Below are 286,361 nucleotides of genomic sequence, written 5' to 3'. Positions count from 1 at the left end.
TTTCGGACCATGTTTTAACCACTATAAATTGTTATGTCGACATTTCCCATCCAAACTATTCCATTTTGAGAGGGGGGGTGAATTTGCCCCAATTTGTCTCTGGTGAGACTGTGTGTGAAGTCCAACACCGAGGTTTGGCCTTCCTATTTCCAACAGAACCTACAGTTATTCGCTGAGTAACAAGGCAGTTGTTCAAGTTTTGGAGGCAGTGCAAACGACTACTGGACAAATGCTTCATCCTGGAGATCTGCGTGATGAGAAAAACTGGAGAAACATGTTATTTTCAACCATGAAACAAGTGTTCAAGAATTATGCAAGTTATAAATGGTATGGAAAAGATAAATGTGAAAAATTACTTAAATTGCAGAAGTTGGTAGAAAAAGGTCACAAGTTCAGAATTAGTAAAAAGCAAATTAAAGATGATGACAGGAAGCCCCCCCCCAGACTGGTCAACACCGAATAGGCTCCTGGATAGATTTCTGGAGCTGGAATTCATTTAAGAATTAATTAGATGCTGCAATGGGGAAATATTCTGGATGTGTAAACTAAGATGGGCTGAGTGCCTTTCTCCATCTGGAGATATGTATAAAAATATTTTGCAACGTTCTTACATTGTGATGTTTGGGATATTGCCATGATGCATACAATGCAATGTGTGGCATAAATTTCAGGAAATTATTTCCCTTAATAATCAAGCACTGAAAACAGACCAGGCCACATGTACATGGCAGATAGGCGAACCTGTGTAGAGCATATGCTCAGTTAGATGGTGCGGGACATGTGTGCAAAAAAAATGAATACAGCAGCAGAAATGTTTAACGATAAGATCAGTAATTCTACTGCTACGGCCAGGTGAGATGGGATAGAATGGGTCTCCTCTCTTTACCACCTCTCAGTTGACCAAAACAGGTGGATTTAAAATTTGTGTAGCAATTCAGTGAGTGTTTAACTTTCAAATGCTGTAACTTGAAAAGACACACAAAAACAGATGTTCTTGTCAGTTTTGAAAGAAAAGGAAATAGTATTTATTGTACTTAACACCCAATCTATAAAACTAAAGTGCTCCATCTCCCACTGGCACAGACATCCCAGGGAGCCACGCGCACACAACAGTAAGTTACAAGGAGGTTACATTGTTTGTGTCCAAAAAATAAGTCCATTATGTATGGATCCTGTTTGGATGGTATCAGGCTCTGTTCAGTACCTTTTTTCCCCACCAGATTCTGCATCAAGGCAGTTTAAGACTTTGACAATTTGTCTTTTTCCTCTGGAGTCAGCAGCTGTTTATGTTGAAGATGCTGTGTGGTCTTTGGCTGGCTGGATACAGGCAGGGTATATGCTTGCAGAACGGCTTGAGAGAGAGAGCGGCACTGAGTTCTCTTCTCACTGTTACCAACCCATGGTCCTTCTGGTCTCAATTGACTCTGCCATATCAGTTTCTTCAAACACAAAAGGTTAATCTGCTTATCACTTGACGTCCATTCACAAACAGTGCTAGAAAAGCCCAGCAGGTCTGGCAGCATCTCTGGAAAGAGTTAATATTTTGATCCAATATGACTGCTTCAGAGTTCCATTAACAAACTGGCCAGTTACCAAATATAGTTACAGCAGTGGGGGACCCTTATTCCAAATCCATTGTTTAAAGAGTTAGATTGCATGGCTGGTGGAGTTCCCCTTCCCAACTGGGATCCATTGTCCAATGTAATTAAGTTTAATGACTTGGTCCACATATACGCGAATAACAGATTGCATCTGGATGTCTGTGAATGGTTCAGAGGATGAGCCAGTTACACTCATTTCAAATAATTGTCTTTGGTGGGCTACTTCCAGAGCCCGCTTCCTCTCTGATGACTCTAATTTGCACATTAAGGTCACATAAACATTCAGCCATCTTAAAAGCTGGCTGTGTAGATCACAAAGAAAGCTGTTGCCAGCCTCTTTTTTTTTTAACTTACCCTGAGGTTTCAACCTACTCAAATAATCATTTTCAATAGAAAACATAGTTTTATAACATTATACTGGAAACATGGGAAATATAAGCAGGAGGAGGCCATTCAGCCCTTCGAGCCTGCTCCCCCATTCGTTATGATCATGGCTGATCAAGTCACTGAAATCATTTGACTGAAAGGAGCCCATTCAATTGTAAAATTATGCCCTTTGAAGTGGCATACTTTATTTGCAAGGAACCGAACAACTCCATATCTGTGAAGGTTATATCATGCATGTGTTCCACTTTGTGCAGATATTTGAACAGAAAGCACCATTTATTAAACTGCTAATTAGTAGCAATAAGGGTAAACTGGTGTTGCTACATGATGAACAATCCTAATGGGTGGGGCATAGGGAGTGGAGGAGGAAAGCTTTTACTTTGACTCTCAAGATCAAGAAAGGAAGACCCATGCCCTGTGAATCCCTGTTCTACCCTGTACAGATTCCCTGCAGTAGATTATTGCAAGAAACATCAACAGGAGCTTCTAGTTAAAATTAATTCTAATAATGTAGAAGCTCTCTGAAAGTATCTAAGCAAGATGGGGAAATCTTTGGCTGTGGTAAACATTCCTCATCCATTTGCTGTAATATTTAGTTAATTGATTTTTGTCAGTTTTCTTCATAGACATTGATTTCCACTAACTGACATTCACTATGTTGGTCACAGCTGGAAGGCTTGATGTTCCTGAATTATTGCAAGTCATTTTGTTTTATATCCACAAAGCAAAACATTGTGGATGCTTCAAATCTCAAATAGAACAGAAAATGTTGCAAATACTCCGTAGGTCTGGCAGCATCGGTGGAGAGAGAACTCAGCAGGTCTGGCAGCATTTGTGGAGAGAAAAAGTTGGTGTTTTAATGTGACCTTTCATCAGAGGCCCTGCCAATGGGTCATCGATCTGAAACATTAACTTTCTCCACAGATGCTGCAAGATCATATTACAACAGGTTTGTTTAATTATATGGAATGTTTATACCTACAGTTGTTCAGACCAAGTTCCCTGAGGAGCTAGTAATAAAATGATTAATTAGAGGAAAGGTTAATAATATTTTCTTAATTCCGACAAATCAATGTTTTCAATTGAGATTTGTCAAAAATAAAGCGTACTCAGCTCATGGTAACTTCCATGTTTCCAGAACATTTTAATGTGAGTGGGGCGGGAAACAAAGAGCAGAGGGAATAAAAGCAGAAAATGCTGGTAAAACTCAGCAGATCTGGCAACATCTGTGGACAGATAAAGGTTTTGAGTCTATATGACCCTTCTACAGCTCTATTGGTCAGGTCTACAAAGGAGTTAACTAAATACTTTGCATCAGTCTTCGCAGTGAAAGTCTTAACATTCCAAAAATACTAAATAATCAAGGGGGAGGGGGAAGGGATGAAATAAATACAATAACTATCACTAGAGCAAAATTACTAGGGAAGGTCATGGGGATAAAGGTGAATTAAGTCCCCTGGGTCTGATGACTTGCATCCCAGGATGTTAAAGGCAATAAGTAGCTACAGAGATGGTGGATGCAGTGGTAGCATTCTTCCAAGGATCCTTAAATTCTGGAAAAAATCCCAAGGGGATTGGGAAGCTGCCAGTGTAACAACAACCTTATTCAAAAAGGGAGTGGGGCAAAAAACAATTAACTATTGGCCAGTTAGCTTAACATCTGTCATTGGGAATATGTGAGAGCCCATTATTAAGGATGGAATATCAGACAATTTAGAAACACATTATATGATCAAGCAGATTCAGATTAGCTTCCTGAAGGGGAAATCATGCCTAACAAATCCATTAGAATTCTTTTGAGATGATAATGAGCAGGATAGATAAAGAGGAACTAGTAGATGTCATGTACTTGGATTTCCAAAAAGTGTTTGATGAGGTGCTGCCAAAAAAAGGCTATTTAATAAGATGAGAGCCCATGGTGTTTGGATTGTATATTAGCATGGATGGAGAATTAGCCAACTAATAGAAGTCAGAAAGTTGGGATAAGAGGGGCATTTTCAGGATGGCAACCTGTAACTAATGGAGTGCCACATGGGTCAGTGTTGGGGACCACAGATATTTAAAATATATATTAATGACTTGGACAAGGGAAGGGAATGTATTATTGCCAAGTTTGCGGATGACACAAAATAGGTGGGAAGGAATGTTTTGATGATGACACAAAGAGTCTACAGAGAGATATAGACAAGTGAAGTGAGTACTGGGTGAAAACTTGGCAGTTGGAGTATAATGTAGGAAAATGTGAAGTTAGGCACTTTGGTAGGAAGAATAAAGGAGCTGAATATATTTAAAGGAGAAAGACTGCAGAAAGCTGCAGTCCCGAAGATTTTGCAGGTCCTCACACATAAATCGTTGCCGCAGGTAATAGGGAAGGCAAATGGAACGTTGGTCTTTGTTTCAAAGGACATGGAGTATAAAAATAGGAAAGTTGCTAAAACTGTTCACAAAGAACAATACAGCACAGGAACAGGCCCTTCGGCCTTCCAAGCCTGCACCAACCATGGTACCTGCCTAAACTAAAACCGCATGTACGTACGGAGTCCGTATCCTTCCATTCCCACCCTATTCCTATATTTGTCAAGACGCCCCTTAAATGCCGCTATCGAACCTTGTCCCACCACCTCCCCAGGCAGTGCATTCCATATATTTACCACCCACTGTGTAAACAAAAAGCTTGCCTCGTACATCAGTTCTAAACTTTTCCCCACACACTTTAAATCTATGTTCCCTAGTACTTGACTCTCCTACCCTACCCTACCCTAGGAAAGAGCACCTGACTGTCCACCGCACCTGGAATACTGAATAGTTTTGGTCCCCTTATCTAAGGAAAGATGTACTGGCAATGGAAGCAGTCCAGAGAAAGTTCATTAGGTTAATCCTGGATATGGAGGGGTGTTCTTATTAGGGCAGATTGAGTACATTCGACCCATTCGGGCCTCCCAAGAGAACACCTGGGAGGAGAGCTCAGAGGATGCCACCATAATAGTCGGCCACCATAAAACCACTCTCCTCCAGCGTGCACACACCTTGGTGGGAGAAAGTAGTGGACAAGATTCTGGGCACGATTTGATGAGCAGATGCACATCAGGTGGAGGAAGGAACACCCAGGGGAGACAGCAGTCCGATGTCTGCTGGATCCCAGGACCCAGCTGAGTCCCAGTCAGATGCAGTTTGGTGCTCACATGCGAGCCAACTATTACCCCCGAGACCTGGGGCATCCCAGCGATGGCGGAGAATCCTGCTGCCCCGGCATCCTGTTGGGCCTGCTCCAGGTCAAAGTTTATGTAGTCGGCTGCCCGGGTACACAGGGTATCCGTGACTTCACGGATACACTTGTGGGCTATTAGTTGGGATATGCTGCACATGTCTCCAGCTGAGCCCTGAAATGATCCCCTCAGCAGCCTTTGTAGTGTAGAGGTTAGTATGTTCGTCTAACAAGTGAACGGTCCCCGGTTCAAAACTGTGCAGAAATGCTTGGAATGATACCAAGTGATGTACCGTCAATTACCACGAGACGAGAATGGTGAAACAATCGAGGATTTATTGCACAAGATGTTGTGCCTCCTGTAGCTGGAACCGGAATGGCTGCAGCGCAGGAGAGCATACACTTTTATACACCGCCTGCTGGGAGGAGCCAGCAGGCTGGGATTTATCATTATACCTGTAATACATGGGCAGTACCGTACTACATGCAATGTGTTACTAGTGGTGTTTACCACATTCCCCCCTTGTTTAAAAAAAGAGTCCGGCAGGGGTGAAGGACCCTCCGCTGCGATCGCCTCAGTCCTGGTGGTGATGTGGGCGCTGACGTAGACTCCGGGAGCGTGTTGCCATCTACTTCATCACGCCTTAATTGATCGAGTCAGGGAATGGATCCTGCTGTGGTGGGGGCTGCGACGAGGTTTGCTGTTGGAAGGGTGGGTGGCGCAGGGGTGAATGAAGCAACCGGGGGGGGGGCGGGGAGTGGTATCACGTCGGGGGTTGTGGGTGGGGACCTAGCGGGTGCCAGGTCCCAGAGGGAGACTGTGTCCTATCGCCCGTCGGGGTGTGCTACGTAGGCGTACTGCGGGTTTGCATGGAGGAGGTGGACTTTCTCAACTAAGGGATTTGATTTCTGGCTCCGCACATGCTTCCGCAGGAGGACGGGTCCAGGAAATGTCAGGCATGTTGGGAGCAAGACCCTGGAGGTGGACTTCCTGGGGAAGGCAAACACACGTTCGTGAGAGGTCTCATTAGTCGTGGTGCAGAGGAGCGATCGGATGGAGTGGAGCGCGTCGGGAGGACCTCCTGCCAGCGGGAAATCGGGAGATTTGTAGACCGCAGGGCCAGCAGGACGGTCTTCCAGACCGTCCCATTCTCCCTCTCCACCTGCTCATTTCCCCGGGTGTTGTAGCTGGTCGTCCTGCTCGAGGCGATGCCCTTGCTGAGCAGGAACTGACGCAGCTCATCACTCACGAAGGAGGATCCCCGATCGCTGTGGATGTAGGTGGGGAAACCGAACAGAGTGAAGATACTGTGCAGGGCTTTGATGACCGTGGCAGAAGTCATGTCGGGACATGGGATGGCGAAAGGGAACCGGGAGTACTCATCAATTATGTTGAGGAAGTACACGTTGCGGTTGGTGGAGGGGAGGGGCCCTTTGAAGTCCATGCTGAGGCGCTCAAAGGGGAGGGAGGCATTCACCAGGTGCGCTCTATCTGGCCGGTTGAAGTGCAGCTTGCACTCTGCACAGACCTGGCAGTCTCTGGTTATGGTCCTGACCTCAATGGAGTAGGGCAGGTTGCGGGCCTTGACAAAATGGAAGAAGCGGGTGACCCCCAGGGTGGCAGAGGTCATAGTGGAGAACCCGGAGTCAGTCCACTTGTGCACTGGCACATGTACCACGGGATAGGGCATCAGGGGGCTCATTGAGCTTCCCTGGGCGATACAAGATCTCATAGTTATAAGTGGAGAGCTTGATCCTCCACCTCAAGATCTTGTCATTTTTTATCTTGCCCCGCTGCGTATTGTTAAACATGAAGGCAACCGACCGTTGGTCAGTGAGGAGAGTGAATCTCCTGCCAGCCAGGTAATGCTCCAATGTCGCACAGCTTCCACAATGGCTTGGGCCTCCTTTTCGACGGAGGAGTGCCAAATTTCGGAGGCATGGAGGGTTCGGGAAAAGTAAGCTACGGGTCTGCCCGCCTGGTTGAGGGTGGCGGCCAGAGCTACGTCCGATGCATCGCTGTCCACTTGAAAGGGGAGGGTATCGTCGACTGTGTGCATCGTGGCCTTGGCGATGTCCACCTTGATGTGATTGAAGGCCTGGTGGGCCTCAGCCGTCAGGGGAAAAACTGTGGACGTGATAAATGAGTGGGCCTTGTCCACATAATTAGGGACCCACTGGGCATAATACGAGAAAAACCCCAGGCATCGTTTCAGGGCCTTGGGACAGTGGGCGAGAGGGAATTCCAGGAGGGGGCGCATGCGGTCGGGGTCGGGCCCGTGAACTCCATTTTCCACTATGTGATAGTCACCGCTAGCAGTATTACATGTATTACAGTAAGGCCCATATAGTAGAGGTACATGGGTAAATCCCTGCCTGCTGGCTCCAGTAGGCAGCGTATGTGCTCGACAGTGCTGCAGCCATTCTGATTCCAGCTACAGGAGGCACAACATCTTTGCTCAATATTCTGTTACTCTCGTCTTTGTGGTAATTGATAGTGCATCAATTTATTGAGCAAAGATTTTTTTAAACAATGGATCTCCGCATCAAGCCTGATTGCCTGCAGCTGAGCCCTCAAGCAGCCAATGCTACGTCCGCTTTTGACCACTGGCTAGCATGCTTTGAAAGCTACCTCCGAACATCCGCTGAGGAACCCTCAGACTCGCAGAAGCTCCAAGTCCTTTATTCACGGGTGAGCCCTGACATTTTTCCTCTCATCTGGGATGCGCCCACTTACTCCGAAGCGATGTAGCTCCTGAAGGGACATTACGTTCGACCAGTCAACCAAGGCAGTTATACGCCAGGCACCTCCTGGCCATGAGACAGCAACTCCCCGGGGAGTCTCTGAACGATTTCTGGCGTGCCCTGCACATCCTAGTTAGGTACTGTGATTGCCAGGCAGTTTCGGCAGTCCAGCACACAGATCTTTTAATTCGCCACGCTTGCGTTATGGGCATGAGGTCTGCGTACGTCCGCCAGCGGCTACTGGAAGGGAGTACGCTTGATCTTGCGGGAACCAGGCAGCTCGCTAACTCGTTAGAAGTGGCCTCCCGTAACATCCAGTCATTCACCCCCAACCGCGCGGCACCCTTGTGGGCCCCACCAGCTGCCAATTCCAGCTCACCGCAAGCCTGTGCTGCGTGACAGCCGGCCAACCCTGGAGGGACCAGGTGCGATTTTTGTGGGCAAACACACACCCCAGACAGCGCTGCCCGACCTGCAATGGATGTGGAAAGAAGGGACATTTTGTTTCCGTTTGCCAGGCACGGTCGATTGCCGCTGTTTCCAGACCCAGCATTCCTACACTCCCCACTTGCGACCCAGAGGTGCCGCCATTTTCCTCCTCGCAAGCCATGGGCACCGCCATCTTCTTCACCGCAAGCCACGTGCGGCCCATGGCCGCCACCATCTTTGACGCCCGCCATGTGCGCCCCATGGGCGCCGCCATCTTCGGCGCCATTGACCAGCCCGAGACCTCCCAGCATCTGCCGCAGCCCACCTCGATCACCCTGGATCAGTCCTGACCCCACAACCTTGCGACTGCAACAACGATGGTGAAGATCGATAGGCACGAGATGACCTCCCTTTTTGACTCCAGGAGCACAGAGAGCTTCATCCACCCAACAATGGTAAGGCGTGCTCCCTCGTGGTACACCCCGTCACCCAGATCTCACTGGCCTCCGGACTCCATTCCGTGGAAATCCGAGGGTACTGCAGCGCAACCCTCACCATCCAAGGCGTAGAGTTTAGCAACTTCCAGCTCTACGTCCTCCCCCACCTCTGCGCTGCCATGTTACTCGGCCTGGACTTCCAGTGCCACCTCCAAAGCTTAACCTTAAAATTCGGCGGGCCCTTATCCCCTCCCTCACCGTAAGCGGCCTCATGACCCTTGACGTCGATCAACCTTCCCTGTTTGCGAGCCTCACCCCGGTTTGCAAACCCGTCGCCACCAGGAGCAGATGGTACAGAGCCCAGGACAGGACCTTCATCAGGTCGGAGGTCCAATGGCTTCTGCGGGAAGGGGTCATTGAGGCCAGCAACAGCCCCTGGAGAGCACAAGTGGTAGTAGTAAAGACTGGGAAGAAGCACAGGATGGGCATTGACTACAGTCAGACCATCAATCGATACACGCAGCTAGACACGTACCCCCTCCCACACATATCTGACATGGTCAATCAGATTGCGCAGTATTGGATCTTTTCCACAGTGGACCTGAAGTCCGCCTAACAGCAGCTCCCCATCCGCCCGGAGGGCCGCCAGTACACTGTGGGTTCGAAGCAGATGGCCGCCTCTATCACTTCCTAAGAGTTCTCCTCAACGTCAATAATGGGGTCTCGGTCTTCCAACAAGAGATGGACCGAATTGTTCACCGGTACGGACTGCGGGCCACCTTCCTGTAACTAGATAACGTCACCATCTGTGGCCATGATCAGCAGGACCACGACGCAAACCTCCAAAAATTACTCCAGGCTGCCAAACTCCTTAACCTCATCTACAATAAGGAGAAACGTGTGTTCCGCACCAATCGCTTAGCCATCCTTGGCTATGTTGTGGAAAATGGAGTTCTAGGGCCCGACCCTGATCGCATGCGCCCCCTCATGGAACTCCCACTCCCCCAAGGCCCTGAAACGATGCCTGGGATTTTTCTCCCACTATGCCCAGTGGGTCCCTAATTATGCGGACAAGGCCCGCCCACTCATTCAGTCCACAGTTTTTCCCCTGACGGCTGAGGCCCGCCAGACCTTCAACCGCATCAAGGCGGACATCGCCAAGGCAACGATGCACACAGTCGACGAGTCCCTCCCTTTTCAGGTTGAGAGCGATGCATCGGACATAGCTCTAGCCGTCACCCTCAACCAGGCGGGCAGCCCCCTGGCCTTCTTTTCCAGCACCCTCCGAAATTCGGCACTCAACTGTCAAAAAGAAGGCCCAAGCCATTGTGGAAGCTGTGCGACATTGGAGCATTACCTGGCCGGCAGGAGATTCACTCTCCTCACTGACCAATGGTCGGTTGACTTCATGTTCAATGACACACAGCTGGGCAAGATCAAAAACGACAAGATCTTGAGGTGGAGGATCGAGCTCTCCACCTATAATTATGAGATTTTGTATTTCCCGGCGAAGCTCAACGTGCCCCCTGAAGCCCTATACCGTGGTACATGTGCCAGCGCACAAGTGGACCGATTCCGGGCTCTCCACTATGACCTCTGCCACCCGCGGTCACCTGGTTCCTCCATTTCATCAAGGCATGCAACCTGCACTAGTCCATTGAGGAGGTCAGGACCGTAACCAGGGACTGCCAAGTCTGTGCAGAGTGCAAGTCGCACTTTTACCGGCCAAATCGAGCGCACCTGGTGAAGGCCTCCCGCCCCTTTGAGCACCTTAGCATGCACTTCAAAGGGCCCCTCCCCTCCACCGACCGCAACAAGTACTTTCTGAATGTGGTTAATGAGTACTCCCGGTTCCCTTTCGCCATCCCCTGTCCCGACATGACTTCTGCCACGGTCATCAAAGCCCTGCACAGTATCTTCACTCTGTTCGGGTTCCCCACCTACATCCACAGCGATCGGGGATCCTCCTTCATGAGTGATGAGCTGCGTCAGTTCTTGCTCAGCAAGGGCATCGCCTTGAGCAGGACGACCAGCTGCAAACCCCCGGTGAAACGAGCAGGTGGAGAGGGAGAACAGGGATGGTCTGGAAGGCTGTCCTGCTGGCCCTACAGTCTAAAAATCTCCCGGTCTCCCGCTGGCAGGAGGTCCTTTCCAACGCGCTCCACTCCATCCGATCGCTCCTCTGCACCGCGACTAACAAGACCCCTCACGAACGTGTGTTTGCCTTCCCCAAGAAGTCGACATCCGGGGTCTCGCTCCCAACATGTCTGACAGTTCCTGGACCCGTCCTCCTGCGGAAGCATGTGCGGAGCCAGAAATCAAATCCCTTGGTTGAGATAGTCCACCTCCTCCATGCAAACCCGCAGTACGCCCACGTGGCACACCCTGATGGGTGCCAGGACACATTCTCACTCCGGGACCTGGCACCCGCTCGATTCCCACCCATGGCCCCCGACCTGACCCCCCCCCCCTTCCCCCCCCTTCCCCCCCCCCCCCCCCCCCCCCCCCCGTTGCCTCATTCACCCCTGCACCACTCACCCTACAGCGAACCTCACTGCAGCCCCCACCCCAGGATGATCCGTCCTCCCAATGGTTCCACTCAGGAGTGACAAAGACGAGGACAACACGCTCCCGGAGTCGCTGGTGACCAGGTCGGCGCCCACATCACCACCAGGACTGAGGCGATCGCAGAGAAGGGTCAAGGCTCCCGACAGACTGAACTTGTAATGTTTTCCACCATTCCCGCTGGACTCTCTTTTTTTAACAGGGGGTGAATGTGGTAGTCACCACTAGCAGTATTACATGTATTATGGTAAGGCCCGTATTGTAAAGGTACGTGGGTAAATCCCTGCCTGCTGGCCCCTCCCAGCAGGCGGCATATAAATGTGTGCTCACCGGTGCTGCAGCCATTCTAGTACCAGCTACAGGAGGCACAACACCTTTGCTCAATAAAGCCTCGATTATTCCATAACTCTCGTCTTTGTGGTAATTGATAGTGCATCACACTACGTAGCCAAGGATGGCTAAGCGGTCGGCGCGGAACACGCGTTTCTCCTTACTGTAGGTGAGGTTAAGGGGTTTGGTGGTATGGAGGAATTTATGGAATTTGCGTTGTGTTCCTGCTGATCGTGGCCGCAGATGGCGACATTATCCAGTACTTGGCACACCCCAACGGACGCAAGGACACAGCCTCCCTCCGGGACCTGGCACCCACTAGATCCCTACCTATGGCCCCTGACCTGACACCGCGCCCCCGCGCCCCCCCCCCCCCCCCCGGTTGCCTCATTCACCTCAGCGTCACTCATCCTCCAGCCAACCTCACCGCAGCCCCCACCCCAGAAGGATCCGTCCTCCCGCAGCCCGTACTGATCAAACATTCGGTCCATCTCTCGCTGGAAGACCGAGACCCCATTGCTGACGCCGAAGGGAACTCTAAGGAAATGATAGAGGCAGCCAGCTGCTTCGAAGGCACTGTATTGGCGGTCCTCCGGGCGGATGGGGAGCTGGTGGTAGGCGGACTTCAAGTCTACTGTGGAAAAGACTCGATACTGCGCAACATGATTGACCATATCAGATATGCTTGGGAGGGGGTATGCGTCGAGCTGCGTGTACCGGTTGATGGTCTGACTGTAGTCAATGACCATCCTGTGCTTCTTCCCAGTCTTCGCTACCACCACTTGGGCTCTCCAGGGGTTGTTGCTGGCCTCAAAGATCCACTCCCGCAGGTCCGTCGAATTTCAAAGTCAGACTTCGGAGGTGGCATTGAAAATCAAGACCTAGTAACAGGTCAGCGCAGAGATGGGGAGGACGTAAAGCCTGAAGTTGCTGAACTCTACGCCCTGAATGGTGAGGGTCGCGGCACAGTACCCCCAGATTTCCACGGAATGGGATCCGGAGGCCAGGGAGATTTTCTGGGTGACGGGGAGTAATGGGAGGGAGCAGTGCCTCACCGTAGCAGGGTGGATGAAACAGCCTGTGCTCCCGGAGTCAAAGGGGCAGGCGTCTCATGCCCAGTGATCTTTACCATTGTCATAGCAGTCGCAAGGTTGTGGGGCCGAGACTGATCCAGGGTGATGGAGGAGAGCTGCGGAAGATTTTGGGAGGTCCCGGGCCAATTAACGGTGACAGAGGTATCAGCGGTGGCAAAGGTATCAGCGGGCAGCGAACGGCCCGAAGAGCAGGCGTCCTGCGGCATGGTCCAAGATGGCGGCACCCACGGGGCACACATGGCTGGCGGCATCAAAGATGGCGGCGCCCACGGGCCGCGTGTGGCTTGTGGTGGAGAAGATGGCGGCGCCCCTGGATCACACGTTGGGGGGGATAGCAATGCCGGGCCAGGAAACAGCGGCGACCGACTGGGCCTGGCAAACGGAAACTAAGTGGCCTTCTTCCCTCACCCATTGCAGGTCACGCTCCGCGCCAGGCAGCGCTGCCTGGGATGTTTGCTCTGGCCGCAAAAATAACATTTGGGCCCTCCGGAGTTGGATGACTGCCGCGCGGCGCAGATTTGCTGTGAGGTAGAGTCGGCATCTGGTGGGGCCCACGATGCCCACGAGGGTGCCGCGCAGTCGGGGAGTGTAGTGCTCCAGATTACGGGAGGCCACTTCTAGTGAATTAGCAAGCTGCCTAGTCTCTGCAAGAACGAGCCTACCCCCTTCCAATAGTCGCTGGCGAATGTACGTAGACTTCATGCCCGTGACATAAGCGTCTCTGATTAATAGTTCAGTGTGTTGGACTGCCGAAACTGCCTGGCAGTCACAGTTCCTACCGAGAATCTGTAGAGCCCGCACGAAATCGCCCAGAATCTCCCCCAGGAATTGCCGTCACGTGGCCAGGAGGTGCCTGGCGTACACTTGATTCACCAACTTAACGTAATGTCCCTTTAGAAGCATCATCGCTTCTGTGTAGGTGGGCGCATCCCGGATGAGGGGAAAAATTTCAGGGCTCACCCGTAAGTAGAGGACTTGGAGCTTCTGTGAGTCCGAGGGTTCTTCAGTGGCTGCTCTGAGGTAGCCTTCGAAGCAGGCTAGCCAGTGGTCGAAGGTGGACGTGGCGTTGGCTGCGTGAGGGCTCAGCTGCAGGTGATCAGGCTTGATTAGGAAATCCATCTTTTAAAATCTTGTGCAATAAATTGAGGTACCGTCAATTATCACGAGACGAGAATGGTGAAACAATCGAGGCTTTATTGCTTAAGATGTTGTGCCTCCTGTAGATGGAACCAGAATGGGAACAATGCAGGAGAGCATACACTTTTATACACTGCCTGCTGGGAGGAGCCAGCAGGCTGGGATTTACCATGGTATCTGTAATACATTGGCAGTACCGTAATACATGCAATGTGTTACTGGTGGTGTTTACCACACCAAGGCATAAAGATTCAGGGCTGGAGTGACCTTAATAACTACCGGGAGCGGGTATCCTTCTCCTTCCCGTGGTGCCAATCCGCAAGGACATGTTGCAGGCGCCGCACCATCATCTTGTTGACGTGGAGCCTCCTGTGGCACATGCTGTCTGACATCAGTTCGAAAGACCAGTGATGCCTGTACACTTTGGGCTGTTGCCGGCCTCACCCTCTGGTGGCTCCCTGGCCTGAATGATGGCCAGCTCCTTGGAGTGGGGCGGGGCCCTGCACATGGGCTGCCACCTTGGGCTTCTGTCGATGCTGCTGCCACCACCTTCTCCAGTGTCTGGCCACCTGGCCTGCCAGCAGCACCATGAGGGCAGCTTCCGCGGTGTCAGCCATGATCTGACATGTCTAAGAAAACACACACATGAGGCCGCAGCTGAGGCCCCTGGGCACTGGATCCCAGACGCCCGCTGGAAACATTACCTGGACCAGGTGCTGGTTCCCACCCTGGTCCACACACCCATCCTCTGTTGTGGGGATGTCCCCAATACTGTGGGGATGTCCCCAATGCTGTATTCTAATGTTGCCTGCTGCCTCTGTGGTGTTGATGCTTCCGAACATCAGGCAGTGTCTGGATCTCATAGCCTGATTGGGATGCTAGGCAGTAACAGCCGCCTGCAACATGGCAGGTGTACTCACGGGAATCCACTTGATTGCTGTGAAGTGCTCACATTACTAAAATTGCCAGTTCCCCATTAGCAGTAGCCTTCAGCTGTGCAGCCAGTGGCTGCCACGGTCAATGGGAGTTAAAGTGGCCATCAACCATTGCTGGTGCCACGTGCTAGTGAGGTGAGGAACAGGGAGAGAGTGCAGATAAACACATGGCTGCAGGGATGGTGTAGGAGGGAGGGTTTCAGGTACGTGGATAATTGGAGCACATTTCGGGGAAGGTGGGACCTGTACAGACAGGACGGTTTGCACCTGAACCAGAGGGGCACCAATATCCTGGGAGGGAAATTTGCTACGGCTCTTCGGCACGGGGGGGGGGGGGGGGGGGGGTTTCAAAATAATTTGTCAGGGGGATGGGAAAATGAGCTCTAGCCCAGAAGCCAGTGTTGAGAGTAGTGAGGTACTGAGGAGGGTATCAAGGTCTCAGCAGTGCACCGGCAGACAGAAAGGTGGGTTAAGTGTGTCTACTTCAATGCAAGGAGCATCCGGAATAAGGTAGGTGAACTTGGAGCGTGGATTGGTACTTGGGACTACGATGTAGTGGCCATTATGGAGATATGGTTAGAACAGGGACAGGAATGTTTGTTGGAAGTTCTGGGGTATGGATGTTTCAGTAAGAGTAGGGAAGGTGGTAAAAGAGGTGGAGGAGTAGCATTGTTAACCAAGGACAGTTTAACGGCTGCAGAAAGGCAGTTCGAAGGGCATCTGCCTACCAAGGTAATATGAGCCGAAGTTAGAAACAGGAAAGGAGCGGTCACATTGTTAGGAGTTTTCTATAGGCCCCCAAATGGTAATAGAGATGTGGAGAAAGAAATTGCAAAACAGATTATGGATAGGTGTGGAGGTCTCAGGGTAGTTGCCATGGGTGACTTTAACTTTCCAAATATTGTTTGGAGCCTCTATAGGTCGTACAGTTCGGATGGGGCAGTTTTTGTACAGTGTGTGCAGGAGGGTTTCCTGACACAATATGTGGATAGGCCAACAAGAAGGGGGGCCTCATTGGATTTGGTACTGGGTAATGAACCGGGCCAAGTGTTAGATTTGTTTGTGGGAGAGCACTTTGGAGATAGTGACCACAATTTGGTGTCTTTCACTATTGCAATGGAGAGGGATAGGGCCATAACGGCAGGGCAAGGTTTATAATTGGGGGAGGGGTAATTATGATGCAATTAGGCAAGAATTAGGGAGCATAAGATGGGAACAGAAACTGTCAGGGAAAGGCACGAATGAAAAATGGAGCTTGTTCAAGGTGTCCTTGATAGGTATGTCCCTGTCAGGCAGGGAGGAAATGGCCGTGTGAGGGAACCATGGTTCACAAAAGAGGTTGAATGTCTTGTCAAGAGGAAAAAGGAAGAGTATGTAAGGATGAGAAAACAAGGTTCAGTTGGGTCGCTTGAGGGTTTCAAGGTGGCAAGGAATGAGCTAAAAAAAGGGCTTAGGAGAGCTAGGAGGGGGCATGAGAAGTCCTTGGTGGGTCGAATCAAGGAAAACCCCAAGGCTTTTTACTCTTATGTGAGAAATAAAAGAATGACCAGGGTGAGGGTGGGGCTGGTCAAGGACAGTAGTGGGAACTTGTGCATCGAGTCAGAAGAAATAGGAAAGGCGTTGAAAGAATACTTTATCTTCAGTGTTCACCATGGAGAGGGGCCATGTTTTTGAGGATGAGTGTGTGATACAGGCGGGTAGGCTGGAGGAGGTAGATGTTCTGAGGAAGGATGTATTCGCAATTTTGAAAAACCTGAGGGTCGACAAGTTCCCTAGGCCAGATGGGATATATCCAGGGATGCTTTGGGAGGCAAGGGATGAGAGTGCAGAGCCTTTGGCTTTGATCTTTGGGTCCTCACTGTCCACGGGGATAGTGCCAGAGGACTGGAGAGTGGCAAATGTTGTTCCTCTGTTCAAGAAAGGGAATAGGAATGACCCTGGTAATTAGAGGGCAGTTAGTCTTACTTCGGTCGGTAAGTTAATGGAATAGGTCCTGAAGGATAGGATTTATGACTATTTGGAAAGATGCAGCTTAATCCGGGATAGTCAACACAGATTTGAGAAGGGTAAGCCTTGCCTCACAAATTTGACTGAATTCTTTGAGGAGGTAACTAAGCGTGTAGATGAAGGTAGAGAAGTTGATGTCGTATACAGGATTTTAGTAAGGCATTTGATAAGGTTCCCCATGGTCGGCTCATGAAGAAAGTAAAGAGGTGTGGGATAGAAGGAAATTTGGCCAATTGGATAAGTAACTGGCTATCACGTAGAAGACAGAGGGTGGTGGTGGATGGAAAATTTTCAGACGGGAGACCAGTTACCAGCGGTGTGCCACAGGGATCAGTGCTGGGTCCTCTGCTATTTGTGATTTTTATCAATGACTTGGAGAAGAGGGCTGAAGAGTGGGTCAGTAAATTTGCTGATGACACCAAGATTGGTGGAGTAGTGGATGAGGTGGAGGGCTGTTCTAGGCTGCAAAGAGACATTGATAGGATGCAGAGCTGGGCCGAAAAATGGCAGATGGAGTTTAACCCTGATAAGTGCGAGGTGATTCATTTTGGTAGAAAAAATTTGAATGCGGATTACAGGGTCAACGGCAGGGTTCTGAGGAATGTGGCGGAACAGAGAGATCTTGGGGTTTATGTCCACAGATCTCTGAAGGTTGCCACTCAAGTGGATAGAGCTGTGAAGAAGGCTTATAGTGTGTTAGCGTTTATGAACAGGGGGCTTGAGTTTAAGAGCTGCGGGGTTATGCTGCAACTATACATGACCCTGGTGAGACCATATTTGGAGTATTGTGTGCAATTCTGGTCACCTCATTCTAAGAAGGATGTGGAAGCATTGGAAAGTGTGCAAAGGAGATTTACCAGGATGCTGCCTGATTTGCAGGATAGGTCTTATGAGGAAAGGTTGAGGGAGCTCGGGCTTTTCTCTTTGGAGCGGAGGAGGATGAGAGGCGACTTAATAGAGGTTTCTAAGATGATGAGGGGGATAGATAGAGTGGACGTTCAGAGACTATTTCCTTGGGTAGATGTAGCTGTTACAAGGGGGCATAACTATAAGATTCAGGGTGGGAGATATAGGAGGGATATCCGAGGTAGGTTCTTTACTCAGAGAGTGGTTAGGGTGTGGAATGGACTGCCTGCTGTGATAGTGGAGCCGGACACTTAAGGAACTTTCAAGCAGTTATTGGATTTGCATATGGAGCACACCAGAATGACAGGGAGTGGGATAGCTTGTTCTTGGTTTCAGACAATGCTCGACACAACATCGAGGGGCCTGTTCTGTGCTGTACTGTTCTATGTTCTATAACCTATCACCAAGGACCAGGCTCTGACATGGGGGTGTTCAGTGGGATAGACGAGCAGCAGCTGGAGCTGACCCCGTAATGGGCACACACGATCTGTGGGGTGGAAAGGCACACCCGCGGGCGCTGTGCACCCTCGCCGCCCCAGACCAGGGATGACCCTCCCACTGTTGGGGGCCCCCCCCGCCGACCAAGTCCATTTCTCCCCCCCCAATAGGAGCTTCCTGCGCATTGGGGCAGCAGCTCCGGTGCCCCCGGGCTGACTGCCCGATTTCGAAGATGGCTGCTCACTCCCTCAGATCCCCATGGCAGCCATTCCACTGGCTTCACATTTTTAATCATGTGTGCAGAATGACACCTGTGTGACCGCTCGTTGAGAGGCAGTTAGATCATGGGTGACCGTTCGATTGGCGGACCATCCCATTAATGGTGTGGAGATTTGACAACTTCAGTGATTATTAGTCTCTCGCCATACCACATTGGGCTAAACAGCTGGCTTGTAATGCAGCGCAGGTTCAATTCCCGTACCAGCCTCCCTGAACAGGTGCCGGAATGTAGCGACAAGGGGCTTTTCACAGTAGCTTCATTGAAGCCTATTTGTGACAATAAGCGATTATTTTTATATTATTATTACCATGGCGAGACCCAGATCTCGCCACGGGAGCGGGCTGGTTAGATCGGAAACCAATCAGCAGCCGGCTTGGTTCCCGATCTCAGCCACTCCATTATCTAACCAGCCGCTTGTTTTTGTGCCCGGCGCGACGAGTCCACTAGACCACTCCCACCACAAACAGGAGGAGTGGGATTTTCCAGTCAGCTGCATTGCCCTGGGCATCCCACCCTCATTGGCAGCGGGATTCTCTGTTCCCGCCACCTGCCAATGGGATTTCCCATTCTGACCACCCATTGAGATAGATAGAACACTGGTTAGCAGACAGGAAGCAAAAAGCTGGAATAAATGGGTCTTTTTCTTTTGGCAGGCAGTGACTAATGGGGTGCTGCAGGGATCTGTGCTAGGACCCCAACTGATCACATTATATATTAATGGTTTGGGCGAGAGAACTGTGGTGAATGTAATTCATACTGTATTGTATTGTGTCCTTGTGGGCTCTGTATTCACGCTGTATTGTATTGTGTCCTTGTGGGCTCTGTCTGTGAGCCATTGCGCGGCTCTGCCCACAGGGGGAGATGAAGAGCTTGTACAGGGCTCCACCCTCGGCTCCGCCCATGGCTCTGCCCATGGCCCCTCCCACTACCAGAAGTATAAAGTGCTGCAGCCGTGTGAGCCTGCCCTCAGTTCTTCTGGTCGCAGGCAGGCTCAGTTGTAAGTCTATTAAAACCACAGTTTACTTCCAATCGTGTTCCGAGTTAATTGATGGTCACATCAATTTAATAGACTTAAGAAAACTACTATGGAATCAGCCCTCAAACCTGATCAACTAGAACGCGACCCGCAGGCTGCAGAGGCGAAGGAACTTTTTCTACACTGGCTTCGGTGTTTCAAGGCCTACCTGGCTGCATTGACCACCTCCGAGACTACAGAGGAGCAGCAACTCAGCCTACTGCACGCACGGGTGAGCCATCGCATCTCTATGCAACTCAATTGTACCGACTCCTATACTGAGGCCCTCGCTATGCTCGACCGATTGTACGTGCAGCCGGTAAATGAGGTCTACGCGCGGCACATTTTCACTACCCGCTGCCAGTGCCCCGCAGAGCCGCTAGAGTCCTACATGACTTAAAAGCCCTTGCTCAGGATGCAACTTTCAGGCTGTAACTGCTTCCCAGCATATGGAACTCGCTGTTCGTGATGTGTACGTTGCGGGGCTCCGGTCTAACTATGTGCGCCAGCGATTACTCGGGAAAAGGGCCCAGAACTTGGAGGACACGGTAGAGCTAGCAACTACTATAGAGGTCGCATTCCGCAGTCTGAACTCATTCCCTGCGGACCAAGCGACCCCATCGTGGACCCCCGACCAGCGACTGCCCCAAGCCTGCGCTGCACGGCCACCCACTCACTCTGGAGCGCCAGCGTACCATTTTTGTGGCCAGCCCCAACACCCACGGCAGCACTGCCCGGCCCGCAATGCGGCCTGCAGCAGCTCAGGTGGTGGTTGTCAAGCCCGGGGAAAAGTTCCGGATGGTGGTTGATTATAGCCAAACCATTAACCGGTTCACGCACCTCGATGCGTACCCCCTTCCCAGAATTGCAGACATGGTCAACCAGATCGCCCAGTACCGCATATTCTCCACAGTAGATCTGAAGTCTGCATACCACCAGCTCCCAATCCGCCCGGACCACTGCCACTACACGGCATTCGAGGCAGATGGCCGCCTCTTCCATTTCCTCCGGGTCCCCTTTGGTGTCACGAATGGGGTCTCGGTGTTCCAACGAGCAATGGACCGAATGGTGGACCAGTACAGGCTGCGGGCCACGTTTCCGTACTTGGACAATGTCACCATCTGCAGCCATGATCAGCAGGACCACGAATCCAACCTCCACCTGAAAGGGGACGGATTCATCCACCGCCCGCATGGCGGCCAGGCCTTCAACTGCATCAAGGAGGACATCGCCAAAGCCGCCATGCGGGCGGTGGATGAATCCGTCCCCTTTCAGGTGGAGAGCGACGCCTCAGAGGTCGCTCTCGCCGCCTCTCTGAATCAGGCAGGGAGACCAGTCGCCTTCTTCTCCCGAACCCTCTCCGCTTCGGAACTTCGACGCTCCTCAGTCGAAAAGGAAGCTCAAGCCATTGTGGCAGCCGTACGACACTGGAGGCACTACCTCCCAGGTAGGAGGTTTACCCTCATCACCAACCAGAGATCGGTTGCCTTCATGTTCGACAACTTGCAAAGGGGCAAAATAAAAAACGATAAAATCTTGAGGTGGAGGATCGAACTCTCCACCTATAATTATGACATCATATATCGACCGGGGGGAGCCCCCAGATGCCCTGTCCCGCGGCACATGCGCCAGTGCGCAAGACCACTGCCTAAAGGCTATCCACAACGACCTCTGCCACCCGGGGGTCACCCGGCTCGCCCACTACGTCAAAGCAAGGAAATCTGCCTTTCTCCACCGAGGAGGTAAAAGCCATCACCAGGGATTGCCCGAACTGCGCGGAGTGCAAACCGCACTTCTATAGGCCAGACAAGGCCCACCTGGTAAAGGCTTCCCGGCCCTTTGAACGCCTGAGCATCGATTTCAAAGGGCCACTCCCCTCGACAAATCGAAATGTGTACTTCCTCACCGTCATAGACGAACTCTCCCGCTTCCCCTTTGCCATCCCATGCCCCGATATGACCTCCTGGCCTTTAATTTGGAAGTTAAAGGCCAGGACAGACAGAGTTGTCATCTCTGGTTTGTTGCCGGTGCCACGTGATAGCGAGGCTAGGAATAGGGAGAGAGTGCAGTTGAACACGTGGCTGCAGGAATGGTGTAGGAGGGAGGGCTTCAGGTATTTGGATAATTGGAGCGCATTCTGGGGAAGGTGGGACCTGTACAAGCAGGACGGGTTGCATCTGAACCAGAGGGGCACCAATATCCTGGGGGGGGGGGGGGGGGGAGGTTTTCTAGTACTCTTCGGGAGGGTTTAAACTAATTTGGCAGGGGAATGGGAACCGGATCTGTAGTCCAGCAACTAAGGTAGACGATAGTCAGGACGCCAAAGCACGTAGTGATGCAGTGGGGAAGGTAACAATGACAAAGGAGAGTACTTGCAGGCAAGGAGATGGGTTGAAGTGTGTATACTTTAATGCAAGAAGCATCAGGAATAAGGTGGGTGAACTTAAGGCATGGATCTGTACTTGGGACTACGATGTGGTGGCCATCACGGAAACTTGGATAGAAGAGGGGCAGAAATGGTTGTTGGAGGCCCCTGGTTATAGATGTTTCAACAAGATTAGGGAGGATGGTAAAAGAGGTGGGGGGGGGGGGGTGGCATTGTTAATTAGAGATAGTATAACAGCTGCAGAAAGGCAGTTCGAGGGGGATCTGCCTACTGAGGTAATATGGGTTGAAGTTAGAAATAGGAAAGGAGCAGTCACCTTGTTGGGAGTTTTCTATATGCCCCCCAATAGCAGCAGAGATGTGGAGGAACAGATTGGGAAACAGATTTTGGAAAGGTGCAGAAGTCACAGGGTAGTAGTCATGGGCGACTTCAACTTCCCAAACATTGAGTGGAAACTCTTTAGATCAAATAGTTTGGATGGGGGAGTGTTTGTGCAGTGTGTCCAGGAAGCTTTTCTAACACAGTATGTAGATTGTCCGACCAGAGGGGAGGCCATATTGGATTTAGTACTTGGTAATGAACCAGGGCAGGTGATAGATTTGTTAGTGGGGGAGCATTTTGGAGGTAGTGACCACAATTCTGTGACTTTCACTTTAGTAATGGAGAGGGATAGGTGCGAACAACAGGGCAAGGTTTATAATTGGGGTAAGGGTAAATACAATGCTGTCAGACAAGAATTGAAGTGCAGAAGTTGGGAACATAGGCTGTCAGGGAAGGACACAAGTGAAATGTGGAACTTGTTCAAGGAACAGGTACTGCGTGTCTTTGATATGTATGTCCCTGTCAGGCAGGGAAGAGATGGTCAAGTGAGGGAACCATGGTTGACAAGAGAGGTTGAATGTCTTGTTAAGAGGAAGAAGGAGACTTATGTAAGGCTGAAGAAACAAGGTTCAGACAGGGCGCTGGAGGGATACAAGATAGCCAGGAGAGAACTGAAGAAAGGGATTAGGAGAGCTAAGCGAGGGCATGAAAAATCTTTGGCGGGTAGGATCAAGGAAAACCCCAAGGCCTTTTACACATATGTGAGAAATATGAGAATGACTAGAGTGAGGGTAGGTCCGATTAAGGACAGTAGCGGGAGATTGTGTATTGAGTCTGAAGAGATAGGAGAGGTCTTGAACAAGTATTTTTCTTCAGTATTTACAAACGAGAGGGGCCATATTGTTGGAGAGGACAGCGTGAAGCAGACTGATAAGCTCGAGGAGATACTTGTCAGGAAGGAAGATGTGTTGCGCGTTTTGAAAAACTTGAGGATAGACAAGTCCCCCGGGCCTGACGGGATATATCCAAGGATTCTATGGGAAGCAAGAAATGAAATTGCAGAGCCGTTGGCAATGATCTTTTCGTCCTCGCTGTCAACAGGGGTGGTACCAAAGGATTGGAGAGTGGCGAATGTCGTGCCCCTGTTCAAAAAAGGGAATAGGGATAACCCTGGGAATTACAGGCCAGTTAGTCTTACTTCGGTGGTAGGCAAAGTAATGGAAAGGGTACTGAGGGATAGGATTTCTGAGCATCTGGAAAGGCATTGCTTGATTAGGGATAGTCAGCACGGATTTGTGAGGGGTAGGTCTTGCCTTACAAGTCTTATTGAATTCTTTGAGGAGGTGACCAAGCATGTGGATGAAGGTAAAGCAGTGAATGTAGTGTACATGGATTTTAGTAAGGCATTTGATAAGGTTCCCCATGGTAGGCTTATGCAGAAAGTAAGGAGGCATGGGATAGTGGGAAATTTGGCCAGTTGGATAACAAACTGGCTAACCGATAGAAGACAGAGAGTGGTGGTGGATGGCAAATATTCAGCCTGGAGCCCAGTTATCAGTGGCGTACCGCAGGGATCAGTTCTGGGTCCTCTGCTGTTTGTGATTTTCATTAACGACTTGGATGAGGGAGTTGAAGGGTGGGTCAGTAAATTTGCAGATGATACGAAGATTGGTGGAGTTGTGGATAGTGAGGAGGGCTGTTGTCGGCTTCAAAGAGACATAGATAGAATGCAGAGCTGGGCTGAGAAGTGGCAGATGGAGTTTAACCCTGACAAGTGTGAGGTTGTCCATTTTGGAAGGACAAATATGAATGCGGAATACAGGGTTAATGGTAGGGTTCTTGGCAATGTGGAGGAGCAGAGAGATCTTGGGGTCTATGTTCATAGTTCTTTGAAAGTTGCCACTCAAGTGGATAGAGCTGTGAAGAAGGCCTATGGTGTGCTAGCGTTCATTAGCAGAGGGATTGAATTTAAGAGCCGTGAGGTGATGATGCAGCTGTACAAAACCTTGGTCAGGCCACATTTGGAGTACTGTGTGCAGTTCTGGTCACCTCATTTTAGGAAGGATGTGGAAGCTTTGGAAAAGGTGCAAAGGAGATTTACCAGGATTTTGCCTGGAATGGAGAGTAGGTCATACGAGGAAAGGTTGAGGGTGCTAGGCCTTTTCTCATTAGAACGGAGAAGGATGAGGGGCAACTTGATAGAGGTTTATAAGATGATCAGGGGAATAGATAGAGTAGACAGTCAGAGACTTTTTCCCCGGGTGGAACACACCATTACAAGGGGACATAAATTTAAGATAAATGGTGGAAGATATAGAGGGGATGTCAGAGGTAGGTTCTTTACCCAGAGAGTAGTGGGGGCATGGAATGCACTGCCTGTGGAAGTAGTTGAGTCGGAAAAGTTAGGGACCTTCAAGCGGCTATTGGATAGGTACTTGGATTAGGGTAGAATAATGGAGTGTAGGTTAACTTCTTAAGGGCAGCACGGTAGCATTGTGGATAGCACAATTGCTTCACAGCTCCAGGGTCCCAAGTTCGATTTCGACTTGGGTCACTGTCTGTGTGGAGTCTGCACATCCTCCCCGTAACTGCGTGGGTTTCCTCCGGGTACTCCGGTTTCCTCCCACAGTCCAAAGATGTGCAGGTTGGGTGGATTGGCCATGAAAAATTGTCCAAAATTCTATGATTAACCTAGGACAAAAGTTCGGCGCAACATCGTGGGCCGAAGGCCCTGTTCTGTGCTGTATTTCTCTATCTATCTATACCCATACGGTCATCAGAGCCCTGCACAGTGTCTTCACCCTGTTCCCCTTCCCCAGCTACGTACACAGCGACAGGGGTTCGTCCTTCATGAGCGACGAGTTGCGTCAGTACCTGCTCGACAAGGGCATCGCCTCGAGCAGGACTACCAGCTATAACCCCAGGGGTAACGGGCAGGTGGAGAGGGAGAACGCGACGGTCTGGAAGACCGCCCTACTGACCCTCCGGTCCAGGAATCTCCCGACCTCCCACTGGCAGGAGGTGCTCCCCTACGCGCTCCATGCAATTAGGCCCCTCCTGTGCGCTGCCACTAACCAGACCCCTCACGAGCGACTATTTGTTTCCCTAGGGGCATTACCATGGGGGCTTCGCTCCCATCTTGGTTGAGGACATCGGGCGCGGTTCTTCTCCGGAAGCACGTCCAGACACACAAAGCGGACCCACTAGTAGGGAGGGTACTACTGCTTCCCTCTAACCCCCACTACGCCTTTATTGAACACCCCGACGGCCGTCAGGACACCGTTTCCCTCCGGGACCTGGCGCCTGCAGGATCCATCACTACCACAACCACCGCCGAGGTACCCCTCACACTACACCCCACCCAACCCCCCACGCCCTGCGCCCCATGCCTATAGTTTTCCTGCACCCCCCCCCTGCGCCCGTCACACCGGTCAGGAACGGAGCTCGGACCGAAACAACCCCGGAGTCCACCCCCATATCCACACCGACCGTCACCACCCAGCCACCCGAAGAGGCTGCAACCCCGGTGCTCCGCCGATCCCAAAGGACGACTCGGTCACCGGACCGGCTCAACCTGTAGACCCGTCACCACCGCCGGACTTGATGTTTTTACAGGGGATGAATGTGGTGAATGTAATTCACACTGTATTGTATTGTGTCCTTGTAGGCTCTGTATTCATACTGTATTGTATTGTGTCCTTGTGGGCTCTGTCTGTGAACCGTTGCGCGGCTCTGCCCACAGGGGGAGATGAGGAGCTTGTTCAGGGCACCACCCTCGGCTCCACCCATGGCCCCTCCCACTACCAGAAGTATAAAGTGCTGCAGCTGTGTGAGCCTGCCCTCAGTTCTTCTGGTTGCAGGCAGGCTCAGTTGTAAGTCTATTAAAACCACAGTTTACTTCCAATCGTGTTCCGAGTGAATTGATGGTCACATCAAGAACTCAATGTATTATCTGCAAATTTGCAGTTGATACAAAGTTTGGTGGGAGGGTGACCATGAGGAGGATGCAGAGGTGTTTAAGCAGGATTTGGACTGGCTGAGTGAGTATGCATGGCAGATGCAGTGCAATGTGGGTAAATGTGAGGTTTACCACTTTGGTAGCAAAAACAAGAAGGTAGATTCTTTTTTCAATGGGTGTAAATTGCAAGAAGTGGATATTCAGCGAGACCTTGGTGCCCTCGTGCATCAGTCGCTGAAAGTAAGTGCGCAGATACAGCAGGCAGTAAAAGAGGCAAATGGTATGTTGACCTTCATAGCAAGAGTTTAGGAATAGGGATGTTTTACTGCAATTGTATAGGGCATTGGTGAGGCCACAGCTGGAGTATTGTGTGCAGTTTTGGTGTCCTTATCTTGCTATGGAGGGAGTGCATCAAAGGTTTATCAGGCTGTTTCCTGTGTTGATGGGACTGTCATATCAGGAGAGACTAAGTTTGTTAGGATTATATTCATTGGAGTTTAGAGGGGATCTAACAGGATTAGACAGAGTATTGAACTTGATGATCAGCCATGATCAAAATAAATGGTGGAGCAGGCTGGAAAGGCCGAATGTCCTCCTTCTGCTTATGTTTTCTATGTATGTTTCTAAGTAAAAGGCATTTGATACAATGCCACACAACAGACTTGTGAGCAAAGATATAGCTCATGAAATAAAAGGGTAAGTAGAAATTGACTGAGTGACAGGAAGCTGAGAATTTTGGCTAACTGATGTCTTTTGGGCTGGAGACAGGTTTGTAGTTGAGATCCTCTGGGGTCAGTGTTGGGACCCTTGCTCTTCCTGATTTATATTAATGACTTAGACCTTGGTGCATAGATCATTTGTGGTATGTGATATGAGGCTATGCCTCTTTATTTTTGTAATTTTTAAAATTTCAACTGACTGGGAATTCTGCAATTTGAGCTGAGACAGTTCAAGGCCACGTTCCAAGGTGAAAGTGAGAAACCAACAAATCATGTAGAGAGGAGAATAAAGAGAGAGACGTTGCCTATAATCCAGACACTCATCGAATATCAGAAATGTGAAAGGATGGGACATTAAAAATGGAAAGTGTTGGATATTGAAATAATGGCTGCCACAGACAGACCCACCCAAACACAGTGGGTGATGTATTTCAAGACAGGCTACCAACCACTAGAGAGATTACAAATAACACACGGGGTGTCAGAAAAGTCTCCAGCAGCGGAAACAAGCTGAGGACTGCACTCTCTCTCCTTTCTGAATAAGGGTGCCGCCTGGTTCGAGAAACCAACCCTACTGGAAAACTACCAGTGAACGGAGATCTCAGAATAATTGTAAAATCTTAGACAACTGACCACATCCTATAAATCAGTTAATCCAAATTGACCACAAGGTTTAAAATCTGCAACTTGAGGACAATCAAAGGACACTTAACTGTATTTTCTTTCATCTTTTATTGTCTGACGCCAGTCCTGTGTGTGTGTGCATGCATGCATGGGTGTGTGCATGCGCAGGTATTCATGAGTGTGTCCAAACAGATGCATGAGGGCAGAAAGCTTGATGTTGAGTTTTCACTATTTTTCTCGGCTTTAATGGTTAATAAATTTGCTCGCTCTTTGACTCATGAAAAAGTTTTTGGATTGGCTCCTTATTGCTCATGACTTAAATCATTAAATACATTCTTCATTGAAAAAAGGTATATCCTTATTTTTACAAAACCTTGAAATCAAATCTCTGCTGTGACCTATCAAGGATGTTGAATAACGGGGGAGCCAATTAATTGGCAGAAGTGGTGGTGTCACTGGACAAGTAGGCCAGAGATCCAGAGTAATGCTCTGGGGAGCCTGGTTCAAATCCCACCACAGTCAGTGGTGAAATTTGCGGGTGGCATGGTGGCACAGTGGTTAGCTACCTGCCAAGGGCCTAGCTTGGGTCACTGTCTGTGCGGAATCTGCACATTCTCCCGTGCTTGTGTGAGTTTCCTCCGGACACTCCGGTTTCCTCCCACCAGTCCCAAAAGATGTGCTGTTAGGTGAATTGGACATTCTGAATTCTCCCACTGTGTACCCGATTAGGTGCCGGAGTGTGGCGACTCGGAGCTTTTCACAGTAACTTCATTGCAGTGTTAATGTAAGCCTACTTGTGACACTAATAAAGATGATTATTATTATCATTGTTTCCAAAGCTAACGTTAACAACTGCCACTCATGGCAGCAGGGTGCCACAGTGGTTAGCACTGTGCCTCACGGCGCCGAGGTCCCAGGTTTGATCCTGGCTCTGGGTCACTGTCCATGTGGAGTTTGCACATTCTCCCTGTGTTTGCGTGGGCTTCCCCCCCCACCCCGCCCCACAACCAAAAGATGTGCAGGGTAGGTGGATTGGCCACGCTAAATTGCCCCTTAATTGGAAAAAATGACTTGGGTACTCTAAAAAAAATTTTAAACTGCGACTCAGCCCTCCTGGTATCACCTCTGACTATCTTTTTCCCAAATGCACATGAAATATAAATAAAAACGTGCCATTTTCACCCACTAACCATGACCAACGCCATAGGAAGTTTGTTACTATTTATTCAATTATGCAGTTATTTTCTAACGCCAGGGTATCAGTTGTGTCCAAAGCTGCAAGTTTTATTCAATTAAACGTCTCTCCAACGTGTGAACCTTTTGACCTTTTCTCTGGTGCCCACTTGGAATGTGAACTAGTCATTGAACCCACGGCTAAATCTAGCTCAGTTAGGTTTCGGCCAGTTTATGCATTATTGCCTCTTTTGGAATTAAAATTTAATTTAGAACAAAATTAAAGGCGGGATGCTCCGGTCCCCCAGCCATGCGTTTCCTGGCAACGCGCTGTTTGCTGGCAGTGGGATCCTCTGCACCAGCTGCCTGTCAGTGGGATTTTCCATTGAAGCCATCCCACACCACCGGAAAACCCATGGGCGGGGATGCACTGCCGGCGGGAACGGGAAATCCCAACTGCCAGAGTATTCCGGCCTAAATTTCTATAGAGCTTGTTTGTTTTGCTCTTTTATTGCTACCTTCATCTGCTTTTTAGTTGAATTGGCTGATTCTTTTCTCTTCAGCACATCTTTAGCCTTCTCTGTGCCTGTTTCTTGAATTCCAGAAGAGGTTGTAAATAGCACATGCAATTTTTAGAAGTGTACCTGATCCTCATGCAGAAAGTGTGTGCTTTTAAGGCTCTGCTTTGATATTTGATCTGTTAATTTGTTAATGCAGTTTCCTGCTATTGTTAACCCGTGCGTTGAACACACTACACCCCTTTTGATACTACCAGGTTGGGATATTGCCAAACCATTGCAATCCAGATTTGAGAAGATTATTGTACACTAAATCTTGTTTTCCTAGCTCTGTAGCTTTTAACACCATAATTTGCTTATGTTTTTAAAGTGGGGAAGGATTGTTCTTAAATGGTATAAGAAGAGATTTCACTTCACTTGCTGGGTTTACAAAGATTATTGTTAACAGAATAGGGGCAGCACGGTAGCATGGTGGTTAGCATAAATGCTTCACAGCTCCAGGGTCCCAGGTTCGATTCCCAGTTGGGTCACTGTCTGTGCGGAGTCTGCACGTCCTCCCCGTGTCTGCGTGGGTTTCCTCCGGGTGCTCCGGTTTCCTCCCACAGTCCAAAGATGTGCAGGTTAGGTGGATTGGCCATGCTAAATTGCCCTTAGTGTCCTAGAAAAAATAAGGTTAATGGGGGGGGGGGGGTCGTTGGGTTACTGGTATAGGGTGGATACGTTGGCTTGAGTAGGGTGATCATTGCTCGGCACAACATTGAGGGCCGAAGGGCCTGTTCTGTGCTGTACTGTTCTATGTCTATGTAGAAACGGTATGTCGGAGTTTTTACTGTAACAAAGGCATGTTTAGGGACAGGGTATTTTGAGCAATACTACCCATTTGCCAAACTGATTCCGTGCGCAATTGAACGGCAATGTCGCCAGCCCAGCAACAAGGCCGTTAAATCCTGCAAGAGGCGTGCCTGGAGATTTCTAACGAGATCTTGCGAGACATCGCGTCCTGGATCGTTCCCTCACTGGACAAGATCCAGGTTCGCATATGAAAATCGCTTATTGTCACCAGTAGGCTTCAACACTCCCAAGAATCGAACGAACAACTGCGCCCAGGAAACCTCGCCTGGCACCATTTAGCACCGGTTTCCACAAACATCTTCGAGGCATAATGGCACTTGGGGTGCCTCCCAGGCAATCGGAGGCCCCCGGGTGGTCGGGCTGTGGGCAGGGTGCACCCCTGATGCCACCTGGGCACTTGGAACTGCCAGCCTGGGACATTGACACTGCTGCCCTGGCAATCTGCTTTGGTGGCATTTCCAGGCTGGCAGAATGTTCTGAGGCAGAAACAGTTGTTGCGCCTAATTACCCAAGAAGGGAGTGGTATTTGAACCCACACCCCTAGAAAAGGAACAGAATTCATTAGGCTTAAACAAGGCAAGGAATCACACTCCTTGAGTCTGGTACCTTAGACCAATCGCCCTTCCTGACAACTGCTGGGAATTATACCTCATGTCATTGCTGACACTGTTTTGGGCTGTCACTTGTCAAAAATTCCCTGGATCCATCATTAATGCCACTGATTTTTTTTTCAGTTTTCTCCTCTCCATTAGGAATATAGTCTCCTGCTGGATATAGTTATCGGAAGGCAGCAGTTTTCCAACAGGCATTGTTGACACATGTGCCATCAGGCTATTTTCCCCTAATACATTACAACTAAGTACTTTACTGTCCTCACCTTAAGGATTCTAATGGATTTTCCTTTTCCTATTCCAAGGTGACTGAGAGCAGTGGTGGATCCAGTATTGCCACCAAGTTAAGGTCAATTAATGCACGACAGAGGAAGTTTTAAATTGTTTTTCTCGTTAATGTATCCTTTTTCCATTAGTACTGACTGAGTCTCACTGTGACCCTCGATTGAGAGCTAACAGTTCTCTTGTCCCTGAATGTCTTGCTCTGTCACTTTATAATTAGAAATTGTGAGCTGACATTACAGAGGCTGGGTATGACTAATCTTTTCTCCCTGTGCAGTGGAAAGGTTAATCATATCTCAGCGTCTCTTTTGTTACCTCTCAATCACCAACTACCAACTGACAAGAGAAAATCCAGGCCAGGAGAGCTGGTAACATGCACAAAGCTGCTTCCTCTGCCCACCCCAAAGATGAAAGATTCGGCGAGTGAGTGAATTACACTATTCGAACTGCCACTCGGTCAACCAGCTTGCAAGAATATTTCCTGGCGATTGTCCATCTAGAAACATCCCCTGTTGATTTAGATTATGATCTATTCCTTCTGTCATGTGAGAGTACCTTTATGAAATGGGTGTTTATCAGTGATAGAGTGTGGTTGGAGCTGGACTGTGTATGTGCTTTACTTTAATTTTAGGCTGTTTGCTACAGGGTGTAGTTAGCTTTGTTTTGAGGGCTGGATAGCTGCAGGCAAAGCAAGGAGCTGCATAAGGATCTCTGCAAACTAAAGACTGTCTCCAAATAAATTTTGGCTCCATTCTGCCTCCAAGTGGACACCCCTGCTGGGACAATTACCTGCCATTGATCTTTTCATTGAGAACTGTCGACGGCACATTGGCCGTCTTAATTTTTCTGCCCCCCTCACCCATTCCAACCTCTCTCCTTTTGAACTTTCTGCTCTTCATTCTGTCAGGTCTAACCCCGACTTTGTCATCAAACCTGCCGACAAAGGGGGTGCTGTTGTCGTCTGGCGCACTGACCTCTACCTCGCAGAGGCTGAGCGCCAACTCTCCGATACTTCCTCTTACCTCCCCCTGGACCATGACCAGACCACTGAACATCAAACCATTATCTCCAACACCGTTAGTGACCTCATTTCCTCCGGATGCCTTCCCCCTATGGCTTCCAACCTCATAGTCCCCCATAGGAAGGTGGTTTAAAGTGCGTCTACTTCAATGCCAGGAGCATCCGGAATAAGGTGGGTGAGCTTGCAGCATGGGTTAGTACCTGGGACTTTGATGTTGTGGCCATTTCGGAGACATGGATAGAGCAGGGCGAGGAATGGTTGTTGCAGGTGCCAGGGTTTAGATATTTCAGTAAGCTCAGGGAAGGTGGTAAGAGAGGGGGAGGGGTGGCTTTGTTAGTCAAGGACAGTATTACGATGGCTGAGAGGACATTTGATGAGGACTCGAATACTGAGGTAGTATGGGCTGAGTTAAGAAACAGGAAAGGAGAGGTCACCCTGTTAGGGCTTTTCTGTAGGCCTCCGAAAAGTTCCAGAGATGTAGATGAAAGGATTGCAAAGATGATTCTGGATAGGAGCGAAAATAACAGGGTAGTTGTTATGGGGGACTTTAACTTTCCAAATATTGACTGGAAACATTATAGTTCAAGTACTTTAGATGGGTCCGTTTTTGTCCAATGTGTGCAGGAGGGTTTCCTGATGCAGTATGTAGATAGGCCAACAAGAGGCGAGGCCGTATTGGATTTGGTACTGGGTAATGAACCAGGACAGGTGTTAGATTTAGAGGTAGGTGAGCATTTTGGTGATAGTGACCACAATTCGATTACGTTTACTTTAGCGATGGAAAGGGATAGGTATACACCGCAGGGCAAGAGTTATTGCTGGGGGAAAGGCAATTTTGATGAGATGAGGCAAGACTTAGGATGCATCGGCTGGAGAGGAAAACTGCAGGGGATGGACACAATGGAAATGTGGAGCATGTTCAAGGAACAGCTACTGCATGTCCTTGATAAGTATGTACCTGTCAGGCAGGGAGGAAGTGGTCGAGCGAGGGAACCATGGGTTACTAAAGCAGTTGAAATACTTGTCAAGAGGAAGAAGGAGGCTTATGTGAAGATGAGACGTGATGGTTCAGTTGGGTCGCTTGAGAGTTACAGGTTAGCTAGGAAGGCCCTAAAGAGAGCGCTAAGAAGAGCCAAGCAAGGACATGAGAAGTCTTTGGCAGGTAGGATCAAGGATAACCCTAAAGCTTTCTATAGGTATGTCAGGAATAAAAGAATGACTAAGGTAAGAGTAGGGCCAGTCAAGGACAGTAGTGGGAAGTTGTGCGTGGAGTCCGAAGAGATAGGAGAGGTGCTAAATGAGTATTTTTCATCTGTATTCACACAGGAAAAAGACAAAGTTGTCGAGGAGAATACTAAGATACAGGCTACTAGACTAGAAGGGCTTGAGGTTCATCAGGAGGAGGTGTTAGCGATTCTGGAAAGTGTGAAAATAGATAAGTCCCCTGGGCCGGATGGGATTTATCCTAGGATTTTCTGGGAAGCTAGGGAGGAGATTGCTGAGCCTTTGGATTTGATCTTTAAGTCATCTTTGTCTACAAGAATAGTGCCAGAGGACTGGAGGATAGCAAATAGAACATAGAACAGTACAGCACAGAACAGGCCCTTCTGCCCTCGATGTTGTGCCGAGCAATGATCACCCTACTTAAACCCACGTAACCCGTATACCCGTAACCCAACAATCCCCCCATTAACCTTACACTACGGGCAATTTAGCATGGCCAATCCACCTAACCCGCACATCTTTGGACTGTGGGAGGAAACCGGAGCACCCGGAGGAAACCCACGCACACACGGGGAGGACGTGCAGACTCCACACAGACAGTGACCCAGCCGGGAATCGAACCTGGGACCACTGGAGCTGTGAAGCATTGATGCTAACCACCATGCTACCGTGAGGCCCCTTGTACAAGAAAGGGAGTAGAGATAACCCTGGTAACTATAGACCAGTGAGCCTTACTTCTGTTGTGGGAAAAGTCTTGGAAAGGTTTATAAGAGATAGGATGTATAATTATCTGGAAAGGAATAATTTGATTAGAGATAGTCAACATGGTTTTGTGAAGGGTAGGTCGTGCCTCACAAACCTCATTGAGTTCTTCGAGAAGGTGACCAAACAGGTGGATGAGGGAAAGCAGTTGATGTGGTGTATATGGATTTCAGTAAAGCATTTGATAAGGTTCCCCACGGTAGGCTATTGCAGAAAATACAGAGGCATGGGATTCAGGGTGATTTAGCAGTTTGGATCAGAAATTAGCTAGCTGATAGAAGACAAAGGGTGGTGGTTGATGGGAAATGCTCTGACTGGTGTCCAGTTACTAGTGGTGTGCCACAAGGATCTGTTTTGGGGCCGCTGCTGTTTGTCATTTTTATAAATGACCTGGAGGAGGGCATAGAAGGATGGGTGAGTAAATTTGCAGATGACACTAAAGTCTGTGGAGTTGTGGACAGTGCAGAAGGATGTTACAAGTTACAGAGGGACATAGATAAGCTGCAGAGCTGGGCTGACAGGTGGCAAATGGAGTTTAATGGAGAAAAGTGTGAGGTGATTCATTTTGGAAGGAATAACAGGAAGACAGAGTACTGGGCTAATGGTAAGATTCTTGGTAGTGTGGACGAGCAGAGAGATCTAGGTGTCCATAGATCCCTGAAAGTTGCCACCCAGGTTGAGAGGGTTGTTAAGAAGGCGTACGGTGTGTTAGCTTTTATTGGTAGAGGAATTGAGTTTCGGAGCCATGAGATCATGTTGTAGTTGTACAAAGCTCTGGTGCGGTCGCATTGGAGTATTGTGTGCAGTTCTGGTCGCCACATTATAGGAAGAATGTGGAAGCATTGGAAAGGGTACAGAGGAGATTTACCAGAATGTTGTCTGGTATGGAGGGAAGATCATATGAGGAAAGGCTGAAGGACTTGAGGCTGTTTTCGTTAGAGAGAAGAAGGTTAAGAGGTGACTTAATTGAGGCATACAAGATGATCAGAGGATTAGATAGGGTGGACATCGAGAGCCTTTTTCTTCGGATGGTGATGTCCAGCACGAGGGGACATAGCTTTAAATTGAGGGGAGATAGATATAGATCAGATGTCAGAGGGAGGTTCTTTACTCGTGGAATGCCCTGCCTGCAACAGTAGTGGACTCGCCAACACTAAAACGCATTCAAATGGTCATTGGATAGGCATATGGAAGACAAGGGAATAGCGTAGAGGGACTTTAGAAGGGTTTCACAGGACGGCGCAACATCGAGGGCCGAAGGGCATGTACTGCGCTGTAATGTTCTATGTTCTAACCCCAGACAGCCCGCTTTTACCTACTTCCCAAAATCCACAAAAAGGACTGTCCCGGCAGGCCCATTGTGTCAGCATGCTCCTGCCCCACTGAACTTATTTCCTCTTATCTTGACTTCATCCTCACTCCTCTGGTCCATTCCCTCCCCACCTACATCCGGGATTCCTCTGATGTCCTGCGTCATATTGACAGCTTCCAGTTCGCGAGCCCTAACCGCATTCTATTCACCATGGATGTGCAATCTCTCTACACCTCCATCCCACACCATGATGGCCTGAGAGCTCTTCGCTTTTTTCTTGAAATGAGACCCGGGCAATTCCCATCCACCACCACTCTCCTCCACCTGGCTGAACTCGTTCTATCTCTCAACAACTTCTCCTTTAACTCATCTCACTTTCTCCAAATCAAAGGTGTAGCTATGGATACCCACATGGGTCCTAGCTACGCTTGCCTTTTTATGGGGTATGTGGAACATTCCTTGTTCCAGGCCTATCCGGGCCCCCTGCCACAACTCCTTTACCGATACATTGATGACTATTTTGGTGCCGTGTCATGCTCTCGCCCGGACCTGGAAAATATCATCAACTTCGCTTCCAATTTCCACCCCTCCATCACTTTCACCTGGACAATCTCAGACACTTCCCTTCCCTTCCTTGATCTTTCTGTCTCCATTACCGGCAATAGACTATCCACTAATATCCACTACAAGCCCACTGACTCCCACAGCTATCTGGACTACAGCTCTTCGCACCCTACACCCTGTAAGGACTCCATCCCTTTCTCTCAACTCCTTCGCCTCCGTCGCATTTGTTCCGATTATGCCACTTTCCAAAATGGTGCTTCGAAAATGTGTTCCTTCTTCCTCGACTGTGATTTCCCACCTACAGTTGTGGACAGGGCCCTCAACAGCGTGCGGTCCATCTCCCGCGCCACTACCCTCGTTCCCCCCTCCCTCCCAGAACAAGGATAGAGTTCCCCTCGTTCTCACATTTCATCCCACCAGCCTCCGTATGCAAAGCATAATCCTCCGCCATTTTCGCCAACTCCAGCGTGATGCCACCACCAAACACATCTTCCCTTCACTCCCTCTGCCAGTATTCCGCAGAGACCATTCCCTCCGAGATAATCTAGTCCACTCCTCCACCATACCCAGTACCTTTCCCATCATCCATGGCACCTTCCCATGCAATCGCAGAAGTTGTAACACCTGCCCCTTTACCTCTTCCATGCTTAACATTCCAGGCCCAAAACGCTCATTCCAGGTTAGTAAGAAGTCTTACACCACCAGGTTAAAGTCCAACAGGTTTGTTTCAAACACGAGCTTTCGGAGCACTGCTCCTTCCTCAGGTGAATGGAGAGGTATGTTCCAGAAACATTTATATAGACAAAGTCAGAGATGCCAGACAATGCTTGGAATGCGAGCATTTGCAGGTAATCAAATCATTACAGATCCAGAGATAGGGGGTAATCCCAGGTTAAAGAGGTGTGAATTGTCTCAAGCCAGGACAGTTGGTAGGATTTTGTGTTGTCGCAGAATTGCCGAGCAAATTCTTATAGCTAAATTCCGCATGCATGAGTACGGCCTTAACCGGGATCTTGGATTCATGTCGCATTACAGTCACCCCCCACCATCTGGCCTGGACTTGCAAAATCCAGAGTCAGGTGAACTCCATGGTACATTTTGGGGTTCTCTAAACCCTGGCCCATAACACTTCACTCCATGCACAGAAAATTGAGATCCTAGTCATTTGTTTCAATGAGACGACATCACACTAAGTTATGCCTTTCAGTGGGGACATCTTTTTATGTTCGGTGAGAATTAGAAAAACCTTTACACAATCACATGAGAACTAGATGCATGCATATATACAATATAATGTACACGTGTCGCACATGTTTTATCACATTGTCTTGTTACGTTGGGAAAAGATTATTCCAGAGTTTTACGAGATGTGGATGCTGCAGGTTAGGCCAGCATTTATTGTCCATCCGTAGTGTCCCTTGAGAAGGTGGTGGTGAGCTGTCTCCTTGAACCTCTGCAGCGCCTGAGGTGCAGGTACACCCACTGTGCTGTTAGGGTGGGAGCTCCACGATTTTGACCCAGAGAGACTAAAGGAACGGTGAGATATTTCCAAGTCAGCATCATAGAATTTACAGTGCAGAAGGAGGCCATTCAGCCCATTGAGTCTTCACCGGCTCTTGGAAAGAGCACCCCCTACCCAAGCCCAAACCTCCACCCTATCCCCATAACCCAGTAACCCCACCTAACATTGAGGAAAATTCTGGACACTAAGGGTAATTTAGCATGGCCAATCCACGTAACCTGCACATCTTTGGACTGTGGGAAGAAACCGGAGCACCCGGAGGAAACCCACGCACACACGGGGAGAATGTGCAGACTCCGCACAGACAGTGACACGGCCGGGAATTGAACCTGGGACCCTAGAGCTGTGAAGCAATTATGCTAACCACTATGCAACTGTGCTGCCCTATGGTGAGTGACTTGGAGGGGCACACTCCAGCTGGTGATGTTCCCAGGTATCTGCTGCCCTTGTCCTGCTAGATGATAATGGTTGTGGGTTTTGGAAGGTGCTGCCTAAGGAGCCTTGATGAGTTCCTGCAGTGTATCTTGTAGATGGTGCACGCTGCTCCCACACTTCATCGGTGGTGGAGAGAGTGAATGTTTGTGGAAGGGACAGCAACCAAGCGGGATACTTTGTTCTGGATGGTGTTGAACTTACTGAGTGTTGTTGGAGTTGCACTCATCCAGGCAAGTGGAGAATATTCCACTCCTGACTAGTGGATAGGCTTTGGGGAGTCGGGAGGTGTGTTACTCGCTGCCCGATTCCCAGCGTCTGACCTGTTCTTATTGCCACGGTATTTATCTGGTTGGTCCAGTTCAGTTTCTGGTCACTGGTAATCCCCAGGATGTTGATAGTGGGACATTCAGCATTGATAATGCTATTGGATGTCAAGGGGTGATGGTTTGATTCTCTCTTATTGGAGATGGTCATTGTCTGGCACGTGTGTGGCATGAAGGTTACTTGCCGCTTGGACATGGAGTGCTTTAGTATCTGAGGATTTGCAAATGGTGCTGAATTTTGCACCATCATCAGCAAACATCCCCACTTCTGACCGTATGATGGAAGGATTTGATGACGCAGCTGAAGATAGTTGAGCCTAGGCCACTAGCACTGATGACTTGGAACTGAGATGATTGACCAACACTGCCATCTTCCTTGGTAATTGGCTAGTAAACATGGATTAGACCATAAGACCATAAGACATAGGAGTGGAAGTAAGGCCATTCGGCCCATCGAGTCCACTCCGCCATTCAATCATGGCTGATGGGCATTTCAACTCCACCTACCAGCATTCTCCGCGTAGCCCTTAATTCCTCGCGACATCAAGAATTTATCTATCTCTGCCTTGAAGCCATTTAGCGTCCCGGCCTCCACTGCACTCCGCGGCAATGAATTCCACAGGCCCACCACTCTCTGGCTGAAGAAATGTCTCCGCATTTCTGTTCTGAATTTACCCCCTCTAATTCTAAGGCAGTGCCCACGGGTCCTCGTCTCCTCGCCTAACGGAAACAGTTTCTTTGCGTCCACCCTTTCTAAGCCATGTATTATCTTGTAAGTTTCTATTAGATCTCCCCTTAACCTTCTAAACTCCAATGAATACAATCCCAGGATCCTCAGCCGTTCATCATATGTTAGACCCGCCATTCCAGGGATCATCATTGTTCTTTTATTGAACGTAACTGCCCTTCAACTGGAATCTGGAATAGCTCGAGTGACAGTAATAAACAACGGAAATATCGAACATGGATTTTTAAAACCTTGGCAGTGGATTTTATACATTCAACTCTCTTAAAATTGTGAAATCTACCAACCGTGGTAAGCCCACCATTTTCTGAATTACTAATTTGTGCCTTTAATTTGCGGAAGCTGCGTGGCACGGTAGCACAGTGGTTAGCACAGATGCTTCACAGCGCCAGGGCCCCAGGTTCGATTCCTGGCTTGGGTCACAGTCTGTGCAGAGTCTGCATGTTCTCCCCGTGTCTGCGTGGGTTTCCTCCGGGTGCTCCGGTTTCCTGCCACAGTCCAAAGATGTGCAGGTTAGGTGGATTGGCCATGATAAATTGCCTTAGTGTCCAAAACGGTTAGGTGGGGTTGCTGGGTTATGGGGATAGGGTGGACGTGTGGGCTTAGGGTGCTCTTTCTAAGGCCTGGTGCAGACTCGATGGGCCAAATGGCCTCCTTCTGCACTGTAGATTCTATGATTCCTCTTGAATTTGGTTTGTGTGAATATGATTGGTTCACTTAATGAAAAGGTTAGAAAATGTTGCCCCATATCAGTGATTAAACGTAGGATCAATGTTTTAACATAATTTTAAGAGGTGTTTTTCAGGATTAAATCTTTTACAGTTGACCACTCCATTGGGTAGCATATGCTTATATAAATACACTCTTGCCGGACACTGGCATTCCCTCTTCCTTTGGGAGCTGGGATGAATCAACGGGGTTGTCCGAAAGAGTGGGGAAATGAGAACAAGTCCTCCAACTCCAAGGAGGATTCTGTTCCCATCTCATTCAAATGCCTCACTCCAGATTTACCAATCGCCAGTGGCTTCTGAGATGGCTGTAAACCTGCTGTCCCAACCAAAGAAGATGACTTGCAATGTGACTAAATGACCAGGGCAGAGAAATTACAGATTGGAAAGGAAGGAGGATTAGAATTCTCGAATGGATTGTGTTCCTTTGCATTAAAATTCATCCTATTTAAGCTGAATTCTGTTATATAAATAGTGTCTCTATTGCAGGATCTGGTCTGAATATATTTTGCAGGGACAGCAGAGTTCACTTCAATTTTGTTATCTAACTTGGATGCATAAATACATAGATCTTATCAATCTGCTTCAAACCAATAAGTTTTGTCAAACATTCCATAGGTTTATAAGTTCATCAAAACAATGTAGTTTAATCGTTTCATGTCCATTTTGCCTATTATCTGTTTTGCTTGTTTACATTTTCATTTTACTTTTTCACAATCCCTTTTATACACATGATATTTATTAGAGTGAGACTTTTACTCTCCTTGCAATATGTCTTAAGAAGTGGGGGTTGCCTCTGAAGGTTGCATTTCTCAACATTTCATTTCCATTTCCGACTGTGCCATTTTGAATAAGGCCTGTCAGGTTTAAATTACATGCAATTACACGCTGGTGGCTTTTGCACAAGGGGCCCAAGGTTATTCATTGCTCAATTTCCAGTTCCACCTTATGCCTACCCTCCATTAACACAACTGAAATTGAGAAGTCCCTATACATGAAACTGCTGCATGTCACAATTATAATTGAACATTGGTAGGTGTAAAGTTGTGCGAATTCCAATATCTATAACCCAGATGAAATACATTTCCCTTCGTGTGCAGCTGAAGGAGGAGCAATGTTACATTTTCACATTTTGGTTTTGGTTCTCGCGACGCACATACTTGGAGTGTTAGATCCTGCCCTTCACCTCTGACAGTGAGACCAGCTCAAGCTCAGGGTTCAAAGTTGTGGAAGTCAGAGTCATAGGGCTTGATTTCCAATTCAAGGTTGCGTCTGCATCAATTGTGACGCTATATTCCAATGTCGATACTTAATTGCGCTGGTGGTGCGCTTGGCATCCAATTAGCGACACTGAACGCTACCAAGCGGCAGAAGCTGCCTGCAGGGCACAGTCATCAAAGGCAGGTGACAGTCATGACAGAAGAGAGGAGGCAGCCCATCGGGGTTAGCAACCTCTATACACTAAATAGGACAAATAATCAATTGAAAGGGACTTCCAGTGACAGATATGTGCTGAGTAGTCGCACATCAGGTGGCTCTCCTCCGTAAGACAGCAAAATAGACAATTTTGACGGAATTTAGCCCGCAAAATCAGACTAAACCATCCCCTCACCTCAACTACAAGATATACAACGAAAATGCCAGGAAGCAGCAGCTCACGAGACCGCAGGGACACCAGAAACATCAGCAAGCAACAGGAGCAGCGAGCAAGCGGGTCTGTGAATCTATGAGGGGAGGGGTCCCGGCCACCCCTAAGAGAGGGAGACCGGTGACCCGAAAAGTCCCCCCCCCCCCGCTGCCGGCAGGTGATGGATGGAAGACGTTCCTCACCAGGGAACTGAAGGTGATGGAGGCCAAAATGAAGAGGTAGGTGGCGACCTAGGGGAACCTGAAAGAGAAGGTCGAGGACCAAGAAAATTAGTCGAGGTGGCAGAACATCCGAATAGTGGGCCTGCCGAGGGCAGCGAGGGCAGGGACCTGAGCGACCATGTGGCGCAAATGCTGGGCAACCTAATTGCGGGGAGGAGGGGTGTGGTGGTATGATTTGCATAGCTGTCTGCCATTGGTGCAGAACACCGGCTTACCATTGGCCCTGGTCGGTCATGTGCCTCTCGACCGATTGGTTGAGACCAGTCGTGTGACGGCTCTCCGATTGGTCGAGAGGCTGAGTTAACCACGCCTCCATACCGAGGTATAAATAGTCAGAACGCCCGGCGGTCGTCCATTTTATTGTAGTCGACCGCAGGGCGCAGTTCTAGCTTATTAAAGCCTAACTTTTGTATAGCAACTCGTCTCTCGATGGCTCATCGGGGGAGGGGGGGGGGGGGCAGCTTCCCCAAGCCACCGGGGATTGACAGGGCTCACAGGTTGCTCCAACCAAAACGCAAGGTGGGAGGAGGAGGGGAGGGGGGGCAGCCAGAGCGGTAATAACCAAGCTGCTCGAGTGCCAGGACTGGAAAAGGATGCTTCGCTGGCCAGTCAGATGAAGGCATGCAACTGGGGGGGGTCATAAAATCAGAGTCTACCAGGACATTGGAGAGGAACTGGTAAAGCGCAGGGCGGAATTTACTCAGGCAAAGTCGGCCTTACATAAAAAGAAAATCAGATTCGAGATGCGGTATCCAGCCAGCCTCTGGGTAACATATCAGGGCAAGAAACATTACTTTACTGCCCCTGCAGCGGGGGGTTAGTTCATAAGAACGGTTTGGACAGACAGCAAGAGAGGCAGCGATGAGGAAGGCACAGAGGGAGTGGAGGAAATCAATGGGATTGCATCGCCTTGCTATGAACAGGCGAACCAACTCGTAGAATGGAGAGTCGACTGCAGCAGAGCGCAGGAGAGGGTGAGGAGGAAATAGTGAGGACACCAGCAGAGTAGGCGTGTGGGGGGGGGGGGGGGGGTCAGATTGTCCCTGGGAGGGGGCACCACATGAGCAGGAAAGCTGGAGCCAGAAGGTAATAGTGAGAGGGGGACCACAGTACATCTCGCACTGGGGAGAGAGAGCGCCTGGCAGGGGGTGGAAACAGTGCGGGTGGGAGGCTGATGGGTAGACAGAAGAGGGGGGGATGTAGGTGGGTGGGTTTCTGCGAGAGGGGAACAAAACGGCGGGGGTGGGGGGCAAGGATTCTAGACTGGCCTCAGCAGGTCACTCTCGGTAAAGTGGAACAAGATGGCACCGCAAGCAGCCACTTTGGATGTTCCTAAACATTGGGGCAGCAGGGTAGCATGGTGGTTAGCATAAATGCTTCACAGCTCCAGGGTCCCAGGTTCGATTCCCGGCTGGGTCACTGTCTGTGTGGAGTCTGCACATCCTCCCCCTGTGTGCGTGGGTTTCCTCCGGGTGCTCCGGTTTCCTCCCACAGCCCAAAGATGTGCGGGTTAGGTGGATTGGCCATGCTAAATTGCCCGTAGTGTCCTAATAAAAGTAAGGTTAAGGGGGGGGTTGTTGGGTTACGGGTATAGGGTGGATACGTGGGTTTGAGTGGGGTGATCATGGCTCGGCACAACATTGAGGGCCGAAGGGCCTGTTCTGTGCTGTACTGTTCTATGTTCTCTATGTAAACAGAGAGAAACTCCAAAATGCAGGGGCTCACCCACATGGCATACACACAGTTGACGGATATGTTGGGTGGGCCCCTGCACAAAGGGAAACCCCAGAGTGTAGGAACCCAGCCTCATGGAGAGAACGGAATCGTAGCCATTTGGGATGGCCACCTGACGAAAGGAAACCCTGGAGTGCAGGGGCGCATCCACAAGGGATGGTGGGAAACATAAAACCCCCATCAGAATCGTCACCTGGAATATCAGGGGATTTAACAGCCCGGTGAAAAGTCCCAGAGTTATCGCCCACCTGAAAAATATGAAAGCTGACATAGTCTTCCACCAAGAGACACACCTGAGAGAAGGACCAACTTTGGGTAAGGAAGGGCTGGGTGGGACGGACCTATCATTCCTGCTATGGAATGAGAGCCAGGTTGGGGTGGGGTGGGAGGGGGGAGAGGTAGCCATATTGATAAGTAAGAGGACAGTGTTTACTATGACAAGGACGGTTACGAATGAAGGGGACGGTACGTCATGGTCATCGGTGTCCTGGACGGGGCACTGGTGGTCCCGGTGAACATGTACACTCCCAACTGGGACGACATGGAATTTGTAAAGACTATGGCAGAAATCCCTGATATAGGCACACACCAACTGATCATGGGGGGGAAGACTTTAACTGTGTACAGGACCCATTGATGGACAAATCAAACCCAGAATGATGAAAACGGCAGGCGTGGCTAGAGAACTGGGAACATTTATAGAACAGGTGGGGGCAGTGGACCCATGGCGATTCATGCACCCAGGTGAGATAGAATTATCGTTTTTCTCATCAGTACACAGGATCTATATCCATAATGACTTCTTTGTAGTGGGGAAATTAATGCTTCCAGAGATAGTAAGAGGGGAATACTCGGGGATTCCGACCATGATCCACACTACATGGATGTGAGGTTGGAGACGGGCTGTGCCTAACACCCCATGTGGAGATTGGATACAGCCCTCCGGGCTGACAAGGTCTCCTGCCAGCAAACATCACAGGCCATAAGCGAGTATGTCTCACCTTCCACATTCTGGGAGGCACTGAAGGCTGTGACGAGAGGAGAAATTATCACCCACAAGACATGCAGGTACAGGGAAGATAGCTAGGCGACAACTTATCAACTCCATTCTGGACGTCAACAGAAGATACTCCGAGGCCCCAACCGTAGAACTTCTGGTGGGGAGGAAAAAACGACAAATGACCTTTAACCTGCTATCCAGCAGCAATGCAGTGCAGCAACTCCACCAGACATGGTGTCCTTCTACGAACACGGAGACTAGGCTAGCCGACTGCTCACTCCCAGCTGAGAAAACAGGCAGCCACGTGGGAAATAGCACAAGGTAAAGGATAGCAGAGTAGGACTGGTAGCCGAACCAAGAAAGGTCAATGAAGCATTTGAGGCTTTCTACCTGGAGCTGTACACCTCAGCACCCTCCGACGGGGATTGGGGGATGAAACACTTCCTCGACGGACTGGAGATGCTAGTTGTGGGGGACAATAGATGGAGGGGTTGAAGGCACCACTAGGACTGGGAGAGAATCAACTTCATGTAGACGGGGAAGACAGCAGGGACTTCTACAAACGGTTTGCGATGGCATTGGCCCTACACCTGCAGAGATGTTCACAGACTCGCTAGAGAGGGGCACCTTGCCTCCAATGCTAACACAGGCCATCATATTGCTGATACACAAAAAAGGACAAAGACCCAATGGAATGTGGATCATACAGACCCATTTCGCTGCTCAATGTAGACACGAAAATACTCACAAAAGTCCTGGCTAAGCAGCTGGAGAACTGACTACCAGAGGTGGTCGCAGAGGACCAGATGGGTTTTATTAAGGGTAGACAGCTAAGAGCGATCATCAGACCACTGAGTGATAATGACCCTGTCCGGGGATGGAACACCAGAGGTGATCGTCTCTCTGGATGCAGAAAGGGACATCAACAGAGTCGCGTGGAAGTACCTCATTGAGGCACTAGAGTGGTTTGTGCTAGGGACAGGGTTCACCTGATGGGGGAAAGTCCTGTACAACGCCCCAAGACGCGTGTATGGACCAATGCCACCAGCTCTGAATACTTCCTGCTGCACGCAGCACAAGGCAGGGATGCCCCATTCCTCTTCACCCTGGCAATCGAGCCACTGGCGATCGCCCTCAGAGCGGCGAGAAGCTGGAAGAGAATCCGAAGAGGAGAAAGAGAGCACAAAGTCTCGGTCGAAGCAGATGACATCTCGGACCCGCAAAGCGGCATGAAAGGAATCATGAAGCTCCTGAGAGAGTTTGGAGCCTTCTCAGGCTACAAACTCAACCTGAACAATAGAGAAGTATTCCCTGTGAACCCGAGAGGGGGACGGGCAGAGCTGGAATGACTACCATTTAACCTAGCCCAAAGCAAATTCCACTACCTGGGGATACAGGTAGCCCAAGACTGGACACAGATCCACAGGTGGAACCTATAGAGATGAGATACACACCCGCTCTGTGCAGCACGGTAGCACAGTGGTTAACACAATTGCTTCACAGCTCCAGGGTCCCAGGTTCGATTCCCGGCTTGGGTCACTGACTGTGCGGAGTCTGCACGTTCTCCCCGTGTCTGTGTGGGTTTCCTCCGGGTGCTCCGGTTTCCTCCTACAGTCCAAAGATGTGCAGGTTCGGTGGATTGGCTATGCTAAATTGCCCTTAGTGGCCAAAAAGGTTAGGTGGGGTTACAGGGATAGGGTGGAGGTGTGGGGATAGGGTGGAGGTGTGGGCTTGGGTAGGGTGCTCTTTCCAAGGGCCGGTGCAAACGCGATGGGCCGAATGGCCTTCTGCACTGTAAATTCTATGATTCTATGATTCTCCCTGATGGGGAGGGTACAGATGATCAAGATGAACGTGCTGCCCAGGTTCCTCCTCTTGTTCAGGTCCATACCGATATACAACCCAACTCAATAAATAAGATGACTATGGTATTTGTATTTGTGTGTGTGTGTGTGTGTGTGTGGTGGGGTGCCAGGGGATGGGGGGGGGGGGGGGGGGGGGGGATGGGTGTGTGGAGAACCCAAGGATCCTCAAAGTGCTGCAAACAAGAAGAAACAAGGGGGCCCTGGCCCTCCCAAACCTACAGTACTACCACTGGGCAACCACGGCAGAAAGAGGTGAGGGGATGGGTGAAAGAACGAGACATGGAATGGGTAAGGATGGAGGAGAGCTCCTGTACAGGGACCACCCTCAGAACATGGAACCAGATGAGGCAGCACTTTGGTTTGATTGATTGAAATGTCCACCATGGCCCCCATCTGCTGCAACCATAGGTTTGCACAAGCCACGCTTGACACACATTTAAGAGGTGGAGACAGGATGAGGGACACTGACTGTTAGAGACTTTTACACTGAAGACAGACTAGCGGCCCTAGAGGAACTGACGGAAGCTACCTAACGGAAACGAACTTCGACACCTACAGGTGAAGAACTTTCTCTGCAAGGAGTCGACAGTTTATCCGCGGACCCAGAGAAACACAATGTTAGAGGAGTTACTGGATGCAGACAGTCTGGGGAGGGGAAACTGCAGGGACCTGTACGGATGACTATTAGAAAGGACACACTCCCCACCGGAAAAACATGGGAAAAATGGAAGAGCAAGGTGTGGAAATGGGGTGGGGATTCTGGAGCAAAGCACGGAGCAGGGCCAACTCTACCTCCTCCTGTGCAAGGCTGAGCCTCATGCAGTTAAAAGTGGTGCATAGAACACACCTGGCAAGAACCCGAATGAGCAAGTTTTTCCCAGAGGTGGAGGATAAATGTGAACAGTGCCACGGAGGCCCGTCTAACCATGCCCACATGTTCTGGACATGTCCCAGACTTGTCGGGTTTTGGACAGCCTTCTTCGAGGCAATGTCCAAGGTGGAAAAAATGAAAACCGCTTGATGTGTTATCTGTGTTGGTCTAACATCGACTGCAACTGGATGCAGTAAAACGAGAAACAGGCTTCCGACACAGGAGATGGTGCAACACTGTTTTATTGAACCTGTTGATTGCTGTACATAATCTGCTGTGGGTTGACACTCTATTAACCTAACTGATAACCTCCCACTGGCTTGACCAGACTATCTCTCTGCCACATGATGTTCATTGACCTGTGCACTGTGCCTATCTGCCTGGCCGTGTCCTGTGAGAGGGAGAGTCTTAATGCCTTGTGGGCTTTATAGTGGTGGTGTCCTATCTGGTGATTGGTTGTTCTGTGTCGTGTGTGTTCATTGGTTATCCTGTGTGTCAATCACTGTCTATCTGCATCTCATGATATACATGAGTGGATATTACGACACCGCTTATTATCACAAGTAGGCTTCAAATAAAGTTATTGTGAAAAGCCCCTAGTTGCCACATTCCAGCACCTGTTCGGGGAGGCCGATACGGGAAGGCGATGGGGGTGACGGTGGAACCGTGCCCAAATGTGGCAGTCTTTGGGGTATTGGACCAGCCAGATCTGTTCATGGGGAAGAGGGCTGACGCCCTGGCCTTTGCTTTCCTAATGGCCCACCAGAGAATCCTGCTCGTCTGGTGATCAGCAGAGCCACCCACAGCTGCAGACGTGTCAGATTTTCCCCACCTGGGGAAGATCAAGTTTACTATCCGAGGGTCAGAGAATGGTTTCCTTAAAGTCTGGCGGCCATTCATTCACCAACTTGGCCCAGGACCTGTTTGAGGCCAACAGCCAAGGGGGGGGAGGGGGGCACAGGAACCAACAAGACTGCAAGGCAGGGAAGGATGGGGGGGGGGGGGGGAAGAGGCCAGAGGGAGAGGGCGAAAACAGCCAAAACAGATATTAAGGGGGCTCAGAGCAAGGCCACAAGAATGGAACCGCCAAAGAAATGCCAAAAGTGAGGAGGGGGGAATGAGAAGGGGGTGGGCCATCAACAAAGGATGGGAGGGGAAGGGGAAATCGGCGCACACATGTGAAGAGAAGATAACTGCCCACTGTATAATACGAGACCCAGGGAAGGACCCTGAAACAACAAAAAGGGGGGGGGGGGGGGGTGGAGTGGTATCAAAGGGGTGGGAGGAGGGTTGATCTATACCAGAGGGAAATGTCTTTTTTATTGTAACTGATGCATATATCGTTGTTGAATGTACAGTGTATAAAATGTAAAAACTTCAATAAAAACATTTTTTTTAAAAATCAATTGAAAGGTATTGCACCTAAGCCTAAATAGCCCAAGTGGCAAAAACCTTTCATCATTAAAAAAGTATCACTTATTTGCATCCCACATAGAATTTGTGCTGTTCATAGATTTAATAGTTTTATTTTGCTCCTGAATGGAACGCCTGTGTATGCTTATAAGGATAGATAGCAAAATACAAGTTTAGGATTTGCAAAAAGCATTGTTGAAGACCAGATGAATTTGCACAGTCAACATATGGTGCATATTGCACAACTGATGACCTTAATGTGCAAAGCATAGCTTTGTCACCTGTGATTTTAGTGGACATGAATTATTTATATCTGTGCTGACTGCTGAGTGAAATAAAGACTGGTATTTATGGGAACATATGAAATAGGCCATATGGCCCATTGAGCCTGCTTCAATAAAATCATGGTCGTACTTCAGTATCAACTCCACTGCAATATCCATTCCCATATTCCTAATTACTGGTGTCCAAATAGCTATCCATTTCAACCTTGAATGCACCCACAGCTACCTGGGGTAAAGCATTTCAAAAAGTCACAATGCTCTGAGTGAAACAAAATCCTCCCCACCTCAGTCCTAACTAATTGACCCCTTCTCCTGCCTGAGAACATGACCCCTAGTTCTAGACTCATCATGCTGGAGAGTCAACCTCTCAGCATTTATCCTGTCAAGTCCTCTAAAGAATTGTATACACTTTGGGAGATCACTTCTAATTCCTCTAAATTCCAGGGAATACATATAGGCCATTTGTGACTTCTTGGCTATCCTGAAGGACTTTACAACTATTGCTGGAAAAAGAGACATGTCAAAGCTTTTAATCTTGTCGGCTCGAAGTATGGCGTATTTGTGTGTACTGGAAGTCACATACATTAATACACAGGGCCCTGTTCTTTGCAGACAGTAAGAACATGTAAGCACATTGCATCTGTTTCAGCTCAACAAAATGAGCGGTTGCCTTCGTTGATGCATTCCCCAGGGCAATGCCTTGACCAGTCAGGGTTAAACTGCTGGGTTTAAATTATTGAGCACATGTTGCAGTTTCTAAACAAACCAGAAAGGATTGAGTTCTGAAACTATTACCCAACAATTTTCAGAGTATGGTAAATAGGGGACATTCAGTGGCACGGTAAATTTCCAGCATTAATGGGAAGAGGTGAAAACACTGGAGACACGGATGAAATGTACAACCAAATAGCCTCTTTGTATAAAAAGGGATTGACACTAGAATCATTTTCACTTTGTATGACTACCAATAAAGTGTTACTGATGTATGGACCTACGCACAAACCATAAAAGATAAAACAAACAAGACCGAAAACACTGATATTTCTCAAAATATTACAATTTTATTTTCTTGCTTCTGATAAGCCTCCTCACGTCTTGTACAAATTGAACAAAAGAGCTCCAGCAGGGACAGTCCTGGATTCGGCGTGAGACAGCTGGGCTTCCAGTATTTTGCTCAGTATCAACTACTCAGCTTTACATAATTTAGAAAATACATATGAGAATAGAATATTATATCAACTAACACAAGAGTGTTGAGTCTTGTACCCCTAATGATACAACTAATGAAGAATCTGTTCTTCAAGAATACAAAATATTGTTCTGTTTAAATAGCACCAATAATATCACAGTATTTAAAGCATGCTAAGCTGATTTCTTTAATAATTTTTGATCCCACCACAGAGAAAAATATGTTTTCCAATTAAATATGTTGTACTTAATTTCAGCTAAATTTGAGGATGTTTTGCTTTTCTTTTCACTTCAGACAGGTTTTACCATTAGACCCCCTTCAACGCAAGATGTGTCCTTTCCAAAAATAAATACAGTTACAATTAACTAGAAATAATGCCTTTTTCTGTGCTGGAATTTTTATTAGCTGCCTTTAAAACAAGTTACCATTCTTCCACACATCCTGAATATTGCACACACTCCCTGACTCCTCCCCGCTCCACACACACCCTTCCACACACATACACATCACTAATCAAGCAACCACATAATTCACACACAAGTGTAACAATTCTTTTTAAAAAGCTGCTCGAGATACGTCAGTATCTCAATGTTAGGTTATAAGCTGGGCCAACTAATTCTCTTGCCATTTGTAGAGAATTTGTTTTCTCTAAATATCCAGTATTAACATTGTGAAAGATTTTAAAGGACCAAATACTTTAATGTCACATTAGTGCTCCTTCACTAAAAACTTCCTGAAGCACTTGCAGCATTTTTGAGCATTTTCAGTACGCTTATAATTATTACATTTTAGCACAAAAAAAATTAGTTGATCTCTCATGTTATTCTGCACAACACATGTAGTTTCTTCATGTGAATGACTGGAACAGACCACATAATTCAGTTGCTTTTTCTGAAGCTATCTATTCTTCCATATCTCCATTAATAGCTATAATTTTTTAAAATGAGTTTCTTCTGCAGGACAGGATGTTATGCTCACAGATTTTGTGGGATGTCATTTCAGTCACAGTTTAACCAGGCATTATAGATGTTCCATTGTGGGTATCGGCATCAAAATTCCAAATGGCATAAGGTACTGCAGGCACATGCAGATGTAAACTTGGTAAAATTTTCTCTAAATATTACTACCATGCTATGTTTGGGATGATTGCTCAGCTTTTAGAGGAAATTATTCCAAAATAGCTGAAAGGAATAGAGTCAATAAGTTTTACAAAAAGGATGTGGTGAGTAATTTAAGAAAGATTTTTCCAGACCATCACCAAACAAAAGTAGCACTTTAGTCATTTTAGTAATGGCACATGACTCTTTTAATAAACTACTGTGAACACTCTGCTTGCCGAATCTCAGAATCTTCTCTTCGGAGAAACAAATTATAAGTGTAAAAATTGCATCTTTTTAATACAATCCGACATTCAGTTTGAAATGATCCCGTTTTAATTTTTTAATTAATTCAGTGAATTGAGATCTTAATCTGAAGTAAGTTTTTAGGACACCATGGACTAATGAGACTTCATCTTCACAGTTTATTATGCAGCTTGAGTAACTTGTAAGCTGTTTAACCTTCTACCCCTTCCCCATGACCATTTCTAACAAACTTTTTTAAAAAAAATTAAAGTTCACAGTTTTTACATCGCATGAAATAGATTTTGCACTTATGCCTTAGAATCTTAGAAACCCTCCAGTGCAGAAGGAGGCCATTCAGCCCACTGGGTCTGTACTGAACCTCTGAAAGTGTACCTACCTCGGCACAGTCCCCTGCCCTATCTCCATGACCCCACCTAACCTGAACAGGTGGGATTACTGGGATAGGGCAGGGGAGTGTCACAGTATTTTTAAAAAAGTTGTCTTTGGTTAATTTTCTCACAGGATCTGGCAAATTTAAACTTGCAATTTCACAATTAACTACCAGATGTTTCTGGAATGCCTTAATAAGCACAGAAACATAATTGCCCTAAGAGCTGTTCACTATACAGTGAATTAAAACGTACCTTTACAAATGTGATGTATATATCAGAGACACACCACTTCAGGTGACATCGGAATAAAAAAGTGGCACATATACTCCAATAATGGTGTTGAAATAGCTTTGGGTGAAGTTCAGTGAAACCTAGGAGTCTAAGAAGCTGAACTGTATAACCAGAACAATGAAATGCTGGCAAGAGGCCATGATAAAACTGCATGGTGCTTATGTCAGGCCACATCTTGTCCACTTAGACTGAAAGGAGGTAGTCACATACGAGATGAATAGATGGTTTAGGAGCTTGAACCTTAGTGTCAGAGGACTAAGCTGTGAGGGTAACAGAATCTGAAGAAACCTTCTGCTTTTTAAAACTTGTAAGTAAATGTCAATGGTCACATTATTTTTCTAAGGTTAATCGAGTTATTAGAGCAAAATTAAATAGCTTTAAGCTACAGAAAGGCAAGTTTAAGCCAGATGTCAAGAGGCTCTTCACAGAACAATCAAAACTTGGAATAAAGACCCAAATAGGGTAGTAGAATAGAAATTCCTGCAATCATTTCCAAATCAATTGGATGCTGCAACATCGAGTTTTATGGTAATCTTGGATGAATGAACCAAGAATGGTCAAATGGGACCTGTGAGCTTTAGATGTTGTCAAAGGAAAAGCCATCATATTGCAGAAAACATGGAAGCATATTCTGTGCTCAATGGCCACCAGATGGAACTAGTGCACTGTATTCTCTTAAAACAGGAGGTTCCACTAGGTTGTGCTACTACTTTTCATTGCAATTCACCCACAATCGAACAGCACAAAAGGTCAAAGATGTTTTAAATGCAAGTTACATTCAGTGCAAATATAGTTCCTGTGATCTTTTGCACTAATTTAAACACCATTGAGCTGGAAGCCAGCTTTGCCCAAAAAACTTGCCACATGCGGAGATCTAGTTAATCACCATGGCAACCTTCTACTAATTTCACTGATTTGCGGACCCTTCAAGGCTCTTAAAATTAAGGTTTTCTTGGTGTAAGGGCACCAGCAGGAAAGATATTCAATTTTTATTTTTTTAGTTTACTGAGAAATTGACGAGTGTTCACCATTCAAACCAGGAAGAGGTTCTTTTAAAGTCAATTTCAGCTTTTTTTAAATTGGGTTACTCGACGTTCGTATTAAAAATGTATTTTTGTGACAAACCCATTTCCAGTTGTATGAATAAAACTGCACGAAGGTAATATCAAAGAATATCTTTTTTTCACACCAATGTTTTTCAAAGCATTACTTTCTAAAATGTTGGCATGTTGCGCTGACGTATGACAGAATTAAATTCGGCAATAGATGATTGAGTTTGAGCAGAAACCTGGGGGGGGAAATCACTTCTCAAACTAGCACAATCTTTGTCTGGATCGCTGATTTTTCCCAAATTGGAAACCCTTGCTCAATATATTAAAGAATATACATTGAGCAAGGGTTTCCAATTTGGGAAAAATCAGCTCAATATATTAAAGAATATACATTGAGCGATACAAATCGTGGAAACCAGACTGCTTGTGATGGTGGGACACACATACAACACTCGTGAAGCATTAGATTCGATGTTGCGTGAATGAACTGAAATGAAGTCCACATGACCACCTCTTTCCCTGTGTATACACCCCCAAGCATAAAATGGTTGCGAAGAGGGAGAAATTAAAAATTGGGGGACTGGCGGGAAGGGGTTGAAAAATTGGCCGGAATTCTACAGGCGTTGCGTCTCACTTTTCCCGCTGGCACGCACTCCCCACCAGCGAGTTTCCCAGCGGCGTTTCCCAGCGGCGTGGGGTGGCTTCCATTATCAAGAGGTGGGGAGATAGAATCCCACCGCCAGCGAACGGGGCAGCTGGGAGGGCAGAGAATTCCGCGCACCATTCCCTGGGAATTCCCATTGAAGCCACCCCACGCTGCCAGGAAACCCGGGTGTGGGAGGCGTGCAGATGGCGAATGGCTGGAGAATTCTGGTCCTGATAACTCGAAGGACAATGATTCCCCACCAATCACTGTGTAGGTCTGAACACCAGGGCCACATCATAGAAAGAAGCATGTTCTTATGATTGTCTGTATCTCTGCCCTGAGGTTTTAAGTGCAACTTAAGTGTAAATCACTGCATGTGAAATTACTCAGGGTGCAAAATACAAACTTTGCCAAGTTCAGATGGAAGAATCCAAGATTCATATTACAATTGTAATATTTTCATATAGGAGGAAATTGGTTATGTTGTAGAACAGTGGTGACAAGAAGAAATCTTTCTACTTCCAAATCAGCTAAAGACATCGGAGTTGTAATGCTCCCTTGCGAGCCTTGGCTTAGTTACTGGGAGGATTGAATTTACCCTAGTATTTAAATCTGAAATCGCTGATTCAAATGCAAATAGGATCTTAACACTATTTCACCTGATCATGTATGTCCGGTTTTAAATGTAACTTTTCCTTTTTAAAAAGAAAATTAATCTGTGGTTTGTTTAACTCCTCCTACTTTGGCTTTATCTTACACATCGTCCACTGGTTGTAGTGGGGGACAAGGAGAAAGGTTTTCTGCTAGCTGTGGTGCAGTTGTGACACAGCCGATGCCCTTGCCGCTGATTCCCACTGCAACATTGGACATAGCATCAGTTTCTGACTCGGTTTCTTTCACTGGAGCTGCACTGTTGCCGATTGGAGCCAGTTGGCTGCACCACAGCGCCCCTCTGGTGGGCGATTGAGACTGCGGATCGTATTCCCTAGAACGAGTGTAAAGCATTCTTCCCCTTTGGTGGTGCTTTACAAGACTTGAATTCACAGGATCAAAGATGTAAACTGTATTGAAGGCTGGGGCCACTGTTGGAGGCAATAAATATTGTGCCACAATGTTCTTACAGTAGACAATGTCCAAGTCGTGAACCTGAAAGAAATAGGAGAGTAAATACATTTATAGACCGGCGAACTACTTCTTGTGACGTAACCTTTACTTTATGTTGGATGAAACCAACTCATTTTTGTGTGCACTGCGTCTTTCTTAATCATGTAAAAAAATATTTTATTGCGCTTGCAATCTCGTTATTCATTATTCCAGCCCTGTTCAAAAGATTTTTCAAACATTTATTATTGAAAAGGGGTTCAAAAGCCAAGAACTCTTTTAATTTTTAGAGACCTTAATACAAACAGTCACTGATAGTGCAGAACTTGAGTATTGCTGAAAAGAGAGACATGCTGTTGAAACCTTTCATCTTACATCATCATGACGTACACAAGAATACCAAATTTCAAAGGAAACAACAATTTATACTGCCTGAGAAAAGGTGCTAACTGCAAGTGGACTCTGACTAGTCAAGGTGTTACCATGAAAAATGCACCAGGGAACAGTTATCCCCCAATCTTTTGTTTAAGTTTTTTAAAAAAAGACAAGTCAATCATGATTCTGCGCTGTAAAATCTATGATATCTATGATGATTGGCCACGGTATTGCCATGGGAAATGCACCAGGGAACAGTTGTCTCCCATGCTTTTGTTTAATTGAAAAAGGTGCAATGTCTGGACATGTTCTTACTGTTTTCAGTAGACACGGCCCTGCGTATGAACCACATTGCCAGGCCAATCAATACATCAAGTTGCTTCTTAGTGTAATTTTTAGTACACTCAGATTGTTCAGAAAGTGCTGTCTGATCAAGGAATCACAACTAATATTGGACACCATGTTCTGAATTTTGCAAGAATGGGTTGATTGAGCACGGTCAGTATTTTGCCTCTTCTGAAGTGACATTCTGTTTGATAAGATGCACCAGTTGCTGAAACATATGGTCTACATACCTGGCATCCTTAAAAGCGTCTAGTCTACCTCAAATGGCCCTCGAAGGGAAAGGTGTCTGGAAGGTTTGAGAAATAGGTGAAGCCAGCTGTTGCACAGCTGCTACTATCCAGTAGCAACACAGGTAGTACTCTTCACGAACAGGATGCTGGCATGAAGCCAAAAAGACATTCTGTCTAATACATAAATGACAAATGTGGTATACAAGTTTCAGTGCCGGTGCAGTGCCAGGTATGTAGGTCATACCTCCCAGTGACTGGTGGATCTGTTCGCAACAGGCAAAGGATTGACTGTACCCAACCAGCCTATTCTTGCAAAACTCAAACAGAATGTCCAACAGTAGACGTTATTTCCCAGTTGGACAGAACTTACTGCACAGTCCTGAGTGGCGAAGAATTACACTAACAACCAATTTATGATTATCGATCGGGCTTGCAGTGTGGCTCACCTTTGCTTGAGAGAAGCTACATATATTCATACAAAGGGCCATGTCCTCTGCAAACAGAGAGAACATGTCCCAGTATTGCATCGCTTTCAATTAAAAAGAACAGGAGACAGCTGTTCCCTGGTGCATTCCCCATAGCAATGCCTCAACCAACCAGAGTCCGCTTGCTTTTTCTGAATTTAAACCAAAGCTTGAGGGTTAACTGTTCCCTGGTGTATTCTGCATGGCAACACCTCGGCCTGAGTCTACTTGCCAACCAATCAGCACCTTTTTCTCATGCAGTACAAATTGTTGTTCCATTTGAAATTTGGTTTACTTGCAGCTGTCTTGAAGTGCGCAAGACAAAAAGCTTCCACAGCATGTCTCTTTTTTCCAGCAGCACCGGCAGTATTATTCAAATAATACAAAATTGAACTTTCAATATTGTGGGGAAAAACAGCTAGATCTCCAACTTCGCACAAGTGCATTTCCTAGACTTGGAAACAGGAGGCTTAGCTTTTATTGATCTGAAAATTAAACTTGAACAAAGATGCTGTTATCATTGTTTCCTTAGGATTGAATGATCATTGGAAATGATTCTAGCTTTAACCAGACATTTTATTAGAACAAATACGCAGGATACATTTGATCTGATCATCATATTTATCTTCTTAAAAAGCATTATACACACATGCCTAAAAGGATGAAAGGTGAAGGGCTGGTTGTTTACCACTTACAATGCAATTCTCGCCCCATGTGTGTTGAATATTGTGTCACAACTGAGAAAGCACAAAGGAATTGGAAACAGAAATTGGAAAACATCAGGCTGTATTTTACGTGGGGCATGTTTTGGACAGGTGTGGGGTAGAAATAAGATAGAGCAGGTGTCCACCCTATCACCTTCCCACATAATACCGGAGGGAGGGTGCACGGGTGCTGAAATTGGCTGCCCAACTGTGATATTTAAATAAATAATCATGAGTCAACTGGGATAATTGACCCTGATAATACGCTGTCCACATCGGAAGGCGTTTGGTGTGGGCAGTCAGACGGCAACTGTGCCCTGAATTTTAACAAAGTTCTTCAAAGGTCGGGGGAGGGGGTTGGTCTTTGCTGATCAGTGGCTTCCCCTATAAAATTAAGCCCCTCCTTCCCACCTATCCACCTGCAGCCTTATATTCAGCCCCTCTCAGGCCCCCTGACCCCCACCCCCTCTATGACCTCGCCAAACAAACCCTGCCCAAGAGACCTTACCTAACTGCTTCAGGGATCCACGGACCTCCTTCCTTCTGCTCTTGCAGTCCTGGCAGCGGCCAATGACAAAGCTCTTTGCACTGTCGAGGCTGATGGAGCTGCCAGCCAATCAGATTTTCCAGCAGCTCCAGAGTGAGATGTCCTCCCCAGTGAGGGGTGGAAGTCCCACTAGCGTCTTGTTTAGCCGCCCACCTCACTTTATGGCTCAATGCCGACTTTGCTAATGGGTTAGTGGACGGGGGAAATGGGGTGGGCGTAAGCCATCGACCCACTTGGTATTATTCAGCCCACGGTTGTCAATCTCATCAGATCAGTTGGTTCTGGTTGAAATGACTTTACATCCAGGATGTCTACAGACAGCTCTTATTCCCACAGCTTTGCAGGGAGGTGGTTTACGCATCAATATTAACACCAAGCTATCAAACCACATTTTACCTGTCAGTGTGCACAGAATTAACAGCACCTTGGGGGAGCAAGAGGTTTGTTTATCGGCCTGAATTACAGAGAAGCATTTGTGGTAAGGAGGGTGTTTGTTTACCTGATCATGTGTAGTGAGACATTACGATTCAAGGAGCAGGGTGTCCACCTGCAATATGCGGTGAGATAGTGATGGGGCAGCTAGTTTGTGCCAGTGTGTGTATTGCTTACGTTAAGAAGACAAATACTGAGGGTCAAGTCAAATGTATCCTGAGTGCCTGTTTGAACGTCTCATAAAACGTTTGGTTAAAAGTGCTTGTTTAGAATTGCTAGTCACAGGCAAAATTAAAATGGTTCAGGGCTTAGTGTGATAGTGTAGAAAGATAATTCTTGCCTGGATGTCTCCTAACCAGATGTTAATGTAAACATGCAGACCGTTGATGTGAAGACTTGCTCCTACCTGTGCTTTTTTTAGCAGATCAGTTGTAACGACAAACCAATCAGGAATCAGTCTCTCTACCTCCAAGCTGATGATTGCCAAGGCGAGCGTGGAGCCTCTGAACTGTAATAATTGGTGGCAAGCCATGCAATGCTGCAACTGCCTGGTCAAGAGTACAGCATGGAGAGAGGGCTTCATCTGAGGCCACTGGTCAAGGAGATGGGGCCGGCTGGACATCACCATGGCGTGGAACTGGACAATGGAAATAATGTTTAGGTTAGCCACTGGATGCAAACCAACAGCCCGAATCATCATTCCCTGGTGTCTGTAATACCAATCTAATCAACTTGCTCCCAGACGACCCTGCTATGTGTCTACAGGATGTTTTAAAAAAAAAACAGTTGAGACAGTAAACTGTTGCGATCTGGGAATTAAAGATACCCTGGAACCTCCAATATCCACCATAACAAAAGGAGATTCCCTAATGAATAATGGCAGGTGAACGATAATTAAGAGTCCTCCGATTTTGGTCGGACATGTGTGGCACAGCAATAACCCAGATGTGGGAATGAAGACAATTATGCAAAGCAAAAAAAAAAACTTTTTGTAGTTTTATTTGCAAAGACAAGTAATGAAAGAAAGTGCGCAATGGAGTAATGATTTTGCCCTGCAAAAATGTTGGCAGATAGTAGTTATCGTGGATAATAGTAATGTGGATAATGGAGGTTCCACCCTAATAAGCTTCTGTCTAATCATTAAAAATGACCTGATGCGGTGTTCAAAACATGCTACATTCAAAATGGGTAAAATTGGCTTGGGGTTGTGAGTAAAATGGAAGACATCCCAATTTTCAACTTTTGTTTAAAATGTGACTTTATTTTGGGGTCTGTTATCACTATTTGACATCGCCCAGTGCATGTGCACAAGCAGTCATGCCCTGCCTCCCTCCACAGTGCCTCTTAAGTGTTTTAAACAGCAGCATGAACTGTAGCTTTGAAACCCATCAACAACTCTCTCTTGCTGACTGTGAATTGTAACCATTCTTATTGCTAATGGCCTGTTAGGAACCAGTATCCGTGTAGATAACGTGTCTGCTTCGCAGGTATATGTGTCAAACAAAAAAGTTTGGATGAAAAGCTGATGTTAGTGAACCAATCTGAATATCTATCTATCAGTTGAAACATGTTACTTCACAATCTGAAACTCTAAGTGCTTACTATGTTCACAAAGTCCGCAGGTGTGGCAGTGTAAAGATCCCACTGCAGCTTATCCAGTATGATTTTTTCCATCCTCAGAACCTCACGCGAAGAACAGCCACTGGCACTTTTTGCTGCGAGGTCCTTTACCAGAAGTGTGACCTGTGGAATAATTAACAAATCATTGTGCTGTTACTGCACAGAATGTCATTTTTGTAGACTTTCTCACGTTCAGTAAATCATTTCAAAAATGCAGCGGTTGTGTGATTCTTCATTAAATCCAATGTTCTTGTTTAAAGGAAGTGAATATCTTGCTTTAAAGGGAGGAAAGTCTCAGGGTGGCACTCCTGTTTTGGCATGGCAACATGCCAAGCTACCACTTGACCAGGAGCATATTGGGATGAAAACACGTATGGAAAAGTCAATGTTTGGTGATTGTTATTTCATCTCTCCTCTGGTGGGCTTGCCTTGCAACCACCACCAGTGCCCCAACCCAGGTGGTCTCTAGCAGGAACCGCTATCCACACACAAGCTATTTGCTAACAAGTGGCATTTACTCAACAATAACCTGTGCACTGATGATCATTTTGGATTCTGTCACTCAGATTCAGTTCTCATTACATCCTTTTGCCCACGCTTTGGACTCAGAGTGAAATTCAGAGGTGAGGTGCGGGTGACTGCCCTGGACATCAAGTCAGCATTTGACTAAATATGGCACGAAGGAGTCCCAGTTAAACAGAAATCATGGATGATTCGGGTAAACTCTCCAGTGCCTGGAGTCGTATCATCCACAAAATAAACTGGTTGTGGGTCTTGGGAGGCCAATCATCTTAGCAAATTGCTGCACAAGTTCACCAGGACAGTGTCCTGGACAACATCAATGCTCAGGCTGACAAGTACACTGATGCCAGACAACCAACATTCCCAACAGATGACATTCAGTGGCATAACCACTGGTCTCCCACTGACCAGAAACTCAATTGGAACAGCCACATAAATGGTGGTTTTTTTCTCCATGAGTAACTCGTTTCCTGCCTCCCCAAATTCTGTACACCATCTACAAAGGCACAAGTCAGGATTATGATGGAATTATTTCCACTTGCCTGGATGAATGTGGCTCCATCAACACTCAAGAAGCTCAACACCATCCAGCAATTGGTGAGATTGGCAGCCGCACTACCGTTGACATCTACTCCCACCCATCACTGAATTAAGACTGTACTCTCTACAGGATGCATTGCAGTGGTTCACCAAGATTTATTTGGTCGCACCCTTCCTCAAACCACCGAGAAGGACACTGGTAGCAGATGCAGGGTACAGCACAATCTGAACCGTCTCCTTGTATATCTGCAAAGGAGGCTTCTCTTTGTTGTGTTCAACTTGTCAGAATCTGTGGCCACACAGTAGAATGTCAATGTCTAATTTTTATTTTTGTATCTGAATATAGAAATACCCACTCAATTGACCAGCAATAACACATCTTAGATTCTTGAGTATAGAAGACTGAATGCAATTCATATTAAAATTATACAACTTTAAATGTGCTTGGATAATTCAAAGAGACAGGAGCCAACACAAATACAGTAATCAACAAGAGCATAATCTCCGGAACATCTAGTCCTGACTGGCAAACTCGTCAACAACTTCAAAGTAGTGATGGAATAATCTTCAGCTGAAAAAGTTGTTTCGGAGACACAGGATGGCAGATGTCTGAGGAATTTTACATGTAAATAATTTAAGTATTAACTACAGGCAAAAGAATGCCTTATTACAAAGTGCTATGACCTATTAAAGTGTATGCTATACACAGATTTAGAAAAAACATTATATAAGATACCAAAAGGTGTCATGCAAAGAAACACAACACAGCTGCGGAGTGTGAATAGAAATGTTATACTAATTAATACAAAACAATTCAATACTGCGCGCAGGTATTTTATGTTCTTTGAAGAATATCCATGGGTCTATAACTCCATGTTTTTTTAAATATAAATTTAGTGTACCCAATTATTTTTTTTCCCCAATTAAGGGCCAATTTAGCATGGCCAATCCACCTACCTTGCACATCTATGGGTTGTGGGGGCGAAACCCACGCAAACACGGGGAGAATGTGCAAACTCCACGCGACTAGTGACCCAGAGCCGGGATCGAACCTGGGACCTCGGCACCGTGAGGCATCTGTGCTAACCACTGTACCACCATGCTGGCCTATAACTCCATGGTAATAGAATTATAGGACCTTCCAGCACAGAAGGAGGCCAGTCAGCCCATCTGGCCTGTGCTAGCTCCAATTTGTCACACTCTTTCACATAGCCAAGAAGATGTTTCCTTTCCAAGTAAATACACAATTCCCTTTTGATAGTCAGTTGATACCATGTTTGGCGATATCAAGCCAGAGAGCTCAGGAGACCCCTGTCCTTGTTCAGTTAGTTGATCTTAGTTAGGGTAAGGGTAAGAACTACTAATCGGCTTCAGTGACTTTAGGACCAGGGGAAAATTTATCCAGGATTCTCATTCCTAATTTATTCAATGAGTCTTGCTATGAGGTATCCCCTGGGTGAGGTGTAGCCACCGAAGCTGGCCACTTCCCGACGTAAAATGGAAAATTGAGTTGCATGCAGGGAAAATTGGACAATGACAGAGAGGCAAACAGGTTGCAGAACCTCTCTGTGGATTTTGTCTGTGAAGAAACCAGACAGCATAGAAACTAACAAGCTGCGCATATTAATTGAGCGATTCCCAGGCACAATGGACACAACAATTAGAAGAGATTGAAACATTCTATAGCAGGTCAGACATCCCGGCGCCAGTGGAGTCTGAAACAAAAGGACACAAACAAGGTGGAAAGAACCGCCCAGTGATCGAGGAACAGCCCCGTTATTGGGAAAATTCAAATCAATCAATTGGGAAGAGACCCAATCGATTGCAAGTTTATAGAGGGTCCGCCCAGATGGGCGTGAAACCCAAAACAGTATAAGACAGAGACCACGACCCCAGCTCGCTCTCTTAGCCAGCCCTCCTCGCTCTCAGCCAGCCCTCCCAGCAGAACACCTTTGCAGCAGCTCTCCAGGAACTTGGACATGAGAAGGAGAGGCCTGGCCAATTGCTACACCGACAAGTAAGTGTCATACAACGCATGCTACGAGAGTAGACACTCCTGACCCCTTTAGTCCACACCAACTGGAAGCCTGCGGATCCAGGACAAAGCAAGAGGCCATTGTTCCCTGATCCGGCAGTTCCCCTTATTCCAGATAAGTATTGGCCTAGTAGTGGTAGGAACAGTTTAGTATTAGTATTAAGTGTAGGAGTAGTAAATAACTGTGTAATAATAAACGTGTCTTGTTTGAACTTACTAACTGGTGTATTGAGTCATTGATCTGAACTTGAACTTGAGCCTCGTGGCGGTATCATCAAGATACCTGGCGACTCTAGAGCTTAGGAATAAGACAGAGCCAAATTGAGTGTAAAGCACACTCACCCAGAACGAGCAACAGAGGAAAGGATCAGGTTGGGCTGTGCTGGGCCTACAGTTGAACAGCACCCCAACATTCATCATTTAGGAATATTAAACACATCACACAAATTATTGGAGGGAAGCCAGTGCCCATGGAATGATAACCTGGTACAGGTTACTAACTTTAAAAAAATGAATTATTGGGATGTGAGCTTCACTGGCTAGGCCAGCATTTATTGGCCATCCCAAATTGCCCACGAGAAGGTGGTGGTGCGTTGCCTTCTTGAACTGCTGCTGTCCATGTGGTGTAGGTACACCCACTGTGCTATTTGTGAGGGAGCTCGAGGATTTTGACCCAGCGACAGTGATGACGGCGGTATCGTTCCAAATAGGGATGGTGTGTTTGACATTTAACAATACGAATGGGTGAATACTTATACATTCCTGCAACATTCCTCTGTCCACTATTTGAGCCAAGGCATTAACCCATTTAAAATAAGCATACATTTAAATAGTTGAAAAAGGAATTTGTATATATATTTGTTTAAGTATTCCTCTGCTAGCAGTCATTTTTGATTTCCTTTGTTCAAAACAGCAAGGGATGGAATTGAAGGAAAACAATCGGATGAGGTTTTTATACAAGTATTATATTCAAATGAAACATGGGATTAATGTATAATGGATACATACTTCTTGCAACGTCACTTGAATCAAATCATTTGGAATAATTCCTTTTTTTGCATATGAAATCTGTACAAGCAATAGGACAATAAGAAAAACAAACCTCATCTTCCTCATTGATTTTGGCAGCGATGAACAAGCAGGAAATGGCAATGCAGCGTAGGTACTTTGGTTGTGCCTAAACAAATTGTACATTTAAAGACAGGATGAGGTAACATGCGCAAATATTATTCTCTTCCAACTGAATGTCATTGTTTGCTAATGAGTGTAACACAAGGAAACTGTAATGGACGGGAAAGTAATTGATGAAAGAGATTAATTCTAAATGTGAATCTAATTTGTTAACATTAAAGAGAGTATTAAGATCATAAGACATATGAGCAGAATTAGGCCACTCGGCCCATTGAGTCTGCTCCGCCATTCAATCATTACTGATATTTTCTCATTCCCATTCTCCTGCCTTCTCCCCATAACCCCTGATCCATCAAGAGCAATTATTCACCAGCAATTATTCCAGTGTAGAGATTGATATTAAATTCCAATGTTGTTCTACTGCCTATTTACATCACTGAATTCAGGCACTTCTCCATTAGCCTGAAATGTGCTTCTTTGGGAGGTTAGGAGATGTGCTTTCCTTTCCAGAACCTGAGTTTAAATATAGCCAGCACTAAGAAAGCAAAAGCCTACACCCTTTACTGTTCTTTTAAACAAACAAAAGAACTTGCATTCATATAGCAACCTTCAAATCTTTAGGAAGCCCCAAGACACTCAACATCTGATTAATTTCCGATGTGATGTGAAATAAAATTGACGAACAATCAAATCAACCTGGGCCAAGAACATAATTTACTCAGGGAGGACATACTCCGAAGTTAAAACAAGAACATACAAAATAGGAGCAGTAGGCCATGGGGCCCTCTAGCCTGCTCTGTGATTCAATAAAATTTACCTCAACTCGATTTTCCCGCCTGTTCTCCATATCTCTTAATTTCCTCAGTGAACAAAAATCCTTCAATCTCCACCTTTATCAAAACTACAGGATATTTACAACCCTCTGGGATAGAGAAATCCAAAGATTCAGAACGGCACTCTGAAGCAGTAGGTTTTCTCACCTGAGGCCCAGGTTGTTAGGATGGAGTTGAGGAAACTTTACTCTCTACCTGTTTTATCTGACCTGTTAGACTCTTTGACCCCTATGGCAGACAATGGGGAGTGGATGGGAGGGGCAGTTCAGGAAAGTGGAATACAGGCTAATAATAATAAAAAATGTTATTAGTGTCACAAGTCGGCTTACATTAACACCTAACAAGCTTGTCTTTCAGGACTTGTGGGAGGAAACCAGAGTGCCCGGAGGAAACCCACGCAGACACAGTCATCCAAGCCGGGAATTGAACCCATGTCCCTGGTGCTGTGACGCAACAGTGCTAACCACTGTGCTACGTAGATCAGCAATTATCTTATTGGATGATGGAGCAGGTGTGGTGGGGGAAGGGGGTGTTAGACCAGCTGACATTCAGAATGACAAATAAACTTCACAAGTCTTCTTCTTTGGCGATCACTAGCTAATGGGTACGATTGTCCACCTAAGAAGCTCCATGTCATTGGTCATCGGTTCTGTGGGTCCTTGCATGGCTGATGTGCCCGATCCCAAAGCTGCACCTCCCACCGCACACTTGGCAGGTGCTTCCGGGAGGTGGGATTAGTCCTTGGACTCGAGATCGCTGGTATTCCTTTCTCAAGCTCCTTTTCCGGACTCCTGTCTTTGCGAAAATGATGATGGAGGCCTGAATCCTGAAGTCCCGCCCCCGAACCCAGCCCCCACCATTTTGGGGAATGATGCTGGGTTCTAATGTGCACATGTTAAAGTGCAGCTGCCTCATTCAGATTGGATTTTGGCTACTGGGATGTCCAAATCCTGACTTATGCACATTAACACTTGTCAGGTGATGGTCTAAAGCTGATGGAGGTGTTTGGAGAGGTAGGGTATCCTTTTGGAACGGTAAGATTCCCTTTGGGAGATGCAAGATACCATTTGGGATGGTTAAAAATAGACATGGACGTCTCTAAAAAGTGGATAAATTTGTTGGAATTGTCAAAGGACTATCAAGTTGTCAAGGCATTTAAATGTTCCGGGGAAAAGTATTCCGGTACAAATTTTGATGTGTTGTCATGTTGGAATATCTTGCTTTCTCTCTCATTACACACAATTCCTCACCAGGAAGATTAAATTCCTACCAGCTGTCTGCTAATGTGTTCAGAAATTTTAAAATGCATTTGTGTAATGAAGAGGGAGCAGTACGACCCTCCATTTTTTCCCTTGGCAACTACATAATCCCTGAGTAGCCAGGTAGTAAATTGCTTCTCAAAAACACTTTAAACAGTGGTGGGGAGGTGGGGGGTCATTTCTACAATGAAGATTATCCCTAGAACTAATAGTCGTCAAACAGCAAATGGTCAGAAAATCAACAACCCACTGTCTTATAACAAATTTTCACACAAATACTTCACATTCTTGTCCTACATTAAAGTTTTTCTCTGTGATTTAGCCTGTCGCTGTGACCAGTTGTGTAGCGGCCTTCACACTAACCATTAAGGTTTGACTTAAATCAAGAAAGAATAGAGTTTTGTACATTCTCCCCGTGTCTGTGTGGGTCTCAGCCCCACAACCCAAAGAAGTGCAGAATAGGTGGATTGGCCACGCTAAATTGCCCCAAAGTGGAAAAAAAAATAAATGGGTACTCTAAATGTATTTTTTTAAACTCAAGAAAGAAAGCAATCTGTAAAACTAAATGTTTAAACTTTAGGTAAATAAATCTCACCTTGACAGTGGCTAAGAGTCGGTCAAGAATACTAACGGCGAGAAAGAATGTCTCAGGGTAATAACCAAACTTTGAGCACAAGTCCCTGAGCCACAGAACCACATTTTCACGTTGCTTTGGAGTGATAGTTGCGCCCTAAAGAAAGAAATTGGACAATTATCAATTTAGAACCCCAGACAGCAAACATGAAGGGTGGGTTTCCATGCCCCCCCCCCCCCCCCCCCCCCCCCCGCCCTACCACCCCACGGGTTTTGTGGCAGTGGAGGTGGCTTGCCTTTTACCAGCAGGATCTTCAGGTCCTGCCGCTGGCAACGAGTTCTTCTGTTGTTCGCACCCTCTGTCCCCGGAGAACCCCTAGCGGGAGGTCACCATCGGCAGGTCTGGAATATCCGGCTGACAGAAACGGCCAGAAAACTTCAGCAAATAGGTTTGCTTTGGGTAAATTTCTCGCTCTCTCTCAAAAAGACACCAACTCTTCCTGTATTTTATCTTTTTTATTTTGACTCCATGAATGATATAGAGGGCTGGATTCTCTGATTTTGAGGCTGTGTCCCCACGCCGGAATGGGAACGGTGGCGTTTTGCAACAGAAAAAATTGAGTAAAACGGCCACCGATCCTCCGTTTGGCTGGGGGTTCGCATCAAGGCAGCGCGGAGCATCCGGCTCTAGCTGCCAATACGGCCGGAGAATTGCCGGGTCCGTCGCCGCACATGCTGGCGGCCTGCATCGGCCACGCCATGCAACATGGCGCCGGCCGCTTGCAGACCCGGCCTGCGAAATAGTGCCCCACCTTTGGCCGGCTCGCCCCCCCCAACAGTGCCCCCAGCCCCTGGCAAAGTCCCCCTTCCCCGTGGATCGGCCCTCCCCCGACTGCTGGATTGAGTCCATAGCACCACGCCAAGTTCCCGACAGATGAGACCACATGCGACCGACGCACCGGGGGATGGGTCTTAGGCAATGTCCTGAAGCCATCGGTACGCCGCTTTGGAGATGGCTGAGCATTGCGAAAGCGGCACCGCCCCGATTCGGTCGTGAATGGGGATTCTCCGGCCGATCGCCGAACGCGATTTCGTCATTGCCGACCGGAGACTCCCGCGTAGAATGTTTCAAATATGTGGGAGTAGATTCTCTGCTGCTGGTAGTGGGGTTCCTAATACGGTGGAGAATCGAGCATTGGGCGAACAACGGGATTGGCGCCGATCCCATACCGAAGCTCCGCATCTGGTCGGGCCACCAGCAAGCTGCATGCTCCATGCCATTTCTATCCGATTAATGGTTTGGAAACTTGATTCTCCAGGCCCCTCTGATGCTTCAAGCCTCTCAGCCGGGATTCACGTGGGTATAGATAGGTCCAGGTATTTTCAAGCATGGTCCTGACAGGGTGCACCCACGGAGGGTAAAGGGGGTCAGTGCATAATGGAGGTGCCCCAAAGTCCACTGGAAGGCCCCCACAATGCAAATTCTGCCCCCGACCCAATGCCCCCCTCCAGCCCTATCAGACCTCTCCAACAGAGATGTCGAATTGAGACCCCCCATCAAACCCCCACCACCCCCAGCCCTTGACAGCCGTTGAAATGCAAATTGTTCATTCAATTTCATACAGCAATACATTACTCCAGAGACAGCTGCTTGGTAAATTGTTTATTGATCTTTCCCTTCAAGCTTGAATGCATCTCCATTAACCTGTTTTGCCGCTAACCACAATGTTTATAAACACTCTAGCTATTATTGACAGCAAATCACCACATCAAAGGCAGCAAAGTGCTTCTTTCTGTGAAAAAGAGAAAGTCAAAGCACTCAGCAGGGCTCTCTATTGGGGGTCTAATGGGTGGGAGGAGTTGATGGGGTGGGGTGTCGGGTCACCCTTATGCGTGCGTACTGTGGTGGGGGTGAGCTAATATCCCTGGTGTGGTGGGGTGGGGTTAATGCCCCTAATTGGCAGCAGGCAGGGGTGTGCGCAGGATTTGCTCTGAGGTTGAAGGGGCCAGCCGTCGGACCTCGGTATCAGGTCGGCCACTCAATGGCGGCCTGATACTAGGGATTCTGACAGAATCCCATGGACTTGGACTCCCCCCACTGGCCCCCACCGCCCCATATGAATAAATTTGCATGGAATAGGAGAGGGAATCGCTCCTGGACATCGCTCCTGGCACCAGTGGAGATCAGCAGTGATTCTACTCCAGCGGGAGTACATAGGGCGGAATTCTCCGCACCCATGAAAAATCGGGAAGGCCGTTGTGAACACGACGGCCTCGGAGGCCGCTCCTCTCACCTTATTCATCCCTACCCGGGGGGCTAGGAGCGGCGCTCCGTTACTCTCGGCCGCCGGGCCTCGACGAGAATGACGCGATGGCGGCGCCTAAGTGACATCAGCTGCGCATACGCAGGTTGGCCGGCTCCTACACGCGCATGCGCGGCTGACGCCACGACGGCTGACGACTCAAACCCGCGCATGCGCGGTTGCCGTCTTCCCCTCTGCTGCCCCGCAAGACGTGGTGGCTTGATCTTGCGGGGCGGCGGAGGGGAAAGAGTGCGTCCCTTTGAGACGCCGGCCCGACGATCGGTGGGCACCGATCACGGGCCAGTCCCCTCCTGAGCACGGCCGTGGTGCTCAATCCCCTCTCCGCCCCCCACAAGCTTCAAACCAGCTCCTGGTGCCATGTTCATGACGGCAGCGACCAGGTGTGATTGCCGCCGTCGTGAACCGGTCGCGAACGACAGGCCGCTCGGCCCATCCGGGTCGGAGAATCGCCGCTAGCTTCCTAGCGGGCGGTGGGAGAATCGGGGGGGGCGCCAGGGGGGCATGCCGTGAGTCGCCCGGCCCTCCCGCGATTCTCCCACCTGCCGTGGGGAGCTGAGAATCGCGCCCTCAGTCTCCAGAATGGAGAATCCAGCACCTGTTAGTTATTGATTAAGAGGCTTGCTGTTCTAATAATATAAAATAATCTTGATGTCACAAGTAGGCTTACATTAACACTGCAACGAAGTTACTGTGAAAATCCCCTGGTCGCCACATTCCGACACCTGTTCGGGTACACAGAGGGAGAATTCAGAATGTCCAATTCACCTGACAAGCACGCCTTGCGGGACTTGTGGGAGGAAACCGGAGCACCAGGAGAAAACCCACCCAGACACAGGGAGAATGTGCAGATTCCACACAGACAGTGACCCAAGCCAGTAATCGAACCTGGGACCCTGGTGCTGTGAAGCAACAGTGCTAAGCACTGTGCGACCGTGCAATATAGCTAAAATCAGCTTTTTATTCAAAAATCATGTGCACATTTAAGCTACCAAGTAGAAACAACAATTAGTCTGCAAGAGAACTTGGCTGAATATTTGTCTGTTTGGAGCCAGCGTTGCAATCACTCTACTACAGGTTGAGGCCTGCCAGCTTGTGGAACAGCCAGCCTTGCTAGAGACTGCTGCCAGACACGAAGCCTTCCATCCAGAGTTAGCTAGTTACTGAGAACACAATTGCTTTGAGCCTGATCTCCACAAGACAAACCATTACACAACCACCCTTTAGAAATTGGAACTATAAGTCGCGATGAACTGCAACACGCCTCTTCCTTTGAAACTAACTTCCCTTTTGACTGAAAAACAGAAGATAGTGGAGTTTCAGCAGGACTGACAGCATCTGTGGAGAGAGAAGGAAGCTAACATTTCGAGTCTGGATGACTCTTTGCCAAAGTTTTAGTGCAGACTTCAGGGAATTAATCTTGAAAAAGAAAGACTATTTATGAGTACCAGCAATTGATGAATAAACCAGCCTGCCAGTGAGGAGTTTCTCACAACTAGTTGTGGTAATACCACTGTATATATATGTGTGTGCCTCTATTAGGGGATGTACAATAGTACCTGCTATTACAAGTTTGTCGGTAAGCCTCTGCATAGTTTGTCGGTAAGTCCCTGCTGGCTAGCTCCGCCCACAGGGAGCAGTATAAATATCCATGAGGTCTCCTGAGCTGCCATTTTACAGCTTGAGGAATAACATCTCACGGTAAGAAAGCCTCTTTTGTACCGTTTCTTGTTTCTGTGTGCAATTGTTAGCGCATCAATTTATTACCGTGAGATTTCCCTAATCATGGACATCAGAATAAAACCCGACCGCCTGCAGCTGGATCCGCAATCGCCGAACGCCAGGAAAGACTTTAACCACTGGCTGGCTGTCTTAGAGGCCTACATCACCTCCGTGGACCCTGCACCATCGGAAGCACAGAAAATTCAACTACTTTACTCACGGTTGAGCTCCAGCGTATTCCTGCTGATTACAGGATGCGCCTACTTACGCCCGGGCTATGGGACTGCTCAAAGAAAATTATGTCCAGTCGACGAACACTCTGTTTGCGAGGCACGTACTCTCCACTTGCGTCCAGCAACCGGGTGAGTCGATTGAGGACTTTTGGCGGGCCCTTATCCCTCTAGTACGGGACTGCGAGTGCCAGGCCATCACGGCTACTGAACATTCGAATCTCCTCAGGCGTGATGCTTTTGTGACGGGGATTGCATCGGACCCCATCCGGCAACAACTGCTGGAAGGGGCCGCGCTCGATCTAGCAGCGACAAAGCCTTTAGCGCTCTCTATGACGGCCGCTTCCGTAACGTGCAGTCCTACCCCCCCCGCCGCGCGGCCCACCAATCCTACCCTTCGTGGACTCTGCTACCGACCACCCGACTGGGGCCGCTCCCGCGCAGTATGCCTGCGCTACTCGCCAAACCGCGCACCCTAGGGGCCCCAGCTGCTACTTCTGCGGCCAACAGAAGCACCCCCGCCAGCGCTGCCCGGCCCGCACAGCGATCAGCAAATCTTGTGGTAAGAAAGGCCACTTTGCAGCGGTGTGTCAGGCCCGCGCAGTTGCCTCTATCGCGCCCGACCTCTTCCCCTCTCCCCAGCCGATCGCGCAATGGGCCCCGCCGTCCGCAGCTCCCGGGGCCAGGTGCGATCAGTGGGTGCCGCCATCTTTCGCCGCCCCTGCAATGTGCGCACCATGGGCGCCGCCATCTTGTCCCGCCCCCTCAATGTGCGCTCCATGGTTGCCGTCATCTGGCCCCTCCCCCACAACGTGTGCTGCATGGGCGCCGCCATTTTCTTCCCCGCAGGTACTCCGGACGCCACCATTTTGTCCTCCCCTCGGGACTGGATCACGGGACCCGGGTCGCTGCCGCTACACATTGGAATCTTCAGACGATCGCCCGCTACTTGCCTCCATGACGCTTGACCAATCCCGTCCTCGCAACCTGGCCACCGCTTCAACGACGGTGCTCATCAACGGCCACGCGACCTACTGCCCACTTGACTCCGGGAGCACCGATAGCTTAATTCATCCGGACACGGTAAGGCGCTGCTCCCTCGTGGTCCATTCCACCAACCAGCGGATCTCCCTGGCCTCCGGATCCCTCTCTGTCCTGATCCGGGGCTTCTGTCTGGTCAGACTCACTGCACAAGGCGTGGAATTCAGCGGTTTCCGCCTGTACGTTCTCCCCAACCTCTGTGCGACACTTTTACTGGGCCTGGACTTCCAATGTAACCTCCAGAGCCTCACCCTCAAATTCGGCGGACCCTTACCCCCACTCACCATTTGCGGCCTCACGACCCTCAAGGTTGACCCTCCCTCTCTCTTTGCCAATCTGGCTGCAGATTGCAAACCCGTCGCCACCAGGAGCAGACAGTACAGCACCCAGGACAAGACCTTCATCGGATCCGAAGTCCAGCGGCTGCTTAGGGAGGGTATTATCGAGGCCAGCAATAGCCCCTGGAGAGCCCAAGTGGTGGTGGTTAAAACTGGGGAGAAACACAGGATGGTCGTGGACTACAGCCAGACCATCAACCGGTACACGCAGCTCGCCACCGACCGCAACACCTACATCCTTAATGTGGTCGATGAATTCTCTAGGATCCCCTTCGCCATCCCATGCCCAGATATGACGTCTGCCACCGTCATCAAGGCCCTCGATTCCATATTCGCTCTGTTCAGTTTCCCCGACTATATCCACAGTGACAGGGGATCCTCATTCATGAGCGATGAGCTGCGTCAGTTCCTGCTCAGTAGGGGTATCGCCTCCAGCAGGACGACCAGCTACAACCCCCGGGGAAACAGGCAGGTCGAAAGGGAGAATGGGACGGTATGGAGGGCCGTCCAGCTGGCCCTACGGTCCAGGAACCTCCCAGCCGCTCGCTGGCAGCAGGTCCTCCCTGATGCGCTCCACTCCATTCGGTCACTGCTGTGCACCGCTACTAACAACACACCCCATGAACGTGTTTTACCTTCCCTAGGAAGTCTACATCCGGGGTGTCGCTCCCGATGTGGCTCGCAGCTCCAAGGCCCGTCCTACTTCGTAGGCATGTCAGACTCTACAAGGCAGACCCTCTGGTGGACAGGGTACGCCTGCTCCACGCAAACCCCCAGTATGCCTACATGGAGTTCCCCGACGGCCGCCAGGATACAGTCTCGCTCAGGGACCTGGCTCCTCGGGTGCCGATCCCACACCCACACACCTCCCCACCCACGCGCAACCCTCCTTTTCCCCGGCGCCCCCAACATCAGCCCCACCAGGTCCATCCCTCGTTCCCCTGCCCACACTAGAGGACATGGAAGATTTTGGCACGCTCCCAGAGTCGTCCAGCCACTGGCCAGCACCAACACTGCCACCACCGATGCCGTCGACGCTGACACCACCTGTGCAGACGTTGCCACCGTTGCTGCGCCACTCTCAACGAACCGTCAGACCACCGGACAGACTCAACCTATGACGGGCACCGGGTTGCAAGATGGACACCTGATTTCCCCCCCCCCCCCCCTGTAGATAAATCACTGCTTATGTATTATAGTTTCACGTCATCCCGCCGGACTCATTCTTAACAGGGGGTGAATGTGGTAATACCACTGTATATATATATATATATATGTGTGTGCCTCTATTAGGGGATGTACAATAGTACCTATCGGTAAGCCCCTGTATAGTTTGTCGGTAAGCCCCTGCCGGCTAGCTCCGCCCACAGGGAGCAGTATAAATACCCATGAGGACTCCTGAGCTGCCATTTTACAGCTCCACTTGAGGGAATAACATCTCAAAGTAATAAAGCCTCTTTTATACCGTTTCGTGTTTCTGTGTGCAATTTTTAGCGCATCACTAGTGTGGCAGAGTAAACATCAACCGTCAACCATCATAGGCAGGTCAGAGTAACCCACAGGGGCCGGTTTAGCTCAGCGGGCTCGATAGCTGGTTTGTGATGCAGAACAAGGCGTGGGTTCAATTCCTGTACCGACTGGCATTATTCATGAAGGCCCCGCCTTCTCAGCCTTGCCCCTCGCCTGAGATGTGATGATCCTCAGGTTAAACCACCGCAAGTCAGTTTTCCCCCTCGAAGGCACTGTTTAACGGGACTTTGCCTTTTTTTGGCCTTGATGAGGAACGCTCTGCCGAGGCTGCACTAATTTCCTGTACTGACGAGCTCAGCAGGAAGAGTATTTGCTGATTGGGACACAATTTGTAAATGCCGCCCCAATCTTTCAACATCAGCCCCCCCCCCTTCCCCCCCCCCCCCCCCCCCCCCCCCCCCCCCCCCCCTCCCACTGCACCCAATTTACCGTAGGGGGCCTTCAAGCACCCCACCACTTTAAAAAATATAAATTTAGAGTGCCCAATTTATTTTTTCCAATTAAGGGCAATTTAGTGCGGCCAATTCACCTACCCTACGCATCTTTGGGTTGTGGGGGGGGCGAAACCCACTCAAACACGGGGAGAATGGGGACAGTGACCGAGAGCCGGGATCGAACCTGGGACCTCGGCACCATGAGGCAGCAGTGCTAACCACTGCACCACCATGCTGCCCTTTCACCCCACCAGTTAAGGGCAAGGCACCGCAGGTCCCAATCCCTGGCATAGGCAACCTGTCACCGAGGCACTTTGACACTGCCAGCCTGGCAGTGTGCCTGCCAGCCGGGTGCCTGGGTGGCAGTGACAGGCTGTCAGGCTGGCAGTGTGCCTGCCAGTTGGGTGCCTGGGTGGCAGTGACAGGCTGGCAGTGTGCCTGTCAGTTGGGTGCCTGGGTGGCAGTAACAAGCTGTCAGTGTGCCTGCCAGCTGGGTGCCTGGGTGGCAGTAACAAGCTGGCCGTGTGCCTGCCAGCTGGGTGCCAGGGTGGCAGTGACAAGCTGGCCGTGTGCCTGCCAGCTGGGTGCCTGGGTGGTGGTGACAAGCTGGCAGTGTGCCTGCCAGCCGGGTGCTTGGGTGGCAGTGACAAGCTGCCAGGCTGGCAGCACCTTCCCACCTTCACCTCATGCCCCCACCTCACTACATTTTATGTTTTGCCTGACACTGAGTTCTTCTTCCAGCGCTTTCACCTCGGTGCCCACTTCTTTAGAAAGGAGTAACCCCACCCGGCCCTGCCACCCCTCACAACTCAACCAGACCCCTCCCACTGGCCTCTCATTCTCTCTGGACCTCGTCATTGAGAACAGCTAGTGCGCCATCGGCCATCTAATTTTCTCTACTTCCCTCACTCACTCTAACCTGTTTTCCTCTGAACTTGCTGCGCTTTATTCTCTCAGGCCAACACTGTAATGAAACCTGCGAACAAGGGCGGTGCTGTTGTTGTTTGGTGTATTTATTAGATGCCGAATGCCATCTCTTCGACACTTGCTCTTATCTCCCCTGAACTATCCATCGCCGAGCATTAAGCCATTGTTCCAGGTCAGCCACTGACCTCAGCTCCTCTGGAGATCTTCCTTCCGCAGATTGACACCTCATAGTCCCCCAACCCTGGACAACTCACTTCTACCTCCTCTGCATGATCCACATATATAATTACCTTGGTAGACCTATCATTTCAGTCCTTTATCCCACTGATCAAGATTCATCCGAACATGACTATTTTTTTCTCCACTTGTCACATCTGTCCCCACCTAAATTCATTAGTCTTCTGATCCGCTCTGTCACTGGTGTGGTAAATGGTGAGGAGGAAAGCGTTAGATTATAGGATGATATAGAAGGGCTGGTCAGATGGGTGGAACGGTGACAAATAGAATTTAACCCTGAAAAGTGTGAGATGATGCATTTTGGGAGTACCAATAAGGCAAGGGAATATATAATAAATGGCAGGATGCTAGGAAGTCAGATGACCAGTGTGACCTTGAGTTGCATAGATCATAGAATTTACAGTGCATGTCCAAAGATGCCTGAAGGCAGCAGGATAGGTAGAATAATGTGGTTAAGAAGGCATATGGGATATTTGCCTTTATTAGCTGAGGCACAGAATATAAGAGCAACAAGTTTATGATGGAGCTGTATAAAATGCTTGTTAGGCCACAGCTAGAGTACTTGGTGCAGTTATGGTCGCCGCACTATAGCAAGGATGTGATTGCACTAGACAGGTGCAGAGGAGATTCTCTAGGATGTTGCCTGGGCTGGAGCGTTTCAGCTATGAAGAGAGGCTGGATATGCTGGGTTCATTTTCCTTAGAGCAGAGAAGGTTTGGGGGGGGAGGGGGGGAGCTGATTGAGGTGTACACAATTATGAGGGAAATATACAAGGTAGACAGGAAGAAACTTTTCCCTCATTGGAGGGGTCAAGAACCAGGGGGCATAGATTTAAAGTAAGGGGCAGGAGATTTAGAGAGGATTTCAGGGAAACTTTTTTCACCCAGAGGTGAGTGGGAGTCTGGAACTCAATGCCTGAAAGGGTGGTAGAGGTACCTCAGAACTTTAAGCATTAGATAAGCACTTGAAACACCATAGCAAACAGGACTATGAACCAAATGCTGCAAAATAGGATTCGAATAGAATCATAGAATTCCTATTGTGCAGGAGAAGATCATTTGCCCCACCACGTCTGCACTGACCCTCTGAAAGAGCATCCTACCTAGGCCCTATCACCCACCCTATCACCGTAACCTCATAGTCCCACCTAATCAATCTTTGGACAGTAAGGGGCAATTTTGGCATGACTAATCCACCTAATTGCATCTTTGGACTGTGGGAGGAAACGCACACAGAGTTACTCAAGGCCAGCATTGAACCTGAGTTCCTGGCACTGTGAGGCAGCAGTGCCACCCCTAGGTGTTTGATGGCTGGCATAGATGAGATGGGCTGAAGGGCCTCTTTCTGTGCTGTAAACCTCTGTGACTCGAACAGCTTCCGATTTCCTGACACTAATTGTGGCAGTACAATTATTCCTGTCACGACACCTCCATCACCCCCCAGAACGGTCTGAGGGCTCTCCACATCTCCCTTGAATAGAAATCCAACCAGTTTCCATCTGCACCCTCTTCTGCCTGGCCAAACTTGTTCTCTCAATTAATAATTCATCTTTTAACTCATCTCACTGCCTCCAAATAAAAGGTGTTGCTATGGAAACCTGCATGGATCCAAGCTATGTCTTTCTGTCAGGAATATGGCACATTTCATTTTCCAGTCCAACCGAACCTCCCCGACTCAATTTCTTGCCCAGAACATTGATTTAAAAAAAATAATAATTTTAGAGTACCCAATTCTTTTTTTTGTTCAATTAAGGGGTAATTTAGCGTGGCCAATCCAACTACCTGCACATTTTGGGTTGTGGGGATGAGACCCACACAAACAGGGCGAGAATGTGCAAACACCACACGGACAATGATCCGGGGCCGGAATTGAACCCGGGTCCTCAGCAGTTTGAGGGAGGAGTGCTAACCACTGCGTCACCATGCCACCCCTTTCCCAGTACATCGATGACTGTATCAGTGCTATTTCCTCCTCTTGCCCCGAACTGTAAAATTTATCAACTTTGCTTCCAATTTCCACTCTTCCCTCACCTTCCCATGGTGCATTTCCATCTCTTCATTTCCTTTCTTCCACTTCGGTCTCCATTTCTTATGATGGGCCAACAACAAATATTCACATTAGCCGAAAGATCCCACAACTAACTCAACTGCACATCCTCACACCCTGCAACCTGCAAGGATCCCATTCCATTCTCCCAGCTTCTCCTTCTCATCTGTTTTGATGACTCGGCCTTCCAAAGCAATGCTTCTGATCTGAACTCATTTTCCTTTAGTCAGGGATTCCCACTCTGCAATGTGGTTTACAGGAGCCTCAATGGTGTTCAATACATTTCCCACCCTCCTTCTCTCATCAATTTCCCCTCCGTCCCAGAACCTCAGCTCACCTTACATTCCACCAGACTCCATATTCAATGGATTGGCCTTCGCCACCTCCACCACCTCGAGCGTGATGCCACCACCAAAGGCCTCCTTCCCTCCCTCCCTCCCCTGTCAGTAGTCTAAAAGGACCATTCCATTCACCACACACTGCTCCACTCTTCTCTCACCTCCACCACGCTGTCCCCTTCACATGACCTTTCCATGTAAGCGCAGGAGGTGTTAATCTTCCCTTTCATGTTCTTGCTCCTCACGGTCCAAGGCCTCAAATACTCATTCCAGCTGAAGCAGTGATTTATGTGCACTTCTTCCAATTTAGTTACTGTATTTGCTGCTGACAATGCAGTCAGTCACCTCTACATTGGGTTCACCAAACCCAGATTGGGTGACCATTTTGCGAAATAGCTGTGCTTTATGTGCAAGCATGACCTGGGGCTTGCAGTGGCTTTTTATTTTAATCGATCACCTTGCTCTCAAGCCGACATCTCTGTCCTCAGCTTACTGAGGTGTTCCAGTGAAGCACAATGTAAGCTCCAGGAACAGCAACGCACCTTTTAATTACAGGCGCTTTGCAGCATTCTGGATTCAACACAGAAGTTAACAATTTCAGACTATGAATCACTGCCCCCCCCAACGCCTCCACCCACCCCCGCCATTTTCTCTCACTTGCTTTCCAGGTTTTGATCTTAACCTCATGTTTCCTCATTTTGGTTACAGCCTCCTTGGACCTATCTTTTCCTTTTTTTTAAACTCGTCTCATTCCTACCCCCTTTGGGTTTTCTCACCAACTCTTTTGACTGAGATTTTCGGTCGTGCCTGCTGGTGGGATCGTCTATTCCTGTCGACAGCAACACCCTGCCGCACGTTGCCTGCCAGTGGAACCAGGCGGCAGAGAGTGTAAACAATGGGAAAACCGAAAGATCCCACTGCTGGCCAATGGCAATTACCCTCCATCACCGCAAGACACACCACGGAGGGATTGGAAAATCCTGTTCTTTGTCATTTAATGGGCAATAAGTCCTGGACCCACCATGGTGTGCTTCCTGACAGTGGAGGCGGCTCACCATTGGTCGCCGGCGGGATATTCCAGTCCAGCAGAGGTCAACAGCGTTTTGCGAGGTTCACCCCATCGTACAACCGGGGAATTCGTCGAACTCACCTTCTGCAGCACTGGAAGATCCTGCCAGGGGGAAAGGCCAGGAATTTCCACCCAATGTCTCCCATCTTCCGCCCCGTCATAGCTGTTCACTTTAGTATCTTTCCACCCTCCCAATTTCACCCCTTCAAAACCCATTACTTTCCTAACTTTTCCCAATTCTGATGAAAGGTCATGACCTGAAACATTGGGTGTGATTTAACGGAAATGAAACAGAGTCCCGTGTTGAGCACGTTTAGCCGGGCGTTTCCAGGATCTGGCAGCACCAAGAATGACCCCGCTATTAAACGGGACTCTGCTTCATTTCTAGGCCTTGGTGAGGAATGCCCCTCCGAGGCCGCACTAACGAGCACAGCTCACCCGGTGCAGTAAGAGATCGGGGCGCCAGTAAACCCCCACCCCTCCACCTTGGCCTCCAGACCCCCCCCCCCTCCAACATGCCCTAACTCACCAATAAGGGGGTCATCGATCATGAGGGCAAGGCACCCCCAGGCCTGATCCCTGGCACAGGCATGATGCCACCTGGGCACCTTGGCACTGCCAGCCTGGCACCATGGCAATGCCCATGCCGGCCTGGTAACACCACATGGGCACCCTGGCACTACCAGGGTGGCACCCAGGTGGAACTGCCATGGTGCCATTCTGGCAGTGCCACAGTGCCCTGGTGGCATCAGGGGAGCCTGGGTCCCATCCTTTCCAGCATTTGACCGTCCAGGGACCTCTGATTGCCTGGGAGATGCCCCCCCACCCTCCCAATGTGCTGATCCACGTTTGTGGAAACCAGTGCTAAACAGCGCCCGCTCGGCAAATCCAAGGTGAGGCCGTTGGGTCCCGGGTGCTGGGTAGGTCCAGCGTAGACATATCCAACTGGGACTAACTGCTCACTCGAATATGCAAATCTGGGTCCCAACCTCAATGGGCAGGATCCAGATTGCAATGCCTCGTGAGAATGCTGTGAAATCTCCCCAGGGGCCTCTGGCGAGATTTACCGGCTTCATTGCATCCCGAATCGGGCGCGGTGAGGTCAATAGATCGCACCCATTTTCTCTGTCTCTCTCTCCACAGATACCGATAGATGCGGTGAGCATTTCCACCATGTTTTATTTATTTAAGATTCTAGCATCTGCAGCATTTTGCTTTTGCATCTCCTTTCGGGATGTTGATTAAGTGATAAACATTGGCCAGGACACTGGAGACGTCTCCTTTTCTGTTCTTCAAAAGAGAAGCACAGAATCTTTTTTTCCCACTTTCTTTTAAAAATTCATGGGATGTGGGCATCACTGGCCCATATTTATTGCCCATCACTAATTGCCCTTGAGAAGGTGGTGGTAAGCCATTTTCTTAAACTGTTGCAGTCCATGTGGTGTAGGCCTGGAAGGAAAAACTGTCAGGGAGAAAGCGCCAGTCATTTTGACTCTGGAGGGCAGGCATCCTAACTCCTCATCTGAAAGACCCAATATTATGCTCCATTTGAATCAGAACATTTCCTGAAACTGAGACAATCCTGTTGTGTAAATCATCCGATATTTGATTCGTTGGAGTCTGGGAAGTGCTTCTTGAGCATTGTTTTTGCCCAATCAAGTCAGGCATGTCATGCTGGGTATGGCTGTGAATTGATTAATTCCTCAGCCCACATTATTTGGCCACATTTCAGTGCAGGAAATGGTGGTTTCAATGCAACATCTTCTATTTATTCAACATCCTGATGAAAACGTTGCCTATGCCTGAACGAAAAGGCCGTACTTAATGGAGAAAGGTAATTGTGTGATATTGGAGCAATAGCTTATGACATATGGTTGTAATGAGAAAAATAAGATTATAAACAATTAATTCACACATTGTAATACAGCACAGCTTACAGGAAATATAGTTGATAAAGGGCTTTGGATATATTAGGCCCAATTTTAACTCTGTGCAAATGGGGTTTTGAATGGGTTAAAATCGTTCCCATTTATTTAACCTATAGCATAGATGATAGATGCCATTCTCAAATATCCAGGCATAGCCACAGAATCACCTACAAAGGACTTGACTCTCATTCCTGCACCATTATATTTTGTACCTCTCAAGGACCTAGCTCAATTTTCCCTCTCCTATTTCTCACCTCTGTAAGGTCGCCTCAGTCGCAAATTACCATAGGCTGTTTTCCCCTTTGAGGGGGAAGAGCTGAATGGTGGTGATTTAACCTGAGGATCCCCACATCTCAGGGGTGGGGTAAGGTTGAGAAGGCGGGGCCTTGAATAACCTCAGCCGTCACAGGAATTGAGCCCGTGCTGTCGGCCTCGCTCTGCACCACCAAACAGCTCTCTAGCCAATTGAGCTAAGCCGGGCCCCACCCAAGTACTGCCCCTCTGAGATACCAACCAACAACACAGCATTAGTTGCCACACGTGTGCTGATGACACCCAGCTCCACATCACCACCGCCTCTCTTGACCCTATTCACTGTCTCTAAATTGTCCAACTCTACTGGACGAGTGAAAATTTCCTCCAATTCCATTCTGGGAAGACCAAAGCCACGAATTATATTCCCCAACCACTGACTCGATTCCTCTCCCTGTCAGCTGAGGTTGAACCAGACTGTTTGCAATCATGGTGTCATATCCGACCACATACCCACGTACCCATAGGGTGGAAGGGAGGGCTTAAGTGGGTTTGGGGCAGACTCGATGGCCGAATGGCCTCCTTCTGCACTGTATGTTCTATGTTCACCCATCACAGTGGTGAAGCAGCATGTCGATTCCAGAATTCTCATCCCGGTTTTCAATTTGCTCCATGGTCTCGCTCCCACCTCATTACCTCTGTAATCTCCTTCAGCTGTGCAACCCTGTGGAGGTATCTAGGCTCTTCCAATTCCGGCCTCTTCAACCTATTTTTAATCGTTCCACCCCTGGCGGTCTGGCCGACAGCTGCCTTCCATGACCCGAAGCTGTGGAATTCCCACCCGAAATCTCTGCACCTCGCCATCTCTCATTCCTCTTTTAAGATTCCCCTTAAAACCTGCTTCTTTGATGAAGCTTCTGGGCCATCTGCCCTAATGGCTTCTTAAATGTTTCAGTGTCAAAATTTTATTTGATGCTCCTGTGATGGCTCAGGATGTTTAATTAAGTTACAGGTGCTAGATAATTGCAAGTTGTTGTTGCTGGTGAAACACTGCAAACTGCACTTTACCTGATTGCCGCTAATGTTGAAAAGAGGCACTTTCCATAATCTGGCCTCCTTAGAGAGTGCATCATCGAGCAGGAAGGCAAGCCTCTGGCCATCTAAGGACCCAGGACACTTCATGGCACCTCCAAGAAAGGCCAGTTTCCCCGGCAGACACAGCTACCTAAGAACAGACAGATTTGTTTTAAAACAGGTTAAAATAGAGGCTATAGAAATATACAACAATAGAAATTGACTCTAAGTTAGTCATTCCACTTAAATAAATGTCCCTGTTCATTGATGTCCCATGTAATCGGCCTGTACGAGGTCTTAAAAAATCTTTTTGCACCAAACTATATGGAATAGGATTCAACAAGCTCTTAAAATAAACAATCAAACTGTCCCTTAAGCGTGTGCAGCAATCACCAAGATGGTTCAAGCATTGGTCTAATGAGCAGGCGATCTCTTAGTTTGAATCCGGGACTGCTTCTGTTAGTTTGGAGGTCTTCTGGCACAGGGGGTAACATCCCAGAAGCTCCGGACCTGGTGGTCAAAGGAAGGTGTGTTCATAACGTGGCCAAACAGGTTGTGTGTGTCAACCTGCAGACTCCTTCCAACAGGCCAATGACTGAGACTCCTGGTCAGCCATGCTTCATGTGGAGAGCTGCACTTCAAGCCATAAACTGCTGGTGACAGATTAGCAAACCTATTCTGGGAATTACTAGCTATGGAAAAGGAAGAAAGTCTGCCTTAGCGCACCAGTAGGTGCAGGGCAGGTATTGGAATGGAATATTTTGGTAGGAAGCATAGGGAGGTCAATTATTTTTTTTAACTCCTGGGGATCACGTGGTGTCAGCACAGGAGAGGCTGCATTTCCGTAAACTACCACTCTGCTCATCTTTTAATCCGTCTTTTCGTCTTTGTGCAAATTTCTTTTTTGTCTTTTCTTGGTTTACATTTTGTTCGAGAATTGTCGGTGGGTGTTTCTGCATGATAGAACTGAGTAGAACAGTTAAGTCCTTGCTTGTTCATGGTGGCTGGGTGGAGCTGGGATGGACCTGGTGCAGTGGCGTTTGAGCGGGCTCCCAACCCTGATGGTGTGGTGCATATTGACGAATGATGGCAGCCAACAAAGATGTTGTTTTGGTTGGAAGTCTGGGCTCTGAGGTACAGGTCGTCAAGGTCCAATTCCAAGAGCTGCTGGGTGTTTTTGTGGAGGAAATGGCGGTGCACAAGGATGCTCCTGCAGCAGAGAGAGCAGTGTCCCTGGTGGTCTGGCGGTGCACGAGGAGGCTCCTGCAGCAGAGAGAGCAGTGTCCCTGGTGGACTGGCAGTACACGAGGAGGCTCCTGCAGCAGAGAGTGCACTGTCCCTGGTGGACTGGCAGTACACGAGGAGGCTCCTGCAGCAGAGAGAGCAGTGTCCCTGGTGGAATGGCAGTACACGAGGAGGCTCCTGCAGCAGAGAGAGCAGTGTACCTGGCGGAGTGGTGGTACACGAGGAGGCTCCTGCAGCAGAGAGAGCAGCGTACCTGGTGGACTGGCAGTACACGAGGAGGCTCCTGCAGCAGAGAGAGCACTGTCCCTGGTGGAATGGCAGTACACGAGGAGGCTCCTGCAGCAGAGAGAGCAGTGTGCCTGGTGGAATGGCAGTACACGAGGAGGCTCCTGCAGCAGAGAGAGCACTGTCCCTGGTGGACTGGCAGTACATGAGGCGGCTTCTGCAGTAGAGAGAGCAGTGTACCTGGTGGAATGGCAGTACATGAGGCGGCTTCTGCAGTAGAGAGAGCAGTGTACCTGGTGGAATGGCAGTACATGAGGCAGCTCCTGCAGTAGAGAGAGCAGCGTACCTGGTGGACTGGCAGTACACGAGAAGGCTCCTGCAGTAGAGAGAGCAGCGTACCTGGTGGACTGGCAGTACACGAGGGGGCTCCTGCAGTAGAGAGAGCAGCGTACCTGGTGGACTGGCAGTACACGAGGAGGCTTCTGCAGCAGAGAGAGCACTGTCCCTGGTGGACTGGCAGTACACGAGGAGGCTCCTGTAGTAGAGAGAGCAGTGTACCTAGTGGAATGGCAGTACACGGGGAGGCTCCTGCAGTAGAGAGAGCAGCGTACCTGGTGGACTGGCAGTACACGAGGAGGCTCCTGCAGCAGAGAGAGCAGTGTACCTAGTGGAATGGCAGTACACGAGGAGGCTCCTGCAGCAGAGAGAGCAGTGTACCTAGTGGAATGGCAGTACACGGGGAGGCTCCTGTAGTAGAGAGAGCAGTGTACCTGGTGGAATGGCAGTACACGGGGAGGCTCCTGCAGTAGAGAGAGCACTGTCATGGTGGACTGGCAGTACACGGGGAGGCTCCTGCAGCAGAGAGAGCACTGTCATGGTGGACTGGCAGTACACAAGGCAGTAGTAGAGAGAGCAGTGTCCCTGGTGGAATCCCACCTTCGTACGGTTCAATTCCTGCTGCAAGGTCTATCTTCTATCCTTTTTTAAAAATGTATTTTATTACAAACATAGGTAAAAACAGCAACATATACAACACACTCCACAACCCCACAATCCACAGTTTGTACAATTTTTCCCCTTTTAACCCCTACCCTCCCCATCGACGAACAATTCCTCAAACATTGTCATGAACAACCTCATCTTGTCTCGACCCCTCAAATGTGATCTTTTCCAACCGGAGAAAGTCTTGCCGATCCCCCAGCCTGACCGCCACCCCCTACAGCGTATCCGACCTCCAATGCAGCAAGATCCTTCACCGGGAAATGAACACAACATCGGCCCCCTTCCCCACCATCAGCTCCAGCATTTCCGATATCCAAAGATCACCACCATTGGGACCGGCCCGACCTCCACCCACACAATTTACACAACATCCCAGACACCGCTTCCCAGTATCTCTTCCAGCTTCTCGCAGCCCCAGAACATGTGCGCCTGATTTGCCAGCCCCGTCCACACTTCTCGCACCCATCAGCCACCCTTTGAAAGAACCCACTCCCCCTCACCCGAGTCATATACACCCTATTCACTACCTTGAACAAGATCAAGCTCATCCTCGCACACGAGGAGGTTGAATTCACCCTTCGCATCGCCTCACACCACAGATCCCAGTCTATTTCACCCTCCCCCAACCCGCCTCCCACTTGCGCTGAATCCTCACTACTTAATCTGCGCTCCCCATTCACCCATATATGTCACCAATCCTACCCTCTCCCGACTTATCCGGGAGCAACAGTTGCACTAATTGGGTATACCCCGGCAACCAGGGAAACTTCCTCCACTCCTTTCTTGTAAAGTCCCTCGCATGCATATATTTAAATTCACTCACTCTCTGCAACTCGAAACTCTCCCGCAACTCACCCTGACACGCAAACTTCCCTTCCAGGTACAAGTCCCTCGCCCTCACCAGCTCCGCTGCCCTCCACTTCCCATAAATCCCATCCACCTCCCTCAGTTTACGGTTCCTGCACAGCACTGTCAACACCACCATCCCCTCCAACTTAAAGTGTCTCCTCAGCTCATTCCACACCCTGTCCACTGTACCACCTGGCTCACCGTATACTTCCCAGAAGCTAATGGCAGCGGAGCCGTCACCACGGCCCTCAAACTGGATCCTTTACAGGACTCCTCCTCCATCCTAATCCACTCTGCCCCTTCTCCCTGCCCCCTCTCCCTCCCCCACCCCCATCACCTCCCCTTCTCCTCGTTCCCTGCCAAATAGTAGTGCAGCAGGTACGGGATCGTCTGCCCCACCTTTCTGCCTCTGTAGCAGGGCCCTCTTTACCCTCTGCAACTTCCCTGCCCATATAAACTCTTGAGATCAATATCGCCAATTTCCGAAAGAAGGCCTTAGGGAGAAAGATCAGGAGGGTCTGGAAAACAAACAGGAACCTTGGCAGCACATTCATTTTCACAACCTGCACCCTCCCTGCCAATGTCAGGTGTATTGTATCCCAAAGGCAACACGATGGGGCAGTGGTTAGCACTGGGACTGCGGCGCTGAGGACCCGGGTTCAAATCCCGGCCCTGGGGCACTGTCCATGTGGAGTTTGCACATTCTCCCCATGTTTGTGTGGGTTTCACCCCCACAACCCAAAGATGTGCGGGGTAGGGGGATTGGCCATGCTAAATTGCCCCTTAACTGCAAATGCCTTATAGAACTTCGCCAGAAATCCGTCCGGCACCAGAGCCTTCCCCGGCTTATACCCCTCTAATGCTGTCAATCACCTCCCACAGCCCCAACAGCTCCTCCAATGTCTGCCTCCTCTCTTCCTCCAACCTTGAAAACTCCAATCCATCCAGGAACTGTCCCATATCTCCTTTCTCTCCATCTGGCTCCGCCCTGTATAACCTCTCATAAACCCCCAGAACACCTCATTTATCTTCCCCAGCTCTGACATAACCTTCCCCTTCTCCGATTGTACCTTTGGAATTTCCCTGGATGCAGCCTGCCTCCGCAGCTGATGGGTCAGCATACAGCTTGCCTTCTCTCCATATTCATACTGCACCCCCCTCGCCCTCCTTAGCTGCCCCACTGCTCTCCCCGTTTCAACCTATCGATCGAACTGCTCTTGCAACCTCCTCCTCTCCGCTAGCAACTCTCTAGTGTGGGGCCTCCTCGTATCTCCTGTCCTCCTCCACTATCTCATCCAACAGCTGTCCATGCTCCTCCCTCCTCCTCCTGTTCATGTGTGCCTTGAACGAGATAATCTCCCCTCGGACCACTGCCTTCAGCGTCTCCCAGAATGTGGTTGCCGACACCTTCCCGTTCTGATTGATTTCTATATACTCCCCGATCGCCGACCTCAGCTTTTCACAGAACCCCTTATCCACCAACAAATCCGAATTCAGCCTCCATCCCGGCCTCTGCACCGGCCCTTCGCTGAGCCTCACCTCCAGCCAATGCAGCACATGATCAGATATCACAACTCCTGCATACTCGCCCCCACCACCCCCAACAACAACACCTGGCTCATCACAAAGAAATCAATTCTCAAGTACACCTTATACACATGCGAGAAGAAAATGAAAATGAAATGACAGGCCCTCGCCATGGTCAGTATACCGCTAACATCATGGAACGGCGGTGCCCTTCCTTAGGGCGCCCATTGGAGGATGACAATGTGACTGGGTCTGGCATCCGGGTGAATAACGGGATGTGTTATTGTTCATTGATCCGGTGGCTTGTTCTTCTGTTAGACCTGACACCCTGTGGATGGGGTTTGGTAGCTAGGGTCTTGCTGTTTGGTCTTACTTTTTAATCTCTTCTTAATTTTCTGTTTTTTTAAGTTTAGAAAACCCAATTCATTTTTTCCAATTAAGGGGCAATTTAGCCTGGCCAATCCACCTACCCTGCACATCTTTGGGTTGTGGGGGTGAAACCCACGCAAACACGGGGAAAATGTGCAAACTCCACATGGACAGTGACCCAGAGCCGGGATCGAACCTGGGACGCACTATACATGTTTTGCATTGACACCTGTGGCTTTCGTCTCCTTTTCTTTTGTTGCAACCACTTTGAAAAACTTGAATACTTCAATGAAATACATTTTTAAAAATAACCAAGCCAGCCACATAGTTTCTGCAGAGACTATGTGGAGCCCTCCGCTGAATGTTTGCCAAGTGGCAGTCTTCAATGATGCGAGTCACTGATTGGGTGGGGGCACCAGAGCTGCAGTCCGGGTTCCCTGCAAGGTCCCACGTGCTGATTTGCTGCACATAGGGGCCTTGGTCAGTTAGGAAACGGCTGAGGAGGGTCCAATGTTGGCGTGGCAGTTTGAAGCCGGGTGGGCGGGTGTGGGATCTGTGATGATGGAGGTTCCATTCCTGCTGCCATAGGGTCTCTGCTGTTGCTCCTTGGTATGGTCTAAGCCATACAGGCTGACGTGACGGCAGGCAAACAGCAGGTGGATTGGTAAGGTCCCAGTGCTTGGCTTGGGTTGATGTAAACCTTCTCCAGGAGCTTTCTTGCTGGGGAACACTGTTGTGTTGAGCTTGATTTATGTGATAAAGAAGAATAATGATGGCTGGTACGAAGATGTCATCATAATGGTTTGTTCCCTGGAAATTATGTGGAACCCATCATGCACTATGCAGATTGAAGCAAACACACTGCTTCCTTAATCATTGGCCAGTCTAAGCATTTTGGGGTGTGAGTTAACTGGGGAGTATTTATAGGTTGTCAAGGGTGCCACTATTACATTTTTAATGAAGTAATAAGTAACATTAATCTATTTTACCATTTCTTTCATCAGCATAACATAATCACCTGATGTATTTATCACCTCACTATCTCTGCAACTTCTGAAGGATATTGCATCATAAAGGCCACCATTAGATGTGCTAAAGAAATTTCCGCAGTTATTTCATCACTTCACATGAACAAAGCTACTTGAAAATGAAATGAAAATCGCTTATTGTCACAAGTAAGCTTCAAATGAAGTTACTGCGAAAAGCCCCTAGTCGCCACATTCCGGCGCCTGTTCGGGTAGGCTGGTACAGGAATTGAACCGTGCTGCTGGCCTGCCTTGGTCTGCTTTCAAAGCCAGCGATTTAGCCCTAATGACTATTCATGGTTAAAATGAAAAGGAAGTTGTGAGGGAAACAAATCTTTAAGTTGACCCCCACATAAGACTGAAGTGGGGACATGTGACCTAGTTGGGTGTCTGTCACCTGACATGGTGTTAATGTGAGAATCATAACGTCCAAATGCTGTGGGCGGAATTCTCCGCTCCCCACGCCGGGTGGGAGAATCGGGGAGGGCTGGGCGACTCATGACACGCCGCCCTGGCACCCCACGCGATTCCCCCACCCCGACCGCTCGCAGAATCGCCGCTCGCCGCTTTTCATGGCGACCGGCGATTCTCCAGCCCGGATGGGCCGAGCGGCCTGACGTTCCCGACCTGTTCACGTCGGCGGCAACCACACCTGGTCGCTGCCGTTGTGAACATGGTGTCAAATCTTCGTATGTGGCTTGTGGGGGGCGGAGAAGGGAGCGAGCACCACAACCGCGCTCGGGAGGGGACTGGCCCGCGATCGGTGCCCACCGATCGTCAGGCCGGTGTCTCCAAGCGACGCAGTCTTTCCCCTCCGCCGCCCCGCAAGATCAAGCCGCCATGTCTTGCGGGGCAGCGGAGGGGAAGACGGCAACCGCGCATGTGCGGGTTGGAGCCGGCAGCCGTCGTGACGTCAGCCACGCATGCGTGGGTTGGAGCCGGCCAACCTGTGCATGCGCGGCTGACGTCACTTAGGCGCCGCCGTCGCGTCATTCTCGGCGCGCCGCCTTGACGCAAACGTCAAGGCCCGCCGGCGGAGATTTACGGAGCGCCGCTCCTAGCCCCCTGGGGGGGGGGAAGGGGGGGGGGTGAATAGGGTGCGAGGAGCAGCCTCCGAGGCCGTCGTGAAACTCGGCCGAGTTCACGACGGCCTTCCCGATACCGCGCGGGAGCGGAGAATTCCGCTCTGTGTGTATGTTCGTGTGTGCAAAAGCGTGTTTTCTGTCCTGGGAATTATCTATATAGTCTCCCACCATCAGTATCTTCTGTTCTATTTGCAGGTTCTTTTGGGGCATTTCAGCTCACTGGGGTGAATTCTCCACCGGCAGCCACCCCTGCCTGTAGGTTTCCCGGCAGCGTGGGGTGACTACAATGGTAAATCCCATCGGCCAGCAGCAGGAACGGAGAATCCCACTGGCTGTGACGGCGCGCCACCGAGAAACACGCAGCTGTGGAGGCGGAGAATTCATCCCACTGTCTTCCTGACTGGATCTTGTCAAATACTCAAACAGACTTGGAGAGGTTTCACAGCATATTGAAAGATAATAATATTGTTTACTTATAACACCACTGCTTGTAGTTTTCACATGAACCACAAAATGGAAGCCCCATGGAAAAAATCCAGAATGTCAAGTAGAAAAGTGGAATTTAATTTACTCAGTTGTCAGTCATGATTACACAACAGTTTACTTATAAATAAACAAAAACAAATATAACAGTTCTGGGAGAAAAGAGAATATAGACCAATTATCAAGATCTACAGCTCACATACATCCTCACCAGTACAGTCACCTCACTATAGGAAGGATGTGGAAGCACTGGAAAGGGTGCAAAGGAGATTTACCAGGATGCTGCCTGGTTTGGAGGATAGGTCTTATGAGGAAAGGTTGGAGGTTTTCTCTTTGGAGGGGAGGAGGATGAGAGGCGACTTAATAGAGTTTTATAAGATGATGAGGGGTATAGATAGAGTAGGCGTTCAGAGGCTATTTCCTCGGGTGCATGTAGCTGTTGCAAGGGGGCATAACTATAAGGTTCAGGGTGGGAGATATAGGAGGGATGTCCGAGGTAGATTCTTTGCTCAGAGTGGTTAGGGTGTGGAATGGACTGCCTGCTGTGATAGTGGAGTCGGACACTTTGGAAACTTTCAAGCGGTTATTGGATAGGCACATGGAGCACACCAGAATGACAGGGTGTGGGATAGCTTGTTCTTGGTTTCGGACAAGGCTCGGCACAACATTGTGGGCCGAAGGGCCTGTTCTGTGCTGTACTGTCCTATGTACATGATGACATCTTACCTATCCCTCGTACCAAACCAGACATAACGAGCAGCAATGAAGCAGCTCGTCAATCTGGGAGCTTTCACTGAGGATTCACTATGCGACTCAATTGCCCACCAGGTGAGCTGCTAACTTTCTCTCTGCTGGCAATAATGCATGGCTCACTGGAAGATTTCGGGCTCCAATCACAAAGCACCCCCACCCCACTCCATTCTGCCAGACTGCCCACAAGCCAGCTCGTCGCCAATGAGCCAAGAAACATCAGCCCAGATGTAGGAGATGAACATCCTCCATCTTGAGGATATAGCTTCCCCTTCATAGAACACAGGAGGAAGCCCTTCAACACACCATGCGTTTATCCATTATTTATCCAATCGCTTGTTCCAGGGCGGCGGTGACGAAAGTGACTTCCGCATCAGTGAAAAAAATCTAAAATAGCCTCAGAGTTACTGCTGTTGCTCACGCGGTCACGTATATAGTGACAATTTTTACAGGTCTGGTTTGGGGCAGTTAATGGTGGGAATTGCACATGTCCCTGCCTGGTCCACATAACCCATTTTCATGTGGTAGAATTGAAGCTATTGCAGATTGGTGATGTGAAGACATTGGAGGGAGTGTCATAAAGATTCACAAGAATGATCCCAGGGTGAGGAACTTCAGTTATGAAGATAGATTGGAGAAGTTAGGACTGTTTACTTTGGGGGAAAAAATAGTTGGGGACAAGATCTGGTAGACGTATACAAAATCATGAAAGGTCTGGACAGGTAGAAAGGGAGAAACTGTTCCCACTTGGGAAAGGATCAATAACGACAGGGCACAGGTTTAAAATAATTGGCAAAAGAAGCAAAAGCGGCATGAGGAAAAAGCTCCTTCATGCAGTGAGTGGGTAAGGTTTGCAATGCACTGCCTGACATTGTGGCAGAGGTAGGCATCAATCGAAGCATTCCATAGGGAAATGAGACTGCTGTCTGCAAAAGGAAGAAGGTGCAGGATTATGGGATTATAGAGAGAAAGTGAGCGAATGGCACTGGGTTTCTCAATCAGAGGGCTGGCGCAGAAACGATGGGCCGAAAGGCCTCCTTCTGCAACTATTCTGTGATGCAGTGATTTTTGAGGAGGAGAGTTTTGCTTCAACTTGTTTTGGCTGATCTCATGGCAGTAGACCATATCACCTGATTCTGCTCCTTTAGCCCTCAACGCCACCCGAAACGTGCTGTTTAAAAGAGGGAACTCCAATTCACCAGAACTTGCTGATTTGGTTTCTGTCTGTCTAAGTAACTGCACTCCTGACACTTACCCTTTAGGCTCAACTCCTGTCTTTAGGGTGCATTCATAATGCAGCCAAATAGGAAGAGTGTATTTGAGTCAGGGAGTTTACATAGCCATAAGTCCAAGAATCCCAGACTAGTATGACTGACTTTCTAAACCTCATAATGTTCGCTCAGACTAAATTCTCCATTAACCATTGGCCGTTTACTTTCAGTTAGGTTTAACTGCAAACAATGGTGAATTCCCCAAAACTTATCAAATACTTCCCCTTCCTCTGGGGATTTCCCAAAGTTCTGGTATCCCCTCCAACTGTATTTACTGAAACCTTGTACAGAACAACATTTACGGTTTTCTCATTGTCTATCTAATGGTACAACCATGTCTGTCACTGCCATCGTGACCTGGTTTTATTTTTAATTCATTTTTATGGGATTTGGGCATCGCTGGCTAGGCAAGCATTTATTGCCCATCCCTAATTGCCCTTGAGAAGGTGGTGGTGAGCTGTCTTCTTGAACCACTGCAGTCCATGTGGTGCAGGTACACCCACTGTGCTAATAGGGAGGGAGGTCCAGGATTTTGACTCAGTAACAGTGAAGGAACGGCCAAGATATTTCCAAGTCAGGATGGTGAGTGACTTGGAGGGGAACTTCTAGATGGTAGTGGTCGTAGATTTGGAAGGTGCTGCCGAAGGAGCCTCGTTGAGCTCCTGAAGTGCATCTTGTAGCTGCTACTGTGCGCCAGTAGTAGTTGCTTGTGGAAGGGGTGCCAATCAAGCAGGCTGCTTTGTTCTGGATGATGTCCAGCTTTTGAGTGTTGTTGGAACTGCACTCATCCAGGCAAATGGACAGTATTCCATCACACTCTTGACTTATGTCTTGTAGATGGTGGACAGGTTTGGGGAGTCAGGATTCCTAGGATTCGCAGGATTCCTAGTCCCTGACCTACTCTTGTAGCCACAGTTTTTATATGGCTGGTCCAGTTGAGTTTCTGGTCAATGGAAACACCCATAATGTTGTTGGTGAGGGATTCCGTGATGGTAATGCCATTGAATGTCAAGGGGTGATGGTTTGATTCTCTCTTATTGGAGATGGCAATTGCCTGGCACTCGTGTGGCATGAATTTTACCTACCAATGTCAGCCCAAGCTGGATATTGTCCAGGTCTTGCTGTATTTGCATGTGGACTGCTTCAGTGTCCAAGAGGTCGCAAATGGTGCTGAACATTGTGCAATCCATCAGCAACAATATCCACATCTGACCTTATGTTGGAAGGAAGATTATTGATGAAGCAGCTAAAGATAGTTGGGCCTAGGACACTACCCTGAGGAACACTTGCTGTGATGATCTGGGACTGAGATGACTGACTTTCAGCCACCACAAACATCTTCCTTTGTGCCAGGTGTGACTCCAACCAATGGAGAGTTTTCCCCCGATTCCCATTGACTCCAGTTTACTATGGCTCCTTGATGCCAATACTCAGTCAAATGCTGCCTTGGCGTCAAGGGGCGTCACTCTCACCTCACCTCTGGCAATGAGGTCTTTTGTCCATGTTTGAACCAAGGCTGCAATGGGGTCAGGAGCTGAGTGACCCTGGCAGAACCCAAACTGAACGTCAGTGAGCAGGTTATTGCTAAGTAGCTGCCGCTTGATAATGCTATTGATGACTCCTTCCATCACTTTACTGATGATTGAGGGTAGACTGAAAGGGCGGTAATTGGTCGGGTTGGATTTGTCCTGCTTTTGGACAGGACAATACCTGGGCAATTTTCCACATTACGAGATAGATTCCATTGTTGTAGCTGTACTGGAACAGCTTGGCTACAGGTGCGGCAAGTTCTGGATGACAAGTCTTCAATACTATTGTGTTTTAGTTGCAAGCAATTTGTAATGGAAGCAAATAAAAATGAACAGTAAATACAGGAAATACTCAGCAGGTCTGGAAGCATCTGGAGAAAGAGAAATGCAAACAACATTTTGAATATGACTCTTCTTCAGAGCGGGAAGACAGTGGCGTAGTGGGAATGTCACTGGACAAATAATCCAAAGCCCAGGTTAATGCTCTCGGGATTTAGGTTAAAATCTCATTTTGGCAGCTGGTGGAATTTCAATTCCACTGATAAATATGGAATTAAAAGCCCTCGACTTGCCCTGAGGCACTCTTGGTTTGCTTTCCCTCAACATGGACGTGTTCTCCATCAAGCTTCATCTCCCTACAGTGATACAGCTGCCTCCTTATGCCACAGGATCCGACCTTGGAAATGGGAAGTGGTGCTATTGTGGTAAGGTCACTGGGCTGCCAATCCAAAGGACCAGGCTAACCCTATTGGGGCTCACATTCGAATCCCACCATAGCAATTGGTGGAATTTGAAATTAATAAATAAATCTGAATTTAAAACTATTCTGAATAACGATGACCATGAAGCCATTGTCAATTATTTAAAATGCATCTGGTTGACTAATGTCCTTTAAGGAAGGAAAATTGATATACTTGCCAGATTGAGCAACCGAGTTTCAACTTAGGAAGCAGAAACAACAGTGGCAAAAACTAGCCATGTCAACCCTGCAAAGTGCTCTTTACAATCATCTGGAGGCTTGTGTCAAAATTGGGTGAGCTCGCTCACAGACTAGTCAATCAACAGCCTGACATAATCATGCAATGGAATCATACCTTACAAACATTCCCAGACACCACCATCACCATTCCCGGTATGTCCTTCACTATGTGACGGCATAGTGGTGTACAGACATCAAGGAGTTGGCCTGGAAGTCCTCAACATTGCCTCATGGCATCAGGTCACACATGGGCAAAGAACACAGGCTAATTACCACGTAACCCCCTAAGCCCAGTCAACTGATGAATCAGCACTTGGAGGAAGCACTGAGAGTGGTCCAGGGGCCTTTTATCCCTCCCTTGGTTGAGAAGTTGATGAAAATGTGTTTGCTGCCCAGCTGGTTTTCCCATGCAATCACACCGAGCAACGTAAAATCGCATTCAGCAGACTTGTCAATGGCCTTTCCTGGCGCTGAGGACCCGGGTTCGATCCTGGCCCCGGGTCATTGTCCGTAGTCCGTGTGGAGTTTGCACATTCTCCCCGTGTCTGCGTGGGTCTCATTCCCAAATGATGTGCAGGTTAGGTGGATTGGCTATATCTTTTTATTAAAACAGTAAAAAATATATACAAGGCCAAACGGCACAAACACTAATTTTGAGTTGGAGAAACAGGGTCGGGCGTGGGGGTGGGGGTGGTGGATACTCTTGATTATTAAAACAGTTCACAACATATTTCTACAAAAAACAAACAAATGGTACAAGCACTAAACTTTGCGCTGGAGAGACCAGATACCCTCGCCTCTGTACCAACAGAAGTGAAAGGAAGGGGTTGGTGGGGAGAGAGGGGAAAGGAGGGTGGTGGGTAGGGAGGGAGTCGAGGTGTTGGTGGAGGGGGAGGGCCCAATAGGACACTGCCTGAACTATCTACGGAGGCAGGAAAACAAAAAAACTTTCAATTATGATGTGCCAGATTCCGGGAGTCCCCCAGAGGGGGTGAGGGGCGACACAGTGTCAGGCATGAGTGAGCCCTGCACCCCACTGCAGAGAATCTGATATGCACCCTCCGCTCCCGACACTGGGTGGTACGCTAAATTGCCCTTAATTGAAAAAAAGAATTGCGCACTTTAAATTTATTTTTTAAAAAGACTCGTCAACGGCCTTAATGAGCGCTTTAATTGCCGACAAGCATGGATCCGGCAGCGCATGTTCTGTGACCAACCTCAATATTGCACACATACATGATAACATCAGGACACACACCCTATGCCATTTGACGCTATTTTACATTTGTTCAGGTCGAGCATGCACCCAACCTCAGAGCGTAAAATTCAGGCCTTGGAGAAGGTGAGGCTTTTTTGGTTAAGATCGTTGTCTTTAATAATTGATTGATTAACATGTCTGCTTCAGGCTGCTGCCAATTCCATCATTTGCAATGACTATGTGGAATAAAACATTGCATCAGTGCATACACGGCACTGTCTAAAAAAAAAAGGAAGGGTGGTGAGGGGGAGGAAGAACAAAATGGAAGGTCTGAGATCAGCTGGACGACATTAAATCACTGAGATGTCCTGCAACAAAAGGCAAAGGAAGTGGTAATGGTTGTAGTAAAGAAACAAAGCGTTTGTCCAGAGTGAGTGTGAATAGCAGAAATATGGTAAACATAGCAGAACTGGCACATGGCAAAAGAACAGAATCAAAATGGGGGGACAGAGCGCATGATTGAACACAAGGCTTAGTGCAGGAGGCTATAAAGTGCCACACTGGGAGAAGAAATGCTGTTCCTAAAGCTTGCTTTAGCTGCACTGGAACCTTGCAGCAGGCCAAGGACAAAATGTGATTGTGAGAACTAGATGGTGAATTAAAATGGCAAAGAGCCAGAAGCTTACAGTTATGTTTGCAGACTGAGTGAAGGTGTTCTACAAAGCCGTCATTAAATCTGGTTCCCCCAGTGCTTTGTGAGCCACAAATGCAGTGTAGTCAATTGAAAGACATATAAGTAAATCACTCTTTCACCCAGAGGGTGTGTTTCGGGCCTTGGATGTTGGGAAAAAAGGACTTAAATGGGCTGGGAAGGAGATGAGGTGATTGAGAAGTGGGGAAGAGAGTCTGACAGGACAGGGGTAGATGTGTTTGGTGCAGCATCGTGACAGAAATAGCAGAGGATGATCCTTTGAATGTTCAAGCTGGTAGCATTGGAAGTGAGGTCAAGGGGATCACAATCATGATTCCAGGAGGGAGGAAGAGTGGTAAGAGCAGAAGTGCGATAATTGATCGGACACAGTGAGGGCCCGATTAACCACATTCAAGGGAAGCTCTGGAGTCGAGGCTGCATCATTGAAGCAGATATGAAGACAGAGAAAGGGGGAGAATGGAATGGAGAGTCCTTACAGGAGGCAGAGCGTGAGGAAGTGCAGTCAAGGTGGCTGTGCTTTGGACAGAGTTGTTCATTATTCAGCCATTGATACTCATTCAGGAAAGTGTAGTTAAGGCCTCAATCAGGTCGGCCATGATCTTACATAATGGTGGAGCAGGCTGGAGGGGCAAAATGGCCTACACCTGGTCCAATTTCTTCTGATCTTATGTTTACTACAACCATTACAATGCCCTTTGCCTGTTGTTGCCCCCAACCTTTTCCCAGACCTTCCATTTTGTTCTTCCTGCCCTTCCCCACTTTCCAATTGCATAAAGCCCATCTGACTGCTACCTTCCGGCATCTCTGAACAACAATCTGTCATGTTAGGTACATTGGTATAACACTGGCTGCAACTGGATGCAGCTTAGATCAGAAAGATACTCCAGACCTTGAAGTTAGTTCAATCAGGTTTATTGAACCAATAGCACAGTTAGCACAGTTCTCTGTGAGTTCGACTCTCTGCTAACTTAAGTGTGGTTACTCTGTCTGACTGAACCAGACTAGCTCTTAGCCATGTGGTGGAGGTGTGAGATTGTAACAACACCCTTGACTGACTCTCTAGATGTTCATCAGTGGAAAGAGGCGGAGTGAGTGCCTCATGTCTTTTATAGTCAGATCCCACCCCTGAGTGTCCTGCCTGCTCACTGGTCATGTCCTGTTCTCTGTGTCCATTAGCTGCTTGTCTGTGCCTGCCTGTTTATCATTATGTGTGTCTGCATGTCATGACACAATCATCATGGACTCGAAGTACTGACCGAACGTTTCTGGCTCTTCCTGCTGGTTGGATCTTCCAGTCCTGCCGATGGTCACCCCGTAGATATCGGCAGGACCGGAAGGTTCCGTCATTGACCAATGGTGGGCCACCTCCAGCCGCTGACCAGTGGCCAGCCACCTCCGGCCGCTGACCAGTTGCCGGCCACATCTGGTCACCAGTAAATCATGGATGATGCCAGACCTGCTGAGTACTTCCAGCACTTTCGTTTTTATTTCAGATTCCCATCATCTGCAGTATTTTGCCTTTAATTGAATATGAACAATGTCATTCTGTGGCCCATGCAAAAACACAACCTCTGCTTAGTTAACTGGCCCTAGACAAGCGCCATTTGAAAAAGTTTAAGTTGTGTGTGTGAGAGAGAGAGAGAGGTACTGCTGTATATGGTATGTGGCTGGCTCTGAGATGGGACAGGAAAAAAATACTGCCATAGTATTATTGAACATGTCCAAATAACGGGTACTGTTTGAGCAACTGCTTTGTTCTTATTAATGAGTATTCTGATAAACTGCAAACACTGTCCACTGCCTGCCCTTAAACAGGAAGCAGAAACAGTTCTCCCAATAAAAGTCACTTTAAACTCGACAAACCAGAGAAGAGTTGGGCGTTCAGACAGTAAATACTTGTGACGAATTACTGGCGAGACCCCAAGACTGCCCACTCCCCCTCCGCCCAATTTACTAAAAAAATGATTCTAACCAGCTTGGCACCCAAAACATGATCCATTTTTAAAACTCTTCCTTATCACACCTTGTAAACAGTTAGGAAGCAAGAAGTCCCTTCTCTTTGGCACTGCACTTTAAATTAATTCACTTTTTAACAGTTCAAATGAAGTAATAAAGTAGAATTTGGATGCTATATAAAATATACTCTTGCATATTGCAGTCAGTACATGGGAGTCGAAGGCTTGATTTGCAATCTATACATAGAAATAGACCCGGAAAAGGCGCTCGGGTCCTTTGGGGTGGCTTCTACCTCCTTTGTGTTGAGTTTTTGGGCAGGGTCCTGGTGGGGCACCAGAAAGAAAGGTTTAAAACGCAGAATGCCTCAGTCATCTTACCTCTTCCCCCAAACAAAGCGGAATGTGCCCCTCTGTCGCCCTCCTTTCTCAGATCCATATCAGTTCGGCATCTTCGCCCTTCCCTTTTCAGCTCTTCGGAGGAAACAAAAGGAAGGAGCCGAGTCCCGTCTTCCCGTCTGCAAACTTCGACCGTGGCTGAGAAAAGGCGAATAGTGTGTGCCCGGAAGAGGCGACCATCGTCCGGGTGTCTTTCTAAGTCACAGCCAAGGAGCACGGATTAAACACAAACACACACACACAGAGTTCAGCGTCCCCGATCAGAGGAGGAAGAAAGGGCTGTTTGTACAGTGCAGCACCCGCCCTCTGTTATGACATAAACTGGAGTCCTGTTTAAAACCTTCAGCTCCTCCTCGTCCCCCTCGCGTAAGCACTTTACGTGCAGACTGTCACGGCGAGAACATCCAGCTCCGGACTGCAACCCAGCTTGGCGGGTGAACTGCGCCCAGTTGCATTTCAATTCTTTTTGCTGGATTAATTCCCCGGAGATGATTAGTTGCCAGAGTGTGAATAATGAATGCCGGTGGCTGGAGCGGTTGCCCGCAACACTCCCCTGAAATTACAGATCTCAAAGCTCTCAATTACAAGGCAACTACAGTACTGCGGCTCAAACTCTGGAGAGAGCCTCGCTGGATTTGAGTCAGTGAAACTTTTTATTTCTGACACCCTGTAAAGGAACACGCCCCCAAATTAGTTTGCAGTATCTGTAACTGCAAACAAGTCCCCCCCCCCCCCCCCCCCCCCGTTTGTTCATAGGTATAATCTATTTTACTGTCATAAATATACCTGTATTCATTTTGCCATCTCTGTAGAAACTGATAACCTTTAAAGAGAAATTCAAACTTCCAGTCAACAGCTGAAAGAATCAAGATTTCACGTTTGAAAATTTTTACTGTAACAAATGAGAAAAATACCGTCGGCTGAACAATTTTTACTTTTTGTAGGCAATTTATACTTTAAAGTACAGAAAATAAATTCCCAGTTTAACTTGTAACATGACCAAAAATGTCCCACTACAATTATACATTACATTGTCTCTTAACTGGACACTTTATCCTCCGGGATCCAGTCTAAAATTATTCCCAGATGGCTTGCTTTTTTTTAATTTTCCGAGCCGGGTAACTTTCTACCCCAAGCTAGGCAACTCTGCCAGCCTCTTTTACATCCTCCTGAACTCCGTCTTCTCAATTTGAGTGCAAACTCCCACCCACGTTCTGCATGATGAACAATAGGGTCAGCATTTCCTCTGCTTCAGATACAAGACTGGCTGCCTCCAACTTCTGTGCTCTGCCTCTCAAATGACTGCACGAAACAAAATCGCCATCGGTCTGTGTAACCAGATCTGAAAAATGGTTTCCTCTGCAATTTTCCCCATGGCAACATGAAACACACTTGTTTTTATTTAGGTAGAAATACTATTTAACTATTTTATTTCTTTGTTTTAATTTAAAGTACCCAATTCTATTTTTCCCAATTAAGAGGCAATTTAGTGAGGCCAATCCACCTAGCCTGCACACCTTTGGGTTATGGGGGTGAGACCTACGCAAACATGGGGAGAATGGGCAAACTCCACACGGACAGTGACCCGGGGCCGGGATCAAACCTGGATCCTCAGTGCCATGAGGCAGCAGTGCTAGCCATTGTGCCACCACTGATTTAACTACATTTGATCCCAACTCCCTTTCATCTTAGAAGTAAATGGATAGTTCATAGCACACCTGTTTGTACCCAATACCTATAACAACTTTTTAGAACCTTGGGAGATTCGGCATCGAGTCATAGTATACTAAGAGACTGCTGCTATTGTCTCCAAATATAAATATTTAGCGTCACGTTATCAGTAAGCCCTCATTTGATCTCCAACAATCAAACCAACCAGGCTTATTGTCAGGCAGAATGCAGAGTCGGTCACATGACCTCCTTCATTTACCATAAATTTAAAGCCATGATGTGGAGATGCCGGCGTTGGACTGGGGTGAGCACAGTAAGAGTTCTTACAACACCAGGTTAAAGTCCAACAGGTTTGTTTCAAACACGAGCTTTCGGAGCGCAGCTCCTTCCTCAGGTGAAGCTAGTAATTCAAAACAAACCTGTTGAACTTTAACCTGGTGTTGTAAGACTTCTTACTGTGCCTAAATTTAAAGATCCAGCTCCAAAATATAATAATCCTATCAACAAAAAGATACAGTTACAAAACTAATAATTTTATACACCTCATAGTTGGAATAATTTCAATGAAATAGTTAAATTGATATGAATTAATATGAACAATTTCCAACTTTGCTGTCTCAGATGCATCCTCAGCATCTCTTGCCAGGACATGGTCACCAACTCTGAGGTCCTGGAGTGTGCTAATTCTTTCAACATACATTCATTGTTAAAGTAACAACATCTGCTCTGGCTCAGCCACATTCATCAGATGGATGTTGACCATTTACCCAAGGACCTTCTTGATGTTGAAATGGCCACTGGTTCATGACCTACTAGATGTCGATACCTCTTCCATAAGGAAACCTTCAAGCGAGATATGATGATGGCAGGTATTGGCACCGCCAACTGGGAGACAGTCGTTGATGACAGTGACCTCTGGAAGCTAACAGTCTAGAAAGGCATTGGCAGAGGTAAGCAAAAACAAAATGCTCAGCAGACCGAGGAGCGAGCACAGGGAAAATAGAGACCAGCAAAAGTAAACCTTCACAGTCCACGGCCTTCCTCTGCAGAAAGTACAGCAGCAGTGACTGCCATGCCAGAGTGAGGTTCCTGAGCTTCACCAAACGATGCTTAACACAGAGTACCCATCATGACACAAGTCATCATCTTATAAAACAAGGCTGCTACAGAAATTTAATATGAATTACGATAATTTCTTCTTCAGTCAAGGAATTATGGGAATTTCTGTCATGGCCCATACTTATTGCACATCACTAATTGTCCTTGGAAGGTGGTGCTGAAGCACTTTCTTTTTTTTTAATAAACAATTTTATTGAAGTAGTTTTTGGCTTTATAAACAGTTACAGACATCATCAGAAAGAAAGCAAAAAAGGCAAAAATGTGCAAACATCCACGTACTTTCAATACTTCCATCGTAACATATTGCACAAGCCCGCTCCTCTCCCACCGGCTGAAGCACTTTCTTGAACTGCTCACAGTCTGTGTGGTTAAGGTTGAATGTGCTATGAGGTAGATATTTCCAGGATTTTGTCCAAGTGATCATGAAGGAATGGTGATTCGTTTCCAAGTCAGGATGGGGTTTGGTGGTGTTTCCATGCACCTACTTGCCCTTCTCGGTTTATCATTTGGAAGGTGCTGTCCTCAAAGTCTTAGTGAGGACCTGCTTTGCATCTTGTATCTGGTACATATTGCTGCCACTGTGCATCGGTGGTAGAGGCCGTGAATGTTTAAGGTGGTGAATGGGGTGTCAATCAAGCGGACTGCTTTGTTCCGGGATGGTATCAAGCTTATTGCGTATTGTGGGAGCTGCACGCATCCAGGCAAGGGGACAGTATTCCATCACATCCCTGACTTAGAATCATAGAATCATGGAATTTACAGTACAGAAGGAGGCCATTCGGCCCTTCGAGTCTGCACCTGCTCTTGGAAAGGGCCCCCTACTTAAACCCACACTCCACACCAGACTCCCCAGACAGTGACTCAAGCCGGGAATCGAACCTGGGACCCTGGAGCTGTGAAGCAACTATGCTAACCACTGTGCTACTGTGTGCTTCATAGATGGTGGACAGGCTTTGGGGATTCAGGAGATGGAATAGTTGCCCCAGAATTCCCAACCTCTGACCTGCTCTTGTTGCTACAGGATATTAATGATGTGGAACGTGATGTTGGCAATGCTGTTGAATGTCAAGGGGAGATGGTTAGATTTTGTTCCTTTGTGATCAGGTTTGTAATTTGCCTCACCAGACCAAATTGATTGCTTTGTACATTTATCATATTGTAACATCCTCGGGCTTCTTCAGTGTGTGCTGAAATGTCTCGCTGTGATAAACACGGAGAATATATTTCAATGTTATCTCTCTTTATGAACACATCCCCAAATTATATCCTGGTTTGCATGAAATGGGTTCACGTTATTGATTCTGTTCATTATTTTAAAAACCTGAGTTACATCCCCATAATATTTAGTTTTTCTGAGAAAAAAGTTAGTTTCCTCAGCGCTCTTTCGCAGTTTAATTAATCAACCGCAAGTTACCCTTGTTGCCCGTATCTGTATCATCTCTGCTGCCTTAATATCATTTGGAATTGGCACTTCATTTCAGTGGAATAAACCAGCTTTGTCCATCTTGAAAGGATTGTAAACCCATTGCTTCATCATAAATACTTCTTTGTTCATTCAATTGTTTAATTCTGGCTCATTATGATGAACACAGCTCTATTCATTTTGACGCATTTCCAATATGTTTCACTATAAAGTACTCAACTCTATTCATCTCAGTGTTTATTTCCCTCAGTTGTCTCTCTTTCTGTCTGTTGAGTGCTAAACGGTGGTCCATCAGCGTCAGCTCTCCCTTGTACCTTGCTCAAGTAGCTATTTATCATATTTGGGTTCTTCAAATTGAGTTTCCAATATTTAGCAGATCCACAAGCGATGCCAGGAGTGCATGAGATTATCAGATATCTCCCTGTCATCACAATTCTGCATTTTGCTGTGAGTTGGCTTACCACGTGCTATTTCTGTTCCAGATATTAATACAAATGCTCGGTGCAATGATAACACTGTTTTCTTTTGTGTAGCTGACAATGTCTTTTGACAATTCTATCAGGAAATCCCTGGAATTGCATCAATATTTGCAGGGAATTCCCCCACACAGAAAATTTAATATTGATGCCTTTGCCAGTGAGTGCAGGCATCATGATTGGCTGGGAGGTGTCACAAATGAGTATGATATGATTATCACTTGACCCATAGCAAACACATATTTTCATGATAATGTGGGCCAATGCTGGTTGCTCCTATCCTTTGCTTTCTATTAGATTAGGTTTGTTACTGGAGCAATGGCTGATTGTTTCCCTCCTCCTTAGCCCAGGTGTGGTTTGGGAACTCCAAATGATTGTTTTACTTTTTGTTAGCCTAGCTATGCTAAGATCAAAGCCACGGCTTGAAATCTGTCCTCTGGGTAGATTGAAAGTCGATCCAGTGCATAAGGCAGTCCCGTTTTTACAATGCCAAATATGCTGTTGAGGCCCATACTCAACATCTAAATCAACTCCCCTTTTCTACTATGAAATGCTACACTTACATGGCCTCAATGTTTCACCTCAGAGAAGGCAGGTGTTTCTCACTATATAACTCAGCACTTGGGACCAAACGGATGATACAAGCCGTGTTGCCAAGAAGATGCACGGGAGTTTGAGGCATACCGCAAAGAGCAGATTGCGCATGGGAAACGATGGAAAGAAATGGCGCGTCTAGGAAAAAGAATGAAGTGCAAAGCTGGTTTGATGCTAAACATCATGACAGTTGCTAACTCGCCAAATAACTGGGAGTCAGCAAGTGAAAAACTGCAAGAACGGAAGAAGGAATCCGCCCCCAAAGACAATGCCTGCAGCCGAATTCAGTATAAGCACAGCCACTGGTCTGATCTTGGACCCTTCCAGAAATGGGAGTCGACATGTTCCACATAAACCATCAGAAGCCAGTCTTCGAACCAGACTTGGAAACTAGCTGATAGGCATCAGGCAGGCAGAATATGCAACCTGTTCTAGTTTTCACATATGACCTGAGAACCAACCCCTGAGCTGTCTGACTAAAATAAACTTCACAACCAGCTGTGCACCCTTCGCCTTATAAAACATAACTCCAACTTTAAATCATCAAAACCATTCAAAAGACCACAGACAGGGCTGCACGGTGGTGCAGTGGTTAGCACTGCTGCCTCACGCCGCCGAGGACCCAGGCTTGATCCCAGCCCGATCACTGTCCATGTGGAGTTTGCACATTCTCTCCGTGTCTGTGTGGGTCTCACCCTTAAAACCCAAGAATGTGCAGGGTAGGTGGAATGGCCACACTAAATTGCTCCTTAATTGGAAAAAAATAATTGGGGTCTCTTAAAAATAGACCACAGGAATGCTACATAGGAGCAGGAGTTGGCCAATGAGGCCATCAAACCTGTTTCGGGATTCCATACGATCAGGGCAGATCAACCATTTAAATGCCTTTTTTCCACATTTTTCCCATATCTCTTTACATCATTGGCATTTAGAAATCTATCAATCTCTACTGTAAACATACTCAATAACTGAGCTTCCTCAGCCCCCTGCGGTAGAGAATTCTAAAAAGAAGCAACCCTCTGGGTAAAAAGATTCTCCTAATTTTGGTCCAAATTTTGGTCCAATTTTGAGGCACACCTCCTATTTTCTCCAACTGAATTGCCTTCTCCCATATTTATACTGTGAACAGCTGGGGTGCCCCACTAATCATAGCCTGCCAATGTGAGAATTGTCGTTTTTTCCTACTCTCTGCCCGTTAGCCAATCCTGAATCCATGTCAGTAAATTGTCTCCTATCCCATGTGCTGTAATTTTGCTAATCAATCTCCTGTGGGGGACTTTTATCAGACCATAAATCAGAGACTGAGATTTCGGTAATCTGTAAAAGTGCATGACCTTTATCTATACTTGTGTGTGTGTGGGTGCATGAGTGAGATTGAGTACGTGTAAAATTACATTTAATTCCGGTGTATAAGAATAAATAACTTCCTTAAACTCACTCACTTGCCTGACAGTTTACCATCCATCTGTGCTTGTCTCACACTCCCTTGCACTTACAAGGTGGTGCTCCTGTTCCTTGTATGGAAGACAAAGTAAAATATATTTTTATTTTAAAATTCTGCATGTGTTAGTTGTGTGTGTTGTACCCTGGATAAGTGCTGAACTGCTACAAGGAAATTGTGGCACTTTGCCTCCACAATCCTTTGAAATTAAGATTGCGTTTCCCATCTCATCACCCCAATTGATTCTTCCCTGAAACTCTTAAGACTGCAGAACTCCTTAACTGCCTCAGTAATGTAATCCTATCCTGCTAATCTGTAGGCTTCTACTACCCAGGAATTTATTTTCTCATTTTCTCCTTACTGTTTCCAACCTTAATAATGTGCTGCAATATAAGCCATGATTTTTATCATGGTTTTCAATTAGCTGGAATTTTTCACCATCATACTCCCACACCCCACCCTCCACAGTGGGTTATCCCATGGCGGAGGTGGCTCTTCCAATGGCGGAGTCAGCTTGCCATTGGCCGATAGTGGGATCTTCCAGTCCTGTCGAAATCAATGGCAATTTGCATAGCTTTCTGGTCCTGCCGCCAGGGAACCCAATGCAGGGGTTTGAAGCCACCTGGGGTGGCCACATCCCGATTCCAAAATGGACACTTGCAAAGAGTACAGGGAAAATTGGACAGCACTAGAAAAACAAGCAGGTACAAGGTTTCCTGTGGATTGGAACTTGCAGAGCCCAGACAGAACTGAAACTACAAGCCATTAGCTTAGTAATGAGCTATCTCTGGGGACAAAAGAGAAACATTTAAACAATCGGTACCAGGGCAGACTCCCCGGCGCCAGTGGAGACTAAAACAAAGGCAGGCCAACGGTTACCTAGGGCCTGCCCAGCGATCGGGGAACGACCCCGTTATTGGAGAGAATCGATACAAATGATTGGGACATGGTCCAATTAATTGGGACCAAGTCCAGGGTCTGCCCAGAAGGGCGCAAAATCCTTTGGACTATAAAGAAGAGTCCCCAAGGTCAGTTCACTCTCTTACTCTTCTTCTTCACCTTGGCCTTAGCCTTTGGCTCTCAGCGACGAGAGGCCCGCCAAGCACCAGCCAAGTAAATCTAAGGTCAATGCACGCTATGAGATAGGTGCTCCTAGCTACTATTCTATACCAGTTCAAAGCCAGCAGTATCAGAACCGGACAACGGCCATTGTTCCTCTGACTGAGTGGGCATCCGAAGCTAAGTATAGGCTTTTAGTAGTAGTTGTAGTTTAGTGAGTAGAGTTTGTGCATGATTAATAATTGACTGTGTGTGTGAATAAATGTGCATTGATTTCAAACTTACTAACCGGTGTATCGAGTCATTGATCAGTATTCGGTTTTGAACCTTGTGGTGGTATCAGAAAGATACCTGGCGACTCTTGAGCAAAGGTAATTAAAACAGAGCAAATTAAGGGAAAGCATAATGAGCAACATTTACTGGCGACTCTGATGGGACTCGACTTAGAAGTGGCCCCCCCACTCCAAGACAACCCAAAATTTGAATTAGAAATCCAATTGGAAACAGAAGAACCACAAGAGTTTAAGCAGTACTGATCAATCCTCCAGAATTCGGAAGTGTGTTAATGCATGCGTACTAACATGGATATAAGGTAAACCTGAGAGATTTTGTTGCGTAAAACTGTCGGGAGTTTTGTAGGCTGGAAATTAGCGTAAGCCGTACCCGTGTTTACATCGCTGCTTTATCACCCCCTGTTCCAAATTTAGTATGAACCCAGATATAGGAAAAATGGCAATGAAGGCAATGGAACGCCTTATGAACCCACAGGAATTCGATGTCGCAGCAACCAGCAGAGTAGGACAGTGTCCCGTTTGGGAAGAGGAAATAAGGAAGTACCTTAAAGGGAAAGGATGGCCCCTTTGGAGCGAATTTTGTGCAAATGAGGAAACAGGTCCCGGGAGTATAGGACATACTTGGTGGGAGAACCTGACAGAGATTCAGAAGAAGAGCTTGGGAAAAGCTCGCAAGCCGATGGCAATCGTGTCCTGTCTGGCATAATTGCGAGGCACAGAGGAGGTCGTTAGGACACTCCGTAGAGAGATAGAGGAGAGAGATAGAACGAGTAAGGTAGATGTGAATGAGATAGAGAGAGAGAAGAGCGAGTTAAGAGAGAAGTTAGCAGCAAAAGACAGAGAGGTGGATGATGCCAAGAGGGCACACCAGTCTTGTCTGGCGCACTTAAGCAGCATCCAGACCCAGTATGACAAAGCCTATCAGGACACACAACGTGCGGTCTTGGTAAGACAAGAAACAGAACAGCAGGTAGAGGCATTGCAGAAACAGTGCAATGACTTAAAAGCAGCCTACGAGCACTCCATGCTTCCACAACGGAACAAAGGCAGAGCGCGGTAGACCACGCAAAGTGCCGGAAGCAAATTGCAAAATTGCAATCCCTGCTTTCAGTTCAAAATGGTTTTCAGAGCACATTCGGACCCCAACTAGATCAGGAAAACGGCCCAGATTGGCAGGAATTAAACAAAACAGCCCATAGATACGTACTTGGAGCATGTACCCCAGAAAAGAAGAGCACCCCAACCCCCCACCGAACAGGCAGAACACACCCCCATGAATCCGGTAACCACACACCGCAGGGCCGCAGCAGGAGGAGACACAGATTTCCTGTATACAACCCCCTTAACCGTGACCCAATTACGGGACGCTTGTGAGAAAATTACACCGTCCCTCCCCACTTCTGACCCCCACCGATTCTTCGCTAGGGTTAAACAGCAGGGCACCATGTACGGCCTGGACAAGAGAGAGCAGGTAAAGCTCACAGTTTTGAGCCTCGATCCTTCAGTCGTGGCAGCCCTTCCCGACCCACAGAATGTAGGAGGCACCCTAACAGAGATGCACACAGCGATCCTTGATGCGATCGGCTATAACAGAGGAGACCCGGTAGAAGGCCTAAACAAATGTAGGCAAAAGAAGACAGAGCACCCCACAGCGTTTGCTGGACGCTTGTGGATTCATTTCACAGCAGTTCTTGATGAATTAGCCCGCGCCCATTTGTCCCCAGATAATATGGCAAAATGGACTCGAATCTCATGCAACAGAGGCAGGACAGAGAGCTTGCGCGAATTACGACCCCTCAGATGAGGCCCACAATGAGAAATGGGTTTTGAAAAGGTTATCCCGCGCTTGGAAGCAATCCGTTCAGAGCAAGACCACGTTTAAGAAAGCAGAGGAAGAGCAGGCAGATGCAGATATGCATACAGTTAAAGCGCACCAGAACCCCACATGGATAAATGAGAGTAGGAACAGCCCACCCCAGCCCAAATCACAAGAGTGTTACAACTGTGGTCAGTTAGGACACTTTGCACGAGAGTGCAACGCGCCACAGAAACAACAGAGAGCCTAACAGACAGGCACCCTAAATAGAAATAGGGCAAAGCCTATACATAGTGTTAGCGCCCGTTCAGACCATGGAAACATGAACGGCACAGACTGACGGTGTTCGGGCTCCCCAACTTGGGTCTGCGACACCCTTTGGGATAAGTCCGGTCGACCGGTCGTAGCAGGCAGAGTCCGGGGTCAGCCCGCTGAATTTCTTTGGGACACAGGAGGGTCCCGCACCACACTCAATTCCTCCACGGTGTTTCAGAGGGACACGTGGCCCACAACAGACACCATCAACCTCAGCGGCTTTACAGGCTACTTACAGCAGGGACACATCACAGCCCCTGTATCCATACAAATCGGCAATATAACAACCAAGCACCCTATAGTGTTAGTTGATCTGCCCCACACAGCAGAACATATTTTAAGAATCGATTTTATGAGCTCCCACAACCTTTCATTCGATCCAGTCAATAAATGTGTCTGGAAAATGGCAAAAGCAGCACGAGCCCCCACCACGCTCACGGTAGGAGAGTATGTAAATAGGGTTAGCTCAGTTGGAGACTACTGGTTCGATCCTCAAGCCATTAGTGCAGACAAACAGGTTAGGGCAGTCCTGCAAGAACACAAAGCAGCATTTGCACAGCACAAGCACGACTGTGGCAGTATGGCTGGCTCTGTGCGGATTACAGGTCCTGACCTCAGACGCCAGAAACAGTACGGATTTCCCCAGGAAGCAGAGGGAGAAATCTCTAAAGTTATAGACAGCTTATTAGACCAGGGCGTACTGAGATCAGTAGCCTCCACTAATAATGCCTTGATTTGGCCCATCGGGAAACCTGATGGACCATGGCGACTGACCATTGATTACCGGGAACTGAACAAAGTAACCCCAGCAGCAGCCCCCACCGTAGCCACAAGTCCCGAGACCATGCTCAAGCAGGGACTCAAGTCACGGTTCTTTACGGTTTTGGACATTAGTAACGGCTTTTGGTCTATCCCATTGGCGTGCCAGTACAAATTTGCCTTCACCTTTAAAGGACAGCAGTATACGTGGACGTGCCTTCCACAAGACTTCCACAACTCCCCCTCCATTTTCCACAGACAGCTGGCAAATGGATCAGCAACATTTTCCCACCCCGAATGTCTGGTCCAGTATGTAGATGACCTGCTACTACAGACAAACACAAAAACAGAGCACATTTTGCTTCTAGCAGAACTCCGAGGACTCCTAAAAGAAATTGGATGTAAGGTTAACCCCAAAAAGGCCCAGATTTTGGAAGAAAAAGTGATATACTTGGGAACAGTTATCACACATGGTAAACGCGAGATCGAGCAGAAAAGGATTGACTCGATTGTCAAATTGCCCATTCCCCATAATGTCTCAGCCCTCCGGTCATTTTTAGGACTGATTGGCTACTGACGAAACCACATTGAAGGTTTCGCCACTAAGGCAGCGCCCCTATCCGACCTTCTCAAGAAAAAGATACCTTGGGAATGGCTTCCGCAGCATACAGATGCCGTGGATGCTTTAAAAAGAGCAGTCAGCACAGCCCCCGCACTACAGGTCCCAGACCCACTTTCCCCGTACGCTATCGAAGTAGCAAGCACTGACTGAACCCTTTCGGCTGTGCTCCTCCAGGAATGGCATGACCAGTTAAGACCCGTGGCATACACCTCAAGAGTGCTAGACCCTGTCGAGCAAGGATTCTCGCAGTTTTTTGGCCAGTACAGTACTTTTCATACATCACAGGACTCAACCCCATCACCATCCTCACAGAACACACCCCGACACAGCTATTGTTAGATGGCCAACTTAAAGATGGCACAGTCAGCCAAATCCGAGCAGCCCGTTGGACCCTTTTACAGGGATGGGACATCACAGTTAAAAGAACAAAACCCACACCTTCCTTGCAGACAATGTACAGTGCCCAGGCACCCCTCATGAATGTGAGATTATCTCCACACAACACAACACCGGCCCATTCATCCCAAAGACACCTCCCAGGAAGATAGGTATTTCACCCCAGAGACCCCAGCCCACAGATACGTGCGCACCCCTGAAAATCTATGTGGATGGCTCCTCCACAGTTTTAGACGGCAAACGCATAACAGGATGCGGTATTTATGTAGGGGACGCACAGGGACGCGCCCTAGAAGAGATTTCCCTAAAATTGCCAAGACACTTAGGCTCGCAGGCAGCAGAGCTGGCAGCAATAGCGTACATAGTAGACCACCCCAACTCATTCCCCACTCCAGCAGACATCGATTCAGACAGTTTGTATGTCTGTAATAGTTTAACCGAATTCCTACCCCTGTGGGAAACAAGAGGATTTGTTTCCGCAGACGGAAAAACCCTACCATCAGCCCCATTACTCCGCCATATTTTAAAGCAGGCAAAGGACAGGAAATACTGAATCGTTAAAGTTTGCAGTCACCACCGTTCGTCCCCCCCTGGTAATGTTAAAGCAGACGCCCAGTAAAGGCAGGTTCTAGACATGGTTATTTTTGGAACGCCCCCCGAAAGCGCCCTAGTACACGCAGTTCAGGTCTCACAGACCAACATCCAGGATTTAGCCCAGGCACAGAAACTGGATGAGAAACTCAGGGAAGTTTTAAAGTGAACCTTCCCAGCCCCTTATGACAAATTTAAGAATTCCATGACCACACATGACGGTGTGATTCGAAAAGACAGCCTTTATGTAGTTCCAGAGCAAGATAGGAACCAACTCATTTGTTTGTTCTACGACAATCACGGACATCAGGCAATTGAACCCACTTTAGCCCACCTCAGACCGCTCTGTTGGTGACCAAATTTAAAAGCCGATGTGACACATTACATTGAGAATTGCTTAATCTGTGCCCAAAACAATCCCGACAGGTATGCAAAGAAGGCTCAACTTAGCCATACCCGCCCCGTTAATGCCCGTGGACTAATCTACAGATAGACTTCATAGGACCCCTACCCCCTTGCAGAAACGGATATAAGTATGTGTTGGTGGTCATCGACACCTTCACAAAATGGGTGGAAGCATTTCCATCGCGCACTAATACGGCTAAGACCACGGCAAAAATTCTAACCCGCCATATCTTTACAAGATGGGGACCCCCCGCAGTATAGAGTCCGATCAAGGCTCCCATTTCACAGGACGAGTCATGAAAAAATCCTCACAATTTTCGGCATAACTCAGAAGTTTCATATCGCATACCAACCCCAGTCAAGTGGTATTGTCAAACGCATGAATAGGACACTAAAAGCCACCCTCAGAAAAATAGTACAACAGAATAACAGCACCTGGGATTCAGTTCTCCCATTTGCGTTAATGTTTTTAAGTAACACGGTATCCACGTCCACAGGATACACTCCCCACACTCTCATGACCGGACGCCCCATGAAAGGAACAGAATATTTATTAGGTTTAGATCTGACCAGCCCCGCAGTGACAGCCCTCACACACGAAAACGCTGTACAACAGTTAATAGAAAATGTTGAATCGGCCCAACTCGCAGCCGCTGTGAGAATGGAAACAAGGAAGAAACAAAGCAAGGCATGTTTCGACAAGACAGTGCATGCCACTGAGTTTGAAGTAGGGCAGCAAGTGATGCTTTCCCTATACAACCCGAGCACATTCCTTTCACCAAAATACTCAGGTCCGTACTCCATTTCGGATAGAGTAAGCCCCTCTGTCTACAAAATCAAATATCCTAATGGAAAGTCTGCGTGGTTCCACATAAACCAGCTTAAGGCTTATGGCTCGCAGAACAACCACACACACCACATCCTGCTCGCAGCAGCAGACGACCACGCCCCGCCCACAAATGACGCATTCCTACCCTCCCCCAGCCAGCCTAGCCCGTCCTCAGACTCAACTTGGACTCCGCCCCCAGACACACAACTCCGCCTCTCCCCGCCCCCAGACAGCAGCGACAGTGACAGTGACTACGAGAGCACTGACGACAGCCACAGCACACCATGTTATGACTATCCCCCTGTACCAGGCCCCACTCCCAGCGATTCCAAGTATGATTCAAGTGATCCCTTTGAGATCACATACATCAAAGCCCCTGACCCAGACCAACCGCCCGATGATTATGGATTGAACCCCTGCAGCTCAAACCTAGACACACGATTCTGGCACCGAGACAATTCGTTCAGGCTCATCAGGAACGATGAGATGGACCCCAAATCGGCTCACGCAGCTTTGGCAAGGCTACTACAGTCAAGAGTATGGCAGCTGGGAGAAGATGATGACATTGAGTCTGACTCCCACCACGCGAATCCCTTTGCGACTCTGTTCGCAACTGAAAACTGAGGTGTCCATATGATGGTTTAAAAAGGAACCGCTAGAGAGATACGGTGTCCTTTCTGATGGAACCTGCACGGTGTTTGTTGCATGTTTGTTTATATGTGTTTGTTAGGTGTTGTTTGTTCAGAAGTCAAACAGTTTCACAGCCCCACACCACCATTCCTTTAACGCCCCCTGGCAGTTAATGGCACAAGTTTGTCCACGGACAACCACCTAGTTTGTCCGCAGAAACCTCTGAGAATTTGCCCAGACACCGGTTCATAATTGCTCTTCTGATTTGAAGGTAGAAGAGGCATTACTGCAACCCCCCACGACGACTACATTCGTGCCCGTTCTTGCCGGTTACTCAGGCAGTGGAGAAACGGCACTTATCCCCGCCCTGCCTGAGGACCCCCCTCTGGTCAGCTATGCTCGGGTAGAGCACATACCGTCCTACCCAGGGATTCCATCCAATTCTTACCCGCCGCGGCCCATACGCACCTCATTTTGGCTCTTTTGTTTCAAAAGGTTTTGTTTGTTTCATGGCGGCCCTTCGGTTGCTTTCCTCATGCTATTTACATCCGCAAACATTGTGATGGTAAATCGCACAGGCTGCGAGACGGCTCGCACTGTGTCAGTATTTTTCCAGAATGTCTTGTCCAGAAATCCGTTTTTTTTTAAATGAGGGAGTCACAGATGGTGACCAATTATAAAGGGTAATTGGCAATAAAGGACAGACAGACAAACACACGAGATTTTAAGCAAGATAATGACAGATGTTATGCTTGTGTTCACAGGATTCCAGAAGACGACAAGAAGAGAAGAAAGACAAGAGAAGGAAAGATGAAGATGACCTCCACCTTTGTTATATGGACACTAGCAGGATCCCTTTGGTTGCGCGCGAACGCTAACCCCCTCACCCCCACCCCACAGGCCGTCAATGATTCACTCCCCCACAGTACTCAGAGCCCAGCAACAGTCAACAGTACCCCAACCTGGTGTGATAAGTTTATCACTTGGTGTTCCCTCTCATATGTCGTTGAAGCACTTTTAGCACTGCCGATACTTTGCAGTGTCTTGCAGACCATTCGAATGAGGAAATGGCGAAGGAGAGCGCACCGCTCTTGCACCCCGGTATACAGAATTAGATCCCCTATTTTCGGTTTCCACCAGACCCCGAACCCCTTGACATGGATTAAAGTGCATTCGTTTTTGTTTTGTGTGTGTTTGTTTATTCAATAAAGAAATGTGAACTCTGTGTTTGACTGCCAAACCAGAGAAATTTGAATGCTGCTATTTTTGTACAGTTAAGATGTTAGGATATTTTTGAATTGTTTGAGTGAGGATAGTTTATTGAGAATAGTTAGAGGTTCCAGTTATTTTATATTTTTGCAATGCATGTCCTTAATGCCATAGTGCCCCATAGAGTTTTGATGATGTGTGTATGTAAAATTGTTTAATGAAAAATATGTTGCATAGTTAAGGTCAGAGTAGAGCTTAGTCATGGGTGCCCAGCTTGGTCAGAGAACGAAGACATCGCAGTAATGTGATCCTTCACGCTTCGCACTGAGGATCACAAGGAGGGAGTGTAGCCACCTGGGGTGGCCATGTCCCGATTCCAAAATGGACACTCGCAAAAAGTACGGGGAAAAATGGACAGCACTAGAAAAACAAGCAGGTACAAGGTTTCCTGTGGATTGGAACTTGCAGAGCCCAGACAGAACTGAAACTACAAGCCATTAGCATAGTAATCAGCTTTCTCCGGGGACAAAAGAGAAACATTTAAAGAATCGGTACCAGGGCAGACTCCCCGGTGCCAGTGGAGACTAAAACAAAGGCAGGCCAACAGTTTCCTGATGCCCGCCCAGCGATCGGGGAATAACCCCGTTATTGGAGAGAATCAATACAAACGATTGGGTCATGGTCCAATTAATTGGGACCAAGTCCAGGGTCCGTCAGAAGGGCGCGAAATCCTTTGGACTATAAAGAAGAGTCCCCAATGTCAGTTCGCTCTCTTACTCTTCTTCTTCACCTCCACTTTGGCCTTTGGCTCTCAGCGACGAGAGGCCCACCAAGCACCAGCCAGGTAAGTCTAAGGTCAACGCACGCTAGGAGATAGGCGCTCCTAGCTACTATTCTATACCAGTTCAAAGCCAGCAGTATCAGAACCGGACAACGGCCATTGTTCCTCTGACTGAGTGGGCATCCAAAGCTAAGTATAGGCTTTTAGTAGTAGTTGTAGTTTAGTGAGTAGAGTTTGTGCATGAGTAATAATTGACTCTGTGTGTAAATAAATGTGCATTGATTTCAAACTTACTAACTGGTGTATTGAGTCATTGATCAGTATTCGGTTTGAACCATGTGGTGGTATCAGAAAGATACCTGGCGACTCTTGAGCAAAGGTAATTAAAACAGAGCAAATTAAGGGAAAGCATAACGAGCAACAGGTTGACTTTGGAGGAACCAGAAGATCCCGCCGGCAGAAAGTACCGGAAAATCCCGCAAAAATGCATTAACATGCATTTCAACTTTTATGTTTAGTGAACCCTCCTTTGTCTCCCAAAAAGAATGAAGCATTATAAGAATTCGAACAGTTGCGAGGGGACAGACATAATTACACATTTGAATTTAGACTTGCCAAGAACAGAATTGTGCATTGTTATAGGGCCTTTAATGGAATAAGATCTCCCAGGTCACTATACTGGAGTATATTTCAGCAACAATTTGGCAACAGGGCAAATCAGGAATATGAAAGCAAATGACCAAAAGCTTGTTGAGAATGTAGGATTTGGGAACGACTTAATAGAGGAAAGAGAGAAGGAGAGTCCAGAGTCTAGGGCTGAGGCAGCTGAACGCACAACCACCAAAGAGAGAGCAATTAAAATTGGGGATGCTCAAAAGGCCAGAGCACAGATATCTTGGGAGGGTTGTGGGGTTGAAGGAAATTACAGAGATAGGGAGGGACAAGGCCATTGGAGGGATTCACAAACAAGGATGAGAATTTTAAAATCAAGGCTTTTGTGAACTCAAAGCCACTATAGGGCCGCGCGCATTGGGGTGATCTATGAACAGGAATTTATGCAAGTAAATGTTGGGTGACAGAGTGTAAAATATGGGTAGCCACCCAGGAGTACATTGGAATAATCATATCTCGAGGTAAGAAAGATATAGATGAGGGAAACATTAAGAGCTTGAAATTATGCTGTAGGGTAAACAGGCTCAAAGTTTGTTTGAATAAGAGCCTGAAGAATTTTATACAGTTAACATGGTGAAGTGAGTTTCAAAGGATAAATCCACCCCAACCCCATGCATGAATGTCTTCTCAATGTCAAGCTTCTTGAGAGTAATTCCTTCTTGATTTTTGGAAATTGGACACATAGTCAAAGCACAGAGACTTATTTGTACACTCACTTCTTAGTTAAATATTCGCTGGACCTAGAACTTACAATTGCTGTAAAGGGTTTACACAATTGAGATTTAAACCCAGCCAGCAGTGGCATTAAAATTGTTGCTGTTGTTTGCCTGCTATGATCCGCCTGTGTAGCTGCCAGACATCACTGACCATTGAAAGGATTTTTTTTGTTCCATGCGGCTATTGTCATCATTGGATGGGCAAACAATAGGTATCATCTGACCTTATTTTGGTTAATGAAATGTTCTTTTTAAAACAATGCATTACTTACACAGTTCAGTTTTACTCCTCTGCTGTAACTGTCTTTTGATCTACATTCTTGCCAGCTTCACTCAATGGAAAATTTGACATTCTGGCTGTGTATTCGGCAAATGTAAAATCAAAAGTGAATACATTTTATGGTTTTTGGCGCCACAGATGTGTGAAAATTGAAGGCAAATAGAATCATAGCATGGTTACAGCACAGAAGGAGGCCATTCAGCCCATTGTCTCTGGCTGTCCCTCTAAAGGAGCAATTTACCCAGTGCCACTTCCCTGTCTATACCATGGATTCCTGCAATTTTTTTTCATTTTCATATAATGATCCAATTCCGTTTTGAAAGTCTCAATTGACCCCACTTCCAACACATTCTCAGGCAGGGCATTCTAGATTCTAGCCACTTGGTGGGTAAAAAAAGATTTTCTTCTTTTGCCATTGCTTCTTTTGCCAATTACCCACTCTGTGCCCTCTTGTTCTCTCTCGATCCTCCCCACAATGAGAAAAGCTTCTGCCTAGCTCCTCTCTCCAGACACCTCATGATTCTAAATACCTCTATCACATCTCCTCGCCACCTTCTCTTCTTCAAGAAAAACAATCCCAACTTCTCCAATCTTTCTACGCAACTGCAATTGCTCATCCCTGGAACCGTTCTCTCTAATAGTTTCAGATCCTTCCAAAAGTAAAGTGCCCAGAATGGATGCAATGTTTGAGTTGAGGCTGAACCAGTTTACAGGTTCAATACAACTTCCTTGTTTTTATAACCAGTGATAATGCCCAAGGTTCCCTATGCTTTATTAACCACTCTCTCAACCTGTCACTTGCAATGACTAATGCAAAAATGCACCCACATCCCTCTGCTCTTCCTACCAAAATAAATCACTTTGCACTTCTCTGCAGTAAATTACACCTCCCACTTGTCCACTCATTCCAACAATACGTCTATATCTTTTGGAAGTTCTACACAATCCGCCTCATGGTTTACAATGCTTCCAAGTTTCATATAATTTGTCAATTTTGAAATTGTGTGCTGTACACCATGAGGTGTGAGTGTCACTGTAAAGGTCAGCATTTGTTGCACATCCCCGATTGCCCTTGAACTGAGGGTTGTTAAGAGTCAACCACATTGCTATGTGTCTGGGAACACATGTAAGCCAGACCAGGTAAGGATGGCAGATTCTTCCTCCCCAATGCAGGATTTTTCAAAGTGTGGGTCACGATCCAGGTGTGGATCATGGGTGGGTGTTGGGAGGGTCATGGAGAAATCAGTCGTGCCATTCCCATGGTGGTCCCGATCGCGGGATAAGTGCCCAATGGCTGCTACCGGCATTTAAATTGAGAATTGCGGCCCCTGCTGCATTTTAAATTAAACGATGTGAAGCTATGTGCAGTCTTCCGCCAGAAGTGGCAGCAATGAGCAGGTCACGCGTCCTGCATGTACACTTGATGTTAAGCGCCTTCTATGTACGTGATTTTGGTGTCAATTCACAGAGCAGAACTGGTTCCATTTCCTAGCTTGTGGCAAGCAAGGCAAGAGGGCTGTGAGGATGGATCATTTTAGAACATAGAACAATACAGCACAGAACAGGCCCTTCGGCCCTCGATGTTGTGCCGAGCAATGATCACCCTACTCAAACCCACGCATCCACCCTATACCCGTACCCAACAACCCCCCACTTAACCTTACTTTTTTTTTAGGACACTACGGGCAATTTAGCATGGCCAATCCACCTAACCCACACATCTTTGGACTGTGGAAGGAAACCGGAGCACCCGGAGGAAACCCACGCACACACGGGGAGGACGTGCAGACTCCGCACAGACAGTGACCCAGCCGGGAATCGAACCTGGGACCCTGGAGCTGTGAAGCATTTATGCTAACCACCATGCTACCGTGCTGCCCTAAGAGACACCTAGGCACACAACTGGCAGTGTACCTACTGGACCGGATCTCACAACAGAATCTGCTGGAGAGAGCTGCTCAAGAGAGTCCAGGACAGGACAGAGCAGTGCTAGTTTAGCTCTGTACAGAGCTCCAGGTCCTCTGGTTAACAGCCTACAAAGAAGAAACTGAACTCGGGAGCAAAGCAGTATAAAGATAATTTCTTGAGTTATGGTTTTGTCAATTATGCCAATGTAAATAAGGATGCAAAGACTATGTCAGGGAATATGCAATGATGTACCGGCAAATGAGAGGAGAAGTTTCAGATTTGAAAGAGAAATGGGGGGTGAAAAATGTCTTTCGAGGTTGAGACTCGAGGGTCAGTTATTAACTTACAACTGACTGAAAAATTAAACGATGACATTGCTGTACCTGACCTGTGATACCACATTAAAAACACACCAAAAGCCCATGAGACTATCAGAATTCTAGAGTAGCATCTCCCAGGGGTATCCAGTGCTGAGGAGGACAAGCATTTTGTTGCTATTGCCCTTCATAACAACGTACATGTGGTAGGTTTAGAACATAGAACATAGAACAGTACAGCACAGAACAGGCCCTTCGGCCCTCGATGTTGTGCCGAGCCATGATCACCCTACTCAAACCCACGTATCCACCCTATACCCATAACCCAACAACCCCCCCCCCCCCCTCCTAACCTTACTTTTTAGGACACTACGGGCAATTTATCACGGCCAATCCACCTAACCCGCACATCTTTGGACTGTGGGAGGAAACCGGAGCACCCGGAGGAAACCCACGCACACACGGGGAGGATGTGCAGACTCCGCACAGACAGTGACCCAGCCGGGAATCGAACCTGGGACCCTGGAGCTGTGAAGCATTTATGCTAACCACCATGCTACCGTGCTGCCCTTTTGATTTTCCATTTTCATAAAGATGAAGACAGTTCAAAGGAAGTGGCCGAAGTCTGCACTTGATATACGCATTGCCCTCTCCTCCTTTGAACCTGATTCAAGTGAAGTCATGAGGACCAAGCAGGCTCCCCTTTCGCATTAAAGTTAAGCAAATGTGGCGTGTGTCGCAAAGGTCGGTTGGCGTGGGTCATGAAGGTCGGCTGGCACGGGCCCCGAAATTCAGCTGGTTGGCAAAAGTTGGTCCCGGGAAAAGAGGTTTGAAATACACTGACCGAAAGGACATTTATTAAAAATTCATTTACGGAATGTGGGTATCGTTGGTTAGGCCAGCATTTCATGCCCATCCCTAGATGCCTTTGAGAAGGTGGTGGTGAGCTGTTTTCTTGAACCGCTACAGTCCCTGAGGTGTAGGTAGACTCACCGTGCTGTGAGGGAGGGAGCTCCAGGATTTTGACCCAGTGGCAATGAAGGAACAGCGATATATTCCCAAGTCAGGATGGTGAGTGACTTGGAAAGGAACCTCCAGGTGGTGGTGCTCCCATGTGTCTGCTGCTCTTTTCTTCTAGGTGGTAGTGGTCGTGGGTTAAGGAGGTTCTGTCTCAGGAACCTTGGTTATTTCCTGTGGTGCATCTTGCAGATGGTACACATGACTGCCAATGTTCGTCGGTGGTGAAGGGATTGAATGTTTGTGGAAGGGGTAACAATAAAGCAGACTGCTTTGTCCTAGATGGTGTCAAATGTCTTGAGTGTTGTTGGAGCTGCACTCAGCCAGGCAAGTGGAAAGTATTTCATTGCATTCCTGACTTGTGCCTTGTAGATGGTGGACAGGCTTTGCAGAGTGAGGATGTAACATCCAGGATGTTGATAGTGGGGATTCAGCGATGGTAATCCCAGTGAATGTCAAGGGGTGAGAGTTAGATACTCTCTTGTAGGAGATAGACATTGCATGCACTTGTGTGGCACGAATGTTACTTGTCATTTGTCAGCTCAGGCCTGGATATTGTCCAGGTCTTGTTGTATTTAGAAATGGGTTGCTTCAGCATCTGAGGAGTTGCAAATGAAACTGAACATATGCAGTCATAGCAAACATCATCACTTTTGACCTTATGATGGAATAAAAGTTATTGATGAAGCAGCTGAAGAGGGTTGGGCCTAGGAAACTACACTAAGGAACTCCTGCAGTGATGTCCCAGAACTGAGATGGTTGACCTCCAATCACCACAACCATCTTCCTTTGTGTCAGGTATGACTCCAACCAGCAGATGGTTTTCACCCTGATACACATAAGCTCCAGTTTTGCTAGGGCTCCTTGATGCCATACTTGGTCAAATGCTGCCTTGATATCAAGGACAATCACTCTCGCCTAACCTCTGGCATTCACCTCTTTTGTCCATATTTTAACCAAGGCTGTAAAGAGGTCAGGAGCCGAGTGACCCTGGCGGAAACCAAACTGAGTGTCCGTGAGCAGGTTATTGCTGAGTACTTGCAACTTGATAGCATTGTTGATGACCCATTCCATCACTTTACTGGTGATCGAGAGTAACTGATGAGGTGGTAAAAGTATCCTCACTGTAAAGTTGAGATAGGGAGGCATGGTGGCGCAGTGATTAGCACTGCTGCCTCATGACGCCGAGGACCCGGGTTCGATCCTGGACCCGGGTCACTGTCCGTGTGGAGTTTGCACATTCTCCACATGTCTGCGTGGGTCTCATCCCCACAATCAAAAGCTGTGCAGGTAGGTGAATTGGCCATGCTAAATTGCCCCTTAATTGGAAAAAAAGCGATTTGGGTACTTTACATTTATTTTTAAAATTGTGAAGTCTCCAGAAGGACTGTACAGTGGCCGAACCTTCTGATACTGTCATGGACAGAGGGGAAAGTGGAGTTTAGGATTACATCCGATCAGTACAATGATCTCATTGAATGGTGGAGCAGACTTGATGGGCCAAATGGCCTACTTCTGCTCCTATGTCTTATGGTCTTATGGTCATCTGCAACAGGCAGGTTGGTGAGGATGAGATCAGGTATGTATTTCTCCCTTGTTGGTTTCCTGACCACCTCCCATAGTCCTAGTCTAGCAGCTGTGTCCTTTAGGAACCGGCCAGCTTGATCAGTAGTGGGGCAACCGAGCCACTCTAGGTGATGGACATTGAAGTCCCCCACCCAGAATAAATTTTGTGCCCTTGCCACCCTCAGTTCTTCCTCCAAGTGATGTTCAACATGGAGGAGCACTGATTCATCAGCTGAGATGAATCCCAGTATGTGGTAATCAGCAGGAGGTTTCATTGCCCATGCTTGATCTGGTGCCATGAGATTTCATGGTATCCACATTTGATGTTCCAGACTCCCAGGTCAACACCCTCCTCACTGTATACCACTGTGCCACCATGTCCATTGGCCTTGTCCTCTCTGTGGCACAGGAGATACCCAGGAATGGTGACAGTATGTCTGGGACATTGTCTATAAGGTATGATTCTGTGAGTATAACTATGTCAGGCTGTTGTTTGACTACTCTATGAGACAATTCTCCCAACTTTGGCCAAGCCCCCAGATGACCTCAGGAGGACTTTGCAGGGTTGATGGGGCTGGGTTTGCCATTATCGCTTTGGTGCCTTTGTTCCATTTGTCACGGTTGAATAAAACTGAGTAGTTTTCTAGGCCAATTAAGAATCAACCACATTGCTGTGTAGACGTTGTCAGACCACATATTTCCTTCCCTAAAGAACATTAGTGAACCAGATGGGTTTGTATGACAATTGATAATGGTTTCATGGTCATCATTAGACTTTTAATTCCAGATATGAAATGAAGATCACTTATTGTCACAAGTAGGCTTCAAATGAAGTTACTGTGAAAAGTCCCTAGTCGCCACATTGCAGCCCCTGTTCGGGGAGGCTGTTATGGGAATTGAACCTTGCTGCTGGACTGCTTTCAAAGCCAGCGATTAAGCCATGTGCTAAACAGCCCTTTCACTGAGTTTTAAATTCCACCATCTGCTATTGTGGGATTTGAACTCAGAGGGTTACCTTGAGTCTCTGGATTACTAGTCCAGTGACAATACCACTATGCCACCGCCTCCCCCAGTGAACCAAATGGGTTTTTACAACAATTGATGACTACTGTCACTGAAACTAGCTAAATATTCCAGCTATTTTAATTGAATATAAATCCCATCAGCTATCGAGATGGGAATTGAACCTATGTCCACAGAGCATTAACCTTTGTCCAGTGACATTTCAACTATACCACAGCCTTCTGCCAAATACATTATACTATATTAATCTGGAAGAGCAGGGTTCTGAGCATTGAGGCCTGGTAAACTCCATGACAAACGTTCCTCAAGTCTGAAAAACAATTGTTCACCACTACTGGGTGGCACGGTAGCACAGTGGTTAGCACAGTTGCTTCACGGCTCCAGGGTCCCAGGTTCAATTCCCAGCTTGGGTCACTGTCTGTGCGGAGTCTGCACGTTCTCCCCGTGTCTCTGTGGGCTTCCTCCGGGTGCTCTGGTTTCCTCCCACAGTCCAAAGATGTGCAGATTAGATGGATTGGCCATGCTAAATCTTTCAAGGGCCAGTGCAAACTGTGAGCCGAATGGCCTCCTTTTGCACTGTAGTTTCTATGATACCCTCTGTTTACACTGCCTCAGCTAATTTCATATCCATGCTGCCACTGACCCTTTTATTCCATAAGCTCTAACTTTGCTGACAAATCTATTGTGCAGCATTTCATCGAATGCCTTCTGGAAATCATCCATGTACACCACATCAATAACATTACCCTCATCAGCCCTCTCTTGCCTCATCAAAAACTCAAGCAAGTTAGTTAATCATGACTTGCCCTTAACTAATCCATGTTGGTTTTCCTTAATTTGTTGATGTGACTGTTGATTTTATCCCAAAGTATTGCTTCTAAAGCTTGCTTGCCACCAAGGTTGAAGTGACTGGTCTGTGTTGCTGGGCTTATCTTTATACTCTTTTTGGAACAACGGTGCAATATTTTAAATTTTCCAGTCCTCTGGCACCACCCTGAGATGAAGGAAGATTGAAAAATTATGGCCAGTGCCTCCAGAATTTCAAATCTCAATTGCTTCAGTATCCTTGGATGTATCACATCCGGTCCTGGAGTCTTATCAACTTTAAGTACATACAGCCTATCCAATACTTCCCCCTTGTCAATTTTTCGTTTAGAAAATCTTTTTATTGGCTTTTCTCATTTTTATAAATAGCTGTTGCTTATATACATTACATTTTTCTTGCCCGCGCTAATTTGCTTTATTTTACAGAGAGGTTTGTTTTGTCCTTCGTTTGACTAACTGTACTTAAATTTTGCTGCCCTCTGGATCGGTCTATGATATCCCTCCTTCCTCCCCCCCCCCCCCATTGGTTTCAGCACCCTTTCTCTTGCCTTGTGGTTTCCTCATTTCCCCCCCCCCCCCCCCCCCCCCCCCCGCCCCCCCCAAGGTTGCACAGTCCTTTGGTTCATCATCTTTTTATTTTCCACTGGCTTACTCCTCGTTGCTGGCCTTGAACAGGCCGACGAACTGCCCCCCAGTATCCAGGAATTCCCCGACCGTCTGTGTGCCCCCGTCCCTCCATCTTTTGAAAGTGGTATCTAGCATGGCTGGGGAGAATCTGTGATTGCCGCAGATGGGGCCCATAGGGAACATTTTGGTTATCCCAAAGTGTTGTCTCAACTGGGTCCACGTTCTTAGTGTGGCCGCTACCACTGGGCTCCTTGTGTACCTTGTTGAGAAGGATGGGAGTGCTGCTGTGGCCAGGGCCCAGAGGGCTGTTCCTTTACAGGATGCCTCCTCCATTTGTACCCAATCTGTGTCGGGTTTTTGTACCCATCCCCTCACTTTTTCTGCTGTTGCTGCCCTGTGGTAGTATTGTAGGTTCGGTAGAGCCAGGACCCCTCTGGCTTTCCCACTTTGCGGTGTCGGTTTGGGAATTCTCGGATTCTCTCCCCCCCCCCCCCCCCCACCACCACCACCACCACCACCACACACAAACACCATGATTAGACTGTCTATGTTTTGGAAAAGGGCCTGAGGGATAAAGGTCGGGATGGATCTAAACAGGAAGAGGAACCTTGGCAGTACGTTCATCTGGATCGCCTGCATTCTTCCCGCCAGGGAAAGTGGGAGTGAGGCCCACCATTGAAGGTCTTTTCTTACTTCCTCCACCAGGCTGGTCAGGTTCCACTTGTGGATCTGTGTCCAGTCTCTGGCTATTTGGATCCCCAGGTAACGGAATCTGTTCTGGGCCGTTTTGAACGGGAGCTCCTTCAGCTCTGTCCCTCCTCCTTTTGGGTTCACTGGGAATGTCTCGCTTTTGCCCAGGTTAAGTTTGTAGCCCGAAAAAGTTCCCTTGTCAATTTAAAACCTTTTAAATGTCTCAATTACCTCCTCTTTCACCATAACCTGGATAGCGACTTCTTCCTTGGTAAAGGCAGATGTGAAGTATTCATTTAATATCTCAGCCATTCCCCCTGTCTCCATGCATAAATCCCCGTTTTGGTCTCTAATTAGCCTCACTACATTGTTCTTACTCTGGATTGTTAATTTGTCCTTTTCCATTGCCATCCTAAACCTTATGATATGATGATCACTATCTCTCAATGTCCTCCTACTGACACGTGATTCACTTGACCCACTTCATTCCCGAGAACCAGATTCAAAAATGTATCTTTTCTTGTTGGACTAGAAACCTACTGCTATAGAAAATTCTCCTGAACACACTATAGGAAATCATTCCACTGTGTGCCTTTTACATTACTACTATTCCAGTCTTTATTTGGATAATTAAAGTCCCACATTATAACTGTTCTATAATTTTTGCACTTCTCAGTAATGACCTTGCAAGTTTGTCCTCTACTTCTTTCCCAGTATTAGAGGCTAATAGACTACACTGAGCAATGTAACTGCAACTTATTGTTCCTTAACTCTAGTGTTACGGATGTCTGGTCAGATCTGAACAGTAGCTAAGGTGCTGGACCAGACACGCAACGATTTTTAATTTTAAGGCGGTTTGGAAAGATCAATTCGCTCCAGGACTGATAACGTAAGAAATAGGGCGTGGTTATTTTATAAACAAACTTTATTAAAACAAATGAAAAAACAATATTTAAACTTTTAAACTCCAACCTTAACAATAATAGGTTACATACAGTTTCTTAACCCTAACATATGAGTTCCTATTAAACAGCATGTAAAATGAACATGCAGCTTTCATTCCACTTACACATAAAGGAAAAGGCAATTCTTGCATTTATGAAGCAATTTTTCTGTCTCAATGGCTGGAGAGATGGTGCAGGAAGAACTTTCTATTCTTGAGACATTCGGATCAGTTCTGGCCAAAATGGGCCATGTATAGGCTGGACAGGTTACACCGAACCAGAGCTAGGACTAATTTTCTTGTGGAGTGATTACTACTGCAATTGGGGAGGGTTTAAAATAGCTTGGCAGGGATGTATGAACCTGGGTAATGTGAGACAGGAATATCAATGTGCAAAGAATGCTGGGAGGGACAGATAATACTAGATAGGAAATAGTAAGGTGGCTTCAGCATAAGAGGAAAAATAATAAAGCCCGATATTAGGGGTGCAGTGCATGTATGTGAATGTGCTATGCTAATGTGGTAAATAAGATTGCAATTTGGAAATACGTAGCCACATGAAATATGATATTGTGGCGATATCAGACGTTGGCTCAGACTTCCGGTTGTGGCTATGCCTAGGTAGGTCGCACGGTCGGCATCTCCCGCCGATAACGGACTTTTGGGCCCTTTTAAGGAGCTCCAGCGGTACTTTGACAACGATTCCCTGTGTGGGAAGGAAACAGCGAGGGTCCCCCTGTATGGAGTGGAGAGGAGTGGGGCGGTCAAAAAAGCGGCTTTGGAGAAGAGAGGCGAATGGGTGCGAAAAAGCAAGATGGCGGCGGGCAGAGATCAGGCAGCGTGGGCCCAGTGGTCACGGGAGCAGCAGGAGTTTTTAAGAACCTGCTTTGCGGATTTAAAGGCGGAGATGCTGGCCCCTATGAAGGCGTCGATTGAAAGGTTGGCGGAGACCCAGAAGATGCAGGGGACGGCGATCAAGGAGGTGCAGCAGAAGGCCTCTGACAATGATGACAAGATCCTGGGCCTAGCGGTTAGAGTGGAGGCGCACGAGGCTCTGCACAAAAAATGTCAGGAGAAGCTGGAGGACCTGGACAATAGGTCAAGGAGGCAGAACCTGTGGATTCTGGGTGTCCCTGAAGGCGTATGTGACCATGATGCTGGGCATGCTGATGGGTGCAGGGGCCTTCCCACGTCCCTGGAGCTGGATGGGGCGCACACAGTCCTGGCAAGGAGGCCGAGGGCGAATGAGCCGCCGAGAGCTATGGTGGTAAGGTTCCACCGCTTCACCGCCAAGGAGTGTGTCCTGTGATGGGCGAAAAAGGAGCGGAGCAGCAGGTTGGAGAACACCGAGATCCGTATTTATCAAGACTGGAGTGCAGAGCTGGCCAAGAAGCGTGCGGGATTCAACTGGGCTAAGGTGGTCCTCCATGGAAAGGGGGTGAAGTTCGGACTGTTACAACCGGCGAGGCGTGGGTTACATATCAAGGCCGGCATCACTATTTCGACACGCTGGACGAGGCGTGGACTTTTATTAAGAATGGGAAGCTGGACTCGAGTTAATGGACTGCAGCATGTTATGGGGGTTGCTGGAGGGGGGGGGGGGGGGGGGAAGGGAGCGATGTTATGTTGGGGTTTTCCCCGTGTTTTCTTGCCTTTTTGTGGTCCCCTTTGCCCTAGGCCCTCGAGGCTCTGGGCGAGGTCGCAGTTGGGAAGAGCTGTGTATCAGGAGGTGGGGTCGGCCCAGATAGGGAGCGCGGTTTATCCACTAAATGGTGGGGGTGGCACCTGAAGCTGGGGGTTGAGTGTACGGTACTTTGCTTTGTTTTTCTCTCTCTGTTCACACGGGGTGTAGGGGTGTGTGGTGAATGTAATTCACACTGTATTGTATTGTATTGTATTGTGTCCTTGTGGGCTCTGTCTGTGAGCCGTTGCACGGCTCTGCCCATAGTGGGAGATGAGGAGTTGTACAGGGCTCCACCCTTGGCTCCGCCCATGGCCCCTCCCACTACCGGAAGTATAAAATGCTGCAGCCGTGTGAGCCTGCCCTCAGTTCTTCTGGTCGCAGGCAGGCTCCGTTGTAAGACAATTAAAACCACAGTTTACTTCCAATCGTGTTCCGAGTGAATTAATGCTCACATCAATTTAATAGTCTTAGAAAACTTCAAGAAAACTACTATGGAATCAGCCCTCAAACCTGATCGACTAGAACTCGACCCTTCGCAGAGGCGAAGGAAATTTTTCTACACTGGCTTTGGTGTTTCAAGGCCTACCTGGCTGCATCGACCACCTCCGAGACTACAGAGAAGCAGAAACTCAGCCTACTGCACGCACAGGTGAGCCATCACATCTCTACGCAACTCAATTGTACCGACTCCTATACTGAGGCCCTTGCTATGCTTGATCGATTGTACGTGCGGCCGATAAACGAGGTCTACGCGCGGCACATTTTCACTACCCGCCGCCAGCGCCCCACAGAGTCGCTAGAGGACTTCCTGTGCGATTTAAAAGCCCTTGCTCAGGAATGTCCCCGCAGTCCAGAACAAGCGCTCCCCCAACTCGCAGGCTTGCGAGACCCCGTAATGTTGCAGCGTGTCTACCACCTCCGCCCGACATGTGCGACTCATGGGGGCCGCCATCTTGGCAATCCTCCCCCACGCGGCCGGCCATGTACGAGTCATGGGGGCCACCATCTTGGACGCCATCTTCCTCGCCGCCCGCCACGTGCGATCCACAGGAGCGGCCATCTTGGACGCCATCCTCTTCATCACCCGCCACGTGCGATCAACGGGGGCCACCATCTTGGCCATCACCCGATGTTCACCTTGTCGACTACGACCTCCGCGGACAGTCATCACGAGGCTACTCCAGCACTGCTGATCAAGCCGCCGACTACCCGCAACTCAACACAGTCACGTTGGACCAGCCGCGTCCGAAACATCTCCAGAGCTCGATGATGTCCGTTCAAATCAACGGGTACAGGACACCATGCCTCTTCGACTCGGGGAGCACCGAGAGCTTCGTACATCCTGACCTGGTAAGACGCTGTTCGCTCCCTATCTTCCCTGCACGGCAAACTATCTCCCTCGCCTCGGGCTCGCACTCGGTCCAAATACAAGGGCGCACCATCGCGACCCTAACGATTCAGGACGCCAGCTACTCTCATTTCCAGCTGTACATACTCCCAGACCTCTGTGCCCCACTCTTACTCGGGTTCGATTTCCAATGCCACCTCAAGAGCCTCACACTCAGCTTCGGCGGACCCCTACCTCCCCTCACTATATGCAGCTTAGCGACTCTAATAATCGACCCCTCTCCACTCTTCGCTAACCTAACGGCTAACTGTAAACCAGTAGCCACTCGCAGCAGGCGGTACAGCCTGCAGGATAGAGTATTCATCAGAGCCAAAGTCCAGCGGCTCCTACGTGAGGGAGTCATAGAGGCCAGTAACAGCCCCTGGAGAGCTCAGGTGGTGGTCGTCAAGACCGGGGAAAAGTTCCGGATGGTGGTTGATTACAGCCAAACCATTAACCGCTTCACGCACCTCGATTCGTACCCCCTCCCCAGAATTGCAGTCATGGTCAACCAGATCGCCCAGTGCCGCATATTCTCCATGGTGGATCTGAAGTCTGCATACCACCAGCTCCCAATCCGCCTGGAGGACCTAAACTACACGTCGTTCGAGGCAGATGGCCGCCTTTTCCATTTCCTCCGGGTCCCATTTGGCTTCATGAATGGGGTCTCGGTGTTCCAAAGAGCAATGGATCGAATGATGGACCAGTACATGCTGCGGGCCACGTTTCCGTGCTTGGACAATGTCACCATCTGCGGCCATGATCAGCAGGACCATGACGCCAACCTCCACTGATTTCTCCAAACCGCCCAGAAACTCAATCTCACCAACAATAAGGCGTTTTCCGCACTACCAGACTAGCCATCCTCGGCTATGTCATAGAAAACGGAGTCCTGGGCTCCGACCCGGACCGTATGCAACTCCCTCTCCCTCATTGTCCCAAGGCCCTCAAGAGGTGCCTGGGATTCTTCTTTTATTACGCCCAGTGGGTCCCCCGGTATGAGGACAAAGCTCGCCCACTATTTAAGACCACACTCTTCCCACTGTCAGCTGAGGCCCGCCAGGCCTTCAACTGCATCAAGGAGGACATCGCCAAAGCCGCCATGCGGGCGGTGGATGAATCCGTCCCCTTTCAGGTGGAGAGCGACGCCTCAGAGGTCGCTCTTGCCTCCACTCTGAACCAGGCAGGGAGACCAGAAGCTTTCTTCTCCCGGACCCTCACCGCTTCGGAACAACGACACTCCTCGGTCGAAAAAGAAGCTCAAGCCATTGTGGAAGCCGTACGGCACTGGAGGCACTACCTTGCAGGTAGGAGGTTTACCCTCATCACCGACCAAAGGTCGGTTGCCTTCATGTTCGACAACTCGCAAAGGGGCAAAATAAAAAAAACGATAAAATCTTGCGGTGGAGGATCGAACTCTCCACCTATAATTATGACATCATATATCGAGTGGGGAAGCTCAACGAGCCCCCAGATTCCCTGTCCCGCGGCACATGCGCCAGTGCGCAAGACATCCTCCTGAAGGCTATCCACAACGACCTCTGCCACCCGGGGGTCACCCGGCTCGCCCACTACGTCAAGGCACAAAATCTGCCTTTCTCCACCGAGGAGGTAAAAGCCATCACCAGGGATTGCCCGATCTGCGCGGAGTGCAAACTGCACTTCTATAGACCACACAGGGCCCACCTGGTAAAGGCTTCTAGGCCCTTTGAACGCCTGAGCATCGATTTCAAAGGGCCACTCCCCTCGACCAATCGAAATGTGTACTTCCTCAACGTCATAGATGAATTCTCCCCTTTGCCATCCCGTGCCCCGATATGACCTCCCATACAGTCATCAGAGCCCTGCACAGTGTCTTCCCCCTGTTCGGTTTCCCCAGCTACGTACATAGCGACAGGGGTTCATCCTTTATGAGCGACGGGCTGCGTCAGTACCTGCTCGACAAGGGCATCGCCTCGAGCAGGACTACCAGCTACAACCCCAGGGGGAACGGGCAGGTGGAGAGGGAGAACGCGATGGTCTGGAAGACCGTCCTACTGACCCTACGGTCCAGGAATCTCTCAACTTCCCACTGGCAGGAGGTCCTCCCTGACTGTCTGTGAGAGCCGTTGCGCAGCTCTGCCCATAGGGGGAGATGAGGAGCTTGTTCAGGGCTCCACCCTTGGCTCCGCCCATGGCCCCTCCCACTACCGGAAGTATAAAGTGCTGCAGCCGTGTGAGCCTGCCCTCAGTTCTTCTGGTCGCAGGCAGGCTCAGTTGTAAGACTAGTAAAACCGCAATTTACTTCCAATCGTGTTCTGAGTGAATTGATGGTCACATCGGGGGGGGGAGGGGGGACACTCTCTCTACCCCCTTAGGTGGGGGGCGTGGAGACTTGTAAGGAGAACTCACAGGGGGATTGGAGGTGGAAGCGGGAGCGGCCGGAGTCGGCTGACGTACGGGAGCGCAATGGGGGGGGGGTTGGGTGATTAAGCGGATGCTTGTTTGGGGATGGGGGGGTTAAGGGGGGGTTTAAGGGGGGGGCTGGGATGCTGCTGTGCTGACTGAGGGGGAACTGATGTTAAAGGGGAGAGTCGGGGCGGGGGGCCTCCGCCTGGCGGGCTGGAAGGTGCGGGAGGTGGTGGCACGTGGCTGGCCTAAAAAAGGAGATGGCAAGTCGCCAGTGGGGTGGGGGGGGAGCCCCCCGACGAGACTGATCACGTGGAACGTGAGAGGCCTGAATGGGCCGGTCAAGAGGACCCGTGTGTTCTCGCACTTAAAGGGGCTAAAGGTAGACGTAGCCATGCTACAAGAAACACACCTGAGGATCGCGGATCAAACCAGGCTGAGGAAAGGATGCTTGGGGAAGGTTTCCCACTCAGGGCTAGATGCGAAGAACACGGGGGTCGCAATTTTGGTGAGCAAGCGGGTGGCATTTGAGGCGGCGAGTATTGTGGCGGATAAAGGGGTCGATATGTTATGGTGAATGGCAGGTTGCAGGGGGCCCGGGTGGTGCTAGTGAATGTGTATGCTCCGAACTGGGACGATGCAGGGTTCATGAAGCGGATGTTGAGTAGGATTCCAGATCTGGAGTCATGTAGTTTGGTAATGGTGGGGGGGACTTTAATACGGTCCTGGACCTGGCGCTGGATCGGTCCAATTCGAGATCGGGTAAGAGGCCGGCAGCGGCCAAGGTCCTGAGGGGGTTCATGGACCAGATGGGGTGAGTGGATACGTGGAGATTTACCAGGCCAAGGGCGAAGGAGTTTGCCTTCTTCTCCCACATGCACAAGGCTTACTCGCGGATTGATTTTTTTCGTGGTAAGTAGGGCGCTAATTCTGAGAGTGGAGGGGGTGGAGTATTCGGACATTGCCATCTCGGACCATGCCCCGCACTGGGTGGAGTTGGGGCTGAGGGAGGAGAGACGCCAACACCCTCTGTGGAGAATGGACACGGGACTACTGGCGGACGAGGAGGTCTGTAGGCGGGTCCGGAGGTGTATCGAAAGCTATGTGGAGACCAATGATAACGGGGAGGTTCCGGTGAATGTGATCTGGGATGCGCTGAAGGCAGTTATCAGAGGGGAGCTAATTTCAGTCAGGGTCCACAGAGAGAAGAGGGATAGGATGGAGAGCGAGAGATTGGTGGGGGAGATACTCAGGGTGGACGGGAGGTATGCAGAGTCCCCTGAGGAGGGTTGCTGAAGGAGCGCCAGAGCCTGCAAGTGGAGTTTGACTTCCTTGCCACGGGGAAGGTTGAGGCTCAGTTGAAGAAGGTACAGGAAGCAGTGTACGAGTATGGGGAGAAGGCAAGTAGGAGATTGGGGGAATTAGAGACGGGGAGGGTAACACGGTGCTGAGCTCGGCAAGGATTAACGAGGTCTTCAAGGACTTTTATGGCAAACTGTACGAGTCAGAGCTCCGGGGGCGGGGGGGGGGGGGGGGGGGGGGATGAGACAATTTCTGGGCCAACTTAGGTTTCCACAGGTGGAGGAGGGACGAGTAGAGGGGTTGGGGACCCCGATAGAGATGGAGGAACTGGTTAAGGGGCTAGAGGGCATGCAGGCGGGCAAGGCCCCGGGTCAGGATGGGTATCCCGTAGAGTTTTAAAGGAAATTCTCGGAGCTGCTGGGTCCACTGTTGTTGAGAACTTTCAATGAGGCTAAGGAAAAGGGAACCCTCCTCCGACAATGTTGCAGGCCCTGATCTCACTTATCCTCAAGCAAGACAAGGACCCGCTGCAATATGGCTCCTATAGGCCGATTTCGCTCCTTAATGTGGATGCAAAGCTGTTGGCCAAGATTTTGGCCACTAGGATTGAGTACTGTGTCCCGGGAGTGATTAATGAGGATCAGACAGGGTTTGTGAAGGGCAGGCAGTTGAATACGAATGTGCGGAGGCTCCTGAATGTGATCATGATGCCCTCGGAGGGGGGGCAGAAGTGGTAGCGGCAATGGATGCGGAGAAAGCCTTTGATCGGGTGGAGTGGGAGTACCTGTGGGAAGTGTTAGGCAGATTTGGGTTTGGAGAGGAATTTATAGAATGGGTCAAATTGTTGTATCGGGCCCCGGTAGCGAGTGTGTCGACGAACCGGCTACGGTCGGGGTACTTCAGATTACATCGAAGGACGAGGCAGGGGTGCCCGCTGTCCCCCCTGCTGTTTGCCCTGGCAAATGAGCCACTGGCCATGGCGTTGAGGGAGTCCAGAAACTGGAGGGGGCTGGTTCGGAGGGGGAGGAGCATCGTGTTTCACTGTATGCGGATGACCTGCTCCTGCATATTGCGGATCTGGTGGAGGGGCTGGGGGAGGTCATGCAGATTCTTAAGGATTTTGGAGACTTTTCAGGGTATAAACTGAATGTTGGAAAAAGCGAGCTCTTTGTGATACAGGCGAGGGGCCAGGAAAAGAGGCTGGAAGAGTTACTGCTTAAGATAGTGGAGAGTAGTTTTCGCTACTTGGGCATTCAGGTGGCTAAGAGCTGGGGTGCCCTGCACAAGCTCAATTTAGCGCGGCTGGTGGATCAGATGGAGGAGGACTTTACGAAGTGGGACATGCTACCGCCTTCCCTGGCGGGCAGGGTGCAGTTCGTAAAGATGACGGTCCTCTCCTGGTTCTTGTTTGTCTTCCAGTGCCTTCCCATCCTCATCCCCAAGTCCTTTTTCAAGCGGGTAAATAGGATTATTGCAGGATTTGTGTGGGCAAATAAGACCCCGCGTGTTAAGAGACTGTTCTTGGAGCGTAGTCGGGGTGGGGGGGTTAGCGCTGCCGAACTTTTGCAGCTATTACCGGGCCGCAAATATATCCATGATTCGGAAATGGGTAGTGGAGGGAGAGGGGGCGGCGTGGAAGCGGCGTCTTGTAAGGATACTAGCTTGGGGGCACTGATAACGGCACCGTTGCCGCTTCCGCCGACGCGGTATACCACGAGCCCGGTGGTGGCAGCGAAATTGAGGATCTGGGGGCAGTGGAGACGGCACAGGGGGGAGGTAGGAGCTTCAGTCTGGGTCCCGATACAGAATAATCATAGGTTCGCTCCCAGCAGTTCCTAAGTTGGCACAGGGCGGGTATCAGAAGGATGGGGGACTTGTTCATTGATGGGACTTTTGTTAGCCTGGGGGCGCTGGAGGAGAAATTTGGGCTACCCCCGGGGAACACCTTCAATTACATGCAGGTTCGGGCATTCGTGAAAAAGCAGGTGGGGGAATTCCCACTGCTGCCTACCCGGAGGATACAGGACAGGCTGGTCTCGGGCATGTGGGTAGGGGTGGCAAGATATCGGAAATATATCAGGAGCTGCAGGAGGCGGAGGAGGCCTCGGTGGAGGAACTGACGGGCAAGTGGGAGGAGGAGCTGGGCAAGGAGCTGGATGAGGGCCTGTGGGCTGATGCCCTGGGCAGGGTCAATTCCTCCTCATCTTGCGCCAGCCTTAGCCTGATTCAGTTTAAGTTGGTGCACCGGGAGCATATAACAGTAGCGAGAATGAGTAAGTTCTTTGGGGTGGAGGACAGGTGCGTGAGGTGCTCAGGGAGCCCAGCAAATCATGTCCATATGTTCTGGGCATGCCCGGCACTTACAGGATTTTGGAAAGGCTTCGCAAAGGCTATGTCCAAGGTCTTGGACACTCGGGTAAAACCGAGCTGGGGGATAGCGATATTCGGGGTATCAGATGATCCGGGAGTGCAGGAGTCAAAAGAGGGCGGAGTTCTGGCCTTTGCCTCCCTGGTAGCCGGGAGAAGGCTCTTGTTAATGTGGAGGGACGCGAAGCCCCCAAGCGTAGAGGCTTGGGTCGGTGACATGGCGCGATTTCTCAAGTTAGAGAGGATAAAGTTTGCCTTGCGAGGGTCCTCCAGGCGGTGGCAACCGTTCCTTGATTTTCTCGCGGAACGTTAGGTGGAGGTCAGCAGCAGCCAGCAGTCCCGGGGGGGGGGGGGGGGGGGAGGTGGCGGCTTGGGCGGAGGATGGATTTCATTTGTAAAGGGCAAATACCCCCACCTTATTTTGTTAAATGGTTAAACTGTTAAATGGTTAAGTTGTTTTTTTTGTTTTACTGTTATGTTTTCTTTCTGTTGTGTTTCTTTTTGTAGTGGCTTGTAAAAATTATTGAAACTTTTTGAATAAAAATAATTTTTTAAAAAACAGACGTTGGCTCGAAGGGCAGGACTGGGTATAGTGCTAACTATCCCTGGAAGGAAACATGCTATTAAAAAATAAGTAAAATACCGTGGATGCTGGAATCTGAAAAAAATCACAGAGATTGCTGGAAAAACTGAGCAGGTCTGGCAGCATCTGTAGGGAGAGACAAGTAAAAGAGAGGGAAAATGTGTTGCAAATTATACTGAAACTGGTAGAGACTGCAACAAGGATGTAGCAAACTTGAGAACAAGAGACAGGTGGCCCTGGTGTGGTGGTTGCGGGGGGCGGGTGAGAGAGTTTTTGCATTGAGACAAAAATATATGGGATATATAAAGCAAAACAAAAAGGGGGTTAAGATGGAGGAGAAAGGTTACAGTCAAAAAGGTTACAGTCTTCCACCTTAACCCCTTTTATTTTATATATCCCATACATTTTTTTGTCTCAATACAAAAACTCTCTCCTCCTCCCCCACACCGGGCCATCTGTCTTTTGTTCTCAAGTTTGCTACATCGTTGTTGCCATATCTCCCAGCGACAGTATAATACCCAGCCACATTTCTCCTCCTAGTTCTGATAAAGTCAAACGGACTCGAAACGTTAATTCTGTTTTCTCTCCCTGTAGATGCTGCCAGACCCACCGAGCCTTTTCAGCATTTTCTGTATTTGTTTCATAGTACATTAGCCGTCGGGGTGTTTTATATTTGACTTAGTTTTACAGCTAAAATGGGGAGAAACATCGACGTGCGTGTAGATATATACAGCGCAAATTCTAAAACCACCTTCTCGATAAGGAATGAGCCGGCTCAAGCCAAACTGTGGGGCTAACTTGTTAATGTTGCACCAGTGTATAAACTGCGAAAAATTAATTCATGGGGAAAAGGCTGGTTCATGCAACAATAAAACTGCAGTGTAGACCCCCCAATTTAAACACAATGACCCGGGCTGTTTCTTTGCCCTCCCCCGGCCAGCTGCAACCTTGTCCATCTGGATCTCAAATGGACAGAAAGCCAAGGGCAATTTGATGGGCTTGGGAGCTGCCCAATGGCAGGTGAAGAGGGTGTGAGCTGGGCAATCTCCACCAACCCAGTTGGAGGAAGGGCGGGACGTGGTGGGGACTTTAAAAAGAAGGCGATTGATCCGGGACCCCAGAGAATCGGGGGGGCTGAGGGAGGAGAGGAGAAAAGAGAGAGGAAAAAAAAGAAAGGAAGGTAGGAATGGGAATGTTTTAACAGCGGATTAAAACAAAGCACAATTAGAGTAAAGTTGATCAATGTTTAAAACATCCGACCGGAGGAAAGACGCTTTGGTGATCTACATACAGTACCGGTGTTTGGAGGAAAAACAGTTCAATGCTGTGTCTTATTTAAAATCGACTATCCTTTGTATATATCTGTTGCATTGCATTGCATTGCATTGGAGAATTGCTGAGCAGTTTGTAGGGAATGGTGTTGTGGGGGGTTCAGCTTGCTGCGCTGCCCGAACTGCTGCATAGTTCCGGAGTTACAATGTAGCCGCTGATCCTATTTTAATCTCAATGAAACGCCCAGTGCCGCTGCCCAGCGACACACTGTCCGTTGCTGCTGCTGCTGGGGTAGAGGAAGCAGCCGGAAAGTGAGCGGATCCCACCTCCCCCTCTCCGGCCTGAAGAAGGGGAGAGGGACAAGTCCCAACATGTTCCTTCCGAGGGTGTGAAAGTGCTGAGATCTCGGCCTGCTGTGTCGGCTGTTATTCCCCTTCATTTAGTCATGGGGAGGGAGACCCTGAGCCACTGATAGGCGAGGCTGACAAAAACGGGCGGGGGGGGGGGGGGGGGGGGGGAGCTAATGTGCTCAGCAGAATTTCTGCAGCCCATACATAACTTGTGTGACATCCAGCTGGCTTTGTAACCTGGTTAGATTGCTGGTCAGAGTAACTTCATACTGCAGTCCTCAAACCTGGGGGGTTACGGGAAGGGCAGGTTAACACTGGGTCAGTGCACCCTTTTCTCAGACATCTGAACTGAAAGGAATTATTAGGGCCAAAAGATGCCCTCTTTTTGTTGGAATCAGACGCTGCGGTTTTAGTTTCTTGCATTTTTCCCACTCTTTTAATGTTGAGATTTAAGAGTCAACTGCGAGGTTCAAGCTCTTGGTGGGACGAATGGGGTGTCAACCATGAAGTTTCAGGATGAAGTGGGGGTAAGGGGTGAAATTTTAAACACATGATCCCATGATTTGCATGACTGAAGTAACTGATACAGACAGAGCTTGTGGTCCCGATTTAGGATTTGATCACAGAGGAGATAACAATCCTTTCAGCCCCACAATTCTTCTGGGACAAATCAGTCGATTTCTGATTGATCCTGGGAAGACAGGACGGATGAATGAGGAGAGATCGAACCAGTTCGGATTGTATTCACTGGAGTTCAGAACAATCCGGGGGATCTCATAGAAACATATAAAATTCTCACAGGGCCAGACAAGGTAGATGTAAGAAGGATGTTCCCGATGGTGGGGATGTCCAGAACTAGGGGTCACATTGTGGATGTGGGTAGACCATTTAGGGCAGAATGATGCAAAACTTCTTCACCCAGAGAATGGTGAGTCTGTGGAATTTGTTACCACATGAAGTAGTTTTTCAAGAAGCAGATCGAGATAGCACTTAGGGTGAAGGGGATCAAAGGATATTGGGGGGGGGGGGGAGCAGAATTGGGCTATTGAGTTGGCTGTGATCAGAATGAATGGCGGAGCAGGCTCGAAGGGCCGAATGGCCTCCTCTTATTTTCTACATTTCTGTGGGGGAAAAAAAGTATGAGCACACATTGAACTGAGTTACCAAGTCTTTGTGGGCCACTTTTCGACCATGGGTGCGTGCCAGTTTGTACAAAATGCTTCTGAAATCCAGTGACCTTTTCTTCCCTTGCTCAGGGTAACTGATTTTGGCGAATAGGTTAATGCTGAACAATCCTGTGTTTACATTCATGGCACATTCAGTTGTCAAGAAGAAGGGACAGGTCCCTGGATCTCTAATCTTATTTTGGTCACCCTGGTATTTACTGAGGCTCAGAGGTATTAAGTAACAAAATATTCCCCCCCCCCTTTCTGTTTCAGATGATTGGAATTGACACACAAGGAGCGAGCAGTGAAATCCTGGCACTTGTGAACCAGCTTAATGTACAGTTGGAACAAGAAGCAAAATATCAGCCAAGGCTAAATGGTTTGAAGGTCATTGAGACGGCACATGAAAATGGAATTCGAATGACTGTGCGGCTGAGGGAACTTGAAGTCAAGGATCTCCTTAGCCTGTCCCAGTTCTTTGGCTTCAGTACTGATGCATTTGTCCTGGCTACCAGTTTTCTCGACAGATTCCTAGGGCTAATGAAGGTGAGGTGATTTAAGTTATTATCCTTCACCTAATGCATAAGGAACAACATTTATGACCGAATCAATTGGAATATTAAATCCTCTTCACATATTAATGTTTGAAAAATGGCTGCCTATTTAAGCCACATTGGCACTGCAGATCCATTGGATTACTTCCTATTACACAGGAGACTCTCAATGTAATCCAGAAATAGGGAATTAAAGAGTTAAGTTTGAGCTAAACTGCAGATTGCACTGATTTTCTCCACAAGAGTTATCAACTTGACTTGATGCTGATTGGATACACGAATACCAAAATATGCTCTTCTGGGTGCATGTCCAATTCTCTGGGGCTACCTTGCCCTAGTGCATATAATTCTGCTGGCCTGGACTGCAAATATTGTACCACTTTATAGAAAATTGATATCAGCGAGTCTTGTGTGATATTTCTGTGAAGTCAGAGGATAGTGATTTTGAAGATGTCATCAGCAAAGTGTGGTGAGGAAAATTGTGTGAGGAAAATTGTGTGAAAAGTTATTATGCAAGATATTGAACTATAAACATGAATTCTTAGATGTTAAAACACTGATAAATTATGGACCCCATGATAATATTAATTAGGCCTGCACTAAGATGTCTGCAATTTTTAAAAATGTGTTTCACATACATGTTTTACTGTTGAAATGCCAAGAGACAATTTTAGGAAGACCACAGATGATTACTGTAACTTGGGACATATTTTATCTTTTGAATTACATGTGTTAGATGGCTGTGATACAGTACTTGGAAGTTCTTGGGTGTTTGCACCATGTTTGACTTCCTTTTGTTGAAACAAAAGACTTGCATTTATGCAGTGCTTTTCACAACCCCAGGATATCTCAAAGCACTTGTCAGCCAATGAAGTACTTTTGAAAAGTAGTCACTGCTGTAATGTAGGAAACTCATCGGCCAATCTGCGCACAGCAAACTCTCAAACGGCAATGTGATAACAACCAGATGGTATGCTCTTTTGTGATGTTGATTGAAGGGATAATTATTGGACAGGACATCAGGGCTAACACTGTTCTCTGAAATAGCGTAGGATCTTTATACAGCTACCCAATCAGGTAGGTAGGTCCACCGTTTTAATGTCTTCCCTGAAGGGCGTACCTCTGAAAGAGCGATACGCTCTCTGTACTGACCGACATGTTAGCCTTCATTTTTGTGTTTGAGTAAATTGGATTAATTAGTAAAGTATATTCTTTGGTTCCAGGTGCAGCCGAAGCATTTATGCTGTGTTGGCCTTTGCTGCTTTTACCTCGCTGTGAAGACAACTGAAGAAGAGCACAGTATTCCACTTGCTAGTGATCTGATTCGAATCAGCCAATGTAGATTCACTGTTTCGGATATGATGAGGATGGAGAATATTATACTGGAAAAGCTGCACTGGAAGGTGAAAGGCCCGACTGTCTTGAACTTTCTGCGACTATATCACAAACTCATTCTGAACTGTTCTTCATCTGAAAGGTATGGGTGACTTCAGTGTTACATTGGTTCTGGTTTGGGTTTTCCACGTGTTTGCCTTGCATTAGATCTGTTGAACCAGGACCAGTTTGTGTTACTTGCAGCAATAAGCACAAGTTAAAAGTATTACTTTGTCACTACAAATTAACTATGTTAATACAGTCATCTGAATTGCGAATTAAAGTTGTGCTCCATATGTTGTAAGCACTTGTCTGAATAGTTTATGTAGAAAGTTGCAATGCCCAATATTCTATGCTGAAGTTGGGAATGGAGTGCGAGTCTGCAAGTTACTCGGTGCCCTTCATTAACAGCACCATACTATACAAGTGAGGGATTTGCTGCGAAAATATCTTGTTGAATAAAAAGCAATCATTTGGATCTAATTAAGTTTTATAAATGCAGAAGCTATTTGGGGTGCTGAAATCCCAACATGGATTCCCCTATAATCTTGAGGATGATTTCCACTCCACACAGTCCTTTATCTTAAAGGCTAAATCGCTGGCTTTTAAAGCAGACCAAGCAGGCCAGCAGCACGGTTCGATTCCTGTACCAGCCTCCCCGGACAGGCGCCGGAATGTGGCGACTAGGGTCTTTTCACAGTAACTTCATTGAAGCCTACTCGTGACAATAAGCGATTTTCATTTCATTTCATTTCATCCTGCTGTGGAGAGGAACTATTATAATTCTAATGATTCCACTGAGGAATGGTCAGACTATATAGAAACAGAAAATAGAAGCAGAAGGATGCCATTCGGCCCTTCGAGCCTGTTCCGCCATTCGTTATGATCATGGCTGATCATCAAGTTCAATACCCTGATCTTGACCCCCCTCCCCCAAAGATCTCTTGATCCCTTTAGCCCAAGAGCTATATCTAATTCCTTCTTGAAATTGCACAACATTTTGGCTCAACTATTTCTGTGATAGCGAATTCCACGGATTCACTACTCTCTGGGTGATGAAATTCTTTCCCATCTCGCTCCTAAAAGGATTACCCCTTGTACTCAAACTATGACCCCTAGTTCTGGACTTCCCCACCATCGGAAACATTCATATGTGTGAGGTGGGTCGTAATGTACTCTACCCAGGCTCAGGGGTGGCCCTTGTGTGTGTGTGGAGACGTTTTGACATTGCTAGGTAACACAAGGAATAAGAATCCTGACTGACACTGATTTCCCTTTTAGGGACAAGATGCTGAATCTTGAGCGACTCGAATCGCAGCTTAAAGCTTGCAATTGTCGTTTTATCTTCTCCAAGACAAAAGTAAGTTTGGGCATTAGTGAACATTTATAAAAAAAAAAATGTATGTTCCAGTTTTAAAAAAATAAATAAAAACATGCATTTTCCAGGGGTCGATATTGGCACTGTCAATCCTTGCTCTGGAGGTCCAGACACAGAACTTGCATGAATTAACAGAGACGATAGAGCGCCTACGGCAACATTCCAAAGTGAGTGGTATTGGGTTGCATCAAACTGCAGACACAAGGCTGCAGATTTACCTTGTAGTTAAAAGTGAACAGCTGATAGAGCTCCTTCTAAAGTAATGAGTTGAGGCCTTAAATAGAAGGCCTTAAATAGAAGACAAGTACTGACTTTTTTTTAAAGAGGAACTATGCTAAGCAGCTTGGGAATTGACAAAATTGATTTTGTGAAAGGTTTTTAACTACTAGAACAAAGTGGAACAGGATTAATTATTTCTATTTTTTTTAGTTGAACAATATTTTGGAAAATCAATATTGGGTTCAGATGCAAAGCACAAAATTGGCAATATAGTAGAATCCGCAATCTGTTTTATACTTTGCCCAATTTAGACAATTTAACTTAGACGTCCGGTCTCGAATGCATTGATTTTTAAAATTCTCTTCCATCCTGGTACAGTGGTTAGCACAGCTGCCTCACAGTGCCAGGTTCGATTCTGACTGTGTGGAATTTTCATGTTCTGCCCTTGTCTTCATGGGTTTCCTCCGGGTGCTCCAGTTTCCTCCCATAATCCCAAAGATGTGCAGGTTAGGTGGATTGGCCATCATTAATGTACAGGGATATGGCGGGGGAGTGGGCCTAGGTAGAGTGTTCTTTCGGAGGGCTGGTGCAGACTCAATGGGCTGAATGGTCTTCTGCACTGTTGGGATTTTATGTTTTTTGAAATCCCTCCAAGGTCTCGTGCGCCCCCACCTCTGCAATCACCTCCAGCCTCCCAAGATATCATCTTTCTTCCAATTTTGGCCACTTTGAGAATCCTCGATTTTTCAGTGCTCCACCATTGGTGGCCATGTCTTCAGCTGTCTACATCCTCAGATTGAGAATTCGCTCCTTCAATGTCTCCACCCCTCTCTCCTCCTTTAAGATTCTCCTTAAAATCGAACCAGAGACCCAGACATTGAGAGGCAGCAGTGCTAACCGCTGTACCAGCCAGGAAAATAATTTTAAAAATCAATGCATTCAAGACTGGAAGTCGAAGTTAAATTGGGCTAAGATTCTCCTACCTTTTTGAACAACATCTATGGTAATGTATCTGAATATCATAGAAAATAGAAGGGGGAGGAGGCCATTTGGCCCTTCAAGCCTGCTGCACCATTCATTATGATCATGGCTGATCATCATGTTCAATACCCTGATCCGGGCTCTCCTCCCCCTGCCCTCCATATCCCTTTAGCTCCAAGAATTAAATCTAATTCCTTCGTGAAATTATACAACCTTTTGGCATCAACTACTTTCTGTGGTAGTGAATTCCACAGATTCAGAACTCCCTTCCCTAGGTAAATAAATTTCTCCTCACCTCAGTCCTCAAACTATGACCTCTACTTCTGGACTCCCCACCATCGGGAACATTCTTTCTGAATCTACTCTGTCTAATACTGTTAGAATTCTATGCGATCCCCTCTCATTCTTCTGAATGCCAATGAATATAATTCTAACCGACTTAGTCTCTCCTCATATGACAGTCCTGCCATTCCAGGAATCAGCCTGGTAAACCTTTGCTGCGCTCCCTCCGTAGCAAGAACATCTTTCCTCAGACAAGGATACGAAAACTGCACACAATACTCCAGGTGTGGCCTCACCAATGCCCTATACAATTGCAGTAAAAGATCCCTATTCCAATAACTCAAATCCTCTTGATATGAAGGCCAACATACAATTTGCCTTCTTTACTGCCTGCCTGCTGTAACTGCACACTTGCGTTTAACGACTGATGCGCGAGGACACCAAGATCTCACTGGGTATCCACCTCTATCAATTTACACCCATTCAAATCATTTTTGTTATCGAAGTGGATAACCTCGCATTTATCCACATTATACTGCATATGCCCATTCAGTCAACCTGTCCAAATGCTGCTGAAGCATCTCTGCATCCTCCTCACAGCTCACCCTCCCATCCAACTATGTATCATCTGCAAATTTGGAGATAATACATTTAGTTCCCTCGTCCAGGTCATTAATTTATAATGTGAACTCTTGGGGTCCCAGCACAGATCCCTGCAGTACCCCATTATTCACTGCCTGCCAATTGGAAAAATACCCATTTATTCCAAATATCTATTTATGTGGCTCAGTTTTTTGTTTGATACCATTCCCACAAAGAGCCTTGGCATGTTTTCATATGGTTAAAGGTGCAAATACAAGTTGGACTTTAAAAACAGGCGGTCTATTTTAAATTGCCCAATTGCGAATTAAGACCAGATAAATTTCACTCCATGGAGAGCAAAGAACAAAGAAAAGTCCAGAGCAGGCCCTTTGGCCCACCATGCTGCTCATCTGACCTGCAACCTCCTACACTTTGGGGTCCGTATCCCTCTATTCCCATTCTATTTGTACCTGCTTCCACCACCAACTCCGGCAGCGAGTTCCAGGCACCCACTAACCTCTGTGTAAAAAAAATAAATAAAAAAATACTTGCTTCACACGTCTTCTCTAAACTTTGCCCTTTGCACCGTAGTAATTGACTCTTCTGCCCTGGCAAAAAGCTTCTGACTCCATTCTGTCCATGCCCCTCATAATTTTGTAGATTTCTATCAGGTCGCCCCTCAACCTCCATTGTTCCAGTGAGAACAAACCAAGTTTTTTCCAACCTCTCCTCTTAAACTGATGCCCTCCATACCAGGCAACATCCTGGTAAACCTCTTCTATACTCTCTCCAAAGCCTCCACATCCTTCTGGTAGTGTGGCGACTAGAATTGAGCACTATATTCCAAATGACAATAAGTGGTTATTATTAACTAAGGTTCTATACAGCTGCAGCATGAGAATTTTTATACTTAATGCCTTGGCCGATGAAGGCAAACATGCTTTGTGATGAGTTGCTTCCTTGGGTATTGCATATCTTGACTATTAAAAGCATCAATTTGGCACCCTTTGTATCCAGAAGCTGGTATCTTAAATCCAGTAAACCCATCCCATCCTGAAGCCCCAATATAATTGCTACCCGAATGATCAGCATTCCTTTCTTACTTCGAGGATTACCTCCAAGATCAGTGATGCCTTCTCTTGCTTGATTTATCCTTCAATAATTTTAGCGTTGAGTTTTTTTTTTTACATTACACTAGATTAAAACACCGTCTGACTATGTTCCTCCTCTTTGGGAAAATTTTCTAGTTTTTCAAGTGTTTTCTGACCCCCACAGATAAATGACCATGATTTGTTACATTGGAGAGCTCGGGTTGCAGAATGTTTAGCAGAGTATTCATCATCAAGGTGCTCCAGGCCGAGCAACAAAAAGCTCAAGTGGATTGTATCAAGACGCACATCTAGGCAGCTTCACAGTTACCATCATATAACTCCTCTTCCGACAATTCCTGAAGCTTCCACTTGTACCGAGCGAGGTATGGTCATTTGTTATCCTTTTTTGTGCAATTACCAGTCCAATTTATTGACCTGTTTCTTTTTAGAACCAAATTGCAAACCATTATTCTTTCTTCTGCGTCACCCACCTCAATGATTCCTTTGAATTTATTTTTCCCATTAATGTTTGTTTTCCTCCCCCTGCACATATTAGCATTGCCTGACTCGACTGTTTCCTGGAGCTTTTTCGTTTATTTTGTATAATGTTTAATAGATGCGCAGAAATGACCAAATCAGAATTGCACTTCCTGTTAATGATGGTAGGCAAACCGTAAATATTCCACAACAAGAGTAGGTCTGAATATTTTCATGAATGGACTGAAATTATAGTCCCATTTTGGGATTATTATCCATAGAAAGCATTAGGAAGCAGCAGTGGAGGAGTTACTTTTTAAATGTTGGATTCTTGAAGCAAGCTGCATTCATAAAATGAAAAGCTTGAGTTGTTAACATTAACTTCCCCAACAAATTGTAAATCAATGAGCAATTCAATAGCTTTTTATTTTTATTTTTATAAATTTAGAATACCAATTCATTTTTTCCAATTACGGGGCAATTTAGCATGGTCAATACACCTACCCCGCACATCTTTGGGTTGCGGGGGCGAAACCCACGCAGACACTGGGAGAATGTGCAAACTCCACACAGACAGTGACCCAGAGCCAGGATCGAACCTGGGACCTCAGTGCTGTGAAGCAACAGGGCTAACCCACTGTGCCACTCTGCTGCCCTTGCAATTCAATAGCTTGTCTCCGTAATCAATAGACACCTCACTGCAGGATTGTGTGGTAGACCTAACTTAAGGTTTTTAATATAGAAGGTTTGTATAGAAAAAGGAGATAGAAGCAGACAATTGGGTCTTGCAAAGGCTAGGCGTAGAATTCTAGCATGAAGGAGGGACGGTCGGAGTTGCTTTATTTGCATGAGTGTGACAACCCACTGATGTGAGAAAGCTGACCATCCGTTTTTAAAAAAAATACATTTTATTACAAACTTGTATCATTTTTTATTCATTCAAGTAGGTTACAGCAAATAAACACCCCGGGAAACATACTTTCCAACAATCAGCTGTACAGTTTGTACAGATTTTTCTCCCCCCCCCATCCCTCATCCCCCTGAGACGAACAGCCCCTCAAACATGGTCACAAACATCCCCCACCTTTTCACAAACTCCCCTGCTGAGCTCCTTAACTCATACTTTATCTTCTCTAACTGCAGGAAGTCATACAGGTCACCCAACCATGCTGCTACCCCCGGTGGTGATGCCGACCACCACTCCAGCAAAACTCGTCGCTGTGTAATCAGAGAGGCGAAGGCCATGACATCGGCCTCCCTCCTCTCCATGAGCTCTCGTTTCTCTGAAACCCCAAATATCGTCACCAAAGGGTCCACCTCCTCTACCACTATCAAGACAGCGAACACTCCGGCACCAGAGCCCTCGACGGATTCTCACCATATTCAACATCCGTCTTATATTATTTGCAAGCTGCCTGCCCTTCACGAAGCCTGTTTGATCTTCTGCAACCACCCCCTGGACACAGTCCACCATCCTCCCCGCCACCAACTTAGCCAATACTTTCACATCCGTGTTCAATAGTGATATGGGTCTGTACGACCCACATTGCACCGGATCCTTCCCTTTTTTGGGATTAATGTGATTACTGCCTGCGTCATCGTCTCTGGCAATTCTCCCCCCACCTTCTCCAGTGCTTCATTAAACGGCCCCAACAGATGTGCCAGGTCCGCTGCAAATTCCTTATAAAATTCCGCTGGGGAAAGCTGACCCTTTTTTTTTTAAATGATTTTTATTGAAATTTTTGAAAAATGTATAACAACAGAACAATAATAACAATAATAAACACCCCCGGGCACCCGTAACAACGCTTATAACAAACCCCCCCCCCCCCAAACCCAATAAACAATAAAATAAATTAACAATAAATTAAATTAACATAAACAATGCCCCCCTGAAAAATGTTCCCTGGGACAAACCGGTGGTTCCCCCGCAGCGGGGCCTCCAACGAGCCCCCCACTTCCCCCCTGTGTCGCCTCCACTGCCCCCAAATCTTGAGGGTAGCCGCCACCACCGGGATCGTAGTGTACCTCGTTGGAGGGAGCGGCAACGGCGCCGTTACCAGTGCCTTCAGACTCGTGCCTCCACAGGACGCCATCTCCATCCGTTCCATGCTACCCCCTCCCCATCCATTACCCACTTGCGTACATTGAGACATTAGCCGCCCAATAGTACCCAGAGAGGTTGGGTAGCGCCAGCCCCCCTCTATCCCTGCCCCACTCGAAAAAGACCCTCCTCACCCTTGGAGTCCCGTGCGCCCAAACAAATCCCGTAATGCTGCTGTTCACCCTCCTAAAAAAGGCCCTCGGAATAAGGATGGGGAGGCACTGAAACAAAAACAAAAACCTCGGGAACACCGTCATTTTAACGGACTGTACTCTACCCGCCAACGGCAGCGGCAGCATGTCCCACCTTTTAAACTCCTCCTCCATCTGCTCCACCAACCTAGTAAAATTAAGCTTATGCAAAGTCCCCCAACTCCTAGCCACCTGAACCCCCAGGTACCTAAAACTCATCACTGCCCTTTTTAGCGGGAGCCTACCAATCTCCTCCTCCTGATCTCCCGGGTGTACAACAAACAGCTCGCTCTTGCCCAGGTTCAACTTATAGCCTGAGAAACTCCCAAACTCAGCAAGAATCTCCATCACCTCCGGCATTCCCCCACCGGGTCTGCAACATACAGCAGCAAGTCATCTGCATAAAGCGACACTCTGTACTCCTCCCCACCCCGCACCAGACCCCTCCACCTCCCCGACTCCCTGAGCGCCATGGCCAGAGGCTCAATTGCCAACGCAAAAAGCAAGGGGGACAGGGGGCACCCCTGCCTCGTCCCACGGCAGAGCCTGAAGTAGAACATAGAACAGTACAGCACAGAACAGGCCCTTCGGCCCTCAATGTTGTGCCGAGCCATGATCACCCTACTCAAACCCATGTATCCACCCTATACCCGTAGCCCAACAACCCCCCCCCTTAACCTTACTTTTATTAGGACACTACGGGCAATTTAGCATGGCCAATCCACCTAACCCGCACATCTTTGGACTGTGGGAGGAAACCGGAGCACCCGGAGGAAACCCACGCACACAGGGGGAGGACGTGCAGACTCCGCACAGACAGTGACCCAGCCGGGAATCGAACCTGGGACCCTGGAGCTGTGAAGCATTTATGCTAACCACCATGCTACCCTGCTGCCCCTAAGTACTCTGACCTCCTCCCATTTGTCGCTACACTCGCCATCGGGGCCTCGTACAGCAACCTCACCCATTTAATAAACCCCTCCCCAAACCCGAACCTCTCTAACACCTCCCACAAGTACCCCCACTCAACCCTATCAAAGGCCTTCTCCGCATCTAATGCCACCACAATCTCCGCCTCTCCTTCTGCCGCCGGCATCATTATCACATTTAGCAGCCTGAAAGCTGACCATCTTGACTTTCTTTGTATTATTACGTGAGGTCGAACTACACTGATTAAACTGCTGACTGGTCTCTAAACCTGAGGTGTTTTGATCAGTGTTGCAGTATCTTTGATAATCGTTTTTGTTATTTCATGGGATGTGGCCATTGTTGCCTACCCCGATTTTCCCAGAATATCTAAAACAAGACCTTTAAACCAGTAGTGCTTTATTCTAAGCTTAAATCACTTGTTTCTGCGCATCCTATGCTATTGCTTGTCTGCAGAAATATATAGATGCTTTGGCTGGTCCATGTTGTAAAATCTTCAGATATCTGGGGACATGGATCTATTTTGGTTTATGAGCCATCATTTTGGAAGGACAAATCCTAATATACTTTTCCTTCCTTTCCCTCCTGCAGAACCTTAATACCTCATGCACAAAAAGGAACAACGTTTGTCAGATAAAGTGCCTTGACGGTTAACTAAAGGTTTTCTCAGTCTGCACCAGAAGTGCCCTCTTCACTGCAAGTTGCAACTTAGTGCGTCGGATGTAGTTTGGAAAAATAACGCTGGCAGCTATTTTAAAAAATTTACATTTTACCTGCATTTCTACATTTAAATTCTGAGCTGCAACCAGTGTGGTATGCAACTTGTTTTGCATACAGTACTTTATTCAATTTCTTTAAGTGCGAGACGAAAGGCTTCAGTATTGACTTTTATTCGGCTAATGCTCGGGTTATCCACCAGCAAATTACTTTTCAATTTTATTGGTTTAATTTAAAACCCCAAGTGGAGTTTTTAATTACGTTAGATCTAATGTGCGTGTCACATTCATTAGGGAGACGGAAGTTTATTGATTCTGCCTGAAGTAAGTTCCATTAACTAACAGGTCACTTAACAATCCTGTCTCTCTTCCTTCCACCTCGCACTAAAATAATTGCAATTTGATGCAGACATAAGTGGACTAGAAAGTGATTCTTTGGACTACTTTGCATATTCATTTTATCAGATGCAATAGCAGGTCATTGTGCCAGATAAAAGGCTGGGAAGAGCCTACAGTTTATATAACTGTCTCGTCATTTTCAGTTTCTACAGCTTCAACACTGTATAGGTGGAATTTAAGTGAGCTCACTGGAGTGGGCAGGCTGGTGGGTGGGAAGTGGGATGCGGAATTGGGCAAAAGTATCCAATTCCCAGTTTCAGCAAGGGGGGAAAACTGTCTCCAGTTAAGTTGGGACAGGAAGGGCCCAATGTGGGAATTTCACCTATTGGCAGTGGGATTCCATTTGGCTCACTAGCGAGCCAGGTGACAAGAATTATCCCTTGGCGACCGGTCTCTCGTAGCTCCCCGTTTAACCGGGAGGGGGAAGTGGGGGGCTAATATTCCTGTTCGCAGCCACTCCGTACCCATCAACTTCCTGGGGGCCTGAGAAGGGAAATGGGGGTTGGTGTCCCTGTTCACAGCCACTCAATACCCGTACAAGTGACCTACTGTTGCAAATGAAATACTTGGTGTATTCCCCATTCAAAGTAGGAAGCACAGCAGTCAATTCATGCACAGCAAGCTGTCACAAACAGCAGTGTGATAATGACAGGCTAATTGTTTATTTTTAAATGATGTTGGTTGAGGAATAAATATTAACCAAAGCTGTGGGGAGAGCGGTGCTGCTTTGAAATCATGTTCACCCGAGAGGGCAAACGGAGATTCGTTTTAGATCTCTGGAAAAGGAACCCCCCCTCAGTGCAATACTCCCTCAGCCTAGATTTCTGTACCTAAGCTACAGGCAGGACTTGAACTCACAACCTTCTGACTGGGAGGCAAGTGTGCTACCAACTAAGGTGGGAGGGGGAACAAAAGTAATTATTTGGCTGTAAAGTGCTGTAGTACGTTCTGGAGACTTGGGTGCACTATCATACATGCATCATTTACCATTTCCTTGTGGTGTAGATCTTTGATTATACTCTGGTGTTATGGTTAACAAAAGAAAATCAGTGCATGCTCCCATAAATTTATTTTCTCTTAACTAATCTTTATAAACGAAGTTGTATCTCAATCTCTTAGATCCAGGCAATACACTAGATGGCATGATGTAAAGAGTGTGTCTCCATTCCCAATCTGTTTGATTTAAAATGATCAAGATTGATAATGATTCACGTTATCTCTGTAACAATGGGAATTACTTGCTTCTCTTTGATTTCCGCATTTAGACAAAATTACTAAACCGTGCAAGCTTAAACTTGCAGTGCTCTGGTTTGATGCATCTTAATTTCTGGTGTAGGAGCTATAGTTCTTTGTTTAGAAAGACTTGGTGGAGAGTTAGATTTTTTAAATTTAGTATTTCCCAGAAGTACGGTATTTAAAAGTTCAGACCTTCAACTCGTGCTGAAATCAATATTTTGTAGCATATCGACTTAGAGGTTTTAAGTTGGATATGTGCAAAGCTGATAGACCACTGCGTAGTGAAAAGACATGATGGCCCTGCTTTTTCCAGTAACATGCATTGCATGGTTCTCCGTTATGTATGAACCTAAATTCAGAATTGTCACCAAAGTGTTGATTTAACACCTCTCCGTGTACGAGTGCTAACAATTGGAACTGGCTTGTTGGGAAGTGGAGACTTCTGATGTGGTATGTTGTTGCCATGGGCTGACTGGCTATCCCATTGCTTTCATAGCTGTGTTATTGGCAGCCCCACTTCCATCAGAGTCCTGTGCCCTTTTTTTTGGGGGGGGGGGGGGGGGGCATTCATTCTCTGATGCAAGATAGACAGTTCATTATAAAGGATATTATTTAGGCTTCATTTAAATCAAGCATTGTTTAAGATGCTATTTACTTACAGAAGAGGGTTGTTTTCATTTCAGCTTAGTTCTCTATATTAGGAGCTGCTAGACTAGTTCCCTTACTTGGGAAAACGCTGAACTGGGATTTTGACGGTAGGAGAAACAAACTAGGTAGTTTTGGGGAAAATGGATTGAGAAAGTGAGTAGTAGTTTGGTTATGATAGAGATGAGGCTTTTGAGCTTGGATGTCAGTAGAACCAGATGTTGCGTTTATACCTAAACCATAAGGAAGTTATGTAACAGCTGAGTGCAACCCATTATTGAAAGGAATGCTTGGAATATATTTTACAGCAACAAGATTGTTCAGCACTTTTTATTAACCCCAAATGTAGGGCTGATCTAGTTCATTCACTATTTGAAAGGCTAATTCCCATGTTAGCAATGTTTGAGTTACTAGGTTAGTATATTTAAAAAACTTTTATAAAATGGTTCACAATTTTAAAAAACTTTTCAAAACTCAACTTTAACATTACCTTTTGTTTGCTACAGTAACCCATTGTCTTTCTGCTTCGCTCCTTTTTTTAATGCATTTTAGGAATTAAGCATGTTCTGCACTGAGGATTTAAGATAGTTTTTACCAGTAGCAGCGAAGACATTTTGTTCTTTACATTACTGTATCTGGGTGGCGAAAATTGGTGCACTCAAGTACAAGGGGCTTGTGAAATATAAAACATGCTTGAAGACCATTAAATGCCTTTATTGTTCAATACATTGTGATAGAAATGCTTTTGAATGTTTCAATTTGGCTTGACTTTGCTTTAAAGTCACTGAAAGTAAAGGAAGCTATATGTTTAAAATAAATAGAAGAAAGCAAAAGATTAAAATCCAACCACATAAATTCAGACTTGTTAAAATTTTATATTGTGAATTTATTCCAGGACCCTCCAAGTGAAATTTTACACCATTTTGCACTCTTACTCCGTATTGGATTTTTAAAAAATGCTATCCTGCTATTATTTATGTTTCAATTTATTTAAATTAGGCTTGTTAGTTTTGCCCAATGAATTGATTTTCACTGATGCAGTGCAATATATGACGGGTTTCATTAAAACCTATGGTGATGGTGGGAGTTTCCAAACAACTGACTTGATTATAACTTTTATATTTTAACTTAACATATTTGATTTGTGTTCTGAAAACATTTGGTTTCAATACGAGCAAAAGTAGTGTGTGGAGATGATTGTTTGTTTTTCAATAAAGACTTATTTTAATAAGCGTGGAGAACTTCTTTGTGCCTCAAAGATATTTTCCTATTCATGTGAGACCATTGACCTGGGGTTGTGGGGACAGAAAGCTGAGGATCACATTTCCCCACCTTTCATTTCTTCAGAGGCTTGTTGTCAGTGCAAATGTAAGGAATGCACAAAAGATTAAAATAGGATTAGACTTTCCTGGAATTTGAAGTTGAAAGAGATGGATATATACTTTTAAAAATTCGTTAAAATTTTGCAGTAAGGCCCTCTATGGGTCCACATTGCAGCAAGTCTCCCTCCAGATAGACAAGAGTCATAGATGTTTACAGCATGGAAACAAGCCCTTTGACCCAGCTTGTCCATGCCACCCAGTTTCTTTCACCAATCGAGTCCCACTTGCCTGCATCTGGCCCATATCGCTCTATTCTCACGCTGCCCATGTAACTAACTGCTTTTTAAAAGACAATTGTATCCACCTCTACCACTGCCTCTGGCATCCTGTTCCAGATGCTCACCATCCTGTGCGAGAAGAAATTTCCCCTCTGGTCTCTTTTGTGTCTCTCCCCTTAAACCCATGCCCTCTGGTTCCAAACTGCTCTACCTTTGCGGGAAAAAGTGTTGGCTATCTTATTTATGCTCCTCATTTTCTGGACCTCTATAAGATCACCCCTAAGCCTCTTACGCTCCAGGGAAAAAATTTCCAGTCTCTCCTTATAACTCAGACTATCAAGTGCTGGTAGGATCTTCTTAAATCTCTTCTGCACACTTTCTAGTTTAACAATATTCTTCCTATAATGTGATGAGGACTGAACACCATATTCCATGTGTGGTCTTGCCATCCTGTACAACTTCAACAAGACATTCCAACTCCTGTATTCAATATTCTGACCAATAAAACATAGCATACTGAATGCCTTCTTCACCACCCTGTCCACCTGCAACTCCACCTTCAAGGAGCTATGAACCTGTACTCCTAGATCTTGTTGTTCAGTAACTTTTCCCAACCCCCTACCATTAACTGAAGAGGTCCTGCCCTGATTTGATCTACCAAAATGCATCACCTGACATTTATCCAAATTAAACTCCCATCTGCCGCTTCATCGGCCCACTGGCCCATTAGTCAAGATCTGGTCACAGGCCTCCAGTTTGAAAAACAACCCTTTGGCTTTGGTTGACAAGCCAATTTTGTATCCAATTGGCTACCTCGCTCTGGATTCTATGTTTTCCAGATGTGCTGCATCAGAACCATACCCTCCTTTTTGGAGACTGCGTCAGATTAAAGATTCAGGCTAAAATGATGGCCAGGACCGACAACTCGACACCAGGTGAAGTCCATCCTGCCTTTGTACATGTAACCCAGTTAAAAGGAGGCAAAGATTGAAAGAGTCAGAGGTAGGATATTTGAATTTGGCTTGCTTTGTCCACCTCCAGCCCAGGGACACAAGGTCAACTACAGTACTTTTGTCTGTATGGCTTAAGAGTATACCATAGTTATTTACTGAGCCAGTTTCTTTGAAAGAGTAACTGGATTTCTGGAGATAATCCTCCAAACCTACTTGAAACCACCCGAAGACCCCACATAAATATACCACCTTTGTTTTAAAAAAACAACACATTTTTTTTCCCAATGTCTTTTTATTGTATTTCACACTGTTCAGTGAAATAGCATGAGTATAAATATACAGTGGAAATAGCAACTTGCAAGCCTTGACATGGTATGCCAATGGACAGTTTGCAAGACCAGAGCTCTTGAAATTGTACAGTTTTATGACTTCTAATGAATTACCATCACCTGTTATATTGAGGTGCAGCTTCATAACTCAGTATGCAATAATTGAGCAACAAGAACTGGAAACTGGACAGACTTGACTAATTTCTGAGCAAATAGATATCCTAACTGGTCTATTTAATCATATGTGGTACTGGTGTAAAGTAACCTACATAGTGTACAAGGCTGTTTCGAGATTAAATGTAAGTGTACAGAGAAGGGGAGCTTTTTGTTTTACAGTAAGAAACCATACCGGCATATCCACATTTGTTCAACGTGCAGCATTACTCTCCTTACATTCCTTCATCTGCCGTGACCACTTATTGTTTTCTCTGACAGACTGATCACATCCAGTTACAACATTATGAAAACTGACAAAGCTGAATGACACTGAATACCAACCCTCATTCCACGCAGAAAAACAACACAGTGGAATTAGGCGAGAAGGAGAAAATGATAATTTAGCTACTTATTTTTATTCTGGTGATGTGTTAATTATTTGCAGCTACCTAAGTTGCAATAATACACTGCTTTGGGTGAGAGTGGAGCATGTATTGTTTCCTTGTGCTGTGCATTCTGGGGAAACTTGTCGTAGGTGCTGCCTGGACTTTTGTATAAGCAAATACCTGGAAACATGGAGCTGAAAAATACACTTAAAATTTAATGATCCAGCTACAGGAAATGAAAAATTGGTCAAAGAAACTATCCCTCCCAAAATAACTACAAGAATAATCAGTAGTATTCCCTCAGTGCTTAAAAAGACCATCGTCTTTGCCACTGTGCTGTGCTTGCTCTTTTGAATATGATTTCCCTTACACTTTATTCAAAACAGCCCATTATTCTATAGGTGTAACAAACTTCACAATCTGGTTCTCATGAATTCACGATTCAGAACACTTGGTAGGTAATAGATTGCTCAAATTAAATAAAATGCAGGATGACATTCCCCTTTAATGAATTATAAATTTGGCTGTAGTGTTTATGTATGGACTACTTTTTGCAATAGAAACTTGACCATGCAGTCAGTTCCCAAGTTGCTGTTCAAGAGTCAACATTACAATATATGAATGCAACGTAGTATTGTATTAGCTTCTCTCTCCACTTAATCCAAAACCTGTATTTACACCCAACATAAAAAAATTACCTGACACAAGTAAATTCAAACAAACAATTTAAATTTAATATGGGAAGTAAAGGGACGTAACCAGTGTACAGATCAAAGAAAGGTAATTGAAAGCATTGTTGTACAGAAACATTGTATATATGTGTATATATTATATAATATATTATATACACACTAAGTGAATCAATGTCTACTGTCAACACTTGGACAGGCAGCAATCCTCTTGCCCAAACATAGGATTTAGTTAGTTGTTTTTCAGAATACTGAACCTAAAACAATCTCCCTTTAATATTTGATTCAAACTAATTTTGACTTCAACATTTGACTGTTGTACAAGTAACATGTAATAGGTGGAAACTGATGGTAGCATTCTAAAGGGAAAAATATGATGCGTGCAATTGTTGAAGATTGGGATTCTTAGAAAAAAAGGCATGTAGCTTTGATTTAACAGCTGTCAATAACAATCAAAACCAGCCAATAAAACAAAAACAACACGGCACTCGAGCAGAACATGAGCAACTTAGCGGAATGCTGGTAGGCACATCGCTATCCAGCATTCTAATTACCAGCAGAAGCTTGCTAGGAAGGTACACAACCAAGTCCAGCACTATCAGCAATCGCCACCCTTTGGGGCGGAGAAGGGGAGTTGCGAGAGGGGGAGGAGGGAGGAGAGATCAGGGTTTTCAGTGAAACAAAGCCATAAACAAAATCAAAACTATTTTTGTAACAAAAACATTTAATTCAAGCCCCAGTTGTATTGGTTAATACCTGTCCCATTGCAGTTAGGGAAGGGGTTTAAAAAAAAACTACCAAATTTGCCAGAGAGATTCAAGAATACCAGGTACAGGTTACTCTATTCACCATAAAAAGGTGAAAAAAGCTGCCCTGCAGAGTCCATGACTTTAAATTTTACATAACAGTTTGGGTAGGTGACTGGCACCATTACTCAATGTCCATTTCTGGTGCTGTTTGTTGGTGCTGTTCTGCATTTTTCGGGGCACTCTCATCAGGTGCAGGTGTACAGCCCTCAGAATCGGCACTTGGTTGTCCATTCACTGGTCCATTCTTTTCTGCCTCTTTCTCTTCTTTAGGAGGTTCTACTTTAGGCTTTGGTTTGCTAACAATGGGGTTACAAAGATTGACCAATTCCTGAAACAGAATGAAAACTATTAACAAAAAAGTAGGGCAAAAAAATAAATCACCGATGATACCAACTCCTGAATGTGAAACAACCCCCCCCCCCCCCACCATTATCTAGAAACACTTGGAATTTCCTGCTCTATTTCATATGATAACAAAAAAGTAGGAAGGCATGCGTGCTCAATGCATCAGTAGACACATTCAAAAATTTATTTGGAACGTAGAACAGTAATTGACCCATTTTGTCCATTTGCCACTTCAGATTCTCTTAGAACTCTCTTTGACCGAGCTTTTATCTTTTACCCCAATATCTCTTTACATGGTTTGATGTAGTTTTTTTTAAAACGGCTCCCCTATGAAGCAAATTTGGGTGTTTAACTATATATATATTTTTTATTCGTTCATGGGGCATGGAGGTCGCTGGCTGGACCAGCATTTATTGCCCATCCCTAATTGCCCTTGAGGAGACAGTTAAGAGACAGCCACAATGCTGTGGGCCTGGAGTCACATGTAGGTCAAACCAGGTAAGGACGGCAGATTTCCTTCCCTAAAGGACATTAGTGAACCAGGCGGGTATTGGTTTCATGGTCATGATTAGATTTTTAATTCCATATTTTTATTGAATACAAATTTCACCATCTGCAGTGTCACGAGCATTACCCCGAGTTTCTGCTTTACAATGAAAAATGAAAATCGCTTATTGTAGGCTTCAATGAAGTTACTGTGAAAAGCCCCTAGTCGCCACATTCCGGCACCTGTCCGGGGAGGCTGGTATAGGAATCGAACCGTGCTGCTGGCCTGCTTGGTCTGCTTTAAAAGCCAGCGATTTAGCCGAGTGAGCTAAACCAGCCCCAAGTCCAGTGGCAATAACACTGCACCTCCCCTAGATAAATGTAAAGGTTATTGTTGTACCAAATTTCCTTCTCCATTTTACATCTGATCCTTCACAATAGCCAAGTCTGCGAAATGTATCGAAATGCTCCAAACTTTCAAAATGCTTTGACAAAGTCATCGGACTCGAAACGTTAGCTCTTTTCTCTCTCTACAGATGCTGCCAGACTTGCTGAGATTTTCCAGCACTTTCCCTTTTGTTTCAAAATGCTACACCTTCAATGCTTTCCTGGGAAACGCTTCATAAAGCTACACATTAGCTGCACATCTACTTCCACAAAGATGCCATATTTCGGGGGTTTGAGCATCAACATTTCTTTACCAATTTACCGCAGTCATCACAGCATCCTTCAAAATATATTATATTTTCCTTACTCTAATCAAAACCATTAGAGTACCTGTAAAGTGCTTTATCCCTTCAGATACTGTTTGGTTTCGCCTTTCAATCAGGTCATGTATTCATTTTCCTGGCAACAATGCCAATAATATTACTAAGGCAAATATATTGGGCGGGAGTCACGAAGGCACCAGTTTGATTTGTCCATCCATTGGAACAATTTTTTGAAGCTAGTATTAAATGACAACCAACACTTTATTCCAGAGATAGATGGATGTTAGCTCTCAGGATTAAGGGAAGGAAATACAGAAGACATCTCATTTGAATCACATTAAGCAGAAACCACAAGTAACCCAAGTAACAGGCAAACTTGCTGTATATACACTGCAATCTCCAAGACACAATATCACAAAGAGTAGATAATTATGCAAAAATAAAAGTTCTCAAGCATCATCCCAATGTATTTACTTTCATCATCCATGTGAACATCAGCAGTGTGTTCCAGAGGAAAAAAAAACAAATCTATTGAGGCTAAATTACAATGTTTTGTCCTTTTCTTTCCTTCTCTCCCCAGTAACCAAACTGTTCTTATATTTTAGAGGCCTCCAGGGGCCTGGAAGCACATCAGCTCAAACAATATGGTAATTTCCATGGTAAATTAATTGAACAGCTTGGAAGGATTTTCCTACCTTAAGTTTGGCTCGGATATCTGCACATTTTACAAGAGGGGCTTGTGTTAGAGATTGTTTGCTCTGCAAATTCATCTTGCTGTTCATCCATTCCATTGCTTCTTGCACATGCTTCCCCACTTTCTCCATGTCTGCTGAATCCAGATGATCATACTGTTCTTCCTGTAGAGGAGGGCATGAAAAATACAAGGAGGAAGCCATTCACTCACATGAACTAGTTTAATTGAACCAGCTATCCCTGAAATAATGTCATCACATTTGAACATCAATTTCAGGTTTTTTCTTTATAAATCCAGATCATCTGCCAAACATGGTTTAAATCGCTGGAAGAAACCATATCTATTTTGGTCTGTCACACAGCTCCTGCATTGTGATTAGTTTGTTCTGGTTGATTTGAGTGTCACAGAAAAAATCTCACCAATGCAGGAGGCTAATCAGCACATCAAATCTGCATTGCCCTGAGCCAGCATTCTATCTGGTCCCTCTCCTACCTTATCCCCATAATGATGTGTTGGGCTGGCTGGGTCAATGTGGACTTGATGCAGTGTAGCGACAGACAGACTTCCAACACTTGAGATGCAACACGATTTTAACTAACATCTAAACTATTATACATGTTCAACTGTGGGTTGACACTATGCTGACTTGAATGGAGACCTGACACTAGCCTGACCAGACTTACTAGCTACCACATGGTGTTTGCACTGGCTATGCTCACAAGCTCTGACTGTCTCAGAGGCTGGGTCCCGAGAGAGTGGGAAAACTGGTGCCCTCTGGCTTTATAGTGGCCGTGTCCTGTCTGGTGATTGGCTGCTGTGTTCTGTGTGCTTACTCGTCATCCTGTGTGTCAATCACTGCCTGTCTGCACTCAATTATATACATAGATGTATATTATGACATCCCCCCCCCCGTTTTAAAAAAAAAAATAAAGTGTTTGTGTTCAGATAATAAATAGTATTATCTATATACTATATACAGAATGTGCTAAAATGATCTTATATACATAGGAAGGTGTCGCTAGTGCAGATATAGGGCAGATGAAACGGTGGAAACGTTATTTACAGAGGTCAAAACGACGAGGTAACAAAATTGTGCAAAAGTTCAGTCTATAAGTTTAGTCTTTGTGGCGGGCGACGAATTCTGGTTGACTGAACGAGCACTTGGCCCTGTTGAGTCGGAGGCCATGCTCATAGATTCTGTGGAATACCTGCTTGAGGCAATAGATGTGTTCTTGAGGAGTTTTGGATCAGATTATGACATCGTCAACAGACACGCGCACCCCCTCGATCATCTGTTCCATGATGCGGTGAAATACCTCGGAGGCATCCGGTTGTAGCAGTAGCGACTGAACGGGGTGTTGAATGTGCACAGCTTGCGACTGGATGCGTCCAGCTTCGTAAAGAATTTGGCATGAGCCATCTCGCTGGTCAACTCTTCTCGTGTTCTTCCTGGAGCGGAGCAGGTATTGGGGGGGGGGGGGGGGGGGGCTGGCGCTGCCCAATCTCTGGATACTACCGGGCTGCTAATGTGGCGATGGTGCGCAAGTGGGTGCTGGAGGGGGAGGGGCGGCATGGAAGAGGCTGGAAACGGCATCTTGCGAGGATACGAGTCTGGAGGCGCTGGCAACGAGGTATACCACGAGCCTGGTGGTGGTAGCTACCCTCAAAATCTGGGGGCAGTGAAGGTGGCACAGGGGGGAGTTAGGGGCCTCGGTGCGGACCCCGATACGGGGAAACCATCGGTTTGTTCCGAGGAGGATAGATGGAGGGTTTGCAGGGTGGCACAGGGTAGGGATAAGGAGGTTGGGGGACCTATTCGTGGATGGGAAGGTCGCGAGCCTGGGTGAGCTGGAGGAGAGGTACGGACTCCCCCCGGGAAATGCCTTTAGGTACCTACAGGTAAGGGCGTTTGTTAGGTGGCAAGTGGTGGGATTTCTGCTGCTGCCGCCACGCATGGTACAGGATAGGGTACTCTTGGGGGTGTGGGTTGAAGAGGGGAAGATCTCGGCAATATACCAGGTGATGCAGGAGGAGGAGGAGGCCTCTGTGGAGGAGCTGAAAGGTAAGTGGGAGGAGGAGCATGGGGAGGTGATCAAGCAGGGGACTTGGGCAGATGCCCTAGGGAGAGCCAACTCTTCCTCTTCGTGTGCGAGGCTCTGCCTCATAAAGTTCAAGGTGTTGCATAGGGCACACATGACCGGGACAAGGATGAGCTGGTTTTTTGGGGGCGAGGACCTGTGTGTTACGTGCTCAGGGAGCCCAGCAAACCACACCCAAATGTTCTGGGCATGCCCAGCACTGGAGGAATTTTAGAAGGGCGTAGCAAGGACGGTGCCGAGGGTGGTAGGGTCCAGGGTCAAACCGGGCTGGGGGTTCGCAATATTTGGGGCTGCAGAGGAGCTGGGAGTGCAGGAGGTGAAAGAGGCCAGTATTCTGGCCTTTGCGTCCCTGGTAGCCCGGTGGAGGATTCTTCTTCAGTGGAAGGAGCAGCACGGTAGCATAGTGGTTAGCATAAATGCTTCACAGCTCCAGGGTCCCAGGTTCGATTCCCGGCTGGGTCACTGTCTGTGCGGAGTCTGCACGTCCTCCCCGTGTGTGCGTGGGTTTCCTCCGGGTGCTCCGGTTTCCTCCCACAGTCCAAAGATGTGCGGGTTAGGTGGATTGGCCATGCTAAATTGCCCGTAGTGTCCTAAAAAGTAAGGTTAAAAGGGGGGGTTGTTGGGTTACGGGTATAGGGTGGATACGTGGGTTTGAGTAGGGTGATCATTGCTCGGCACAACATCGAGGGCCGAAGGGCCTGTTCTGTGCTGTTCTATGATGCGAGGCCCCCAAACGTTGAGGCCTGGATCAATGACATGGCGGGGTTTGTCAAATTGGAAAGGGTGAAATTTGCTTTGAGGGGGTCGGTACAGGGGTTTTTCAAGCGGTGACAACCATTCCTAGACTTTCTGGCAGAACGGTAGACAACGATCAGTGGCAGCAACAACGGGGGGGGGGGGGGGGGGGGGTTTATTTCAGTTTTGTTTCCATATATTGGAGGTTTTGTCTGGGTGTATATATTTGCTATGTGTTTGGGCGGGTGTTAATTTATTATTTTTGTTACTGAGTTTCCTTTACATTTTTTGCATTTTGTACTTTATATTTTTGTTGCTGATATTTTGTGAAAACTTTAATAAAAATTATTTAAAAAAAAAAATAAACTTCTCGTTTTCGTATCGGGTAATGTTCCCTCATGATGTTGCGATTTAGATCTTTGGGGTTGATGCAGATTCGATGCTCCACTGACGGCTTCTTGACGCAGACCATGGAGCTGACCCAGTCTGTGGGTTCTGTGACCTTTGATATGATGCCCTGGTCCATTCACCTCAATGTCGCAGTGGCTGTCGAACCTCAGCAGGACTGTTTTAAATTTCGTCTCGTCTTCGCCTCCAGCGAATGTAAGGGAGTTGTAGATGTGGATGGCGTGGTCCCCGGCTGTGGAGAGAAATAGTGCGATCTTCCTGGCATCCGATGTGGCCTCGAGGTTAGTGGCTTCGAGATAGAGTTAGAACTTTTGTTTGAAGATCTTCCAATTTGCACCGAGATTGCCGGCGATGCGGAGGTGCAGAGGAGGGCGGACGTTTTCCATGTCACCGGATGAACGTTTGCTGGTCAACGCTGATTCACTCGAGGTAGGTCCGTCAATTTTCAGCATCACTACCTGGAACCATGATGGGTTGGGCTGGCTGGGTCGATTGTAGACTGCACTTGATGCAGTGTAGTGAGAGACAGACTTCCAACACGTGATGAGATGCAACATGATTTTATTTAACATCTAAACTATTATACATGTTCAACTGTGGGTTGACACTATGCTGACTTGAATGGAGACCTGACACTAGCCTGACCAGACTTACTAGCTACCACATGGTGTTTGCACTAGCTAGCTCACGAGCTCTGGCTGTCTCAGAGGCTTGGTCCCGAGAGAGCGGGAAAACTGGTGCCCTCTGGCTTCATAGCGGTCGTGTCCTGTCTGGTGATTGGCTGCTGTGTTGTGTGTGCTTACTGGTGATCCTGTGTGTCAATCACTGCCTGTCTGCACTCAATTATATACATAGATGTATATTATGACATAACTGTACCCATTTACAGATAGCAATCCTATTTCCTTTTGAATATATCGACTGAACCTGCCTTCATCACCCTCTCACTCTGGTGGTAACATATTTTCCTCACATCACTTTTACTTCCCATTACCAATTATTTTGAATCTGTGCCCTGCAGTTCTTGATGCTCGAGTGGGAAGTTTCTTACTATTCACTCTGTCCATACACCGGAGTCTCACAGACCTTTATCAAATCTCCTCTCAGCCTTATTTTTTCCGAGGAAAACACTCCTAACCTCTCCAATGTACCTTCATAGCTACAGTTGTTTATTCCTGGAATCATTGTGACTCTCTCTTCCAGAGCTTTAAAAACATTTCAACTACTGACTTCCATAGTCAGGCACATTATTTTGGAACCTAGATGATCATACTTAGTTTTACTAGTGACAAAACAAACCTGGAAAAAAATAGTTGCTGTTGAAAGTTTAAAAAGGCTGCGGAATTTGCATTGTGAGGTTTAAGGAACAACCAGAGATGCAAGTTGTGATACTGCAGTTGGTGCTAATATAAATTGCTGGGAAGGAATACAAGGAAGAGACAAGATTATAATTTTAAAAAACCCCATCATTCGCACTTAAGTGTTTCTGTTTTTGCTAACAACGGCTCCAGTGCTGCCATTCCAAAAAACAGTAAAGGCAGCTGGTGTCAACATTATTAATGCAGGTGAGCAACCTTCTAAGCCTTAGATGCGGAACCAGACGTGAGCAATTAAAAAATTTCAGTCTGACTCATGGATTTAACATCTCTTGGTTAATGTAAAGAATTAATTTACATAGAGGGTGATTGGCGTTCATGCCCCAAAGTTAGTGGAGTGTCTTTCCTGTTCAGATTCAATAATGCAGTTCTGTTGGCAGGAACAAAAATACTCTTGATACAGGGAGAGATTTGAAACATTTTGCTATCCCCTCTATGTATTAAATATTCTTCTGTCCAGCTCTCAGCAATGTTTGAAACTCTAGCTTTTCAGTTATTGTTACAATCTACATGGGACACAATTTCTTTGTAACTGAATTTATCAAATTGTTAACCTATCCGTGTGAGATCATTTATCAACAACGTGGATAGCCACTGCCAATGGAAACATGTTATAATGGGAAAAAAAAAATTGTTTCAATTGTTTTTCCATGTACAATGGGAATATGCACCAGTGTTTATGCGAACACAAAGCTGTAATTAAAATAAACTTCAAAAACGCAGGTAGTAGGTAATAAAGTTCCAAGTTACTTCTGCTTCACTCAAGAACCTCATCTATTGCAACTTTACCTCAGGTATACTTTGAAAGATTTAATATTCTATTAATACTGTAAAACAAAATTGAAGATTAAACAGCACTGTCATTACAAATATTATGAATTGGACTATATACATTCACCATACATATTTTATTCCATCGGGTATTATTTTTGATGACAAATGTTCTTGTCTACATACTTTATTTCTATAGGCGTTTATTATCTTCATGTATTGCTGCATCTGTCTTCCCATCTCATCAAAGGCTCGTGGACGATCCTCAAACTCTTGATAGCGGTCTCGAATTGGCTGACCAAATTTCTGTAAAAAGAAATGGGCACATAGTGACTTGATTGCACATTGAAGTATATATGTCCCTTTCAAACAAATGTGTGCAGAGATAAAACGCGTATTCACTGAAGGGTAATAATAGACTTCAATTTTCAGTAACAGTGCAGTCCCTGTTCACAGATTAGTGGCCCCAAAGAAGACAGCACAGCTATGGTATCTCATTGCTGTAGAGACAATTGTTTTGAATGATTGATGGGCAAGACTGCCACGGCCGGTAGACATGTGGCAGCAAAACTATGGATGTTGGCAGCCAAGACTCAAACAACAGCTAATCTCAATGACATGTGTGGCACCTGCAGCACTTCAACCGTAAAATATTCTGATAGGGGCATTATTCATTTTGAATTTCTAACTTGCATGGGGCTCTGTAGTTTGCAGTTAGATGCCTTGTTGCTTTGAACTGAAATTTGTATTCTTGGACTACTCTATTTCACCTAATTCTTCATTCATCATCTATTTCAGTGATCTTCCTGCTCTGTTGTTTACTTGCAAGTACTTTGCTTATTGCACTGGGATGTTTCACTACATTAAAAAGGTTCTATATTGTTTTGCACCGGCTTTGCATACATTTGGCAGCTTAGGTTTCAATGTAGACACTTCCAAGTTTTCCAGGGGCTGGTTTAGCACAGGGCTAAATTGCTGGCTTTGAAAGCAGACCACGAAAGGCCAGCAGCACGGTTCAATTCTCGTACTAGCCTCCCGGAACATGCACCAGAATGTGGCGACTAGGGGCTTTTCACATTAACTTTATTTGAAGCCTACTTGTGACAACAAGTGATTTTCATTTTATTTCATTAATGCGAACGCCTATCCCACTGGGAAAAAACACAGCAAAAGGAACTGCTGATTGTTTTAAGGTCCATGCTTTTAAGATTTTTGTCTAGAGCTTGCCTTGAATATAATGTTCTTGCATGTGACAGTATACTTTGGGTCAAACAGAAATTAACGCACAGTATGAATGTGGATTATCAAAAAATACCAGCAGAGAAATTCTACTCCTACAAATTGACAGCACAAAGTAGAGGAAAAGCTTTAGCTTTGTTTCATTACATGTTAAGAGAAATATTTATGCATTTCATAGAGATGCACAGAAAGCAATTCTCTAATCTGTACATATTTACCTTCAGTTCGGTCAATTTATCTATATACACTTGTTTTCCCTGATCCTCGCCATCTTCATACAGCCAGTTTTCAGTGTCTTCCAGGAGAAGGCTTAATTTGCTTTGTTCCTAGGATTTAAAAGAAAGCTTAATATTGACGTACAAAAATTGACACTTCACTATCAATTCACAGGATCAGGCTTAATGTCCAGTTAGATTTCAGTACAAATAAATTTGGTAGCTCTCCTTTGAAACATTTTTTTTCTTTTGTACTGATCCTCTCAGGGCAAATTTCACCTTCTCCAATTTGATGAACCCCGCCATATCATTGACCCAGGCCTCCACTCTTGGGGGCCTCGCATCCTTCCATTGAAGCAAGATCCTCCGCCGGGCTACGAGGGACGCAAAGGCCAGAACGCCGGCCTCTTTCGCCTCCTGCACTCCCGGCTCCACTGCAACCCCAAAAATTGCGAGTCCCCAGCCTGGCTTGACTCTGGATCCTACCACCCTCGACACCGTCCTTGCTACCCCCTTCCAAAACTCCCCCAGCGCTGGGCATGCCCAGAACATATGGGCGTGGTTCGCTGGGCTCCCCGAGCACCTAGCACACCTGTCTTCGCCCCCGAAAAACCTACTCATCCTCGTCCCAGTCATGTGGGCCCTGTGCAGCACCTTGAACTGTATGAGGCTAAGCCTCGCACAGGAAGAGGAGGAATTCACTCTTTCCAGGGCATCCACCCACGTCCCCTCCTCAATCTCCTCCCCCAGCTCCTCCTCCCATTTACCCTTCAGTTCCTCCACCAAGGCCTCATCCACCTCCTGCATGACGTGGTACACGTACGAGATCCTCCCCCCTCCAACCCACACACCCGAGAGCACCCTATCCCGTACCCCACGTGGGGGCAGCAGAGGGAACCCCTCCACCTGCCGCCTGGCAAACGCGCTAACCTGCATGTACCTAAACATGTTCCCCGGGGGGAGCCCAAACTTCCCCTCTAACTCACCCAGGCTCGCGAACCTCCCATCCACAAACAGGTCCCTCAACCTCCTAATACCTACCCTGTGCCAGCCCAGAAACCCGCCATTGATGCTCCCTGGAACAAACCGGTGGTTCTCCCGTATCGGGGACTCCATCGAGCCCCCCACCTCCCCCCATGCCGTCTCCATTGGCTCGAAATTTTGAGGGTAGCCACCACCACCGGGCTCGTGGTATACCTCGTTGGAGGGAGCGGCGCCTCCAGGCTCGTGTCCACGCAGGACGCCATCTCCATCCTCTTCCATGCTGCCCCCGCCCCGTCCATTACTCACTTACGCACCATCGCTGCATTGGCAGCCCAGTAGTACCCACAGAGTTTGGGCAACGCCAGACCCCCCCCCCTATCCCTGCCCCGCTCCAGAAACACCCTTCTCACCCTCGGAGTCCCACGCGCCCTTACAAATCCCGTAATACACCTATTGACCCTCCTGAAAAAGGCCTTTGGGATAAGGATGGGGAGGCATTGGAACAGGAACAAAAACCTTGGGAGCACCGTCATCTTGACGGACTGCACCCTGCCCGCCAGCGGCAACATGTCCCATCTTTTGAACAACTCCTCCATTTGCTCCACCAGCGTAGTGAGGTTAAGCCTGTGAAGGGCCCCCCAGCTCCTAGCCACCTGGACTCCCAGGTATCGAAAGCTCCTCCCCGCCCTTTTCAGCGGGAGCCTACCAATCCCCTCCTCCTGATCCCCCGGGTGCACGGCGAACAGCTCACTCTTACCCAGGTTGAGCTTGTACCCAGAAAAGCCCCCAAATTACCAAAGGATCTGCATCACCTCCTGCATTCCCCCCCACTGGGTCCGCCACATAAAGCAACAAGTCATCTGCGTATAATGACACTCGGTGCTCCTCCCCACCCCACACCAGACCCCTCCCAATCCTCGACTCCCTCAACGCCATGGCCAGGGGCTCAATTGCCAACGCAAAGAGCAAGGTGGACAGGGGACACCCCTGCCTTGTCCCCCGGTACAACCGAAAGTACTCCGATCTCCTCCTATTCGTGGCTACGCTCGCCATCGGGGCCTCATATAACAGCCTCACCCAACTGACAAACCCCACCCCGAATTCAAACCTTTCCAGCACCTCCCACAAGTACCCCCACTCAACCCTATCAAAGGCCTTCTCCGCGTCTAATGCTACCACTATCTCCGCCTCCCCTTCTACCGCCGGCATCATTATAACATTCAGAAGCCACGTATATTGGTGTTCAGCTGCCTTCCCTTCACAAACCTGTCTGGTCCTCATGAATGACCCCCGGCACACAGTCCTCTCTCGGCGCCCCCAGCCCCTCCACCACCTTCGGAAATCTCAGTCTATCCAAAAAACACCCCATCCCCCCCCCCCCCCCCCCCCCAACCGGGGGCTCGGACCGGTACAGTTCCCCATAAAAGTCCAACCCCCCTTCGCACCACATTGCCTCCCCTATCCATCACTCCACCAATCTCCCTGGCCGCGTCTCGTTTACGTAGCTGATGCGCCAGCACCCTACTCGCCTTCTCCCCATATTCGTACACCGCTCCCTGTGCCTTCCTCCACTGAGCTTCCGCCTTTCCGGTGGTCAGCAAGTCGAACTTGGCCTGAAGGTTACGTCGCTCCCCAAACAGTCCCTCTTCGGGAGCCTCCGCGTATCTCCTGTCCACCCTCACCATCTCCCCCACCAACCTCTCCCTATGGGCTCGGATGGAAATCAACTCCCCTCTAATCACAGCCTTCAATGCCTCCCAAACTGTCCCCACCCGGACCTCCCCATTATCATTGGCCTCTAAGTACCTCTTGATACACCCCTGAACCCGCCCCCGTCCACGTTCTCATCCGCCGGCAGTCCCACCTCCAGGCGCCAGAGCAGGCGCTGGTCCCTCTCCTCCCCCAGCTCAAGGTCTACCCAGTGCGGGGCATGGTCCGAAATGACTATGGCCGAATACTTGGCATCCTTCACCCTCGAAATCAGCCCCCTGCTCAGGACAAACAAAATTGATCCAAGAATAGGCTTTATGCACGTGGGAAAAAAATGAATACTCCCTGGCCCTCGCGAACCTCCAAGGATCCACCCCTCCCATCTGGTCCATAAACCCCCTCAACACCTTAGCCGCCGCGGGCCTCCTACCCGACCTGGACATGGATCGATCCAATGGGGGAAAATCGAGCACTGTGTTAAAGTCCCCCCCCCCCCCCCCCCCCCCAGTATCAGGCCCCCCGTCTCTAGATCCGGAATGCGGCCCAGCATGCGCCTCATAAAACCCGCATCATCCCAATTTGGGGCATAGACATTCACCAGCACCAACCGCTCCCCTTGCAACTTGCCGCTCACCATCACATACCTCCCTCCACTGTCAGCCACCACCTTTGTCGCCTCAAACGACACCCCTTTTCCCACCAGAATCGCCACCCCCCGATTTTGTGCATCCAGCCCCGAATGAAACACCTGGCCTACCCAGCCCTTACTCAGTCTAACCTGGTCCGCCACCTTCAGGTGAGTCTCCTGGAGCACAGCTGCGTCCGCCTTCAGCCCCTTCAGGTGCGTAAACACCCGGGCCCGTTTCACCGGTCCATTCAGCCCCCTCACATTCCAAGTTATCAGCCGGATCAGAGGGCTCCCTGCCCCCCTCCCCTGTCGACTAGCCATAACCCGTCCCCTGCCCGCCCCAGGCCAGCGCCCTCCGCTCGGCCCATTCCCCACGGCAGCAAACCCCCCCCCCCTGCATACTCCAGCTCCTTCCTGGCCATTTCAGCAGCAACCTGGTTACCCCCCCACCCCCGCCTTGCATACTCCAGCTCCTTCCTGGCCATTTCAGCAGCAACCTGGTACCCACCCCCCCCAGGCTAGGACCCCTCCCAGCAGTGTTACTCCCTCCATAGCACTCCCGTGAGCCAGCTAACTTCTGCTGACCCTGGCGACTCCCGCCACACCTCCGACCCCCCCCCCCAAAACATGTGAAGTTGTAGAACTCTCAACTTATTCCTCATCATTTATTTATAACTTAGCACGGAATAAATTATTACCTCTTTATTGACAAATTTTTCATATATTCCACACAGTTTTTCCCTACTTTCATACACATATTCCTCCAGTGCATTCTTTGCATCATTTCTTTCTTTTTCAAGTTTATCTTGCATCATCATTTTACCCTAAATGGAAGGATAAAAACTATTTCAATAATTTCATAAATGCATAAACATATATTAAGTTGAAATTAAAATTGCATTGCCCAAGATTATCAAAAAATACACCGGGGTAGTGGCACAGTGGTTAGCACTGCTGCCGCATAGCGTCAGGTGCCCAGATTTAATTTTGAGTGACTGTTTGTGTGTGTTCTTCCAGTGTCTGCGTAGGTTTCCTCTAGGTGCTCCAGTTTTCTCCCACAGTCCAAAGATATGCAGGTTAGGTGGATTGGCCATGCTAAATTGCCTCTTAGTATTCAAAGGCTAGATGGCTATACTGGGATAGGGCAGGGACGTGAGCCTGGGTCAGGTGCTCCTTCAGAGGGTCAGTGCAGACTTGATGGGCCGAATGGCCTCCTTCCATACTGTAAGGATTCTATGAACTCTGTTCAGCTGATTTTTAAAAAACTCATTGCAACACTAATCAGAACATAGCTATGGGATCAATGAAAACAAATATAGAAATGTGTTGCAGCACCAGTCTGAATAACTATGTTTAACCCCAACTTTATATGCAGTCATGTTTCTACTATGAGTTACTGTATTAAAGACCGTTGAAAATCCAGATGTTACATCTACTGTATTTCCTTTGTCTCCTCTTACTAAGAATACAATAAGGCTGGTCAAACATGCCACTTCTGAAAACTGTGGGGCCAATTACACAGCTTTTTGTCTTGCATTTGCAAGGGCAAATGCAAGAATGTCAAATTTCAATTAGAACCCTTTTCTCCTTGCTGAACATTGTGACAGTTTTGCCCATTCTTGCATTTGCCCTGATGAGTTCAAGATGAAAGATTCCAGCAACATGTCTCATTACAGCAATATTTAATTCTGAACTATGAAGCAACTGTTAAAACTATTTTGTTTTTGGTTTCAAGAGTTATCGATTACTTTTTAAATAAAAGGACTCCATTATATTTCCTACCTCAGATTCAATGAATATATTCAGTAGCTGCTGATCCAATTGCCACTGCAGGCTGCTCTCTATGGGTAGGTCCACGGTCTTGGTTTTGACCTTTGCCTTCTTTGCCTGGGGTGGCTGGTCTTTATTTTTATCTTCCTTTGAAGCAGTTTCACAGGTCTAAAAATAAAAGTGCAGCAAATAATTAGTTTTGCGTTACATACAACTTATAATATTGTATTCAAGGGACTCGACACAGGATAGGGTTTCTCCTGGCTAAGGAAATCTAGAAGACAGGGGGCCAGCCACTGTTTCATTTAGAACTGAGATGGGGATAAATTTCTTCAAAGAGTTATGAATCTTTGGAATTCTGCACACCAGGGCATAGTGCATGCTAGATCGTTGAATATACCCACGGTTGAAATAAACACCTTCTTGGTCTCACAAAATCAAGGGATATGGGGAGGGAGTGGGAAAGTAGAGTTGAGACCCAAGATCAACCATGATTGCACTGAATAGAGCAGTATGCGAGGGTGTAGGGCAGGGTGGTGGCAATGCCTGGTCTACTCCGGCTCTAATTTCATGTTTTAGTTCTGAAATATGCCTTCAGATGAAGTAGAGGTAGCAGGATAAAGCTGTGTGGACATATTTCAGTTCCCATTTCAAAATAATTTTTTTTTTTTTTTTTTTTAGAAAGAGTAACCAGTTATTTTTCCCCCTAATTAAGGGACAATTTAGCGTAGTCAATCCACCTACCCTGCACATCTTCGGGTTTGTGGGGGTGAGACCCATGCAAACACGGGGAGAATGTGGAAACTCCACATGGACGGTGACGCAGGGCCGGGATCTAACCCGGGTCCTCAGCGCTGTGAGGCAGCAGCGCTGTGAGGCAGCAGCGCTAACCACTGCGCCATCATGCCGCCCATCCCATTTCAAAGTCATACATTGTTGTTTTTTTTTTTACATCTTGAATATATAATTTTAAAAAAACATCAATATTCTCTGCCTGTTATAAATTCTTACGCTCGCATTTATAACGGCACTATTTAAAGTCTACTGGCACCAATGAGTCCTTTGAGGTGGAAACCACATTTATGTTGTGTGTTTGGTAGGGATTTGGTGGTTAAGTACAGGGTTGCTAAGGCCGAACAGAGTCCAAAAGGTTCTGTTGCAAATATGACAAAATATTGCTGACGATTGAGTTTTGGATGGGTTTCTGGCATGGAATATTCTCTCCCAGCGTTTTCTATCAGCCTCTGCTATGCATTTGTTTTTAATAGAAACAGGGTCCCCCCCCCCGATTTGTTTTTGCCAGATGCAGAGATCCTAGGTGAACTTCTGCTCGGCCACACACTGCAAAGTCAAGTGAAGCCTCCAGGGGGTTTATGGAGAACTTGCATTGACTGACATGAGCATAAACCAGACTTGTTCTCACTAGAATATTTGCTTTGGCAAGGGTGGCAGCATTCTGGCTATGTGACCAGCCCAACCCTTTTGTGTTAAGACTGTCTCAATATAGTGCGATGCTTGGCATGCCAGCATTGGTATGGAGCACCAGAATATCTGATATTTCATTTTGCTATCTGATCTTCAGAAGCTTCCAACAGCAACACAAAGTGAAAGCGGTTTAGCTTCTTGGCATGATGCTGGTGCACAGTCCGAGTCTCACATTCACAGAGCAGAGTGAACAAGGCTATTGCCCTTTTGGGCAGCATGGTAGCTCAGTGGTTAGCACAGTTGCTTCACAGCTCCAGGGTCCCAGGTTCGATTCCTGGCTTGGGTCACTTTCTGTGCGGAGTCTGCACATTCTCCTCGTGTCTGTGTGGGTTTCCTCCCACAGTCCAAAGATGTGCAGGTTAGGTGGATTTGCCATGATAAAATTGTCCTTCGTGTCCAGAAAGGTTAGGTGGGGTTATGGGGACAGGGTGGAGGTGTGGGCTTAAGTGGATGCTCTTTCCAAGGGCCAATGCAGACTTGATGAGCCGAATGGCCACGTACTGCACTGTAAATTCTATAGATAGCTTCAAAGTCTGGAAAGGCTACACTTCCTTTGGCAATCCTTTACACGTATTGTAAATAGTACAAGGGAGCATGCTGCCAAGTGAAATAATTAACTGCAGATAGGCTCTGGTCATGGACTGAAACCTTGGTTACGAGATGGGCTTCTACATTACTTGTTTTCTTTGCACTGATTGTAAGGCCGAAGCTTTCCCAGGCACTGCAGAGCAAATCTATGCTACACTGCATGCCCTGCTGTGAACCAGAAGCAAGCTCACAGTCATTGGCAAACAGAAAATGGTAAAGTATGTCCTTGGACAACTTGGTCTACTGTTTTTGTTTTTTTAAATATAAATTTAGAGTGCCCAATTCATTTTTTCCAATTAAGGGGCAATTTAGCATGGCCAATCCACCTAGCCTGCACATCTTTGGGTTGTGGGGGCGAAACTCACGCAAACACGGGGAGAATGTGCAAACTCCACACGGACAGTGACCCAGAGCCGGGATCGTATCCGGGTCCTCAGTGCCATGAGGCAGCAATGCTAATCACTACGCCACTGTGCTGCCGAAAAGGACAAATCTGATGCCTGGTGTTGGTCGGAGGTATCGACCACTGGTCTTATGTTGTCCAGTCTTCCGTCGTTGTGAGGGGTTGGATGTGGCTCGTCATGTCAAGTCATCTCTCCAGCGGGGGTCTAGCATTCTAGCCACCTGGGCAATGGTGTGGCGGACGTGAAGACGCTTTGTTCAATGGAATTAGAGATCCTGAGGATTGTTCGACAATCCTGTCATGCCCTTTTCAAGCGACATAGATGGTGCTATTATCCTGCAGTTCATCAATAATTCTGGACTTTATTTCCTTATGATTTCATGCTGTTTTCTTTTCTCCTGACAAGGGTGAGATTTCCGAGCACGTGGGTGAGGGTAGTTTATCATGCTTTAGCAAAAGCTATATTGAATCGGTAAAGTGACATGTGGTTTATGCACAGCCTTGTCCTTTTCCTATGTGCTGTTTATGAGAATGGAGTACATTTTAAACATCCTTTATCTTGTTTATGGAGAAGATGAGTGGAGCCAAGCAGGGTAATGGGTGGATGGTTAGTGTGGTGACAGGTGGTAGGGTTAGCCAAGTCCTCACTTAGATTGAGGACATCTCCAAGTTAGAGCTAACTGTTGCAAATTTTTTATTTTGCTTTTTTTTTTTGTTTCTTTGAATTTTGAGAATCTCTGCTGGTCTCCTTCATTGAAAAGGGAAGATCATGTATCCTGCCTGGGGAAACTGGGTTCTTTCCAATTCTTTTTGTGTTTGGTGTCTTTAGAGCTATTGAAGTAGGGGGGGAAATGAGTGGTAGTGCACGCCGGAATGTGGGTGGTTAATCCATGGTCAATTTGTTGAAGTGAGAGTTGTATGTTATGCCTCTGTATTATTGGAGCCCTTCTTCAGTTTGGGGATAGGCATGATGAAAGAGTACGGCGCTCTCCTCCAAGTGATCTTATATAGTGTTCCGAGTATCCTCCTCATTGTGGGTGGATCTTCCATGAGAAGGCAGTGTTTTTAACTCTGCCGAGGCACTACTGCACAGTCCCCTAATATCCTTCTTGCAAAGGTACACAGTGCTGGTCTGTCTAATGTTCTTGGGTCTATTAAGAGTGTTTCTCCCTTCGTTTTTTCTTTCTCCATGCAGGTGAGCAGCGTGTTTTTATAAGCCCTGTGTCCGAGTGTGCTGGACTAGGTCAGGTCCGGTGCTATGGTTGGTATCCTGTGATTTCCTTATGCTTCGGATGTTCTTTCTCAAAGGCAGTTATAATGGACATCTTGAGGGGCTGAGTTTTTGCTGTGCTTTGAATATTCATAGTTTGTTGACTCTTGTGCACAATGGGGTTAGGGTTGAGCCTGTACGGTAGCTGATGTCCTGTTGTCCCCTTATGGTTGGGACGTTCCCTTATCTGAACGAGCAGCATTTTCTCACCTTCGTCATTTAGTAGGTGTATGCCAGAGGAATCCGCACATACGGGTGCACCTTGGTCCTCTTTTATACAGAGAATTTTGGCTTCTGGCAGTTCTTCCTTTTTTATCCTGTCTCATTGAGTGTGTTGGGAAGCGCCGACTGCACTGACCATAATCCAAATTTATAGCTGCTGGCCCCCTCTCTATAAATAAGTGGAATGATGATTGTTTTGTACTGTTCCCGAGGTTGGAATTATGTTGCATTGTGTGGTCTATGTAAAGCATCCTTTTAGAACTGCGGTTCGGTTCTCGCGTATTTTCTTTGAATTTTTCTATTTTGTAATGGTGGGGTTTATCAGTGATTGGCTGCTGCAGGTACAAATGTGTCAGGTTTCTGAGGGGAGGAGGCTAGTGTGTCATTGGTGCCTCAGGTGTTTAGTTAGAGTTGAGGGAGATATGTTCTGGTGCGCGTCCAAATGTGGCGCAAAATACATCCTGAACTTCACAGTCGTCGAGAGCAATTGCCACGTGAGAAGGTGTGCACCATTTTACCATGTTTCATGGCCTTATCTTTCTCTCCCTTGTAGTCTGATGATGCAGATAGAGGCACCAAGTTGAGTCTAATGATTGTACTGAGCTTGTTATATTGCTGTTCTCCTGTTCCCCTCTGTATCCATGCATGTTGACTTTCTTTTGGGCTGAGCTATACCATTCTTGTGATTTTCTTGCGTTAATTGTTAAAAATAAATACTTATTAAAAATTCACTGCAGCAACTTGCCAAAACCTCTTTGCCTGCAGGTGCATGGGAACACCATTATCTGCAAGTTCATTTGCTAAAATTCTGCATGTCCATACCCAACAGAACTGTGGAAGCATCTGCACCAGAGATTGCAGATGTTCAAGGAGGCTCATCACCACCTTCAACAGGATAAAAATGATCACTTGTTATAAAGACTTTTCCATAATTTTCTTCAGAAAAAGTAGGTGCAGAAATTTAGGCTCTGAAGAGTTAATCAAGACTTTAATAATCACTGGAAATATACTTAATGACATTCATAATTTAAAATCACAAATTACCTCCATTTCATCAATTTCATTTTTCTGACTCTCTGCTGATCCTGGTGGGCGATTACCATCCCCATGAGCTGGTTCTTCCTGTTGGTCAATTTGCATCTTACTCTGAAAAAAAACAAAAAGTTTCAGCTCCACATTCCATAATTTGATGAACAAAACATGACACAGACAGTTGTTTTGCTCAGGGAATGGGGGAAGTTCGGAATAGGATCAAAACATTAATCCTCAAACCTCAGGAGTGAGTATGTCACTTGTTACACTCAGTACTAGTTTTGGAGCAGGACATTTCTCTGCATCCACATTAACCAATGCTGTTGCTGTATACAATTACAGAACAAAGATCAATCACACTCATCTGAAAAGTCAGGGTGTTAAACAATCATGCACCAGTGCCCACAAGCCAAGAAGTCCATTCTTTCAGGTAGGGAAAAAGTACAAACTTCAGAGAGAGGCGGTTTGCTTGGTTTTGGTGTTGGTTGGGGGCGTGGGGATAAGTTTAAGACTTAATTTTAGCATAGAAACTAGTGTTTTAATATTGTTGCTGAATTGTTAAGTTCAATATTACCATGAAGACGATCATTTTATGATGAATGTTTCACTTGTCAAATCGCATCGGTGGTCAAGAATCCAAGAAGCACCAGAGATAAACATTGTTCATGAAACCATTCACTAAGAGCAAGACAACATAAGTTAAGTGTACCTCCTCTTCTTTTAGAGAAGTCTGGGATTGCTGATCAGTTTCCATCGGAACATCATCTGTCTCTTCACATTTTTGCACTTCCACCAATGAGGCACTGGATATACTGAAGACACCATGAATGTTAACCCGTACTTTCACCTTCACCTTAGAACTCGACCCATCATTTTGAGGAACCACTTTCTGAATAGTAAAGTAACCTACATAATAAATGAAAGTTAGTTACTAAAAACTTGTATATCAAAATGCTCCCTCTCAAATAAAAATCTTATTATTGCCACGTAATGGCTTGAGAATTACTAGTATTTTTAGAAAGAAAACAAGATTCAGGTCTGCTCTAGTTGGAGTACAATCAGTTGCCTCTTCTGCAAGCATTCAAATCCTTCACAATCAGTTTACTTTTGCTATTCAATGCCTAGATGTATGACAGCATAATCTGGGATGTGGTAAATTGTTATACGAGCAAATTCTTTAAATACTCATCACAAGATCTGGACATCACTGACGCAGCCATTACTGCCATCCCTATTGTCCTCAGGATGGTACTGGTGATGACTCACCTTCATGAATACAACGGAGTGTCTTCTTCGACCTACTTCAGAGGAGTACCCTAGTTCAGTTACAAGGCAACCATATTTTTGTAGATCTGGAGTCACATAATCAGTCAGACCATTATGCAGATTTCCTTCTCTGAAGTAGAGTGGTGAACTAGTTGGGCTTTTTGGACAACCTCTAGTTTCATGGTCATTATTATTGTTGATATTGGCTTTTTATTCCAGATTTAATTACACAAATTTAAATTCCATAGTTGCAGTGGTGGATTCGGAACTCCTCAGAACGTTGGACCAGGTCTTTGAATTACCAGTCTAGGAGTCTGCATTCTCCCAGTGTCTGCATGGGTTTCCTCCGGGTGCTCCGGATTCCGCCCACAAGTCCCGAAGGACGTGCTGTTATGTAATTTGGACATTCTAAATTCTCCCTCAGTGTACCCGAACAGGTGCTGGAATGTGGCGACTAGGGGCTTTTCACAGGAACTTCATTGCAGTGTTAATGTAAGCCTACTTGTGACAATAAAGATTTATTATTATTCAATCCTTATTTGATTGTACTCATTAACTGGACTTGACAATTCCAACAGGTGTCCTCACATGCAGTTCTATACTTCAGAGGTTGATTGATACTATAGTGAGAGGATTGAGATTATTTAGGGAGTATATGAACACAAGAGCACCTATTATAATAAATTGAACTTTTAAACAACATCCATTTGTAAACAATACAATTATACAACACTGTCCTAGTTATACGCCAAAGTTAACACTTCATTTTGGTCAGCTTTCATCACTGAATGAGATCAAAGCTCATGTTGGGCCTCGGTGGTTCCTTAACACAGACTGATCTAATCTGAACCTTACTTGCCTCAGCTAACATTACCAATCGATTGCAAACATGAATCACTTCATTCTTATTGTAGCTTCCTGGAACAAAAGATGTGGCAGCTGTAGCCCGACTCCATCCCTGCTTGGAAGATGGCCTGTAGAACTACCACGTCACCATGTTGCATTTATTGACTAGGTTTTGCCTTCCCCACATGACTCTACAATCCCTCCCTCCCAAGGTACGTAACTACAGTTGCTTTCATGGTGAATAGTATTATAGCAGCTCCATGAGCTGGATTTGCACGGATAAGTTTATATCTATCCCACTGTTTGAACAGAGAATAACATAACCTTCTAGGAGGGTGCTCATACTATTCACCCTATGTACCGCACATGGCAACACAGTGGATTTTAGTCCTTTGTTCACTCACATGAGCTTTAACTCAATACATCACTATATCATTACCCAAATGGTCCTACTGGGAAATGGTTGAAAATAGTAAAATGCAAAACTCCTTGGTTTAAATGAATCCCTTTCAGAACTATGGGAGAAGCATGAAAAGGAATGAAAGTACAGCTTGGAAAGATCTTCAAAAGGTTCTGCATCCAGCTCCAAGAAACCATGCCATAGCCTTGTAGGAAGGATCCCCATTAAACTCCAGTCTAGTTTTATTATCCAAGGAACTCCATTTAAAACGCACAAACTTTCCTCTCAACATGAAAAGGTAGTTTAGAGAAAACATAAGTATTTAATACATCTCACCAATTTTTGGGTCAGGATAAGGTAACTCCTTAGGAGAACTGTAAATTGCTTCAAGGTTGAAGGGTTCTTTTCTATAGAAAGTAAGAACTTTGGAGAATGGTGCTGCATGGTTCTTGGGAAACACCTCACAATCACTAAAAAAAAATAATATCAGACTATGTTGAAAACTAAATATTTAAATCATTCTTCACACAGGCCATTGATTGAGGTAAATTACATGCAACAATGGTATAAATATTACAGATGTCGGACAGCAAAATGTTTATTTGCATCCATAATAATGTACTTTTAGATCTAGAAAATATATTTTTGCTCATTGGTTAACTTTATGTAAGAAAAATAGATTAAATAATAACTTGCAATTATATAGAGCCTTTAACATAGAAAAGAATCCAGGTGTTTCAGAAATACAAGCAGATCAAAAAATTGACACTGAACCAAAGTTAATCTTCCCAAGGCTGGGTGTTTTGAAAGTTGAGGGTGAGCAGAATACTAGGAGTCATCACAGAGATATAGATAGGTCAAATGAGTGGACAAAAATTTGGATGATGAAATAAGTGAGAATGTGACATTGCCGACGGAGAATAAAAACGCAACATATTACTTAAACAGGGAGAAATTGCAGAACTCGTTGGGAAATGGGTGTCCTGATACATGAATCTTACAAAGTTTGTACATAGGTATAGCAAGTAATAAAGAAGGCAGATTGAACAATGTAATTTATTGCAAGGGGAATGGAATATTAAAGTAGGGATGTTTTGCTAGTTGCAGAAGATATTGGTGAAACCTCACCTGGAGTACTGTGTATAGCTTTGGCCACCCTATTTAAGAAAGGACATCACATGCCTGGCTTGTGCCTTGCTGGTGGAAGACAGGCTTTGAGGAGTCAGGAGGGGAGTTACTGACTGCAGGATTCCTAGCCTCTGACCTACTCTGGTAGCCACAGTTTATATGGCTAGTCTAGTTCAGTTCCTGGTCAACAGTAATCCCCAGGATGTTGATAATGCAGGATTCAGGGATGTTAATGTCAAGTCAAGAGGCGATGGTTTGATTCTCTCTTATTGGAGATGATCATTGCCTGGCACTTGTGTGACATAAATGTTATTTGGCATTCATCAGCCCAAGCCTGGATATTGTCAAGGTCTTGCGGCATTTGCATGTGGAAGGCTTTGATGTGAGTCACTGCAATTAGTGAATGTCCCCACATCTGACCTTATGATGGAATGAAGGTCATTGATGAAGCAGGTGAAGATGGTTGGATCTAGGACACTATACTGAGGAACTCCTGCAGTGATGTTCCGGGACTCAGATGACTGACCTTCAACAACCATCTTTCTTTGTGCTACGTAGGACTCCAATCAGTGCAGAGTTTTCCCCCCAACTCCCATCGTCGCCAGTTTTGCCAGGGCGTCTTGATGTCATACTATCAAATGCTGCCTTGATGTCAAGGGCAGTCACTCTCACCTCTGGAGTTCAGGTGAAAGGAAGATGAGATGAAGTCGACAAAGCATGAAGGATAGAAGGGTAGCCAGCAGTAAACGGAATAAGAGTCTGGTGATGGCAATGATGTGGATTATAATTGTGTAGTAGACAGGCTGAGACAGTATTAATGCTGCAGAGTAAAAGTAGGAGAACTTTGTGATGGAAAGAACAGAGTTGGAAGCTCAGTTTGATACATAGGAGAAGTTAGGTACTAAGCAAATTAGAACATAGAACATACAATGCAGAAGGAGGACATTTGGCCCATAGAGTCTGCACCGACCCACTTAAGCCCTCACTTCCACCCATAACCCAATAACTCCTACCAACCTTTTTTTTGGTCACTAAGGGCAATTTATCATGGTCAATCCACCTAACCTGCATGTCTTTGGACTGTGGGAGGAAACCGGAGCACTCGGAGGAAACCCACGCAGACACGGGGAGAACGTGCAGACTCCACACAGACAGTGACCCAGCAGGGAACTGAACCTGGGACCCTGGCGCTGTGAAGTCACAGTGCTATCCACTTGTGCTACCGTGCTGCCCACTAATTAGTGGAAAGTGTGCTTTATTGATAAAGATAAGTCTGTGGAAGACACTGGAGAATAGTAGGAAAGAAAAGTGTGGGTTCTGGACTAGAAATGGAAGAACTTTTTGGGAACACAAAACCAAAATAATGCATGTGCAGGAAATCAAAAATAAAAACATGATGGAAACACTAAGTCCAGCAGCATCTGTAGACAGAGAAAACAAGTTAATGAACTTCATCCTTCACAGATGCTGCCAACCCAGAGTATGTCCAGAATTTTGTATTCATTAATTTTTTTTGAAAGTTTGGCTTTATGGATAGGGAATGTAGAGTGTGGAGGCAGTGGAGTGGATGGTCACATGAGCGCCTTGAACTAGTTGGTGAGGCTGAAAGGGTCAATGAGAGAGTTTGAAAGTGGAGAGTTTATAATGGAGAGAGGCAGTTGGAAGTTATTTCTTTTCTGGGATTATTCTGGAATTGCAAGTGGCTTAGCAGAAGAACAGGGATAGCACCTTGAGAAATTCAGCAAAAGCAGAAACCATGATTTTTTAAAAATTCCACCTTAGAATCCAGAAGCAAACTGATTCTGCCCTTACTGAAGAATTTCTAGTAAAGGTCGATGGATAATGAGAACTATGGCCATATCTCCCTGTGCCTGCACAGGTTTCTTCTCACAGCCCAAAGATGTGCAGGTTAGGTGGATTGGCCAAGCTAAATTGCCCCATAAGTGTCCAAAAGGTTAGGTGGGATTACTGGGTTACGGAGATAGGGTGGAGACGAGGGCCTAGGTAGGATGCTCTTTCTAAGTGTCGGTCCAGACACGATGGGCCAAATGGCCTCCTTCTGCACTGAAGGGATTCGATGATTGTGGACAACAAATCTAAACTATGAGGTGTAGATGATTATTGCTATACTTTTTTCTCCCTCCAATGCAATACCAAGACTCCTGAAAATTGCATGTGGGAAACTGAAGAGGCTTGTAATTTCAGACACACAAGATGCAAAGTGATTTAGAAGCTGGAAATTAATGCTCACCCAAGCCCTTCCTCAGCAGGAGAATTCCACCTCATGGAAATTGGAAATGGAACCAAGTCCGTGATAGAAAATTCCCTCACTTTGAATGCAGGAGAGAGAATAGCACACTGGAAAACAAAACAAAACAGAACAAACTTAAAACAGTTTTGCCTCAAAAGTAATAGATTCTGGTTTAAGACAAAACAATCTGCTTTATTGGCATCCATCCACCATATTAAATGTTCACTACCCTCAGCACAGTGGCAGAACTGTGTGCCACATACGAGATGCATTGCAGCAACTCACCAAGGCTCCTTCATCAGCACCTTCCAAACAAGCACCTTCTAATACCTCAATGTCAAAGGCAGCAGATATTTGTAGCACCACCAGCAAGTTCTCCTCCATACCACACCACCATTCTGACATGGATCTATATTGCTGGTCCTTCACTGTCACAAGATCAAAATCTTTGAACTCCCTTCCTCGCAGTACTGTGGGTGCACCTACACGACCATGGATTGCAGCGGCTCATCACCGCCTTCAAGGGCAATTAGAAATGGGCAACATACGCTGGCCTATCAAACAACACCCACACCCTGTGAAATTATTTTTTTAAATGCTGAAAAAAATGCCACATAAATTTGACACTGATCAGCTAATCTTCATGGAGTCTTTACTGTGCCTGTTTAATCATGACATATGCATAAAGACATTTGAAAAATGCCTATTTCTGGAGCATATTGATGCATTCATGTTCTACGCCACAAAGTAACAGGGCATACACACTTGCCTATGATGTATCGATCATCACACTTAACAGCAGTCTGCACTTCTGAATAAAATCATACAGTTCCTGAAAGCTGCAACTTTTTTTGGAAGACTATTAACCAAAACATTAAAATTATGTATTTAAGTTACAAAGTAGAAGACGCCTTAGCTGGACTGTACAGGTAGGATCAGCCATTTTTGCACAGCCAAAAAAGTATTTGCTGGTGACATGGCAGTAGCACCACCTTTTCCATTTTACCAAACGAATGATAAAAATCTTCATGGTCATTAACGTTAGGTTGGAGTGACAATTATTCAAGGAGTATACTAACATGGCAGATGAAATATAATGTGGACAAATGTGTAGTTATCCAGGAAAAGCGGAAGTGAGAGTATTTCGTAAATGGCGAGAGATTGGTGGTGATCACGAGTCACTAAAAGCTAACATGCAGGTCAGAAAGGGTAGAATTGCCCCTTAGTGTCCAAAGGTTGGGTGGGCTGATCCTTTGGAGGGTCAGTGCAGACTCGATGGGCCGAACAGCCTCCTTCTGCACTGTAGGGATTCTTTAATAATAAAAGGTCCAGCAAACAATCAGGAAGGAAATGGTATGCTGGCCTTAATTGCAAGAGGATTGGAGTACAAATAGCCCTCAGACTTACAACATAATTGGTTCCTGAAAACACACCAAGTTGAAACATTTTAAATTGGAACTGATTTCCCCACAGGACAGCTGTTATAAATAAGTGATTGGTTCATGAACCAAGGGTGGAAATCATTCATGGAACACCTGGCAGTGTTAAGTGCTTTCAACTCTTACCCTGACAAGTCCATATAGCGACTATGAATGCCTGCATGCCTTAGCACAAGTTCCTCCTTTTGTGGGAGATTTAATGAAGTCTTTGATCACGGTCAGTTACCTAACTTCTGCGTGTCTGAACCCACATTAAATACACCAGAAGCATATAAATGCATTAAAAACAGGACAGTTGTGCCCAAACAAATTAACAAATAAAACGCTAGTTTCCAACCTAATAAAGACAGTTCGACCTGACAAACCAAACAGATGGGTGGCTTGGAACATCAATACACAAGTATTAACGTGCTGGCAGGCGTTATAAAGTCAAAAGTGACATTGCAAAGCTGAAATGGATTGTCAGTTTATAAACGTTGCAAGTGCTGTTCGTCGTGACTCAAATGCTGTGAAGCAGTAAAGACGTCTTGCAATTGTACAGAGCCTTGGTGAAATCTCAACTGGAATAGTGTGTAGTTTTGGTCTCCTTGCCCAAGGAAGGATATACTTGCCATAGAGGGAGTGCAACAAAGGTTCACCAGGTTGATCCCCGGGATGGATGGATTATCCTGTGGAAGAGAGGTTGAAGGGACTGGGCTGTATTCTGTTCAGTTAAGAAGAATTAGCTCAACAAAGGATGTTTCCCCAGGCTCGGTGGGTGGGTGGATTGGCCTGTGGACCCAGAGGACACTACAGAATAAGAGTTAGGCCATTTAGGACTGAGATGAAGAATTCCTACAGCCCAAGGGTGGTAAATCTTTACGATTCTCTACCTCAGTGGGCTGTGGAGGCTCACCCATAGAGTATGTTCAAGACAGAGATCAAATTATTTCAAGATAGTAAAGGTAAGGGCAGCACCGGTAGCACAGTGGTTCGCACAGTTGCTTCACAGCTCCAGAGTCCCAGGTTTGATTCACGGCTTGGGTCACTGTCTGTGTGGAGTCTGCACGTTCCCCAATGTGTCTCATGGGTTTCCTCAGGGTGCTCTGGTTGGGATAGTACTGGATAAGTTTGGAATTGGGCTCAAGTTTGTGGCTTGAGTAAAAATTGTTATAGAAGGATCCGATGAATGAGATGCAGTCAGAGTACTTTCCACAATTCCAGGGAATGAAGAAAGGGTGCCTCATGTCCTACCTTTTTATTCGTGTTGGCAATTGAGCTTATGGAGGGTGAGATTGGGGGTGGAGCACAGGGCATCTTTGAACACATTATTTACAGTTGTACATTTCAGACCCAGCTCATCAGTGAGAGACATAATGGGGTTGTTAGGGAAATTTGGGGCATTTTTTATGGTATAAATTGAATGTAGGGAAGAGTTAGTATTTTGTCGTGTCGTCTTCAGGTGCAGGGGCAGGAGTTGGATGAGTTCCCATTTAGAGTAGAGTAGTGACAACTCACTGGGTATTTGGGGATGCAGGTAGTGCAGGATTGGGCTCTGCTCCTTGAGCTATATTTCATGAGCCTGGTGGGGAAGGTGAAGGTGGATTTGGGAAGTTGGGATAGTCTCCCTTTGTCATTGGCTGGCCAGGTGCAGGCAGTCAAAATGAGTATTTTGCGACGTTTGTTTGTGTTCCAGTGTCTGCTGGTCTTTTTGTCAAAGGCATTTTTCAGAGGGGTGGATAGGCTAGTCTCGTCGTTTGTGTGGGCTGGGAAGGCTGCAAGGATAAAGAAGGCAGTGCTCCACAGGTGGTGGAGTTCAGGAGGCTTGGTTCTTCCAAATTTGTTGCATCACTACTGGGCGGTGAATGCGGAGAAGGTGCAGGGCTGGAGTAGAGACGGAGGCTTTGTGGGTGCAGATGGAGGCGGGTCCTGTAAGGGGTCGGGGCTGCGGGCACTCTGGTTTCCTCCCACAATCCAAAGATATGCAAGTTAGGTAGATTGGCCATGCCAAATTGCCCTGTGTCCATAAAGTTTAGATGGGGTTGCTGGGATAGTGGAGGTGTGGGCTTAGGTGGGGTGCTCTTTCCAAGTGCCAGTGCAAACTTGATTGGCTGAATGGCCTCCTTCTGCACTGTAAATTCTATGATTCTATGAGATTCCAGCATCTGCGGTAATTTGCTTTTACTGGATTAAAAACGTACTTACATTTATAGGACTTACAAAAAACAAAATATAGTCTGTTGGTTAACCAAGGCAAGATTCACATGTAGCAGATCTGATGGCCTAAAGACCAGTCACAAAGTAGCACTGAACAGGCACCAATCATTACAGACACCAGCTTTTAGCCATTTTGAAATGCTCTGTGGGATATCAAGAAACAGTTGCAGGCACTGGTTACAGCAAGGACTATGAACTTTTGAAAAATATTTTTATTCAACATTTTTACATCAACAGTACCCAACGCATGTCTTAACCATCCGCGACCTCTCGACAGCAACCAGGTCTCCAAATGTAAAATAAACCTCCATCTCTGGTGGAACCCCTCATCCGCCCCTCTTAAGAGCAAATTTCATCTTTTCCAGGACAGAAACTCCAACAGGTACCCGAGCCATGCCAAGGCACTAGGGGAGGGGGGGGGGGGGGGGGGGGGGGTGCTGATCACCACCCCAGCAAAACCTGAAATGCCTCAAAAACAGCCATTTGAATTCTCCAGCCATCACCTCTGCCTTCCTCGCCACTGTGATGGGTGCGGCCACACACAAAAGGGCTCTTTCCCACCATCTTTCCTCCTTCTGCACCCCTCACCACACTCTGCGGCCGACTTTCACTCAATGCCTTCTTCCCTGGATTCTTCTGTTTCAAATTCTACAATGCCCCGAACCTTCCCACAGCTCCTCACGAAAAAATATTCACCAAAAACTGGGCTAAAAGAGCCATAAAAGACTACTCTGGCAGGAGCCACCAAACAAGCGACCTCCACCTACATGCCGCAAACGGAAGTTCCCCTCAGCATGAATTTATGGTTGGAATTCCTGCTTTGAATCCAATTTGACAAGGGAGAGTGTTCCTTTCATGATTCTGCTCAAATAATATACTGCGGAATGTAAAAATTTGTTCTGGAGCATATATGGAAATGGATTTAGATGTATTTTTCCATAATAAAATTAGAATTTATATTTCAAATTAGATTCTGTAAGGAGTGCTCATTAAAAAAAAGCCTCACTATTATGTCCACAGCTCAAATGATCTTGGGAATTCCTGATTTATAATTAAGTGGAAACGAATAATTGCAAGGAAAATGCAGCAATAATTTCACTTTTTGTTCAATACGCATTGCACATAACAATGCTGATGAATATTCAGAAGGGGAAGAAAAGCGGACAATATTCAACTTCAAACTGAAACAATTTGCTAAATAACTCAAAATCTTCATTTCTGACACAGTAGGTGGAGGTGACAAGAAGGTCAGTGCTTTGGGAACAATTCAGGATTGGAAGTAAACGCATTAACTCAACACCAATTTCTGACTTTGGAATTTGAACCTAAATATTTATACCTGAATCAGTTCACCAAAACTCCTCTGGACCAAGAATGCTGCAACGCACCAAGCAGGTCATCAAGGGATGTAAAACACATCATAATCTTTCATTTTGTACTTAGTACAAGTACTTAGTTTGGGAAAATACCAATGGCCAAGAGCACTGCCAAAACTCAGCAAATTATACTAGAATTTGTATAGGCAACAAATTGAGGGAATGAAAAACACTTTTTTCTTTCAGATTCCACCAAAGAAATTTTCCAAGAACCTTTTAGACTTCAGAAGGCTCATGCTTCAGTTCCTCCAATTTATGAAATTACATCTCTGAAATGCTACTGCAAAATAGCAACCTCTCATTATATTGGCTTGTTACAGCTTTGAATGACTGATTTAAAATTTAAAAAGATTTGATCAGTTCAGCAAAGTGGTTGTGCATCACCGTAAATCACAGAACAATCACCATAAATCATAAACGAATCAATTTCCAATTGACTGTTCTCATTCAACAGATAGGAGAAAGGTAGAAATTAAGTTGAACAGATCCCCATTTACAGGAGGACGCTTTTGTTTAAAACATGCTGCAAGATGGAAAAAGATGGAACCTCAGTCCAGGCTTCTGCTCCAATTCCAACCATAAAGTTTGTTAAAATAAAAAATCATTAGCAACTTCTTTTCTTCTTGTAAAATTTATTGTTTATTTCCTCAAGGAGCACCCAGAGATCAAAAAGGTAACAGAAGCGAGTATTCGGTAAAATGCTGGGTTCTACTGTTAATGGTGTTTTTTTTATTTTCAAAGAACTGGATACTTAATCTACCGGAGTTGGAACAAGGAGGCCTTTTCGCTGGCAGCCCCTGCAGTGCACAAGTGCCAAAAAAGCACCTGAAAGGGAGGGACGGTAGCACAGTGGTTAGCACCGCTGCCACATGGCGCTGAGGACCCGGGTTCAATCTTATCTCAGGGTCACTGTCCATGTGGAGTTTGCACATTCTCCTAGTGCCCGCGTGGGTCTCACCCTCACAACCCAAAGATGTGCAGGCTAGGTGGATTGGCTATATTTTTTTATTAAAACAGTAAAAAGATTATACAAGGGCAAACGTTACATGCACTAATTTTGTGTTGGCGAAACAGGATACCCTCTCCTCAGCACCAATGTATGGGGAGGGGGGCTTGGATATTCTGATTATTAAAACAGTTTACAACACATTTCTACAAAAAACAAACGGTACAAGCACTAAATCTACGCTGGAGAAACCAGATACCCTCACCTCTGTACCAGCAGAAGGGAAAGGAAAGGGGGTGGTGGGGAGGGAGTGAGTCGGATGTTGGTGGAGGCCCAATAGGACACTGCCTAAACTATCAGTCCAAAGATGTGAATGTTAGGTGGATTGGTCATGATAAATTGCCCTTAGTGTCCAAAATTGCTCTTAGTGTTGGGTGGGGTTACTGGGGATAGGGTGGAGGTGTTAACCTTGGGTAGGGTGTTCTTTCCAGGAGCCGGTGCAGACTCGATGGGCCGAATGGCCTCCTTCTGCACTGTAAATTCTATGAAATCTATGGAGGCAGAAAAAAAAAGGAACCTTCAATTACGATGTGCCAGATTCCAGGAGTGCCCCAGAGGGAGTGAAGGGCAACACAGTGTCAGGCACGAGTGAGCCCTGCACCCCACTGCAGAGAGCCTCACGATTGGCTATATCTTTTTTATTAAAACAGTAAAAAATATATACAAGGCCAAACGGTAAACACTATTTTTGTGTTGGAGAAACAGGGTACCCTCCCCTCAGTACCAATAGGATACTCGGATTATTAAAACAGTTCACAACTGCACCTACATATCTAAAAAAAACAATGGTAGAAGCACTAAACTTTGCGCTGGAGAGACCAGATACCCTCACCTCTGTACCAACAGAAAGTAAAGGAAGATGGGTGGTGGGGAGAGAGGGGAAAGGAGCGTGGGGAGGGAGTCGAGGTGTTGGTGGAGGGGGGCCCAATAGGACACTGTCTGAACTATCTCTGGAGGACGAAAAACAAAAGAACCTTCATTTATGATGTGCCAGATTCAGAGGGGATGAGGGGCGACACAGTGTCAGGCACGAGTGAGCCCTGCACCCCACTGCAGAGAGCCTCATGATTGGCGACGTTAAATTGCCCCTTAATTGGAAAAAAAGAATTGGGGACTCAATTTAAAAATGCACCTGATTTATAGTATGTTAATCGTATCATTAAGGATATACAGGTGAAATGCATTAAGTAGGTTGAGCACATATTAAAGAAAGATTTGCCCTTTAAGGGGCTATTAATTTGTTTATTGGACGCTGGGGGTTAGTAGGTGGGAAGCAGACATGTAATGCTGCATTCTGTAAAGAAAAGCAGGCTATCAGGAAAAGGATTTGTATCTCGTTTAATACCTCATCATCTTATCCATTTAGCACCTACCCCACCAAACCAAGAGACATCAGCCACATTGGGCTGTATTTCAGGGGGGGCTGGCACGGATGGCTCACCCCACCTGATGGAAAGTCGGCTGGAAGCTGATTTGCTCTATGCAAGCCTGCCGTGCAGCCATAATGCTATGGCGAGCTAAATTGATTCCACCCTCAGTAGCGGCCGGTAATCCAATTTGTCAGCAATTCAGCAGTGTCAAGAGTGCAGTAGTAGGCACGGCTGAGTCTGCAATCAGTCCTAAGAATGCAGTCCATTAAATCCCTGAGTGAGATAGTCCAGGGTATTGGCCGGGGAGGGTTTGGCATGGATTATGGACAGCAGGTAGTTGGGTGGGGGCCCCCCAACGCACATATGACCCCCTCCTCCAAAGGAGATTCTTTTCTTCGCACCCATTGAAAAATTTGAAATAATATGGCCTGCCTACTCATGTCCTCACCAACCATATTATGGCATGGGTAGGATGCTAGTGGCGTCAATTGGCTCATTGGCGAGCTCAATTGACCCATAATATTTTTAAAAATTGTAGTCAGGCTGTCAATTTAGACACCAGCCCACTTGCAGTGTAATAGGGTGAGCTCAGGTGGGCGAGAAGCTGGTCGGCTGGCCAGACTATTTTATGTGCCTTCCCACCGAAAACATGCCCAACAGTGATACACAAAATCCAGCTCATTATGCAGGGAAATTACATGCATCATCCTGAACTCTTCCAATCCATTAGCAAAGCACATTGCTTACATGAGAGTCTAGTCGGTTTACAGAGGTTTTATTTTTGTACATTCATCTTCAGAACTAAATTAGTCTTCACAGATACCCCGCCCATTAACTATCACTTGGTGTTAATTGTAATTTTCATTAAAAAAATCTTTGGTCACATGCCCATGTTTAAATTAAAACATGGTTTTGTATGTTTCTAACATGGAGTTAAAATGGATTTTACAGCAGATAAAGCCATTTGGACGATCAGGTCTATACTAGTGTTTTTGCACCACATGAGCCTCCTCCCATCTTATCCTACATACATACTAATCCAGAATAGAAGTGGCGTATAGTTCAGTCTGCACGAAATGATCCCTCAACTCAATATTTCTTTGATACAAAATAATTTTTAGTGACAGGGCATTCAAGAGATACTGATGACCGTTGAACATTTGTTCCTCTTTATTCATTGACAGGATACGGCTGTCGTTGGCTGGACAGCAATTATTGCCCACCCCTAGTTGTCCTCCAAAAGATGGTGTTGGGCCGTCTTCTTGAATCGCTGCAGTCCAAAGTGTAGATTTACCCACAGGGCAGTTAAGGAGGGAGCTCTAGGATTTTGATCCAGCCAAGTGAAGGAAAGTCAATATATTTCCAAGTCAGGATGGTGAATGACTTGGAATGGAACCTCCAGGTGATGGGTGGTGGTGTTCCCAGGTATCTGCTGCTCTTGTGCTTCTAGATGGTAGTGGTTGTGGGGCTGAAAGGTTCTTCCTAAAAAACCTTGGGTGAGTTTCTGCAGTGCCGCTTGTACATGGTACACATGGTTTCCATTGTTTGTCAGCGGTGGAGAGATTGAATTGTGTGGAAGTAGCAGCAATCAAGCGGGCTGCTTTGTTCTGGATTGTGTCTAGCTTTAAGTGCTGTTGGAGCTGGAAAGTATTCCATCACACTCCTGACTCATGCCTTGTAGGTGGTGGATAGGCTTTGGGAAGTCAGGAGGAGAGTTACTCGCCACAGGATTCCTAGCCTTCGACTTGCTCCAGTAGCAACAGTATTTACATGTCTAGTCCAGTTCAGCTTCTGGTCAATGGTAACCTCAGGATGTTGAACATACTTTGAACCAGAAATGATCTACACTTCTCACCTGTAAAGCACAACCACGTGCTACAGCCTCATCTGCATTTAAAGTTGTACTCAGGGTCTTCCCAAAGAACTTGGTAATTCTTTCTTTAACAGCAGGGATACGGGTTGCTCCACCCACAATTTCAACAGCATAAATATCCTCTCGCTTAAGTTCTAAAGGAAGGAGAAACATTTATTGAAGGAACATGGTACCGTTTTTACAATGTTTATGGTATAAAAGTGGAGTCAGAAAAGATAAAATGCTCCATCATGAAAGATTTTCTTGAGAATAATAATTAATATGGATATAAAATAAGTTCAAACTTAGGATTCACATTTTCAAGACTGGGTTCTGATATTATTACTAGCGTGGTGTGAAGAATCACTGCAAGGAAACACATGCGTTAACTTTAAGTTCTTTTAAACTAAATTATGGCATTTTCATCAAGTTGGCCTTTTTGGTGAAAAAGCTTCAGGATTCATTTCAGAAAGACCAACATGACATACATACTTAAAACAACAGTGTATTTACAGGACAGACTTCCACATCTAATGAAAAGACAAATGTATAAAGAGAAGCTAGTCAAGATATTTAGGAGAAAAATTTTTCTTTTTTCTTAGGGTGTTATCTTTTATCTAGGATCCAATTCCATATTGAACTGGAGGCCCTCTGGTACTTTCTCAAGTTGCCATTCTGTGCGAGAGCCAGGGCAGTGGGACCAGCAGCTATTTGACTGCATCACTGATTTAACATGTGACTGAATTAAATGTCCACATTTATGCACATGCACACCTAGCAGGAATCGTTGTCCTTAGCCTTCTCAACCCAGAAGTATTATCAAATTTAGCACCACCTCAGACAAGGTCAGCAGACTTCGCCTCAACTGGGGATCAAACCTAGGATTTTCTTATACTTTAATTTGAGCCATTTAGAAAACAATGCCAAGAACTATTAAATTTCAACAGTAAGTTAGAAGAAACATTTTCATTGATATTTTTCAGAACAGCTAGTGAAGACAAAGCTACACTATTTAAGAAATTAGAAATGTTGGGCAGAAAAATGACAATCAGCCCCTTGAGCCTGTTCTTTCATTCATTTCGATCCCAGCTGATCTGCATCTCAACTCTATTTCCTCATATTTGCTCTATGTCCCTCAATATCCTTGTGTAACAAACTTAGGAATTGCAGTCCCGAAAATTCCAATTGTCCTCGCATCTACTCCAGACTTTTATTACCGTATGGAAAAGTGCTCCTTAATTTTGCTCCTGAAATGGCTTAATTAGAATTTCAAGATTATGCCCTGTTCCTCTTAATTTCCTCTCCCCACCCAAAGGAAATAGTTCTTTATTGATCCTACCAAACCCCTTTGGCTTTTAAGTACCTCTGTTGGTTCTCCTGTTCAATTGTTTATTTTCATAACAATACAAGCTAAGTTATATACAACTCTTCCTCACCAAATTGAGAAGTTTTGATCGGAGAAAGCTTTATATTGTGAGCCCACATGAAAAAAATATAACCTGTCCATGTAATTACGTAGAATTTCAGTTAGGTAAGGAGTGTCCAGGGATATGAATCAAAGCTGAGTAAATGGAATGAGATGCAGATCAGCTGTGATCTAACTGAATGGCAAAGTTGACTTCAGGGATCAAATTATTTTCTATTTTTACCAATTCATTACTCTGGCGAAAATGCACTGTACCCACTCCAAGGCTTTCCTTAGGTGATCAAAACTGAATGCTCTACTTCAGATGGGGGCTGACACACTATACATAAATTGGCTAAGTATTAAATAGGAACATAAAGTTACAGGAACAGGTTAAGGAAGTGGGACTAGAGTTGTAGAATAAACTTGGGCGAGTTGAAGGTTTAGCTCCGCAGATGCTGACTGACCAGAGTACTTCCAGCAATTGTTTTGTTTTCCTTCAGATTTCCTATATGTTTTTTCTTCTGTATGAACTGAATGATCTGTTTCTGTACTGAAATTGCTGTGATTTTAAAAGTGAAATTGAAGTGTAGAGAATCCATAAATAAGGATCAGGTTGAATTGATTTGCTTACTCACTGGTTTGTTCCATAATACTGCGAAGAGGAGCTTCCACTCTGGACAAAAGATTACTGCACATCTCTTCAAACTGGGACCTTTAAAATCATACAAAATAGAAAAAATAAGTTTTGACAACATTTTGGAAAAACACTGCATTGCGGTCCAGCGTGTAAAAATGTAATCTATCCACACGTTTTAAAGATATATTAAAATGATTTCTGCCTGCTGCACCATGTAACCTTCATTTATACAATGAAAGCAAAACACTGGATACTGGAAATTTGAAATCAAAACAAAATTCTGGACAAACTCTGGTTGGGCAGCATCTGTGGAGAGAGAAGCTCAAGCTTATAAAGTAATCCATTCCAAAAATGTCACATTTCCAAGACTGGGCCTTTAATCTGTAGATTGTCTCCACTATGAAACTTCTAATTAAAAGATTAAACTAGAGCAGAGTTGACTAAACAGTTATTCAAGGTGATATCACCACTAGTCATGTTAGAAATCCGTCTCTGTTTTTGAATGTTAAACTTCCGTTATTTATTAGTTCAGTTTCCTTGACAACTTTCACCAACTGGACTGCACACCACCACCTTCTAAAGACAACTTTCTAACAACGCCCTCATCCTGATGATATATAAAAATGAATTAAATATTGTTTTGTCATAATTAAATGAGAAACTCATAGCAGCAAATCGGAGTTTGTCTTTTAAAATGTATCTAACTTTATGTGCATGAAAAATCTTCACCTTTGCAAAACTGATTTATCTCAACAGTTATGAAAACCCCAAATCACTTAAGTTTTTCCACTATTTAATAATATTTGTAAAGCTAGGCAACTGTCTACTTCAGAATACACTGGAAGGGCAGCATGGCGCCGTAGTGGTTAGCACTGCTGCCTCTTCAAGATAAAGGAGTAAAGGGTTATGGTGTCCGGGGGGGGGGGGGGGGGGGGGGGGGGGGGGAGAAGTGGAGCTGAGTCCACAAAAGATCAGCCATGATCTCATTGAATGGCGGAGCAGGCTCGAGGGGCCAGATGGCCTATTCCTCCTCCTGGTTCTCATGTTCTCGCGGCGCCGAGGACCTGGGTTTGATCTCGGCCCCAGGTCACTGTCTGTTTGGAGTTTGCACATTCTCCCTGTGTCTGCGTGGGTCTCACCCCCATAACTCAAATAAGATGAGCAGAGTAGGCGAATTGGCCATGTTAAATTGCCCTTTAACTGAGGAAAAAAATAATTGGATACTCTTAAATTTATTTTAAAAAAGGTTAAAACACTGTGCATGTTTTATCTTCCAGCAGAACAAGGTTCATCCTTCAAACTAGGTTTTCAGGTTGTCCATAGACTCAAGCCATTAGATTGTCCTGACACTTTGAAGCAGTACATTTTTGAAAAAGCAATGAAAGTAAGATGCTAGCTAAACTGAAGTCATCTGCCATTTTGAGCTTTGCACAACTGACCACGTCATAACTGCATTGTGTCCAGGATGTTGCGTGTGCACTTTATTTAGCCCCATTCACAAACTGACGGACGCCCCAAAAGGTCAGACTTACTAAACAGCCCCTTTGCACTGCTCAAGTGTTTTCAGCAAACAGACCGATAAAGTGATCTAGACTTTTTAAGTTAGTTGTGTGACACTATGTGTACTTTCTCTAGCACAGAGAAAATTCAATAGTGAGACATCTCAACTCAGTGTTGTTGATTTGAAATGCAACATTTCACCCCATCACAGATACCAAGAAAATCTCTTGGTCACAAAATGAGAAAAGGCCTGGGATAATCTGTCAGGCAGGATAGTAAAGACATAGTAAATATAGTGGTATCGTAAATATAGTCGTATCTTCCCTCAGTGCAGTTCTAGGCAATGGATTTATCATCAGGTATTGGAATTTTTTGTTTAACCAAAACAAAAATAACTTGGCTGGGGTAGAGAAAGAGAGGGGAGAGAGGTCAACCACATGCTTGGGACATATTTTATACACCAAAATGAGAAGACTTTTCATGTTGCCCCATTGCATTTAGTTCAGTTTAACACCATAACCATTCTTAATTCTATGCTGTTACAGCAACAGGATTCAACCGCTACAAAAAACACAAAAGGAATGCAAGCGGAAGGACCACCCAGCATCGACCCAGGCACCGCAAACGGCTATGGAAAACCCAGCCCTGCTAACCCTGCAAAGTCCTCCTCACTAACATCAGGGGGCTTGTGCCAAAGTTGGGAGAGCTGTCTCACAGACTAGTCAAGCAACAGCCTGACAGTCATTTCTCAGAATCACACCTTGCAGATGATGTCCCAGACACCACTATCACCATTCTTGGGTATGTTCTGTCTCACCTACAGGACAGACCCAGCAGAGGTGGCGGCACCAGTGGTATACAAACAGGAGCGAGTTGCCCTGGGAGTCTTCAACATCAACGTTGGAATCCATGAAGTCTAATGGCTTCAGGTTAAATATGGGCAAGAAAACTTCCTGCTGATTACCATGTACCATGAATCCTCCTCCATGTTAAACACCACTTGTGGGAAGCACGGAGGGTGGCAAGGCCGCAAAATATGCTTTGTGTGGGGGACTTCAATGTCCATCACCAAGAGAGGCTAGGTAGTATTGGCCAGGTCCTAAAGGACATATTTGCTAGACTGGGACTGCAGCAAGTGGCGAAGGAACCACCTTCCATGACAGTATCAGTAGAAGTGACCACCACAAAGTCCCTGTGGAGACAAAGTCCTGTCTTCACATTGAGGATACCATCTATCATGTGTGTCACCATCACCATACTAAATGGGATAGACTTCGAATTGATCAAGCAACTCAAGACTGGTCATACATGAGGCACCGTGGGCCATCAGCGGAATAGTTTTCAACCATAATCTGCAATCTCATGGCCTGGCATATCTCCACTCTACCATCAAGCCAGGGGATCAACCCTGGTTCAGTGAAGAGAGCAGGAGAGCATGCCAGGAGCAACACCGAAAATGAGTCAATCAATCTGGTGAAGCTACAACACAGGACTACTTGCGTGCCAAACAGCATAAGCAGCTAAGTGATTCCACAACAAACCCATCAGATCTAAACTCTGCAGTCCTGCCACATCCAACTGTGAATGGTAGTGGACAATAAAACAAAATCACTGGAGGCGGCTGCTCCACAAATAACCCCATCCTCAATGATGGAGGAGTTCAGCACATATGTGCAAAAGACAAGGCTGAGGCATTCGCAACTATCTTCAGCCAGAAGTGCCGAGTGGAAGGTCTATTTCGCTCTTCTCCCGAGGTCCCCAGCACCACAGAGGTCAGTCTTCAGCCAATACGATTCATTCCATGCAATATCAAGAAACGGCCAAAGGCACTGGATACTGCAAAAACAATGGGCCCTGACAATACGCCGGCAATAGTACTGAAGGCTGGTGCTCCAGAAATTGCACCCCCTAGCCAAGTTGTTACAGTACAACACTGGCATCTACCCGGCAATGTGGAAGATTGAACAGGTATGTCCGGAACACAAGAAACAGGACTAATCCAATCCACCCAATTATCATAGAATTTACAGTGCAGAAGGAGATCATTCGCCCCATCGAGTCTGCACCGGCTCTTGGAAAGAGCACCCTACCCAAGGTCAACACCTCCACCCTATCCCCATAACCTAGTAACCCCACCCCAACACTAAGAGCAATTTATCATTGCCAATCCACCTAACCTGCACATCTTTGGACTGTGGGAGGAAACCGGAGCACCCAGAGGAAACCCACGCACACACTGGGAGGATGTGCAGACTCCGCACAGACAGCGATCCAAGCCGGAATCAAACCTGGGACCCTGGAGCTGTGAAGCAATTGTGCTATCCACAATGTTACCGTGCTGCCCCTGTCATATCAGTCTACTCTCCATGACAAGCAAAGTGATAGGTGTCATCACACTGCTAGCAAGTGACACCTACTCAGCAATAACCTGTTCACGGACACTCAGTTTGGGCACCCAGCTCCTGACCCCATTATGGCTTTGGTTCAAACATGGACAAAAGACCTCAATGCCAGAGGTGAGAGCAACTGCCCTTGACAGGAACGTAGCATTTGACCAAGTATGGCATCAAGGAGCTTTAGCTAAACTGAGTCAATGGAAATCAGGGCGAAAACTCTCCGCTGGTTGGAGTCATCCTGGCACAAAGTATGCCACCACCATCACAGTCTTCACCAGCAAATGTGTGGATGACTGCGTGCCAAAGAAAGCAGTAAGTACGTTTCCCAACTGGAAACCATGACTCAATTGCAAGATGACTCCCTACTGAAGGACAGGTCTGCGGCATTCAAGTCAGACGACCCTGAACTATACAAGAAATCCAGGTACTACCTCCGCAAAGCCATCCGAGATGCCAAGAAAGAATATCAAACCAAGCTAAAGTCAGACAGACAGACTCTCGGAGGTTGTGGCAAGAACTAAACAACATAACGGGCTACAAAGCGAAGCCGAGCAGCATCTCCGGCAGCAGCGCAACCCTCCCCAATAAACTCAATGCATTCTATGCTTGGTTCAAGCAGGAAACCAGCAATCCGCCGTTGAGTGCCCCAGCATCCCAAAACTCACCCATACCCACCATCACAGATTCCGAAGTCAGATCGGCCTTCCTGAAAGTGAACTCGCGGAAGGCAACAGCCCCGGAGGGGATCCCTGGTCGTGCACTCAGTGCCTGCGCGGACCAGCTGGCAGAGGTGTTCGTAGATATCTTTAACCTGTCCCCACTCCAAGGTCCCCACCTGCTTCAAGACCAGCATCATACCGGTGGCAAAGAACCAGGCAATGTACCTCAATAACTAACGTCCGGTGGCCCTGACTTCAGTCGTAATGAAGTGCTTCGAGAGGTTGGTCATGAAGCACATCACCTCCATACTCCCAGAACGCCTTGATCCTCTGCAATTCGTGTACCGCCGCAACCGGTCCACAGCAGACAATTTCCCTGGCCCTACACTCATCCCTAGAGCATCTCAACAACAAGGACTCCTGCATCAGACTCCTATTTATTGACTACAGCTGTCTTCAACACCATAATCCCAGCCAAGCTCATATCAAAGCTCCAATACCTAGGACTTGGCTCCCCACTCAAACTGAATCCTCGATTTTCTGACCCACAGACGACAATCACTAAGAATGAAAAACAACACCTCCTCCACAGTAGTCCTCAATACCGGGGGTCCGCTAGGCTGCATACTTAGCCCGCTACTCTACCCCCTGTGCACATACGACTGTGGGGCAAAATTTGGTTCCAACTCCATCTACAAGTTTGCTGACGACACAACCATAGTGGGCCGGATCTCGAATAACGACGAGTCAGAATACAGGATGGAGATAGAGAACCTAGTGGACTGGTGCAGCGACAACGATCTCCCCCTCAATGCCAGCAAAACTGAAGAGCTGGTCATTGACTTCAGGATGCAAATTACTGTACACACCCCTGTCAGCATCAACGGGGTCGAGGTTGAGATGGTTAGCAGTTCCAAATTCCTAGGGGTGCACATCTCCAAAGATCTGTCCTGCTCCAGGTCCGCCAAGAAAGCACAACAGCGCCTATACTGCCTCAGGAAACTAAGGAAATTCGGCATGCCCACATGAACTCTTACCAACATTTACAGATGCACCATAGAAAGCATCCCATCTGGCTGCATCACAGCCTGGTATGGCAACTGCTCGGCTCAGGACCGCAAGAAACTTCAGAGAGTAGTGAACAGCCCAGTCCATCACATGAACCTGCCTCCCATCCATCGACTCCATCTCCACCTCCCGCTGCGTGGGGAAAGCGGGCAGCATAATCAAAGATCCCTCCCACCTGGCTTACTCACTCTTCCAACTTCTTCCATCGGGCAGGAGATACAGAAGTCTGAGAACACGCACAAACAGACTCAAAACAGCTTCATCCCCGCTGTTACCAGTCTCCTAAATGACCCTCTTATGGACTGACCTCATTAACACTACACCCCTGTATGCTTCATCCGGTGCTGGCGCTTATGTAGTTACATTGTGTATCTTGTGTTGCCCTATTGTGTATTTTCTTTTATTCCCTTTTCTTCCCATGTACTTAATGATCAGTTGAGCTGCTCACAGAAAAATACTTTTCACTGTACCTTGGTACACGTGACAATAAACAAATCAAATCCAATCCAAAGGAAGATGGATATAGTGGTTGGTGGTCAATCATCTCAGATCCAGGACATCACTGCAAGAGTTCCTCATTGTTGTATCATTGGCCCAACTGTCTTCAACTGCTTCATCAATGATCTCCCTTCCATCATAAGGCCAGAAGTGGGGATGCTCACAGATGACTTCAAATATTCAGCACCAATCACGACTCTTCAAACAATGAATCAGTCCATGGCCAAATGCAGGAAGACCTGGACAATATCCAGCTTGGGCCGACTTTGCGCAACACAAGTGCCAGGTTCTGGCCATCTCCTACAAGAGAGGATCTAACCATCGCCCCATGACATTCAACTGGCATCACCATCACGGAATCCCCCACAATCAACATCCTGGCGGCTACCATGATCAAAAACTGAACTGGACTAATATTAATACTGTGGCCACTGGAGAAGGTCAAAGGCTAGGAATGCTACAGCGAGTAAGTCACCTTCTCCTCCTCCTCCCTCCCCCCCCCCCCCCCAACCCCAACAAAAAAAAAAAGCCTGTCCACCATCTACAAGGCACAAGTCAAGAGCGTAATGGAATACTCTCCACTTGCCTGGATGGGTGGAGCCCCAACAACCCTCAAGAGGCTCAACACCATCCAGGACAAAGCAGCCCACTTGATTGCTACCCCTTCCAGAAACATTCAAACCCTCCACCACCGACGAACGGTGGCAGCTGTGTGTACCGTCTACAAGATGCACTATAGTAACTTGCCAAGGTTCCTTAGACAGCACCTCCCAACCCATGACTTCTATCATCTAGAAGGAGAAAAGCAGCAGATACCTGGGAACCCCATCATTTGGAGGGGGCTGGTTTAGCACAGGGCTAAATCGCTGGCTTTGAAAGCAGACCAAGGCAGGCCAGCAGCACGGTTCAATTCCCGTACCAGCCTCCCCGAACAGGCGTCGGAATGTGGCGACTAGGGGCTTTTCACATTAACTTCATTTGAAGCCAACTTGTGACAATAATCGATTTTCATTTCATTTCAAGTCACACCACCCCGACTTGGAAATATATTGCCGTTCTTTCACCGTCGCTGGGACAAAATCCTGAACCTCCCTTCCAAACAGCACTGTGGGTGTACCTACACCTCAGATCTGCAGCGGTTCAAGAAGGCAGCTCACCACCACCTTCTGAAGGGCAACTAGGGATGGGCAATAAAAGCTGGCCTAACCAACGACGCCCACGTCCCTTAAATGAATTTGAAAAAGGCTGAAGACAATTAACTGATGTTTTACTTTTTCTGGGTTAACAGGTTTAAATGTATTTAAAATAAAGCAAAATCGGGTGCAGTGTATATAGTTGTATATTTAAAGACAATGGAAATCTTGGGTCATAAGACAACATACATTTTATCATGCTACATTTTATCATGTTCCTTTAATGTTCAGTTGCAATCTGCATATGTCCATTAAATGTTATAATCACTATTGCATTTTATCATCTCTAAAGGACAAAAATTCAAAACGTTCAACATTATTTTGTACCTGTTTAATGATCCAGAAACATCAATGTCATTCATGAAACACTCAATATTCATTGGTATGTCAGATGCATTGGCACTCATAAGTTTCTTCAGCTTTTCACATTCCTGGAAAAGCCTCATTACGGCTCGGATTTTGGATTTAACATCCAGTTTGTACTTCTTACCGAATTCTTCACAGAAATGATTTACCAAAATCTCATCAAAGTTTTTTCCACCCAAGTAGGGATCAAAAGCAGTAGCAAGGACCTAAGACAACATAAACCTACAGTTAAATGGTCAGGAGAAAGAATTGCACATGCCAGTTTTCTTATTGGACCCTTATCTGTTCTAACAAAGAGTGAACACTTAAAACATCATAACTTGTCTTTCCACAGAAGCTGAGTAACCTACTGCATCTTTTTATTGTTATAACCAATTAGAATATTAAGTTTTAATGCCAGAATCACATGTTTAGATTCATTTGGAAGAAGAATGTGTAAATGCAGACAAGCAGATCAACTTTCTTGCCTCGGAGGTTGTTTTACTGGACCAATTTTGGTGATTGCCAAAATAGAACTAACGAAATACGACAAAACAAAAATTCAGAAACACATCTTCACTTATTTTGTTTTAATATGTGGCTATACGTTTGTGGGAGAAATAGATGTTGAAGGAGTAATTTTTCAACTTGCTACAAACGCTTAAGAACTAGAATATTTGGTACTGCGCAATTCTGTTGTAAGAAAAATATTAAAAGCTCAAGTGAACCCACAGGATAAGATTGCGGCTTAAATCCCAGGACACTAGGCAATTACACAAATGGCAAGATTCTGTTCATATTTTACACAGGTGCACAGTGTTAAACCATTGATTGCTATACACTTTTTCTTACACAAACTAATGATTTGTGGGAGCCATGGTGACAAAAATGTAAGCCTTCATTTCTGCTGTGGACTACCAAATAGCCAACAATATTGATTTTGTGATACATTGCTTAAAATAAATAGGCACATATGATTATAGTTGCTAAATAGTTCCAGAAACTGTTTATGCATGCTTGTGTGAAAAAGGAAACCATGAAATAAACCAGCCATATTATGACAGTTGCGCAGCAGCCCTTGAAAATTGTTCCATTGCATAAGCAAATAAGATTATGCTTAATGAAGTGGTTCTTGTCTGAATTTAGTCACTACATTAATTTTTAATGTTTCCTTTAGAACAATGCAGGAGTTAAGGCTTCTTGGTCCACCAATTTGACCAAATTCAGACGGGAATCACCTGATTTAGTAATTTGAAACAAACCTGTTGGACTTTAACCTGGTGCTGTGAGACTTCTTACTGATTTAAAAAAGGTTGATTTATTTTTGAGTGGAACATTTTTATGCAGCAGAATTAGAGAAGCTGCTTCACTTTGATCCTATTATCAAGAAACTCTCATACATTTGCTGCACCAAATATCAAAAGAGACTTCACAGGCATTTAAAAAAGTCTCATCTTACCTTTAGTTTTCCCTTATTGAATGCACAGGCAGAAACCTGAAATGCCGAGTGTCCCAAATCAACAAAAACAACATTCCTTGGCTTCTCCTCAGGGGCTGGCAGGTCTTGTTTATATATCCCATAAGCAAGTGCAACTGCAGATTTAAAAAAATTGTAACTCCACAATGCTCCAAAATGATGTTAAATGCAGAATGAAAAACAAACAAAAAATCAGAATGCACTGAAGTCCAAGTAAATGGCCACATTTCTCCTTCAGAAGCATACATTGAAAAATGCAGGAAAAAGCAATTCAGATAATTGGACACAGCACTCCCAGGTTAAGGAGGAAAAGAATTCTGTTCTTGGATCTTCAAATCAATGATCCTTACCAGAAACTGCATACAAATGTGGATAGCGCAATACAACCTGTAGTTTCCTCACTGCTACCTAGTCTGTTACTGACGCTATTATATACATAATGGTCACTTGGGTAAAGTACCAAAAAGGATGATGCATGCCATGAGATTGTACCGAAGTACTAGTTCCTGCCTTTGAGATTAAAGAAAGCAAGGCTGGAGGTTTCTGTTTAATCATGCTAGCTTATTTGGTGAAATTGGTGTAAAACAAGTTTAAGAGCAAATTGTATTCAGCGCAACTCTAGTCTTCCACAATCTTTGTGCTAGTTTTAAAAACCTCACTCCAGAAGGTCTGCCCACAAAATTGGTTCCATCGTGAATAAATTGCCATTGGGAATTTCTATCAGGGCTCCAAAGATTAAGCTAAATTGAGCTTTTGAATGAACGGCCACCCTTACGTGCATTGTGAGTTTTGAATGATCTCTAAAAATTCACCCTTGTATCCCAATCGAACTAGAATTTTCAGTAAATTAAAACTGGATTACTCTGACGGCAGATTGACAATGATTTCAAATGCTTAATTTGCGGCATATCAATTGACCTTTGTACTAATTTTACCAATTTGCTATCCAAAACACATCAAGGACCATTTTTCAAAGCCTAAATTTTTAGTGCTCAACTGTATTGGTTCTTTGCAGATTTTGTGGCCACTTACAAATGAATTTCAGGCAGCAACTGTTTAAAACAAGCTCTAACCACATATCTTTAAAAATAATTGAAATTAATTGTTTGTGATGGATACAGTTTTCATAATCTGAAAATAATCTTAACCACTTGAGTAATATCTGCCAATTTGTAATTGTTACCAAGTTAAATAATTTACATTCGCTTTGTTTATTGAGTATTTGAAAGGATGATCACAACTGCTCTTTCATTCTCTCCTCCAAAAATAACTAGCTGAAATTCAATTATATAACCTATTCTCATTATCCAGAGATGTCATGTTGTTTTGAAATTAGTGCTCTGAACGAACTGTATTTGAATCACCTGTGAAATTGAACATAAACAGAGCACAGATTTCTCTTTTTTTTAAAATTAACATTTTATTGAGGTATTTATGGTTTTATAATAACAGAAGAAACAATGTACATACAAATATAAACATAGTGCAAAAGCCGTCTTCCTCCCTCACAGGTCCCACCTTTTCCAACAGCCTACTCTAAACTAATCCCAACCCCCCCTCCTTTTGGCTGACGTTTAATTTTCCCCAAAGAAGTCAACGAATGCCGTCCACCTCCGGACGAACCCTAACATCGACCCTCTCAGGGCAAACTTTATTTTCTCCAGACAGAGAAAGCGAGCCATGTCAGTTGGCCAGGTCTCAGACTTCGGGGGCTTTGAGTCCCTCCAAGCAAATAATATCGGTCTCTGGGCTACCAGGGAAGCAAAGACCAGAGCGTCTGCCTTTCTCCTCCTAGATTCCCGGGAGCACAGATTTTTGAGGATACAAGTCCATACAGTGGTGCAGAGAGATGGGGTACAAAAAAATATACCCGAGTGGTAGGATGCAAGTGCTCGCCTAGAATTACCAACATGGCAAATTCTCATTTCTCCTCTTGCATATGGCAGTTGACTACAAATGAAATCAGAAATGAAATCCCCACAGAAACAAAAACAAGAGTCATGCCCAAAAATTGGTTACACGTCATCTTAATACAAGTTCTGGTCCTTTTGAAGTTATTAGAACCCTTTAATGCTTCACTGAAACAATCCTACCCATCTATTAATGTACAGATTAATTAATACAGAGCTTCTCTCTTGCGATAGGCAGATTAACGTCCCAACCGTTTCATGACTATTACATCAACCATATAATTGTTTTTATACCTTTCCACCTTTATTGCACAAATCTAAAACAATGGAAAATGCCAATCCAATGCTTCATAAAATTAAAAAAAAACATTTCATTAACATAGAACAGTACAGCACAGAACAGGCCCTTCGGCCCTCGATGTTGTGCCGAGCAATGATCACCCTACTCAAACCCACGTATCCACCCTATACCCGTAACCCAACAACCCCCCCCCCCCCCCTTAACCTTACTTTTTAGGACACTACGGGCAATTTAGCATGGCCAATCCACCTAACCCGCACATCTTTGGACTGTGGGAGGAAACCGGAGCACCCGGAGGAAACCCACGCACACACGGGGAGGACGTGCAGACTCCGCACAGACAGTGACCCAGCCGGGAATCGAACCTGGGACCCTGGAGCTGTGAAGCATTTGTGCTAACCACCATGCTACCGTGCTGAATTATGTAGACATAATTCAGTATGTAACAGCCCCCCCCCCCCCCCCCCCCCCACCATACCCATTCAACATAGCTTATACTCACAATTCCCAAGTCACTCCATCTCTTCTTGCTGATCCCACCTAAACTGAAGTAAACTAATTCCCCCTACCCCCCTTCATTCCCTAACCCTTATTGTATCTGCTGACAGTTCCCCCCCCCCCCCCCCCCCCCCCGAAGAAGTCGATAAAGGGCTGCCACCTCTGGACAAAACCCAAGACTGATCCTCTCAGGGCAAACTTAATTTTTTCAAGCCTGAGAAACCCGGCCATATCACTAACCCGTAACCCTGATTTCGGGGCAGAATCCCTCCACCCTAATAAGATCAGTCTCCAGACCACCAAGGAGGCAAAGGCCAAAACGTAAGCCTCTCTCACCCCCTGGACTCTCGGCTCTTCTGACACTCCAAAGATCAAAATAGGGAGACACAAAGACAAACAAAAGTATCGGGAGAACAGTCATCTTTACGGTCTGTACCCTCCCCACCAGTGACAACAGGAGCATGTCTCACCTCTGAAAGTCCTCCTTCATTTGCTCAGCTAACCGGGGCAGATTTAACTTCTGCAACTGCTCCCAACCCCGTGCCACCTGAATACCCAAGCATCAAAAACTCCCTCCCACCACCTTAAATAGCAACTCCGCCAGCCTCCTCTCCTGCCCCCTCGCCTGGATCATAAAAACTTCACTTTTTCCCCATATTCAATTTATACCCCGAGAACTGGCCAAATTCTCCCAAGATAAGCATAATCTCTCCCATCCCCCCAAACGGGTCAGAAATATACAGGAGTACGTCATCTGCATATATAAGACCTTGTGCCCCCTACACCCCGAACTAGCCCCTTTCAGTCCTTTGACGCTCTCAGCGCCATCGCCAATGGCTCTATAGCGAAGACAAACAACAGTGGGGAGAGTGGACATCTCTGCCTCGTCCCTCGGCTCAGTCGGAAATATTCCAAGCTCACCTGGTTCGTCCGCACACTGGCCACCAGCGCCTGGTACAGCAACCGGACCCAATCTACAAAACCCTGCCTAAACCCAAACCACCCCAGGACCTCCCACAAATACATCCACTCCACCCTGTCGAAGGCCTTCTCTAAGTCAATAGAGACCACCCTCCCTCCCCTCTGAGGGCATCATGATCACATTCTTGACCAGCCCATTCAGCCCTCTCACGTTCCATGTGATCTGCCTGGTCAGGGGACACCCGGACCCCCACCTCCCTGCCAATCAACCACAACCCCCCTTAGCCTCCAGCCCACCAACCTCGCCTCCTCAGGCCCGCCCATCGCCATTGACCCCCAATTTGTCTCCAAGCGCAGTCACTCCCCTGTCAACAGATCAATAACCCCCTCCCTCCCCCCATCCCATAACAAAATAACAATCACAACCTCCCTCAATAAACTTATAACCTGCTTGCCCCCCACTGCGCTTCATCAGCTAGCTTGATAGCCCCCGCCCATGCGTCAAGCATCCTACCCCCCACTGATCTCCCTTCCCCCCCGCTCGACATACATATGCAGAACATCACAATCCCCAACGAACACAAAGAAGAAAATTCCACCCACCACCCCCGATTAAGAACAAAGTTAACCCGCAAACAAAACGGAGCAATGGCCCCAAACCTAATTTTTTAAAAAAAACATACAAAGCCCAAAGAGAAAGGAACTTTAGCAGCATATCAAGAACACAGCTATTCGGGCAGCACAGTGGCTTAGCCCTGTTGCCTCACGGTGCCGAGGTCCCAGGTTCGATCACGGCTCTGGGTCACTGTTCGTGTGGAGTTTGCACATTCTCCACCTGTTTACGTGGGTTTCGCCCCCACAACCCAAAAAATGTGCAGAGTAGGTCAATTGGTCATGCTAAATTGCCCCTCAATTGAAAAAAAAATGAATTGGGTACTCTAAATTTAAAGAAAAAAAGAACACAGCCACTCGCCCCCAAGTTTAATGTCCTCATCACCTGCCAGTCCCCGGTCCTTAAAGTTAATCGCTCCACCTGGCGCTCCGAAGTAAAGTTCTCACCCTCATACGTGATCCACAAACGTGCTGGGTACAGCACGTCGAGCTTCACCCCCTCCATAGAGGTTCGCCCTTCTTGAAGTTCACCCTTCTTTCGGCCAGTTCTGCACCCAAGTCCTGGTAAATACGCAGCTCATTGCCTTCCCATATGCAGCTCCTCGTCTGCCTGGCCCACCTCAAGATCTGTTCCTTGTCCAGGAACCGATGCATTCGTACCACCATTGCCCTTGGTGGCTCATTCCTCAGGGGCTTCCTCATCAGCACTCTGTGCATCCTGTCCACCTGCAAGGGTCAAGCAAACACACCTTCCCCCAGCAGCTTCTCGAACATACGCACCACACATGTCTCTGCATCTGATCCCTTGCTGCCCCCCTGAAGGCCAACAATCCTCCGGTTCTGCCAGCGCAACCTTTTCTCCAAATCCTCCGCTTTCTCTTGCAGCCTGTTTTGGTGGCCCTTCATCAGCCCCATCTCCACTACCATCGCGGCCAGCTGCTCATCATGCTCAGCAACCGCTTCTTCCACCTTCTGGGTCGCCTGGCCCCGAGCTTCCAATCTCTGCTCCACACGATCCATTCAAGTTTTAACCAGATCCCGGTATTCCTTTCTTTGCTGAGCAAAGCTCTCCTGGAGACAGACCACCAGTTTTTCCCTTGACCACTGGGTCGGCAGTTTTGGTCCCTATCCTTCTGCCATATTCTCCCGTGCTGCAGACTCCACTCCTGTCTTTGACCAACGTTCTCTACTTTTCAGACCACTTCTGGTCCACGATCCATACACTAGTGGGGAATCCTTCTCATCTACTTCACCAGTCTCCCGTTTTGTCGATCAAATCCACCATAAACAGAGGAAAAGGTCCACCACGAATGAGAGCTACCAAATAAGCAACCACTCACTCCATGGCCGCCACCGGAAGTCTCCACATCAACCATATAAATTAGTAGCCCATTGTTATAAAGGTTGTGAAAAGTCCATCCTAATTCAAAGTCGTAGCTCAATTAGGATTCAAATGCTTGATAAATATTGCTCATAGTTTCTGACATTACACAGAGTTGTGGGTGCAAGTTCCAATTTATGGCACAAAATCAAGGTTAAAACTCCAATGCAATGCTGTGAAAATGCCACATGCCAAATTGTGTTGTCCCTCAGATGACATGCAAAATCGGTCAACATTAAGGACATGCCACTCCTCAAAGGGAGCTGTGCACTACTCGTATCTTGACCAACATTCTTCCTCGACCAAAACAAGGTTAAATAATTAATCAGCTCATTGATGTTGTATAATCTTGCGATGGGCTAAAATGATTCCAAGCCTACATAGCAACATTACAAAAATTGCTTGCTTGCATAAATTGCTTAATCAATTTGAAAAGACACAATATAAATGATAATCTTAACAAAAGCTAGATGAATGCAGATGAGTACAGGTTGCAAGAAGTTAGTAATGCTATATTTTGGGCAGAGACAATGGTTTGAATCCTATTATTAACAATAGAACTGTCTGATTTACATTACCCCTGAACCTGTACCAATATACTTTTGTTTCAGTGCAAGTCAGCAGCTAGAATATGATTAATCCAGTACTGTCTCCCATAATAAAAATGCATAGTCAGACCCAAAAACATTTAGTTATTACCTGAAGTGGTTTCATTAATTAGTCGTAAACAGTTGAGCCCTGCAATTTGCGCAGCATCTATTACTGATCTCCTCTCAGCATCAGTGTAGAAACATGGAACCTATAGAAAGTACACAGATAGAAGAAATGGCATCTGTCCAGAACAAACTAGTACATATTTGCTGCATAAAATTAACATCCAACCGTGATCACTTACTGATATTACACAATCCAGGACTGGTTTCTTCAGTGCAGTTTCAGCTGTTTCCTTTAGTTTAGTCATCAACATTCCAGTCACTTGCTCCACACTAAAGCATCGTTCCTCTTCCAGGTACAAAACCTTTTAAAACAAAGTTTTGAAACAAAAAATCTCATCAGTACCTTAGAAAAATGTTATTTGAAAAATGCATCTTGTTGGAAGCTTTTGTCGTTTAATTATCTTCTTTAAACCACACAACACACAAATAGGTAGGAAAAAATGGCTTGCACTTAAAATGCTGCATTTCATAAAGCTCAACATCACTTCATAGCCAGTTTCTAAAAAAGTTATGAGAATACAGCGAAACTCAAGACACCATTCGTTGGTACCAGGCACTCCATGATGTTGATGGCAGGTGGCCATTTTACACGTGAGCTTTTTGCCTGGAGTCCTATCTGACTGACATTACAAAATGTGTATTTCCATCAGGAGGTCATCCAAGAACAAAATCACAGATTTCCCCCTTTCAGGGGCATCAAGACCAATAATAATATTCCTACTGTAATCTTGTCTACATCAACTAACTTGGCATAGACTGGTGATGGAAAATTCCTGGTCCATACTGCTCAGTTACTTCAATGTCATAACCAGTTGGTTATTACCGGTATGGCTTTAAATATATGCCTACCACATGACAAGTTTACAATCTTGGGCAGACAATACTTAGTTTCAGAGACACTGTATGCTATGCTAATTTTATGCACTGGTATTAAAGAGTGGCAGTGGAGAGGTTGGGACACTGCACCACTCATCTTAGTGTATGGTGTTCAGAGTCTAACACAGTGAAGGAAAGACATATTTAAAAGCTGCTCATCAGGCATGGGGACCCAGAGCATATTGTATTGGCAAAAAACGGTTAAGATCAACCACATAACATTCCACGAACCAGACTTCCGGTGTGCACCATGGAGTGAGTGATCACACAGAGGCAGCTCCTGCCCAAGGTTACAGAAAAGAGCTCTTTTTTGGGCGGCACGGGTTGGAATTTCGATGAAAAGGCATAGGTGAATGTTCGAGGAGTACTTTCCCCCAAGAATAGTATGTTTCTTGGTTATCAGACCCTCAGAAACAGTGCAAGATTGGGCTGAAGCAGCAGCAGACAAAAGCCTCTGCAAGCATGCAGGCGGGGGAAGGGCCAGCTTAGAGGCCTCAAGCTGACTTGAGGGCCTTTATGAAAGCTGAATTCTAGCAGCAGAGGGAAGAACTGTGAAAAGATCTCACCAAGGCCATTGACGAAGCGGGGACGGACTTCCGGTAGCGGTGATGCGGAGCTAAGCCGCACGTTCAGTGGCTCCCGTTATTTTCGGACTTTGGAGCTCTTTTAAGGGCTCGTAGTGGTGCTGTTTGGACTTTTCCCCGTGTGGGAACACTCCTTCTAAGATTCTCCATCGGTGGATGGCCTGGACCAGGAGTGGAGCGGTCAGAAAATCGGCTTTGGAAACTTCCGGTTGCGGCTATGCGGAGCTAAGCCGCACCGCAGCTCCCGCTACTTAAGGACTTTTAGGCCGATTTGAGGGCCCCAAACGGCGCTATCTCGACGAATCCTGGTGGGGGAAGGTGTCTAGAGGAGCATTCCCCATAATTTATGGTGCTCACCCGGAGTGGGGCAAAGGAAAAAGCTGCAGCAGCTCCCCAAGAAAAGCGGGGGAAGAAGGACAAAATGGCGGCCCGCGGAACACCCGAGGACTGGTGGAAGTGGGCGCAGGAGCAGCAAGCCTCTCTTCTGCGCTGTTTTGCGGAGCTGAAGGCTGAGTTGCTGGACTCCCTGAATACGACTACCAACAAGCTGCTTGGGACCCAGGCGGCCCAGGAGGTGTCCATTCGGGAGTTGCAGCAACAGGCCGCTGAGTGGGAGGAGGCGGCCATGGTCCTCGTGGGGAAAGTGGAGTTGCACGAGGCACTTCACAAAAAGTGGCAAGACCGCTTGGAGGAGCTGGACGTTCGCACGAGGAGAAAGAATTTGAGGATCCTGGGCCTGGCGGGGTCGGATCTCCCGTCGTACGTGACCACGATGTTGAGCTCGTTGATGGGAGCGGGGTCCTTCCATTTGCCCCTGGAGCTTGAGGGAGCTCACAGAGTGCTGGCCAGGAGGCCCAAGGCAAATGAACCCCCGCGGGCGGTGCTGGTGCGGTTCCATCGATTTAGTGACCGGGAGTGTGTGCTGCGCTGGGCCAAGAAAGAGAGGAGCAGCAAGTGGGAGAATTCGGTAGTGCGAATCTACCAGGACTGGAGTGCGGAGGTGGCAAAGCGGCGGGCCGGGTTCAACCGGACGAAGGCGGTGCTACATGCCAAGCAGGTCAGATTTGGAATGCTGCAGCCTGCGCGTCTGTGGGTGACATACAAGGACCGGCACCACTACTTCGAGTCCTCGGAGGAGGCGTGGGCCTTTGTACAGGCGGAGAAGCTGGACTCGAACTAGGGTCTGGGGACACACTATGGCCGTTGCTGTTTTCGCTGTTGCTGTTCTTCAATTTTGACACGAGTTCTTTTTATGCTGGTTTTCTTTTTGCTCTGTTTCCGGGTGGGTTTGTTTGTTGGGTATGGGTGTGGGGTATGTGGGGAACGCTGGGGGTATGTGCTTTATATGTTCTCTTCTGTACGTGGCTGGGGGTTGGGGTGAAACTGGATTTTGGGGAGCTGCGTCAGAAGGGTGGGGTGTGGCAGTGTGAAAGCGCGGGCTTTCCTCTGGTTTCCCGCGCTGTGGGGCGGGGGGGCGGAGCTGGAGGTGGGGGCTTGGCCTCTAGTGGTTTTCTTTCCCACGCTGAAGCGGTGCCAAGGAGGTGTGGCAAGAGGGGGATGACCCCATGCCGGGAGGGGATGGGTTTTGGCGGGAGCTGCCGGGTCAGCAGAAGTCAGCTGACTCACGGAAGTATCATGGAGGGTGCGTCGCGGCTAGGAGGGATCCTAGCCTGGGGGGGTGGGGGATACCGGGTTGCTGCTGGAATGGCCAGGAAGGAGCTGGTGTGGGCCGGGGGGGGGGGGTAGAGGAGAGGCGTTATCGCCATGGGAAACGGGTCAGGCGGGGCGAGCTGGCCTGGGGCGAGCAGTCGATAAGCTATGGCTAGCCGGCAGGGATTGATCCCGAAGGTGCAGGATGCCGAGTATTCGGCCATAGCGATTTCAGACCATGCTCCGCACTGGGTTGATCTGGAGATGGGGGAGGCGCGGGACCAGCGCCCGCTCTGATGCCTGGATGTGGGGATGCTGGCTGATGAGGAGGTGTGTAGGAGGGTCTGGGTAATATTGAGGGGTATCTTGATACCAACGACACGGGGGAGGTCCAGGTGGGGATGGTCTGGGAGGCTCTGAAAGCAGTGATCCGGGGAGAGCTGATCTCCATCTGGGCCCTCAGGGAAAGGGAGAGGAAGGAGAGGGAGAGACTGGTGGGGGAGCTGCTGGATGTAGACAGGAGATACGCGGAGGCACCGGAGGAGGGGTTGCTGGGGGAACGGCATAGTTTGCAGGCCAAATTTGACTTGTTGACCACCAGAAAGGCGGAGACACAGTGGAAGAGGGCGCAGGGCGCGGTATACGAGTATGGGGAGAAGGCGAGCAGGATGTTGGCGCATCAGCTCCGCAGGCGAGATGCGGCTAGGGAAATTGGTGGAGTGACGGATAGGGGTGGGAATGTAGTGCAGAAGGGGACAGAAGTAAATGGGGTCTTTAGGGACTTCTACGAGGAACTGTACCGGTCGGAACCTCCGATGGGGAGAGGGGGGATGGAGAGCTTCATGAACAGGCCATGTTTCCCAAGGGTTCAAGAGGAGCTGGTAGAGGGGCTGGGGCGCCGATAGAGTTGGAGGAGCTAGTCAGGGGGATTGGACAAATGCAGTCAGATAAGGCGCCGGGGCCGGACGGGTTCCCGGTGGAATTTAATAAAAAGTATGCGGATCTGGTGGGCCCGCTGTTGGTGCGAGCCTTCAATGAGGCATGGGAGGGGTGGGCTTTGCCCCCGACGATGTCGCGGGCACTGATCTCTCTGATCCTGAAGCGGGATAAGGACCCCTTGCAGTGTGGATCATACAGGCCTATCTTGCTCCTCAATGTTGACGCTAAGTTGCTGGTGAAGATCCTGGCCACCAGGATAGAGGACTGTGTGCCAGGGGTGATACACGAGGATCAGACAGGATTTGTCAAGGGACGGAGACTGCTAAATGTTATTATGATGCCGGCAGTGGAGGGGGAGGCGGAGATAGTGGTGGCGCTGGATGCGGAGAAAGCGTTTGATATGAGTGGGGGTACCTGTGGGAGGTGCTGGAGCGGTTCGGATTCGGGGAGGGATTCATCAAATGGGTGAGGCTGCTCTACGCAGCTCCGATGGCAAGTGTAGTTACCAATGGAAGGAGATCGGAGTACTTTAGGCTCTACCGTGGGACCAGGCAGGGGTGCCCCCTGTCCCCCTTGCTCTTTGCACTGGCGATTGAACCTTTGGCTATGGCGTTGAGGGAGTCAGGGAGATGGAGGGGTCTGGTGCGGGGTGGGGAGGAACATCGTGTATCGCTGTATGCGGACGACCTGCTGTTGTATGTGGCGGATCCAGAAGGGGGAATGCCGTGGGTGATGGAGCTGTTAGCGGAATTTGGGGGCTTCTCGGGCTATAAGTTAAATTTAGGCAAGAGCGAGGTATTTGTAGTACACCCGGGTGATCAGGAGGAGGGAATTGGGAGACTCCCATTTAAGAGGGCAGTGAAGAGTTTCAGATACCTGGGGGTGCAGGTGGCCAGGAGTTGGGGGACTCTCATTTTACCAGGCTGGTGGAGCAGATGGAGGAGGAATTTAAAAGGTGGGACATGGTGCCGCTATCGTTGGCAGGTAGAGCGCAGTCCGTCAAAATGACGGTTCTCCCGAGGTTCTTGTTCCTTTTTCAGTGTTTGCCCATCTTTATCCCTAGGGCCTTTTTTAGAAGGGTGACTAGCAGCATCATGAGCTTTGTTTGGACGCATGGGACCCCGAGGGTGAAGAGGGTCTTCTTGGAGCGGGGTAGAGATGGGGGGGGGGGGGCTGGCGTTACCCAATCTCTCGGGTATTATTGGGCGGCCAATGTGTCGATGGTGCGCAAGTGGGTAATGGAGGGGGAGGGGGCAGCATGGAAACGGATGGAGAGGGCGTCCTGTGGAGATACAAGCCTGGGGGCCCTGGTAACGGCGCCGTGGCCGCTCCCTCCTACGAGGTATACCACGAGTCCGGTGGTGGCGGCTACCCTCAAGATTTGGGGGCAGTGGAGGCGACATAGGGGAGAAGTGGGGGGCTCGATGGAGGCTCCGTTAAGGGGGAACCATAGGTTCGTCCCGGGGAACATTGATGGGGGATTTCAGGGTTGGCACAGAGCGGGCATCAGACAGCTGAGGGACCTGTTTATTGATGGGAGGTTTGCGAGCCTGGGGGAGTTGGAGGAGAAATTTGGGCTCCCCCCGGGAAACATGTTCAGGTATCTGCGGGTAAAGGCATTTGCTAGACGGCAGGTGGAGGGATTCCCTTCGCTTCCCGCGAGGGGGGGGGTGAGTGACAGGGTGCTCTCGGGGGTCTGGGTCGGAGAGGGGAAGATATCTGATATCTACAAGGTTATGCAGGAGGCGGAGGAGGCGTCAGTAGAGGAGCTGAAAGCTAAGTGGGAGGGGGAACTGGGGGAACAGATCGAAGACGGGACATGGGCTGATGCCCTGGAGAGGGTTAATTCTTCCTCCTCATGTGCACGGCTTAGCCTCATCCAATTCAAGGTGCTGCACCGGGCCCACATGACTGGGACGAGGATGAGTAGGTTCTTTGGGGGTGAAGACAGGTGTGTCAGGTGCTCGGGGAGTCCAGTGAACCATGCCCATATGTTCTGGGCATGCCCGGCACTGGAGGAGTTCTGGAAGGGGGTGGCGAGGACGGTGTCGAGGGTGGTGGGATCCAGGGTCAAGCCAGGATGGGGACTCGCGGTTTTTGGGGTTGCGGGTGGAGCCGGGAGTGCAGGAGGCGAAAGAGGCTGGTGTGCTGGCCTTTGCGTCCCTAGTAGCCCGGCGAAGGATCTTGCTACAATGGAAGGATGCGAGGCCCCCAAGCGTGGAGACCTGGATCAATGACATGGCGGGTTTCATTAAGCTAGAGAAGGTCAAATTCGCCCTGAGAGGGTTGGTACAAGGGTTCTTTAGGCGGTGGCAACCTTTCCTCGACTTTCTGGCTCAACGATAGGGTACGAGGACAGTAGCAGCAGCAACCCGGGGGGGAGACGATGACTATGTTTGTTTATTTAATTTTAATTTAATTTTAAGTTCTTTTGTTGTTCATTGGGGTTGGGGGGGTGGGGGGATGTGATACATGCGTCGATACGGTCTGGGAGGTGTTACAGTTATTATGGGTTATTTTGTTGCATTTCATTGTTTGTCGTTATGTTTTATATTTTCTGTAAAAAATTCCAATAAAAATTATTTTTTAAAAAAACATTCCACGAACCAATGAAGAAGAAGAAACATCACCATTCCATATTGGTACCAGCTCATTTTCACAAAAGAAAAACAGTTTCACCCTTTACAGGTCCCTCAACAGAAGCGGAGGACAAATGTGACAATGTAAAACATGCCCAGAACTGTTGTAGAAATTATCTGTCCATCAATGTGTTACTTGGTTGTTCGACGTTTCAGCCATAGCTGTGCAGACCACCCTTACAAGGGCCAATCTTATCAGCACCAAATCCTGGCATCCACGTATTCCAATGGCGCTCAAGGTGCAATTGAATATCCTTGACTTCCAGCGTGTCTGACCCGTGGCGACGTGCTAGTTACATGCAACACTCGCCACCAGCAAACTTGGATGGTTCATTCTATTTAGGGCACTTGTGGGTCTTGAATTAGAAAACACGTTAATAAATGTAAAATATTTCACAACTCATTGCATTACAGCATTAACTGCAGAATACGGTGTTATTCAGGTGAGGTATTCATCGGTAGGCCAGTGAATGATTTCTAACGTGCTCACCGTACTGCATTCATATGTGGATGTACTTTTAGCAAGCTTTCACTAACCACACCAAAGAAAACATTCAGCTTAATTTTTTGGATAGAAATGTTTAAATTTGTAGAACTAGTGATAGCCATCACTTGTTCAATTTTATTGAAGGTATTTCAGTTCTATTTAAAAAAATTAAAAAAGGTACAAGCCCAAATAGAAAAAAATAAAATTGAAAAGAGGAGCTTTTCTTTTAAACTCTTTGGTGTTCAATTTTCACCAATTTGGAAGTCGCCTGAATAACATACGAGGTTACATTTGGACCAAGGCATAGAACTTATTTCCATTCTAATGGCAAAGCATGCACTGCAGTTAAATGACACTAACCTTAACACCTGTGGTACCATTTGACATCTGGACGAGTTCATACCCAAGCTTGGGTTGTTCAGCTCTTATAAACGGATCGGAGAAAGCCCGGCCATGGAACCTTTTAAATCCTTGTAAAGTGTTTTTCACATTGGACACTAGCTATAAAACGAGAAATTAAAATTTGATTCACAATACTTTAAACAAACTAGTAATATTTTCTTATTTATACATGAAGTACAACTTGGTCTGGTCCCAATTGCATCACAAATTATATTTAAGACTTTGTAATGGTTCAGGTTTCTTTAAAGGAATGGACAGTTAACTGTTATAACTTCAAAATACAGTGCAATTAGTTGAAAGTATTAAAATATCTGGAGTTACATGTCCAAATCCAATGGTGCAAGCAGTGTCAAATCAACACACAACACACTTGGTAGGCAGAGAGCTAACAGAAGTGGGATAAACAGGTGATTCTCTTCTGCTACTGCAGCACAGCAGAGAGCTTGAAGTGCAACTTTCCTGACCTGCAGAGTTCACCAGCATACAAGACAGTGCACTTACCTTTAATTCCCACCATGGCAGCTGGCAATTTGAATTCAATACACAATAAAAAAGCTGACCGCACAAAAGGTGACATATCATGGATAAAAGACTGGCTAGGTAACAGAATCAGCATGTTGGGGTAAATGGGTCATTTTCAGGTCGGCAAACTGGAACTAGAACAAGGTAAAGTACTGCAGGGGTCAGTGTTGGGTTTCAGCTTCTTACGATTTTGAAGGGACCAACTGCACTGAAGAAAAAATATGCTGATGTTACAGCAAGCTAACGAGGAAAGAAAGTTATGAGGAGGATAAAGCCTCATCATAGAATTTACAGTGCAGGAGGCCATTCGGCCCATCAAGTCTGCACCCCCTCCCATCCACCGGCTCATGGAAAGAGCACCCTGCTTAAGTCCACACCTCCACCCTATCCCTGTAACCCAGCAATCCCATCAAACCCAAGGGCAATTTAGGATGGCAAATCCACCTAACCTGCACGTCTTTGGACTGTGGGAGGAAACCAGAGCACCCAGAGGAAACCCACGCAGACACGGGGAGAACAAGCAGACTCCACGCAGACAGTGACCCAAGCGGGAATTGAACCTGGGACCCTGGAGCTGTGAAGCCATAGTGCTAACCCCTATGCTACCGTGCTGCTCATGAAAAGTCTGCAAAAGGGGTATAATGAGTAAACAGAGTGGGTAAAACACTGACAAGGAGGAGCATAACATGGAAAAATATGAGATTATCCACTGGACAGAATATTATTTAAATGGAGACTACAGAATGTTGCAGTTACGAGGGATCTGGACACTCTTTTTACAGTAATCACAAAGTCAACACGCAGGTACAGCAAGTAATTAGGAAGGTAAATGCAATGTTGGCCTTGAGTCATGTGAGAGTACCTTTAAGAAATGGGTGTTTTTTTTATAGAATAACTGTCGTGGGTGTACCTTTCAGAAATGGGTGTTTATTACTGCAGTGATGTCAGAATGTGGGTGGAGTTGGGCTGTGTCAGCTTTCAGTTTTACTTTGAGAAAAGCTTAGATGTGTTTGTTTTTTGGTTTTGTTTCAGTGTTGGAGCTGCAGTCAGCCACAGAAGGTGTAATGTTGTCTCTCTGCCATGTGAAGACTATCGCTAGATAATTTGGTGAATTCAGAGTGATAACTGTTCTCAGTAGTGAATTTAAACCTGATGTGCTTCTGTTAAAGGTTGTTTAAATGTCTTATGGATGTTAAAAGGAACATTTAAGGATTCCTTAGTGTTGTATTCTTTGGGGGTTGTATTTTAATTGATGGTTGCTAAGATGTTCACTGTATGTTTTAAAAAGATTAACTTGAGTTCATAGAATAAACATTGTTTTGCTTTAAAAAATACTGTTGTCTGCTGCACCACACCTGTGGAATGGGCCGTGTGCTCCCCATACCACAATCTATTAAAAGTTGTGGGTCAGGTGAACTCCATGATACACTTTGGGGTTCTCTAAACCCTGGCCCATAACAATTGCAAGGGGAATGGAGTACAAGGAAGCCTTATATAGGGCATCGGTAAGACCACATCTGGAGTACTCTGTGCAATTATAGTTCCTTTACTTGAGGGATACATTTGCAATAGAATTAGGTTCACTAGGTTAATTTCTGGATATGGGGCTGAGCAGCAGGTTGCTCCATGATGAAAAGATGAAATGCTAAGTAAATTGGGCTTATATTCTCTGGTGTTTAGAAGAATGAGAGGCAATCTCATTGAAACCTATAAAATTCTGAGGGGGCTTGATAGACTAGTTGCGGAGATTGTACCTCTGGTTGGAGACTCAAAAACATGGAGAAATTACTTAACTCAAAAGAGTTATGAATCTTTGGAATTGTCTATGTCGGTAGGTTGTGGATGCTCCATTGTTGCATATATTCAAGGCATTTCTTGGGAGTCTGTAGCCACCTGGGGTGGCCACGTCCCGATTCCAAAATGGACATTCGCAAAGAGTACAGGGAAAAATGGACAGCACTAGAAAAACAAGCAAGTACAAGGTTTCCTGTGGATTGGAACTTGCAGAGCCCAGACAGAACTGAAACTACAAGCCATTAGCATAGTAATGAGCTATCTCCGGGGACAAAAAGAAACATTGAAACAATCGGTACCAGGACAGACTCCCCGGCCGGCGCCAGTGGAGACTAAAACAAAGGCAGGCCAACGGTTACCTAGGGCCCGCCCAGCGATTGGGGAATGACCCAGTTATTGGAGAGAATCGATACAAACGATTGGGGCATGGTCCAATTAATTTAGACCAAGCCCAAGGTCCGTCCAGAAGGGTGCGAAACCCTGTGGACTATAAAGAAGAGTCCCCAAGGACAGTTCGCTCTCTCATTTCTCCATCTTCACCTTCACCTTGGCCGTTGGCTCTCAGCAACGAGAGGCCCACCTGGCACCAGCCAAGTAAGTCTAAGGTCAACGCACGCTACGAGATAGGCGCTCCTAGCTACTATTCTATACCAGTTCGAAGCCAGCAGTATCAGAACCGGACAACGGCCATTGTTCCTCTGACTGAGTAGGCGCCCAAAGCTAAGTATAGGCTTTTAGTAGTAGTTGTAGTTTAGTGAGTAGAGTTTATGCATGAGTAATAATTGACTGTGTGTAAATAAAATGTGCATTAATTTCAAACTTACTAACTGGTGTATCGAGTCATTGATCAGTATTTGGTTTTCAACCTTGTGGTGGTATCAGAAAGATACCTGGCGACTCTTGAGCAAATGTAATTAAAACAGAGCAAATTAAGGGAAAGCATAACGAGCAACAAGTCTTGCTGGGATCGTGGGCTATGGGGAGAAAGTGGGAAAATGAGCCCAAGATCAGTCATGGTCATATTGAATGACAGTGCAGACTCAACATGCCATATGTTTATTACTGCTCTTCTTTCTTGTGTTGTGCCTATAGAAGAGCGTGGTGATCTTATTGACCGTAATTTGTTTTGTAGCACACATCTTCCTGGTGAAAAAGGCAACACTTATCGTCAAACCTACCTGGTCCAAATCAATCAGGAATTAGGATCAGTAACTTCAGAAAATGCTGAATGTGGTTCATACAAACTGCATGCCCTACCTGCTACCAGAACATAAGTCCATGCCCAATGTAGCTATTAGATGACCCAAAGATTGCCCGTTTACATTTCTATTCATTCAGGATACTTTACCAATCTTGAATAGTTTACCATTATCTTCTCAGCTTTGGATAGAAAACCTTTACAAGTGAGGACCCTTGACAGATTTCTCAGTAATGTCTTCTTATAATTCTCATGGAATTGGGAGGTAGCAAGCATTATTTAAAACCGTGGTTCACCTGTACACCCAGGGTATCAGATAGATTAGTTATGCCACAATAATATGCTTAAAACACCTTTGTCTGGAATTTTCCAACTCTTTGTAAAGGAAGATGTATTGAGCTCTTCCTACCTGGCTTTTGGCAGCTGCTCCAACTGAACGATTTCTGGGACCCAAGGACACACAAGACCTGCAATTTCAAAGCAGAGTACATAATTAACCATTCCGGGATGACAACTTTCATTGTGTTTGCAAAGGTAATACTACTAGCCAGAGGTGGCTCCACAACTGATCCCCACCCTCATGGGGGAAGCGCAGAATATCAGTGCAAAAGACATGGCCGAAGTATTTGCAACTATCCTCAGCATTGTTTATTTGATCCATTTCAGCCTCCTCTCAAGGTGCCTTGCATTACAGATGCGTCTTCAGATAAATCGATTCACTCCACATATTACTAAACAACTGAAGGCATGGGCTACAGCAAAGGCCATGCACCTCAACAGTATCCCAGAGGAAAAAGAATATGAAAAATAGGAAAAGACCAGTTAGCCCACAAGCCTGTTCCATTATTCAATACGACTGTTGATCGGATTGTGGCCTCAACTGTACTTTCCTGCTCAATCTCCATAACCCTTAACCCACTTGAATTTATTCAGATTTTAAATCTACAAGGCTATGTTAGACAATGATCCTCCCTCCACTGCTTTTTTGGAAATAGAATTCCAAAGATTTAACATTCAGAGAAGAAATTCCTCATCTCAGTTTAAATGGGAGATCTTTTATTTTATTTTGATGTGGAGATGCCGACCGGGGTGAGCACAGCAAGAAGTCTTACAACACCAGGTTAAAGTCCAACATGTTTGTTTCAAACACTAGCTTTCGGAGATAGGGGTAACCCTGAGGATGTGAAGCAAGGGTTAATAGCTAGAAAGAGCCAGAATGACCAGGATACATTAGTGGAAAATCACTGTGGTGACACAAGCGGAAACAAATATGTTATTGAAGCCATTGAAGGAGAATGAATTTGCTCAGAGAAGGGAGTGATATTTGAAGTCGTGAGCCGACTCATGACTATAAGCCAAACAGCCTTGAGAAACAAGGCGCATGGCCAGATGACAGGATATGAAATGTGGGAGCCGCTTGCAACTATAGCTAACACTTGTTAATTAAGCTAAAACTGCTACATTATCATGTGCCAATAGATAACCTCAAAGTCTGTAAAATCATGTACTGGAACTATTGTAATAACCAAACTATGCTTTGAAATGTGGGCAAGTTCAAGTGAATGTAAGAGACAACCCCTTAAAGAAACATATTAAAAAGGGATGTTTTGAGCAAGACTTTGACACTCTGAGGTGTTTCTTTGGAATACCTAGAGAGCGGCCCCGATCGCAATAAAGAATATTCTGAAGTACGGACGTGTTCGAGATAGTTTCTTCCGGACTGAGACAAGTGAATTAGACACGCATTCACAACCCCAGGTTAAAGAGGTGTGAATTGTCTCAAGCCTGGACAGTTGGCAGGATTTCGCAAGCCCAGGCCAGATGGTGGGGGATCAATGTAATGCGACATGAATCCCAGGTCCCGGTTGAGGCCGTACTCATGTGTGCGGAACTTGGCTATACGTTTCTGCTCAGCGATTCTGCGCTGTTGTGCATCCTGAAGGCCGCCTTGGAAAATGCTTACCCGGAGATTTTATTTTGAAACTGAGCCCCCTAATTCTGCACTCTTTTTTTTGAACAGAAGTGTAGTAATTTGCAGTTTTCCCATCCGCCTGGACCTTTCTCCCCCAAAAAAAGGGAAATTTTGGAATCACAACCAGTGCGCACACCATCTCTGCATCCAGTTTAGGACACTAGAATGCAGGCCATCAGGTCCAGCGGACTCATCATTGTTCAGGGCCATTATTATTAATTGATTATTTTTAAATTGCTCTATCACGCAGAAAGCTATTTGGCCCAACATGTCCAAACCAGCTCTTCAAATCCCCTGCCTCCTCCTTATTACCCTTCACATTCTTTCCTTTTCAGGTAACAGACTAATTACCATTTGAATGCTTCAACTGAAGCTGCCTCATGCATTCCAAACACTGACTATTCGCTGCATAAAGTTTCTCCTCGTGGCACTCTTGCACCTTTTGCCAATTACTTTACATCTCTGCCCTTTTCTTCTCGATCCTTTCACAAGCGGAAACAGATTCTTTCTCCCCATGCCCCTCATAATTTTGAGCACCAAGACCAAATCTCCTCTCAACGTTCTATTCTCTAAGAAAAAGTCTTAACTTCCCCAATCTATCTTCATAACTCAAATTAACCTCTGGAACCATTCTTGTGAATCACTTTTGCACCCTTTGCGTAATGCCTTCACAGCCTTCATAGAATGCTGCGTCCAGAGCTGAACACAATATTGCATCGGAGACTGAACTAGTGACTGATACAAATTAAACACAACTCCCCTGCTCTTGTAATCTAATGAAATGAAAATCGCTTATTGTCACAAGTAGGCTTCAAATGAAGTTACTGTGAAAAGCCCCTAGTCGCCACATTCCGGCACCTGTCCGAGAAGGCTGGTACGGGAATTGAACCCACGCTGCTGACCTGCTTTAAAAGCCAGCTATTTAGCTCTGTGCTATATGTCCCCATTACTAAAGCACAGGTACCTGTATGCTTTATTAACTGCTCTCTCAACCCATCCTGCTACCTTCAATGATTTATGCACATAGACACCCAGGTCCCTCTGCTCCTGCATCCTCCCCCCCCCCCCCCCCCCCCCTCCTCCCCCCACTCCCCCGCCGAAGAGCTGTTTCCTTTTTTTTTTTAAATACTGGGTCTCTATATTCCTCCTACCATAATTAATCACTTCATTTCTCTGCATTGAAATTCAACCATTACCTTTCTGTCCATTCCACCAACATGTCTCTTCTATACTACGCTCCCCAGTTCACAATTCTTCTACATTCTGTATCATCTGCAAATTTGAAATTTCACTCTGGACACCAAGGTCCAGGTCATTAATACACATCAGGAAAAGCAAGGGTCCCAACACTGACACTTGGAGTCCCTCCCTTTTGCCTCTTGATTTAACATCTTGGGGTGCTTCATGAGCCTTCTGCTGTGAAGACAGATACAAAATACTTGTTCAAAGTCTCTGCCATTTCCTCTTTTCCCATTATTCATTTCCCTGTCACACATTTACTTTCTTCCTTTTTATATACTTGTCAAGACCTGATTTTATATTTTTTTTGCTGGTTTACTCCCTAATTTCTCCCTATATTTCACGTTTTGGCACCCTTAGCTGGTTTCTAAAATGCTCCCAATCTCTGGCCTACCATTAATCTCCACAGCATGGAAACCTTTTCTTTCAATTGGACGCCGTCCTTAGCTTCCTAGGTTGGCCAAGGATGGTGTATCCTTCTCTCAGATTCTTTCATTCTCAATGGAATACATCTTCAGTAATAGTTATGGAACATATCCTTAAATGTCTGCCGCTGCTTCTCAACTGTTTTAAGTTAATCCCCATTCCACATTAGCCAACTCTGTCTTCATACCTTTGTAATTGCCGAAGTCTAAAATACTAATTTTAGACCCACGTTTCTAAAGCTTAAGCTGAATGTGAAATTCTATTATGTGATAAACATTCTTGCCGAAGGGAACCGTCACTATTAGATCATTAATTAATCTGGCCCCATTACACATTACCAGTCTAAAATAGCCTGTTCCCTGGTTGGTTCTAGAATGTATTCTTCCAAGAAGCTATCTTGAATGCATTCCATGAACTCACCCTCAAGGCTACCTTTGCCAATTTGATTCCTTGGTAGCACTGAAGACTTGTGCTCCCGAACCGCACACCAGCCAAGCTGTTCCAGCACAGCTACAATACTGGTATCTACTTGACGTTGGAAACCTGCCCAGTCATGCCCAGGCACACACAAAAAAAAACTAAATTCAAATTGGACAATTCACACCCCAGTCTACTTTCAATTATCAGCTAAGTGATAGAATGCATCATTAACAGTGCTATCAAGCAGCACCACACAGCAATAACTGGCTTATTAATGATCAGCTCAGGTTCCAATCAGGGTCCCCCAGCTCCTGAATTAATTTACAGCATCTGTCCAAACACTGACAAAAATGCTCAATACAAGAGGTGAGGTGAAAACCTCTGCACTGGTTGGGAGCCATACTTCATGCAAAGCAAGATGGTTGTGGTTGTTGAAGGCTCATTATCTCCACCCCAGGGCAACCCTACAGGTTGCAAAGCCGGAGGAGTGTGTGAATTTTCACCCAAAAGTCTCCAAGAAGCCCATGAAAATTCAATCACAGGACGGCCAGAGGAAAGTCACCTTTTATGTGGAAGTGAGAGATTCAGCAAATGACAGATTCTGCAAGTTGTACCTCCAATCACTAGTCATTTCTCTATATTGGAGTGCAGCTCCTGCAAACTCAACACCATCCAGGACAAAGCAACCTGCTAAATCGGCACACCACCCAACACCATAAACATTCACTCCTTCCACCACTGTTGCACAGTGACAACGGTATGTACCAGCTGCAAGATGCATTGCAAGTTAAGCCTCCTTTGACAGCACCCTCCAAACCTGTGACCTTTACCACCCAGCAAGGGCATCAGATGCACATGAACACTATCTGAAAATTCCTCTCAAGATACACACCATCCTGACATGAAACAATTTCACTGCTCCAATTACCTAAAAGCAACAAGTATACTCACACCAGATTGCAACAATTCAAGATGACAGATCACCATTACCTTCACAATTAGAAGGACATGGACAGGGTGGGATAGAGAGCAGCTGTTCCTTTTAGTTGAATGGTCAGTTACAAGGGGATACAATTTCAAGGTAAGGGGTGGGAGGTTTAGGAGCGATAGGAGGAAAAACCTTTTTATCCAGAGGGTGGTGACCGTCTGGAATGCACTACCTAAGATAGTGGTAGAGGTTGGTTGCCTCTCATCCCTAAAACCTACAGGCCAAGTGCTGACAAATAGGATTAAGTAGGTAGGTCAGGTGTCTTCCATGCAGCAGTGCAGACTTAATGGGCCGCCGGGCCTCTTCTGCATTGTGATTCTGTGAATGCTGATTTTCAAGTGTCAAAATAAAATAATATGCTTTAACTACAATTTGTTGAATGACAGTTCAGTAAATTATGGTTAAGTGTTTAATTTTCATTTCTGTATATATGGTGCTTCAAGTGCCAGCACCTATCGGTAGCCTGCTCCGGTTCCATCAGTGCACAATGCTGACTTTTACAGCTGCGAGTTAATATCCCTGCCAAAAACAGCCAACCCAGGCCATGACCTTGTACAGAATTGATAACAATAATAATAGTAATGTTAGTCATGACCAGCAGAGATCGACAATATTCCTCAAATTAGCAGATGGTTAATCCTACCTCTGTCATCTTCAGCTGGGCTCCAAATACGGATCAGACTGTATTACAGCGGCAGATGCAATCAGATTTGAAAAGTTAGCAAGAGAAGCCTTTACAAAAACTTCAAATAAGTGGAAACTGCAACTTTTTATTTATATTGGTATTTATTTAGAAAAAAATGTCACAAAAACCGTTGCATGTCCTGAACCACCTAATGGTGCTGGAAAGAGCAAAAGTTACAACGCACAATGCTCCCTTTTTCTTTCATGAACTACATTCTTGTTTTGAAGACTTTGTAGCTAATTGTAAGCAGTTGCACCATGATAAAACTTCTCAGCAAATTTATCACCACAACATTATTGCAATGATATCATTTTTCCAGGATGGGATGCCTGAAGCAAAATGAATGATGGATAAAAATGCAATGTTTGGACTTGCACATATACACTATAGCATCATATGGTTTGAAATACAAGATGAAGGATTTTGCTTGCAAGTGAGTGATGAAAACAGGTTGGGCTGATTTCAAATAAAAATGAGAGGGAAAGAAAATTGTGGTGTTGTTTTGACAGAAAACCTTTTCCAAAATAAAGCATATGATCAACATTCCCAATTACATTAAAAACTCCACATCAAGAATTATCTGCACTGAACCTACTTGCCAGACAAGTACAGTGGGTAACAAAAGTCCATTGTTGTGTGTTTTGGACACTGGCCAATCAATCTAAATCAATCTTTTGCAGTGATTTGTGACCTTGAAAGTATTTATTGCACTGTTGTAACTGCAAGGTATTACTTTAACTCTCACATTAAGGGTCCACCTGAAAGCAAATAATTTGTACAATGACTGTAGACTAGAAATTGAGACTCGATTGAACATCAAGCAAACTTCTATTGAAGCCTAACTCCACGAATACCATATTTAAATAAAAACAAAAAATATAACAAAAACAAAGTGCTAAAAATTATTCAGCAGGCCTAGCAGCATCTATGCAAATTGAAGTAATTCTAACGAAACTGAACTTCGAGAGGAGAAAAAAGTAGAAGAGACAAGGTAACATAAAAAGGAATACAAACGTTTTCCAAAGCATATTAATCGTAACAAGATGGTGGTAAAAGGAGTGGGATCAATTTGGGACAAAAGAGATTTACTCATGGAGGCAGAACGCATGGTCAGGGCAGTAAAGAGTACTCCTCTTCTATCTTTACCAAGGAAGATGACGTGACCAAAATCAATGAAAGATAAGTAGTTAAGACACCGGTTGGGCTAACATTTGGAAATAGGAGGTATTTTGATAAGTCACCAAAACTAGATCAGATAGACAATTGCAAGAGTGATAACTGCAGAGGCACTGGTCATATTTAGAGGATCGTAAATTGTAAATGTTATTAGCTTTCTCAAAAAAAAAAGATACAAGGGTAAGACTAGCACTCAAAGGCCAGTCAGTTTACCCTTGACAGTGGGCAAACTTTGTAATACAATAATATGTAACAGTCATTTGAACAAACGTAGATGAATCAATGAAAGCCAGAATGAGTTGGTTTTACGAGCCAAATCATGGTGAACTAGCTTGATTTAAATTTTTGATCAGATAACAGAGGGCAATGAGGCCTTCCAAAAGAAGTTTGATATATTGTCATGTAATAGATTTGTCAGCAAAGTCAAAATTCATGAAATAAAAGGGACAATGAAGGATGGGGAAGATGTCAGTTGAGTGACAGGAAATGGAGAAGTTGTGAAGTGTTGTTTTCCGACTGCAGGAACGTAACAGGGATCAATATTAACTCCACTGTCTGGGAGGAAAAACAAACAGGAGGCAATACAAAATAAAAGATACAATTCTGAAAGAGGTGCAGTAGCACAGAGACATGGGGTATATGTGCAAAGGGTCGTTGAGGTGGCAGAACAGGTTGAGAAGTGTTGTTGCAATTATACAAGGCAGCGGTGAGACCGCACCTGGAGTATTGTGCACAGTTTTGGTCCCCTTATTTGAGGAAAGATGTAGTGGCATTGGAGGCAGTTGAGAGGATGTTCACTCGATTGATTCCAGAGGTGAGACGCTTGTCAAAAGAGGGATTGAACAGTTTAGGCCTATACTCTCAGAGTTTAGAAGAATGAGGGGGCATCAAATTGAGGATAAAAGGTATGGATAAAATAGACATGAAGATGATGATTCCACTTATGGGACATTCCAGAACGAGAGCTGTCTTTGGATAAAAGAGGTAGCAAATTTAAAACAGAGTTGAGGAGAAACTACTTCTTCCAAAGGGTTCTGAATCTGTGAATTCGCTAACCCAAAATGAGATGGATGGTGGGACAATGAGTAAAATGACAATTACCCAGATTTTTAAATTGGTAATGGGTTGAGGGGTTATGGAGAACGGGCAAGATGGTGACATTCAGGCCAGGATGAGACCAGCCATGATCAAATGGGGAGCAAACTCAACGGGTCACATGGCCTAATTCTACTCCTATATCATGAACTATTTCCTTTTCTGGAAGGGTCAAGAACCCAAAAACAATGACAATCATAGAATTTACAGTGCAGAAGGCCATTTGGCCCATTGAGTCTGCACCAAGCCCTTGTAAAGAGCACCCTACCTAAGCCGACACATCTACCTCATCTCCGTAACCCAGTAACCCCATCTAACCTGTTTTGGACAATAAGGGGAATTTAATATGGCTAATCCACCTAACCTGCACATCTTTGGACTGTGGGAGGAAACCGGAGGAACCCCACACAGGCGCGGGGAATAATCATAATATTAACCTTTATTGCCACAAGTAGGCTTACATTAATACTGCAATGAAGTTACTGTGAAAAGCCCCTGGTCACCACATTTGGTGGCTGTTTGGGTACGAGCGAGAATTCAGAACGTCCAAATGACCAAACAGCACGTCTTTCGGGACTTGAGGAAACCGGAGCACCCGAAGGAAACCCACGCAGACACAGGAGAACGTGCAGACTCCACATAAACAGTGACCCAAGTGGGGTATCGAACCTGGCGCTGTGAAGCAACAGTGCTAACCACTGTAAACCAATTGTGAGAGGAGGGGGAAAAACTGTTAGCAGCCACCGATTAGGATCTGGACAGCTCTGCCTCAGTGTGGTGGAAGCACAACTGAAATTGGATAAACCCTTGGAGAAGTAGCTCCAGGGAAACAATAGCGGACATTAGCTGTATTGCCCTTACAGAGTGTCATGGATGTGTAGGGCAAATGGCCTCCTGTACTGTAATCATGGTTTGATGCTATGATCGTTCCACTCTGCTTTTACTGTGCAGCACATACATTGACCAGTCTAAAATGATTTTTTTCCCCAATTCTAAGCTTGAGGACTTGTAAAGGCGCTTGAAGTTTTAACTTCCACTAATTCTGTCTCACGGTGCCAAGGTCCCAGGTTCGATCTCGGCTCTGGGTCACTGTCCATGAGGAGTTTGCACATTCTCTCCATGTTTGCATGGGTTTTGCCCCCACAACCCAAAAGATGTGCAAGGTAGGATTGAACACACTACATTGCCTCTTAATTGGAAAAAAATAATTGGGTACTCCAAATTTAAAACAAAAACTTGGGCTAATTCTTATTAAACAAGAATCAATGAATGGTGAGCACTTCCCAATAGTTGAATACCTATTGAACACAAATTTTAAAAGATGATGGCCTAAATATACGATTGTATTTGGTGAACAGTGTACAAAATAGTTGCGTTGGGCTGCAGAGACAAAAAGCCCAATGTAACTTAAGCAAATAACCTATTTTTGAACAAAAATATCTGGGCAATTAAATTAAGGTTATGTGACATCACAACTCCCGTTGAACTTCAGCCTCTGCAAGACTACAGGACCTCAAGAACAAAATTCAGAGTCACCATTAGAGATCCATTCATCTGCCAATCATATTTGGCCACAGCGACACAAAAACAGGTTGCATGGGATTGTGGCACAATGGTTAGCACTGCTGCCTCACAGCGCCAGAGATCCGGGTTCAATTCTGGCCTTGGGTGACTCCCCGTGACTGCACTGGTTCCCTCACGGTGCTCCTGTTTCCTCCCACAGCCCAAAGAACAGCAAGTTAGGTGGATTAGCCATGCTAAATTGCCCTTTGTTGAGGGATGTGCAGGTTAGACGGGGTTACAGGGATGGGGTGGGCCTAGTTAGGGTACTCCGAGTGTCGGTGTAGACCCGATGAGCCGAATAACCTCCTCCTGCATTGTAGGAATTCTGTGGTTCGATATGTCTTCCCTTATAAATAGAGAAACAAGTCATTCTCTCCTTTGTACATATGCAGAGTTCAACTGGGTAGAAATGCTTTTGTTTGTCGTTTCCTGTTGTTGGAGAGACTACATCTAGAAGACAGTTTAAAAATAAGAAGTTTTGGGGCAGCATGGAGGCACAGTGGTTAGAACTGCTGCCTCACGGTGCCAAGGACCGTGTTCGATTCCAGCCCCAGATCACTGCCCGAGTGGAGTTTGCATGGCACTGCTGCCTCACAGCACCAGGGACCCAGATTCACTTCCGGCCTCGGGTGACTGTGTGGAGTTTGCACTTTCTTCGTCTGCATGGGTTTCCACCCACCGTACAAAAATGTGCAGATTAGGTGGATTAGTCATGCTGAATTGCCCCTCGTGCCAAAAAGGTTAGGTGGGATTATTGGGTTAAGGGGATAGGGTCAAGTCTGGTCTCGATGGGATGAATGGCCTCTTTCTGCACTGTAGAGATTCTATGATTCTCCCCATGTCTGCATGGGTCTCATCCCCACAACCGAAAGATGTGAAGGTCAGGTAGATTGGTCTGCTAAATAGCCTCTTAATTGGGAAAAAAAATAATTGGGTACTTAAAATTGAAAAAAAGAGGTTTCCCCTTTAAGACAGATGAGGAAAACATTTTTCAGAGGGTGGTTAGGCTGTGGAATTCTCTTCCCTAGAAAGCAGTGGGTCTGTGCGAATTTATTCAAGGCTGAGTTTGATCAATTTTGATATACATGGGAGTAAGGGTTATGGGGGGCAGGCAAGAAAACACAAGGCCACAATCAGATTAGTCATGATCTTATTGAATGGCAGAGAAGGCTTAAAGGGCTGAATGGTCTACTCGCACTCCCAAGTCTTATGTCCCTATGTTGTTTTCTGCTCTGTCAGCTGCTAATAGTTAGATCATACAAAATTCATACCCTGTGCCACTGAACATTGATGTCAGAGAAAACCCCATATTATGTTCAAAAATGTCATAAAGTAGTCACCATAATTTACATCGGCATTTATCCTAGATAAACTTGTCAGGGAGGGAATACCCAGTTAATTTGGTTCACTTGCTTAAAGTATAGTACCCAATTAATGCTTAATTCAGCATATATCTATGTAACAGAATTAATATCTTAAATCTCTGCTTATACAAGATTTTCTGTAAAGAAAAATGTAAAATAATGGCACTTTCCCCCCCCCCCCCCCCAGACTAAGATTGATGATTCCAACCATTATCTTAATTTTCATTAATACTCCCTTACTACATAACCCAAGAATACTTAAAAATGCATTCCTCATTATAACCCTTTTCCTGGTTGAGGATCGTTGACCACAAATCCAAATTAGATCATTTTGTCGAACAATCTAACCACTAATGTAAAATAGGTACCCGGAGAATTCTGCTTTTATTTTTTAAAAAACAGGAGAAAGATAGATATTGAGAATGTTTGTTCCAGAATCAGAGTGCAAAATGAGGACTGAAGAACTGACATGAAGGTAGTAGTAAACATTATGAAATACTGTACAAAGGATGTTTAAAATCACTGGCATGTTTCTTGTTGAATTCTCGCTGCATGGTGCATAATTCATCCTGACAGGTTTGGGAGATTGGGGGGGCATCCTGAGCCTAGTCCCTAGCAAGAGATGGGAGATGAATCCCAGGTGGAGTTTGAAAATTGGCTGCCAAATTGTCCTGTTTTTTATGCTCATCGCGAGAGGTTGGAGGTGGCCAAACACGCACAGTCAGTCATTCTCCCCAACCAGGTTATGGATTGACTGGGCGACAGAGAGACGGCATGGCGCCTCGTGTTTTGATTGATGTAATCCGGGAGAGATACCGAGAGTACTCATTTGCCTTCGTGTGCGACATGGAAGATGTCTTTGCCCCTCACTTCTGCAGTTCTTTGATATTCCTGATTGTTACTCCCTATAGATCTTGTTGAGTCTTTATTGCCGTCTTTTTTTCTGTAGGAGTGGGCCAAATGCAAGTATGGTGGCTTGTGCTGCTGCTTATCCCAATCCTGTTGTTCCATATTAGTCAGGTCATTTTATGGGAAATGTGATTGGTGCAGTTTTACTCCTTTTGGTTATTGTGTCTTATATTCCTCATGGTTGGGGAAGGAAGTGCTTTTTGCCACAACCCGTCTCGTTTATGAAGAGGGTGGAACTGGGACATGGTGAATATGGCTGATAATTAGTTCAGTCCTCACTGAAATTGAGGCAAGGCCCCCAGTTACAGCTAATCCGCTTACCGATTTTTTGGATTTGTATATCCTTTGAATTAAGAATCAGTGTCTTCATCCTTCTTTGGCCTGGGTGGAGTTTGTATACTGGGTAGGACAGGGTTCCTTCTGTCTCCGTGGAATCATTAATAGAATCCCTACAGTGCAGGAGACCATTCAGCCCATCAAATCTGCACCGACCTTCTGAAAGAGCACTCCAGACAAGCCTAGTTCCCGTGCCTTCTTGAGGTTCAGTTTTTCCTTCCCTCTGTTTGGTTCTCTCTTGTGTTCCTCTCCTGGGCTATTGCGGATTGTTGAGGAGGAAGGCTGCGCTTGATAGTCTTTCTGAGACAGTGCTGCTTTGAACTAGGCTGGATGTTCATTCGCTGGGGGGTTCTCTTCTCCATCTGGATGAGCATTGTGTTAGTTCATATCATGATCTGGCCTGGTGGTTTGGAGGGGAGGGTTTCTGTGACTATTCCTCTTTTTCTTGGGCAGGAACAACCCCCCCCCCCCCCCCACCCCCACTCTCTCGGTTGGGGCTGGAATAATCATCCTCTCGTGGTGCGCAACTCTGGATGTGTTGGACAGGGGTTGGACAGCTCAACAGGGGTGCAGGTCTTTTGGGGCGAGCTGGAGACCAATTGTTTGTGGTTTAGTTGCGTTGTGCAGTACGTACATAGCTCCCCATAGATCTGGAAAGAGAAGGCTTTGTTGGGTCATTGGTGCTGCTGGTGTAGAGGGGGATGTATGTTGGTACACACCTGGTCATGGCACAGAAAGTTTATTCTGATTTCCCATGTTTGTGGGGTGCGGTGAGAGAGGCAGCACACCATTTTGTCATGTTTTCACAATCCTATCCTGTTATCCCTCCTGGTGGGCTGATCTAGTTCTATCTAATGATGGTATGAAGCCAGTTGTGATGTTGTTCTCCTGTTTCTTGCTGTGTTTATGTAGGTTAAGCCATTTCTGCTTTTTCCATTCCTTGCTTTGACAATGTATTATTTTGTAACTTGAATTATTTTATAAAATGTAAAATCTTAATGAACATACTTTAAAAAAAAAAAAAAATCACAGGCATTCTGGAGAAAAAAATATCTGGTGTGGCTGCTTTATAGAGAAAAAAGTTTCCTTTGGAAAGGGCAGAGTAGGGGTCAAAACAATCACCTACGCTCTCAGTGTGGTTAAATATGAATTATCGACTATCTGTCCTCAGCATTCATGGCTTTCCATCCCTACATTCCCCCCTTACTTCAGAGGGAAGATGAAAAAATAGTTTGTTTTTTAAAAAATAATTGTTATTGGAATTTTTTGAAAAATATATAGCAACAGAACAATAATAATAATAATAAACACCCCCCGGCACCCGTAACAACACATGTAACGAACCCCCCCACCCCCCAAACCCAATAAACAAAATAAATTAACAATAAGCAAATTAACTTAAACAATACCCCCGAGAGCCATGGCAAGAGGCTCAATTGCCAACGCAAAAAGCAAGGGGGACAGGGGGCACCCCTGCCATGTCCCACGGTGGAGCCTGAAGTACTCGGACTTCCTCGCATTTGTCGTTACACTCGCCATCGGGGCCTCGTACAGCAACCTCACCCATTTAATAAACCCCACCCCAAACCTCTCTAACACCTCAACCCTATCAAAGGCCTTCTCCGCATCCAATGCCACCACAATCTCCGCCTCTCCTTCTGCCGCCGGCATCATTATCACATTTAGCAGCCTTCGCACGTTAGTGTTCAGCTGCCTCCCCTTCACAAAACCCATCTGATCGTCATGTATCACCCCCGGCACATAGTCTTCTATTCTAGTGGCCAAGATCTTCGCCAGCAACTTGTCGTCCACATTCAGCAGTGAAATTGGCCTATATGATCCACACTGCAAGGGGTCCTTATCTCGCTTCAGGATCAGTGAAATCAGCGCCCGTGACATAGTCGGGGGCAAAACACCCCCCTCCCATGCCTCGTTAAAGGTCCGAACCAACAGGGGGCCCAACAGGTCCACGTATTTCTTATAATATTCAACCGGGAACCCATCCGGTCCCGGTGCCTTCCCCGACTGCATGTGGCCAATCCCTCTGACCAGCTCCTCCAACTCGATCGGTGCCCCCCAGTCCCTCCACCTGCTCCTCCTGCACCCTTGGAAATTGCAGCCTGTCCAAAAAGCTCTCCACTTCCCCTCCCACCACCGGCGGCTCCAAACGGTACAGTTCCCTGTAGAAGTCCCTAAAGACCCCATTGACCTCTGCCGCACCTCATTCCCACCCCTATCCTTCACTCCACCAATCTCCCTAGCCGCGCCCTGCTTGCGAAGCTGATGCGCCAGCATCCTGCTCGCCTTCTCTCCATACTCGTAGACCGCTCCCTGCGCCTTCCTCCACTGTGTCTCCGCCTTTCTGGTGGTCAATAAATCAAACTTGGCCTGCAGGTTACGCCGCTCCCCCAGCAATCCCTCCTCCGGGACCTCCGCATACCTCCTATCTACACTCAACAGCTCCCCCACCAGTCTCTCCCTCCTCTCCCTATGGGCTCGGATGGAGATCAGCTCCCCCCTAATCACTGCCTTCAGAGCCTCCCACACCATCCCCACCCGGACCTCCCCAGTATCATTGACCTCAAGGTACCTCTCTATACATCCCCGGACCCTCCTACACACCACCTTATCAGCCAACAACCCCACGTCCAGACGTTAAAGCAGGCGCTGGTCCCGCACCTCCCCCATCTCCAGATCCACCCAATGCGGAGCATGGTCCGAAATCGCTATAGCCGAGTATTCGGCCTCCTCTACCCTCGGGACCAGTCCTCCACTCAGGACAAAGAAATCAATACGGGAATAAACCCTGTGCACATGGGAGAAACAAAAAAAAAAAAGTACTCCCGAGCCCTCGGCCTCCCAAACCTCCAGGGATCCACTCCTCCCATCTGGTCCATAAACCCCCTCAACACCTTGGCCGCCGCCGGCCTCCTGCCTGTCCTTGAACTAGAACGATCCAGTAGGGGATCCAGCATCGTATTGAAGTCCCCCCCCCCCGTCCCCCCCCCATGATCAGGCCCCCCACCTCAGGTCAGGAATGCAGCCCAACATACGCCTCATGTAACCAGCATCATCCCAATTTGGGGCGTACACATTTACCAACACCATCCTCTCCCCCTGCAGCTTACCGCTCACCATCACATAGCTGCCGCCACTATCAGCCACCACCTCAGACGCCTCAAACGCCACCCTCTTCCCCACCAGAATCGCCACCCCCCGGTTCTTCGCGTCGAGCCCTGAATGGAAAACATGCCCCACCCACCCCTTCCTCAGACTGACCTGGTCCGCCACCTTCAGGTGAGTCTCCTGGAGCATGGCCATGTCCGCCTTCAGCCCCTTCAGATGCGAAAACACCCGGGCCTGCTTAACCGGCCCATTCAACCCCCTCACGTTCCAAGTGATCAGCCGGATCAGGGGGCACCCCCGCCCCCCTCGACTAGCAATGGCCCATCGACTGCTCGCCCCTGGCCAGCACCCATTTGGCCCCTTTCCCACGGCGATAGAACCTCACCCCAACCCCACCCCAACCCCAACCAGCTCCTCCTCCCTGGCCAATCCAGCAGCAACCCGGTATCTCCCCCCCCCCCCCCACAAGGCTAGGACCCCTCCTAGCCACGACGCTCCCTCCATAGTACTCCCGTGAGCCAGCTGACTTCTGCTGACCCCAGCAGCTCCCGCCCTAACTCCGACCCCTCCCGATATGGGGTCACCCCTCCCCCCCGCATCAGCTCCTTGGCACTGCTTCAGCGCGGGAAACCGGATCTGATATCCACGCCCCTTGCCACCAGCTCCACCCCACTCGTCCCGCAGCGTGGGAAACCAGAGGAAAGCCCGCGCTTTCACACTGCCCCACCCCACCAACGCAGCTCCCAAATAGCAGTCCCAACCCATCCACCAACCCCGTACAAACAGATCAACCACAAACCCCAATACCCCCCTTAAGACAGACCATAACCAACATCATCCGAAAGCGAGAGAAAAAAAACAGAATAACCAGCAACAGCATAAACAGTGATACAAAAAATAACCTCCCACAGCCCCCAATCCCTAGTTCGAGTCCAACTTTTCAGCCTGCACAAAGGCCCACGCCTCCTCCGGGGACTCAAAATAGTAATGTCGGTCCTTGTAGGCGACCCACAGGCGCGCAGGCGGCAGCATGCCGAACTTCACCTGCTTGCCGTGGAGCACCGCCTTCGTCCGGTTGAACCTGGCCCTCTGCTTAGCCACCTCCGCACTCAGTCCTGGTAGACGCGCACTACCGAATTCTCCCACTTGCTGCTCCTCACCTTCTTGGCCCATCACAGCACACACTCCCGGTCACTGAACCGATGGAACCGCACCAGCACAGCCCGCGGGGGGTTCATTCGCCTTAGGCCGCCTGGCCAGTACTCTGTGGGCCCCCTCCAGCTCCAGGGGCAGATGGAAGGATCCTGCCCCCACCAGCGTGTTCAGCATCACGGCCACATAGGCCGGCAGGTCCGACCCCTCCAGCCCCTCCGCGAGGCCCAGGATCCGCAAGTTCTTTCTCCTTGATCAAAACTCCATCTCCTCGAAACGATCTTGCCACTTTTTGTGGAGCGCCTCGTGCATCTCCACCTTCCCCACGAGGGCCGAAACCTCATCCTCGCGCTCAAAGAGGCCTGCTGCTGCAACTCAAGTATCGCTGCACCCAGAGTTGTCTGGGTCTCCAGCAGCTTACTTGTCGTTACCTTCAGGGATTCCAGCAACTCCCCTTTCAGCTCCGTAAAATTGTGCAGAAGGGCCGCCTGCTGCTCCTCCGCCCACTGCCTCCACTCCTCAGGGGCTCCACCGGCCTCCATTTTGACCACCGTCCCCCACTTTTCCAGGGGAGCTGCTGCCGTTTTTCTCCTCGCCCCACTCCGGGTCCGCACCATAAATCCCGGGGGGTTTTGCTCCAGACCCCTTTATCCACCGGGAATCGTCGAATCAGCACCGTTTGGGGCCCTTAAAAGAACCCACAAGTCCTATTAAAGCGGGAGCTGCCGAACGTGCGGCTTAGCTCCGCATAGCCGCAACCGGAAGTCCAAAAATATTGTATTTTATTAAGTAACAAAAAACACTTTAGTTAACAAGAACAGCATCTCAGTTTTGCATCACAACAGAACATGTCCAGTAATGTTGCAAAACTTGCCATGAGTAAATTATTAAGTCTGGTGCATTTGTTGCGACAAGTTATGGAATGGCAGATGGATCATTGCCAGAATGGCAGATGGATAAATATAAGGCAGCTCAAAAGTATAAGGAAAGAATTGTACGATTAGTTCATTCACAAAATCAGTAATTTTATCTTATTGCCACCTTATATTAAGGACTGGGAACTATCACAGAGAAGTATGATTTATCAGTATAACCCACTTCTGGGACACTGGACTAGATGCCCCTGACTTGACATTTGAGTGCAGCTGTATGTATTACAAGCTTTGCATTGGCAAAGATTAGGAACAGTTGAGCCCAACAGCCATTTACGGCCAACCATAATTAGATGCTTAAACTGAGATCTTGGTGGGGATTAAAGAAAATTTGCTTCCTTTGGTCATGAAGACATAGACGTCAAATTATTGTTCCAATCTCTAAAGGCAAGTTCATAAAACAAGCTCCCAATAAAAAAATTGAACGATGAATTCTCACCCATAGTAGGGTGGGCACTTGGGACATCAATGACATCTGAACATTAATTCTCTGCTAACAGGTTATGGTGGCAAGGAGGACAAGAGCAAGCCAGGGCAGGAAAGGGCCATTAAAACCTTTCAGCCCATAAGTTTGATGAAACCACTTTGCAAATTCTATTCTTGGACACCATTGGTATGAGACTCGATGCAAAGTTGCTTCAGCAGAGATATCATCTGTCAAATTGGCTGGGTCTCGTTATGTTCCAGGGTGCCTACAGGTCTTCTCTATCTCATCTGGTTGGTCAGGTTGTGCAGCAGCTAACATGAAAACCCATGTGGGCTGCATTGGAATATGAAACCAAACTGTGCAAAATCTGATATGGTCCTTTAGGTTGTCTGTTACATACATGTTCAATTTTCCTGTCAGCTGCATGCATGTTTATGACTAATATAATAGTGTCACAAACCAAGTTCCAAAGTAGCCTTGTTCTTTGAGGAATCATTCTTCTGCTCTGTTTTCTCTTTCAAACAGCCCAGACAGAAGATTATCTGAAAAGAAAATTATAATTGCTACCTGGGACATCGGCATTCAGCTGCATGATCCTGTGTCTCTCTGTGCATGAACCATCTGCACATTTATGGAATGCAAGTTCATGAAGGTAGCTACATTGTATGTAGAGGCCTGGGTAGCCACACTGCCAACATTAATAACTTTGAGGGGTGGCACAGTGGCTAGCACGGCTGTCTCATGGCACCCAGGACCTGGGTTGGATCCCAGCCCCTGGTCATTGTCCATGTAGTTTGCATGTTCTCCCCGTGAACCCTACAACCGTAAAAATGTGCAAGGTAGGTGGATTGGCCATGCTAAATTGCCCCTTAATTGGAAAAAGGAATTGGGTACTCTAAATTTATAAACAAAAAAAAACATAAATAACTTTGGGAAGTCAAATGATGCAGGAAAATTTTCAATTTCCCCAGAAGTAGGTGCCTCGAGATAAACAGCAGTGACCTATTTGTTGTACCTGCAGACTGTTATTGGCTGCGTTAGCTTGGATGGAGTCTGAAGCATTATGGTGGCCTTTATTGCTGGTGCCATCTTTTTTATTCATTAGATATGGGCATCAGAGGCTCAACAACATTTATTGCCCATCCCTTAAACTGGTTGGCTTTTAAGCCATTTCACAAGGCGTTGAGTCAACCACATTTGTTGTGGATGTGGAGTTACATGTTGGCCAGACCAGGTAAGGACGGCAAATTCCCTTCCCTAATGAACATTAGCGAACCAGATAGGGATTTACAACAAATTGAAAAAGGTTTCATGGTGGTCATCAGACTTCTAATTCCAGATTTTAAAATAAAAAATTAATTCAAATTTAACCATCTAACATGGTGGGATTCAAACTTGGATCCCCAGAGCATTACCCATGATTTCTGGATTGTTAGTCCAGTGACATTACCACAACACCACCACCTCTATTATGGAAATGGTTAGCTGCAGGTCAAATTCCAGATGACAATCCGTTAATACTTTACAGATGAAGCAGTCACCCAGTTGTAAATACCTAGTGTTGCAGGCACGCCTGTGGGTCAACAGCAGATACAAGCTATCCACAAATGGTACAAGTGCATCTCATTAGAATTGGTCATTATCCTCATTCAAAAAACAGGAAATCCCATTGAAATTGTATTGCAGTATACAAATATCCATCTCAAAAGTCATGCAGTTCAAGTTTTCATGACAAATTTTCTCCAAGACCTGATCGTGACTGAATATCATGATTGCTCATTTTATATTGGTTAGCTGGTTTTGAATTTTATATTGGTAGGCTGGTTTTGCAGAGTAAATGCTGAAGAATCAGGGTTGTGTCATGTATCTCCACCCATTCTCCTGGTCCTCACATGCCCATTCCATGCCACCACAAATGATAATGTTGAAAACAGGGCATTTATAACTGCAGATAATTAAACCTATTGTATGCAATTCTAACTATCCCAGTTTTCAAAAAGATGCACAGAGCACGCAGGAGAAAAATGTTTCCCCTGGCAAGTGGGTCACTTACCAGAGATCCTAGATTTCTCGCTTCCTGTGCTCCACAGAATTGTTGCGATTTAAAATGCAATACCTGAAACGGATTTAAGACCTTTCACGTATCAGAAGAGGGCTAATATGAAGAGTTCTGGGGAAAGAAGCCGGAATGTCTACCAAACTGGGCAGCTCTTGAAATAGCTGACAATGCAGACTGAATGTACCTTACAGCATGGCAAGAGAACAATGATGAGAGATTTAAACCATAAAATTAACTTTGATTAGAAAAAAAGAAATCTTTGAAACATGAATGATATGGATAAGTAAATTACAGAACTTGAATTGACTGCAGAATAGAGGAACAACCTAATTAACATGGCATAAGCAAAACCTGATTAAAACAGACTTTACAAAAAATGGCTAATACAATATTGATTAACTCCTTCATGCCATGTCAATTAACCAGGCAGTGAGCTGCAGTTTCTCTAACCTATTACTGCAATATGTCAGAGGCTGGTTTAGCATGGGGACAGATGTGTAGCATGCAAGAGTGAAAGTGAGAGGAAAACTGATCACTTTTCACTGATGCAGGTTGAAAAAATTGATTTAGGAGAAATGTTTCGGTGGAATAGCAAAATGCTGCACCAGATCAACAAAAGATTGCACATCTTCACTGCAACATGCTTTGAGGGAGGGAAAGGGTGCCACGCAAGGCAGGAAGAGAGGGGGAAAAGGTGCAAGCTAAGCAGAGAAAGATGGCAAGTAAAATACTGTGGATGCTGAAAATCAGAAATAAAATTATTGCCAGAAACACTCAGGCAAGGCAGCCACTGTGGAGATACAAGCTCACATTTTAGGGTGATGACATTTCGTGGGAGGGGGAGAAAAGAGATCAGGTGGGATTTGTTTAATGTTCTTGAAATCATGATCAATCTTACATGCGACATTAACTTCCCAGCACACACAATGTAATTAAATAGATAAGTAATACAGAATGAGTGATTAACAACCACTGTAAACATTACTGAAGCAAAATGACATTTGTGGATTGGGGGGCGGGGGAAAGAGAGAACAGATCCCACTGGCCACCATTCCCAAGCCAGCCCCCCTCCCCCTCCCCAAACTAGAACACCTTGGGAACATTGTCAATCTTGGTGATATATTTCGCAATGATCTTAACACAGTGCAACTCACTTTCAAACTTGCAATAAATGAAAGAGACGCGCAACGTGTTGATTTGAAATACAAACAGGGCTTTGCAAGCCGGATACCACAAATAAAAGTTTAAAAAAAAAAATCACACAATATTGGCGCAATTGATCGAGAGAAGTTGGAAGGAAGATTCTAGAAGGCGGAGGGCACGCATGGGGCAATGAGTAAGATGTCAGTCAGTCAAGTCAGTCGTGCCTCCTCCCCTGGCCGGCCACGCGCGTGGCTGGGAGGGAGGGGGCGGGTGGAAAGTAGGCCGCAAAGCAGCTGCATTCACTGCACCCGGCAGAAAGACAGAGAGAAAGCGAGCACGGTGCCGGCGTCTCGGGCTGTTACTCACGGGGTGCTCCTGTCGCTGTATTCGTTGGCGGCCGTCTCGATGCCGCCGCCCCTCGCCACAGCCACATAGCAGCTTTGGAAGCCAACATCAAAGCCGACCACCGACATCTCCGGGATAAGAGCGCACACTGCGGATAAACTCGACCACACTTCAACCCGTCCCTTCAACCTCCCCACCCCCAACCACCTCTGCTCTCCTAAAGGTGGCCGGCGTCCGACAAAGATGCCCTTTTCTCTCCAGCACCGGTCTTTATATGTGTGTGTGTTTTTTTTTCCACCTATTCCTCTTGGTGATGGAGAGCGTTAACTGTCGCCTCCGCCGCTCCTCTTCCCTCCCTCTCTCTCTCTCTCTCACTGCGATAGATTCTCGTGCAGCACCGGCCGGCTTTGATATCGCGAGAATGGGCCTCTTCCCTCCCCCTCTCCCAAGCTCTGGGCTCTTTCAGACGTCACTGGCTGACGGCTGCGACGCAGAGCTTTGTTGCGCGATGACGTACACGGCGTTCTCCCGCGACGTCATTGGAAGCGGGGTAGCGGCGTGCGCGTGGCGGTGGCGTCCGTCCGTCCATGCGGGGTCGACGTGAAGAGGGCCGAACCGGTGGAGGTGGAGGAGGAGGAGGAGACGACGACAAGAAGCAGCAGCAGCAGCAACAGGAGGAGGGGTGGCGGTGGGCAGGGGATTCAGAGGCGAAGTTGTCGCCCTGGTACAGAGACCAGTTAGCCCTCTTTGAACGCCGGTAATAAGACTGAGTCTTTTGGTGCTGTTTTGTCCCGTCCCCCCCCCCCCCCGTTTGCATGCCAAGCGTGCAGGAATGGTGCTTTGCCAGGGCGGAGGGAGGGGAGATGGTGTGGGCTGTTTGACAAGGCCGCCCGCCCGGGGTATTTTGCCTTGGTATTGACCTCTGGCGAGTTTTACCTGACCCACGGGGTGGCTGCCAAACGGCTGGGGGCGCAACGAAAGTGTGAGGAGAGCTGGCACCTGCCCCTGCTCCTTATTAGGAAAGTGCACGGCCAAAATGGGACGGTGCGTTTGGGCGATCTTGCTGGGAGGTTGCTATGGTGAGCCGGCTGGTGTACTGTTTCTAATCACCGAATTGTCGGCAGTCACATTTTGTCAAGCTATGCCGTTTGGGTAATTTTGCGGGTGTTTTGGAATTGAGTTCAATGACCCTGTGTATTGTTTTTTGTTTGTTTACTGGAGTAATGCGAGCTACCATCTGCTTCACTTCCTGGTTGTCACAGGTTTTGATTGTATGTATTTATGTGTGTGTGTGGATATATATCATTTAGCAGCGAAAAGGCCTTTGCGAACTGATAATCATAGAATCCCTACAGTGCACAAGGAGGCTGTTCAGCCCATCGAGTCTGCACCAACCCACTGAACGAGCAGCCTACCCAATCCCCAACCCTATCCTCATCTGGACACTTGAGGGCAATTTTTATCGTGGCCAATCTGCCTAACCTGCACACCTTTGGACTGTGGGAGGAATCCGGAGCACTCGGAGGCAACCCACGCAGACATTGGGAGAATGTGCAAACTCCACACACAGTCACTCAAGGCTGGAATTGAACCCTGGTCCCTGATGCTGTGAAACAGCAGTGCTAATGACTGTGCCACCATGCTGTCCAATGGGAGACACTGTAGTTGTCTGTACTATTGATGACTATTTTTGTAAATTCATCTTGGGATAAGAGCATCACTGGCAAGGCCATCATTTATTGCCCTGATAAGGTGGTGGTGAGTCACCACCTTCAGCTATTGTATTATTTTTCAAAATTCCCTGGATTTTGGACAAGTCCCGTCAGATTGGAAAATAGGAATGATGGCCTGCACCCTAGGCTATTAAAGGAGGTCGCAGCAGAGATAGTGGATGCATTGGTTCTGATATTTCAAAATTACCTGGATTCTGGAAATGTCCCAGTGGATTGTAAACACGCTAATATGATGCCCCTATTCAAAAAGGGAGAGAGGTTAAAAAGTAGGATACTATGGATCGGTTAGCTTGACCTCTGTGGTGGGTTGCTGGAATCAATCATTAAAGAGGAGATGACTGAACAGTTGGAAAGACAAAGCTCAATCCACCAGTGTCAGCGTTGTTTTATGAAGGGTAAGTCATGCTTGACAAGCTTGCTTGAGTTCTTTGAGGATGCAACCTACAAGGAGATAATGAGCAAGCTGTGCTTGTTGTATATCTAGACTTCCAGAAGGCGTTTGACAAGGTTCTGCATAAAAGACAGATGCCGAACGTGAGATCGTAGGGTATTGGGGGTAGAGTCCTAGATTGAATTGAGGATTGGCTGACTGACAGAAAGCAGAGGGTCGGGATAAATGAGTCCTTCTCTGGCTGTGAACTGTACAAGGACATGGTGTAACAGCAACATTTGCAGATGATATTAAAATAGGTGGGAAAGCAGACAATAAAGAGGAAATAAAGATTTTACAGACTGATATAGATAGGCTGGGAGAATGGGCCAAAGTTTGGCACAATGATGTTTAATGTAGCTAAGTGTGAGGCTATCCATTTTGGCCGAAAAAATAAAAAGGCAAAATATTATCTGAGTGGAAAGCAGATTTAAAATGCATCTGGGCAGAGGGATCTGGGTGTCTTTTTAAGAATCGCAGAAAGCCAGTTTGCAAGTACAGCATGTAATAAAAAGGCAAATGGAATTTTTGCGTTTATTGCAAAAGGACTGGAGTATAAAAGTAGAGAGATGTTGGTGCAATTGTATGGGGTGTTAGTGAGACCACATCTGGAGATTGATTCTGGGGATCAAAGGGTTGATGTATGAGAAGAGATTAAACAGTTCGGGCTTGTACTTGCTGGAGATTAGAAGAATGGTAGGGGATCTGATTGAGGTATACAAAATACTACAATGGATTAATAAAGTAAATGTAGACCAAATGTTCTCCTATGTGGGGCAATCTATTTCAGGAGGTCACAGATCTAGGTTGAAAGACGGTAGATTTAACATTTAGATGGGGAGGAACTACGTTTCGCAGAGGGTGATGAATTTGTGGAACCCGCTGCTCCATAGTGTGGTGGAATCTGAATCAATAAATGGTTTCAAGAAGGAGATAGATTTATTTCTGATAACAGGTTAAAGGGATATGGGGAACAGGCAGGGAGATGGATTTAAGACTAGGAAGAGTTCATCCATGATCTGATTGAATGGAGGGGCAGGCTTGAAGGGCTGAATTGCCTACTTCTAATTCCTATGCTCCTTTGTTCCAACTCCTCCATTCAAGATAGAAGTGAAACAGAAAGCAAAAAATTACAAACCATTTGGTTCAACATTGGTCATGGGGAAAATACTGCAATTTATTATCGCGGGGAACTTAGAAAATCTCAATGCAATGCAATCAGACAAATCAACTTTATTTTCTGTAAGGGAAATTGCATTTGAATATTAAAGTTCTTTGAGGAAGTAAAACATGTGAGTAAAGGGGATGGAATGTATTTTGATTTCCAAAAGGCATTCAATAAGATGCCATATTAAAAGTCACTTCACAAATAAGAGCTCATAGTGTGGGGGCAACATGAGCAGGGATAGAGAATTGGTCAGTAACAGGAAACAAAGAGTAGGCATAAATGGATTAGCAAGATGTAATTAGTGGAGTGCTAAAGGGATCAGTGCTGGGGGAACTGCTTGCATTTAGTGTGAATGACTTTTGGATGATGAGAGCAAATGTATGGTTGCTAGATTTGCTGATGATACAAAGATGAGATAGGAAAGTTAGTTGTGAAGAGGGCATGGCAAAGGGATGTAGATAGGTTAAGTGAGTGGGCAAAATTTGACAGAAGGAGTATAATGTTAGGGGCAAGGTTTAGAAGAAATGTACGAGGCAAGTATTTTTACACAAAGGGTAGTGGGTGCCTGGAACTCGCTGCCGGAGGAGGTGGCGGAAGCAGGGATGATAGTGACGTTTAAGGGGCATCTTGACAAATACATGAATAGGTTGGAATAGAGGGTTACGGACCCCGGAAGTGTAGAAGATTTTAGTTTAGACGGGCAGCATGGTCGGCGCAGGTGTGGAGGGCCGAGGGGCCTGTTCTTGTACTGTACTTTTCTTTGTTCTATAATGTGGGGAAAACGTGAGCTTCTCCAGTTTGGAAGGAAGAATTAAACATTATTTAAATAGGGAGAAAACTCTGAGGTACAGCGAAATATGGGTGCCCTGGTACATGAAGCACAAAGTTAGTATGCAGGTATAGCAAGTGATTAGGAAGATAAATGGGATGTTGTAATTTATTGGAAAGAGAAATATAAAAGTAAGGATGTCTTGCTACATTTGGAAAGTGCCCTTGAAGTGCGCTATTCATCACAAAGTCTGTCATTTATTTTCAGTAACTGAAATGTTTAAAATATTCGTCTAAAATTATATATTTTAACAGTTAAATATTGAAATAAATGTGTGCATTAATTTCCAAGACTTCAGCCTGTCTCAAAAGCTTGGACTGGTAATTTACGTCAGAGATGTTGACAAAGCTCTCAATCATATTTATGATTGAACGGGTCAGCCTTTATAGGATTAAATGCATTTTTACATTTAAAATCTTGATTTTAATTATGCAATTGTAAACCAACAACCTGAACTTCTAGTGGTAATAGAATCTAAATTTTGTACATAATCCATTGATTATCTTTCTATTCTTCTTTATCTTACTTTTGGATTTGTTACACCATTCACAGTTCTGCCACAAGTTCTTTAGTTTGGGTGACAGCTACTCGAAAACAAAATACTCTTGGAAAAAGAAACACACATACCGTATATACTCGCGTAACATGCGACGTTTGAGCACCTAATTTGAAGCCTAAATTTTGGGGGTCGCATGATACGCGAGGTACAAAAATCGCGGGCGTGAAATGCTGGCCAAGATAAGTCACATAGCATCCAGCTGGCTTTACTAGCGTCGTTCAGCCACTTGCCGTTTCCATTCATAAAAACATGAATGGAAACGTCAAGTGGCTGAACATCTTCCCATCAGAATACTACTCTTCAGATTTTGACCACAGTATTCTGCTGGGAAGATGTTCAGCCACTTGACATTTCCATTCATGTTTTTATGAATGGAAACGGCAAGTGGCTGAACGACGCTAGTAAAGCCAGCTGGAAAGCTGTTCGAATCGCGAACAGCTTTCACAGCAGAATCCACTCTGCAGAAACCACACACAATGATACCATTTGGAAGTTTTAGTTTCCAAAATTAATTTCCAAAAAAGTGACTCGCATGATACATGAGGTATACCATAAAATCATGTTTTGGGGATGAAAATTTAGGGGTCGCATGATACACGAGATCGAATGATACGCGAGTATATATGGTACATATATTTGAGTAGACTGCAAACTACCTGATCTCACTCTCTTAATAGTTCTACGACAAGTACAGTTGTGCATTCGGGCAGCAAAACAACCTGCCTCGGGTGCAAATTTCAGCAACTTTAGATTTTAACCTTTTTCCTCCATCTTAACCATACCTTTCTCTTTTTTAAATATTCCATGCATAAATTCCCTCCACGCAAGACCTCTCTCACCTGGCCATCTGTTGTTTGTTCTTAAAGCTCCAACCTTTTGTTGCAGTTTCTTTTGCTCTAACACTCTCGCCTTTCAGTTCTGATGAATGGTCCATGACCTGAAAAGTTAACTGTTTCTCTCCTGATGCTGGCAGACCTGCTGAGTTGTTCCAGATTCTGTTCTTTTTGCAAGATTCCAGCATCTGCAGTATTTTGCTTATTTTAATTCGGGTCTAAATTTGTTGTGCTAGCCATATTAATTTCAGTGAAAATCACCTCTAATCTTTCCCTTTATAATAGATTTTAACTGGCACCAGCATTTTTTAGCACTGGCAAATATATCTCCCATTTTGACCGATGAAGCTGCTTTATTAGATTTCAAATCTAAAAATATGACAAGTGATTCAGTGAAATTGTTCTCATAGATACCCGTCCATTAACTTTTCAATGGTTAACATAATGGTGCGTACAGGCAGCATTGTTTCATACAGGCAACATTGTTAGATAAATACGCACTTTGACAAAACATAAAATTACCGTGGATTGAACTTCTTCCTGATTACACAATTCCATTGGACCAATTTTTTCCCCTCTGGTGAGTTCCTTGCACATATACAATACAATGTGTGCATATTAGAGAAAAATATGTTGGTGCTGCAGGATGAAATACTATTTCACTTTGCTACAATGTCAGAATTAATCCAAATATGCATCAGTCTAACACTTGCATGATGCCCAAGTGGCCACTATTTGCTTATATGTGATATTTAACTACAAATGCTGGTGGTGACTTGGGGTGGGGTGGATGTGATGGCTTCAAAGTTGATATCAGTCTACCCTGTTCCTTTTGGGGTTGTTGGAGATTAAAAATCAAGAGTGAAAACTTGAGCTGGTGCTTTTTTCCATTCCACTCAATACTACAGGGATGTTGGAAAGAACTGTAACTTCTCACTGACACCAAGATTGAGATTGGCTAACAGAATGGACACTGATTGAAAGTGTTGTGCGTGATAGTTATATAATTTAACAAAGCCACCAGAAAGCCACTTCAGGTAATATATATCAGAAATAGAGTAAATATTTCTCTCCACACTAAATCTAGAGCATCATCTAGCAAGCCAATCTGATTTAATGGTGTTCAGCAGCCAACCTGTCAGACGTTCTAGGTGAAATAAGCAATTATAACTGAATGCTATTTGTTATTTTGCTATCTACACAAACCTACCAGGACAAAGCTAAGATTGTCCAAACTCCTTTCTAATAGCAGCCTTCTACACAGCAAACAATGCTAGATTCAAACCTGTGTCCACACTGTTAAGGAACAGTGTGCTGAAACTGCTGCATAGCAATGTGCCCTTCACTTCCCATTGTATAGAATTCCAATGCACTAAACTCATTCTCATTCCTATTCATTTTGCTTGTACAGGATTGCTGATCTAGAATTCAATTGATAGTTGTGCAAAATCAGCAAAAATGTTGACTTTTATTTTTATTTGCTGAATGAATGAGTCGTGTTAGAACTATTTGGAAATTGCCCCTTTGTTTTGTTGTAGAATGTTTAAGAACTTGAGGAATAGGAGCAAGTCACACAGCCCTTGGGGCCATTTAATGAGATAATGGATAATCTTTGAGCTAAACTCACATTTACATTCAATCCCTATACCCCTTGATTCCCTTCCGAGGCTAAGAATCTATTATTCTTAGCCTTGTATATACTTGACGATTGAGCATTCACCACCTTCTGGGGTAGATTTCCAAAGATTCATAACTCTTCTGAGTGAAGAAATTATTGTTTATCTCAGTCCTAAATGGCTGATCCCCGACTCTAAAATTATGTCAGCCCCTAGTTCTAGATTGCTCCAGCCAAAGTGGACAGCCTCTCAACATCTAGCCTGTCAAGCCTTCTCATAATGTGATGAGAACACCTTCCATTTTCTAAACTTCTCCAGAAAATATATGCTTCTTAAACCTGTTCTACTTGAAGGTTGTTCTACTTATGCTTGTTCTACTTGAGGGTTAAGTCATGGCAGGAGATCCGAGACCCGTGTCATGTTCCTCTTGTGCAATGTGGGAATTCAGGGACTCCTCCGGTGTCCCTGGCTCCTTCACGTGCAAGAAGTGTGTCCAACTCCAGCTCCTGTTAGACTGCTTGACGGCTCAGAAGCTGCAGATGGATTCACTCTAGAGCAGGGGTGGGCAAACTACGGCCCGCGGGCCGCATGCGGCCCGCTAAAGGTCTTTATGCGGCCCACCAAGTCATTAAAAAAAAAAAAAAATTTTTTTTTTTTTAATTTTTAATTATTTTTTTAAGGTTAATGGGGGGGGCTGTTGGGTTACTTACTGGTATAGGGTGGATACGTTGACTTGAGTAGGGTGATAATTGCTCGGCACAACATCGAGGGCCGAAGGGCCTGTTCTGTGCTGTACTGTTCTATGTTCTATATGAGGCACCCAGAATCATAACCGGGTGAAGTAATTATTTTACTTAATATACTATGCGGCCCTTTAAAATTGTGAATTTCTGAATGTGGCCCTTGCACGGAAAAGTTTGCCCACCCCTGCTCTAGAGCATCCACGATGCTGAGGAAGTCGTGGATAGCACCTTCAATGAGTTGGTCACACCGCAGTTAAAAATTACTGAGGGAGATAGGAAATGGGTAACCATCAGAGGAAGAGTAGGAAGGCAGTGCAGGAATCCCATGTGGTCATCTCCCTCCAAAACAGATATACAGTTTTAGATGCTGTTGGGGGAGATAGCTCATCAGGTGAAGGTGGCAGCAGCCAGGCTCATGGCACCATGGCTGGGTCTGCTGCGCAGGAGGGCAGGAAAAAGAGTGGCAGAGCTATAGTGATAGGGGACTAAATGTAAGGGGAATAGACAGGCGTTTCTGCAGACTCAAACGAGACTCCAGGATGGTATGTTGCCTCCCTGGTGCAACGGTCAAGGATGTCTCGGAGCGGATGCAGGACATTTTGGAGGGGGAGGGTGAGCAGCCAGCTGTCATGGGGCATATAGGCACCAAGGATATAGGTACAAAATGTGATGAGGTCTGATGAGCTAAATTTAGGGAGTTAGGGCTTAAACTAAAAGGTAGTAATTTCAGGATTGTCACGTGCTAGTCAGGGTAGGAATGTCAGGATAGATAAGATAAATATATGGCTTGAGAGATGGTGCAAGAGGGAGTGATTTCAATTCTTGGGACATTAGAACCAGCTCTGGGGGAGGTGGGACCAGTACAAACGTACAAAAGGGCAGTACTGGTACTAATGTCCTAGGGCTGTTGCTGTTTGCTAGTTCTGTTGGGAGGGGTTTAAACTAATGTGGCAGGGGGAAGGGGACTGATGCAGGAGGTCAGAGGGAATTAAAGTGTTGCAGGAAAAAAGACAGAGAGGGGAAAAGTGAAAGGCAGAGAAAAAATCAAAAAGGGCCAGTGTACAGAGACTATGGAGAATTCAATGAATGGATCCAGTAAGGCCAAGAGAAATAAAACACATGGAGAGTGCACACAAAATGACCTGGACAGATGGTCTGAGAAAGCAGGGCAGAGAGCAAGGAAAGTCTAGGTTAAATTGCATTTATTTCAATGCAAGAGGCCTGACAGGCAAGATAGATGAACTCAGGACATGAATGGGTATATTAGACTGGAATAAGATAGCTATTACTGAAACATGGCTAAGGGAGGGGCAGGACTGGAAGATCAATGCTATGGGAAAGATAGAACAGGAGGTAAGAGAGGATGGGGAGTTGCATTTTTGATTAGGGAGAATATCACAGCATTACTGAGGGGATATATCCGAGGGTTCGCCCACTGAGTCTATATGGGTAGAACTGAAAAATAAGAAGGGAGAGATCACTTTGATAGGATTGTACTATAGGGCCCGAAATAGCTGGAAATTGATTAGCAAATATGTGAGGAGATTACAGATAGCTGCAAGAAAAATAGGATGGGAATAATTGGGACTTTAACTTTCCCACCATTGACTGGGACAGCCATAGCATAAGGGGCTTAGATGGGGAGAAATTTGTTGAGAGTATTCAGGAGGAATTTCTCATTCAGTATGTGGATGGCCCGACTAGAGAGGGGGTAAAACATGATCTCTTGGGAAGGAAGGAAGGGCAGGTAACAGAAGTGTTAGTGAGGGATTACTTTGGGACCAGTGACCATAATTCCATTAGTTTTAGGATAGCGATGGAGAATGATCGGTCTGGCCCAAAAATTTAAATTCTAAATCGGGGCATGGCCAATTTTGATGTTATTAGACAGAAACTTTCAAAAGTTGATTGGAGAAGTCTGTTGGCCGGCAAAGGGACGGCTGGTAAATGGGAGGCTTTCAAAAGTCTGTTAACCAGGGTTCAGGGTAAGCACATTCCTTTTAGAGGGAAGGGCAAGGCTGGCAGAAATAGGGAACCCTGGATGACTCGGGATATTGAGGCCCTGGTCAAAAAGAAGAAGGGGGCATATGATATGCATAGGCAGCTGGGGTCAAGTGGATCCCTTAAAGAGTATAGAAGTTGTCGGAGTAGAGTCAAGAGAGAAATCAGGAGGGCAAAAAGGGGACATTGAGATTGCTTTGGCAGATAAGGCAAAGGAGAATCCAAAGAGCTTCTGCAAATATATAAAGGGCAAAAGAGTAACTGGGGAGTGAGTAGGGCCTCTTAAGGATCTACAAGGCCATCTATGTGCGGATCCACAAGAGATGGGTGAGATATTAAATTATTTCTCATCGGTATTTACTGTTGAGAAAGGCATGAATGTTAGGGAACTTGGAGAAATAAATAGTGATGTCTTGAGCAGTGTAAATATTACAGAGAAGGTTCTGGAAGTCTTAAAGCACATCAAGGTAGCTAAATCCCTGGGACCTGATGAAATGTATCCCAGGATGTTGTGGGAGGCTAGGGAGGAAATTGCGGGTCCTCTAGCAGAGATATTTGAATTGTCGACAGCCATAGGTGAGGTGCCTGAAGATTGGAGGGTAACAAATGCTGTGCCTTTGTTTAAGAAGGGCTGCAGGGAAAAGCCTGGGATCTCCAGATCGGTAAGCCTAACGTCTGTGTGGAAAAGTTGTTAGAAGGTATTCTGAGAGACAGGGTCTACAAGCAAGGACTGATTAGGGACAGCCATCATGGCTTTGAGTGGACAATCATGTCTGACGAATTTGATTTAGTTTTTTGAAGGGGTAACCAAGAAGGTAGATAAGGGCAGTGCAGTCAACGTTGTCTACATGGACTTTAGCAAGGCCTTTGACAAGGTACCTAATGTTAGGTTGTTGCATAAGGTTAAATGTGATGGCATCCAGGGTGAGATAGACAATTGGGTATAAAATTGGCTTGACGACAGTAGACAGAGGGTGGTTGTAGAGTGTTGTTTTACAAACTGAGGCCTGTGATCAGCGGTGTGCCTCGGGGTTCAGTGCTGGGTCCACTGTTATTTGTTATTTTTATTACTGATTTGGATGAGAATTTAGGAGGCACAGTTAGTAAATTTGCAGATGACACCAAGGTTGGTGGCATAGTGGACAGTGAAGAAGGTTATCTAGGATTGCAATGGGATCTTGATCAATTGGGCAGTGGGGCGATGGCGTTTAATTTAGATAAATGTGAGGTGATGCATTTTGGTTGATCGAATCAGGGCAGGACCTATTCAGTTAATGGTAGGGTATTGGGAAGAATTACAACACAAAGAGATCTAGGGGAACAGGTTCATAGCTCCTTGAAAGTGGAGTCACAGGTGGACAGGGTGGCGAAGAAGGCATTCAGCATGATTGGTTTCATTGGTCAGAACATTGAATGCAGGAGTTGTGACGTCTTACTGATGTTGTACAAGACATTAGTAAGGCCGCACTTGGAATATTGTGTACAGTTCTGGTCACCCTATTATAGAAAGGATATTATTAAACTAGAAAGAGTGCAGAAAAGATTTACGAGGATGCTCCTGGGACTTGATGGCTTGAGTTATAAGCAGAAGCTGGATAGACTTGGACTTTTTTCCCCTGGAGCATAAGAGGCTTAGAGGTTATCTTATAGAGGTCCATAAAATAATGAGGGGCATAGAATAGGTAGATAGTCAACATCTTTTCCCAAAGGTAGGGGAGTCTATAACTAGAAGGCTTGGGTTTAAGGTGAGTGTCTGGAATGAGCTGCCGGAAGCAGTAGTAGAGGCGGGTACAATTTTGTCTTTTAAAAAGACATTAAGACAGCTATATAGGAAAGATGGGTAGAGAGGGATACATAGAACATACAGTGCAGAAGAAGGCTATTCGGCCGATCAAGTCTGAACCGACCCATTTAAGCTCTCACTTCCACCCTTTCCCCATAAACCAATAACCCTTCCTAACCTTTTAGGACATTAAGGGCAATTTATCATGGTCAATCCACCTAACCTGTACATCTTTGGACTGTGGGAGCAAACCGGAGCACCCGAAAGAAGCCCACGCAGACCGGGGGGATTGTGCAGACTCCGCACAGACAGTGATCCAGCGGGATAACGAACCTGGGACCCTGGTGCTGTGAAGCCACTGTGCTACCGTGCTGCCCTAAACGTGGGCCAAATGCAGGCAATTGGCATTAGGTTAGTGATTAAAAACTGGCCGTCATGGACAACAGTTGGGCCAAAAGGTCTATTTTCATGTTGTAAAGTTCTATGTCTCTACATGATCTCTCCTCCGAGGACAATTCTCTCATCCCAGGTGTACCTTTGTTGCACCCTGTCCAGGATAATTATATCCTTAAGTATAGAGACCAAGACTGCAGTACACCTGGTGTGGTCTCGACAAAGCCCAGTAAAATTGCAGCAAGACTTCTTTGCTGTGTACTTCAACCCTCTTACAAAAAGTATCAATACATATCCCATCGAATGCCAACATTTGGTAATTCTGTCGCCATTTTTAAAAAAAAAATCAGCTTTTCTATTCTTGCCCAAGTGAATAACCTCACATTTTGCCACATTATACTCCATCTCTTTACCTATCAAAACCGTTTATGGGGGAGGTGCAACAACATGATTGTGATGTCATCTCACTAAAAGGGGTTTTCACTAGCACTGTTTTCCCGCACAAATGTGCTTGATTTGTTTCCTGGGAAGTTTTCTCTGAACTCTTCCACCAAATCTGTTCTATCCTTTCAATTAGCAATTCCGCATGAACCAAAAAGTGAGAATGGGTTGAAAATATAATCTTAAGGTAGCCACTTGCAACTCACAAGGAACTATTTGGGCCCAGCCAATTATTTAAAAAACTTGTTCAATTCCCAGGAATCTAGATGTCCACCCGGGATAAAGAAGAGCAGGAGGATGAGCTGCTGGCTCTTGCTAGTATTTATGAGGAGGATGAATTTAAACGTGCAGAATCTGCTCCAGGTGGAGAAATAAGCATTTGTTTGGAGTTGCCACCAAACTTCAAAGTAATTGTTCATGGTAAGCTGAAATAATGTTTTAAAAGTCTCTAACTGTAATTATAAGGTTTGAAGTACAGAATGGATTAAGAAAATGAAAACCAAAGTTCATCTTGAAAATGACAATTATTTTTCTTAATTCAGGTGATGAAAAGCAGAATAAAAAGGATCTGATTGAATACGTAGTTTCTTTCCTGCCTCCTCTTGTGTTGAACTTCGAACTTCCACCAGATTATCCATCGTGTTCAGCTCCTAAATATACCCTGAGCTGCAAGTGGCTATTCCAAGCTCAGGTTTGCGGCTCATTCTGTTTTAATAAAATAGAATATTGAGGAAAGGATGAGGGTTTTTGGAAGGGTACAGTTAAAACAACAATTTGGAAGGCAACACAGAGTATATTCCAACGCAAACACAGAAAATACTGTACAGTCTCAGCAAGTCTGACGGCATCTGTGGAGAGAGAAGGGGCCTAACATTTTGAGTCTGGATGACTCTTTGTCAGCCAGACTTGAATCATTATCTACCTTCTCTATCCACAGAGGCTCTCAGACCTACCGAGATTGTTCAGTATTTTCTGTTTTTGTTTCGGATTCCAGCATCCGTAGTAATTTGCTTTTATCTCAGTATATTCCAACACTTGTCTGGGTAATAAAAATGGAAACAGTTATATTTTCCCTAACATGTTAGTTTGTCATTTTATTTACAAAGAACCTTCATTTTCCGGAACTACTATGATGTATTTATGTTACTTAAATTAAATGTATGATAACATATGTTCTAGTGGATAGTCAAACCTAAATTTCACCTTTTTTTGTGGAGAGATTCCCTGTCCCCTTTACTGCATTCTGTGCTGTTGCATTGTGAATTGAAAGCCTCCAATGCTTTTAGGTAGAAAATTTTTATTTTTCCATGTCTCATTCCATTCTCCAAGTATAATTAATTTCTAACAAATTAACTATTGATAAGCACATTAATTTGTTAAGCATCCTGGAAAATGCATTGTTTTGGAAGACTGTTTTGACAGTCAATGTTTGTTTCAAAAATTCTCAAGCATTATTTCATGCCCCAGACAAAATTTATTGTTGTTTCTTTTCCAAATTTATTGCCAACATTATGTATGCTATTTTTGTATGAACCATTCCACGGCTTGAGATAATCTTTATTGTCACAAGTAGGCTTACATTAACACTGCAATGAAGTTACTGTGAAAATTCCCTAGTCGCCACATTCTGGCGCCTGTTTGGGTACACAGAGGGAGAATTCATGATATCCAAATTACCTAACACATCTTTCGGTACTTGTGGGAGGAAACCGGAGCTCTCGGAGGAAACCCACGCATACACAGGGAGAACCTACAGACTCCGCACAGACAGTGACCTAAGCTGGGAATTGAACCTGGGACCTTGGCACTGTGAAGCAACGGTGCTAACCATTGTGCTACCGTGCTGCCCATTAGAAAATGAACAGATGATGTAATCTGCCTGCCTGAGAATTAATGCATGACGCAACTGGGTAAAGGGTTATACTTAGTGTGTGTGTGGGGGGTGCATAAAAAGGCCTCCAAATAGATTCATTAAATTTCCTGTTTTAATAGAAGAGTTCTATAAGTAATTTCAACAGTTTGATGTACTCTCACTTTGTTTTGCCTTGAGGCTCTGCTTTTATTTTTGATTGGCAGAAGAGTGCCTTTGCCTCCGCTCTCTTCCCCCAGCCTTCAAATTCCTCCGCTTGATGATCTTGTTCATAATTTGCTATATATTTGCATCAAGGGACTTAGTCCTAGCTTAAGATTCTCTTAAGATTAAAGTGCAGGTTCAGTCCGCAGTTAGGCTGACATGCAATGTTAACATTCATGTTGAGAGCAGGGATGTACTTCAGAGGTTGCACAAGGCTCTGGTCAGACTCCATTTGGAGTATTATGAGCAGTTTTGGGCCCTGTATTTAAGAAAGGATGTGCTGGCCTTGGGGGGTTCACAAGAATGATTCCTGGAATAAAGAGCTTGTCATAGAGGAGTGGTTGAGGACTCTGGGTCTGTACCCATTGGAGTTAAGAAGGATGAAAGGAGATCTTATTGAAACTTGCAGGGTTCTGAGAGGCCTAGATAGAGTGAACATGGAGAGGGTGTTTCCACTAGTAGGAAAAACTAGAATCCGGGGGCACGATCCTTTAAAACTGAGATGAGGTGGAATTTCTCCAGCCAGAGGGTGGTGAATCTGTGGAACTCTTTGCACCAGAAAGATGTGGAGGCCAAATCACTGAGTGTCTTCAAAACAGAAATAGGTAGGTTCTTGAGTAATAAGGGGATCAGGGGTTATGGGGAAAAGGCAGGAGAATGGGGAAGAGAAAAACATCTGCCCTGATTGAATGGCAGAGCAGTCTCGATGGGCAGAATGGCCTAATTCTGCTCCTATGACTAATGATTTTTTTATCATTCTATGTATGCATAGAAACATTGGCCTACGCCTTGTGGTAATTCTATGGCTTGCATTTTTAAAGTTGTAATGACGAGAAAACTTAATTTGCCTTCCATTCCTATATAGACACTTGATAGCATTCTTTAAAGTCAGCAGTAGAATAACATGGAACTTCAGGTCTTCCTGTCAGTGATTCTGTGCAAACCTCCCGCTGGTTTGCAATCATTGGGAAATATATAAATTGTTGAGAGCTTCCACTCGTGCTTTTTCTGTTGTTGGAGTTTGCACTTTGTTGAAGGAAGTGTGACTGGGTTTTTAAAGACTTGCGAACTTCATGATTACTGCTAAGTGCTTTCGCTGGCCCTGGAAAGCTAATTATATATTTGTAGAATGTCAAATTTCTCCATAATGATTTAAATAATTGACATTAAAAAATGTTTGAGAGGCTGGAACCTGAGAAAATGTTTCTCCTCCTGATTGGGAAATCTAGAACATAGTGCCATAGTCTCCAAATAAGGGGTCACCCATTGAGATGAGGAGAAAGTTCTTAAAAGGGTTGGGAATCTTTGTAAATCTTTACCCCAGACAGCTCATATATATTCAAAGCAGAAGTCAATAGATTTTGGGTTACAAAGGGGAAATTGAGGGATATGTGAATAGTATGGGAAGGCGGAAATGAGGTAGATGATCAGCCATGATCTTGTTGAATGACGGAGCAGGCTTGAAGGGCAAATAGGGCAATTATTTCTAATGTTCTTATCTTTATTTTAGCTTCAAAATCTAAACCTTTATTTATCTGAAAATGTAAATTAAATGTGAAGGATTTTAAATGCTTTTGATTGCCTGGTTTATGTGTATTGGTACTTCAATATGATTAGCTGCTAACCTGCTTGCAGGCGTCACAAGAGAATCCCTGGACTTCGTGCCAGATTTAAACTGCCATAGAAAAAGGGGAAAACCATGTCACCACAGCTATCTTTGAGGTCAGCACTGAGCACCTTGCTTTGCCGCTAACCTCAAAATTCAGGCCATTATTTTGTTCCCTATGTTGCTTGATAACCTGCTTATTTGTCTCCCAACAGCTCTCTGTACTTTGTGTTCACCTGGATAGAATTTGGAAAGACAATGGCAATTGTGTAGTGCTGTTTTCATGGATGCAATTCTTAAAAGAAGAGACTCTCTCCTTTTTACTAATCAAGTCTCCGTTAGAAATCCAAGGAAATAGTGAAAAGAAATCTGATGGCACTTACTCTAATAATAAGGACAAAGAATTTGGATCACGGAACAAGCCAAAAAACTTGAAAGAATTTCCTCTTGACCCAAGAGCTATCCAGGATGTGGAGTCTTGGGCTTGTGTTTTGCGTGAAATTTTGGACTTTGATCAGAATCAGCAACAGAAAGTCTTTAATAGCAAGATGTTCACCTGTAGTGTATGCTTTTATGAAAAACTGGGCATTGACTGCATGCACTTCAAGGAGTGTAAACATGTGTACTGCAAGGCTTGTTTGAAAGAATATTTTGAGATACAGATCCGCGATGGGAATGTTCAGTGCCTTAACTGTCCTGAGCCAAAGTGTACTTCTATTGCCACACCAGCTCAAGTAAGATCTTTAAAATTTTAAACTAAGTAATTAACTGTTCATTAGTCAGTTTATTTCTTCAGTGTGACTCCATTATACAGCAGAAGCATTGAAGTGGTCTGGTTGCTAGCATCTTAGCTCAAAGGAGATGGTGCGCACATACTTCCAACTGCTGCACTCCAGGCATTATACTGCATCCTATACTTGTCAACTATCAGCCAACAGATCTTTAAAGTGTGTGTTGGACTGTGCTTAATTGACTCAAATTTTGTCTTCAAAGTTTAGCTGTAAATCATATTTGTAATATAAATTTAGAGTACCCAGTTCTTTTTTTCCAATTAAGGGACAATTTAGCGTGGCCAATCCACCTAGCTTGCACATCTTTGGATTGTGGGGGTGAGACCCACGCAGCCACAGGGAAAATGTGCAAACTCCACACGGACAGTGACCCAGGACCAAATCCGGGTCCTCAATGCCATGAAGCAGCAGTGCTAACTACAGCACCACTGTGCTGTCCCTGTTAGCTGTAAATCATAACTGAACAGTTCAGTTGGTGGGAGAAATATGGGTTAGTAATTATCCAGTACAAAAATATAAAGGGCTTATGAAAATGAACAGTCCTCTGTTTCTCTCTCTCTCTCTCTCTCTCTCTTCCCCCCCCCCTTTCCCGGATACAGCGGGAAGCTGTCAGTTCATTTTGGGTACATCTTCTCTTCTGAATGGAAATTTCTCTACAATGTCATAAGAATATCAACCTCCCCCTTGTCAGGCCAACTCTGCAGTTATATGTTGCCTTTCCTAATCTTCCTTAACTTACCCATGGAATAGGAAACAGTCTGGCGATTAGCAACCCTGAGGTCTTGTTATTCAAGGCAGTGCCTAGCTTCTTAACCTGTTTTGCATTATCTAAAATGCATTTGACACTATTTTTGGCTGTTCTCTCCAGAATTCTCAACCTGTTCCATGGCACCTTGCAACATTGTACTCAGGAGCCAACATATCATTTGGGACTCCTGAATGTAACTGATAAAAAGACTCTGACTACTCTCCTCTGAATTACTGTTGATGTGCATCTCATATTTGTCCAATGCTATTTCCTATACTTGGGGTTTCCTTCAGAAGTGAGTCATGTGTCCTCTGCAGCTCTTGTTGATGGTCAAGTACTTTCCCCCTACTATATCCTGAACCGTCTAATAATACCACTTGGTGAACCACATTCTGGAGAGTATAATCCTGAAACCCCTCATTGTCTCTGCTGTAGTGTACACCCAATTGCTGCTCCAGCACATCCATCTATTCCAGAGGTTCAGTTTTCTTACAATTAGTGCAAATATGTTTTATCAGACTAGACTGAGCATCCGTAATGACCACCTATCTCTCTACAATCAGAAAGATATCCTGCACTGCCTTCCCTTTTGTGTTGACCACTAGTACTGCAATCAGAATAATATAAACATGGAAACATTCAAGATTATGAAGAGGCTTAACAGGGTAACCCAGAACAGCGGTGCACAGCTTCAGGATAAGGTGTCAATCATTTAAGACTGCTGAGGAGAGGTTTCTTCACTTGAAGGAATCTTTAGAATTCTCTACCCCAGAGGATTGTTGGACTGTGGAGATGATATTCCCCTGCTTATATTTCTTGTGTTTGAACATTTGAATTAAACAGTGAAATTGGATTTTTTTTTTTACATTTGAACTAAACAGTGAAATTGGATTTTTTTTTAAACTGAGGAATTGCATGCATCAAGGTACTTAATTATTAGCCATCAGTGATATTTCACAATGAAAGAGATTGCTCCAAATATTTAACTTTCTCCCTAAAGTGAGACGTTTAGTCCAGGAATGCAGTAAAGACATTTCTAAATTACAAGATTTAAACCTGAAGACATGTACCTAAACAGCATTGTTGCATTTCTAATTTGTTCATGGGCTTGCCAAATATATTATTATTTGTTGAGTCAACAAATTAGGCTATAAATCCCATCACGCTTTCTAGAATTTCTTGATGTTTCAAATTGAGATTGACAATTTGCAAAGGTCCCATTTTCTTTCCTCCCTGCATTCAACAGGTGCTAGAAATGCACGGATGCAGAGAACAGAGAAACACATTTTAAAGAACAAAAGTTGGATCTAATTTGCTTTCTCTTGTGTAAATATATCAAAAGAAGGTTAAATACATCCCCTGACTCTTCATCCGTATCTTCACTATTCTTTCCAAGTTACTTAAATATATTTTTACATCCCAGCACTTTGTACATCTCTCAATCTCTATTTAAACCCCTTCAGTTCAGCTTTTATCCTGCTTTTGGCGCCAAGTCAACTCTGATAAAAGTTACAACTTGCACTCCTTTTGACTCACAGACGACATTATCCTTATTGTCCTCTTCACCTCTCCAGCATTTGACACAATCAACCATACCATCGTCCTCTAGCCTTTTGTCCTTTGTTGGTCTGCTCTTGTGTGTTTCAATTCCTCTCCACTTGCCCTAATGCAGTCAGTGCATCTCCAGCAAAATTGTATCTCCCCGTTCCTTCATGATCACCTCTAACATTCTGACAGGATCAGTCTTTGACTACTTTCTCTGCTCCCTGTTTTTCATCTCAATGCTGTGTCGGCTTCCAGTACACCCAGCTCTAATTCTCCATGGCATTCCTCAAATCTGTGATCACCTTTGCAGTGACAGACCAATCTCAAAAGGTTTCAATTTATCAACCAAATTGGTTTGGGCCAAGCAGACAGATCAGTGTGTACTCTGGGAAAGTGACTCGTCAAGCACTGGATGGGCAATAAGAACTTTGGTGTGCAAGTTAGCAAGCGGGCAGGCTGGGAACCATTTGGGCTGAATGACCTATGGCTCAGCTTATAGACAAAATTAAAATTTATTTATTTATTTTTTTTATAAATTTAGATTACCCAATTATTTTTTCCAACTAAGAGGCAATTTAGTGTGGCCAATCCACCTACTCTACACATTTTTGGGTTGTGGGGGCAAAACCCACGCAGACACAGGGAGAATGTGCAAACTCTAAATGGCCAGTGACCCAGAGCCGGGATCGAACCTGGGACCTCAGTGCTGTGAGGCAGCTGTGCTAACCACTAGGCCACCGTGCTGCCCAACAAAATTAAAATTTAATTATGACCATCTTGTTAATCTAATTGGTACTTGGTTATTTCTTTTTTTTTATTGCATTTATTACCTCCCAAATACTGGCTGAAGAACTATAAAAAGAGAAATGTTTTATTCTACCCACATGGAATCATTACTACTTTGCCAGAAATTCTATGTTCAGGCTGATCGTTTTGTTGGTATTGTAACATTAGCAATTTGATTGCAAAGGATGTATTTTGAGGTACCGGTTAATTTATTCCAAATTAATGTAAGCAGATGTTTTAGAAAGTTAGAAAAAGTAATCTGAAGGAATCTCATTATCTAAGAAACAGTTGGACCTTTAATGTCCATTTTTAGAAATCCTGTCTGTTTAGAAGTTTAGAAATAATAATGAAACTTTCACAATAGATATGTTTCGATTTCTGGAGCATTTGAAAGTATTACATCTTTATAGGTCAAAGAACTGGTCAGGGAGGAGACATTTGCACGATATGACCGCCTTCTCCTTCAGTCTACTTTGGACCTAATGACAGATGTAGTGTATTGTCCTCGCACCGTTTGTAAATCGGTGGTGATGCTTGAGCCTGGAAACACCATGGGCTTCTGTCCAGGATGTCGTTATGCTTTTTGTGCATTATGTGAAATGGCTTATCATGGAATATCCCCATGTAGATTAAGAGCAGGTAAGGCCATGGTTTCACACTTTTTTTTTGAACGTTAAGAATAGTTAGATTGCACTTGTACTCGTCTATGTCCTGTTGGATTAAAATATGCACTCATTTGGAAATGTTTTAATGGTTGCATGGTGACTACTCGAGTTGGGTTGGGATGGGATGGGGAATGGGATATTCTCCTGTCTGCATCCCCTCAACTTCCTTTAAAACCAACAAAATTTGAATTGTTTGTCCTGCTCCCTAAATGAAGGGAAGTTCAGAAAGGGGAAGCTGGTGGAGGAAGTTACGAGGATGGGAGGAGTAAGGGAGAAGTGAGACCATGATCTTATCGAAAGGATGAGAATTTTAAATTTGACACTGGAGACTGTAGATCAGCCAGATTAATGATGATGAAGCAGTTGGGTTTGGTGTGGATGAGAGAAATTATGACAAAAAAGCTAAAACCGTAAACTAAAATGTACATGAGAACACCAGATGGCGGATGAAAGCTCTGAAATTTTTCTGAAAGATCAAAAAAAATGTCGATGCAAAGCCGTTCAGTTAGATTCTGTACTATGTGAAGAATTTATTTTGGCAAACCAATTATAAATGTGGGCATCAGATGTTATAATGGGGAAAATAATTGAGATAAAATGGATGATGGAAGTGAAGGGTATGGATGCAAGTGTGAAAGTGCAGATTAACTGAATTTGTATAGCACCATTCATAGAATCAGAGAACTTTTATTACCGATATTTTTGAATTATCAGGAAAGTTTACTGGTCTTGAATGTAGCCACTGAGACTTAGAACCTCTACAAAATCTTCATTATTTAACATCTGAATTGCTAATTTCTTTATTTGGCATGTTCACTGTCTGAATTTTTAATAATACAGATAATCATATATCAGTGCCTTGGTTAACCAACTACAATTGAGTGGAGAAGGGCAAGTGGAGATAGATTGTATTTTGGGGTGAAAGAGTGAAACAATTTGATTCACTGTACCTATTGGGATTAGATGTGGATGGAAAGTTAATCAACTTTAGTCATCTATGTCTTCACCTACAGTATGTAAAGCGGAACTAGATATGGGCCAGAATTTTAGGTATAAAGTTCGGCCATGCACCTGACCTGGAAACATTTTAAAATCACGTGAGAAGATATCAAACGTATGTCCCTTGCGCAACATTTTGGTTGGCATGCATGCTCAAGATTGAAGCATGCCTGCTGAAAAAGCCAATTTAAGTTAATTAAGCAGCAGTTGACTGGGATTTTACATTGCCCATCTGCCTCTCCGTTTGGCGGGCGAGCCTGTTAGTCAGGCGACCTTTGCGTTTAATCTGCAACCTTGATCCAGGGTGGGATGAAAATCGGGGCTCAAATATATTTAACAAATATGTCTGGGGTCGGGTCTGAGGTCTGTGTATAACTGTGCTGCCCAGACACTTGTGGCATAGTTTTAACATTGATATTTATTTTTCACGGATCAAGCTCCTTGCTGTCCCCGAGGGAATACATTGGAAGCCCCAACCAGCTTGCTCCCCTTTCTCAGCTCCCACCCCATCCTGGTAGCACTTCGCCTTTCACAGTGCATGCTTCATGGTGGATGACCTGGCGCGCTAGTGTGAAATTGCACTCCTGGGCTGACCACAGCCGAGGATGTATTTCAGGCCATGGTTACCAAATATATAAATTGCTAGGTGTTGAGGTTGATTTTTAGAGATGTTCTTGATTCAATTTTTAATGAAAATTATTAAATAAAATATACTGTTTAAGAGTCTTAATTCCATTGAGGTACACTAGATCTGAATTACTCACTTACACAAGATATTGGAAAATGTGAGTTGCTCATCAGTGCAATTTGGCAAGGAGAACCTGTTGGATCTTCAATTACGGGAGAATGAAATAAATGACTATTGTTTGGTTTGACTAGAGTTAATTCTGTGATTTATGTCATTTTAAATGGTGATATTTCTGGTTTTCTACATGTTCGTTCTGGTAACTGAAGTATTGGAGCAATAGACTTAATAACTAAAGCATGCTAGGTTTGGAATCACACTGTCTTCTGTTAGATTGGCAGGAAGTATGAGGAGAGAAATCTGTTATTTGTTAGTTACTTTGTTTCTCAGTCTTTCTTGGGATCATTTTCCTTTCAGAGAAACTTTCTGCGCTGCGCGATGAGTATTTGAAGGCCGATGAATCTGGCAGGCAGCGTTTGGAGAAGTCTTACGGGCGCCGAGTGCTTCAGAAAGCAGTGGAGGAGCTCTGCAGCCAGGAGTGGCTTGATAAGAACTCAAAGCCATGTCCCCGCTGTGGCACAAACATACAGGTTAGTCGATGAGCCTGAGGGGGCAGACTGAATTCAAAATTTTACTCTAACACATTGAAGAGTTATCTTATTTAAAAAATATATTTTTCAGAAATTTAAACTAGTTTTGGGAAGCATTTGAATTTATTTTAGATGTTTTTTCATGTACAGTGTGTGTATTTCTAAGTTTCCGTTCATGGAATTCACTGTTTTCATTTTAATTTGCTCTGTTACAATTATATTTCCATAGTTGTGGCTTGAATGCCTAACCCGATCTAGTTTGTTTTTGTTACATTAATGCACAGTTCCTTTGATTACATCTCTTGAGAGGAACTATTTGGCAAAAAAGAAATCTGGCAAATAGAAACTTTAAATTTTGTACATTTTATCTTATTTTAAGCTTTCTATGTTCTAAATGTTTCCTGATTATTGGTAGGAATCCAATTGCCAGGGGCAGGTTTTTCAACTTGTATGCCCCATGTAAGCATGATACCTGTGCTTTGGTATTAAGACAGCAGTGAATCAGCTACTAAAGTATAGAGGGGTGGCCCATGGATAGCTTTTTTACCCCCTCTTCCAGCCTGAAGGGGAAATGACTGAACCATACTCATCATTATTGTGCAGTGACAAAGATGATTTTGGAAACCAGGTGGATAATAAAACCTGCTTGGCGTTGCTGTTAGCGCTCCTTGAAGAAACAAAGTTCTTTGCTTTCCAACAGTGACCGCTAAGTGCTTTGTTGGCTGTAATGTGCTTGGGGATGTCATGAGATGCTATGTATAAGCAAATTCTTATACAGAATGCACGTTTTGTCGCATTCCTATCTCTATAAACTTCAAATATTGTTGGAGCTCTATTGACGATTAATTCTGTGGCTACCAAATGTTTGCCTGAAATTGGAACCTTTGTCGCGGTACCATTGATAACAATGTAGAATAAACTAGTTTATAATGGAATACTTCGTCATTGGGTTGCTGCAGTAAGATGTTATTTATGTTCCTTTCTAGAAGGTGAATGGATGCAATAAGATGACTTGCACTGGCTGTAAACAGTACTTTTGTTGGCTTTGCATACGGCCACTTTCGAAAGTAAATCCATACAGTCACTTCAGCGATTCCTCATCGCCCTGCTTCAATGAGTGAGTTTCTTTTTTTAATAGTTCTTTTCGTCCATATATTGCATATAAATTTAGAGTACCCAATTTATTTTTTCCAATTAAGGGCCAATTCACCTACCCTGCACATCTTTGGGTTGTGGGGGTGAAACCCACGCAAACACGGGAGAATGTGCAAACTCCACACATACAGTTACCCAGAGCCGGGATCGAACCTGAGACCTTGGCTCCATGAGGCAGCAGTTCTTATCACTGTGCCACCGTGCTGCCCGTTTTCATGTTTATCTTCTTCTGGTAGCTTCATGCTTGTGGTACTGACTTGAGCAACTGTGTTCATTCAGACAGTGCAGATGGTCTTGAACACAAAATGATGTAAACTGCAGCAAGTCTGCAGCAGGAGATCTGCAGATGTGCTGGTATATTTTTTATGTACAGCTTGATCCTACATTGTTATTTATTTGTTATATTTGGCACATGATTGTTATATTACATAAGCAAAGTTAAGCGAATTATAGGTTCATATAAGCATAACAATTTTTTTAAAACAGTAAGTCTGATGTTTATTGAGTTGTAGGATATACTGGGCGAAATTCTCCGCCCCCCACGACGGGTGGGAGAATAGCGGGAGGGCCTTCCCGACATTTTTGCCGCCCTCCCGCTATTCTCCCACCCCCCCCCGCCGAAGTCCCGACCCGAATCGCTGCCGCCGTTTTTTTACGGCCGGCAGCGATTCTCAGCTGTTAGATGGGCCGAAGTCCCAGCCCTTTCCGCCGTTTTTACGAACGGCAAACACACCTGGTCTTGCCGTTCGTAAAAACGGCGTCACAAACTCGCTTTTTATAACCATGGCACCGATTGGCACGGCCGTACCACGGCCGTGCCAAGGGTGCCATGGGCCCGCGATCGGTGGGCACCGATCGCGGGCAGCGGGCCCGATGCCCGCGCACTACTTGTCCTTCCGCCGCCCCGCAGTATCCATTCGCGGGGCGGCTGAGGGGCAACCCGGCCCGCGCATGCGCGGGTTTCGCGCCAAAACGCGATGACGTCACCCGCGCATGCGCGGGTTGGAGTCTTCCAAACTGCGCATGCGCGGCTGACGTCTTATGACACGTCAGCCGGCGCTAACTCCGGCAAGCGGGCTTAACGATTTTCGTTAAGCCCGTCTTGCCGGAGCCTACGGCGTCGGGCTGCTAGCCCCGACCGGGGACCAGAATCGGTCCCCCGTCGGGAAGGGGCGCGCTGCCGTAAAACCCGGGCGGGTTTTACGGCAGCTTTACGATTTCTCCCGTTTTGGGAGAATCTCGCCCACTGTTTTTTAACAGGCCATTACATCTTGCAATGTGTAATTTAGATTGCATTGTTGAATTCCTATGGCATTGCTTATGACAAGTGCAGAGATATACTATTCAGTGGAAACACTTGGACCAGTAACAAGTGGTAGGATTCTAAAGCGGACATCTGGAAGGAAGGAGGACTTCAGGATCTTGGACATCCGAGTATGCAGAGTGGTGTCAATTTGGAACCTACAATTTGAGAACATGAGCTTGGAGCTGGCTCTAGTAGCATTGGTGAATGCAAAGCTATGCATATAGACATGAGGAGAGAGATTTTGTGATGGCTAATCGACTGAAAATAGAGCAAGTAGGGCAGTGGCCAAGATGTCACGGAAAAAGCATTCAATGAAGCAACAATAACTTGCATGCACCTATTGATGTAGAAGAATGTTCCAGGGAAGAGACACTATAGGAAAGGTGGCAGAATGTGCATAGAGAAGTCCTAATTTCTTGAAAATACAGATTAAAACATCAAATGCTGTCTCAAAGTCTCCAGTAATTTAACAGTTAATACTTGTGAAAGCAGTGGTGAGGTTAGTGCAAATTGAAAATGTTTGAACATCTGTGCCCAGTGAAATAGGGATATGGAATTTTACTACCTGTGTGGAGTATTCTACATGGAGAGGAGGGATTAACAGATTACACATGCATAAGTGAAAACCAGGAATAGTGAATCTGCGGAGTCCTGTATTACGATGTAGGCAGAGGTCCAAGGAGTGTCAGGAACCAAGGCTAGATGAAAAACACTAGTAGACGAGGAAAAGCTACCAAGAACAGGGATGAATGTTCTGTTGCTATAGCAAGGTAAAATGGCTGAATGTTGACAAGTTTTGTTTTTACAGAAGATATTGGTTACAAATTATATTTTCATGGGTTTGTAGTTAGGTGGCTGATGGACCACCCTACGCCGAAAGGAATTTGGAAAACATTCTTTGGAGATATGTGTGAAGATGATTTGTGTGCTTTGATTAGATGTCATTTTTCAGAAACTAGTCTCTGCTTGCACCCTATAGATGTGTCAAAATATTTCCCATATTCTATTTCTAAATTTCCTCCCTGGAAAAAGTACTCCAGGCATAAAATGTCCTTTGTTGTTATTGCTTGATGACAAGAAAAACATTTTCACTCAACTAACAGAACTTAACAGAAGACTCTTGCAGCCGTCTGCATCGGGCCTGTATTTGAGTCCTGCCTCTACTCGTCAAACGTTGCTGTTAAGTCTTGCAGTTATGGTTCATGTACACTAAATTGAAGTAATGATACGAATTATCAGCTTTTTATAATTATACCTTTGTGTTTTATAGGCTTTTCCAAGGTATTGAGTTTGAAGCAGAAGAGGATTTCTTGAGTGATGAAGATGACGATGGAATTGTTTAAGCTGTTTTCTGAAGCTGCTGAATTACTATTACGTAAAGCTCATGTTTTAACCATTTAAACTGACATGCAGCTGTTATCTTCAGTGCCACCAATCATAGTTGAACCACCTCGGCAGTGATTTTAGCACTTGTCGTTGACTGACGTAACATACGGCTCAGATTATGTAGTATTGCGGGGAGTTTTGTTTTCAGCTTTAAACATTTATGTGCACACAATAGATTTGTACAAGTTAAGCTGGCAAATTCGAGAGGAAGATCATGTTTCATTTAACTTGGACAGCATTCGGAGAAAAATATTTATGTAGTTGAGTAAAATTGAGAACCCTCGTCACTGGGAGCCATTTTCAAAAATAATTGACCATAAGAGAAATATCAATGTTATCTTTATTTTCCAATTTAATAAAATGTTTCTCCTCCACCACCTCCCCAACCTCCAGCCAGTCTAACCTTCAGATAACACCCACAGTAGCAAATGCTTGTAGACCTCTTGCTGCGGCTCATGACCTATTAGCTAGAATATTGATTTTCAAACTTTAGATCTTGATGGGCCACTTAATCATGGAGGTTTGCAAGCCAACATAGACTATGGAGTTTTCCTACTCGATTCAACAGTTCAAACTGTGTGGGGCTTTTACTCATGTATTTTCAGTTTAGACATTGGAACAGACACACATTTTATTCCAGTCCTGATGTCTTTTTGCATAAATAAAAAAAAATGTCAGGAAAACTGAGCAGATTGAGTAGGATCTGTGGAGGGAGATAATATTTCAAGTCAATAACTTTCATCAGAACCTAAAACATTACCCCCCCCCCCCCCCCCCCCCCCCCAAACTTCTGAGTGTTTCCAGAGAGTTCTGTTTTCAGTTCAGGTTTACAGAACCTACAGAGCCACATAAAGGCTTACATTTGTACAACAAGAAAGTAATAATGGAACAGACACCCAGAGTCCTAGAGCTCCTCGGATTTCCATCCTATGTTCAGCGCAAAACTCATCGTCTGTGCAAAGAACTGCAGCTTTAAACTCTTTGCTGTTTGGTTCCTTTGCTTGTCCAAACCTAGTGACCAAAGGAATGACTTATTACATAGAAAAGCAGGAGGAAACAGACCTTTTTAAGAGTATGACGTTATAAGTGGCATTAATGTTCCTGCAGTTAAACTTGGGTTAGTTAGTCAGATTTTATTCTGCTTTCTCTTGCACTCTTTTCTGTTCTCCCCTCCTGCCCCACAACCACAAGTACCACCCCTTTCATTGAAATAAATTCATTCAGTACCATCTCTGTATGAAAATAAATTCATTTTTTTGCTCTCTATTGTAATTGTTCATTCGCACTTTAATGCTGGAGTGCCTCAGCATCTTTTTTATTGTGAAGTCTCAATCTGCTATTTATCACTATGCATCTTGATCACTTCACCGTAAAGCCCTGCCAGTCACTCGAGCACTTCTTTCCTTACTTCCCTAAACATGCATACGTTAAGTCCCATGGTGATGGGAACTAATGTAGATAATCACTGCAAGAAGGTGTTCTTGGAGATAGCTGTACTTAGTTCAGGAATGGTGAAGAAGAATTTGTAAACCAGATAGCTAGGGCTCATTGGCATTAATTGTAGTTGTACATAAGACAGGAATTTGAACAAGAACCATTTCTTTGCACTCTGTCTTGCCCTTCATACTTCGAAGCTGCTTATAGCAGAGCTTCTGCAATATATTGGAGTATACAGTGACTGCTTCTTTTAAAATTAAGAAATTGGATAAAGGAATCTACTGAACCAAGAAGTCACAACTTTCATAAGTGGTTATTAATCCTTATAACATGCTAATAAACTCCTCCAAGCAAGTTCACCTCTGTTTAAACAGTCAAGATATAATAAAAATGGATATCTGGCTTGATTGTTCGTAATTACGTCAGGTAGATTTTGAAAGACATCATCTGACTCTGATATTCTGTTCTGGGTGAATTAGGTTTTGAGTCTCTTGGAAGTGGCAATTTAGCTCCTCCGCATGCTTGAGCTGGATTTTAGGAATGTCACAAATTGGAAATGCCTTTTTTTTCCTGTTTTTTGACACACCTGCTTCTGCAGAAGTCCCTAGGTTTTATCTTTGTTTTCTGATTACCGATTTGTCATGAGTGTTAACAAAACAATACTGTTTAATTTGAGAAATTCAGTGCAGATACAAAACTATGGCGATGGCAGGATTCTGGTCAGTTAAAGAGAGGGAAATGGATCCTGAACAGATTGGAATTCTTTTGTCTGAGGGGAGAGAAAATGTCTGTCAGCTCCTGCAACCTGCAGTGCACCATAAGTCTTGTTGGTCTTGCTGCCTCTAGTGACGTAATCAAATTTCTCGGAGAAAATCTGCTGTCCCTCTCCTGGGAACGGGCATGGCAGAAAGGAGCAATAAAATTGTTGGTTTAAATATGAAAGAAATTATTGAAAAGGTGATCAGCCTGAAATGACGAGCTTGTCATAATATGAATACTTTTTATTGTTGCATTTTTGTGCACAAGGTGACTGCTGCATTTCTGTTATGTTCCCTTGGTATTCTTGCATCAGCCTTTTTAAGGAAGGCAATTCTTTATCTAAACTGTGCAATGATAATCTGTTAGACCACTATGTTCACTTCTGTAAGACTCATTTAAAGTATCATGGTAAAGAAATATTCTTTTAAATTCAAGAAATAATTGAATAAAAATACTTTTTCATGACTTCTGGTAATCCTATGTTCTGAACAACACTAAAAATCTGTGCAGTTATCTTTAGTTAACCATGTGCCTTTTGAATAATTTGGGTACTTTAAGTCGCAGTTAACTTGTTTTTGTAGTGTTGCATACAGCCACATATCAATGAAGTGACATGGAAAAGCGATGTGCACTTAACATTTTACTGCAGCGGCAGTGAATTTCAGATTTCAACAGTGAGTGTTTCTATGATGAAGAAAATAGCCATAGAGCTTCAAGTTGCCTCTTTAGTTAACAAATTATTTTCCTGTTTGGGGTTTTGTTAATAGATGTAGCCATTGAAAAGTACCTCTTTTTGGTCACTTTGTAAATTGGTACACTTTCAGAAAAAGATAAAGCATGGTAAACTCAAATACTGTGAGCTATGATTACTGGAGACACATGTTTTCCTTACCCACTTTCCCTCCATCACCCTTTCATTTAATAACCATTCTGGAATTATTATCAAAATTCCCAAGCTGAAAAACCATGAAGTCCATACTGAAGGAAGTCACTCTTGACCGGTTTTACTGTGCTTTATTAAGCATATATGTTCAGCCATAATGCTTCTGGACTTTCAGTGATTTTTATCCCAAACCTTGATAATTACTCAGTGCAATAAAATATATCTAACTTATTTGAATATTTAGTATTTTCTCCGTCTCTTCCCCCCCCCCCCCCCCCCCCCCCCAATCCTCCAAGGTCAGTGACCCCTGTAATTACTTAAGATATGATGGTATATACCTATCATTTAGGTCTAATCTGGTAAATCATTTTGTAGTTGATGTGTAGTGATGTTCATACAGATGCATTATGTTTAGTTTACGACCACTTGAGGCTTATTAAGCCACTGGGAAGAAGAACAACATCTACCATGTACAGTACTGGTTGGAGAAACTTGCAAAGCTGACATGGTGAAAGCATTCTCCATTTAAGATGTCATATAATCCGAAGATTGTTATATTCTTGGTCCCGGTGTTTTCTTCTAACCATTCACTGAAAGCTTTCCTATAGTATTTCCAATAAACGATATTCCGTTAAAACAGCCAGTTTTATCCATGTACCTCTACTTTCCTTGGCATGATCTGTTGCACAAGATTGAAGTTACAATTAGATCTGCTCACAAGAAAAATGTTATTGGGAAATATTGCTTTTTTATAGTTTTATGTAATGTGATTTTAAGTTCATTCAGGCACAATTTTGGGATTAATGTTTTTTTAAAATACTATCTTCAAAGAAAGACTATATTGTTTTACAAAAACCTTAACTGCTGTGTTAAGTGTATTTAGATAGTACTGCTAGAATATATACACAAGATGTCTAAAATTGATTTTTTTTCTTATATAAAATGATGTGATGGAGCTTTACCGTTCTGTCAAATAAACAACTGGTGGATGCATTGGCTCAGGCTTTATTCTTTTGGTAGATTTTCCAGGCATTTTGTATGTGATGAAATTGCAGATTGGCTTATGAAATGGAAAGGTTTTTCCCCCAAAAGATTACCACAATGGAAAGTTCATCTTTCTAATCTAGATCCATAATATAGTTTTAAAACTCAGTCACATGCATTTTCTGTCAACATCGTGTATTCCAAATTATCACGATTATAATAGTGACAAGCTATGTAGACCTGTCACACTGTGATCACATCTTCGTCCTCTCCCATTGGAGCAGTTGTAGTGTTGTTGCTCGTGGAGGATTCGAGTATATACTACTTCCCCTGAAGACTACACTTGGTTTTGACCTACCTTGTGCAACTGTTATGAGGAGATAGACTAATGATGAATTAAAAAATCTTGCAGTCTTTCAGCAATAAATTCCAACATCTAATAATAATAATCGCTTATTGTCACAAGTAGGCTTCAATGAAGTTACTGTGAAAAGCCCCTAGTCGCCACATTCCGCCGTCTGTTCGGGGAGGCCGCTACGGGAATTGAACCCACACTGCTGGCCTTGTTCTGCATTACAAGCCAGCTGTTTAGCCCACTGCTAAACCATCCCCTAATTAAATAATGTGAACTGCCTATATACAGTTGTGCTGTAAATATAACCTCCCACCAGTGAAGCTGCTGTGCTCGCTGCCCAAGGCTCCCTCTAATATCTGTTGATACAGGATTTTCAATGTAGTAATGTTGCTTCTGTTCCACTAAAGAAAAGGAAATCTTGCCATTCCTGCATAGGGACGAGTTCTAAATTGCTTTTGAAAGTGTTGTGCCTTTTAAATGTCTTTACATGCCTAACCAGGCTTGTCAATGCCATTCTAGAGAAGCCCATTACCTTTTTAAAACCTGTTGCAATGGGGCTAAGGATTATTCTTTAACCTCCCTTCCCCCACCCTCTGCCTCAGATCTGCTGCTTGGTTCCCTCCAGTGGTCATTCCTCTGCATTGCTCACTGGCCAATTTCCCTGCCTTACTGCCTATTACTCACTCCATGGACCTAAACTGTTTTCTCCTCATTCTGTTCTGCTGTTTCTCACCATTACCACCTCCCTAACTCACTCTGAATACCTATATACTTTCTTAAACTTCCAATTGCTGACTGACCCTAATAAAATCCTTTCCACTTGTTCCATCCTCACATCAGTGCTCCTTGCTCAACCCGTGTTTTCATACAGCACTGCGGTCTGCTTTCACATAAAGGTGTCTTTGGTCAGCAATTTCAGGGGATTCTTTCCTTGTCATGCTTGTCAATTCTTTTTGCTCTATTTTAATTTTTTCACCACCATCCTTTGAAATGCCACTGTTCTTCCTCTCCCAACCTGCCTATCACTGCAGTAAATTCCCAGCTATATTATTGTAACAAATAGTCCACAGTCATTGACCATGTTTAAAATTAAATTTTGGATTTAATTACTAGCCACCTCTAGGTCATAGAATCATAGAATTTACAGTGCAGAAAGGAGGCCATTTGGCCCATCAAGTCTGCACCGGCCCTCAGAAAGAGCACCCTACTTTAGCCCACACCTCCACCCTATCCCCATAACCCTTCCTAATCTTTTTGGACACTTAAGGGCAATTTAGCATAGCCAATCCACCTAACCAGTGCCTCTTGGACTGTGGGAGGAGACTGGAGCACCCGGAGGAGACCCGCGAAGACACGGGGAGAACGTGCAGACTCTGCACGGTGACCCAAACTGGGATTCGAACTTGGGATCCTGAAGCTGTGAAGCGTCAGTGTTAACCACTGTTACCGTACCGCAATACTTTACAGGTATAGCTTTTAAGGTGATATGATAGCAACAAGGGCTACCCCTGTTGCTTTACGGTGCAGGGTCCCGGGTTTGTTTCTGGCTTGGGTCACTGCGGAGTCTGCATGGGTTTCCTCCAGGTGCTCTGGTTTCCGCCCACAAATCCCAAAAGACATGCTTGTTAGATGAATTGGACATTCTGAATTCTCCCTCTGTGTGGCCGAACAGGTGCCGGAATGTAGCAACTAGGGCTTTTCACAGTAACTCCAATGCAGTGTTAATGTAAGCCTACTTATTACACTAATACAGATTATTATTCTGTGTAGAATAGGTGGATTGGCCACACTAAATTGCCCCTTAATTGGGGGAATAAAAAATATGGGGCACTTAAAATGTATTTAAAAAAACATCTCGGGCTGGGAAACTACACAGAAGGTAATTACAATTCTTTTAATTTTTAAAAATATTTTTTGTCACAAGTCAGCTTACATCAACACTGCAATGAAGTTCCTGGGGAAAGCCCTAGTCGCCATATTCTGGCACCTGTTCGGGTTCACTGAGGGAGAATTCACAATATCCAAATTACCTAACAGCATGTCTTTCGGGACTCGTGAGAGGAAACCGGAGCACCGGAGGAAACCCACGCAGACACACGGAGAATGTGCAGACTCTGCACAGACAGTGATCCAAGCGGCAATCGAACCTGGGACCCTGGTGTTGTGAAGCAACAGTGCTAACCACTGTGCTCAATAGGTAACTTGTATTTACTGGATAAAGTCAGTAAAAATGTGAGTATCATAACACAGGCAGGTGTCTTAGCTAAAGAACTGGAGATGTGACAGCTGCAGCTGATCCAGTAAGGGATAAATTCTTTAGTTTCCCAGAATGAAAGAAAGCTTTGGGATTAAATGGTAGTCAATTTTCACTTCAATTTGGAACTGGCCGTGTGTGACACGTAGCTATGCAGATGGGTAGAGCCTAGAGAGATTCATTGTTTTGAGTTAATCTCTGTTAATTCCGTCAATGTATAGCAAGCAGGTAAGAATAAAAGACTTGTGTCAGCTTTGGGTCTTGTGTACCTTGGAAGTCAAGAAATAAAGCCAGACCTTCAACTGAAGTGGAGTAAATGCTAAATCTATTCTCCATGACACATCCTGCAATTGGGAGCTGATATTCAGAGTAAGACCAATGTGGTAAGAGGGAAAACTAAAGAAATATTTATTTAAGCTTTAAGCGAAAGGAAGAAATCTACAGCAATAATATCAATAGAAGTTAACCATAATAGATTTGGAGTTCTGAAAGCAATCAGCTTGGTTGCAGTTTGTAAGCATGGTGTCAGGTGATTGGAAACTGTGCATATTGTGCCAGTGGAGGTGGGTGCCATTTGTCGGCAGGACATATTCTGGTTCCCCTGCCACGGGGTTCCTGTTGTTTGCACCCTCTGCCACCATGGAACCTGCAGCGGGGGAGGTCACTGTCGGTGGAAATAGAAGATTCCATGAGTGAGGACGGCTGGAAAATCCCACCCCAAAGGAGTTTTCACACATTGATTCACAGGGAGGCTTGTGCTTGAACTGTGGAATTCAGAGTCATGAGGTCTGCAAAGAAACTGGGGGCTTGCTTCGCCAAAAGCTAATGGAAAGACTCCCATGACATCTGATACCTTGGCGAGTAACTGAACCGCGAAAGAGAAGTCAGAGTGTAGTTCAGAGATATTTGTGAGGTACCTTGGGCCAGATTCTCCGACTCTGAGGCTAAGTGCGGAGGATCTGTGGTGTTATACGTGGAAACAATCGGCGGCATCCCCTCACTGATTCTGTGACCGATGGCGGGGCAGCCACGCCATATAAAGCTCCCGGCCTCCACAAAATAAACGGCCAGAGAACAGCCGGATCTGAGACCGTGCATGCGCAAGGCGACGACCTGCAGCGGTAGCGCCGTAAAACATGGCCAGCCCTCGCGGAAGACCCCCCCCCCCCCCCCCCCCCGGCCAGCAATACGGCTCGTGCTTTCCGCACGGCTGAGACCATGAGTGAGCCGTGCCGTCATGTACTTGGCCCATCGGGGCGGTGCATCAGAGGAGGGCCTTCAGGTGATGTGCTGAGTCGTACCAACGGCGTGCGGCGCGTGCCACAATGACGCCATTTCAAAGGGGGTGGAGCATCCGAAACGTGAATCGAACATGCACCACCCCCGATTTCGGAGTCAATAGGATTCTTCGCCTGATCGTTGATTCCAAAATCGGCGTCAGTGAACGAAGAATCCCACCCCTCTTGTTTGGTCGAAGAGAAAAAGTGAATGAACCCTCAAAATTTCATAAGGTAAGGGAGCTTTGGAGGTGGACGGGGGTGGACGGGGGGGGGGGGGGGGGGGGGGAGTAAAAAGCAGAACAGAGTTCATAACATTAGTCTTTATAAGTTATAGTGTTAAGTTGCTAGCGTTTAATTCCTTTTGCTATGCAAAAAAGGTTTTTTTTTAATGTGAAATCCTATGGTGTAGTTTTGTTGGTTTGTTACTGCGGGTTTGGATTTGTTCTTTAAGATGTCAATGATCCCAAACTGGATCTTAACTTCAGAAAATACCCTTGGTTTCAAGTAGCTTGCTGCCATGGTTCCAAACAGCAACCAAACTGATCACTTCCAGAACTGCAAGAAGGCTAAAACAATTAAATAGCCTCCAAACTAAACAAACACTTTTACATAAATGTTAGCTCGCATGCTGTACAGCTGGAGTCCATTGCGTGCAAATCCTACACCAAGTCCAACGCCAATTGGTAACTCAGAATATTGGGTGGAATGCTCCAATTTTATGACAAAGTGCGGTGGTTGGCAGCTCCGGCGCTGCCTGTCCCGCCGATCAGAATAGCGGGATCCTTAATTATGCACCAGCACGTGCCCCTCCAACACTCTTGGCGACTGGCAGCAGATTCATTCGCCGACCCTCAGCTGATGAGTTTGAAGGTCCTGCCACCATATTTAAATACCAGTTCAGTACACTCATATCACTTTCACCAGACCCTTTGTAGCCATCTGGGATGGCCACTTCCAGAATACAAAATGGACGCACGCAAAGAATATAGGGAACTGTGGACAATGCCAGGAAAACAAGCAGGCACAGAGCCTGCATGCATATTGGAGAGACAGCTCCCAGACGGAATTGAAACTATAGGTCGATTAGCATATTGATGGCCCATCTCCGGGAACAAAGGAAAGACACTCAAGCAACCGATACTGTTTCAGACATCCCGGCGGCAGTTCCCCAAACCGAAAGCATAAACAAAGCAAGGTCAATGGCCACCTAAGACACGCCCAGCCATAGGGCACCCACCCCTTTATTGGTCAAGATCAATACCAGTGATCAAGATGCGGGCCAATTAAGTGGGGCCAAGTTCAAGGCCCGCCCAAAATGCGCGAAGCCCCTTCGGGTATAAGAAGAAGTCCCCGAGAGAGAATCGCTCTCTTGGAATTGGCTCTCAAATGGAGAGACCCTTCCACCAGCTGCACCAGAAGCAAGTAAGTCCAAGGTCAACGCTCGCTACCAGATGGACAACCTTAGCTGTTCTCATGTACCACTTCGAAGCCAACGACCTCAGATCCGAACAACGGCGATTGTTCCTGACTGAGTGGGCACCCGAAGTTAAGTATAGGTGTTAGCGTTAGAAATAGTTTAGTTTTTAGTACTTTGTGCATGAGTAGATATTACTGTGTGTAAATAAATAGTATTGACTTTGAACTAACTAACTGGTGTATTGGTTCTTTGATCAGTATTCGGGTTTGAACCTTGTGGCGGTATTGAAAGATACCTGGCAACTCTAGAGCAAACATAATTAGGATTAAGGAAGGCGACCATATTGACTGCTGTATTTATAACCAGATAAATATAGCAACACCTTCAACATGTCTGGAATTCAGAAGCAAAAGGTTAGCAGCCTCAAGAAGAAGGCAGCATCAGCTTTCAGCGCTTACTTGGGGAGTATGAACCCACCGGCATGCTCTCTACCAAAGGAATGGCTCAAAGAAGCGCACCAACTTCACCTCTCCGGCTGGATGACTGTTGCCCAGGAGGTCAGCGTGGCTGTCAACCGCCCAGCGTAGTCCAGTGCAGCACGATAGCATTGTGGACAGCACAATGGCTTCACAGCTCCAGGGTCCCAGGTTCGATTCCGGCTTGGGTCTGTGCGAAGTCTGCACATCCTCCCCGTGTGTGCGTGGGTTTCCTCCGGGTGCTCCGGTTTCCTCCCACAGTCCAAAGATGTGCAGGTTAGGTGGATTGGCCATGATAAATTGCCCTTAGTGTCCAAAATTGCCCTTAGTGTTGGGTGGGGTTACTGGGTTATGGGGATAGGGTGGAGGTGTTGACCTTGGGTAGGGTACTCTTTCCAAGAGCCGGTGCAGACTCGATGGGCCGAATGGCCTCCTTCTCCACTGTAAATTCTATGATCTATGAATCAGACAAATGATCTCATCCACTCCATCTGGGAAAGTTCTCTCTCAGCTCCCTCAGCTATCAAACTCTCAGCATGGCATCATGTACTCAAATACCTACTCTTCACAGATCTATACTCAAATATCTACTTTTATGAATGTCACTTCCACTAGCAGGGGACACATATCGACTCTCACTCAACAAGACTTTCACTACACCATCATCCCATCTCCTTGTTGCTCCAACTCCAATCTCTGTCCCTTCTGGGGAGGGCTCACCACACACAGGGTATGTGCATTTCACCTCTGCTCCATCCCCTCTCATTACACCTCTATCTTTTGTCCCCGTACAGGCCAAACCTGTGCACAATAAATGCGAGCGAGCCCAGATGGAGAGGGACAACAAAGGTCATCGGCCTCACCGGGTTCGAGGAGGCTGCTGCAGAGATTGCCGGTGAGGACTGGGATCGCTCTAATGGCAACGTAGAGCTTGGCCTCCTGCAATAATCTAGCACGGACCTCAGCTCCTCACTTTACCCAATCTTGCAATTCAAAGTGAGTACAATATACTTTGAATTAGTTTCAGCTCATCCACTAAAATTGTCCTTTTGTCTTTTGCAGATTCAGACTGACCATGGCCGGCTAGCCAGCCCAGAAGCTCCCTGAGCCTCCGAAGCATCTCTGAGGATGAAGTGGCTCAGGAAGAGCCATTACAACGCTGACCCACACCCTCCATCAGTGTAGAGATACACAACTGTTCAAAGAATTCCAGATGTGGTCTAACTAGTGCCTTGTATCATTTTAGCAGAACTTCTCTATTTTTATACTCCATTCCCTTTGAAATAAAGGCCAACATTCTGTTCGCCTTCCCAATTTTCCATTAAACATGCATGTTTCCAAGGATTCCCAAATCCCTCTGTGCTGCAGTTTTTCTCAAATTAAATAATTTTCAGCTCCTTTATTCTTCCTATCAAAGTGTACAACTTCACATTTTCTTCCAATATATTCCATCTGCCAAGTGTTTGCCCACTCACTTAACCCATCTATATCCCTCAGTAGACTCTTTGTTATCCTCATCACTTGTCATCTGCAAACTTCGCAACAATGCACTCATTTGCCTCATCCAAGTCATTAATATATATTGTGAATAATTGTGGCCCAGCATGGACTTCTGTGGCACTCCACTAGTTACAAGTTGTAATCCTGAAAATGCCCCTCTTATCCCAACTTTCTGTCTTCAATCCATGCTAATATACTACCCCCACCACCATCGGCTCTTATTAAATATCCTTTTGTGTGGTATCTCATCAAACAATTTTTGAAAATCCAAATATATTACATCTACTGGTTCCCCTTCATCAATCCTGCTCGTTACCACCTCAAAGAATTCTAATAAATTGGTCAGGCATGATTTCCCCTTCATAAAGCCATGCTGACTCTGTTTGATTATATTATGCATTTCTAAATGGTCTGCTATTACATCCTTTATAATTGACTGTAACAATTTTCCGGTGACAGAAGTTAAATGACAAGCCTATAGTTATTTGTTTTTTTGTCTCCCTCCTATTTTGAATAAACTGCTACATTCAGTTTTATAATCCTCTGGGACTTTTCCAGAATTTAAAGATTCCTGGAAGATTACTACCAATGCATCCACCACCTCTGTAGCAACTTTCTTTAATATACTGGGGTGTAACCCATTAGGTCCAGGGGACTTATCAGCCCCATAATTTCCCTAGTAATAATTATTGTATTTATTTCCTCCACACTTCTGCCCTTTTATTATTTAGTATTTTTGGAATGTTATTAGTGTGTTCCACTGTGTAGGCTGATGCAAAGAATTTTACTCTTCTGCCATTTCCTGGTTCCCCATTCTTATTTCCCCAGTCTCATTCTGTAAGGGGCCTATGTTCACTTTGGCCTCTCCCTTCTTTTTTATATATTTAAAGGACTCTTGCTGTCTGTTTTTAAATTACTTGCAAGACAACCTTCACGGTATATATTCTCCCTCTTTATTTTAGTTTGGTCTTTTGTTGGTTTTTAAACCTTCTTAATCCTCTTGCTTACTACTAAATGTTGCCATATTATATGTTTTTTCTTTCCGTTTAACACCATCCTTTAATTTCCTGGGTAACCATGGTTGATTTATTCCTTTCCCAGAATCCTTCTTCCTCACTGGGATATATCTTTGTTGTGAGTCATGAACTATTTCCTGTTCGGGTAAGCTGGTATGGAATTAAACCCGGGCAGCTCACCTTGTTCTGCATCACAACCCAGCTGTCTAGCCCACTGAGCTAAACCACTGAGTTAATTGCAGTTGTATTGCAGTCTTCAAGAGTGCCACATCTTGTATGAAAAAAATCTTGGACTGGTAATTTGATAATGTCCAATTTGAAATGTTTTGCAATTTTTTCTGAATAAAGTATATTTAGTATATGTGGTGAATGTAATTCACACTGTATTGTATGGTATTGTGTCCTTGTGGGCTCTGTCTGTGAGCCGTTGCGCGGCTCTGCCCATAGGGGGAGATGAGGAGCTTGTACAGGGCTCCACCCTCAGCTCCGCCCATGGCTCCGCCCATGGCCCCTCCCACTACCGGAAGTATAATGTGCTGCAGCCGTGTGAGCCTGCCCTCAGTTTTTCTGGTCGCAGGCAGGTTCAGTTGTAAGACTATTAAAACCACAGTTTACTTCCAATCGTGTTCCGAGTGAATTGATGGTCACATCAATTTAATAGTCTTAGAAAACTTGAAGAAAACTACTATGGAATCAGCCCTCAAACCTGATCGACTAGAACTCGACCTGCAGGCTGCAGAGGCGAAGGAAATCTTCCTACACTGGCTTCGGTGCTTCAAGGCCTACCTGGCTGAATCAAGCACCTCCGAGACTACAGAGGAGCAGAAACTCAGCCTACTGCACGCACGGGTGAGCCATCGCATCTCTACGCAACTCAATTGTACCAATTCCTATACTGAGGCCCTTGCTATGCTCGACCGATTGTACGTGCGGCCTGTAAGCGAGGTCTACGCGCGGCACATTTTCACTACCCGCCGCCAGCGCCCCGCAGAGTCGCTAGAGGACTTCCTGCGCGACTTAAAAGCCCTTGCTCGGGACTGCAACTTTCAGTCTGTAACGGCCTCCCAGCATATGGAACTCGCTGTCTGTGATATGTACGTTGCGGGGCTCCGGTCTAACTATGTGCGCCAGCGACTACTTGAGAAAGGGGCCCAGAACTTGGGAGGACACGATAGAACTAGCAACTACTATGGAGGTCGCTTTCCGAAGTCTAAACTCATTCCCCGCGGACCAAGCGACCCCATCGTGGACCCCCGACCAGCGACTGCCCCAAGCCTGTGCCGCGCGGCCACCCACCCACTATGGAGCGCCAGCGTGCCATTTTTGTGGCCAGCCCCAACACCCACGGCAGCACTGCCCGGCCCACAACGCGACCTGCGGCAGCTGCGGTCGAAAAGGACATTATGCCAGAGTATACCTGGCGAAATTGAAACCCTCTAACTCCTCCGCAGTCCAGAACAATCGCTTCCCCAACTCGCAGGCCCGCAGGCCCCGCAACGTTGCAGCATGTCTGCCGACTCCGCCTCCGCCCGACATGTGCGACTCATGGGGCCACCATCTTGGCAATCCTCCCCCACGCGGCCGGCCATGTGTGAATCATGGGGGCCGCCATCTTGGACGCCATCTTCTTCATCACCCGTCACGTGCGATCAACGGGGGCCCCCATCTTGACCATCACCCGATGTTCACCTCAACGACTACGACCTCCACGGACAGTCATCACGGGGCCATTCCAGCACTGCTGATCGAGCCGCTGACTGCCCGCAACTCAACGCAGTTACGTTGGACCAGTCACGTCCGAAGCACCTCCAGAGCTCGATGATGTCCGTTCAAGTCAACGGATACAAGACACCGTGCCTCTTCGACTCCGGGAGCACCGAGAGCTTTGTACATCCTGACCTGGTAAGACTCTGTTCGCTCCCTATCTTCCCTGCACGGCAAACTATCTCCCTCGCCTCGGGCTCGCACTCGGTCCAAATACAAGGGCGCACCGTCGTGACACTAACGATTCAGGGTGACAGCTACTCTAATTTCCAGCTCTACATACTCCCCGACCTCTGCGCCCCACTCTTACTCGGCCTCGATTTCCAATGTAACCTCAAGAGCCTCACACTCAGCTTCGGCGGACCCATACCTCCACTCACTATATGCAGCTTAGCGACTCTAAAAATCGACCCTCCTCCACTCTTCGCTAACCTAACGGCTAACTGTAAACCAGTAGCCACTCGCAGCAGGCGGTACAGCCTGCAGGATAGAGTATTCATCAGAGCTGAAGTCCAGCGGCTCCTACGTGAGGGAGTCATAGAGGCCAGTAACAGCCCCTGGAGAGCTCAGGTGGTGGTCGTCAAGACCGGGGAAAAGTTCCGGATGGTGGTTGATTACAGCCAGACCATTAACCGGTTCACGCACCTCGATGTGTACCCCCTCCCCAGAACTGCAGACATGGTCAACCAGATCGCCCAGTACCGCTTATTCTCCACGGTGGATCTGAAGTCTGCATACCACCAGCTCCCAATCCGCCCGGGGGACCTCCACTACACGGCGTTCGAGGCAGATGGCCGCCTCTTCCATTTCCTCCGGGTCCCATTTGGCGTCACGAATGGGGTCTCGGTGTTCCAACGAGCAATGGACCGAATGGTGGGCTGCGGGCCACGTTTCCGTACTTGGAAAATGTCACCTTCTGTGGCCATGACTAGCAGGACCATGACGCCAACCTCCACCGATTTCTCCAAACCGCCCAGAAACTCAATCTCACCTACAATAAGGAGAAATGCGTTTTCCGCAGTACCAGACTAGCCATCCTCGGCTATGTCGTGGAAAACGGAGTCCTGGGCCCCAACCCGGACCGTATGCGCCCCCTCATATAACTCTCTCTCCCTCATTGTCCCAGGACCCTCAAGAGATGCCTGGGATTTTTCTCTTATTATGCCCAGTGGGTCCCCCAGTATGCGGACAAAGCCCGCCCACTATTTAAGACCACACTCTTCCCACTGTCAGCTGAGGCCTGCCAGGCCTTCAACTGCATCAAGAACATCGCCAAAGCTGCCATGTGGGCGGTGGATGAATCCGTCCCCTTTAAGGTGGAGAGCGACGCCTCAGAGGTCGCTCTTGCCGCCATTCTGAACCAGGCAGGGAGACCAGTAGCTTTCCTCTCCCGGACCCTCTCCGCTTCGTAACTTCGACACTCCTCGGTCGAAAATGAAGCTCAAGCCATTGTGGCAGCCGTACGGCACTGGAGGCACTACCTCGCAGGTAGGAGGTTTACCCTCATCACCGACCAAAGATCGGTTGCCTTCATGTTCGACAACTCGCAAAGGGGCAAAATAAAAAAACGATAAAATCATGAGGTGGAGGATCGAACTCTCCACCTATAATGATGACATTATATATCGACCGGGTAAGCTCAACGAGCCCCCAGATGCCCTGTCCCGCGGCACATGCGCCAGCGCGCAAGACGACCGCCTGAAGGCTATCCACAATGACCTCTACCACCCGGGGGTTACCCAGCTCGCCCACTACGTCAAAGCACAAAATCTGCCTTTCTCTACCGAGGAGGTAAAAGCCACCACCAGGGATTGCCCGATCTGCGCGGAGTGCAAACCGCACTTCTATAGACCAGACAAGGCCCACCTGGTAAAGGCATCCCGACCTTTTGAACGCCTGAGCATTGATTTCAAAGGGCCACTCCCCTCGACCAATCGAAATGTGTACTTCCTCAACATCATAGACGTATTCTCCCGCTTCCCCTTTGCCATCCCGTGCCCCGATATGACCTCCCATACAGTCATCAGAGCCCTGCACAGTGTGTTCACCCTGTTCGGTTTCCCCAGCTACGTACACAGCGACAGGGGTTCGTCCTTCATTAGCGACGAGCTGCATCAGTACCTGCTTGACAAGGGCATCGCCTCGAGCAGGACGACCAGCTACAACCCCAGGGGGAACGGGCAGGTGGAGAGGGAGAACGCGACGGTCTGGAAGACTGTCCTACTGACCCTACGGTCCAGGAATCTCCCGACCTCCCACTGGCAGGAGATCCTCCCCGACGCGCTCCATGCAATTAGGTCCCTCCTGTGCACTGCCACCAACCAGACCCCTCATATGTTTGAGAACTGGCTGCCACGATTCCTGCATCTTCATCTGGAGGGCGGGTGACTTAGATTCGACGGATCGTATTTAATCTTGTCTTCAAGACCTCGGGTTGGGGTGGCCTTCCAACCTCTTGGTCGGTCTGGCCTTGTTCCTGGTGTGGGCTGGGAGGGGTGAGCACTGACGGAACTGGCCAGGTTAGCCCCCCACTGCAGGGACATAGGTTGTTGACCGCCTCGGCCCTGTCATGTCGGCAGGCTGGAAGTAACGTAGCTCATGTTCCAATCATTGAAGCCCGTAGAAGATCTGGAAGATACTCTCCATTTTGGATCCTGCACTATCTTTGACATCTACCTGCTTTGTGCACAAGTGGAATGATCGTTTATCCCAATGGTTACCTTGCTTCTCAGTTGTGATCCTGGACTTGACTCCCGGATAATCATCACGTTGTCTGTTAATGTGCATATTTTATTGGCTTGCAAGAGACTGAATTTTTTGCACTGTCAAATATCCTATGTTAATAAGGTTATATCATGTTAAGCTGGATTTTGTATGTATGATTTGTGCAGTTTCTATATCCTTTTTGTAACCATGGGGAGGATGAGCAGAGCCGGAACAGGCTGAGGAGTGGAGGGTGTGGGTGGAATGAAAATGAAATGAAAATCGCTTATTGTCACAAGTAGGCTTCAAGTGAAGTTACTGTGAAAAGCCCCTAGTCGCCACATTCCGGCACCTGTTCGGGGAGGCTGGTCCAGGAATTTAACCGTGCTGCTGGCCTGCCTTGGTCTGCTTTAAAAGCCAGCTCTTTTGCCCTGTGCTAAACCAGCCCCTCAGCGATCAGTTTTGTCCTCGCTATGTTCGAGGAAGGTCCTCCATAATTAGATCCAATTTGGTTGTACTTATTCTTTTCTGGGCCCAGGTAGATCGGGTTTTTCCTGTTGAGGACGGGGATTTGTTGAGCCCCCCCTCAGGGGGAGTTGGTCTGTTATCCTGAATTGGGTTTCCCTCTTTGACTCTTATTCTCTTATTCTGCTGTAGCGGAATCGGCCTTAATAGTCTCTATTTTTGCTGGTGTGTGGTGTGTCTGGTGGTCCTGTGTGTTCCATGGGACCAGGTGAGCCTGGCCTTGGGATGGTGTTGGATGGAAGTAGTGTTAGGGGCTAGTTCCTTCATGTTCTTTAATCTTGTGGAGGTGCTGGGCTAGACCAGACCTGGTGTCCCAGTCATTATCCTGGTGCCCCCTGTGGTGATTGTATATCAGTGTAGATGCAATACAACTGAGCAAGCACTAGAGGGAGCACAGGATAGATATAAATAACAAAAACTGGAAGTCAGACCACACTTCACAGAAGGGGGAATTGGTAGCAGGACATAGGCAAGCAGCATCGAGGTAACTGTAAGTTAAGCTCTGAAGACAGAACGAACTCACAATAAAGCATCTACTTCAACTTTGAGACTACAAGCTTTATTAAGACACAAGGATCAACACATGGTACCAGCAGTGGCTTCAGACGCTTACTACAAGATTACACCAGCTGCAGACACAGAAAAACCAAAATGGCAAGGAGAACTCCTACCGGACATTCGACTTGGGAAGACCTCGCTTATTCGATGATATGGGTTGGAACCCCACCTCAGCTGAACTTAACTGGTAATAATGCCTGGAAAAGATTTAAACAAATGTTCGATATATATATCATAGCTAATGATTTAAAAGCAGTCTCAGACAAAATGAAAATAGCCCTGCTCATCGCAGGACATGAAGCTAGAGAAACATATAATTGCTTTAAATACTCGAAAGATGAAGACAGCAGCAAATTAGAAATAATATTAAAAATATTTGAAGAGCACTGTATGAAATTTGAACAGTACTGTATGCTCAAAGACCAAACTGCACAGGGACTGAGTGATGCAAAACTCAAACAATCACTATCAGAACAGAAAGGGTTCAGTCTAGAAATCGTGAGTGAAAAGTACAGATTGAAAGGAAAAAGTAACCTGAACTTTTCACAAAGACAAAACGCTGAAATCCAGTACAGATCGAAAGGAAAAGGTAACTTAAACTTTTTAGAAAGAAAAAACGCTGAAATGGCGTCTGAGCACATTTCACAGTCTCTGGGGAACAAAGGTCAAAAATCTGCATCTGTGCATGCGCAGGAAAAAGAAGCCGCGCATGCGCATTTAAAATCCACCGTTTTGCGTTCAGCTTAAAAAAGGTTTTGGTCGCGGATGGTTATGCGCATGCGCAAGCCGCGCATGTCCCGTGGACACAAAACCGCACAGTAAAGGAAGGCCGATTTGCGCATGCGCAATCAATTCCTACGCATGACGTCACGAGCGTCATGACATCTGAGGATCCGGACCACGCCCACTTAAAAGGGAAATGCCCGAAAATGAAAAACAAGATACTTAAAGCTGTAAAACCCAATTTTCTTACCTCAAACGACAGTAAAACGCCTGAACTTACACCAGCAGTTGAAAATAACTCTCACAACACCCTGGAACAAGCAGTCTGCACCATCCAAAGTGAAGAGAACAAAAACAATTCCAAAACCAAAAACAATTCCAAAACCAAAAAAGATGATTTGTTTTTCGAACAATACTACTCAGACGTGCTGAGTTATTCGGATATGCTGATCATAGCATCAGCAACACGGTCGCAAAGCTCAACACGACTCTACTCATGGTAGCTAAATCCAACACCATGGTGCCATGGCAGATCGTCGATACATTGGATGACAGCAATACCCAAGACGAAGACAATGCCACACAGAGAGGACAGAAAGACTCCACAGAGAGAGCGATGACAGGCTCCTCAGAGAGAGTGATGAAAGACTCCACAAAGAGAGTGAT

The 286,361-nt window shown here is 46.1% G+C and overlaps 4 protein-coding genes across 14 annotated transcripts; 2 read left to right on the top strand and 2 right to left on the bottom strand.

Annotated features, from left to right (window-relative positions):
- Window positions 1-49,668: 49,668 nt before the first annotated feature.
- Window positions 49,669-98,913, bottom strand: LOC119965356 (cyclin-I-like). 2 transcript variants are annotated; one of them, XM_038796015.1, is made up of 7 exons: window positions 98,321-98,905; window positions 81,733-81,889; window positions 66,274-66,408; window positions 63,558-63,632; window positions 59,341-59,481; window positions 58,145-58,375; window positions 49,669-54,686 (listed from the first exon to the last, which is right to left on the bottom strand). In XM_038796015.1, the coding sequence occupies exons 2-7, from the start codon at window positions 81,844-81,846 to the stop codon at window positions 54,294-54,296; spliced, it is 1,089 nt and encodes a 362-aa protein (XP_038651943.1). In that variant the 5' UTR covers window positions 81,847-81,889; window positions 98,321-98,905; the 3' UTR covers window positions 49,669-54,293. The 2 variants fall into 2 exon arrangements, with proteins under 2 accessions (XP_038651943.1, XP_038651945.1); XM_038796017.1 differs by lacking the exons at window positions 63,558-63,632; window positions 66,274-66,408 and having other exon boundaries at window positions 98,321-98,913.
- A 46-nt stretch (window positions 98,914-98,959) lies between these two features.
- Window positions 98,960-152,238, top strand: ccng1 (cyclin G1). Of its 4 annotated transcripts, none has more exons than XM_038796021.1 (7): window positions 98,960-98,977; window positions 138,124-138,396; window positions 139,628-139,881; window positions 141,060-141,138; window positions 141,225-141,323; window positions 144,496-144,694; window positions 148,602-152,238. In XM_038796021.1, the coding sequence occupies exons 2-7, from the start codon at window positions 138,124-138,126 to the stop codon at window positions 148,607-148,609; spliced, it is 912 nt and encodes a 303-aa protein (XP_038651949.1). In that variant the 5' UTR covers window positions 98,960-98,977; the 3' UTR covers window positions 148,610-152,238. The 4 variants fall into 4 exon arrangements, with proteins under 4 accessions (XP_038651949.1, XP_038651948.1, XP_038651947.1 ...); XM_038796020.1 differs by lacking the exon at window positions 98,960-98,977 and adding an exon at window positions 136,191-136,242; XM_038796019.1 differs by lacking the exon at window positions 98,960-98,977 and adding an exon at window positions 136,642-136,720.
- A 1,593-nt stretch (window positions 152,239-153,831) lies between these two features.
- Window positions 153,832-240,603, bottom strand: hspa4a (heat shock protein 4a). Its single transcript, XM_038796005.1, has 19 exons — window positions 240,218-240,603; window positions 219,249-219,306; window positions 215,284-215,424; window positions 207,928-208,050; window positions 207,732-207,831; window positions 201,392-201,525; window positions 199,915-200,159; window positions 192,272-192,348; window positions 190,232-190,383; window positions 180,990-181,096; window positions 177,947-178,080; window positions 175,808-176,004; window positions 175,111-175,212; window positions 170,111-170,266; window positions 169,027-169,152; window positions 165,010-165,117; window positions 163,739-163,858; window positions 158,165-158,326; window positions 153,832-156,256 (listed from the first exon to the last, which is right to left on the bottom strand). Exons 1-19 carry the CDS (start codon window positions 240,322-240,324, stop codon window positions 156,050-156,052), a joined length of 2,556 nt encoding a protein of 851 aa, XP_038651933.1. The 5' UTR covers window positions 240,325-240,603; the 3' UTR covers window positions 153,832-156,049.
- A 173-nt stretch (window positions 240,604-240,776) lies between these two features.
- rnf14 (ring finger protein 14) lies at window positions 240,777-271,131 on the top strand. 7 transcript variants are annotated; one of them, XM_038796007.1, is made up of 8 exons: window positions 240,777-240,953; window positions 252,984-253,145; window positions 253,268-253,416; window positions 256,621-257,139; window positions 260,686-260,914; window positions 263,042-263,214; window positions 264,201-264,331; window positions 266,946-271,131. In XM_038796007.1, exons 2-8 carry the CDS (start codon window positions 252,992-252,994, stop codon window positions 267,016-267,018), a joined length of 1,428 nt encoding a protein of 475 aa, XP_038651935.1. In that variant the 5' UTR covers window positions 240,777-240,953; window positions 252,984-252,991; the 3' UTR covers window positions 267,019-271,131. The 7 variants fall into 7 exon arrangements, with proteins under 7 accessions (XP_038651935.1, XP_038651940.1, XP_038651939.1 ...); XM_038796012.1 differs by lacking the exon at window positions 252,984-253,145 and adding an exon at window positions 256,435-256,521 and having other exon boundaries at window positions 240,812-240,953; XM_038796008.1 differs by lacking the exon at window positions 240,777-240,953 and adding an exon at window positions 241,056-241,275.
- Window positions 271,132-286,361: the final 15,230 nt, after the last annotated feature.

This window comes from Scyliorhinus canicula, chromosome 4, assembly GCF_902713615.1.
Source record: "Scyliorhinus canicula chromosome 4, sScyCan1.1, whole genome shotgun sequence".
NCBI classification, from domain to species: Eukaryota; Metazoa; Chordata; class Chondrichthyes; order Carcharhiniformes; family Scyliorhinidae; genus Scyliorhinus; species Scyliorhinus canicula.
This window is presented reverse-complemented; position numbering and strand designations above follow the sequence as displayed.

Bases quoted from the DNA above. Each gene is read 5' to 3' on its own strand.
- ccng1 (XM_038796018.1), top strand. From the start codon at position 137,188: ATGAAGTTTCAGGATGAAGTGGGG. The intron at 137,212-138,123 runs GTAAGGGGTGAA...TTTCTGTTTCAG, and splicing joins AGTTTCAGGATGAAGTGGGG to ATGATTGGAATTGACACACA. The intron at 141,139-141,224 runs GTAAGTTTGGGC...TGCATTTTCCAG, and splicing joins TTATCTTCTCCAAGACAAAA to GGGTCGATATTGGCACTGTC.
- LOC119965356 (XM_038796015.1), bottom strand. From the start codon at position 81,846: ATGAAGTGTCCTGGGTCCTTAGATGGCCAGAGGCTTGCCTTCCTGCTC. The intron at 59,482-63,557 runs GTTTGTTTTTCT...ATTATTCCACAG, and splicing joins AAATCAATGAGGAAGATGAG to GTCACACTTCTGGTAAAGGA. The intron at 58,376-59,340 runs GTAAGCACTTAG...TCCATTGTCCAG, and splicing joins CTGCGGACTTTGTGAACATA to TTCCACGCCATGGTGATGTC.
- rnf14 (XM_038796007.1), top strand. From the start codon at position 252,992: ATGTCCACCCGGGATAAAGAAGAGCAGGAGGATGAGCTGCTGGCTCTT. The intron at 253,417-256,620 runs GTTTGCGGCTCA...GTCTCCCAACAG, and splicing joins AGTGGCTATTCCAAGCTCAG to CTCTCTGTACTTTGTGTTCA. The intron at 264,332-266,945 runs GTGAGTTTCTTT...TGTGTTTTATAG, and splicing joins TCATCGCCCTGCTTCAATGA to GCTTTTCCAAGGTATTGAGT.
- hspa4a (XM_038796005.1), bottom strand. From the start codon at position 240,324: ATGTCGGTGGTCGGCTTTGATGTTGGCTTCCAAAGCTGCTATGTGGCT. The intron at 181,097-190,231 runs GTGAGAAGTGTA...TTTGTTTTCCAG, and splicing joins CACGTGGTTGTGCTTTACAG to TGTGCTATTCTCTCTCCTGC. The intron at 169,153-170,110 runs GTAGGAAATATA...CCTTCCATTTAG, and splicing joins ATATATTCATTGAATCTGAG to GGTAAAATGATGATGCAAGA.